Source organism: Gallinula chloropus (genome assembly GCF_964237585.1).
Source record: "Gallinula chloropus genome assembly, chromosome: 12".
NCBI classification, from domain to species: domain Eukaryota; kingdom Metazoa; phylum Chordata; class Aves; order Gruiformes; family Rallidae; genus Gallinula; species Gallinula chloropus.
In genome coordinates this window covers 7,492,651-7,735,445 of record NC_140097.1, presented here as the reverse complement: position 1 = coordinate 7,735,445, position 242,795 = coordinate 7,492,651, and the positions used below count along the sequence as shown (strand labels likewise).

Below are 242,795 nucleotides of genomic sequence, written 5' to 3'. Positions count from 1 at the left end.
GGTGTTATGAATTCATCAGTGAAATGATTTAGAAAATGTTCAAAAACAGTTGGCATTCCAGGAAAGCAAAACAAAAATCAAACAAACCCACAAGTAAGTACCTCTTAAACCCATTAAGATATAAAGATGTGATTTCCAAATGACGTTGCTAAGGCAGTTGTCTTCCTGTCAGAGTTCTCTTGCCAAGGAATCTCTCTCTCGTCTTTCACTCGTTCTGTCCTGGAGGAGGGAATTGGGCTTAGAAAGATTCTGAAATGTTTCACCATTCAGCAGAAAATAATCATTTTTACCTTTTTGTGCAAGATATTTTACATTTTAAAGATAACTTTAAAATGAGCACTACATAATGTCAATGTGAATGTAGGCCTTGAAAGCATCTTGCTCGGTGTTGAGCCTGGTTCTAAAAGCAATCTCCTGTGTAAAATGTGTGAATAGTTTGATAATTTGTATACATAATCAAGAGCATCTGATCAGCTGAACTCTGTGTTGGCTGCTGTATAGTACATGAACAAATGTCATGGGATAGAAAAATTACTTTGGATATTTAAAAGAAAAATAAATATATAGTCTATTTGTTTTGTAACAAGTTTCTGTAAATAAAATAATTTATACTATTTATAAGAAAAAGTTGTGCTTTGCTTCATGAAAAAAGATTAGTTTGTTGAACAAACATGTTACTAAACAAGGCAATAAAATTAGGACTTTTCAATAAATGAGGTTGGTTGCATGGAATACATTATATGTTTCTGCTTCATTATAAAATCATTCACCATTAAAGGAAAACGTTACCTGTATCGGTGCCTATGTGAACTAATTTCAGAGCAGTGGATGCGGCCAGGTGCTGTCCCTGTACCTCAGCATCGCTTTGCCTCCCCCAGGGCTTGGTACTGGCTTGGAGAGGCGCCTGTATCCCCGCCGTGGCGTCTGCCTGCTGCAAAGGACGTTTGGTCACTTCAGGTTCTGGTTTCATTGTTTTCCAAACAAGGAGAAGCAGCATTTACAGCCCCAGGTGTGGTTTGGGAACAGTCATGTTCCCTTTTTTCCTTGTTCCTTCCAAAAGAGCTCCTTCCACGGTGGTGGGGTGTGATAGTGGGCCACTCTGCTCTGTGCATTGAGGGGCAGATACACTGCAGGCTTCTCCCTGCAGCCCCTCAGGACTCGTGTGTGGTGGGGGGTGCCTGAGGAGCGGTTTGTAAAACTGGTTAAAACGCCTGTTGTATGGACAGGAGTTTGTAGTTCCACCCATGGCAATACTTTATTGTGTCTGTCTTCTCTTTTGCTCTCACAACAGTAAGAACAGTTTTCCTTAGTATTTGGAATAAATGCTGCAAGATAGAAATGGGGTTCAGGCAACAAGTAGGTTCTGCTTTGTCTTTTTATGATGAGTGCTTCTAATACCTACTTTTACCTTTTGTGTAGCCTGAAGATTTTTATTTATTTTCTTACCATGCCTTCCTGCAAATCTCTTTCCAGTAGCCATTCCCAGTGTCTGCTCCATCCTGTATAGGCTGTTGGCACTGAAGCTGGGCTCTACAAGCAACAGCAGCATGGAGCGTGCAGGAGACGGGAGCTCAGAGGGCAGAGCTGAGCTCTGCTGCTCAGTGCTTTCAGGCAAGTTTGCAACAGCAGGGTTTGGTGTCCTCTAAAACTGGTGAGGAAAGAGGAAAATGGGTATGTTTTTTCTGTATAACCCTGAGCTCTTCAAGGTGGTTTGGTCTGTCCTCCCTTTTCCCCTTTGGCTGCATTGGGCTCCATTCCCAGCACCCTGTGGCACAATGCCAGGGAGCCTGGGGCAGTGCTGCTCCATGGGTTATCACTGCTCCCAGCAGCAGAGGGGTTTGCCATGAAAAATGCCTTCTGACCTGGTGTGGAGCCCTAAAGTGGGTAGCAAGCAGTGACCATGTCACAGGAAAATATTCCAGTTTATATCCAGGCAGATTATGAGATGGTGTAGCAGATCGAGCCTGATGGTGCCAGTAATGGAGCTCTGAGCGTTGGAGGTTCTCTGGGTGTAGCTGCTGCCTGCACGTGTGTATTGCCCATACCCTTTGTGCTTAGAGTGGGAGCTGGTGATGTGTCCTTCGCACCCGAAGGTGTCAGCTTTCTGGTGGGGACATGTTGGGCTCAAAGGCTGCAACCTGCCTTTGGTAGGAAACCTCCCAACTCCTGCTCTGGCAGCACGTGCAGCTCTGGAGTCAGGGCTGTGGAGCTGGCCCCATGCCCTGGCTGTGTACAGCCTGGCCAACAGAGAGCAGCCCTGGAGCCCATTCCCTCTGTTGAGGCTGAAGCACTCAGGGGCCGCTGTTGCTCAACACCAGCTACTGAAACAACCAACAGAAGGGCTTGCAACTGGCTTGATTTAAATGCAAATTCCTGTTGGTCCGTTATTACCATGTTCTGTGTTCTCCTGCACCAACTAATCAAACACACGTGGCTTGTAGGTCCCACCATGGGACTTTTAGTTTGACTGAATGCTTTTCTTGGTGCTTTGGCTCAGGGCTGTGTGAGCTGCTGGAGTTGTTCCTAACAAGCAGCATGGGATCTTTTGTTGCGGGGAAGCGGCGTGTGCTTGTTTTGGTTTTGTTCTTCTGGCCCGTGAAGCTTCAGGGGAATCTCAACCCTTTTCTGAAGTTGTTCAGGATAACTTGGAGTCAAACTTCTTTGCAAAGGCTGAAAACTGGCCTGGGAGAGGCAGCCAGTCAAAAATCGTCATCCAAGTCCCTGGGGAAGGGCTGGAGCTGGTATCTGTAGCCAAACAGGTACAAACGCTTCCTGCAGCATCAGCAGGGGCCGTGCGCTGCGGCTCTGTTAAACTCCTCTCCAACAGCACTAGAAACTTTGCCCTCCATTTTGGCAGCTAAGCTCCCTTCACCTGGGTCCCTTCCAGCCCACAACAGGTGGCTGCTTCTCCAGGAGTGCCCTGTCTGCAAGGCTGCACCTTCAACTGGAGCCCAGCGAAAGGAACGGAGCTGTTGGCCGACCAGCAGACGGGTGAGCCAGAAAATGTTTGCACACAAATTAGGTCTCAACTATTTTGTAGCGGAACTTCCCTGACAAACACTAGGACACCCCGTCTCCCCTCCTTCCCCCCTGCCTGCCCACAGCCTAAGGGCAGCAGTGGAGAATGTCCCTGCGGTGCAGCAGTGTCTTGAGCTCTGTGTCCAAGTCTGGGCACTCTGTTGCCAGTACGAAGTCAGCTTTCCAAAGCGAAATTGGAGACCGGCATCAGTTCAAGGAACTGCATGAGCTTAAATTACGAGAGAGAATGTACAACTTTGGCATGTGGACTATAAATCCATGGAAAGGGGTCAAGGCTGAGGCATGAGCAGCCCTTCTGCTGTGCCACTGGCAATCGGAGTTGGGTAAATGAAACAAACCACAGGTAAAACCAAGGTGATCACAGGGCAGGGCAAGGTCACCTGAGGCTACTTCAGGGTTTAGGGGGAGCAGAAATCCTATTGCTTCTGCAGTTTGAAGTAGGTAGTTAAAAATGACAGAATAAAAAATACTGTGCCCTTGATCAGCACAAGGCCTGACCAGGCTGGACCTCTCAGCATCCCCACGCGTTGGGAAGCCTACATTGAAGCCTTGAAAAGTCAGACTCACTACTCAGTGGCCTGGGTGACTATTGAGCAGGTATTTCTTATGTATCACTGAATCTACATACTGGATTGCTTTTTTTCAGGAGAGGAACGAAGAGCTGCTCCAGCTGTGCTTTGTGCACTTTGGCAGGCATTGCTTTTCCCTGCAACTGCCCAGGATCTTACCTCACCACCATGTTGCATGGATCAGAGGCTGAACTGCTGCTGAAAGGCTTTAAATCGCTCAGGTAAAACTGCCACGACTTTATTGCCAGGTCTTGGACCCTCCCAGAACCCCCTCTGCAGGACAGAGGCTGAGTCAGGAAAGGAGCAAGGCAAGTCGGGGTCTTTACACAAGGTCTTTAAAAATTGTATCTAGTGCCATTAGTGTTTTTCTAGATAACATTAAGATTTGTCCTAGAATTATTTCATTGGTGGTGCACTGAAAATGAGTGCTGGCTTTGTTCTGGTAGGACACGTGTGCTTCACACATGCGCTTCCCTCTCAAACCTGGCTTTTCACCTGCCGCAGCAGAGGATGCCAGATTCTGAAATGCTCCCACAGGATGATAGTGATGGGTAGAATAAAATAGGAAGTGAAAGCTCTGCAAACATCTTATAGGACACCAAGAAGCTTCAGTAATACTTGTATTTTCCTCAAAGTTGACATTTCTGTTTGGGTTTTTTTTCTGTTGCTCTTACCTGTAGTAAAAGGGCAGCAAGATTTCTCCCGAGCGAACAAAGCCCATGTTAGCCTCACCTTCTTGGTTAAGTTTTTAACTTATAGTTAAAAATATATATAGTAATACATAAGCTGAATGGCAATCCAGAGATTTATTTTGCAAAGCTTCAATGTAGTTAATTAAGGCCAGTTCAAGTACATATTTGTTGGAAAATTAACCTGTGTACTAGAAATGAAATCCTTTGGTGCAGTGAAGCCTACAGACCACACCATCCATAGGATGATCTGATATGCACAGTGTTTGCATGTATGGAATGGAAAGTGGTTACCCAAAGGCAGCCAGGCCTGGAGTCTTGCTAGTTGGCTGTACTTTAACTGGTATGGAACTGGTCTAGAAAATGCAGGTGTTAGTGTAGGTCTGAAAAGTCTGAATATTGGCCAAAATGAATTAAAACTTTGTAAGAGAAATGCATGTGCTAACAGAGGAAGTATTTATGTATGCAATTGGGAGTTGGACCCGATGATCTCTTGAGGTCTTCCAACCCCTATGATTCTGTGGTGCTTTGCCAGTGTGCTGACACTTGACACTCTTCAACAGCCAGCAAAAATGTCATGCCAAGGGAGAGGCTCCTTCAGTTAAAGATGTTCCCAAAATTACAGTTCTCATGGTTCTATTATTGCTTCACCGCGATCCTTTTGATCCTTATTCCTTCTCCCTTAGGCTGTACTCCTTCCATAACAAGGCTTAGTCCTGTCAGGACAATGTACAGTCTCAACTGGAATTTTTGGTGACTTTACTGTTACACCATTGATCCTCTTCACCTTTGATTCAAAGAGAGAGTCCTAAACCAGCAAGCACAGGATCACCACATGTTCCCTCTGCTCACAGCTCTCGACCCTGCTTTGCTATGAAATACTGACAGCTGCATACACAGTCAAGGAAAGGGACACCATATATATATATTACAAGAGAGCACCAACTGTATCATACATTTAATAAATGAACTGGGATCCATACACCAAAAGAGAACATTGTTTACACTATGAAGTGGAAAGTAAAAACACTACCTCTCTCTTGCTAGTAATTTTTTTTACCTACAATATACCAAGTTATACAATATATTTATAGGTTACTTCCAAAATGCTTTAAACATCTAAATTTTGCATTCCCTTGCATAAAAAAAATTACATATTAATTACTCTGGAAAGTTTCTGAACTCTGTTTAGCAGCAAATCTCCTTTCTTGATGGTTTCTTGGTACTGCCAATTCTTGCTATCAGGCCTAGGAAGTAAAGGGGGAAAAAAGAAAGAGTTTTAGAAGTGAGAATGTGTTTTGCACCAAGACACATTTCTTTTATAAGTGTCATAAAAACATAGAGATTTCAACCAGGCTGTGAAAAAGCAGTTTCTAGGCAGGGACAGCTCACCTGTTGGTTTCTACGATCTCATTTACTTTGTCTATTTTGCAGTGTAATCGCCCAGCCGCGATGAATCTTGAAAGCTCCCTGAGTCAAAAGAAAGAGAGGAGTTGTTTAAGTCATGTTTCACTGAGGACTTGTGGACTTGGCTGCACTGAACCTGCTGCTATAAAGCAACACGGTCACTGCTCAGTATTTCTGGAGTTACAGCCTACACACAAGGTACCTTCTGCACCCCCATCTTCTTAAAGCGTGGATGCTGCACACGAGAATAATCAGTGTAGTGACCTGACCACAAAGCAGCTCTGTATTTTCTTCTCAGGCCAAAGAATGACACTCAAGTAAGTGAAACGTATCACTTAGCATCAGCTGCCCTTCAAATTCAAAGGTAACAGCCATGTAGTGTGCCTGGTTGGAACTTATCCTGATGTAAATACCTTTGAGCCGGTTAATTCATCAGCAAAGTCTCTTCATAATTCCCTACTGTCTAGTTAGCCTGGAGAAGAGGAGGCTGAGGGGAGACCTTATCACTGCCTACAACTACCTGAAAGGAGGGTGCAGAGAGGTGGGCGATGGTCTCTTCAGCCAGGTGACAGGTGATAGGACAAGGGGGAATGGCACAAAGCTGCACCAGGGCAAGGACAGATTAGATATTAGAAAAACATTCTCACTGACAGTTGTCAGGGCCTGGAACAGGCTGCCCAGGGAGGGGGTTGAGTCACCATCCCTGGCTGTGTTTAAAAAAAGGGTAGATCAGGTACTTAGGGATATGGTTTAGCATAGGACAGGAATGGTTAGACTCAATGATCTTCAACGTCTTTTCCAACCTTGTGATTCTGTGATATGCCATGTTTTTAAAAATTAGTATTATTTTGTTCAGTCAACTGGTGGGCTACAGCACATTACTGACAGTAGAAGAAAATATTCCTGTGATCAACAGTAAAACAAGTTACAACTAAATTAGTGTGAATCATAAGAACTAGTATGACTTTAAAACATTTACCTTTGAACTGAATGGTGCTTTATTTCTCCTGAAACACCTATTAGAATATTTCAAGTAGTATTCATATTTCCTTAATGCTTTTCTGTATAAGAAAACCTGAAACTTCTGTATAAAAGAAGAATGACCCTTGAAGACATTTGAAACAAAGTGTTTTGTGTGCAAAGAGTAAAAAGTTCCCTTTGTGACCTAAATCTGTTGGGTTTCTAACTGCAAACTGAGAGCATAGTGTATGTTTTCAGCTGCAAACAGCAGATCCCATCCACACACCTGAAAACAAGCAAAACTACATAAGACTTGTAGAGTTCATAAAATGTGTGGATCCCTGTAGCTGTAACAGCTGAGTTTTCACGTAGCTGTGAAGTCAGTCATCCTCTCAAAACCCCAAACTCCACAGCTTATGATGGTCCACAAATACAGTTGCTTAGAGAACGAAGTTAGAACTAAAAGATTTGTTTCTCATATGGTGTTTAGAATGGAAGAAACACTCGAAAAGTTGTCATGATTGACTGCAATCAGATTTGTTCCTTTCAGAAACATAAAGGTTCACTTAAAGTTAGCTGAAGCTCTTCCATAAAACTGAGCTTGGCATGTTCACGCTCAAAGTAGAACAAAACTTTTATTCATAATGGGATTGCTATAAACAATTAAAAGGTGTAAAGTGAGACCTTTACAAACTTTAAAAGCCAGATAACTTACTGATCTATGAATTCTACACTGACTCCAAATGCTTCTGCCATGTATCCTAATGTCAGGGACCGGTAGGACTCCAGGAGCTGGCTGTAGGCGTGGATTCTCATTTCCCGTACGTAGTATCGGTAGTGAGGGGCAAACAGCCAATCTTTCTTCATCTCTTGCTCTACAATAGCTGAAAGAAAAAAAGGAAGAAAAAGAAAGAAAAAGAGTCAGTAATTGCTAACAAATGTAAAATATCAGTTATGTAAATGAGAGATGTAACACCAGTTAAAAAGCACTCGGTGCGAATCCCTTGCGTGCCTCAGGGTACGAAAGGTGATCTACACTGCAGAGAAGTTTGCATGCTCTGATTCAGCTCTGTGACCAGCAGCAGCAAGGACAGGCAAACTACACTGTGGCAAAGCAAAGGACCCTGTTTGTCAGCACCCAGTCCCCCTGTCAGGGTGTGAGGCAGTGTCCCCTCTGCTGCGGGGGCACCGCCTTACTCCAGGTAAGTGCTGGGACCTGCTGTCGCACATGAGCAAGGCAGAGCCAGGCAACAGCCAGTGCTGGGTACGTAACTACTGGAAGAAACGTTGTCACCCAAAGCTGGGTAAGGCAGGACCATTAATTTTCTGGTACTAGCTTTTAAATTAGGATTCCTAGGCTTTTCCTCCTGCCAGTTTTAGCTCTCAACCAGAGATAAGGCCAGCAATAGAAAAACGTTGCCCTGAGCTTTTAATCTCACCAGGCCTAGTCTTTCACCAAATGAGGGGTTCTTTTTGTGTCACCCTTTTACACAGAAACAAGAGCAGAGAGCCAATGGTAAGAACAACAGTGAAGACTTGCCATGTGTTGTCTTTTACAGGTTGCAATTTCAGGGACTTTGGACTATGAGACTTGTGACATCTTTCAAAGACCAAACTTCCAAACCTTTCTTGCCTGACCTGGTTCTTCAGGTAAGACAGCGCTCCACAGCTGCTTGAAAAAGTCTTTCCACCTAATGAGATGGGACCCTCCAAAAAGCTCTCTGTATGCAAAGGCTGGTTGGTTTGTTTTAAAAATCAAACAGCAGCAAATTTTAGGTGTCTGTTTGTTTTTTTTTCTGCATGAAGTGACTCTGCTTCCAGACTGTAGCTACTCCACAGAAGTTGTGCATGATGTGAAACAAATAACTGAAGCACCTGAAATAGTGTTGAAGGAAAAATTACAGCCTTACCTAAGGACTGGAAAAAGGCTGCGTAACGGCATTCGTACAGAGAGAAGAGATACTGTCTCACAGCTGGCAAACTATGTAACACTTCCAGAATCTCTGCTCCTTTAATAACCTGAAAACAAACAAACAACGTGCATAAATACCATCTCTTTCAGCCTGGAGATAAACAGGTCCAAGACAGGCTGTGTCCGAAGTGGCACTCTCATCTGCTCTCCTTACCTTTTCCCTAAGGTCAGGCCTGTCCAAGGCAATCATGCTGACATAGACCGTGTAGGTTACAAATGTTTTGTAATCCATAAGTTCATAGGACGTAAAGGTGGAAACTGTATCAAGGAAGAGCTCTGCTGCTTGTTTGAAATCTCGAATAGCTACACAGTAAAGGCCCTGGTATACTTTGAGACGATTTCTCCTGTCCCAGTCTCCTCCTTCTTCTATTAGACTTAAAATAGAACAAAAAGACATATTTACTTATGCATTATGTAGTAAGTTATATGAAAGAAGTGTAACAGTAAACAGTAAATCAACTGATTCCATGGGAGTACAGAAAGGTTAATGTATGTTACAGCTTGTGGAGACAGCCCAGGTTTTGCATGTCTGTTGGGGGTAGGGAAGAGGCTTCCTTGGGACAGCACAGGCCAGATGCAAGTTTGAACTGAAAGGAAAAGTTTATCTCCTCTGAAGTTCTGCCACCAGTCTTCTGAGATGTGCACATTAATATTACTGCCAGCCCTGGCTGGGGCAATGTATTCCCACTGCCAACGCTGATAAAACCAGAGCCATCCCACTAGCAGCAAAGAGAAAAATGTCAAAGCTGCCCCTTTTCAAGGATCTTACTGGCACAAAATTGATGTGGCTGTAAGAGGGTCCAGCAGACAAAATCTGCTGCAAAGGCAACACAAAAGTCATCACCCGAGGAACAGGGTAACTGGGAAGACACCCCTCATAGAACCAGGGAAGAGTCTGGAAGCACTAAAGTTCAAAATGAGGATGCTGGAACAGTGGAAACAAGGGAAACAAGCTGCACTACACTGTGCTGACACTGGGCTCTTGGTTTTGGGGAAAAGCTGGCACTTCACAGAGCAGCCGCGTGGCACCGGCAGCCCCTGGGTTGGGCTGGCAATCCTGCAGTCTAATCACAAACAGAAAAATGGGAGTGGGGAGTGGGCTACAAATTAAAACCAACTCAGCCACTAGAAAACAGCCAACACTAAATATTAACCTTTCTCTTTTTTTTCCCCTCATAAAAACACCCCCCAGGAACAGGAAGCTCAAGGTGACACCCACCCATCACCCTGTGACCGTGTCTCACAACCCGCCTCGGTATTTCTCTTCTGTTTCTCTCGTTACAGGTTGCCTCAGAACTGCTGCACTCAAAGAACCCAAGCAGTACCTCTTGGCCTTCTCAATGTTCCGTGTGATGAGGTCGTTATCCATATAAAACAAGCCAATCCTCAGCAGATAGAACACGATATCCAGACGATGTCCCAGGGCCACGGTTTTGTCGTACGTCTTGCGGAAGGCAGTCAGGGCCCCCTCCTAGCAAGACAGGATTTTCCACCATAAGAGAGTTAAGAGCACCTTGGACATTTACAAAACTCCTGTTTTAAGGGCACATTCAGTCTTCCACTGAGAGCTGTGACTCTGTCAGTGTCCCACAGAACTTTAGTATCACACATTCCAAATAATCTTAAGGAATCAAAGTTTAACATCATGTTGAGGGAGCGATCCTCGTATGTCCTTTAAGCCTAAGGACTATGAAAAACTGCTCTGTAACTTGGAATTAAGGGGCACCCTTGTAAACAGCTTAGAAAAGTTTAAAGACACAAGGGAAGTGAAAAACAACATCTGGAAAACGTTAAAAAAGAGAAAATGGAAAATAACTTTTCCTTTTACAAGAAAAAAAAAGCGGTTTAAGGCCTGTTAGGTTTTCCCAGATAATTTAAATTCTAGTAACACTGCCCCTTTCCTCCCACCTGTGTCTGAGCTGCACAGAAAACACACCCCAAGTCACACAGCTTCCCCCCTGCACAGCGCTCACCAGGACCTGCCTAGCTAAGAGGATTACAGTGCAGTGTTTTTCATAAGAGTTCATAAAGCCTCAGCCACCAACCAACCTTGTCCCCGATCCTGCACAGGTACTCGGCCTTGGCCATCATCGCATCTCGGATTTCGCTCTCCCCCAAGATCTTTTCTGCATCTTCTAATTCATTGTCGAGGCGCTTCAGTTCCTCCTCGTTGGCTTTCTTCATTTTGTTCAACAGCTCCGTGTCGATCTGCCACTCCAGGGACTTGCAGAGCGCTTCGTAGTACGGGGCCATATCTGAAAGAGCAGGAAAGCTGCTGCTGGCGACGGCTGCAAGGGGCACCGGGCACCGAGGGGCGCTGGAGCTGATCCTCAACGCCGGGCACGTCCTTTCTACAGCCAGGTAGGTGCTAAACCGAGCCGCGGGCGGCACGGAGCCGGGGTGTCAGCCGGCCTTCCCCGCCTGGCTCTTGGGTCTCCTCACTCCTGTCCCACCCGCGCTCTCCTCGCTGCCCGGCCCCGAGCGCCGCGGCCTCCCGAACACCTCACCCCTAGGGCGCCAGAGCGGCCAAGGCAGGGGGCCGGGCCCCGCACCCGAGGCGCCCAAAGCCCCACGGCCCCCTCGCCCCGTCGCCGGGCCCGTCCCGCCGCCCCGGGGCCGCACTCACTGTGGAGCCGCACGGCCGCCATCAGCTCGTCGCGGGCGGCGGGGTCGGGCGCGCGGGGCCGGAGGCTGAGGAGGAAGCGGAGCTGGGCGATGCGCAGGTCGGGGTTCTTGGGCAGCCCCTCCTCCTCCAGGTTCTCCAGCGGCATCGCGACGGGACGGGACGGGGCAGCTCGGTCACGGACGGCGGCGGCGGAGCAGGCGGCGGCGGCGCGGCCCAGTGACTCAGCTGCGACGGGAGGAAACGGCGGCGCGCTTCCGCCTCGCAGCGCCCCCCTAGCGGAGCGGAGGCCTCCGAGAGCTGTGGAGGGGAGGCGCGCATGCGCCGAGCCGCGTCTGCGCGGGGGGGGCGGTGAGGAGGGAGGGGGGGGATGCGCGCTGTGGGGTTGCGCATGCGCGAGGGTGCGCTAGGCGGGGCGCCTGCGGGTCGTAGGGGTGAGGCGGAGGGGTTGGGGCGGAGCGGCAGGGCCGGGCGCAAGTGGGGCCCGCTGCTCGCACACCGGCCCTATTCCGCGGGCTGGGGGCTCAGCCGGGCTGGGAGAGACCCTTGAGGTCACCGAGCCCAACCACAGCCTAACCCTGCCCAGCCCACCGCTGGAACATGTCCCCAAGCACTTCATCCACACGCCGTTTAAATCCCTCCGCGAGTGGTGACTCCGCCACCTCCCCGGGCAGCCTGTGCCAACCCCTGACAGCCCTTTCAGTGCAGAAATTCTCCCTGATATCCGACCTAAATCTCCCCTGGGGCAATTTTAAGCCATTCCCTCTCCTCCTATTGCTTGCCACCCAGGAGAAGAGACCCACCCCGACATCTCTGCAACTGCCGTGAAGGCAGCTGTAGAGAGTGATGAGGTCTCCCCTCAGCCTCCTCTCCTCAAGGCTAAAGAGCCCCAGCTCCCTCAGGGAGCTTGTGCTCCAGGACCTGCACCAGCTTTGTCACCCTTCTTTGAATGCGCTCAAGCATCTCAACGTCCTTCCTGTAGTAAGAGGCCCAAAAGTGGCACAGCACTCAGAGCTGAGCACAGCGGAGCCATCGCTGCCCTGCTCCTGCTGGTCGCTGTTCCTGGCACACTGTCCCTTGGCAATGGCCACCCAGGATGGGTCAGTGTGTGGATGGCAGCAGGTTTGGGAGGTGCCTGTGCATCAGCCCACCCCATCAGCCCTGGTCCTACCCCACTCCCCCTCCCTACTGGGGGCTGCCTGCAAATTGTGCCACATTTTAAAGATGGGACATAACCAGCGCAGCATCGTGTGTGTCTTCATGAATTTCCCTGTGTGGAGTTGTTAAGATTCAGCCCTGCCTGCTACCCTAAATCAAATCCATTTTTTATCGTTTAAGACCCTGTATCAGCCCTTGTTTTCCCTTGCACGTTTGTCTCTGTCATTTGTAATAACATAAAAATGTAGTTGGTGCTTTTAGAGCAAAACTCATCTGGCAGCTCTCACTGCAGTGCTGGCTGTTGGATTGTTCCCCTGTCTGCTCGGTGCTGAGGGTCTGGGGATGCTCTAGCTGGGTGGTGGGGTGCCTGGCTCCTGGAAAGGGCATTTTTGGGTGCCCAGGGACGTCCTGTGTGGTGCAGGATCCCACTCAGCCCAGCCTGGACAACACTTGTCCAGCTGAGATCCTCAGGATGCTTTGGGTTTAAATGATGTCTTTTGCCAGAAAAAAACTCAGAATTGAGTTTTAAACATGACACTTTTTGCCAGCGCCTCTATTTTGGGGTTGGGTTTTTCATTTAGGTCATGGGAGAAACTGTTCCTTCAACTGTTTTGGCACTGTGTATTCCTAAGCTTGGCTTCTTTTTATTGGGAGTGAATTATTTAGAAGTTTTCTGGAAGGAACTGTTGTCTGCCACATTTTTGAGAAGTGCTAATACTTGTTATATTGATTCTGATTCCCCCCCCCCCCCCCCCCGCTTCATTTAAGTTATTATCTTATAGTTCTGGTCTATTAGACTCAAAGGTATCTGTAGTTTAGGTTGAGGAGCTCCTTTGTTTCTTTAGGAGCAAGGTTATGGGGGGTGTTGTTGTTGTGTTTTCTATTTTTTTTTTGAGTTGCAATCACTTTTGTATTGATTGCACAATAAGAAATTGCTTTGGTGCTCTGCAGAGAATGGCACGTAGACCTTTTTGCAGCAATGTTTATGTCATTTGCCCGTTGGCCTTTGTGTTTGCTCAGAGACCTATTAGATTAATTTTATTTTTTTTAATGACAGATGCTTTTAAGCATCTTGCATATTTTTCTTTTGAATCTTTTCCTCAGCTGTATTTCTTGGGCAGCGTGCTCCGGCGCTGCGGTATGCTGTTTATTCTTAGCATGCCTTGTTTGGGAAGAAAAGGACATTTGGGGTTTGGTTTTTTTTTCCTTGCTAAGTAAGGGTGATGTTTCATACGCTCAGGCACTGCAGACACGGGTGAGCGTTACTGGTGTGAGCAGTTGAGCTGGGATTAGCTCACAAAAATTGAAGAAGGAAAAAAAACAACCCTAAATCAGCTCCAGTGCCTGGTTATTGCAGCCAGTCTCTCCAGCGCTGGGTGGAAGGTGGAAAGTATGTGCAGCTCTCTTGTAAGCAGATAACCTGGCTGTCACCTTAGCTCTTTTCCTAATCCCTAATAAAGATTGGTTTGCAACCACAGCTAGAGGTCTGCCTCTATCCCAAAACTCATGGCATTTGTAACTATTACAGCTCTGGCCATTCTTGCTGTCCATAGAAATGCCTGCACCCTGTGAATGTCGCTGTGTTTTTGGGCACCTGCAGTTTGTTGAGGCAGTAAGAGCCACGGTTTCATTATGTACTGTGAGACAAAAAGTTTTTCATTTTCCCATTTCTGGATGTGCCACTTTTTAAGTGGCCCCAATATAAGCTGCTAGGTGTGAGAAGAGCAAAGGAACGGAGCTTTAATTTTCCTGGGTTTAGTTATTGTTGTGTATTGTTTTGTAACCATATGAAACACTAGCTAATTAAAACCCCCCAGCATTTATTGTCTGTAAATATTTGCCCACATTTTCATATTTATGTATATTTAAGCAATAACTGGGAGCAGGAGAGCTGGCTGCACACACATGATGTTCACTGCTAAACATGAAAGGAAATTCAGAGAGAATATTTATATCTCAAATATTTATGTGAAGAAATAAGGCCTTGTGGTGACTGTAATTCTCACGTGGCCTTACAGCATTCAGAAGGATCTAAAGGAATAAATACCTTCTTTTTATTATTTTTTTCACAATGGACCTCAAGTGCTTGTTTCCTTCCCAGCAAGGTGCAGCAGGGCTGTGAGGAGCCCTGTGGTGGCTCCTGGTAACTCTAATGATGCTCTTCCTCGATGAGTGACAGGATGGGTGTGCTGCAGGTTGTTTTAGTAGCATAATACACGCTGGTGATCCAGCTGTAAGTGGCAGCCAGCCCCTTTAGCAGCTGGCAGGAGTTCCTCAGCACTTCGCCGTGGCTCTGCACCAGCAAAGCCTAATCCTGTCCACCTTCATGCTTACACCAACCCCAGACGTGGCTCTGGTCTCATTCAGGGCATCCAAGGAGACCTCTTCTGCCTGATGGTGGTTTTGGAGGAGGATGGGTTTTTCAGCCCCTTTAGCCCTGGAGTCAAGCTTAAAAATAGCAAAATATAGTGGCGTTTGCTGCTGACAGGCCAGTGCTGCCTGTTGTGCAGCTGAGGGCTGCGCTTCTCTCACAGGGAGTGGAGGGAGGTCTGCCATCCACTTGTTAAATTAAGGGGGTATTAAATTAGGGGCTCTCTGGTGTCTAGGAGGAACAGGCATGTTGACTTTTCCTCCCTTTTGCTCCCTCTCCCAGGGAGTTTTGGAGGATGGTGCAGACCCCATGCTCTCCCAGAGATGCTCATGCCTGCGGGGAGGTTTGGTTGCTCCTGACAGTTCCTGGGTGGACACATCTTGTGTGGTCAGTACCCCTGAGAGTCACAGGTGATCGTGAGCACCCCAAGCAATGCCACCCTCCCTGTTACCATTTTTGCAGCTGTGAGAGGCCACAGACAGAGCTGGAAGTGCAAATGCAGATGTCCAGACCTCCTCCTTTCCCAGCGACAGGTGTTATTAAATGCTACCCAGAGTGAGGTGGCTGTCCATCCCCAATGTGTGGGGCTGCTCCTTGTGGTGTCCTGTCCAACCCTTCACCCTTGGAGGGGTGCCCAGGCCACCTCCATGTCCAGAGAGACACATCAGCTGCAGCGTGTCCGACGGCGGCTGAGCAGCCACAAGGTGACAGTGTTTCAGAGCAATAACTGCGCTGCTTCCATAACTGCTGGGTGTTCCGTCTGAGGGGATGTTTTTTTTCCCCCAGCGCACATAGAGAAGCCCTGCTACTGCTAAATGCTAACCAAAATCTTTGGGGACCACCAGCCTTCTGCAGGGGCACAGCAGGGCCACGCAAAACCTGTTGTGCCCCCCTCCCCAGCCACCAGCTGGGGTCCAGGCTCCTCGTTATGACAGTATCAGGATATAAGCTTACAAGTGCTATTGATGGAGCTGGGGGCCCTGGCTGTCACCCTTCCCTGTGCTTGTCCAGCCCCAAAGGGAAAAGCTCACAGCACCACAGGGTATGTGGCACTTCCAGCAGCAGGTCACTGAACTGCTCTGCTTTCCTCTCCAAGGAGATCCCGTGCTACTACCTCGCTCTCCTGGGCTTCAGAGACACTGTGAGCATCCTCTGCCAGCAGGTCAGGACCCGCAGCAGCGCCCTGGATTAGACCCAAGTGTTGCTGAATGTCTTTGCTTTCTCAGCACAAAAGGCTTGAAGGGTCCTGGGAGCTTCTCACGGAGCCTGTGCTTTAGAGAAGTCTGTGCACAGCCGTCACACCATGAGCTGCAGGCCCACCTCCCTAACACCAATTACACTTTCTTACCTTGCTGTGATCCTCAGACAGCTTCAAAGCCGATGTATTTGTTTCATTTGCAGGGCTGTTTCAGCTTAGGTTTGGAAAAGATGGTACTTGAGTCACGTCTGGCTTCATTCTTCATCTTTCAGTGGTGGAAGTGTTGACAGCAATACTCAGATCTGCCCTAGAGCTGCACTGCATAAACCTACAGGTGTTAGGCACTGATTCCTTATAAAAAAAGCTTCCAGAAGTTATCTGTTTTCATAAGTAATTATTGCTGGCATAGATAACACTCTCATCTCTGCAAGGGTGGCTCTCAGAGATTACAGTCTGTGTTAGGAGTGAAAGGCACCTGGGTCAAGCCCTCTGCCCGCACGGCTCTGCTGGCCAGCTGGCATCGAACAAGTGCTGGCACAAGAGTAAGGACAGTTAGAAGATGCCCTTGGAATGGGATTTCTGCATCCCTTGGCCTCCCTGCAGTTTTTCTGCTACCCTCTCTGTGCTGTTAGTTGCAGCTGACCAGCCAGGTGCCTGTTTCCCTGCAAGCAGTGGTGTCTTTTGTTTGTTTATCTGGAGATTCGCAAATCAGTAAATCCTTCCTGTTAGTGCCACAGGATGCTTTGAAGGACAACGTTTCACGTGGTCCCCAAATTAAGTCTTTCACAGCATTAAAGTCCGTTAATTGGGGCATTCCAACAAGCAGACATGTTGGGGGGAGGTTATTATACTGGGAAGATGTGATGAAACCACATCATTAATTAGATATCTGAAAAGCTATTAATATCTAACGACCGTGAGAAGTCAAACTGGCAGGTAGGGATGGGACAGCAGGGAGCCTCTTCCTTCACCCCATACCTGTGGCAGCCCTGGGCATAGGGGAGGGTGCCAGGTGTGTCTGGTGCCATTGAAATGTATAGGAAGAGACAGCTCCTGCGTGAGATGGCTTGTAACGAGGGGTGGGAGAACGCCGCCGGCACGGGGAAGCGATGTGTGCTCCGTCTGTCCCATCATCAAACCAAGAGATGCTGAAATACCTTTGTAGAGATGTATAAATATATATACACACATGAAGGATTTATGCTGGAACCTTTTATTTTAGATACTGTGTCCCAGCCTCCTGGCTTTCAATGCTACTGGGCTTACACGAAGGGTGAATGGTCAGTACAAAAGGGTAGCCTGTGAGCTTGAATTTCACTGTGAGGTCTATTCAGTGTGTCTTTTCTCCCAAGAACAGATTTACTTTCAAAAATTGGTACTCCAGACTAACCCATGGGTGCATTTATTTCATACACAGCAGCAGCACCCAGGATGGAACTGGTGTTTCCTGTGAGAACCAGTGTGAGTGCTCTCACAGACTGGTGCTGAATCTGGCCCTTGCTTCCCCACGTGAAGCACAAATATTGATACTTCCTCCAGGCTGATGTGACAGTTTTTGGAGGGTACCACCCATGGGGTAAGGTCTGCTGCTTTCTAAGGTATCCTATTGCTCGTAGAAAGCCACAAATCTTTATTAAGATTTGTCAGCTCCAGCTGTGAGCCTGTATCTGCCTTTGTTTTTAGGTAATTTGTGCTGTACACTTTCACCACATGATCGCTTTTATTGTATGCAGTTCCTTATGTTGGGCACTTCTCTGTTGACTATGATTACTACCACATCAACTGTATGCTCCCATACTGTATAATTAACTTTATCTGCTTTGCTGCAGTGCCTCTCACTGGTAATTACACACACTCAGCTCTTTCACGACACTTCTAAGACTTTAAGAAGTGCTGATTACTCTTGCCCAGTCTCTGTCCAAACTGGAGGGACTTTACATGTCTACAATTATATCTTTTCCCTTGCAGGATTCTTGCTGTAATCTGGATATTGATTACAGTACATATAATGTGATCTTTAAATAAACTGTCTGTTTGGAATTCATTGGGGTTTACGCGTGCTGGTAGCTAAACCCTCAGGTTGTTGTCTAGTTGATGTGATAGTTACCGGTTTACTGAGATAATTTGAAAAGGAGAGCAAGGATTTTGAAATCTTTCAGTCCTCTGGGGAGTTACTCCATTTTCCTTCTCCTTAGCTCAGCCTTGTCAGCCTTCCCTGTGGTGCCTTAATGACTTTTGTCCTTTGGCAATTTTTTTAAGCCTCTTTTCCTAAGGTGAGAGCTCGTGCGATTATACCCTCTGCTCATCAGTCTGCGTTCCTGGGCTCTAATGCATCCAAACCCCTTGGTCAACTTGAACCAGATTTGGTAGACATCACAATGACATCCAGTTCTGTGAAGTTTCAGGAAGAATTTCTTTACTTGGGAAGAATTCTTTACCGAAAGGGTTGTCAAGCATTGGGACTGGCTGCCCAGGGAGGTGGCGGAGTCACCATCCCTGGAGGTAATTAGAAGGTGTGTAGATGAAGTGCTTGAGGACATGATCTAGAGGTGGACTGGTCAGGCTTAGGCTATGGTTGGACTCAATGATCTAAAAGGTCTCTTCCAACCCAACATAGAATTCTGTGATTCTATGTTACAGGCAGATCAGGTGGAGCAGATCCCAACTGGAAAGAATTGGCTGTTCTGACCTGCAGTGCCTGTAATCCCAGTACCTTGTGCTACTGATGCCTTTACTTAGCTAGTACTTAAGGAATGTGGCCAGCAGTGAGCACTGCTGTGTGGCCACCACAGGCTGTGTGGAGAGGTGGCAAATATACAGGCCGTGGCACACAGGGAGGAAGAGCTGGGAGTATTGCTGTGGTGGGGATGGGGGCGAAGCAGGGAGAAGGGGTACAGGATCTGTGGTACAGTCTGCATCCATAACTGCTCACAGAGCAGCAGCTGCTGCTGTAATTACAAATATTGATGTATTTTCCACAGCTCCCTTTCAAACACGCAGCCTTGTTTATTTTCCCCCACTCTTTATAACACAAGTTGTTTTCGCATCGTGCAAAGAAAAGCTCTTGGCTGAAAAGTGTTGTGTAACCTCTATTGAGATCTTCTAGCAAACCAGACACTGATTTATTAACCAAGGGATGTGGTGTTTGATGCAGACACCAGTGTGATGCCTTAACATCGTGCTGGCTTTTAAAATAAACCCAGTGGTGGAGTGGATGCAATCTGAATGTCCTGCTAAGTTCACAGGGCAGGGTACTTCTCTAAACATCTGGGAATGTCACTCTGGCCATTGCTGCAGATGGATGGTATAGCTGGAGAGCCTCTGCCAAATGCCCATTGACTTGAAGATCAGTTTAACTGAAGAAACTGCTCTTTCTTCCTTCTCCTGTGTGCAGTATGAGTCTCAGAGCAAGTGGGGTTTGAGGGTAGAGGCAGCATCATGCTGTGCTACCCGGGCACCGGTCACCCTAAGTGTTCTACTAATGGGCAAGTTCCTAGCCTGAGAAACTTCAGTTTGGGTGAAAATAGCTGGATTATTACTTTAGGAGGTTTTATGTTGGTTTTAATAAGTGTACAGAAAATTCAAACCATCTGGAATAGAGAGTCTATCTCTGCATGCAGTGCTCCTTAGCTGAGGGGAACTGCTTTACCATTGCACAGAGGTGTCTGAGCGACCTTGGGAAACAGAGAACGTGGATGCCCAAGTACCTCCAATATCTTTCTTTCTTTTATTAAGAAGAACTAACCCTGTTTTCAGAATATGAATATCCTTCATCCAGTAGAGGTGAAGAAAACTCTCCAGATGATTTACATCATGTCTTGAGATCAAACCTTCAAAGGTCAGGGAGAAGGGCCTTAAGCAAGGAAAGCGTGATTTAGCCCTCTATAAATGCTAGTGTTATTAGTGGCATTATGGCAATGTAGGTAACTTTTGGTTGCATATTTAATCTTCTTCAGCTGTGATTTGATGTTATTGAGTAAAAACCCCTGTGTAATTAGTTCCTTTCAGTGCCTTTCTATGTCACAGCTGCTCAGCAGTAAAGAAGCCTGTGCCTCGATGGTATTAATTCACAAATACCTGGTTAGTGCCCTGTAAAGCCCTGGCTGGCTGCAGCATTCAGCCTTTGCAGATATCTACCCATCTCTGACCTGGGGCTGCGTTAAACTCTCCTTCTGTAGCTGATTCGAAGTGCCTCTTAGTTGGGGTGATTTTTCTCTTGATTTCCATTTTCTTTTCACATCTCCCCTGACTTTCCCCTCCTCATCTCTCGCTCTCTGGACCTTTCTCTTTTTATCCTGGTCCTTGCAATCACCTCATCTGATAAATGAGATGGTTCTCCCACTGTCACTTCCTTTCAGGGTGTAGTTTGAGATTCCTATCTATATTTTACATGGTGTGGATGTGAACAGCTTCTAAAATCCCCTGCCCACAACTCATATGTACCTGGTGTGATGCTGGAGTGCTCCTCAGCTACTTGCCCTTGAACCAGCCTCTGTCTGGCCTGCTGAGACGAACTGCTTGGTACTTGCTAGTGCATGGACACCATTTGCTGTCACAGGATTATTCCCATTTATTCACTGCTTATTCCCATGTGGCATAAAAAATGGAGTGGGATTATCCTGGCCCCAGCCAGCAGCATGTGCTGGTGAGTGATATAACATACATTCTACTGTTTCTCCCATCTTCCAGCTAATATTTTTCCCTGTTACAACTCAATTCTTTCCTCTCTAAGTGCATAAATTGCCCTTTAATGTTTTCCTAGTGTGACCTGCATGACAGTACCTCCACATCTCATCTGTCTTCCTCCGTGTCCATGTTCCCAGTGCCATCCCAAGAAGGTTGTACCTGCTGCTCTGCTCTCCAGGCTGGCTCTCTGTACTCCTTCCCCTGTGCTTGCAGCTCGTGTGCATCAGCCCACCGGCAAGTTTGGCTGGAAGAATAAGGCTGTGTGTGCCACCGTCCGTCTGGCACGGGGAGGTGTTCCTCACAGCAAAGAAAAGGCACTTTGTGAAATGCAGTTTGCTGCTCTCTTGAGCAGAAACAAAGGTGTCCTGGTTTGTGGCCATCAAATGCTTGCTGGTAAATGCTGGAGGCTGTACCCCTGCTCGCTGCCCATCAGGGCTCTCTGCTGACATGCTAAGCTCCCTGTTTCATGCATTTCCTGGTTATTTCAGCTCTTTGGCACCCATCCATTCTGCTGTTGGGTGGCTGGATCTCACCCTCAATGTGGATTTTCTGGTCATAGCCACCCTTGGTCAGATGCCATCTAGACGCTGGTCCAACTCATCAAACAACTTGCTTTCCTGCTCAAGGCCTTGGACTCCAGTCAAATTAACCTCCTAGAAATCCTCTTGCTTCAGTTTGATGCAGGAAGTATTTGTTTTGTGCTGGTTTCTTTTTCCAGTGTTATTTTTTCAGTAGTATGCATATAGCGTACACACATATCTACACACACTTTACCCTGTATAGTTATGCACACTGTGCTGTGTATGTGCACACACACCTGCATGAGCTTATTGATACTTGTGTAGGTATGTGTGTAATCAAGCTGCAGGAGTCTTACTTGCATTAGTTTTCCTCTCTGAGGTTTTTTTTTCCTGGGGTTTTCACTGAGCCATAATTTTCTGGTTTGCCCCAAGACCATCTAAAATGACTAAACTGTTTATTCTATTGACATTTAATGTCTAGAACCTTTTCAAAGAAACATTGCTGGAGCAGCTATTTTCAGCTACCTTTTTCATACCTACTTGTGTTCTGTGCTACTTAACTTGTTGTTTCCATGACAATTATCCCCAGAGTTAGAGGCAGCCTTGTCCTCCGCTGCTGGTTTGCAAAGCTGCCCTTGTTCTTGCCCATCTGGGAACCCGACTGCAGAAGTTCAGGCTCAATTCCATTTTCTCTTTTCATATCTCCTGGCTGTCCCACTAACATTATCCAGGTGCTGCAGGCGACTGTAATATATATTGCATACCACATATTGCTGTGGAAATGATTTGGAGGGCAGAGCTGTCTCATCCTCAAGAGTAGTGATGTATTCTGGCTAGTGGAGGAGGACACATCGCCCACGGAAGGACTCGAACAAAGGACTAGCTTCACCTGGTGTGAGGTGACCCACTGCTCAGCACGAGTTCCCAGCAGCCCAGGTTTGGGACCCGCTAGAGTTGAAGAGGAGGGTGGATGTTTCTCAACTGCTGCTCTCTCATTGCAGGGTTGTCCAAACATGAAAAAGGTATAGTGAATATTTTGAACCGTATATTGACTATTTCAACATCTTCTAACATTTTTAGCACCCCCATGGTGCTTTCTGCTGTCTCATTCCCCTATTCCTGTTTTCTCCATCCCACTCCCAGTGACTTGCAGCCATTCCTGAAGTGTCAAGAGGCAACCATTTGATACATTATCCTTATGTATTTCCTTATTATCCCTATCCAGTCTGGTAGGAATAACTCTGACCTTTCTGTATGACGTCCTCTCAACCCTACCAGTACCTCCTCACCCTTTAAGCATCGTTTTTTAATTTTATTTTACTATTTCCTCCTATTTTTCCACACGCCGACTCCTTTCATTCTTACCTACTCGCGTCCTTCCCTCCCACCACCCCCAGCTTCCTCTTGTGAATCCACTTAAGTGTAATCTAAAACATACTGCATGAAAATGGGAGCCCAGAGAAATATTTGCTCTGGCTCTCGCTAGCACCTCGCGATGCCAGTGAGCTCGGAGACAGTGGATTCTCAACCCTGCAGTAAAACGAGCCGTTCCTGTAAATTTAAACTTTGAGTCTTTCTCACAAACTACAGTCAAAATGATTGTCAGCTTAAAAAGCACCTTTTAACTAAATTCAAAGGAACTCATTCGGAGCAGAGGGGTTTTATTTTTTCAATTCCCACCGTGATCAAACTAATTACAATTACCAGCCTGCTACTGAAACAGAAAACATCCAGAATGCCACAATATTTGAAGTTATATTTTAAGGAGCAAACATACCAGATCAGAGGAAAAAAGCTTCAAAGAAGTCCAAAGCGATCGTCTTCTTAAACAGTCTTAATTGCTTGCCAGATAAATGGGAATCAAGAGCTAGGAGAAAGAAGGAGCCTTGTGCATAATCCACATGGAGAATGGGATCTGCTGTAGCAAATGAGCCTTGTATGATCCAGTACTGAATCATCCCAAATAACCAGCCCGTCTGCCCAAATGCCACCACCCATCGCCTCGACTCATGGTGTGCAAGGGAAACTCAGAGGTCCCATCTCAGGTTGTTATGGGGTAATGAATGTTACTGCCAGCTCTTCAAAGCTCCTGAAGTGTTTATTCATCTTCATAGTTGCTCTTAGTCATCTCGTTCTTACTCAGATGAAATGCAGAGTTTTGCAGCCATGCTGGGTGCACAGTTTTGCCCTGTGGGAACGAATTATCCCAGTTCTGGGAAAACCTTCAGCGCTTGCCAGCAGTGTATGGCCCTCCTTGGGTGGGGAGGGAGATCTTGGTGATATGGCAGATTGAACTGCTCTGTGGGTTTTTTTCCAGCTAGCTCAAAAATTTCACTTCTCCCTCTGGAAGGCTTTTTATTTTCTGTAAATAAGTTATTGAAAAATATCTGACCCATAAGAACCTTGCTTGTTCTACTGTCTGCTGGAGGTGACTCCATGGGTGCGCTTTGCTAGTCTGATCCCTGGATCCCTGCAACGTAGATTGTTTACCATCAGGTCTGGCCCAGCCACAGTGAGGTCTGGAGTGACATTCCTTATCTGACACGTCTCACCAGGACCTGGAGACTCCCCGTCGTGGGTAGCTCCGGCAAGGAGAGGTTAGCCTCACTTTCCCAAGGGTCACTACCCTTTGCTTGTTTGATGCTCTTCTGATTTCATGCTCCACTGTGTGTCCAAACCCAGCCCCTTGGGACAGACCTTGGCTAGAACATCATTTCTGAGATGCCATGTCCCCAGCAGGTCATACTGAGATGCCCAGTTGGGCTCCTCCATGAGCAGTGACTGTTTGCCCGATTTTCACAGTGCCCAGCTTACACCTCTTCCCAGGGCAGCCTGGGGCTGGTGGGATGAGCTATGGAGAAGTCAGGGAGTGGCAGGAGACATTAGAGGAACGGAAGGAGTGCACTGCAGCTTTGTCTCAAAACATTACCCAGGAGCGGAGCTGGGGGTGGGACCCCTAAAAACAAGGATGGGATGAGTGATATGAAGCAAGAAAGAGGCCAGGATATTGGGGTGGGCCTGGGAATTGCAGCTGGAGCTCCCGGACTTTGTCTTTCCGCGTGCGGTTGGACTTGCCGCGGTGCCCCAGGGATGTGGCTTTTGGGAGCGGTCACAGCTCGCTGCTTCTCAAGCAGTGGCGTTTATGGACAGCTGTGTTTTTGGTACATGGTTCCTGTTTCGGCTTCTCCCCAGCTGCGTGGTTTGGGTATGGCAGTTCCCTGTGCCACAGGGGTCTGCTCCCAAGGTCCGAGGGACAGGAGGATGTTGTCAGTGGCGGCTTCCCCAGTATCCCTTTCCAGTGATGATGGAGCCAAGGTATGACTGCTCTGCGGTCTCCTTCCGTCATTGTGAGGCAGCTGCTGTTTCATTCCAACTTAGACTAACCATGAAAACGTGCTGGACACTGAAAAGTGGTCTTGAGCACAGAAAGCAGCTTACAAGCCTGAGCAGAGAGGAGGGGAATTTTTCATTTGGCAGGATGACATGCATAGCGAGCACTCTTGTTTTTAATAAGCTCACAAAGCTTTCTTGAAAGCCAGGGATATTTTTTTTTTTCCATCCTGAACACATGAGGTATTTTCATTTCATAATGAATGTGTGTTACGTCCAACTTCCAGAAAGCCTTTCACATGAAAAGGAAAAAAAAAAAAGAGGTCTTTGCTTCTTTTTTTTCAGATGCTGAAACGAACAGGGTGGAAGTAATCATGAAACAAAATGCTGGAATATTTGCTTTGTGCTCAGAGATTGTGTGGCATCTTGTATTGTCTGAAGCAGCACCAGATAATAATCATACGTGCAAATCTCTCAGGCTGGAGCAACAGGGAGAGGAGCCAATCTCTGTGTCTCCATAGAGCTGGAAGAAATCTCAGATATTTCTGTTTGTCTGCAGAACAGCTGGGGACTTCTCTAGACATGAATCTAATTAAGCATATTCCTCGCCACAAACACTTCAAGTCCTATTTCTGAGATCCCAATGCCTTTCCAAAGCAAAGCCTTAGGAATATTGCTTTCATGCAGCGTGGGTTGGGTTGCTGGGGGGATTTTTTTGGGGGTCTGGGCAAAATTAAATTACAGTTATAGGCTCAGAGCAAAATTTACTGAAGTCAATAATATTGATTGATATGTGGGTATCTGCAGAATGTCATGCATTAATAATAGCTGGATTTAATCCACAGGCCCAAGAGGACTCCTGGCAGTGATGTGGATATTGGAATGGGACAGACTGGGATGACATTTGGAACGCCTGGTCCTCTCTGCCCAGCGATGAGTGTCCTCCCTGCTGCAGGTACTGGAGCCCCATCCCTGCCTCCTGTCCTGCCCCAGGTTAGGATGAAAATTGAAATACTGAGCAATTTTTTCTCTGCTCACTGTATCCCAATCTATAATACAGAGCATTAATTTCTGGGTTGGGTGGAACAAAGGACTTAACTGGAGCCTGTTCAGTCTGCCCAGGATGCAGAGCCTGGCTGCCTGGATGCAGTGTGAGCAGCAGGGCCCCATCCCACAGCCCATCCCTGCTCCCTGCAGCATTGGGCATACTGAACTCCTTCAGCTGGTTTTGGGGCACAGATCCCCTCTGTGTGACTCTGTGGGCTGGCTTGTGAGTGGCCAACTGTGCCCAGCTCAGATCCACCCCCCACCCCTGTTGAGACCCCTGGATCCACCACAGCTCTGCAAACCACCCATTTCCAGTCTTGCAGCCACTTTTTATTTTAAATCCTGGGGTTTGAATCGACCCAAACGAGAAAGAACATTGCTGCCTGGTTCCTTATCTGCTTGTTTCAAGTTGTGGTGCAAGGTTGCCACTGACCCCAATGCCATGTCTGAAAGCCCTCTCTGGGTTCCTTGCAGTTTTAGGGGAATCTTTTCCTGGGAATAAATTTATCAGAGGAAAATCCCAGTAATGATGCATTACAATTTTTATCCATTTGTTTTTTTTTTTTTTTCCTTTTCTCTTTAATTTTGGTGTTAATCCAAATGATGCCAAGCTTGCAGGAGGCTGGTCCTGGGCTTCAGGTCCTGCTCTCTGATGCAGTTAAAATATAGCTGCAGCAAGGCTTGTTGGCAAAGCCACATACCCTAAGATCATCTAATACAACTGGAATAAACAGATAAGCTTTTGGGCACATAAGCTCCTCCTTGGGTCCCTTAGATGTAAAGTTATTTTTCTGTGCTGCTCAGATAGCTTGATTTATATTAATTTGCATATACCAAGTATAGTGAAACCCAGTGAATTCTCCTGATATGTTTTCACTCTTGTAAGAAATATGATGGGAAGTGGAAGATATGATCATCTCTCTCCCTAGTGGCATCAGTAAATATCACACATATCAGATTAAACCCTTGACATTTTTCCAACAGTGTGAAATTTGCTTGAAGATGTTGGAAAATGAGTTATAGATGTGAAAGCCAGGCTTGGAATATGAATGCAAACACGTTAACCCTAAAAATGGTGTAATTTGCTTTCCCTGATATCCTGGTGCATGGAGCTGGAGGGGCCGTGGGGGAGAACTCCCACCATGGCAGCAGAGGCTGGAGGTAAGTGGGATGCAAGGCATGAGACAGAAGTGTCTTTTGGCTCTTGAATAGCAATGGGTGGCCAAATCCTGCCCAGAGACACTCAGGGATGCACCCCAGCAGGGAGGTGGGACATCACCCACTCGAGCAGGTGTCTGGGTGGCTTCAAGTGTCTTCCTGCCCCAAGGTCAGGGTGCAAAACTCCCTGCAAAGCCAGGGAGAGCTGCCCAGCAACTTGTGCATGAAAAACGCACTTTTCACTTAGCTGGAAAGGCAAAATCTCTCTGGGGTTACTACATCACAATCACCCACCTGCAAAAGATTTTGGAGAGGTGAAGGTTGGGGATTTGAGGTGGTGCTATGGACAGGGCTCTGTCTTTGACCTAGAATTTATGGTCAGGGCTCTCATCTGTCTAATAATGAAGCTGGGTTTAGTTTTTTTTTAAATCCAAAACCACTTCAGCATGTTTTCAGATGCTTCTGTCTCTGGTATGCCACAGTTGAAAGGTGCACTAGGTTGATGCTGAGGGATTTTTCATCTTGTGTGTGAGGTCTTTCACTTTGTGTGGGTGAAACTAAGTCCTGGTACAGTGAGCCCAACCTAGGCTGGTGGCACGTCATGTTCAGCCCCCTCCATGGATGTGTACAGGGTGTTGTGAGCAGCAGAAACAGAGCAAAAAACAGGAGACAGGAAAAATCCTGAGTATTTTAAGGATCAGGCTGATTTTAATCCAGAGGAATTGTTGTGGCAATTATACTATTCAAAGCTGTTCTGATGCCTCATTAATTTCTTCTGTTGCTCCCTTGGAGATGACCAAGACAGAACTTGGTTGCAACTGCTGCTTGTGAGTGCGGCAGCTCTGTATGAGCCATTAGGAGTGCAGCATCCCTTGGAGTTGCCATGGAGATGCCTAGGCTGATTATAAGCCAGGTGAATCACCCCTACCACCACCACTGGCTTATCCCTTGGGGACATGGCTGACAGCCTGATGCTGGGGCAGCAGGGAACAGTACCTCAGACCAGGCATTAAAGCTGCTTGGAGAGAGAGTTTTTGTAATCAGCGTGGACCAGGTGCTGGGTGGCTTGAGAAGGACCACACACCAGAGTGGTGAAGTGTTGGGAGCAGTAGAGATGAGCCTGAGACCTACATCTGCAAATAGAGATGGGTTAACAGGAGTTCACCATGCCAGATCTCTGTCCCAAATGACCTTGGCCCAGTGTCTTGCAGGTGCTGTCAGCTTGGCCTCACTGACCTGGCCAAAAGCTGCTTTGAAGGAGCTGCAGCCCTCGCTGGGTGTTGATGCCCCTGTCAGAGGAGGGGGGTAGCTCTGTAGGGGATTGTGGTGTAGCACTGAGAAATCTGCTCTTTCAAAATTTGGCAAGCGTGGCATCACTTGAAATACAGTATTAGCATAAATTAGCTGAGAACACATTTATCTGTGGCAGAGGGAAAGTTGCTGCTTGGCAGCAGGTGGCTTGCTTTTGTGCAACAGATAGTCTGTCTTCACTTAATAAACATCTATCAGATAAAAAGGTGATGCGGTTGACATACGACTCATCTATTCTTAGATTTGGCATTTGGGAACACGGTTTCACAGCTCAGATCTGACTGGGAGCATGTACCATTTCACAGGCAGGAAGGTTCTTCTCTGGTAATGAATTTTGACTCTGATTTAAATGCAAGATGAGCAGAGACATCCTCTCGGCCCTGGTTTATGGCTGCAGCGTGTGCTCAGCCACTGCCTGCACTTGGTGAGCTTAGGCTTATCCATAAAATCAGACTTCTTGCACCCAGTGCTGCTCAGGGCTGGGGGGAGCCCTCTCAGGGATCAATTTTGTGAGGCTCACTGAACCACTGAGGCACTGGCTGGACTGTATCTGTTCTATGGATAGCATCACTATATATATGTCTCCTACTATTTATATATATATATAAATATATATAGAATATATATATATCTAAAACTCCCATATAGATATATAAAATCTACATGTGTCTCCTGCTTTGGAGATACCCCACACTGACACCATGATCATCTCCTTCAAAATACAAAGTCAGAACAGTTCTTACAGATCTCGGTCATCTGTGTGAAGGTCAAGACTCCTTTCTTTTTCCTTTTTTTGACAGTGGTAATAGAAAAAGTGTTGCCAGATACAGAAAGAAGGTCAGAAAGCTGCACATAAACGGGGCAGAGCATCAGCTGAAGTGAGAGGAGACCTAGTTATGGGATTGAAGCTCTATGGAAGGAAACAGGTAAAAATCTCACAGGAACTTGTATTTTTGCAAGAACTTGAAATGTTCTTTCATCTTCTTGGCTGAGCCTTTTAGAAATTTTACATTTTTAGCTGAAAGTTGGAGACTGTTTTGTCTCGTTTCGGTTGTTCAGCATGTTTCAGTTGTCCAGGAATAGCTGGAGAGTCTTGCCAGACTCAGGATTGGGTGGCTGACCTGGGAAATGTGGGTGATGGCAAACAGCCGGGCTTATTTTCCCACTTTTTCCCCCTGGAGTTTGTAATCACCACCCCCACATGTCCAATAGTACTTTCTACCATCTACCCACTTCGTGTACTTAATTTAGAAGGACAAAATTATGTAGTACCAAGATACTACATAGTGGTTGCAGCAGTGAATTCATCCTAGCTGCTTGGCTTGCCATGCCTGGGTGGGATGGGCCACGTTTGCAGAGTGGTGTCTGCACGCCGAGGAACGAGCGTTCACCTTTCTGCTCAAGTGCTTGAGCCCATCCCAGAGTTCAGACTTGCTTGTGCAAATGGCATTTGGCAGGACAGATGGGTCAGCCAGCCATAAACCTCTGAAATTCCAGCTTCTGAAAGCCTGAAATACAGGGACCTCAGAGGGAGGAAATCGGGAATCAGGTTAAGGTTGTGTTGAGGAAATGCCTCCACGCCCTGTGCTGTGCTCTGGGAGAAGGATGAGGTGCAGAAGGCTCGGGATGCTACCAGGTAGGGTGCTGCTGCTGGCTGGCTGTTCATTCACTCAGTTCTTAGCTGGGAATCTTAGCAGTAACACATCAGTGAAAGGGGAATGTTAGTTTGCAGGTATGTCCTCCACTCTCACCACTCATGAGGCTCTTCCTTCCCCAAGGTGCTATGAATAAATAATGCAGTATGAAAATGAAGCCCCTGTGGTTATCAGGGCTATTAGCTGGGAGCTGATTTAGATCTGGATATTCTGCCTGTAGTTTAATGTAGTGGCTACTGGAGAAAAAAATCACTTCTCTGGAAGACCACGCATGCCAGTGGAGAGAGGTTATCATGCCAGTCCTGGGATGTGCTTATCTTTAGGAAAGACAGTTTTGGAATCTCGCTCCACGTTGGTGAAACTTGATTGCTGCCTTATCATTCAGAGCTCGAGGCATACATTCATGCTGTTATTATAATATGTTATTTCCTCACCGTTCCTCATATAAATGATAGAGGCTGTGATGCAGAACTCTGTGTGTAGGAGAGGGAGAGCCTTGTGCCTCTGTAAATGAAAATCCATCTGCTTTCCGTGCTGGAGATGGATGCTCAGAGCAGAGCTGGGGCTGCTTCCTCTGGCTTTTGTGATGAGCAATGGTCAGTGACAGTGCACAAGCTGGATGTACCTGGAATGGGTGCATCCTCCAGCAGCCCCCCCTAGATCTTGAAGCTGCCCAGAGCAGCAGCTGAGAGTCCCTTGGAGGTTCCCTTCATTTCTGCAGCAGTGCTCCTTGCTGGTTCTGTGGGCAGAGGATGGAGGTGGGAACAAGCCTGAGCCATGCTGGGCTGCTCACACTGACCAGCTATTCATGGTCCACAAGCCAGGACCCCCAGCAGCCTGCTCCCACCGGCTCATGGAGAGAGTGGTCCCAGGCCAGATCCTTAAACCAGCTTCTTAATTCCCAGCAAACTCCAGGACTTGAGCCATGCTTTGATACACACAGGCAGGGAACCTGCTGGTGGTGCTGAGGAGGTCCCCAGCAGTGCTGTCACATCCCAGTCCTCCCAGTCCTTGGCCAAGGGGGCAGCAGGAGGCAGAGCTGGAAGTGTGTTGTTGGTTGGTAGCTGTGCTGAATCTCTTTGGTCTTTAGGTGCTTTGTCGGTGAGAAACAGGTGAGTGGGGTCTTACTGGGAGAACTTTTGACTTCTCTGCCAAGAGCAGAGTGACAGCCCCCTCCCAGGGACCGGGGGGAACACTGCAAGAGAAGGACCCCAAGGCTGAGCACCTGGCAATTACAGCATCCCTGCGAGCGTTCAAGCCCACAGCCTTGCTCGCTGCCTCCAAGCCTTGGCACAAACCCCTACTTTATTTTCTACTATTTTTTCCCATTCCTGAGCTTTGTTCCTCATCTCAGTTTTCTCCTGTACATGTGGATGAACCCAGTGCTCATGAACTCCATGCCCAGTTAGGGAGAACTGGAATATTGCATTGAATTATTTGATTTTAAAACTTCGTCACCAGTGGGGAAAAAGCAATCTATTAGATATGGCAGGAAAACAAAATTGGAAACTCCATTGAAAGACAAACTGGTTTTGAACAATTCTCATTTTACTCTGCACGCCTTCAAACTGCCTCAGTATTCTCGTAGTAATTTTGGGTTGCTTTGACCTGAAAGAATCAAAGTATTTCTTTTCTGACAGGGCTGACAGGTGCTTTGACTGATGCTAGCTAAAAATCAGGTCTTTTCAGTCTGAGAAATGGTACAACATCATTTGCATACAAACAGGGACCTAGACAAGAGCCTGGAAATTTCTTGCACTTGCAAATCCTGACACTTGAGGCGAATAAAAGGAATTTTACTCCCTGAGCCCAGCGGATTCTCAGCAATAATGATGTTCTCGTCAACATTAGTTGGAAACTCCAAATTATGAAAGTGATAGTGGGAGATATTCGCCTTTCTTCCCCCAGACAGGCGCTCCTGACGCTCTCTTGCTGTTAACAAGCAAGGAGCATTAAAGGCAGGGATCTCTGGGGCTGCAGTAAAGCCTCCGTGGGGAGCGATGCTTGTTTGCTCCAGTTCTCTGTGCATCCAAAATCAACTTCCTCTCTCAGTATCTTTTGCCTTAAACAGTTACATTCATAAATATGCAAAGATTTTCCTTTCTCTGAGCAAACCCCTCTGCTGTCACAGCTGGGCTGGGTGGTGATGTCAGGTGTGCTAGCTCCCATCATCTCAAATCCTGAAATGAACTGCTGGGAGCCCAAGTGTTGGAGAGGAGGCTGTGGAACAGGCCATGCACCTCCTGTGGGACATGCTCAGGTACTCCTGCCCTGGGGGGCTGCCCACTGCATTGCTGGGTACCCAATGTGGGTGTCAGTTTCTCCCCCTTCCCCTTTTTTCTTTCCTTTTTCCAGACTGTCAGCACCCACCAGGGCTGCCAGCAAGAACCACCCTGCCCAGGATTGGGACCACTCCAGCACCTCTGGAGGGGCTTGCTGAAGGCCCACACACTGTGCTGGGGGTCTCACCTCTGGCACATGAAAAAATTACCAGTTCACCCATCTCTTACCCAAGGACAAGGTGTTAATGTAAGTCCTCAGGGGCAGGCTAAGAGAGGCAGGGGGAGCATAGAGCCTGGGAGCAGGGCACAGGACAGCATCATATCTTGCAAATTTTGGGCCAAACCATGAAGATTTTTCCCAGCAGCTCTCCCTGGCTCCCCTTCCATCCCCTGTAGCCACGTGAACAGTGCACAGTGTGACATGGAAATGAATATTTCACTCAGTGCTTTTACACTGTTTTCTTTACAAGAGCCTATGAATTTCATAAAGCTTCCTAAATATTCCAAAACTGTTCACCAGCCACGTGAGCTGATGGTGCAGGCCTGGGGAGGGGGGGGGGGATTTACTATTTTGAAGAGTCATCACATAAATTATCCAGCAGCCCTAATTTGACCAGCTGTATTTACTGTGGTGGGCCAAGAGCTCCAGAGGCTGCTGCCTCCCAACGCTGACCACAGATTTTGCTGGTCTGGCTTTTGGCATTGAGGCAGGGTGAGACCTGACCCAGGGAGGAGGAGGGCTGGGGGGGGGGGTGGAGGGGGTGCTCATCTGGAAGGATCCAGCCCCAACAGCAAACAAAACTCTCCATCAGGCCAATATGTTACTGGCCTTTCTGCCAGGCACTCTGTGAGCTCTTGTGCATGGCGAATGAGCAGCAGTAATTACAGAGCTGCAGCATCTCCAGATGTTTTGTGTACGTTTCACTCTTCATTTATTTGTTTTCTGTGCCGAGTTACTCGGGATACTGAAAAATGTAAATAATGAATATGTGATGAGCAGCAAGAATGGATCTCTGCCCTGCCTGGCTCTTCCAAAAAAGCTAATTAAACCGAGTACCAAAATAAAAACCGCTTGAGTCTGCTCCAGCGCCAGCCATAAAGGAGTGCTCATGAGCAAATAATTGACAATTAAAGCCCGACTTACAGAACAGAAGGAAAAAGGACTAAAGCCTTGTCTGCAGCTGAAGTGTGCTCATACAGTGAGGAGCTATAGGATGGTTGTGTTGATGGGAAATGAGCTGTGGCTGGGGTGGGAGGGGTCAGGGTCGGGGGAGCCTCCCAACAGGTCACAACAAATGCTAAGCCAGAGCCACTGATTTAACTTAGAGCAGTTTTGGCAGCCTCCTGTGCCAAAGGAGGCCTTTTGAGCTCCTTGCTGGTAGAGACATTGCAGTGGAGGTTTGGAGATGGGGAAACTGAGGCACAGAGCATGAGCATGATCAAGGGCGACAGACAAAGGGATCACTGCTGCTGGGGGACAAGGTGAGTTTGTTAAATCAGGGCATCTGCTAATATATACATTGCCTAATATACACATAGCCTGGCTCAGGGCTGGCTTTCTCCAGGGGTGATGTTGATACGGGATCTGTCCCGGGAACTGCGTGGTTGATTGTATGAATTATGTGTGTGTGTGTGTATACATCTATATACATACATCTATACGTGTGTGTGTGTGTATATACTGTGATCTGATATGCTCTCTTCAGAGTTTAATGCTTTATTTAGACTGAATTAACTTGTTTCACAGGGCTGTTTATCCATTTTAATAAATCAGCTCTTTCAGCTGAATCGTGCCTTAAGAGTTGATCATATCCAGAGCCTCCAAGAGAGCAGCAGATATAAATATTTGCTTTTACAACGGGGAAACTCTCCTGAGAATGCTTTAGCAAATGACTGTGGGTTTGCCTAAAACAGGGAAGCTGGCAATTTGTTGAGCTGTTAATAAGAAATGAAGAAGCAGAAAGGTGGAGCTGTAGATAAGGGGCCTTTGCTCACTGAGCTAAGGGCCCATGTGCCATCAGGAAGGTTAACCCTGCGAGCTGGCATCCTCTGCTCCTCCCATGTGAGGATGAAACCTGGAGGCACAGATGAAGCTGATGCTTTTACAGGTAGTGAGGCACAAAGGAGCACAAGTGTGTTGATGGATGGAGGCAGCAGACAAATAATTTAAATTTTCTTCCTGCTCAGAGGTCCAGACAGGTGTTCCTGGCACTAGGAATGGCTGTAAGAGTGTCTTGCTGGCCAGTGTCAGTGCCCAGCAGTACCTGCATGGGAATAAAAAGCTTTGTTTGTTTGTTTGTTTGTTTTATCCTTCAGTGTTGTAACTATTGAAATAGCTGTGGGAAATGGGTCAGCCTTTCCACAGGCAGGTGCCAATGGTACTCTCCAAAGAGAGTGGAGAAAGCCTTCCATCTGTAGAGCTGCCACTCTTCAGCTGGGCACTGTTTGCAGGCATTTGAAAAAGAAAAGGAAAGGTGAGCTCTCACACCCAGAAAAGCAAAGGGAACTGGGCAACCTGCACTGGAGTAACTCAGAAAAATGGATGCTCAAAGTGTCAGGGCTGGTGAACTTGTGTATGATGGTGACAGGGTGGGAAAGGGTCAGCTCTTGGCTGTGGATGCTCTGGGTCTCCCAGCTTGGCAGCACCTCATGGGAAATGGGGAGATGAGACCATACTAACAAGACTCCCACTGAATTAAGATCTGGTCCTTAGAAGAAGGAGAAGAAAAAAAGAAGTGAAAAAAAGAATTATTATTTGATACAGTTTATAAATGCACTGATAGGCAACATGATGGCTTTCAGGTGCTTTTGGAGCCAGCTCTCTAGTGATTTGTTCATGGCCCTTAGTGTCCTTGGCCACAGATTCCCCTTGTACTCAAACACGAGCTGAATTCCTAAATAGTTTGAAGGATCTAGGTTGAAAATGTGTTGCATTAAAAAAGACAGACATTTAGTCTTTAAAATAAAGTCTTCTGAAATTGTTCTCAGCTAATGAGCTTCCCCTTGCCACAGAGGATGGATGCTCATCTAATAGGTGGCAGATAATCTCCAGGAGAATGAGGACAGCCTAGATTTCAAGAATAGCATAATTGTATGTAAATGCAAGGAACTGGGATCTTGTTCTTTCTTTTTATATTTTTTTTTTAGCCTGAAAGAGCAAATTTCATCAGATACCACAGCAGCCACCAGCCCAGGGGGCCAGGGAGGGTGTGGGGAGCATTGCTGGGTTTGGTGCTGCTGGCCCCAAGCTGCACAGTTGGGGTTCCAGAGGCACAGGGCAAGTGAGGCATTAGCTTCATGTAGCAGTTTCCAGATTGGGGTGCTGCTGATTATTTCGACCCTCGTAGCTCCTATCTCTGTGTCTCTCCGCAGAGGCTCTGCTCATCTGATTATAATCTGTCTGCACAAGTTCATGGCTGTGTGGCTTCCCAAAAAAACCCCCAAGGTTCCATGTGCTGGAAGCTTCCCTGCACAGCTCCAGTGGCTTTTGGGCCAATACATTGCCCACGCTGGGGTGTTTTGGGTGTTGCATGGACCTTAGTGAGCCCCCCCAGTCCCCAGGCAGAATCAACATGAAGGGGACTGTGTTAGGGAAGGACAACACGAAGGATGTCATGCTGCTGCCCAGGCTGCAGTGTGGGTGCTGGCTTTGCAGCAGGGGTAGTAGCTGCTGAAAGGTGCTGTGTCCCCATACTCAGGACCAGCTCGAGGGGTGGGGGGGGCAGCGTACACACTCCCAGCTCGAGTGTTAAAGGCAGCCTAATCCCCTGTGCCTCCCAAAGCCATGGTTAGCATCTCATGGCTGTGCCGGGATGGGCAGGGTACGGCTGAACCCATCCCAACCCCTGAGGTCACACTGGGTGGGCCTTGCTGAGGCCTTAAAAAAGAATCATAGAATCACCTAGGTTGGAAGAGACCCTTTAGATCATGAAATCCAACCACAGCCTAATCCACCTCTAGACCATGTCCCCAGGCACTTCACCCACTTGCCTTTTAAACAATTCCAGGGATAGTGAGCCCATACATCCCTGGGCAGCCTGTACCAACCCCTGACAGCCCTTTCAGCACAGAAATTCTCCCTGATAGCCAATCTAAATCTCCCCTGGTGCTATTTTAAGCCATTCCCTTGGTGGGGGGAAAAAAAGGAAAAAAAAACCAACCAAACAAACAAAAAAAGAGCTGGGGAAATACAGGCTTTTTTATGAGGGAAAATTGTGGCAGCAATAGATCTGATCAGATTGTATTTTTTTTAAAGCAACACTGTCAGTGTGCCAGGCTGGATGACTGGCAACACCTCTGTCCAGGAAAAGCTTCCTACTTTCCCACCCAGAGACCCCATCCCTGTGCCTGATCCCCTGCCAGGAAGCAGGACCTGCTGACACATCCTCAGCTTCAGGTGACGTCACCCGTGCTGAGCTCCCAGCGACGTGAAAGACGCTGCCAGGCCGTGTCCCTGCTCCCACGGGCGAGGGGAACCAGCGGGGCCAGATGGCCATGGAGCAAGATTTCACAGACTTGTAGCTCCATCCCTCAAGCTCAATGGGTTTGTCAGAAATGGTTAATCATTCTCCCAACAGGCCAAGAGAAAAGATGTACTTTGAGACACATGGTCCAAAATAAAAAGAAACAAAACCCAAACACACCAGTGATTTTTCTTTTGGACTGTGGGTCTCCAAGTATATTGGAAGTATATGCTGGAATTTGGGATGGAACAAAGCAGAAGAGAGGGAATGAGCCAGAAGTAGAGCAGATGTGAATTATTTTCCACTATCACTGCTGCATATATTCTTTGCTGTTCACTTATCTTCCAAGATAATTTGTATGTACTGAAAGAATGTGACTGCATCTCAGAAAATCTGCTTACTTTTTACAAAGCCTAATTACAACCTTATTTTAGATTAATGTTTTTAATTTAATTAGTATCAGATTTTTTTTTTCTCTCACAACAGATCTTGCCTTCTCAATGGTAAGGTTTTTGAAGCGATGAGTCTTTTACTGACCATCAGCACAGCACCTAGCATAGTGAGGATGTTTTCATCACAGGCCTATACAGTAATCATAACAGCATTTCTGGAAGTTGCTTGGGGATTCACTAGTAATTAAACAGGGAAAGGGAAATTAAGTGTACTAATTGCCTAGTTTTGACAAAAAGACATTGACTTTAGTTAGCATAGTATTTCACAATAGCTATGGATATATTTCATGTCACCCACTGATAACTGCATGTAACTTATACCATTGCAACCATAGATAAACTATGCTTCACAGGGAACCTATGGTCAAGCATAGAGTTTTACAGCAAAATCTTCTTCAAAGAGTTTTGTGTATCAATCAGAACTGTTTTTCTCAGTTTCTGCTTCAAAGATGAGAGAAAATACTAAAGAATTTCCTTTTAAAAAAAAGAAAAAAAAAAGAACAAAATTAAGATTATGAATATGAAACACAACTGCTAAAGAAAGCTTCTCGTGTGATTTCTGGAGCCCATATGAAAAATAAAAAGAGGTTTGGAAGCTGCACTTGCACCTTTATTGATGGAATTGGTGCTGACTCGATATTTGCCAGCACTGCCTCTTATAAAATGTGATCCGAGCCCCTTCTGTTGTGCTGGTGGAGCATCCGTGTGGGTGGGAGCATCACCTGATGTGCTATGATCGATCTCCCCCAATTTGCTGCTCATTTTCTTTGCCCAGTGTTGTGCTAAAGCTGGGTTGCAGCAATGCTCTCCACTGAGAAACAGACCGTGATGAGCCAGCAACACGATCGTCCCGTGCACAGGGACACTGGGACCTGGATTTTGGTACCAAACTGCACAGGAAAAGGCGCAGTAATTCTGCTGCAAGGAGCCTTTAAAGCGTGTTATGTTACCCCAGGGAGAGGCAGCTCACAGCTGAAGGGGAAAGGATGGGGATTAGGGTTTCTCTTCCATTTGCTGAGTGATTCAGGCTCCCGCTGTACAAAGAGCAGCTCAGCTGTATCCGAGTTGACAGACAACATTCATTGTGTTTTTAATCACTGACAATGAATTAAATTGTACATATTAAATGCCAATTATACAATAACCTGTAGTTATAGTGTCATACATGTTGCTAAAAGCAATACCCCTACCCAAATTACACAGGGCTGTTTTGGAAAACATGGAAAGATGTGTGATCTTTCTGAGGAGAAGGGTGTTATTTAGAAATTACAGGTTGAAGCCTCCCCCCAGCACCAGGAAGAGGGATTTCAGCTGTGCTGTGCTTACACCAGGTGAAGACTTGGCTTTTTTAACACCAAAAGACGAGTCTGGGTTGCCAACCCTGCGGAAGGAGAGTGGTGTGCAGGGGATGTTCCTCTGCTGCTTTCTGTGCCTGCTGAAGCCACAGCTGAGCTGGCCCCTCTGTAAGACCAGTTAAACAACCCCCCCCCAGTTTTCTACTCCCAATTAACCGACACTCCTTCAGACCAAAAAACATACACATGAGACTCTTCCCTTTGGATGAATACTTCCATTTATTCCAACTGGAAAAAAACATGATTTTTTTTTTTTAAATATACTTAGTGTAATTTCTTTTTTTTTGTTGTTTTGCTTTGTTTTTCTTTTTAAAGGAATAATAATTACCACATTGTCCTTTACAAACAACGAAAGAATTTCCTAGCAATAGTCTGTGGTATGGAGACATCCACCTTCAAGATTTTTCTGCATCTGCTGCTTTCATCGGGCAAGGGGGTGGCCCCACACGTGCACAGGGGTGCCAGCGCCAGCCCTGCAGTGGGACCCTCATTCCTGGGGTGCAGGGCAGGAGCTGGCAGCGTGGGGCGAGGGTGATGCAGCAGGTTGAGCCTCTCAGCCCTCCTGCAAGCTCAAAGCCTAGCTTTATTTAACACCCTCAGGCACTAACCCCTCATCTTTGGGTTCCAAGAGCCCCCTTTTGCTCCTTTCCAGGTAGCACCAGCACGACCAATACTGGTTTGCAATCCTGCGGTGCATCCGCCGGGACGCACGGTGATGGCAGCACCCCGATGGTTTAAAGCACACAGAGAACAAACTCACATCCACCATGAAACAACACAGCTGCGCCCTATGCATCGAGCACTCTGCCACGCTGAGGCTGGCCAAGCTCCTCAGGCAAGGGCTGAGCCCACCCTGGGGAACGAAACCCTCGTTCTGCTCCATGACAAGCAGCCTGGGAGGGGCGAGGGCATCGCACCAGGGCAGGATCAGGCCCGTGGGGAGCAGTTTGCAGTTGTTCTCTTAATGTGTTTAGGCAGTAGGCAATATCGAGACTTCCACTTGGTAATGAACAGCAGTTAACATAACCCAGGAGACTAGAGCACCATAAGACAAGTCTATATTCAAAACAACGTCATGCTGACATCACACAATTGCACCATTTACACTTTTATTTACTCCAAATAATAGTTCAACGTTTAGTAACTTCAGCGTTCTCTACAGAGGTGTAAAATTCCTTCTCCGGCTTTGGTCATTTACAACATTGCAGACATTTGGTAGTTCTGTTCTTTCCTAATTGATAATAATTAAAAAAAAAACCAACAAAACCAAAAAACCCAAACCAACCCCGAAAAAGTCCCTTTTGCAGCTGTCAGGATTCCTGCATCTGCCTGATGGAGCATACCTGAAAATCACAGGCGTGAGCAGACTTCAAAACGCCACTAAGGCCTCTTCGAGATTTAACCAGGAACAAAACAAACAGGAAAAAAAAAAGGGTTAAACCCCCTCCCAGCCCAAAAACAACACTCAAAACAAATGTGACAACTCAAACTCTCACTGATATGCTTAAGAAATTTGACGATGAAGTGGAAGGAGGGGTCCAAAGTACTGTTTGGTTAGCTCCGGCTGAAAACGATTCTGAACGTGCATGCATTTTCCCAGTGACTCCTAAGATATAGAAATTCCTCTGATATTACAAAATACAAAAATATTTTTCTCCAAATTCTCATTTACATTGCATTTACAACAATCACGGAAATAACTTAGGCTCCCACGCTGTCCCAGAGAGAGAGAGAGAGAGAGAGACAAATCACCTACTGACATGGCTAATGGGAAACAAAAACGTGGTGGAAAGCAAAAGCTACCGCCAAACCGATGCTGAGAGTCAACAGTGGTCACCAACACGTACAGACAAACAGAACCCAAGAGGGTGGCAGTATTTGGGAGAAACAGGGAAAACTGCTGGGTAAATATTACAGGCTAAAGTGAACTTTTTTGTTGATTTGTTGTGGGGTTTTGTTGTTTTTTTTTTTTTTTTCCTCCAAAGTAAGATGTGCAAAATATATTCACCGTGCCCAGGATGATGACGATTTAAGAAGCCAGTCCACAGCCTTCTCACAGATCCCTACTCTTCGGGTCTTTTTTCGTTAACAATAAAAGCGCTTAGATGATCTAAAACAGTGCAAGTTTGTGAGTTAATTTACATTCTCCCAAGGTGCCTGGCAAGGATGCCATTAGGATATGATACAGTTTTTGCTCTTCTGTCGTTTCCGGCTGTGCAACTGTCCCCTGCCACCCAGCGTGGAAGACTTGGGCATGCTGTACGAGCCGTACTTGTGCAGGAGCTCCTCGCTGGTCACGTACCGGAGGCGAGCGGGCTGGGGAATTGGCTCCCCGAGGAAATAGCCCTCGTTGTCAGACTCTGAAGAGGAGGAGCAGGTCGAGCACCAGTCGTACTCAGCGAAGTAGGGCCCCCATCTCTCACCCAAGTGGTTCTGCAAGGCGAGATCCGACACTGTCCGGGGACAGTGACCATAGATGTCCCTGCGGGGACCCTGCTCCATCGTCTCTCTGCAGCTCCTCTGGTGCATGAACTGGTCGTAGTCTTCCCTGGCTCGCAGCGAGGGTCTCTCCTTCAGCCGGCAGCACTGCTCGCTGGCCAAGTGCAGGGCATTATCCGACCGGGAGCGTCGAGACCTCCGGGGCCGGTGCGGGCGGTAATGCCGGTCATCATCCCGGAGGTTAGTTCGCCGTCGTGTGCGCTCACTCATGGGGGCATGTCTAGAACTCTCCTGCGCCCCCAGCTTGCCCCCAGACACCCCACTACCGTAATCGAAGCTCTGGTGCATCCGCCCGTGGGACGGCCGCTCTCGGTACCCGAGGGGGCTGGCGAGGTCGTGCAGGTTGGGCTCCATGTCCTGGTACTGCTGCACCGACAGCAGGCTGCGGACTGACTCGGCGCTTCGGAACTGCATGGAGGAGTTGAGAGTGCCCATGTTGCTCATCTTCTCGGAGACGTTCATGCCTGAGTCTTTGCTCAGGTCAGGCATCGAGAATCTGGAGAGGTGCTCCTGGCGCTTGGCTCCACCGTCTGCAGAGAGGCCTTGGCAGGGAAACGGAAAATAAGGGGGAAAAAAGAGCGTTAAGGAGGAGAATTTTCTATCAGCAGAGATGCAGGGAGAAGGCTGGGTTTGGCCTGAGATTTTTGCTTTAAAAAGTAACTGGGTGGTTTAGCTGCTGTCCTGAGGAGCCCTTCAAGAGGACTTTTTGTTCTTTTTGTTGTTTGTTTGTTTTTTTTTTAAAGAGCAGGCAGTTCCTCCTTTGGGGAAATCACACCAATTTAAGGTGTTCTCAATTGGACTCCAAGTTGCTTTTCACAACTTCCTTCTCCATATGTCTATGCTGTCTGCGACTCGATAGGAATAACTAGCGATGCCAGTGAGAAATTATGCATCAGAGGTAACCTCAGGCCACCTGCACGCTGAGATAACTAGGGTGCCATGATCCATCACCCACACCTTGTGCAACGACAACATGTTTCCAGGGACTGAACAATGTCACGGGCAGCTAAGAACAGGGTTGCTGACTAATTTGGGCTTGTCACCATGCTGCACTGCACAGGTCCTCTGAATGACACCCTGGGAGGACAGAAGGTGTAGCCTCGGCCATGTGCATGCAGTTGGGTTTCCCAGGAGGCGAGGAAACACCCAAATTCCAGAGGGTCTGCCAAAGCTCCTGGTAAGCAGTAGGATGGCAGGAGGGTCAGGCTACCCCTGCAGATATCCAGGGAGCTGTGTGTGGGCAGGAGCCAGGAACATCAGCTCCAGCTCCATTGGCTGCTCTGCTTGGTCACCCACTGGGTTGCCCTCATGTGCTGGCTGGCCCTGAGTGTCAAGGTGCTGTCCACAAGCCCTGAGCTCCTGCAAGGTGCCTTCTACCAGCCCAGCAAGCCTTCTCCTTCTGGCAACAGAGAAGTGGGGTGTCCGCTCAGCACCTGCCCATCAATGAGAAACACCCCACGTTGCCCTAGTCCCCGGGCTGTTTTCTGGGTGTTTTCGGACTATTTTCAGACTATCTCCATGTTGGCCTGACAACTGGCAGCAGTCAGCACTTGCATCGCAAGCCCAGGACAGCGTTTCGCAAGCTGTTTCAAAGGAAATCCATTTCATCCCAAATCAAATGCAAAGTGTTTGCTTTGGCGCTCTTCTCCCCATCCCTCTCCAACAACCTCCCCGTGCAGACCAAATGTGGAGCGAGCTGTGCACCATCAGCAGGATTTTCAACATGACGCACGGCCCTTATGCAATCACACAGAATTTATGACTTTGTAAATTAATTAAAAAAAAAACGAAACCCTCAACAAAACCCAACAACCCAGCCCACAATTCAAGAATAAACTTCTTTTCCCCTTAACAAAAGCTGCTTACATTTCACCAAGAGCTCAGCTCCTTCGGCATCAGCCGCTGCCTGCCAAACCTGAACAAGGGCTGCTGTCACTAACCCCGCTCGTGAGCTGCTTCAGGGTTTCTTTGGGCTCAAAGGCTTTGGACTTAAAGAAAGAAGATTAGCGGATCCCTGCAAAGATGGGCAAGGTTTTCCAAACCCTCCCCTCAGTGGCACCAGGAAGACCTTAGGCACTTGAACACAAGCTGCTTCTGGGTCTTGCACGATTTGGCTTTGCTCCCCGAGCCCCAGCCACTGCAGCCCTTCCTTTCTGCCCCTTTGCTCTTCTGCTGTTAAGGGGAATCTTTCTGGAGTTTATGATTAAAAGAAGGTAAAGTAAAGGGGAGCCCACAAGAAAAGGGAGAGGTCGGGTTAAAATAAAATTAAAAATAAAGTTAAAGCCATGTTTTGTTTTGAAAAGGTCATACTTCTCAAGCCTGCTTTGTGCTTTCCCTCCACCAAGCCACACTGACCTCAAGTGAGCTAACCCAACCCTGCTGACTGTCCTTGGGAAACACACCATCTCCCCATGGCCCCCAAGGACCTGCCTGCCTGCGCTCTGCTCCCTGCTCCTGCCAACAAGGAGGCAGTCTGAAGATAGTCCAAAAACACTCAGAAAACAGCCCAGGGACTCGGGCGATGTGGGGTGTGTTGAGTTTTGTGTTGATGGGCAGGTGCTGAGCGAGCAATTCCCAGCACACACCACTTCCCCACTGCAGCCAGGATCTTTGCCTTTGGTCCCTTGTCGCATCCGGCACTGCTCCCCATGTTGCTCCCATGCCAACACGGAGGAGCTGAGCAGTACCCCCCCCCTCCCCAGGAGGCAAAAGCAACTCGCTGATATGCTCAAAGACCTTCTGAAAAGCCAGAATAACGCTGGGATCACCAGCAGAACCCACCTGACCACAAATACTGACAGCTGAACATGGCCTTAACCTGATCAGTCAGACAACAGCCGACGCTGAAGGAAAGGAGCCCACGGTGACGTTTATGCAGCCCTCCGTTAAGAGAACAGGAGCAAGAACTACGGGCAGCGGCAGCGCCGTGCAGGGACCCAGCTCCAAATGCTGCCGTGTCAGCACATGGATTTTGGCAGCACTCTTTGAAAGGGGCTGCCCAGCCAGCACCCTCTGCCACGGCCATCTTATTAATGTTTATAAATATCTGAAGTGTGGGACACGGGGAAACAGCCAGCCTCTTTTCTATGGTCTTAGGGACAAGGACAAGGGGTGATGGCCTCAAGTTGGAGCACAGGAAGTTCCGCACCGATATGCAGAAGAACTTCTTCATGGTGAGGGTGACAGAGCCCTGGGACAGGCTGCCCAGGGGGGGTGTGGAGTCTCCTTCTCTGGAGATATTCAACACCCATTTGGACACCAACCTGTGTGACCTGTCCCAGGGAACCTGCTTTGGCAGGGGGGGTTGGACCCGATGATCTCTGGGGGGTCCCTTCCAACCCCTGTGATTCTGCGATCTCTCTCCACCACAGCCATCTCCCTCTGCCATGGCCATCTCTCTCCTTCAACCCTCTACCCAAGCAAGAAAAAAATAAAAAGAGCATCTAGGGAGAAGCTCCTGGAAAGGCAGAGCCAGCGCTTCGCAGGTTTAGCTTATTTAGGATGAGGAACCTGTACTACACGTACAGCTTATGCTTGGAGCACAGGGTTTAATCAGTAATTATTAGGTCCAGGGGATGTTTCTGGCTGTTCATCCAGACAGCCTGATTATAATTAAGCACACACATTTTAAGATCTCGAATCACTGGGAAAATGTGGATTGTAAGAGGAATCCAGCTTGGAGCACATACACCCCTATCGCCAGCACACAGAGCTCAGGGCGAGATGGAGTCTGTGCTCAGGAGCCTGCAGCAAATCTACCCCGAGACCTAATAGCTTCACTTTTCCATGTGACAGAGTGGGAAATGCTCCCTGCTGAGGGCCAAATGCATCTGCCTGGGCAGATTTGGCTGGCTGCAAAAAAAACCCAGGCCTTCTTTTGGGGAGCCACACGAACAAGTGACCCAGCAAGCAGTGTGGCTGGGGGCCAGGGAGTATGTTTTAAAATCTGCTCATGGTGGCAGCGAAGGATTTTTTCCACTCTGAAGCAAAACTGTGCTTTTACAGCATGCCTGGAGACAGAGAGAGCTCCACACAGCTCTTAAGAGTGCTCAGAGCAGGTACCAGGTCAAGGATGCCACTGCTAACCAAGACAAAAACCCCACAAAGGTACCTCCAGGCTTTACAGTTGCACCAACGCAAGGTGTAAGGCATCATGAGTGGAGGGGGTTAGACCCAGGTTCGTTTTTCAAAGCTGGCAAAACGACCCTGCCCCTCTCAGGCACTCCAGCCTGACTGCAGTGGGTTCAGAGGACGGCAATAACCATCTGTCTAAAGAAATTTCATCCAGAAAACCTGGACTAGGAATAAAGTTTGAAAGAGCGGGGGTTGTTTAGTCTAGGGAAGAGAAGGCCGAAGGGGATATAATAACAGCCTTCAAACGTGGGAGAAAAAAAAATGCCTGTGAAGAGGAAAGGAATACATCATTCTCCAGGTCTGCTGAACTCCTGCAAGGAAAATCTCAGCTTAGAGAAGAGTAAAAGTCTTCCTGTGCGGTCACAGAAGAGGATGGCTGGGGGAGGCTCTGGCACCGAAGGGTTTCCCGGGCACCCCAAGGCAGCAGGGATTCTTTTTCTAACAAGAGAACCTGAGAATCTGCTTCCCAAGGCTGTCCAGGGGAGCAGGTCCTGCTGCGACCTGTAGTGTGAGATGGTTGGTACCACATCACCAAGCCCTTTCCAAGGGTGCAAAACCCAGGGATGATACGCTGACTAGAGAGAGAGTTCCCTTCTGCAAAATGATGCTTTGAGACACAGAGCGCATCCATCCATCAGCAGCTGGAAGAGGAGATGGCACCTGCTGCTGCCAGCGTGGTCCAGCAACTATCCCACGACCAGATTGGAGCCAGCACCGCGGTGCATGTGGACACAGCAGGTTATTTTGTGGCCCCTCTCTGCTGCCTGGGGCTGCCAGGCTCAATATTTCACCCCGGAGCCATGGAAACACACGCCTTTCGGATGAGCGTGAGCGAAAGCCGTAGCTCATCTCTGGGCACTCGATATAAAACTCGAGCTGGCTGCAGCGCTGGGGACACAAAGCACGGTTCTGGTTAACATTAAGTTTGCTCAGAACATGCTGCACAATCCCCTCTGAAGCCCTTCCCCACCCGTATGAGGAACCAGGCTCAGCCCATGAAACGTTGCCAAGGGAAATAACGACCGACTAAGCACAGCGGCGGCACAGAGATATTCCTGGTGAGCATCACCTCTACAACCCTGCCACAACAGAGCGCTCAGAGGGGCTTAAATCCCACTGTATGCTTTGCTAAACCCGGGCTGCGAGTTGCATTAATTAGGAGTTATTAAACCACTCGGCAAATGACAGCGGAGGGGCCACAGAGAGCACGTAAAGCAGGGTGTGAGGCTGGGAATGAAGCCTCCCAGTGAGGGCAAGCAGCTCCCAGCCCCCATTAAATTAAACTCCCTGCGAAGGTGGGCTAACATCCCACTGCAGAGACAGCATCGCCTGCTTCACCTCGACAGGGGAATGCAAAACACCCTGACTGAGGAGACTGCAAACAAGCAGGGTTCCCCTGATGCTTGCTTCTTGCCTTTACACTTATCACAGCATACACATATCCCAGAATCCCAGAACATCAGGGAAGGGACCTTGAAAGACCATCTAGTCCAACCCCCTGCCAGAGCAGGATCACCTAGACTAAATCACACAGGAACGCATCCAGGTGGGGTTTGAATGTCTCCAGAGAAGGAGACTCTCCAACCTCTCTGGGCAGCCTGTTCTGAGCCCCTCAGTTCAAGAAGGGCATAGAGCTCCTTGAAAGAGCACAGGGCCACCAAGATGATGAAGGGAGCCGAACACCTTCCTTATGAGGAAAGGCTGAGGGAGCTGGGCCTCTTTAGCTTGGAGGAGACTGAGGGGTGACCTCATTAATGTTTATATATAGGTAAAGAGCGATAGTCAGGAGGATGGAGCCAGGCTCTTCTCGGTGATAGCAGCAATAGGACAAGGGGTAATAGGTGCAAGCTGGAACATGGGAAGTTCCATGGGAACATAAGGAGGAACCTTTTCACTGTGAGGGTGTGCATCACAGTCCCCATCACCTGAATCCCATATAGGTGCCTGCCTGCATCAAATCTCAGCACCCAGGCCAGCCAGCTGGCCTTTACGTGCAGCTACAGAGGCACAGGAGGTGCAGCACCTCTCATGCCCAGCCACCCCGTGTCAGAGCCTTCTCTCCCCCCCACCAACACCCGGCCGGCGCATCCTCACCACCCCTGAAACGGGGTTTATTTCAAGTTCAACCCTGAGAACTAAAGAGGAACTTAAGGAGAAACAGCCTGCTCAGGGCTTTGTTTATAGCTCAGCCTCGTCTCACTTCTGAGCAACCTTGGGCCGTGCAGAAATAAAGCAGAACCCTTACGTAACTGGAAATCAAGGAAAGTAAACAATTCAGGGGAAAGTGGAGCGCTTGCCAAGCGGGTCGCGGTGCTGACAGCCTCCCCCCACGGCACGTCCCCCATGTGCCATCCCGAGGGTGTCAGGGGGTATTTCCCACCCGATCGGCCCCTCTGTCTGGCTCACTGAGAGAAGTGCCTGCACAAGTGCTGACTGGGAAAGGGGTTGGATTTTAACTTAGAAGCACCCCTGTAAACCTCCTCATCAGCACCACCAGCTCCTCTGCCCTCCCTAGACATGGCAGCATGTCCAGCAGGCAGGACAGGGATCACAGAATCATAGAATAGTCTGGGTTGGAAGGGACCCCAAGGATCGGAGAGTTCCAACCCCCTGCCACAGGCAGGGCCACCAACCTCCAGGCCTGGATCTACACAAGGTTGCCCAGGGCCCCATCCAACCTGGCCTAGAACACCCCAGGGATGGGGCATTAACCACCTCTCTGGGCAGCCTGTTCCAGCACCTCCCAACTCTCTCTGTAAAGAACTTCCCCCTAATATCTAATCTAAACCTTCCCTCCTTTGGCTTCAATCCATTCCCCCTTGTCCTGCCATTATCTACCCTTTAAAAAGCTGATTCCCCTCCTGTTTGTATACTCCCTTCATGGACTGGAAAGCTGTGCTATTGCTTCCCCTGACAGCATCTCCTTCCAGAAGTCTGCTTCAGCTCTCCCTCTGATTTGGTCATTACCACACGTGCTTTGGCACGTCTATGTGTGACACTGAGGGGGTGAGGGGGAGAAAAAACATTCCTGGCAGTTTTTTAATGTTTTGGCATTGGCCCTCTGGGAAGGAAGCCCTCTATCTTCACATCTTGGGTTTTGAAATGACCTGGTTTGGGTTAAGGAATGTTACAGATCGGTCTCAAAACCGCAAGAAAGCCCCCCAGGGATCCCATCTTCTGACTCAAAAAGCAGTTTTACGTGCCCATGACTGGGGGAAAGAAGATGGTTGGAGAACGCTGGAGAGCTGGGAGCCTCCTTTTTCTTAGAAAAATTAAGTAAGAGCACCCATGTGTCATTTTCTGGCTTGTGAAACGCAGCTGAAGCACCTGGGGCAGCTGCCCACTCCAGCCCAGAGGGGAGAGAAACACCCACAGGATGCTGTGACTCTCAGGGCATGGGAATAGCGACCAGTCCCCAGATCCCACTCACGCTGAGCCCCTCACTGCCATCCCCAGGGGTGTTCAGGAGCTGCTCTTGAGCCCTCAGGTCAGGAGAGGCCGGGTCATTGAGTGTTTCTTCAGAAAATACACCCTGGCCCTGAGAAACAGGTTTTTCCCTTTCCCCCTCCAGCATTCAGCCCCTCCTCAGGCAGAGGAGGAAGAGGGGCTGGGAGATAGACAATGCTGTCAGGTCACTCTGCAATTCAGGTGAACAGGGATCAGCGCTGACCCATGTTCATATTCACATGGGGATTTTTCTCTTTGCTTTCTGGGTATATCACAGTTGGTTTTTAGTCCTGAAAAAACAAGTTACTGGGGCCTCTGGGCATCTCATAACACAGATGAGAGGAGAAACATGTGCCATACATGTGAAACCACATGCCACCCTATAACAGCACCAGTTTAGCATCCTTTTTCCCTGGATTTATGCCTGTGATGGATGAGCCTGTTACCCTCACCCAAGCTCATTTTCTCAAGGAATACTTAACATCTTTTTCTCTGTCTGCATACGACAGTGTCACCACTCAACACAACTTCTACCTCCAAAGCACTCCTGCTCCCTGCAAGCTGCACACAAACAGACCGTGCCCAGAGAATAACATTTAGCCCCCAGGTACTTTCTTAAGTGGGCTGTTTGACCAGCTGGCATTCTGTGGGAATGACTGCTTGGAATCAGCAGACATCAGCTCTTGATTTCTAACTCTGCCGCTGGGCACAGAAACCGCCTGCAAAACCTTTTTAGAGGGCAATGCAAATAGAAGCAGAGCAAGGCAGAGCACAGTGCTGGGAGCAGGGCAGTGATGGGCAGAGTATCTTCTGGGAAGTAATTAACCTCTGTAGGACCAGGCTCCTCCTCATGAGAAAAAAGCTTCCTGGACAAGTTCCATCTTAATACCATCCTGATTGCTTAATGAAGGGAGCTAGACAGTAAACATTACTAGAACATCCACTGGTTTGTGTTGTGGCTAATGCCATTGAAATAGAAAAGAAAAAGAAGAAAAGGAAGAAGAAGAAAGAAAAAAGAAAAAGAGAAAAAGGGGAAAAAAGAGAAAAAAAGGAAGAAAAAGAGAAAAAGAAAGGAAAAAGAGAAAAAGAAAGCAAAGGAAATGAAATATAAAATCAGCAAAAACGATCTCTCTCTTGGAACATGTCCTGGGAGTCAATTTTTGCTCCTTGCCTTTCCATCTAATGGTCATGCAGGGCAGGAGGAAGACCTGAGAAGCTGTAGTGGAACAGAGCCCATCATAACCTTCAGTTTCTGTCAGAAAAGGGATTTTTCAGACAGAAACGTGGAAGGAAAGGAGAGATGCCCTCCACCAGTGGGAAACTGCCCCTTGCCAGCTGACCTGTTTAAATCATATCAGCACCTGTGGCAATTTCACAAGCAGGAACCAGAGGACAGCAGAGACACTCCCATCTCATTCAAACCCCGAAACAAAGCACAAGGAGGGTCATGGCTACTCTGCTGTGACACAGCAAAGCACAATTAAGCACTTTTAAGGGCAAGTGCCCAGGATTAACACGGTGTCACGCCTCTTTACTAACCCAGGAGGAACTGGCTTTAATGCGATTAAGTAGAGCCTGGTTGGTAAGGTGAAAGGCTGGGGTCTTGCAGGAGACTTGGGGTCATACAGGTCTTAACCCACCCAGTGGGTGACCCCTGGTTTGGCACTGAATGCATTACACATATTATAGGGGCAACATCAGAGGAGGCAGGGACAGGGACTACTGCCACACGCTCCTCCTGTATTATCGGCTTTTACCAACATCTCTGGCTAATTAGTAGTTAAATTGTAACAGAAACATGGCAGCAAAACCTGCTGCCAGGGAGGGACCAGCTCTTAATGTGTGCTCTGCAGGTCAGGGACTGTTTGCCCTTCAACTCTGTGGGAAAAAAGAATGTTTTCAGTGATGCCATAAAATAACAGATGGATGCGGCGCGATTTATTTCACTTTATAAGGTGGAGCAACTGCGCAGCATCAGAAGCTCAAAGGCACTTTGTACCAGGGATGTCTGGGAGTGTCTTGTAAAGCACAGCTGGGGTGTGCAGGGCGGAGAACGTGGGATGAGCTGGACCCCCAGGTTGTAGTGGGGGGAGCTCCATGAGGGTATTTGCCAGGCAACCTGCTCACCCACACACATGGGCCAGGTCATCGAATTTCCCTGTCCTCAGAACACCGCCAATTAAGTGGGATGATAAACGTGTCTTCCATAACTGCACACGTGGGCCTGGGGGAGCTGCCTGTTCCTGCCACAGTGCCCCCCTGCCTGTGCTGAGCCAGGTCCCAGAGCACAGAAATCATTAAAATCCTGCACGCTAATAAAAATGTTATCACCTCACTCTGCAGAGGAACGGCTTAAATGCACTGCAAGCCCCATCATGCTGAGCATCTGCCCCAGAAAGTAGGGGAGAAGCGAGTCATTAAGGCAGGCACTGCCCATAAGGAAATTTGCATGTTAGCTATGTATGGTGAAGCGATGCCTTGGGAAGATCTCCCTCCCAGCACTGTAAAGAGGGGTTTCTGAAGTGAAAGACAGAATGGTTTCCACTCTAACATGAAGGCCTTGCCACGCGTCTCATCTCTTGACCTGTATCCCAAATAACTTGCTACACTTCAGCTCCTAAGCACGCAACAACCACTTCTGATTTCAGGGATTGCTCATCTGGACTCGGTGTTGCTCAAGACTCTTTGTACTGATGGGATTTTACACAACAGAAGTTTTCAGGAACACGAGCGGGTTTGGAAATGTGGGGCTTTGCTTCAGAGAACCCTGTTTTGGAGAGCAATTCCCAACTCCCTCACCATTTCCATCTATTTCGATCCACTTGGAGCAAAACCTTCTCCAGCTCATTAATTTTTCCTCTCCCCTCTGTTTTACCAGGGACATCCTGGCTGCATACAGAGACCATTTCACATCTTGGCACTGGGCTGGCAACTTCCCTAAACAAAGATGCTGAAACCCAGGAGCGGGGTGAGGAGGTGTAGCAGAGCACGCCTGTCTGTCCAGGCAGGGCAGAGCACAGAGCTCGGCTTCAGGGGCGTTCAGCTCTTTGGGAGCCCAGCATCCCTACCACCTGGTACCAGCATCCCACGGGAGGCCTTTGGGATTGGGTACCAAACACCTCGCAGGCTGCTCGCTGCTGGTGACAGCAAGACAGACAGACTCCTGTTGCAGGGAGCAGGTGCAGGCCCTGCCCAAATCCAAGCACTGCTTGGTGAGAACAGAAAAAAGCCAGAGTGGCAAAGAAAAAGGCAGGCAGTATCTCTGGCGAGCAAACCACGCTCAGGATTTTCTTTTCCAAGCTTTCTGCTGAGCTACTCAGAAGGAAGTGACAGCCGTGACAGACGACAGCAGCCATCCCATAATATAAACTGCACCAGGCGCAGGATGGGGTGCACAGGAGCTGAGCCTCCCCAGCACCAGGCTGCAGACCAGAGCCCCACCACAGACACGTCTATGCACACACACCCATCCCCACTGTCGTGAAATGAAACCTGAACACGTTTGGGATGAGAGGGATGAGAAATTCCACCCTGGGATGCGCTCAGGAGAAACGGGCTCAGCCTAAGGAGACAAGCATCTCCCTTGACTGTTCCCTGCAGTTTCTGAGGACTGGGGAAGGGGAGGAAAAGAGCCGGTGTATAAAGGGGGGAGGAATTTCTTTAAACTAATCATGCGCTCGAGGTCTTTGTAACATGCAAAAGGGGTTATAACTGGGTCTATTTCAAAGCATTTACAAATATTTTTAGCCCCCAAGGGCAGCTGCCAGCAGGCCTTCAAGTGCTGAAGGCTGGAATCTGCCTCTGCATTAGCAGCTGGCCTTGATTTTTTTTCCCCCTTCCTCACAAAAGGGAGGATTAAAGAGCTTGGAAACATTTGTTTTGAGCTATACATAAAGGCCAGCCATCTATAAAGCTCTGCACTGGGGAAACGAGCAAGCCAAGTGAGAGGGGGCTGCTAGGCACACCAGGGCTGTGCTGGGAAGCCCATGGCTCTGAGCAGCGGTCCCCAACCTGCCAGACATCCCTGTAATGGGAAGACACCTGCTGTGGCACTGACCTGGAGCACGAGGGACTCCATGTGATGGAGGAGGTCCTGGGGTGGCTACAGGGTGGCAGCAGCTGGAGTGACATACCTGTTGCATTGGAGAGTGCGAGGGACTCCATGGACCCACGGGGAGTCTGCTCAGTGGGTGTCAGGTCCTCTGTGAACTTGAGGGCGTTGATGGGGTGCCGGGTGCGGCACTGCGGGGTCGGCATCCCGCCTTCCTCTTCCTCTTCATACTTGGGGACTTTGAGACTTCCTCTGGTCTCGGGGAAGCTCTGGTTGGACATGTCGCTGTAGCTCTCCTGCGAGCGAAGCCTCCCCGAGTAGTAGTCCTCTCTGCAGTCCTGGATGAAGCTGCCACCATGGCTCTTCATTGCCAGTGAGGAGCTCCTCTTTGGGTTGCTGAAATGTTTTGCCCATAAATCCGGCTGCGAGCCCAGGACCTGGCCGGGGTTGTAGGAGGTCCTTATGTTGCACTGGCTGAGAAGCTGCAGAGGGCTTTGGGACTGACTTTGCTCCATTTTGCTCCCGTAGTGATAGAGCTCGTCCCTGCTCCTCCACAAGTGCTCCCTGTTGAGGCTCGGTGTCTGGCTGGCCAGGCTCAGCAAATCCATCTGCAGTGAGAGCGGGTCCACGTCGGTGGAGAGGCGGTTGGAGGTGACCTGCAGCTGGTTGCATGGGCTGCGTGCCCCCTCCTCGCCTTTCCCCTTGTTCTTGCCGATCTTGGCACTGCGGCGGGACTCTTTGGCTCGTGCGCTCTGGAAAGCCGAGTCGGAGGAGTCGGAGCCGTTGGGGTCATCGCCAACGCTGCAGGCCCGGGAGCAGAAGATCTGCCCCTGCTTGGGCAGGAAGGGCCGTCCCAGCAGAGACTTCTTGCACTGTGCGCAGCAGAAGCAGGTCTCGGTGGCGTGCCAGTGTTGGCCGTCGTACGTCATCTGGCCCTGGTCGATACCTTGAGGAGGAACAGGCACAGCATCAGAGTCAGCCCGCGTACAGCACCTCACGCTGCACGTAACACATGCATCCCCTACGAGCGGCAGGCACCCAGGCTCGCTCTTGAGAGCAAGCACTTGAGCAGGGTTTCTCCAACACATGAAGTTAATCCCGTTTCTAATTCCTTGCAGGCTGTGGGCCTTTGCTGGGGAGTTGCTCAATGTCGGGAAAGGCAGCAGAACTGAGCCTCGAGCCATTTCGTATTAAATGGGAATATTTCCGATCATAAAGCAAAGGAATGCAAGAAGTTCTCCATAAAGTCCTTGAAGTCAAAGCAATAACACGCTGCCTATTCAAAAAAAATAAAAAGCTTCCAACTGAACCATAATGAGGAATTTGTGCTGCCTCGGTTAAGGATGTGACAGAGCAGATGACATCCTTGTCCCTCGCTGCTACCACAGCCCCATCCTAATTTCATTTTGGCTGCTGGGGCCCCTTCTCCAAAAGGGAGCAAAATGAGCCGGTCCCCAGGATCTGAGTTGACCCCCTTGCCTTGCACCCAGCCACATTTCCCAGGTTATCCCTTGGGTTCAGTAAAGGAATGGATGCAGAGAGCCTGCCCCTCACGAGTGAAACCCCAGGGTTGCTCACAGCCACCGGCTGGAGCACACACCCACTGCATGTATATGGGTGTTGCTCACAGCCATCAGCAAAGCTCATGAGGTGTCACTTATAACATTTACTCACCTGTTTAAGCTGCCATCCATGGCAAAAGCCCCTGTTACCTACGAAGATGCTGAGCATGGCGCAGGCAGGCCGGCATGGGATGGAGCTGCACACAGATGGGCTTGCACACCCACTGCAGCCGTGTTGCTGGGGGGGCTGAATGCTGATGGGTAATTTTCCTATGTTAACAGTCTGTTTTATTCCAAGCTAAAGTTGCTTTGGACTACTTGGGGTTTTTCTGTCCCCTTATAATGAGCAAAATGTTTTTATACATAGACCGGAGTGCTACACTTGTGGACAGAAGTGAGACAAGACAGTGGGTGGGGTTTTATTAGCTCCTTTTCCAGTGCCTCGCAGTCAGGGGAAGGAGCACAGCTTCCTCACTTGAAGCCTCCACTCCCCAACCCAAGCCTTGCAACTCTTAAGCAGGCCCTTAAATCTCTCCTTTGCTAGAGATGTGCAGACATGCACCAAAAAGAGGCATTTTGCCCCAAAAACCTGACAGTCAGCAAGGAGGATGGCAGATGGGGGAAGCACAAGAGAAGGGAGCATGCGAGAAACGTTAACAGCTGCTTTTTCATCGCTCCACAGCTGAGCTTTCGGGAAGGATGCACTGCAGGTCACAGCAAACGCATCCTCCAAGCCCTGTGCCTTCCCCCCAGTGCCATCTGGCCCCTGCACAAGAGCAAAACGGTTTTGGGTTGGTTTTTTCTTTTCCTTTCCCTGCAGCCTATGAATTATTTGAACATGTGAGCTCACCTCCACGGACAAAGAGAGGGCTGCCTGCACGCCTGCAAGCTAATGCTCAGCCAAGTGGCAAACAGGATCAGGGGGAGCAGCAAGGTGGCTTCCCAACCTGCCTGCTTTATCAGCACCCCCACCAAGTGCTAGGAGGACAGCTAACCCCCAGAATAAAGTACGCTTTCAGTCACTGTTCTAGAAACATGGATTGACTCTGATGCGTTATTTCTTTCTGTGTGAGAACATCTCTGCAGGTTGATTTAAAAAGGCAAACAGAAACAACAATGACGCCTAATGAGCGAGTATCTTTCCTGACAGTAGCTCATTAACTCATGCGATCCTTTGGCTGGGAAAAAATAATGAGAGTTGGAAGAACCAGGCTGGTTACAGGAACATGAGATTTAAAGGGGGAAAAAAACCCCCAGGCATTACAGGAGGCCCCAGAGAGCTTCCACTAGTTGCAACGGCTCCCGAGGCTGCTCTCCCCAACCACAGAAAGGTGTAACCAAACAAATCACCGTGCTAGATGCGAGAAGGGCACAAGCTCTTCGGATACCACCGAACCCCAGCTGCAGACAGACCTGCCCGCAGCCCCAGGTCATGGTCAAACACCTAATGCAACAGAAAACAACTTTCCCAGCAGAGGTTTTTACCCCACTCCCCTCCTGGCACCACGCTCAGCCCGGGGGCCATGGGCAGGGTGCTTACCAATGTGCTGGGCGCAGGTGTCGCAGTACTCAGCGTAGAGAGACTCGAAGCAGCTGCAGCAGTAGGGTCTGCCGTCCTTCATGATGTACCTCTGCCCCCCCAGCACTGTCTCGCATTCGAAGCAGCAGAAGTGCTTCATGTGCCAGTGCCGCCCTTCGGCCTCGGTGCATTCGTCAGCAAAAATGATCTGGGGGGAGGTGGGGGAAAAACAAACATGGGGCTTTGGGTTAGAGAGGGGACCTGGGATGTGGATGCCAATCTTTGCATGTCCTGCCCGTGCATTGTGGTCCTGCCCCTTTGCACATAGAACTTCCAAATTTTACAGCTAGCCTTCTTCCCATCCCGCATGGGAAGGCTCCTGTGGCGGGGCTTGCCTTGGGACAGGGGCACCCATCACCTCCTAAGGGAATCCATTACACCGTGCCAGCGCAGAGCCGACAAAGCGTTAAGGCAGAGCTAACGTGCTCGTAAGCACATCCATCAGCAGGAGGGGTCGATCAGGGTAATAAACATGCTTATATACAACCTATCGATCTGGTGGACTTCTGAAGAACAGAGCAGCCACTTATTAAAACGCATTTACCAGTCTCTGAAACAGGCACCTGAGTACAAAGGGTGAGTGAAAACACAAGGACAAGTGGCAGGTCTCAGGAGGGGAAAGAAGGTGGAGCTACCTGGCTCCTCATCATCACTACCCCACCCAGGTGCTTATAAAAATGATAGCAGCCATTAAACCAGTGGGGAAACTGAGGCACAGAGCACTGTTAAGAGCAGGCTGGTGAAACAGCAGATGCTTCCTTGCTGTCTCTGCTTTCCATCCCCGTGCCATCTCCACTCCCAAAGCCAGCCTGGGGGAGCAAGCAGTAGCCCAGCTCTGCTCCCTGGCTCTCTGCCCTGGCGCAGGTCACACTAAAAGCTTTTCCCCTGCAGTTCCTCTTACTCCTCAGTTACTCCTTCTCACAATTACTGCTGGAAGTTTCAGGGAAGAAGCGTGTGTTAAGAAAGGAGCTGAATGAAAGACTTGTATGAGAATTTGCAAGGATAAAAAGTACATGAAAAAAACCTACCCAGCCTAAGCCGCAAGGAAACTGGGCCAGCAGAATGGTTAGGAGTTGTTTTTTTACTGGTAACGTTACAAATTTAATTGGATACATACGTCAATGTTCTTTATATTTGAAGTTCACATAGCCTTGGATATTTACTATTACACGCTTCCATAGATGGGACATGGGTTTTTATAGTACATATGGTTTTCCATACTATGGTTTTCATAACTTTAAAAGCCAGAACAATTTCCTTCACCAGCCTTTTAAACAGAGATTGACACTTGAGAAATGCTCAGAGGCAACTCTGTATGGTTTTCTATATTTGTTTTGTGTTCCATTTGTTCAGCTTCCTATTGCCTGTTAATCTGCTCTCTCAAAGCCCGTTTCAGCTCGGCGCGTATTCAGACACCACTCTCTTGTAGGAAATACAGCACTCATCCCACCAGAGCCTTCCTCTGGGGAGACAGAGGAGCCAGGAGGACCACGACACACAGCCAGGCTAAAATCACAAAGCATAGGGGCTATGCTGTTACTGAAATGCTCAGGAAAGCCCCCCCCACCCAGCTCCTGGCATGTTGACGAGGACTTGTCCCAAAACAGTCCTAGGCAGACTGCAACTAATCATCCCTGAAACCCCAGGAAAAGCTTGTGTGAACCTCTGGCAAAGCCAAATCATGGTACTTTGTGTGCATGCTTCTGTGCAGAGGCCAGGGCAAACAGCAGGGAAATACCCTCCAGCTGGCAAGGGGAAACCTCTCTTGCCATCCCCATGGGCAGCATCCTTGGTGAGCTGGCTCTTACCTCGTCGCAGGCTGCGCAGCGGGGCTTGAGGCACTCGGCGTGGTGCCTGCCGCAGTAGATCTTCCCATCTTGGTAGAAGTAGATCAGATCCACCAGCAGCTCGTTGCAGACGCTGCAGATGAAGCAGGGAGGGTGCCAGCAGACACCGTGCCCGGCTCGGGAGGCGAAGACGGCCATGTCCCCTCCATTGATCTGGCCGCCGCACTGTTGGAAAAGTCAGTGTTTAACAGGGGTGGGTGAGCCCACTACCACCCATCGCCAGCCAACTCCTTTCTGCTGTCTCTTACTTCTTTCCACCCCTGTTTTACAGCCAGGGTATCAACAGGTCCCTGGCCCCATCCCAGCACAAGGCCAAGAGCTGAAGTGCCTGCTCCACATTGATTATTGGAGGTGCTCTCGGTGAGCACTCTGATGGACTCTGGTGCTCACAGGGAGCATGGGGCAGGAAGCATGGGGCAGGTGCTGCTCCTCACCTAACTTTGGTGATTAACAAAAAGCCGCCCTGCTCATGCCAGTTTGTCAGGTGCCACCCACCTGCTCGCAGATGGCTCCTGTCATGGTTACAGGGAATGGCCGGACATTGCCTCTCCCTAGATTTTCTCTCTTCCTTTGGTTGCTGAAGAGTTTGAGCTCCCTCTTTTCCTCCTCATCCAAGGAATTGCAGTAGCGGACCTAAAAAACACAAGCGATGCTTGGTGTTAGGGTGTCCCTGGCTGAGCAGCCAGCGAGCCACCACCCTGTGGGCTCTGCAAACCTCTGTGAGGGGGTTACCCAAATGGACCCTGTCCTTGGCTTGGGAAGCTGGAGAACTGCAGCTGTTCAGGCTTCAGAGATTGGCCAAAATTTCAAGAGGTAGAGATGAGAAGAAAGGGCAGGAGGAAGGTTGCTCTTCGGGTACTAAGTTTGTAGGAAAGTCTAAAAAGTTGGGTCCTCTGAGTCGTCCCCAGACCCAGCCATGAGACCAATGGTTTTCTCCCTGTGGCAGAGGTCTTATGTCAGCTTCAAATGCTCTACTGGCATTTCAGGAGCACAGCCTGTTTTCCCTGTGTAAATGATGGAGTTCAGGCTATTTGGGAACTTCCAGCAAAGGGTCAAGTTTGCACATACGCAAAACCTCTGTGCTGGAAGGTAATACGGTAATAAATAAAAGGATAGAAACAATGAATGATGCAATTTCCCCAAAGACTATAAAACTCAGGTTTCCCTGGCTCCTGTCATCCTGCAGGCTTAGCTCTTGGCTGGTTGCATCTCAATGAACAATACGACAGAGCCAAGGTGACCACATGTAGCACCAGCGCCCGATCCAGCCTCTGCAATGCTGGGGAATGAGCTCATGGAGCTGAGCAGGATCCTTCACGTGAGCAACCAACACACCTTGAATTTTCCAACCTGAGCACGAGGGGGAACCGGATGCAAAACCTGCCAGGTTGCAGAAAACACAGGCAGACTCGTGCCTCCAGCTCCCAACAGCACAGGCTGCAGTAGCAGCCTTCCTCTGAATCCATCCCTGTGTTCTTCAGCTCTCGGAGGCTGTGGGTTTCCAGTAGCTGCCAGAGAAGGCAGGTAGGCAGGTCAGGGTTGAGGGTGCACGGAAAGAAGCCCCTTGCCCGGTGCCTGGAGCTCCCCCCTGTGCTTGGCAGCCCCATGCTGTGCCTGTGGCACCCAGCCACGCGCAGGCAAACTCGTTAAAATCTGACCTAGATCAAACAAGTTACCTGCATGCATTTCCCAGAGCGGCTCCTTCGGAAAAGCAGCTTGAAAAGAATGACTTTTTTGTTGTTTACACAGGGAAATTTTGTGGGATACCAGAAGCCAACACTCTCACTGGCAAGAACAGGATGTCAAAGACCGGACCCATTTTGCTGCCTCACATCTTTCTAGTGAGATGTAAGAAGGTTTATTTGCTCTGACTGGTCTCTTGACTCAACCCCCAGCTTGTCAGGCTCTCCCAGCTCAGCCAAGTGCAACCGCTGCCCGGCACACGCACTCCCATGCTCAAGGTGAGTCGGAAGCAGCACTTGGGAAAAGGCTTTTGCAACTTCAAATCTGGCTCTAGCTGATCTCAACGGCATTTCGAGACACTTCTAACGCAGCTTTGGCCTCTGAGGGCTGGGAAAATGATTTCATTTCAGAGAACCAAAAGAAGATGATGAAAAATGTTTTAACCTCAGAAACAAACAACTCCCTCCCCACCTCCAACACAATCCAAGCAGCAAGAAAATATGGCACTTACAGAGCGACACGGTCAAACTCCAAGTAAACTCCCAAAAAAGCATGAAGGGTTGAGAATGTACCAGCCATGCTTCCAACAAGAGCAGCCCCAGGAGGTGCGTCCCCTCCCCTCCCACAGCCCTGAGGGGTGTCTGAGGACACTTTTGGGATACTAACCTCATTGTCGTGCGGCGGCAGCTGGTGCAAAAGCTGTTTTATGCGAGATTTTTCTCCCGGGCTGTTGACGTAGGGAACCTTGTCCTCCGGCAGGCAGCTGTAGTACTGGTGCACCTAGGGAGCAAGAGAGAGGGCTGCAGAGGTGTTCCTTGGCCCAAGTCTGTGCCCAGCCAGCGGCCACCCCCCTGAGAGACGGCAAGTGATGGGCTTTCCCGGCGATTTCAAGCAGGGAAACGCAGCCGCTTCGGTGTTAGTGCCTTTTCTCCACGGAGAGAAGAGGGGTGGCAGCCCCGGCGAGGCGGCGGAGCTCGTTACCGTTTGCTCGGTCAGCCTCCATAGCGTTAGCATGTTTCGCTGGCTGTGGGGATGTGTCGGCACCTGCCTTGGCAGGGAAGTTAAAAAGGCTGTGCCCCGGCAGCGTCCGTGTTGCCGGCTATCTCAGCCCCCACCTCCATCAAAACCCTCCGGGCTTTTTTCTGCAGCGATTTGTGGAAAATAAACAGCAGATAAAAATCTGTTGGAAGGCTTGGGTTTTTCTTTCTCGTCTCGGAGCGTGTAATTAAAGTCAGCTATTAAAAAGGCAGCGTGGTGGGGCACGGCATGCCCTGGCGCTGGAGGAGGCTGGTGGCAGCCCGGAGAGGAAGCACACCCCGAACCCTAGTGTCTCTCCTCTGACTGCCACGCCTGGGATGTGCACTCCAGGGCCGGGCTGGGACTGACTGGCTGAGGATCATCAGCTCTGAAACGGCCATGGTGATGCTGAATGGGCTGGGAAGAAGCAGGAGAAGGGAAAGGTAAGGGAAAGCTCTTACTGCTCGGCTGGAATCGGGAGCCTCTGCTGCCTCAGATGCCTCTGGCTGCTTGGGCAGAAGCAGGGGGCTGGATGGCTTCCTCAAATCTGTACTCATCTAGAGAGATGCAAACTGTTCTCCCCATGAATACAGCTTTGCACCTTTGCTGTGCTGGATTTAACCCCAAGATGCTCCCTTGGCTCTCAGACACTGCAGCAATTCATTTCTGAGCGGCTGCGCTGCCTACAGCTTTTGCAGGGCTCTTCCCAAATGACACTTGCTTTGCAGCGGCTTCTGAACAGCTTTCTGCCTCGCTGTATGTTTTGGGCTTTGCACCACTTAGACTGGCTTTCCCCAAAGAAACCCTCTCTGCCCACACAGCCTCACAGCATCTGCGGGATGACAAGCTACTGTGGGTCACCAGGAGGGATGGGGATGCAGAGGCAGGTAATGGGGCTCACAGGCTGCTAGGGGTGCTTCATACAGGGAGTTACCTTTAACAGGAAGAAACCACTTTCTATTCCAGAATAAATACCCAAAACCAGCGTGATTCAGGAAGAATTGCTTTGCATTTAGCTCACTTGCTGGTCTCATTCAGAACTACCTGTGAGCAGAACTACCCCAGTGCTTGCAATCACTTCTCTCAATTTATGGTTCCTTCCCAAACAGACGCTAACAACCACCTTTCCCATCACCAGGTTTTGTGGAAAGGGAGATTTTTAGCAGATTTCCACACATAACTCTGCAGTGCTGATGACAAGGGAACTGCTCAGGTCACAAAGCTGAGGAACACACTGAGCATATGCCGCCGTGAAACCCTAAATTTGTTTTCCTAAGGCACAGCAGAAACAGACCCACCAGCTATGGAAACTGTCAAAGAAAGAAAGAAAGGTTGCTAAGGATTTTGTTATGTTAAAAAGAAAACAAACTATGTACATTAGAGTACTTACTTTGCATTTATAGAGCATCCTTCATCCAGGGACATCAAAGCACATTAAAAAAACGCTTGAATTCTTATGACACATAACATGGAGTAGTGGATATATGCACTGGAAAAGACTGTTTGCAGCACAGGAAGGTTACATGAACTCCTTGAGTTCATGCAGCCAGTCCATAGCAGAGCATATAGCTGAGGATCTCTCTGTGGTGCCCCGGCTGCATACCCTTCACCAGGCTGGCAAGGCTACCGCACTGCCACGCTGTGCCTTCCCCACTGGTACAGGCGCCCGCTGCCTTCTCGCAGCCAAATTCCCCAGGTGTGGATGTGCTGCTCACGTTCCCCGTGCTCAGGTCGGTCGGTTTGGGGATCTTTTCTTGTAATGGAAGATTTTTTTTGCCCACTAAGTCCTTGAAGTTGGCGGATACTAGAAATGACTGGGGTTTTTTTTGGAAGAACCGCCAAATTCCATCAGGCTGTTCCGGTCCCTGAGCTGCAAGATGCTCACCCTGGGTGAAAAGCTGGGATGTGAGTTTTTCCTTCAGCAGCCCCAGTGCTGCCTCCCCAGAGCCTAATGCACTGGGAAGCACGTGCCCAGCTCTGCTCCTGCTTCCGCTGGGAAGTTTTCCATTTAGTCTCAGCAGGTCCGCGGGAACTGGCTCCCATCACACACCAGTAACATAGCTCAGCAGGGATGGGCAATTTGGTTTGAAAAGCAAAACAAAATAAAGACAACAGGCTCCAACCTGTGTTTCTGTTGCCTGAAATAACCTGAAAGGGTTTGTTTTGGATCTGCATCAGGAGACCTTCTGCAGGGGTGCTCATGGGGGGGATGGAGTGGAGGCAGCTGCCAGTCCTTGCCCAGATCCCATGGGACATCTTGTGTGGATAAAACCCATTCTTTACACCCATCAATGCCTTCCTCTGCTTTTGCCTCTACACCCATCATCCCTCCTGGGAACAAACCTGAAGCAGGGGGATGCACAGATCTTTTCAGCTGGGGCATCACTCCTATCCAGTGAGGTCCAGCCAGAATGCAGGTGAGGAGCAAAAGGATGCTCCTTTCCCAGGGTGGTATCAATCCAGGCTTGTGCAAATACACTGTCTCATCCATCACTGATTCCCTATGGGATGTGTCTGGCTTCCCAAATGTAGGAGCTGAGCTCAGAAGAGATGGGGTCACAGGCTGCCAGCATCCCTGGTCTCTGTGCTCAGCACTGATGGCATTTCTCACCCTGCAAGCGAGTGGAAGGCAGTGGGGCTGGCACAGCTCAGCCTGGGTGCTCATCAAGGGGAAAACAAAGGAGGGGAGGGGGATTTTCAGATAAATATTGGCAGAATATATTAACTTGCTGGAAAACTAAAACCGTTCAGTCTGCGCTTTGTTTTTGTACAAAAGGTCACTGTTTTCCATGAAAATAACTCCTCCTCCATCCAGCCTGGCTTTGGAGCACGCACAAACCTTTGGAGCTAGTGAGCCTTGCAGGGACACTGCGGCCAAAGGGCCTGATCCAGACCCCCAAGCACCGGCAGGCAGCTCCTCCCTGACCTTATGGGCTCTGCAACATGAGCTGCATCCAGATAAGGAAAACAGCGTGGGGCAACGACCCAGGGCGGATAACATATCCCTTCTACATCATGTGCTATCTTTAACTGTTTTATTATTAAATACTTGTGCTGTACAACACAGCGGTTCCACATCTTGCTGTTTCCCCTTGCAACAGATCTGCTCTGTCCATGATTATCCTAACAAGTATCATTACACGCACAGGCCACTTATGGGGGCCAGGCTAGGTTTCATCCCAGTTCCCCACTTGCCCTTCTTTGCTCTGACCTCTGCTCAGGGATGGGAGAAAGCCCAGAGGAACACAGACAACATCAGGTTGAGTTACAATAAGGCTTCAGACAGCATTGGGGGCCCCGATGCCATGTGGATGGGCTGGCCAGTGTGCTGGAAGCCAGGCTGGCTGTGGGTGCTGCAGCATGCTGGCTGGGCAAGCCCTGTCCTGCCCCAGGGAGGTCTCTCAGGCGCTCGGACAGGCTCTGTGCTGCGAGAACCTGGCACAGCAGATATCCATCTTCCCAGGGTGTTATTCTCACCTTCAAAAGGAAGATGTCCAAACGCCAGGTTTTGCTAACAAAAACTGGTACAGGCTTTGGAAATTGTCAACTGCTTCAAGCTAAAAGGGGAGGGCACAGGGGAGAAGATAGAAATTAAGAGAGAAAGAAACCAGGAGAACGGAAAGAACATAATGTAAAACAAGGGTAGGAAAAAGCCTTTAAAGTAGAGCCAACTTTATTCAAAGGCACTGAGGAAAGTAATTATATTAGTTTACAAATGCCTTTGTGTTCTGCAGTCTTCCTAGGTTTGGGTGTGTTTCCAGTTTAAGTTTGACAGTTTGCAAGCCTCCCTGTCCCTGCTAAATAAAGGCAGGACTGCCGCTTCTCCTGGAGGTCCCAGGGGTGACCAAAACAGAACCCACACCCCCAACCTTTGTGAGCAACATCTCACACCTTCTCCCAAAAGGAAAAGCTTGCAAGCAACCTGCAAATTTAAGCCACTGAAGAAGGATCTCTTTGATCGATGAATTAAAGGAAGCGGAGAGGAAATACCATGTCTCTTATGCCATGAATTGCTGGTGGGAAGCAGCGTTGGGTTGTACTCACCCTGAGTACAACACCCCTATGGAAAGCACCCACCAAACCGGGCTGTTGGGGATGACTGTACGGCTGGGATGGACTACAAAGGAGTGTGTGGCAGCCAGGCGCAGCTCAGCTGATGGGTGCCGACTTGCTCAGCCGTAACAGCTCCAGCACATCCAGCTGGGCAGTCCTGCCTGCCTTTCATGAAACCAAACAAACTGCAAAAACGGCTGCAAGGCTTTTGCAAAGAGCCCTGCAAGAGCAGCCCATGCTGACCTGTGCGCTGCAGAGCACCTGAACGCTCATGTCACCAAAAAGGGGACCTCGGTGGGTCAGCCACTGCTCAGGCACAACACAGAAGCTCATCGCACGCAGTGGAGTCTGTTCAAAAACCAGGCATGCCAGCATTCTCCAACATCCTCCCTGTGCTGGGAATAGTGTCGTGGTCCCCTGGGACCACGCCAGGTCCCACAGCCCCAGCAGTCTACCCTGAGCCATCCTGGGATGCACCATGCTGGTGTGCAGAGCTGCCTGGGCAATGATGTGCGGAGCATTGGCTGCTAGAGCATGTGAGTGTGGACACTCACTCATGGCTCTGTCCCCCAGCTCACCATCTGCGAGCTCCCAACAAACTCTGGCTGCAGGGAGGAAGGCGGACAGCGGCTTTGACAAGCCTGTGCTGGCCCAGACAAGCGGGGCTGCTCCTGCAGCTCGCCCGCTCCTCCCCAGCACTGGCTTTGAACCGCACGTCAGGCATGAAATGATCTTTTACACCAAGCACTTAAATTCAAGAGAGAAAGTAATCTCTGTGCCTTCAGTATTTCTCTCATCCCTACTGGCCTCCCTTGGAAAAGTGAAGGGGAAGAGCAAACCACCAGACAAGCCACACGCAAATAAAACCTCTCAACGTGTCTGCGAACTGCTGGAAGTGCCGGTACATGCCGGCTCACACACAAGCTCCACAGATGATGGCACGTGTGAAACTGGGAAATGGGTTCAGTGTGCTCTGGCCCAAGCCTGGCACGTCCTCCTTCCCCCTGGATACAAAGAGCTTGCTTACTTCTTGAAGCAAAACAATCCTCGCAGCAAGGCCAGATGCTCCCAAACAGAGAGGAGAGTGCGAGCTGCTGGCTGGGTCTGCCGAGCATGGGGATGCAGCCAGGCACGTACTTAAGGAGGGAGCTGGGTTCTCCATAAGACCCTGCAGCCCCGTATGGGAGAAGACCGCTAGCACCCCCCAGATCCATCAACATGCCTGTGTGCCGGCCCATGGCGGTGGGAGGCAGATGCAATCCCCGGCGCCAGGCAGTCCGGCATCCCGCAATGCTGGGTTTGCTCTCAGAAACCCGCTCCCGAAGTCGCAGGGACAAAGGCAAGGAACAAAGGAAAAACAATTTTCCTAAGTGCTATTTGTTCTGGCAGGCTCTGCATCTCTCCACGTGCTTCTCTCCCACGGCTAACGGCAGCCGAGTTGTTTGAGTGTCGCTGCTCACCAGTCGAGAACGACATCCATTCCTGCCAAGCCTTCAGAGCAGCTCTTGGTCTGTACGAGATCCCGCGGAAACATTGCTTCCTGCTGGCATCAAAGAAGAGCATTTGAATGAAGGCCGTGCATCCACAAGTCTCAGACTTGTGAAAGCGCATGCCATGGTATTTCCTTTTTAGAGCAGAAATCGAATCTGGATTAAAAGGAGCCTGAAACGGCGCTTTCAAAAGCATCTGAGAGTGGTCTTTGTGCTGCGAGGTACTGACCGGCGGAGCCACTCTCGCTGCTCAGAGTCCCCCTGAGCACCAGCAATTATAACCATCATCTGCTGCATTGATCATAGCTGATAATTCCCCTGGGTCTGCCACTTAAAATGCTCTTGCATTTAAAAGGCATGGGGCAGCACAGAAGAATAATGCTGCAACAAGGAAAAAGCCGTAATTGTGCACTGAAATAAAGCTCCAGGACAAGTTTTACATTGTGTAGCCTGGGATTTCTGTGTTTTCTTTCCACTCCATGCTCTCACCCTGTCTCTCACCTCTGCCACCCACCACACAGCCACTTCAAATTTAAGAACCAAGCAAACCCTGTCAGGTCAGTGATTTTGTTCCTGTGACCCACCAAAAGCAGCCGATTCCCTCCCTCATAACAAGACTGTTTTCAAGGATTAAATAATTGTAACAGCTCCCATCGGCTCACAAAGATCAGGCAAACACCCCAGGACACAGACAGGGAGCACAAGCCCAGACACGTGGTTTCACCATAATTTGTTTTTGTTTTGTTTTTCATCACAGGTTGGGATGCACTCACACCTCCTCCATCCGCTCGGCTGCAGGGCAGAAGGAATAGCTCCAGGACCTCCTAAGCCACCCCAGATACCCCCAAATCATGCAGCACAGGCATCACACACAGGGGGAAAGGCATTTCGTGTGGGGGACTGCTGCTCCATCTGGCTGATAAGCATTCGGCATGGTCTGATGCCTGGAGGCTGGATTTAGACAGCTCCATCCTTGAAATAAGAGCTGCTAACTGTGAGGCTATTTAGATCCTGAAAGAGTTCACTGGGGAGGTGATGGACTTACTGCTACCTCCCAGTGAAATTGGAGAGCTTTTAAAAATGTGCTGAAACGCAGCTTTTGGATAAAATACCACAGCATGCATGTGTCCCAGGGGGTAAGAGCTAGAGGTAGCTGCAGCTTTTGGCACCGTGTACATGAGTTAGAACTCCTCTTCAGCACCCTTGGCTTCCCATCCGGCAAGCTCTGCTCTCTGGATTAGGATCTACTAAGGAAAGCAGAGCTCTTCATGTGGCTTTCTTCCTTCCTCTACCTGGCCAAAAATTAACTTATCTGCTCCCTGTTACTATGCAAGTGTGGGGCACAGGGCTCCTTTGGTCTGCCTTGCTCCTTCCTTGTCGCAGTCAAGTCTTCAGTCTCCTGAGGGGTGAAACATTTGGCTGAACTTAGATGTCTCGAGGAAGGGCAAGAAGGTAAAATGCACTTGATGGTGACACACAGGCAGAAGCGAGGCACACGTCCCTGAGAGACGACTGGCCCAGATAACACACCTTCTACCACAGCGAGGTGGTAAAAGGGAGTATCTTTAGGTAAGGTGTAAATGCACATTCAGTGGAGGCTCATCTCTGCTCTCCTCTCCTCACTTGGTGACCTGAACGGCAACTGATGAAGCTTGGAGATTTCATAACCCAGGCCTTTGCTATAGGTCTTGCAAAAGATCCAGAGCAGGAATCAACACATGCAGTAGCCCCTGAATAAATTCCCAGTGACAGCTACAGATTTCACACAGCACTGCAAAGCTCAGGATCCAAGCTCTAATGGCTGCCTTAGAGGAAAATGGTCCCCTGACCCTTCGTGCTACTAATTTCAAGTCAGATGAGATTTTCCTAAGTTTTTAAGGGACTCAATCAGAAAAACTGTGCTGACAGCAAGAGGGAATTAAGTAAGCTTCTATGGCACATACAAGGGTCTTGAATGTTGGCAGGCCAGAGCCATGCAGAAAGCCGCACCGCAGCTCAAGTAGAGCCCCATTTTTTTTTTGTTTAATTGGAAATCTGTGCCCATAACCAGCTGCTCCTATTATTGAGACACAACGAAGACAGGAATCCTCAAAAATCCCTTGTATTCAGAAATTCAAGCTGGCACGTTACAACCCTTATGGATTTCTCCAAACCGCAGGCCTGAGGAATTCAAAGCTGCACATTCACATGTATTTACACATGCCTTGCCTAAAAATGTGAAAAACACATCATAAAAGTACTTATTTTTAAGCATCTGCCCTCAAACTTATGTCAGCGCAAGGAGGACCAGCTGTCGGACTGCCAGCCCCAGCAGACAAACTGGCTCCCAAAATCGCCTTCCTCCGTCTTCGCAGCCAGGCTGGGTGTGGGATTTTGCTCTGCTGAGGACACATTTCTGTTGGTGTTTGCCCATTTCAGGACTTTCACACTTACTTCTTTATCCGACCTTCAGAGGGCAGGCAGGATAAAGAGCATTTCTCAATGCCTGCATCCCAAGCTTCTGCCTTGCCTCCATACAGACACCTCTCCCATTCCCTTCTGTATCCTCCAGAAGAGAAAGTCCCTCTTCTGCCATAAAACAACTTCCCATTGAGGCCCAATCCAAGTGGGATTAAAGCCCACAGGAGTCTCTTGGCCATCCTGTGTAGCTGACTGCTATTACAAGGAACCACATTTTCTAATCACATTGAAATTTATGGAGCTCAGTTGTGGGTTCTTACCCATCGCTCTCCCTGTTGGCAGGTTGCCACTGAGCCTTACACCTCTGATGGTTTGAAACCTCTTCCAATTTCCTGCCTGAATGCATTCGGAGCCAGTTTATATCTATGTTCTTGTGCCAAAGTTGGAGCTTGAGTAACTGCTCTTCCTTCTCTAATGCACAGGGAGTGATCATAACCCTTCGATTTGCTAGGCTGAACAAACCAAGCTCTTCTAGGCTCCTCAATGAAATAACACTTCCAGTCTCCTTCCACTTTATACCCCTCTTTCTTGAGCAGAGACATCATAAATTTTAGCCAGTTTTCCAGATTAATTTTTACCATACCTTATGCAGAGGTATTAGAACTTTTTGGTTTATATAATACTATCTTCATCCTTGTGTTACATAGTCAGAAATGTGTGATATTTATGGCTGTTGTGTAAAGCACTTTGTAGCCCTGCATGCTGATGAGCCACAATGTGAGTTAACTTTGGTAAGACAGCTTTCAGTCCCGCTCCTCAGTGCGATGTCTGGATCGTTACCTGCGCTGGATCATTATGAGTAAACACCAGATCAATGCTTTTTTTCTCTTCAAGCAGTGGGCATTAAGCAACAACCATGATTTTCACTTAGCTGCCATACCACAGACCAGCTGATGTCTGAATTAGTGTCCGGGAATCCAGTGAGACCTTCTCAGTTTGGGTTGATTCCCCTGTAGATGATAATATTTTCATCTATGGGTTGGAAGGGACTCTCCAAATTCTGAAATGACCTATGGAAACTGCCAAAAAACGTCATGTTTGTTGGCCAACTTTCCCCTCCGCCCCCGAAATCCTGTAAATTGCTGTGTTGAGTGAGATGTGAGCGCTGTCTCCCAAGAACAGCGAGGTAGGAAGGCTGTCATCCAAGTATAATAAGAAAGCTGCATTAGTCTTTCAGGGGACTACTTACCTCCCCAGATCATATGCCGCACCGAGATTTTAATAAAGTAGAATATTACAGGAAAAGTTTCATTTCAACTGTTTCATAAAGAAATACAACAGCGAAACAGCAGAAGGCAGAGAAAAAAAAATCACTGCCTGCAAACCTGCATTTTCAGCCCAGCCTGACAGCAGCGTCTTCAGCCAAAGCACAGCCCACCAACTGCTCCACGGCAGACATCAGCCTTCCAGAGGCTCCACATCACGTACGCATGCCTGACTCATCGACCAGAAAGCCACACGTCTGTCTGCAGGCTTGCACTGCTCCAGCAGGTTACTGCAGAGGTGTCTCCTACCCTTCGTGGGAGGCAAACAGCACCCTCCTGCACCCTGGGGCACCTCCCAGCCCTGCGACGCCCTGGGCATGTGGTAACTCCTGGAGAAATTTAGGGTGCTGCTCTACACTGGGGACAATCCCCAGCCCTGCATGGTGACTCTTTCACAGCCCAGAGAAGTTACACCTTGCTTTTGTGTCCTTAGTAGCTCATCTGATGCGTGAAAGGTCCTGAAAAGGGCTGGCAGATGAGCTATGCTGGAAGGATTTCAGTGCCTGTCTTAGGCTCTGCTTACGGCTGCTCTTCATCTCCATGGTGATTAGAGACAGGTCTGAAGTGGCAAATCTGCTAAAAGACCCAGCAAGGCAGACAGAGGAGTGTAATTAGAAAGCGGGTGTCTGCATCCAGGAGCACCCTGACCTCTGCAAGAAACAGATGCTGGAAGAACCTAAAAATAATTCAACCTGGGTAATGCATGGGATGTAAGCTAGAGCTAATGGTCTTTTGTTTTTCTCCTGAGCATCCCAAACTCCCCAGTGGCACGTTATTTCTTAAAAAGCACCTGAGGGATCAAAGAAGCATCCAGGTCTTCTGGATGGAAGTGGGTTTCAACTGCTGTCCATGCCATACTACACTCATCAGAGACCATGTCTACCCAGTCAGGTACCACCCTGTCACTAAATCTCTGTGTTTTCACCCAAAGCTCTAGGAACACAGGTCAGCTTGGACTTCAGAAGCCACTGACACATCAGTGGACAGAAGGTGGTGCTGAGAGCAGGTGGCACCAGCTTGGGTACAGTCCTTCAACTGGACTTGCATAACCCAACTGATTTCTGTCCATGCAGGACCAGCACAGCTACTTCAGGGCCATTTGCATCTCTCCACGCACCATGTCTTGTACCACCTGGGAGGTACGAAGGGAGCCTCTGACACACAGAATGTGATGGAAAGCAAGGTTGCTGCCCGATTTGCAAGGTTGGATGGCACCAAATGAAACACATGGTGCCATGGAGTTTCAAGGAAGCACCGAGCCAGGCTTGTAAAGACAAGAAAAAAAGGAGGGGGGAACCCAAAACCAAACAACTGGATTTTCTCTAATCAGACAGATAATATTTACAGCCTACGGGCGGTGCCAAAATATTTCAGGAAATGCCTAAGCCCTTCTGAATAAAAGCTCAGGAAAACACAGTATTTAAGGACAGCAACTGCAACAGTCAGAATGAAAGCTTTCCACCCTCTCCCAGCCTCCTTACAAGGTTTAAAATGATTGCCATAGCAATTATCAATACTAAGCTCATTTTGCAATCTCCTCTGCAAATTAAGTTCTGAGCTGAACATGTAAAAAAAGATCAGCATAAAAACCAAACAAATCACGTAAACTGGAAGAAGCAGAAATCAACGTGTGCTCCACACAGACAGCATGCCAAGGTCTAATCCAGCCCACTCAAATCCTGTACTGAGAGACCTGAGCTTCATTTGAGCAGTTGTTTCCAGGAAAAGCATAAACATCACGGTTGAAAAATCCAACCCCAAAGACTTTGACCTGTTTTTAGAGTCATCTGCCAGCTCTGACTCTCTGCCCTAGACTTAGTGCAGAATGGAATGGTCCAGGAGGGCAGAGTATGAGCATCAAGTCCCCTGGACACACTGGAGCTCCACCACTTTTTACCCCCATGAAATGGTAGTAGATAGCTCAGTATCTGTTCCCTTGCACAACCACAACAAACCCCCCTCTCAATCAGCAATTACGTCTACAGATGCAGAAAAACACAAGCCCTACAAAGATCACATCTCTGGTTTGTTTCATTAGTGCACTGAGACCAGACCTGTCTCTGCAAGCCTCCATAGTGCATCCAGAAACACAGCCACATGCAACAAGTGCTCGCACCCCCAGGAGGAAATTCAAGGCAACTATTTCCAAAGAGCATATTAAACCAATTTATTTCTGGTAACCGGGTGGTGTCACCATTACCTGCTCGGGCTTCAGGCCAGGGGGGACCCACGCGTACTCTTCCAAGGCACAGCCCGAGTCATCATCAGAAGTGGAATTCCTCTGGAAGTCAAACATCAGCTTCGTGACGGTCTTCTCCATCTCCAGAGGCATAACTGTTACGATGTGCTCTTCCTGGGAGCACTTACAGTGAAGGCAAATCTTCCTGCAAGGTGAGGAGAGAGGAAAAAAGGGAGATACCCTGGTGAGTGGCACTTTGAGTAAGAAAGCAAAGCAATTCCCACCAGTCTCTGGCTTGCAGATACTAAACTCAACCCATGCTCTGGCATTTTCTAACGTGGGCTTTGTCTTTCTCACAAGGAGGAAACAGAAAGCCGTATCTGCTGTAACAACACTTGGTAATCATGCTGAGTTGGCCTGCCTGATGTTTGGGGACAGGCAATTGCTTGTTCCTTTCCAGGGAGTACTTCCAGGGGCCAGCATATGCGAGGGCCATGCTCCTGCCCAGTGAGGGTCAGCATGCCAGCAAGGAATTGCAGAGCAGTTACGGAATGTAGGACAGCTGAGCACTTGGCTAGGACAGAAAATGGTGGGTTGACTGGAAAGCTGTGAATGATGAGTCCTTTTAGCATGCTGATAGCATAAATTTGCTTATTAAAGTAGCATAAAAATCGATTATAGTCTGAACATATAAAGCTAAATTAAATTAATGGAGGCTACAAAAACCACAGTCACACTACAACAGCATCTTAACCGCCCGGCTCAACGGAACGTGCCATGGCACACCAGCTCGCACACCGCCTGAGAGGCACTCAGGGTAAGAAGCACAAGAAGAACTAAACCAACAGCCCATAGGTTACAATTTAACAGCCATTAGCTTCGTTCCCTGAAAATACTGCTTCTTGGTACTCCTTTTAAAGGCCTGTTCCTGCAGCTGGTGGTCTGTAGGAGATTGGCTTCATGGGTTAGGACCTGAGCATTTACCTGCTAGGACATCACTCCCCTTCGGCAGGGGTAGTGGTGAAGGACTAACCTGGCTGAAAACACCCCCCAGCCTCATAAAAAGAGGTTAAAGGGACTGCTGATTAATTGGTTTCTATTTCTGAAAACACAATGCTCTTCTATAATATAGGTTGATGGTATCTACTTTCAAGTAACCACACAGGATTCTGAATTAGTTTGAGCTAATGACACGCCACTGACTTCTGAGGAACGAGAGATGGTTTCACTTGGGTAGCGGAAGGGAAACAGAGAACAGAAATAGCAAGGTACCTCATAAAAGGCAAGGCAAAAGCTACCATTGCCATTTACAGGCTCCTGTACCACAATGTAAAGCAAAGAAATTCAGAGGGCAGCAACAGTTAAACCTTGGGGGCTGTAATTCTCTTCTTTTTCACCACTGTGCACAACAAGCCAGCTAAGCGTACCCGGTGCTCAGACTCAGATTCGAGTCTAAGTTTCCATTTGGCCATTACAGCACAAAAAATGCACTCTAGCAAAAGTCAAGAGGCTCCCTTAAGTCAAGCCAGGGAGATTTGCCAGATTTTCCCATTTCCTGCCTTTCATCAGATCTAAACCACACAGCGACCCCCACGCACCCCCGGCGTCTGGTTTGCGTCCAGTCGGAGAGTCTCGGCGTTGCCTCCGGCTGTTACCTTAAAAAATAATCAAGGCACCATTTCATGTGAATACTTTAATTAATCAGCTACTGTGGAAGGGCACTCTGCCCCAGCAAAGCCCCTGGTTTCTTTGCTGTTTCCACCTCTTTTCACAATATGATTAGAAGCAGCTCAAGGTGCAACAAGATGCTGAAAATAATTAATAGCTCCAGAGCCTCGGACTCAGCACCGAAGATCATTATTCTAATAGGGTTTAGGACTTTTTAGTCAAATTTTACTTTTCAGGATGTCAATCACGAGCTTCAAAGGGAGACAAACCTAACAGTCCATGCTCCAATAGCAGCAATGCTGGCACTGTGGTGGAAAAAGCCATCCTGAGTGTTTCTGCCCTCCTCCCCTCTCTAGACACATCCCTTCTAGGAGATGAAGGATGGCAGGAGAGCGTCAGAGGTTGTGGCTTTTAATAAATGAGATACACCGGTCCATCACGAGGACTTTAAATAACAGCATCAAAGAGTTCATAGGTGAGTTGTATGACTGACTGGTCTCTACAAATGACCACTATCCTGTAGCAAGACTGGGTCGGGAAGCTGATTCACACCTGCCCTCGCTCTTGCCCTGTCCCAGCCAAGCAGGAACTGCCGGGCGGGTGGCTTCTCTTGGTCAGAAAAGCAAAGGATGCAAAGGACCTGCTGGAAAGGAGCTCTGTGGAGAAGGACCTGGGGGTCCTGGTTGATGACAGGTTGGCTATGAGCCAGCAGTGCGCACTGGTGGCGAAGAGAGCCAATGGGATCCTGGGATGCATCAGGAAGAGTATGTCCAGCAGGTCGAAGGAAGTGATCCTCCCCCTCTACTCTGCGTTGGTCAGGCCCCACCTGGAGTACTGTGTCCAGTTCTGGGCTCCATGGTATAAAAAAGACAGGGATCTACTGGAGAGAGTCCAGAGAAGGGCCACGAAGATGATTAAGGGCCTGGAACATCTCCCATATGAGGAAAGGCTGAGTAAGCTGGGTCTGTTCAGCCTGGAGAAAAGAAGGCTTAGGGGAGACCTAATTAGTGTTTATAAATATCTTAGACTTGGGACGCAGGGGGATTTGGCCAGCCCCTTTTCAGTGGTCTGTGGGGACAGGACTAGGGGCAATGGCTGTAAGCTGGAGCATAGGAAGTTCCGCACCAACATGCGGAAGAACTTTTTCACAGTGAGGGTGACGGAGCAGTGGAATAGGCTGCCCAGGGAGGTGGTTGAGTCTCCTTCTCTGGAGATATTCAAGACCCGTCTGGATGCCTATCTGTGTAATATGAGATAGCGAGCCTGCTTTGGCAGGGGGGTTGGACCCGATGATCTCTTGAGGTCCCTTCCAACCCCTAAGATTCTGTGATTCTGTGATTCTGTGACACAGGTATCCTGTTTGCTCCTCGGTGATGTCCCAAGGCCAGGACAACTGACTCGATAAAATCTTTGCACCATTAAAAACTGAGCATCTCCAGGCGTGGGGTTTCTGCCACCTCCCTGCGCAAAAATCTCCAGGCTTCAAGATATTGCCCCTGAGATACTCAGTTCTCCTCCTTTCCCTTCATTAAAAGCAGAAGATTAACAGCTTTAATTACTATTATTTTCTTTACATTAGGATATGTTGTTTCACGGGAACAATACTGGGTGTCCTAGGAGCATCTTTCCACTCCTATGATATGGTTTCCATGACTCCTTCAACATAGGTCTCACTTACTCAACTTTATTTTATCATCTTCCAGCTCACTATAATTAAAAATAATTCCCTGTAGTAAAAACTTAATATAAAAATGTACATTTCAAATGTGAGATGAAATTGAAAAAGCAGTATCTCCTCACCCCCCTCAAAGCAGAGCAGTGTGACACAGGACCATGCACGTGCCGGCGCTTGACTATGAGCACGATGACCGTGCCGTGGGTGCTGATGACACAGCTCAGAGCTGGTGGGTGCTAGAGAGGAGTGGGGCCATGGTTGCCAGCCCACCAGGCTGCTCCTGCTAGCAAAGGCTCAAGTCATTAACGCAGGAAGAGTGGCAGAGCCTGGAGATGCTCAGCGCAACCGTGTGTCACATACCTTACCATATAAAGGGTGCAGGTGGTGTGGCATGTCCTGCCAAGGGAAACCCATTAGCTTGGTGCTGGCCAGGCACCAGCCTCGCCTAATCACCACCAAACTTCATCCACAGATTGCTGCTGCCCGTGCAGCAAGGAGCCCCATTCAACTTGGGAAGTGTGGGCAAGCAGTGGGGTTTTTTTAAGCAAGAAGCAGCAGCTAATGCTGGTCACCCCCTGGAAATCCCCTGGAATTCCTTCTTGCTCTCATCCCAGAGACAGATCCGCAAGCTCATCTCAAGGGAAGGACCTGCCCTGGTGATTAGGAGAGGTCTCCAGCACTGGGGAGAGTACGGGGCTGGAGATATTTCAGTGCTGCTGCTAAAAGCTGGGGACATCCTGGAGCATCACTGGACTCCAGGAGCTGAAGGCTGTTGAGGAGAAACCCAGTGATGTTGGGCTTCCCAAGAAAACAAGCAGACCTGTCAGCAGGACCAGATTCAGGCACGTGGGGGTAAATAAAGGAGCTGTGATGCAGCTATAGCTTGTAGACAGGGAGGAAAGAAGAGAGGGAGCCGGCCAACAGCCATGCTGCTGCAGGAGGCATGGGCTGCTCAGCACGGAGCTGCCCTGCAGCGGGGCCAGGACGGCAGGAAGCAAACGGGGAGAAAAAGAACATTTCCTGGTGTCAGATTTAGCTGGAAAGGAGCCTGCTTTGAATTGACTTCACATGGTACGAAGCAGCAATGGCTCAAAAACAGATTGAAAAATTTGTTCTACTCAAGGCCCCCGTGCTTCATGTGATGAAGTTACAAGATGGATGTGTTTTATTTTGCAAGGGTTGCTTTTAACGTGGTGCTCTTGGCACAGTGGTCGGCATTCCCTCAGAGGAGGCTCTAACCCCCATTCCTGGTTACATCCCCACCCATTCTCTGGTGCAGAGGGATGGGGCAAACTGGATCCAACACCCGCTGCAGCCCTCTGCTCTCTGTAGGCAACAACAGGCACACAAAAGTAATCAGAGCCCAGCACACCAAGTGGAGAAGCTGGCTACCAAGTCCCTTAAGATGCACTTGAGATGCAGAAGCACATTTCCAGCCCAGGTCTATGTACACACTCCTTGACTTGAGTCCAACTGACCTGAGAGGTCCCTGGGATGAGGCAGCGTCTTGCTGTACGCCACTGTTAACAGAGCACAGCCTCTGCCATCGCTGGAGCCTCCCGCAGCCCTTTCATCTTAGCAAAGGCACCAACAATAATTTAAACCACACTGAAAACACCACTGCTGTGCAAGAGGCTCTGGAGAGAGCTGCGAGCGTGCCCCCAGCTTTCTGAAGAGAGCTGAGGTCTCCCTGCTGTGAAAAACCAGCAACAACTCCAAACTGGGAAAGCACAAGCAGAGCAAGAAAGCACAGGGAAGAAGCCAGGGCAGCTTGAAGCCAGGACAAAGCCAGTCTTTGCAAATGGTTTCTATGTCCAGCAAAGAAGCCAGACAAGCCAGCCTCTCCCAGTGAAGAGCCTGAGGCGGGGGGGGTGGTCTGAGGCAGTGCAGGCAGGACCAGACTGCCCTGGGGTGGTGAGGGCAGCAGACCACTGCCTGCAGGAAAAGCTCCTGACCACAGGGCTCTTCTTTTCCAGCCACGGCTGCCGGTTTGGCTGGGTGCACATGCAGGACCTAACACAGCAAACACCACCAAAGAAAAGCCTGTCCAGGCTGGGGACCGTGGATATTTTGAGAAAGGGTGGTGGGAGGGCCCAGCCCACCCCTCCTGGCAGCAACAAGACTGAAGGCAGAGTTTAAAGTTGTGACAGAAATGCTAAAATTCCACTCGGACAAAGAAGGAACTTGGCAAACAGCCCTCATCACCCCCCTACTCGCCTCTCCAGTGTGTGCTTATCTCTGCTTCTCACTTGTTTCTTCTGGGATGGCAATAAATGGGCTGTATCAGGGAGCAACACCATCTCCAGACAGTGCCCAAGAATGCCACAGCCTGTACCGAGCCGTGTGAGTGATGCTTCTGCTGCACTCTGGTTTTGTCTGGGACAGAATTAATTTCCTTCCCAGTAGCAGGTACAGTGCTGTGTTCTGGATTTAGGGTGAGATTAAAGTTGATAACACACTGATATTTTGGTTGTTGCCTGGCAATGTTTACACTGTCAGGAACTTTTCAGCTTCTGGTACTGCCTCACCAGCAAGGAGGCTGGGGGTGCCCAAGGAGCTGGGAGGGGACATGGCTGACCCCAACTGTGCCCATCCCCATCCACCATACCATATGGTATGGATATTCCATACCATATGGTGTCACGCTCAGCATATAACCTGGGGGAAGCTGTTGGGGGTTTAGACCACAGCTCAGGAACTAGCTGGGCATCAGCGGTCTGCAGGTGGTTGGCAGTTTTGTTCATCATTGTTTTGTATATTCTTTGTTTTATTCATTATTATTATTATTGTTACTATTCTCTCCCTTCTCAGTCACGTTAAACTGTCTTTATCTCAAGTCATGAGAGTTTTACTTTCCCCTGACCCTCTCCTCATCCCACTGTGGGGAGGTGGGAGTGAGCGAACGGCTGTGCGGTTACTCCAGCTGGGTTAACCCATGACAGCTCCATCATAAGGATTTGCATGCATTTGTGCACACATTAGCACACAAGAATATAAATCCCTGAAAAAGCAATTGTCTGCTCAGCTCGGGTGGGGTGTGTAGAAGCAAAGGGACAATTCCCTTCCCGCTCAGCCCAAGACGTATATATATATACGGCAGACTGATTTCATTTTCCAGCACTGTGCCATCTTTCTGATTGTAATGAGGCTTTTGGGTCAGTCATCAGACAGTAAATCACAAGACTTCTCAGAAATGGGAGAGACTGAGGTTTGGAGCAGCTCATGTGACCCTTGAGCCTCTTAACAAGGGTGCCTTAACATCCCTGAATGTTATCTCCTCCCCTCATTTGAGAGCTAATGAGGCATCTTCCCGAGGGAGCTCCCGCCACACAGACTGGTTTCTCCAGACCCCAAGCAGAAGGCAAACATTCACCTAAACTGAAAAGTTAACACACTCCTTCACTCCAGCTAGGAGAGCCCAGCGGCTCTTCCCCACTAGGGAGAGTGCTCTGCTCTCCCATTTAACTGATGGGATGGGAAAGCTGAGGGACAGGGGCGGGAGGTGCACCTGGGAAGGTGACTTCTCCATTTAGTCCCTGAACATTGGATTCATCAGAGGAGCCCCAACCTGTTGTGCTCAAAAGGGACACCTGGAGGTGAAGCCCAGACTCCTCCTCCAACTTCTCCAACACCATATTTTGAACCAAACACTCCCAGCAGCCCTGGCCAGCCACTGCCCATGGCCCTGGGTTCCATGGACCTCAGCTACAAAGCAGCATCTCTCTGGACAAAACATTTCTGCAGCTTCACATCTCTTCCAGAGTCACTTCATCTGGGAAAAATAAATACCCAAAACTATCAGTGGGAATGAATTGCAAAGACTTCTTGCTCTCTGAGTTGAAAAGCAAGCTTCATGAAAGCTTTTATCTGCCAAACTGGGGTGCAGGAGGCTAAGTGAGGCGAGTTAAACATGGACATTTATGATAGGAGCAAGGTGAGGACAAGGTGCCCTTGGTGGCCTGCAATGGCCACAGGAGGGCAATGCTCACCTGACCCAAGATGCTGTAGGAACAGTTGGTTTAAAAGATCAACATCAAGGGGTAGCAAGAGAACAGGTAGCATAGTAATGTCAGGAAACCAAGAAAAAGACAAATAATTCAGCAATCAAACTACACCTATACATCCAACTCCCCCAGATTTCAGTGGCCAGCCTCCAGCATCCATAGCTGCACCTCTCTGGAAAGGTCTGCAGTAGGTGGGGAAACACAGAGAAGATGGAAGAGTTGCAAGTCAGGCTCTTCTACATCTTGCCCATCCAACCCACTTCTTTACCCACTTGATTCACTCAAGGCAAGTCAGATTTTCAGTGCTGTGTTATTTTTAATCCTCTCTAACCTCCGCAGTGCCAACAGAAGCAATTGTGAAGGTATCCAGGGTAGTGCTGAAGCTTTTATTACAAACCCCATTTCCACTCCTGGAAAAATTCTTCTCCCTGGCTGAAGTTGTCAACACTTGGTCTCAGGCTGGAAACTCATTTTATTTTTAAGACTGCGTAAAAATCCTTTACCATGGCAAAAGCTATTCTTGCCTTATTAAGAAGGATAAAAAGTCCAAAAACCCAACCCAAAACTACCCCAGTTGCAGAGCCAAGTAGAAGCAAAAGCAATCTCTGAGGACTCTCCAGTTTGTCTGCCTTCACGGTGAATCAGGAGCATCAACTGGAGAAGCGGGTGGAACATCTGCCTGTGGGTCCCCACCGCCCTGTCCCCAGAGCACTGCTTCCTTGCAGCACAGCCTGGGGCAGCCTCAGGGCTGCTTCCAGTTCTGCTGTCTGTGGCCTCGGGCACCACGAGGCAGACAACAACCCTCAGTGCACAAGGCTGTGCTCCTCCCAGAGGGGACCAGGAAATTAGGACAAAACACAATGTGTAAACCCCCAAATCCCTCATTGGGGCTGTCTTGGGGCCCTCTCAGGCAAACAGGGACCAGGATCACAGCCCAAAAACATGGCCAGACCTCTCAACAACACCCTGGGATGAATTAAAACACAACTGACCTTTCCAGCCTGTGGCTGAATCACACTGGGGGGCTGGGGTGCATCATGGGTCACTGTGTTTCACACCTGTGCTCCCCAATGCTCTGCAATGAACACAGGTCCCTGCTTGGGCTCCATTTTCTCCTTGTGAGCCCCAGGGTGCTTAAACAATCTCCTGACCCAAAACACAGTGCCTGGATGCTCCCGTGAGCCACAACCCCTGACACAAGCCGTGAAACTTCTGATGCATAAAGATGAGATGTTTAAATTAAGGGATATTAATAAGTCAGCAGCTCTCAGAAGACCTCTCCTTTTGGAGCTCTCAAGATATTCTGCAGAAGATGCAACGTTGGGTTTTTTTGGTACTAGAGGTTAAACAGAGATGCCAAAGTGCTATACCCACGTGAGCTGCAGATCAAGCTAGGGGTGGGAGAGAGAGAGAGAGAGAGAGAGAGAGAGAGAAAGAAAAATAAGGTAGCATGAGCCCCAGCCTGTGCCCAGCCATGCTAGCAGGAGAAAAGATGTCCAACAGGCTGCTCTGACACATCGAAGACGATGGAGGCAGCCTGCCAGCTCACAGGCTTGCCACTCATCTCACTGTATTTATGTTCACGTTGGGTTTTTTCCTCCTTAAAGGTCCAGCTCTTGGCATACAGAAATGATAACAAACACATATTTTACTCTGGTTGTGGAGAAGAAATGCAAACCACTAGTTGCCATGTTGAAGAGAAGAACAGGCTTGGTAACAGCTGTAACAGCCCCAAAGCCGGTGGGCAAACAATGCTGAAGCCAATTTAATGATTTTGAAAGGCATGAAGAGCCACGGGGTAGGCTGACCCAGGAGCCACAGACACCTGGGTGGGGTTTGGTGTCTCCCATAGTAAGACAACCCCAAGTCCAAGCCCCTGAGAGCCCAGTGGGGTCCTTAGCCAGCAAAGATGGACCAGGGGAGGGAGTGGAGGGAGCAGGCAGCAGCCTTCCAAACTCTCTCTCTGGGCCCCTGACTGACCCCATAAGTTACCTTATCAGATTTTTAATTATACTGTTTGGTGGCTTCTCAGCCTCAGAAGATGCAGGGTCCTATCACAGGGGGTTTCTTTCTGCTGCAGAACTGAAGGAAGAAAACTGCCTCCACGTCTGGGGTTCTAGCAAGACCTAAACTCTACCTCTGCATCCCAAACCAGCTCTCCACAAAGAAGCCTGTCTCTGTTCAGCATGTTGGTCATCTTCTCAACTTTGGATAATCCCGGTCTTTTCACAGGCACCATTTATCTTCCTGCCCACCTTCTTCCCCACCCTGGACCAGGCTTGCAGCCCACCCATCTCTCCAGCACCAGCCTGGGACAGACAGGCTGAGCCCAGTGTGTTCCCCAGCGATCTTCCCCGGGGCTGTAAGTGCTATTTTAAGGGACTTCACCAGTTTGCATGAGCAGCATGACAAGCAGAAACCATGGGAAGCAGTAAACACACTGCAATTTGAGCATCTCCCAGGCCGTTATGTCCTAAAGGAGAGAAAAAAACCCTAGTTGATAGGCAAAATGCTCTGAAGCAGGATGAGCTAGGCTGAAAACTGTAATTATTTCAAAAGTTGAGGCTTAGACGACATCCCCTGAGACAGGCAAGACCAACCTGTTTGTGAATGCAATCACTGCCAGCCTGATCTGTGTGTGTGTGTGTGTGCTGGCTAAGCCCCAGCGAGGCTGCCAGCAGCAAGTGCACAGGGCTGGGTCATTTTGTTAAGCTGAATCTGGCCGGTAGAAAAACATGCGACGGGAGAAGATTAAAATACGAAGGGAAATAAAATCTTGTTAAGCTGCAGATAGTTTTACTTCATGAGCCTTTATCACAGGTTCAAGGTAGCAGCCTTCGAAACAAGACGCAGTGATGTGCGACATGGAAGTGCTCCCACAGCAGGTGGAATAATAAGCAGAATAAAAATAAGTCAGATAAGTTACCAGATAAGTGTAACAGGGCTAAAAGGGAAACGATGACACTGCATCTGGTGCAAATAATTATTCTGGCATTATTCTGTCCAGCGCTAATCCTCAACGGCTCGAAGAGATTTAATCAGTGTTTAGCACTGCCAAGGAATCATGACTACAAAACAAAGAGTAACTGGATTAAAATCTTTCCACGGTCACAGGTCGTGCCTGTGTCACATCTGCTTAAAATGTTCCTTCAAGGAACAGGGAGGGGAGAAAAAGGAATAAAAAAAAAAAGAAAGAAAGAGGAAATTTGACGTGGAAAGATTGCACTGAAAAATATATCCTCGGGTTATAGTACTAGGATGGTTTATAGACAGGCATTCTGGCATGAATAAGAACACAGAAAGATTATTCCTTTAAAATTCTCTCCTCGGGAAGGCAAGACCACCAGAATAAACATCTGAACAGCAACGTCCCCATCCACAACACCAGCCGGCACACAGTCTGCTCAGAGAATGCCCAGACAGCCCAGGCTTCTGGAAGCCCCATTTAGCAGAGCAACAAAATTAACGCTGAGAGATGAGGATTTTTTAATACTTATTCCCATTTAGAGCCAGCTGAGAGATCCCAATTATTTTTAAAATGAAAAACCCATTACGGTGGCATCAGCATCTCTCCCCGACTTCCTGCAGCTGCTGAAATGCAATTTAACAATTAACCTTTTATATCCATAAACGAGAACAGCCAAGGGTGGGGAAAAAAGCACAGCCCCCCCCCCCAGATCCCCACCAACAGCACACTGAGCAAAGTTATCAGGCAGCTACGTGCACCCACAGAATGCTGCTCGTTCCTCCTCCTTCCCGCTACTTTCCATCCTTCCTAAAAACCCCACACCAACTTTGAAGTCACTGGCAAAACACAGTTTCTTACCTGTTCCCACCACCGACAGCAGCGCAGAGGGAAAAAATCCAGCGGGTTCCTCAGCTGCCCTAGTCCTACCAGTTGACTTTTGGCTGGTGGGCTGCTTCCAGGACCAGCCCACTCTCCACAGTGCCATAAAGTCTCCCGCGGTCCCCCGGCGCAGCCCACCGCCCCGACACACGCAGCCAGGGGCTGCCGCCAGACGGGCTTTTGTCGGAGCCTTTCAGAGGCGGCGCGCACCGACCGCGGCGTGTCTCTGAAGGAAACCTGCCGTGGAAAAACATGCCATTCCTGCCCCGCGTCTTAAGCTCTCACTTAAACCGCCTCTCTCTGAAATCCAGGTCCAGAGGGTGACCCCCTCCCTACTCCCAATAAATCCAGCTGCTTTCCCCCCACCCCAACCTGCCTTTCGGCTAAATGACCCTCGGAGGTGGCAAGAGGATGTCCAATTTGCTCTCCGAGCGCAAGGCATTAACGAGGAGAGATGCAGCCCGTGGAGAATAATTGCCGGCGCGGGAGCGGAGCAGGGCTCTGCTGTTGCATTGCTCTCCTCTCCTGCATGCTAATGAGCAATGATGTCAGCAAGCCAAAGTCACCGCATCCGGACCGTGCGCCGCGGCCCGGCCACCCTCCCATTTATTTACATGGAAATCAGCCGGCTCTTAGAAATCAATAAACCCTGTGAGGCTGCTTAGGGAAAGGGAGAGAAAAACATCCTTCTGGCTGGCTCGCATGTGCGCGTTTCAAACGCCTGGCTCCACACCAGCAGCCCAAATTGAACGGTGTGAAGACACTAATTATCCTTCCCCAACTATCATCTTATTTGATGCTGACCGAATCCTCAACTTGCTGTCAAACTTAAGGCACCGCTTCCTCGCTACGCGGGCTATTAACGCGGTGATCCGCTAGCTCTGAGACACGTATCGTTTTTCTCCTGGCTTTCAATGCCCTCTTAATTATTTTCTGCAGTCATTTGCTATGATTCCCCACTGGTTTTTAGGCGCAGCGTGTTTGTGCGCCAGCAGGGCTAAACATTCTGGGAAATACAAGTTATTAGCGTGGCGTTTTGGCTACCGCACAGTTTAATACGTTTCCTTTCATACGGCCCGAAGAGATGCATGATTCGCAACTCTCCTATCTCAGGTGAGTATCGTTGAGCCCTGGGAAGACACCACCCCGACAGGGATGCCAAAGCCTCCTTTCCCCCTGCTTCCCTCCCCTCGGAAAAGACAAGACAATGCAGAGAAGGAGCAATGCTGCCAAATCTCTTCCGCTGCTCTTATAGCTCGTTGCTTGGGAATTAGGTGGTCACAAATGAATCTCAAATTCAAGTCAGCCAGGGGAGAGCATACTTCTTAGCTTTTGCATTTGCAAAAAGCGAGTGAAATTCAAAAACTGAGTTTCTATGGACTCAGAAAAATACAGAAAACAAATAAAACTCCCCCAACGTGCAGTGCTTTTGCAGCACGCTCCTGACTTTTGGGGCCTGGCTCTGGATTTTGGAGCCCTTGATTTTGGCAATATTAGCTATGTTTACAGAACACAGAAGGATGCAGAAACTACAGCTGCACGTCTTTCTGCAGTCTTGAATGCCTTAAATTATTATTATTAAGGCTCATAAATTAGGTTTTATTATATGGAATTACACTCAAAATCTCAAGGGTGAGATGTTCAGCTGGGACAAACCAGCCCCGCTCCCCCTCGGAGCCGCTCCAATTTACCCCGGCCAAGCGGGACGGACCGAGATTGTGCAGAGACCTCATCTGGCTGAGATGACTTCAGACCAAAGAAAATGTTCAGGGACGTTGATGAAATATTTGAACACTTACAGTTCTTTCTAATTATTTTCTCCCCTCCCTTCCCCCCCCGCCCCCCCAATTAAATCTGCAGCTGCAAGTCCAAGAGTTGAGCACTGACCCTGTTACTGCTCAGATCTTCCTTTCATGGAGGAAGGAGCAGCATCACCTCCATTTCTTCTGGGCATGGCCTCCAGCTATGCAGTGCAACACAACTTGCAGGAAAAATCACCCCTGACCCTTCAGCTTCCTAAAAATGGCACATTTTGACCCTTCCAGCTTGCTTTGTGGATAGGCTGTCAGCTCACCTCTCCACAGTTAACATGCCATGGCCTCAAGATGATGTGTTTTTCTTCTTCAGTTCAGAACATGTTAATTACAATACAAAGGAAACGAGAGGAAAACTGAATTGGGCAAAAACAAGTCAAGAAACCTGCTTATAAAATGATAATGTTGAGCCGAAATGCTGTAGAGCAGAAATTATCTGTGTTTACTGTAACAATGCTCCCTGGAAGCATCGTGCTAAAAGCAGGCAGCAGTGACTTGGGGCTGCTGCTGGCACAAACAATGTGTACCCGGTCCCGTAGGTGCTAATTTTCACCAAACACGTAGCAGGCCTGACTTCATTTGCATTAACTTGCAAGGAGCAAAGACCCTTTAGCTATAAACACTTGGGAGCAAAGCGCCTATTAGCACTCCAAGGGCCACTTGAGCAGGATCGCCAACCAGCCCCATGCTCGGGGGAAAGGTTGGGAGGGCATAAGCTCCAGCATCCAACCCCACTTCGTGTATGATGTGCTCTGTTTAACTCCATCTATGGCAGCTGCGATCACGTGCCATCAGCCTGAGATGGTCCCACCGCAGGGTGGGTGGCAGCATCATCCCCACGCAACCAAGCATCGTTGGCTGTCTTGGCCAACTGGATCATCCCCAAGAAAGGGATGACACCAGAAATTGCAAACTTTTAAATGTAAGTCAATCCACAAAGATGAAATGGGAGTGAGAATCACAAGCTGATGGAAAAAAAAAATCAGTCAGACCAATGCTTGTAACACAGGTAGCTACGAGTAAAGAGCTTTGTGTCTCCAAACAGCACGTATAATTGTCATTGTTCCTAGCAGACTTTTTGTTCCAATACTTGCAAACCTAAATACCCACAAAATCCAATGAACAGGCTCTTCTGAGACAAGAAATCAGATTAGAAGCTGCCACATTCGGACACACAACTGTCTTAGGAAAGTAGAAATGAGCCTTCCCTCTTTGAAAGCTGCCGGTTCGTTGGGAATTGCTCTATATTACCATTAGCTACTGCAAGGCTTGTGAAAAGGTCATGTGTTGGAGTAACTCCAGAAGACACACACGATTTCTTGACGGATCTTGCACATTATGCAGGTGAAATGGGTGTTTCATTAAGCAGCAAGGAGAATACTGAAACAACGGAGCACGTTACCAAAGGTCACATGAAGGACTCGCACCATTACAAGGACGGATGGTGACAACTGCCAGCAACGAACCGATGCAGAAATAAAGAAAGATCAAGAGCTGGAAGCCCCTGCTAAGGTGCAGAGGTGTGGGAGATGGACAACTCTTCTTGTCAAGATAGCCACATCTTTCTGCCCTTTGCTGCTAGTTTTAAAGACAAAGACCCACTCAACTTCAGACTTTCTGCCATTTGTACAAACTCATCCCTATGGCTAATTTAACAAACCACTGTAAGAGCCCATGTTTCATAAATCCTGCATTTTATCACCTTGGTGTATCGATCAGCTGTCAATCAATAGGGCTCCACGTGACACTGTTGACTCTCCCAATGACAACAAGCTACATGGAGCAGCCATGCAGAGCGACAGCAGACCGGTGTCCTCAAGGTCACCGGGCTACTAACCTGATGAATGTCCTATCAAGTTGCCTTTCTGAATTATTTAGTGAGCATCCTCTGCTGCAGCTTGCCAGCAGCGTACAGCGCTGCTATCTTGGGGTGTCACAGGGGCTCCAGCATACTCTGCCCCAAAATGCTGCCCATGGGAACAAAGGCTGTTCCCCATGGTGTGCACACCATGAGTGAGTGCAAGATCAGTGGGATGGCAGTTCCTCCCCACCACCAAGCCTGTCCTGGCTCACAGCGACAGGCACAATAACAGATTACTTTCCCATCACTCTTTCAACCCACAGAAATGCAGAACTGGATACTCACAGTGGGTTTTTTCCCCTCCGTTCCCATGCTCACCCCTGTAATTTGCAGAGAAATCTCCGCTCGCCAAGCCAGAGTTCCCAATCTGGTGCCAGGATGCTGAACTCAGCCCAGTCCCCAGGCTGGGGGACAGTTGGAGCTGTGCTCCCATGGCTATGGGGCAGTGATAAGCAGCAGAATGGGAGGCTGGAGAGGGCACGGCTTTGCAAACACTGGAGGGGAAAAGCAAGGTGATTGCACAAAGCTGAAGCAGCAAGCAGGAAAAGGAGAAGACCCTACGTGGCAGGGTCCAGCCTTGCTCCTCCTGGCCAGATGCCTGGCTCTTTGGGAGACACATAGGGACATGCCCAAGGTATGGGGAAAGCTCCTTGGAGAGAGGTCAAGTCACGAAATACGGGTCAGGACGTTAAGTGAGGTTGAGCTTTTTATTTTACTCTTTTTTTCCTTTCTTCTTTCTAAGCAAGGCAGCAGACCCTCCCCATACCTCTCAGCGCCAGGAACAGGGATGTGATTATTTCAGAGAAAAAAGGGGGTGACGGCATGGAGGGAGGGGCAGAGAGACCATCATCTGATGCAGATCGTTAGTCCCAAAAGCTTGGCCTCCTCTGCTTTTTCTCAGGCTGCCACTTGTACCTTCACGCGGCTGCTGCCCAAGGCCGCGTGAGACAGACCCTCTCCTCCTGCTGTCACCGCTGCCGCGCTCGACTCATTTCCTGCCGAGCCACAGGCAAGGATCTGTGCTGCCGGGCTGCAAGGAAGAATTTAGGTTTTAAAAGCCCATTGAGCCCAGCAGCAGCTGACACAGAAGGGGAGGTACAGCCCGCACACACAGCAGCTGATTCGAGAGACAATTTCCTGTTGTTTCCTACCAATTCACCCAGCCAGACAGGCCTGACCCTCACACCAGCATCCTCCAGTGCGCAGGCAGAGCTGGACGGTGAGGCAGCAGCTGTGAGCACACACCCTGTGCTGTCCACATCCCCTGGCAACACTGAACCACACAAACATCAGGGTGACACGGCGGGGTGACATGGCACACTGCGCTGGTGCTCCTGAGCATCACTTGCCCTGCACTCTGTCACCACCCTCCCCATGACAAGGCACCCCAAAAGGATCAGCACCCACCGACTGTCCCCATCCCTCCGTGCCCCCAGTTCACAGACCAGCACCACATGTGACACACAGAGCACGCTGCAGACAGCGTTTCAATCCCTCACCATATCTCTTTCTCTCTCTCTCTCTTTTTTTTTAATCACCTTAATGCAAGAAGCTTTAGCAAGCTTAACAACAATAAGGCTTTTCATAGCCTCTGGCTTGAACTCTGTTTTTTATGTTTGTTTGTCAAAATAAAATTCCTAACCCAATGTGATCAACAACCTGAATGCTCATGTGGTTTTCTCCCCTTTGCTAGCCTGATAGTATTCCCATCTGAAGACTTTTTAATAGTGTCTTTTAATGATGTCTACCAAAGCCTCATTAAAGCACTGTGTCGTAATTTAAGCTAAATAAACTCAACAGAGTTATTTTTTAATGACATTTTTCTTGGGGCCTTTCCACAAACAATAAAGCATTCCCTGAAAATATGTTACGAAGGAAACACATAAATCTTCAGCTTATCTGGTGGTATGTTTTCCAAAGATCTAAACCTTTGATCAGCAACAAATTAATTTTCCATTCACACAAGACAGAAGATGTATTTCCAGGATAACTGACTAACCCGAGTCTGCATCAGCATGTGCCCTGGCAGCAGCTCAGCGCTCCCTCACTGCTGTCCTTCTCACTGCCTGATGCTGCCAGGGACGTTGTCATATTAGATGATTTTTATTTTATTTTTTGGCTTCAAACCTGTCTAATAGGGTGTTTCGGGTCAGTGGTGATGCCCTGAGGATTTCTTGCCTTTGCTCACTGAGCTCTGCTCTGCACCAGCCGTGCACTACCCAGTGTGTCCCCCCCCCATCAAAAGCTGTGCATGCCCCAGGGCTGGGACACGGTGCTCAACCATCTCCATGCTCAGAGGCAAGTCTCGAGGCTGCCCAGAGTCCCAGCCAAGCGAGTCTGTGCCACGCACATCACCTCTGGCTGCCGGTGGGATTTCAATGCTCCCCTTGCCCTGGCCAGGCACCACCAGAGCCCCCACACTCCAAACCAGGCACTGCAGGCAGGTCCTGGGACTGCACAATCCCCTGTCCAAGCTCCTCAGAAACCACTGGTGGCTTCAACAGATGTGTTTCTCTTCCCACCTACTGCTGCCTGCTCCTCACCAACCAAGAGAAAAGGCCTATATGCTACAGAACAGCATTAAACGCAGGGAGGGGGTAACTCCAGCATGTTTTTGGATCCACCCGATGCTCCCATGATACAATGCACTTGCCTGGGAGGAAGTCACACATGTTGGTTGTGAATAGAAATGGTCTTTCATGATGGCTTTGAGGCTTCTACATCTCCCAGTGTAATGGCAAACGCAAGGAGATGGGCTGCGGTCAGGAACATACCCCAGTCCTCACACCGTGTTACCCACAACCTCGAAACTGCTCAGCAGGAAGAGAGGTGCTGAAATAGGTTTTTACTTCGTACCTGTGAGTGTGAAGTAGACCCAGATGATATGAAACTGGCCAACGCAAACACAGATGGGCAGGTGTGCGTTGGTTTGGTCCACCTCAAACTCCACCTGCTACAAGACTTCAACAACCCAGCTAACCTTCATTTTAAATAAAAACCCCAGTGAAGTGAGGAAAAGTGGGATCTCAGTTTAAGTCTGGGTGCTTCCTTGCCTGGCACCCTTCAGACCACAGCCCCGTGTCCTGCCTGAGTGCGGAGAGCAGCTCACCATGTCTCAGGCTGTGGCAAGGTTTGCAGCCCGGCCGTACCACTGGGTGAAGGTGGATGGAGCCCAAGCATCCCCGAGCCAGCCTGGCACTGCATGGGAATGACAAGAGATGTTTGCTATTCCACCCTTTGTTTTAATTAGTAATAACGATTTGTTATCGTGGTTTGACATTTGTTCATACTTAGGAATAAATTGCTTTCTCGAATGATACGCTGAGATTACAACAGGCTTTCTGTGTTTGTGTAGGTTTTAGTAGCTCATAACAAACCATGAAATTCATTACTCTTGCCACAAGCACCCACGAGATGCGCCAACCGGGGTGTGATTTATACGTAGCTCTACTCTTGGAAATGAAAAGGTTTCAATGTTGTCTGCAAGGAGTCAAGGGTTTGAGATTTTATACAGCTGAATTACAACAAAAATTAAATAATTAAAAAATCTTGGGCACAAGCTACTGCATTGTTTCATCAGCCTAAGGAGCCTGAACATTCAGGTCAGGGTAAAAATAATTCACTAAATGTTAATTAATTTAAACATATAGTTTGAACAGCCTTCTCAGTCATAAGCCTTCTGGCCTGCGAGTTACTTCGTTCTCCAGAAAGCAAGGTATTTCACAGTAAAACTTCTCTGCTACAATACAATTTGGCAAAACATCCCCACTGAAGGAAAGCACTGGGAAGCAGCCTGTGCCTCACCACCCCCTAACGGGAAAGGGCTGTCAGTCATACCCCAGTCCCATTTCTCCATGCTGTGTCAAGCCTTGTACATCAAACCCAATATACAAATCGCCAGACCCATCAAGATCATTAGAGCCGCTCAGCCCGTCAGGGAAAGGTCAGTGCGTCGCTGGCTGACGGCTGCCTGCTCCAAACGCAGCGTCAATCACAGCCCTCATCAAAGGCGGCCGCGGTGGCGAGAGTGCGCGGCTGGAAACCCGCATCCCCTTCCTCCTACAACCTGTCATCTTCTAAACCCGCTTCCTTTATTGGAAAACATGGCCACGCTTTTATCTTATCGCTATCTACAGGGATATCAGCTGCCGTAGGAACAGGGCGGAGTCAGGACCCGTGGGGAGGATTAAGACCCTATCTGGAGAGGGTCAGCCAGCTGCGTGTCCCCTGACACCAGAGCTGCTCCCTCCTCTGTTGGGTCCCATGTAGGCAGTGTCCCCAGAGCATCCCTCCGCAGGGCATCAGCCCTGGCCCACGCACCCAGTAACAGTCTGCAGCAAAGGGCCAAAGCAACCCTGGCAGGAGATGCTGCCATCATGGGATTTTGGGGTGCCCAGCACCTGCAGAGACACCAGCATGGCCATGCTGGGCTGTTGCCACCCTCCACCAGCCTCAGGTGTGGTCCTCCCAGCTCATATGACCCCATATGGGGTAAAACCACAACACCTGCCCACAGCTTGAGCACCGGGAAGGGTGGGGAAACCCAGCCACTCGTGTTTATCAGGGAGACAGGGGCATCATCATTGCTACTCTCAGCTATTGCTCATTAAGCACACTGAAAAACACAGGCCATTCCTTCCTCTTTTTTTCCCCTACCATGCTGTTCTGCATGCAGCATTATCTTCAAAGGGCGAAGCAAACATGTTTGCTAAACAGGAGCACACTAAATACATCAGCCTTTTAGAAGCAATCATTGCTGCTAGAGATTTAGCGAGCCTTGTTCCGTGGTTCAGAGAGCATGTTGCTGGCCGCTCTGGAGCGGGCTGGTCCTTCAGAGTGCCCTGTGACCACGAGTAACCTCTCCCCAGTGAAATAAAAACCAGGTGGGCATCCAAAGGAACAGTGCTTCAGTTGTGCTAAGCATTTAACACCCCACAACAAAAGCACAGGAATCTGGGGGTCAGCTCAGCTGCTGCCACGGGTGAACTGAAGGTAAGGTCAGCAGAGAAGCGAGGACATTTCTGGAAAACAGTGGATGTCCGCTGGGTTGGAGCTGGGAACCTTCCCGCAGCGTGCACGGACTGGGGTGGTATTGCTCTGACCACTGTTGAGACTGGTTGTACCCACAGAGCACAGAAAATGACATATAGGGGGGGGAAAGGGCAGTGAAGCAAGTGCTAGGTATCATCCTCTTCCCCCCACCCCAAACATCCTGACCAGGATGGCTCACCATGCTCAGATCCCTGGAAATGAGCCCTTTCTGGGCTTTATTTCAGGGCAAACACCTCAGGCCCAAACATTCCTTCTCTGCACAAACCACGACTGGGGGGAGCGCAGTTGGGCTCCCTGCAGTACCGAGCCCTTCAAACATCCATCTCAAAAAAGATGAGCAACCACGGATGGCCAAACAGACAGATGGGGGAAGGAGAAGAGAAGCTCACAATACCAACGAGACTATTATAATTAGTGTAATAAGCAGCAATCACAGCTCAACAGCTGCCTTCCCCTCCCTGAGCGTCTGCTACGCGCACCGGCACAAACCCACGGCCAAGGAGGATTCTGACACTGGCTGTACTCTGAACAGCTCCACTTTGAAAGAAGTTTTGACTTTGGTAGACTCTTTGTTCCATGTACGACACAGAGGAGAGCAGGAGAGCACTTGCTGCTCCCCCAGCTCCTCGGATGGGACCCGGCTCACAGCAGGGACCAGCCATGGCAGCTCCCACATCTTCCCCATCCACACAGCTCCATGGCTGGTTACGCAGCCTGAAGGTAAGCAGCGAGTCAATCAAAGCCCTCTACATGGGGTGCTGCAAGGCCTCGCTTCATGGAAGTGACACAACGTGACAGAGGAGAGGCTGAGGCACACAGAGAAGCGGTCTGTGCACAAGCCTCAGCTCTTGTGACTGTCATAAGGAGCAAGAGGGTTCCTTTCTCAGGGGCCAGGGGGATCAGAAGGGCAAAGAGCACAGATACTGTCAGGTCTTTTCACCTGCTGCTCTGCTGTAAGGTGCCGATGGAAATTAATGGGTCTTTCAAGTACATAAATGGATTGCGGAGACATCCTCAGTGAGTCTATTAGCTAATTAGGCAAGATTAGCATTTATTTTATCCAACAGGCATTTAGGTAAAGGAGGGAGGTAGCACTCTGGTATCTGTATACGCTTTGCATTTGTTAAAAGTAGGACAGTGCTCTCCCAGCGACAGGAATACCAACACGAACTTTCTGTCCCGGGGGGAGCCTGAGCCTGGCATGCTGCTCAGGCTTACAACAGGGTATCCTAAAATCTGACACGAGACCCTGTCTCATCTCAAAGGAATATTTAAACCCATCAGCCTGCTACTGCTTCAGATCTTCCTCTCAATGTTGTGAGGAAGTCTAATGTCCTGTGCCATAATCCTGTATCCGAGGATGCAATAGCTGGCAGATAAACATTATTTCAAGCATTTAAATAGCTTCACTTACCAAATGTTAAGAAACACTTCATCTTTATAGCACCAGAGTAATTTGGTACCTTCTACCCTATTAACAAAGCAAGCATTAATTCTCTTTTATCATCAGTTCGCATTTTCCTGGCATCAGTTCATGCCCACAGGTAACTCACTCCATAACTTGGTAGCTACAGTGGCTGTTGGACACAGACCCCCAGTGATTTCCAGTGCCCAGAGAGCTCAAACCTCTGCTATTCCCAGCCCTTTACAGCAACTCGGACTTGAGACATGTGAAAAGGAGACACACGAAGTGCCTCAGGCTCATCCCCCCAGTTGCCTGCCTGCGAATCAGGGGTTCAAGGGGAGCCTCTTGCACTCACATGAGACACGTCAGTCAGAAAAACCAGGCCCAGAGTATTTACCACTTCCAGAGCTGTAAGCGAAACGTTTAAAATGCTGCTTACTGCAGCTACTCCAAGCACAGGGCTGGCTACAGGGAATGCACTGGGTAACAAAGCAGGCGTTCATGCCTTCCTGTGCTGCGGCTCTTGTCGGCTCTGTGCCTCTGTAACACAGACTCCAATTCTCTAGACAGCTTTCCTGCACTGCCCAGTACCAACACAGTGAAAATGTTAATGAACAGCATCCCATAAATATTTAATGCACATTTTCCTGCGGGTCCTGCTGTGATTAAATAGCCACCTCATTACCCAGACCCACCCTTTCTTTCAGTTTTATCTTTGCATGTAGTACTGAGAGTTGGAAGTATGCTCTTAGAAGCAAGCTCATGTGATTGAACTGCGGGAAACCCCACTGCATAAACCAACACCAACAGGACAAAATCCAAACACAAACTTCCAAGGAATGTAAAGGGAAATTTAACCCTATTTTATCTCAGTTGCCTCCTCCCAGGATTAGCAGAGAAAGAAAAGCAGAAGGGACAAGCCAGCAAGATACTTTCTTTCTGACTGAGGTTAGTTGTCTGTCTTTTTCAATCATATTTGGATGTTCTGGACACAATGGGGTCCACTGAACGTACTGTCCAGATATGGGCATCCCTGGGTACCACCACCCTGGGGCCGACTCCACTCTGATACCAAGCCCTGAATAGTTCACATGGAAGCTCTGCTGCTCTCTCCCATCTGCAACTTGGAGGATGTCCATGATCTGTCTGAGGTTACACAAGCAATCCAGGACAGACATGGAAGGGAACATGGATCACCCAGAGGCGTGACCATCGCTCTGGCACTGCAACATCTGTGACGCTCATCTGTGGTGTGCAAAGCACAGCTGACTGCAAGATCCACCACGCCTGCAACGTCATGACAACCCTTTAGGAATAACGATATAAAAATACTAGGATATTGCTTCCTGAGCTGTTAGCATTGATATATTCCAGTCCTTCCCACCAACCCTCAGCTGAGAAGCTGTTTTGCAAACCAAACCAAAAGTTGCAGTTCTCCTGCAATGACCCAAGACCATGAAGCATCGCCGAGTGCCCCGAGTAAGCCAGGGCAGGCAGCAGGGCTGGCAGCACCAGGTACAGGCTGTGCACGCTGCCAAACGCGGCACGTGGGATTTGGGCTGCTGCCACGCAAGCACATCCCAGCTGGAGGAAGCACGGTGCTGAAGATGTGTTCATGCTGCTCCCTGGGGCTCTGCAACACGGGGCGATGTTCTGGCTTTCACATGGGCCACAGGAAGGGTTTCTTTTGAGAGAAGAAAGTCATACAGTCCAAATTCACACCAAACTGCTACAAGTATAAAAGACCCAAGGGAATAAAGCTCGCAAATTACCAAAGAACTTTTGGTAATTCCTCCCAAATACATAATTTTTTGGCACAGATGCTAAAATGTAACTGGAGGGCAAGCATTTAGCTCTGTTTTAGCTGGGAGAGTCCCAACTTCTGTGTCTCCTGTTTATATATGGAAGCAGGCTCATTACGCAATACGTGTTTCAGCGAGTTCTGCACCAAGGAGGGTGTGAAGCTAAGGCTAACGAGGGGAATATCATTAAGAGTAATAAATGGTATAAAAGCATGAACAAATAGGCTTGTCTGAAGCACTGGCTGCTGTTACATGCATCGTGGGGAGGCTCCAAAGTGGAAAACGCCAGTCTACTCAGAGATACAGGAGAGAGGGTCGCACACAGCGTGCGTGGGCAAGTCTGGCGAAGAACTGGTGCCAACTGGTGAGGTGGCTCTGGTAGTGCTGTGCAGAGGTGCTGGGTGGCCAGCACACCATGTGCTAATGTGCAGGAATCGTAAAGGCTGTTGGAGAGTAGAAGATGAATTTTTTTCCCTCTAGAACTGGCCCTGAGACAGTGTCTCAGGTGTCCCCAGCCCAGTTAATACCCACGGAGCATTCAGAGGACCCCCGGGACATATTTTGGTTGTCTGCACAATGTTGACATAATAATAACAACAATAATAACAGTAATAATAAATGACCCCACGCTTCTCCAGTGGCACATTTAAAATTTGCTGCCACCTGTAGAGCCAGCCCCTGGTAAGCACCAACGCCCACCTCTTTTGGCATCACATTTGCCAACAACACATTCCCATGGCCAACCTGAAACAGCTGGCTGAATTTAAATGTCAACACCTTCACGAATAAAGGGATGGTGGCATTTTGCTCAGCCCCTGGAAGCAGCATTCTTCCAGTCCCATAAGGCATCTCCACTGGGGAAGGACCTGGCGGTGGCAGGCAGGATGCTCCAGCGCCGCTGGCAGAGTCCTCTTGTCACCACACAAACACTGTGACTGCTGCACAGACCCCTGATGTGGCAGCACCAGGAAAGCCAGCTAATCTACACTCCCTTATTGACCTGAGATGATGGATGCCTTTTGGAGAGGCAGAAAAAGCTTTTAAAAAGCTTCTTTTTTTTTAACCCCCCTTCCTCTGGGTGAACAAATAGACTAATTTAAGGTGTAAGTAGATCAAGTAGCTAATTAAGGAAATAACCGATAACTTAATCAAGATCATTAGAGGAATCAGCATGTTGCTGCCATTATTTAAATGGTAGCAGAGCAAAAACATGCTCATGCAACTGAAGCCTTCAAAACTCCATGATGGGAGGCTCCCATGTCACCCTAATGCTGATGCCAAAGCCACTGAGAAAAACACTCAAATCTCCTGGTAATTTCCCACAGGCAGAACATTTAATCATCCCCCAGCTGCCACCACAAAAATCCTGAATGAATAATTCTCACGTCAGGAGAAATTTGCCATTAGAAGCAGCACGGTCTTCTGCCCTGGGACTCAGCCCCTGTTCGTTTTGGGCAGAGGGGGAGAACAGCCCTTTCAGAGAAATACAGACATATGCATTTTGCATTTGGCAACTTGTGCTAACTTTGTTCCTCAGCCGGCCTCTCCCAGGACACACTCTGCAGTTTCTCTAACCCACCCCCCAAAAAGGGGTGTTTGCTCACCACATCTCTCTCCTTAATTACTCCACCAGTTGCACAGATAAAACATCTGCTGGAAGAATGAAGGAATCCTAAAGCACACAAATAATTTGCACTGTCTAAACAAAGGCAAACAGAGGATGCTGTGAAGCACCCCCAGCCAGCAAGCAGCCCCAGGACCTCTGCCCAGAGCTCCTCTGCCTTCTCTGGCAGGACTGAACCCCTTTTACCAAGTAAGCATATCATCTGTCACTAACTCAGCCTACTATCTGCTTAATTCCTAAAATATCCAAAAGTGATTTAATTCAGCAAGTTTCATTAAGTACTCAGAAATCTTTGTTTCACTTAAAAGAAGCCTTTGTTTTGCCTCAGAGGAATTGGATGTTTTCTCCTGGATTCATGTGAACAAAGACCAAAAAAAAAAAAAGAAAAAATAATCCAACATCCCAAAGTTAAAAATAACCCTTTATCCTGTATTAAACACAGCTGCCAATGGTTCAAAATTCACATTTTGTCATTCTGCACAAATCCTTGCAACAGCTGAGAAGACACACGGCACGTTTGGAAACCCAGAGCTGAAGATAAGCTCCAGCCTCCCGCAGCGTTTTACTCCTCGGAGGTTTTTCGACAGTAAAAAACCAGAAGCGGCTCAGGGGCTGGTGAGAGACGTCGCGTTTGCACCAAGTAAAAGTTTTACAGAGTCCTCTGGGTCAGGTATTTGCAAGGGATGTGGCACATCCCTGCTTTGGGGGAGGTGGGGGTGGGGGCTGTGCCTAGCCCCTGGCAGCCCCTGGGCTCTGCCTGCAGCGACAAGCGGTGCTTGCAAAGGCAGGCAGGAGCCTGAGCTGAGGAAGAAAACAATTTGCCAGCGCAAACATTTGTACAGCGTTTAAAGCAGCTTATCCATTCACAGGCTATAAATCGGGCACGATCACTTACCCAGGCTAAGCAGGCGTTCACTTCGCACGCTAGAAACCCCCATGTAATGGGTGAGGGAAGGACAGGCAGAAGGATGGACAGAAGGATGGGCAGCGGCTGGGCAAGCGCCTTCCGTGCTGCCGACTGCGGTGCATCCTCCGGCAGCGGCGGGTGGTACCCGGGCAGCGGCTGCCTGCGCTGCGGTCACCGGGGAGGGAAGGCTCTCCGGCTGCTGCCCCAGCTGGCGAGTGACGCCCAGCGCCGTTTTAGCTTATTGGTGAGCATCGTAAACCCTAATCCAATCCTGTCCCTTTACCCAAATTTAGCTCTTTACTGAGCCAACATCCCTTCCAGTTTTGACTAGCGGTATGAAAGCAAAGTTACCTCGCCAACATATAAATACTGTAAAGAGCAGCAATAATAAAAAAAACCAACCCCACACCATTTGCTTCACCTCTTTCTCCCAAAAGTTTCTTATCTCCCTGCTTCAGGGAGACCCCAGCCTTGCGAGTGCACTGGGGAAAGCCAGTAACTCCCAGCGTGTAACACCGGATCGAAAGTCAGCACGGTAAATATCAAGATGCCAATAAACCCAGTATGCACCACAACGCCTCACAGTACCGCTCACACGCCTGGGTCTGGGCTGTGTCACAAAGAGGAGGATTTACAGAAAGGGTTTGCACAGTTCCTGAAGTTATACCGAGTTTCACAAAGGTAACTAACCACTGGATCACAATGCACTGCTGGCAAACAGCCTGACGCAGGCGTTAGCTGTAGGGACGCGGCTCCCATCCCTGCACACAAAGCTGGATGCTTGACCACAGCACTTGGTTCTGACCCTCAAGCAAAGGTGGGGGGTACTGGCAGCTGCTCGGAAACCCCAGAACTACACGGCTGGCAGCTTCCTGCTGTGGGCAGCGACCTAGAAAACCTGCCTGCGTCTGTGAACAAGAGATGGCCAGGGACAAAAGCCTCTCGTGCAACTGCACATTTCTGCACTAGGTTACAGATGTGCAACCCTGGAGCAGCTCCAGGCGTGGGCTGACGTTCGGGTGAGCTTTGAATGCGTTCACACAGCTGCCTCCAAGCAAGGGAGCTGGAGCAAGCGGTATGTGCTCCAGGTGTCCCAGCGGACAAGAGGCAGGATCCAGACACATACAAGCTGCTCCAGCCTTCGCAGAGGCTACAGCTTCAATGAGGTCTATTCATGGAGGAGTGAGCAGGGCTCCCAGGAACACAGAGGAAGCATTTCCAAGCAGTATTGCCGTTGTAAACCTCATAAGCCCCTTCACACTTTAACCTTCCCTCCCCACCACCCCCGTCCTTTGCAAGCTTTAAACATAGAAATAATCAAAACATATATTAAAAGAAGAATTTATTTTGAACTTGGTAGGGTTGATCTAAGAACCATCCCACACGGCAGCGGGGCTCAAATCAACCCAGCATCGCTGGGAGGGCTGAGCCTGGCTCCCCAGGAACACAAGCAGCTTACAAACCAGGTTTGCCACGTGAGAGCCTAATTAGAGACCGAAGCCCACACAGCAAACAGACAGACTACAGAGGAAATTGGAGTCTAATTTACATGGAGAACGATTACTTACTGCAACCAATTAGTGTCAAGCTGACTGACAGACTACCCAAAATATGTTCTCCCCAACCTCCCCTGCAAGTCTGAGCTTTCCTCGCTGCCTTATTTTCCCCGGGTTGTTCGGTAGGTGAGAAGTAGCACCTCACCACTAGACATCGGACGGCAAACGGAAACCTTTTGAGCTTCCCCGTAGCAAACCACGCTTAGAGCCACCCACGTGCCACCCGGTGCGAGCCTCAGCTGAGCCAGAGATAGCAACAGTGGAGAGCAGCATGATACACTTTCTTTCCTGGTCTTAAGTCCTTAAATGACACCCTGAGGGTCCGAGTAAGAAATTAATCATTTCCCAGAAGTGTTTCCCCTTTCTTGGGCACGGATTCTGCACTGGGGCTTTCTCCTCTTCGGTTGCAATCGCATAGGAGCCCCACAGGTAAGGGTTGTGTCCACGCAGCAATAGCCTTTGCAAAGGTCAGGCTGCAGGTTTTGCCCCAGGAGGACGGTACCACCCCACAGCATCGCTGCTGCCTGCCAGGATGTCTGGCTCTAGGTACCTGCTCATCTGCTTGCAAAACAGCCCTTTCTTTTGCAGACCAATCCCCCTCATCCAGCCGCACTGTTCCCTGCACATTTGCAAGGCTGTCACTGCTCAGCAGGGAGATGGGGATTCCCACTGCTGCTAGAGGGAGCTGATGTGGACAGAAAAACTCCTCCTTGGCTGGCACAGCACAGGGAGGTCTGCAGTCCCACAGGTGCCTGTGATGGGAAGGACATCACCCTTGCTCAGGGCTTGCTGCCTTGGAAGAGGATGACATTGTGTTTCCCAAAGTGCAAACCAGTTGCGGATTCTGTGGGAAACCTGCCCCTCCTCCATATGGAATTAGTCCAAAAGCTGGTGAACAGGCTTCAAAACTGCCCGAAGTGCACACATGGAACTGACCAGCTGCCATTTATCTTCCTTCCATTGTTAAAGAAGAAATACCTCACTCTATCATCACATCCCCTTCCCAGAAATGTGCTCCTTATTAACAGGACTGTCCTTTGCTCCAAACCCCAGACCCATTTTGAACACACAAATGATAACAGCATTTCAATGCAACAGACTGCGTTACTCTTCAGAAACATCCTAGGGATGGTCTCTCTGACTGCTCTTCAGAGAGCTCTCATGTACGCATATTCAGGACCACATTTTCAGATATTTAAGACCAGGCAATCAACCTTTCCCTCAAGAAGCACCACTATAAAACATATTTAAGGACTTTATGGGTTTTCTGCACAGATGAGATAAGCTGTTCTTTTAGTCTCTGCAGGCTACATGGATATATGGCATTTTAAAATAAAGTTCCTAGGAAGAAACCTCATAGAAAACGCTTCGTGAAGTTTCTAACAGCTGTTTGGTAATATCTGGAAACAGCCAGAACCTCAGGTGGTGTAAAGCATCAGCAGGGATTCTTTGACTTCAGCTGGCTTCAAGTCAGTGGTGCTAAACCAATTCCCACCACAGGAGCACCATCAAGCGAGGGGAGGGTAGGGCAGGACCATCTTGCCTGGCTCCCCTTCAGGTACAAAATCCTGGTGGCACCAATCTCCCTCCGCTCATGCCCCCGAGTTGAATTAAAGGTCTCCGTTAATTACCGAGTAGATGTAAAGAAAAAGCACATGGTCTCACACTCCTCAGAATTAGGTGGTTGACTGCTGGAGTTCATCTCCTCCAAGCCCCCTTCCTTCCCTGGGATCCAACTCCCTGTCAGTTTATCTACAGCTCTAAGGTCAACACATAGCACTTCATTTTTAAATTGCCCCCTCCTCCCCCTCCCAACTGTATGTCCTGGACCAGCTATTCAGAGAGGGGCCTCCGCTGGCTGTAATTCCATTAATTCCTCTTATGATTAACAGGTCAGCTCATGCCACCCTGATGACAGCCGGCTTCCGAGGTGCAACTCCATCAAAATTATCTATGCGTAGAAGATGATCATTATAGGAGCAAACGCCTCGCTGAGACTTTTATCAGCCACATGCCTGCCACTCGCTTCTGTGCTGCTAAGGACTTTAGAGAGAGCAGGGAAAGCTCCAGCCTCGGTGCTATGTGGTGTCTCTAGGCAGAGGAACCTCTCCTCTGTGGTGGGCAAGATGCTGGCTGTGAAGCTGTGGGGGCCATCGCTCCTGGAGCAGGGTAGGGACAAGCAGGAGCACAGGGAAATAAGAGAAACCTTCTTCTGAGTGCACCCCATTAGCGCTGGCGGTAATTACCTGTGCTGATCAAGGAGCTGGGCTTCCCAGAGCCCCCCTTTGAAACTACTGGGTGGGGAGGGAAGGCAAGAAAAAGAAGGAAAAAGGAGAAAAACAGAGAAAAGGCAAAATATCCCTCATCAGCGGTGGCAGGTATCACCCAGGCTGACGGGGAGCAGCGCAGGGAGCTCCTGCACCTCCTCCCCACAGGCATCCCTGTGATGGTGGTCACTCAGGGGAGACCCACGGAGATAAAAGGCAGCAAGACCAGCTGTACAATACTTGTAAAAATGCTAATGGTCTCAGGTCCTTTGAAGCCATCTTGAGTGCTGCTAAATCACCTCTTTTATTTGCTTTCTGGCTGGGATTTGCTTAGGGCTGAGCTTGCTGCGTTTCTGCTGGCGTGCTGTAAATCCTGGTGCGCAGGTCAAAGCCGGCATGCACCCGTAAGGCGATCCACACCACAGCCATCATTGCCAAGGTCTGCAGACCATCCTTCCCCTTTCCTGTTTTATCCCTTCCAGTCTTCCCTAGTTATATTTTTTCACTAGTTGCATGGGAAGAAAAGAACCCAACTTAGCAGGGTCTTCCTTTGAATATTTGCTAATAGGAGCTATTGTAATAATAAAAACCAGAAGGAAAGGCGAGCACTTGAGTTGCAAGCACCATGCAGTCCTGACCCTGAAACTCCTGACAAGGTGACACGTTATTAAGAAATATCCATATTAATCCCAACTGTAAAGCACTATGTTCAGCCAATTAAACTGGCTGAGCGCTCCCAGAGACCTCGGTACTCTCTTTTTTTTTTTTTTAAATGCCCTCTTAGGGAAAGAAAGGAATGGCTTCTGCAGAGATGAACTGCCCAGCTCCTTCCAGCCTCGTCATGTGTGTGTATGAAATGTTCTTGGCTGCTTTCAAACACTGCACATTAATCTGCGCGATGGAGCCTGTCTCCTTCAGCATTCGGATGATTTCTCTTCGAGGCGGGTAAGACAGAGCTGTTCCACTTGGCATCACATCCCCTCCCTGCCCCCTTCCAAGCCTTTTACTTCTTTTTCTTTCTGGGTTTGTTGTTGGGTTTGGTTTTTTTTTTTTGCTTTGGTATTGCCAGAATAGCTCACAAACCATCACCCCAGGCATGTGCAAACCTGGAGAAGAATATACTGCTACAGGAGCCTACAGATATATGAGACAGCCAGGATGCTCAGAAACAGAACTGGAAGATTACAGTTTTAATGCCTCAAATTATGAAAAATATCACTGCTCCCTTCCTGCAGCTTAGGACACATCACTTATTTCTCCCTTGGCCGTTTCTTTGCCTGTGGCTGAACCTGGAGTGACAGAAACTGTTTCTTGAATTAGGGGCTGCTGGAAATGAAAGCCCAGAGAGCTCTGTATGGGTGGTCATTACTGGAATTCGTTCCCGGGCAACGCAAGCTCCACCATCCCACCTCAACGAGCCCTGTGCACCTATAAATCAGAGCATCTCTACCACACAAAGAGCTCTCTGGTAACACACTCCGGCATTTTTATTAACATCAACACCACACCTCGCCTTTCAGAAGCCGTGATGGGAACACCACGCACTCTCCCTTATTTCCAAGCACCCCCAAATCTCCATCTCCTGGCATTTCTACCACGATTAAACGCACAGCTCCTGCCAGTGAAACCCCACAGAAATCCATATGGCGACTGCCACTTGCAGACCAGCCGATACCTGCCAGCAGCTGCAATCTTGGTGCCATCACATCTGCACAATAAATGAGTCCATTTTACCAGGGCTGGCTGTTCTCTACAGCTAAAATGGAAACTAAAATTGGCTTCCGAAGATGAACGATGCCTGTGATAAGTTTTTTTTGCTGCACTTGATTAAATACAGCACACAACAAACCCATTTATTCCTCCTTGAACGATAAACTTGATAGTCTAAAATTAAGCCCAGCAGGGTAAGAAAGATCCTGTATAGATTTCAGAAGATACTATGATTTTATTTTTTGGAGAGGCTGACTGCACTGTATACACACTTCCCAAAACCGCTCGAGTACCTTTGGCACCAAATATAAACACAGGGAAAATTCAGAATCATGTAGTGTTTTCATCTTGATACAGCCCGTACCACTGAGCACATTTCATGATAAACCAACTCTTTACTTTTGATCATTTTAGCGTGCAACTGTGGCTGTGAATGTATGATAGCATCATAAAAAGAAAATGAGAAGAAAAAGCCCAATCAAAGCAGTACATCGACCTGAACCACGCGCTCCCCCGACCAAAGGGTATTTGTAGATGCCAGAATTACCATTTCTCCTCAAGACAACTGATCCTCTTCATGAAAATATAAGAAGCCCTAGAGAAATGCTGGTTGGTTATTAAATGGACAGGCATCATGCATTTTTTTTTTCCCCAGGAAGATGACTGAAGCTTGGCTTTAGCATAATCCTGAAGATTATTTACATCTTCTGCAGTTTTTGCCACTGCTGCTGAATAATCAGGGCTCCTCAGAAAACCATTGCCAGAGAAACATAAATCCTTTTCTTCTCTTTTTTTTTTTTTGCCTTTCTCCTTTCCTCTCTCTTTTACCTGTTTTTTATACATTCTTCCTTGCACAGGAGCAGTAAGGAAGCTAAAAATCCTTGAGGCAAGCAGGCACGAGAGAAACCCCTGGGAAGCATCTGGGAAGGGTTCAGCATTGCCCCCGCTGTGGTACTGCCCGCTGGGGCAAATCCCTTACCTCTCCTTCATCCCCAGCACCATCTGATGAAATTATGTGGTGTTTGATTTTTTTCCAAGAGAAAGGCCTGAAAGAGGAAAAGATTACGGCTCCTCTAAAGGCAACAGGAGGAGGGGCTGTCTCCTTTCCGTAGGAAAGGTCTCCAAAACGCTGCAGGTATCTCGAGTATGGGGATGCTTTGGGGAGGGAATCTTGCAGGGATGCTGCAAGGCAAGCACTTTGCTTTCTACTTCAGCATCCTCACTGTTTCCAGTAACACAAACTCCTTTCCTCTGCTGCTTCTGCCCTATCCAGTACAAATGGCTGCACACAGGGAATGAAAACAATTAAATACTCTTCAACAGGCAGGGCTGCAATTGGCATGGTAATGAAGCCGTTATGCTCCTTAACGTGCTTTCTAAAAATAAAATTACATCCAGGAATACAGATCTCCTAGCTGCACCGTGCCCAGGGAATCATCTCAATGCAGATGCTCTAACAGCCTGGCATAGTTTTGCCGTTTCAAAGCAAACCTGGCCCCATCAGGACAACAACAAGGTCTTGCCAGGGTCCCAAAATCTCAGCTTCCCTCAGGTGGAGAGGAAGCCAAGGAGCTGTGCAGGGCTGGGCTTTGTGTTAGAGCAGAGAGTCACATCAACACAGGGGGCATGGCCAGGCTGAGGGACCTCTGCTCCACAACCGGGTGCCGTCAGGGCTCAGAACCAACGTCTCGACCTGCTTGTGTGAGACGTGCTCCTTGCCACTGTGGTGGGGACAGACACTGCCAAGGTCTAGCCCGGGAGGGATCCCATCTGGTGAGAGGCGTTGGTTTGAATTACACAGCAGCCTGTGCTGCAGAAGGCTCATTTGCAGTAATTAGAAGCATCGTGTGGGCACACGGGAGGACTTCAAAGGACACCGGGAGCCTTCACAGTACAAGTCTCTTTCTTTGGTGGTCAAGAGGCACAAACTCCCCCATGCCCTTGAGCATCTCTTAAACCAAAACTATACTAAACTTCTTTTTTTTGGGAGGGGGAGGGAACCAGAGAGGGCATTACAACACCACCCCAGGGAAATCTAAAGGTTGTGGCTCTTCCATAGCTTTTGCCACATGCAATTCACACACGTGCCCAGACACACAGCCATACGTGCGGCTCTGCTCCCGCCGGCCTCCCAAACTGAACACAAATAAGGGTTCCTGTAGATGGGAATCTGTAGGAAGCTTAACATTTACTTGGCTTTTGTGTAAACACTTACGTGAATTACACAAGTTTCAGCCAAGAGGCTCAGCCCCCCGCCGTGCCCAGCCATATAATTCATTACAATTAAAAGCAGAGCGCCAGGCAGTCAGGCTCGCCCCACATTGCTGGTATGGATTTGCTCTTCCAAATGGTTTCCAATTTGTCTTTGCAGCAGCAGCTCAGCCTCTCTGAGAGAAACCCCACCAGTGTCTGCCACGGGCAGCGGAGGGGATGGGTGGACCCAGGACATGCAGGTGTCCCAGCCACAGCCTCACCATGCCAAGCCATCCTTCCATAACTCCACCAAGATGGGACATTTTTGGCTGTACCTTTGCCCTCATCAAGGTGAGCCCAACACTCACTGCAACCCACCTCACAGATAGGTGGGCACTGCCCTGGGTGCAAGTTTCATACACATGGAGCATCACATCCTGGCAACAGCATCTGCGCAGTAATAATAACAAACAAACCAACCCCCCCCCCCAAATACATGCATCACCCCAATCCACAAGACAGTGCTTATTCTCCAGGTCTCTGCCTTCCTTACTCAGTATTCATAATATGCTAAGCTATTAAACTATCCTAGGGAAAGTGCTGCGGCTTACAGTGCTGCAGACAAGTGGTGTTATCATTTGGTATTTCTTCTTTTGTTATTACAGTGAATCTTCCTACATCTCTGAAACTAATCCAATTATTGCTCACCACTGGTAAGGTCACTGTTGCTTTGAACAGAGATTTGGGTAATACTCTGATTACTCTTAGGCAAATATTGCTGGGACTCAGGCAGAAATTTCAGAGAGATTGAAAATCCATTTTAGTGGAAGCCACAGATGGAAAAATATTCACACTCCAGAGGATATAAACAACAAAAAAAAAAGGTATCATTTCTCCACCTTATTCGAAAAATATTGGTTTATCTGAAATCAACAGCATATATATTCAGCTATTAAAACAATATAAAATTTCTCATCTCATATAACCTTCAAAAAACTGCAATCATCGAGTCTTTATTAAATGCTCCCATACAGGCTCCAAAAGGTATTGAACTATTTAAGTGCAATATATGGAAAGCAGCAGAAGGTTTGTATCGCTTGTGGGAATAAAAGAGCTCCCAGAGAAAAGCAGATATCACAGATCAATCTGTAATAAGGAGAAGGAAGTTAACATCCCTTACAGTGGCCTCAGAGATAATTTTTCTGCATTGAGCCAACAAGGTAATAGTGAAATCACACAAAATACAGATGATGCCAAGAAAAGGTGTCTATTATATTTCCTTCAGTGCAATTAATCACGAGTTCTTTACTGTCAGACCATCTTTAGGTAATGGCTAAACAACAGGAAAAAAATACCCAACCCTTTTTTATTTTTCCTCTTAAGAAGGAATTAATCATATTGCCACTGAAAGATGGGGTTTCTGACATCAGTTTTCTTCTACTGGCCAACTGATATTAAAAACAAAACACTGCTAGGGCTTGCTGTCCTTCTGCTGAAAGAGGGGAAGGATGCTCAGCGTTAACCCCCGAGTGTCCTGCCAGCTGGGAACAAACACATCTCAGTGAGAGCACCATAAACCCAAATGGTGTTTCTGTGCTGTGGGAAGGATGGCAAATGCCAACAGCTCTGGGAACAGCCAGGGCTGCCCGACTCGTGGATGGCTTCGGCTTCTCCTCCTCCTCCCTGCAACCTCATCACTTGATGGGGAGTTCCCTCGCAACACCCCCGCCATACACCCTCATCCCACAGCTGGGAGATGCACCCACGTCCTGGCTGAACCCCACTCAGCACTGATGAGTTTGGCACAGTGACACTGAATCATATAGAATATCCCAAGTTGGAAGGGACCCATAAGGATCATCGAGTCCAACTCCTGGCTCCACATCCCTATGTCCTTTCCACTGCTGCATTTCCCCCCTCTCCTGCCCCCCCTGCCCTCAACTCTTTCAGGCTCATGAGGTTTCCAGTGCCAAAGACAGATAACACCAGTGCAGGGTGTCACGGTGCTGTGCGGCTCAGCCCCGTCAAGGAGCTGAGACAGCCAGTGACATGCCACAGGGGACAGGGCCGGGCGAGCAGGCGCAGCACTGCGGTGTCTCTCTCCTAGGAAACCTGCACCGCCTGTCTCAGACACACAGAAATCCCGAGGGGACAGGGAAGAGTGGAAATCACATCAAGAGATCCAATTAAAGCAATACCCACTATCACACAGCTACGGCAAAGCACAAGCATGCCTCAGCCCTCTCAACAATGCTGTTCCCTCCAGGGAGCTGCCTGCCAGTGCAGGGCATCCCACGGGGCTGGGGGCAATGACAGCACCACCACACAGCCTAACCCTGCCTTTGCCCTGCCTGTCTTTGCCTCCTGCCCTCCCACCTCAGACCAAGAAGGCTTGGAGAGGAGAGGACCGCTTTCTGTCTAGAAAAGATGCCCAGAGGATGAGGATGCCCAAGGGACAAGCAAGACTCCAGATGAGGGTCATTCCCACCTTCAGGTGCCCACACAACTCCCAGCACTGGCCTCACACCTCTCCCTCCCTCCCCGGCCAGGAGACAGCAAGCAGCCGCTTCAGGCACGTCCAGCAGTGAGACATGATGCTCTCATCCACTGCTACTTTGAACCTCAGTCCCAGTGCCTTTCTCCTGTTTGCTTCTTAATGCTTTACTTATTAATGCCTACAACAACCCACTCTGAAGCACAGCACCTGCACGCTTTTAATTGCTCCTGGATTGCGTTGATTAGACAGCTTCCAGGGACCTTTGACTCTTCCCTCAAGAGGTTTCCAAGAGACAGGCTGCAAGCAAACAGCGCCAATCCAGATCGCTGGGCTTTATTTCCTGTACATCCACAACAGCCAGGGCTTGGGCTCTGCTCAGACCTTCCCTGGGCACCTACAGAGCACCAAAATACTGCCCAACAGCAACCGCACTTCCAGTGGGCTAAAAACTCGTGCCCTGGGTGTTTGCTCCTACAAAAGCTTAGGTTGCCAACTAATCTCTTGCCCAAGTAATAACTATACTTGCCTCTCTTTTTTTGAAGCAGAAGACCTGTTTTTCAGAGAAAAACCAACAGCATGGAAACCTGAAAATTGAATATTTAACAAATAAATTGTGTGTGTGCCTTAGGAAGAGCACTGGCTGCTTTAAGCACATTAGATCGTTGGGTTAAGCATCAGGAAACACAGAAAGGAAAACACACATAGTTTTGTGTGCCCTGTTAGTGGTACTAAAACCCAGCACAGAAGAAAGCCCGTGGGACAGGATTTTTAAAACCATTCTGTGGGCTGCAGAATAGCCTCTAGGTTAAAAGCGCATTAAGATAATTATGATCCAAACATCCCTGTCACCTGCCAGTGTCTTGTACAGTGAGCAAACTCCTGAAGCCGTGTGGGCACAAAAGGCCTTCCCAAATCAACATCCAGGGATGGGTTTAGCTCCCCAGCAAGCAAACAAAACCAAGCTGCACCATCATTTTGCTGCCAGATGCAGGAACAAGCTATCCTGGCTGTCTTGCCAGGGCCAGCACCAGGACCCAGGATCCACAGCTGTGGGATGCAGGATGCGGATGCTGCAGGGGAGTGTGACATGCTGAAATGCTGGTGTGGGTCCTCACAGCACCCCCTGCCCAAAAACTAGCCTGGGTGAGCTAGGCTGAGACCTAAGAAAGGATGGATGTGCCTGAGATAAATGAACAGATGAGGAGAAGCATAGGAAAATGCAGCGCCAGGCAGCAAGCAGTGCCCGTGATTATCCTGGCACAGCAGGGCTTTGATGTTGGCAAGGTTTTCAATGAAATAAAAATAAAAATAAAATTAAAAAACCCCACCCTGACCTCAGCTAGCAGACCTCTTTCTAAAGAGCTTTTAACAGGTACTGGAGGAATATAAAAATACATCATTGTGTTTAATATTGACAGTTCACAAACAGCACCTGACAGCACCAACTGGGTACAACAGCTCACAAATAAAGTCCTGAATCAGGAGGACTGAGACAGGATCATTACCGCTTGCATCTGGACTGCTGCTGAAAGGAGAGGAGCCTGGGGAGGCCAGCGGCATGAAGAGAAACCGGTGCTATGGGTGGATTTAATGTGGAAACCCAAGATGGCTCATTAGCGCGGAAGCGAGCGTTGTCAAAGAGCTCGTGTCTGCACCCGAGCACCGACCTGGCATAACTGATCCGAGCTATTTACCTGAGAGCGAAGGAGAATCTGACACACAGAGGGGAGATGAGATTCTGATACAGACCCAGTTCTGCAGGTACCATAGGGAGGGGACAGTGGCCCTTGGTCACATCTGCCCCCAGGGTCGCACAGCATCACCAAGCAGTCCTATCACAGCCTGAAACAGCCATCAACCACTACATATGGTGGTTTTTCAAAAATCTAGTCAAATAACCAGTTGCACAGAGCAAATGCACATGGAGGTAAGGCCACTTGCACTGTTGAGGTTCTCATCAGGGCCGAGTATGTCATGAATCACTCCCGAAGCCAACATTAAAATGGTATTGATGTTAGGAATCCCAGGCATCCCATTTGGTGCTCATATAACATATGGCATATGTGAATTTTATAGCTTTTGTATTAATCTGCCCAGAATGCCATCACTTTGCAAGATTTCATGAAATATTAAAATTACTGAGGATAATTTATTTTACAACTCTAGGCAAAGGCCCTGGGAATGATGAGAACCTCCCCATTAAACTCACACAGGTCTGTGACTCGCAGCCCTAATATCTCGCATCTGTTTGCCGAGTGAAAGATGAGATGTCTTTCAACTCGGTTATTTGATGGATCAGCCTGAATTTGCTTATTAAGGTTTCTACAATCCATTATCACTGCAGGAAACAGAGGGAGGGATGATAGACTAAGCATGTTTATCAAACCATGTGGAGTCCAGAGAGGCACTCAAAACAAATCTCTACAGCCACTGCAGAAAAGTGCTGGGCATCTTTATCGACAGCCCAACTGTGAATCGCACAGTTGGCTTTTAAAAACCCAACAGAAGGCTATGACACATAAGGGCAGGATAGAAAAAGACAGAATTTTCATCTCTTATTGTAAACACAGCGCTGCTAGAAGCATTTGTAAAGGAGTTTGGTCACCTGCACGCGGAACAGAATTTAACTTACCAGCAGGTGGATGAAACACTCCCGCACCAACACGCCAACCCAAGCAGTAATGGATGGTGTGAGAGAGCAGCTGGGGCTGAGATATATCCCTGCTATAATGATTCCTGTAGAAAAGAGTGATTTCTACAATATGTATCAGGGAGATTTGAAGCCAACAGCTGCTGGGAACTTTGAACAACCACAGAATTCAATAGTAAATCTCCAATGAATGGTTAACACCTTGCAAATCTCTTTTCAAGAGTAGGGAATGGTATAAAACTGGTAGCCTGTTGCAAAACTACTTGTGCATGGGATATAAAGTCAATATTTCAACCAACTAATCATAAAAAAAGAAGGGCTCATGCAAGGTCTCTTAGTCCAGCTGCATGCCCCAAGGAGTAGGTATATTGACTGCATGGATCATCACATGTCTTAGACTCTGTCTAAGCAGGAAGAGGCAGTGAAAGAAATCAACTGTAGCATCACATTGTCCTGCACCAGCATGTACCAGCCCAGGTTGTGTTGATGTCTGAACAAACAGTATTCCCTGTACCTTAAGCACAGCACACTCAAAATTATGTCAAATTTGTTATTTCTTAGTGTAAATTGGACATACTGAAATCCTCCAAGTCTCAACCAAACAAATCAACCTATTGAACACGAACTGAAGGGAATGGAGGGAGAAAGTGAGCATACAGTTGGTGGGTTACTGAGCATGTGATTATGAAAACTTGAATACGTTAACTACAGAGATGTTTCCCATTAAAAAATGTCTTGGTAATACCAAACACTCTTGGACCACTTCTCCACAACATAAAAAAAACCCATGTATAAGTACACTCTACTTCCAAGATGCCATAAACATGAACCATAGAAAAAGCAGTATTATGAAAAATGAACTCCAAAGTTTATGTTATTGCCCCAAACGGCTGCACTGCAACCAAATGCCTCAACAAAACAGCCATCATCTGCCCAACAACAGCCCACAGTCAGAATCACAAATGATGAGGACAATGATGATGACAAACAAAGTTGGACTGAATTACGCTTTGTGTCTATTATTTCCAGCTCCTGTGGCACACATGCTAAATACATTCAGAATGTATCCTGGTGACATGTGGGTTGGCACATCAATTTCAAAGGTATCTGGATTCCCATAAGCAGAGCGTGAGCATGTGCTCACTCCAGCCAAGACACTCGTTTATTCTACAGATGCTTTTACGGGTGGGAACGGGTTCATCAGCATCGCTGCTTGGTTCATCTGTAATTAACATCTGCACACCAAAAGAAGCTGACACAACACCCAAGTCTTCTGAAACTCTGTGAGCTCTCTGAATCCTGGAAATCTAAATGTTGAATTGAACACGATCTCTCTCAACTTGTAAAGAGGAATTGTCATTTACACTTTAAACATGTGCTAAACTGTACAGGCACGTTGGTCCAGGGCACTGACCCAGTGTCTCAGCTGATGATCACATTATACCTGTCCTGAGAACTAAGGAGTCATTCCTCCAGGGCACTACCTTCACCTCAATTCCTCTGGGAAGGCTCTCAGCAGGGCTGGCCATCCCCAAGCACAAGCAAAACCCCACTGCCCATCCTTTCTGGAGGTTTTCCTCAAGTCTGCAGCACCAGAGGTCCAGCCATTGTGATTTACTATGGACAACGCTCCCTCTTCACTGCACTGCTTCTTCACCTCACTTCCAGCAGAAACATACCACGCCACCATGTGATACCACCATGAGTACCCTTATGGTAATCCAAAACTATAGGTTTTCTCCCTGAGTTCCTGGCTAGATTTTAAAGGTTTATTATTGGCCTAAAGTCAAAGCCTCAGCCATCACTTTTGCAGTGCAAGGGCTCTCAAACCCAGTGAGGTGTGATTATCCATTGGTATAACCAAGACACAAGCAGACATGATCCCTCCTAACACCCTGGGGAGATGTTTTCACTAATGCTTCTTAAAACCAGGCTGAAGGAGCATTTCAGCTTATCCTGTGCAGATTTGCCTTTCCTGTTCTAGACAGGGTATCAGCACAGGTCTTTGAGAAACATTTTCTTGCCCTCCAAAACAAATTATCAACCATGGTACTTTTGGTAACTTACATCTCAATGAAGAAAAGTCCCACTCTATGAATAAAGCCAGTTACCACCTAACAAAATCCAAAGTTACCCACAAGAGAGGTTTCAGCAAACAAGGAAAACGAAGCCTCACCTGCTGTTGGCAGAAGGACATCCCATCTTTACCTTCCCAGATGCTCTGGACATATGCCAACCACAATGCAGTAAGTCAATATACATATTATGTTTATCATATTTATATATATATATATCTGTGTGTGAATGTATTTATGCACATATATAAATGCTCTGGGTCTCCAAAGGGACTGGACTATGGATGGCTCATTGACAGCAAAGCTCAGGCGTGCTATTCTCCATGCAGCTCATGCTTGCAATGAACTGTCTCGCGTGACTTAAATAAGAACTGAAAATCTGCCCAAAAGACTGAAGCAGCACCACCGGATTTCTAACTACCTCGGGCTCCACAGAAGGCTGCTAATGCTAATACAGGGAATCTGTTTGATGCAAATGACAAAAAATAAAAGGAAGGAAAAAAAAAATCCTCATTACAGAGTCTCTTGTAATGACAGTGTTCAGATATAACCACAACAGTCTGCTTTTGATTAGAACGCAGCCATTTAGTGCTGCGGTTATTATTTGTTGTTTCTATGGTTCCTTGGGCACGCATCACTCTTCCCAGACAAACAGGGAGAAAGGCTCAAGTGCTTCTTCAGTGAAGTAACAAATCCTGCTGGATTTCAGTGAGGTCGAGCCCCTTCACCCTCCTCCTGGCTCCAATACAGCTTTGCACAGAGGTTTCTGTTCTTCATGAAGCAGGGGCTCACCCACACTGGGATCCTTCCCATATTCTATCCACTTCCAAAGGAAAGGGTTCCCAGTTTTAGCATGTATAAAAAGAAGTTGTCCTCACCTCAAGGAGAATTGGGGTTTGTTCAAATCAGCTCAGCGCCCTGGATGTTAAAAAGGGACCAGATGAGCACCTCAGATTAAGTGCACGGTCCCCATCCAGCTGCCACCTCCTGCAAGGACGGCACACAGCAACGCCGCAGGCTGGCAAAGCCACCTTCAGCCATCACAGAAGGATGCTTTCCTTCAGACTTCTCAACATGAATTTATTTTTAAGGGGAAAAAAAAACCCAAACCAACAAAACAAAAACCACCAGCAATCTGTCATGTCATGGGGTTAGAAAATGGAGTCCAACTTTAATTAGCCGACGGTGGTTAACGGCCCCATAAGCATGTTGCATGCCCAGATTTGCGACCTCAGTTCCTTGGCACACGCTTTTGTTTGGCTGCAAGAGATGACACCAACCACACAAAGCGCTGAACAGCTACAGGGTCAGTTTGTGCAGTATTAACGAAGCAATACAGATGATAAGATATCCATCCAGTGCCTGGATACACTGTATGCTCGGGGGAACTGGGCTCATTTTAAACAGCACAACAGCGATCTATTGTGTAGGATGCATGTCTGAAGAATGGTTTCCAGATGGGACCACACCACTTGTACACAGAGACTGCAAAAAGCCCTCTTTTTAACTAAAATAGAATAAAAAGAATAGTGTGTGTACATATATACACACACACAGAGTATACGTATAATATTGCTCATGGTTTTTCTGAAGAGCCTTTATAACAGGTCCCCTTCAATTTGTGCCTCCTTTGTACCTAGATTCCTTTTTTGAGCTCAGGGTGTTTTATTGACACAGAATAGGACTTTCTGCTTCAGAAGAAGAGAAGTGAGCATCACCACACTTTGCTTTTGCCCCACCAAACACCTCCCCCAGCTCCAGATACCTAGGACGGACTGAGAGGCTGGATCTCAGATAGTAAGGAAAATAAATGTAAAGTTGTTTTAATTTGTATAGTACTTCCATATGCAGTACATAAAACCCTATTCAGGGTAAACAAACCCATTGCAGAGCTGGAGGGGGTTGATAACCAGAGTACATAGATCTCAATGAATACGTCAAAGTATCAGAGTGTCATACTTGGCTCTTTCCTTTGCTATTTGAAAGGGACCAAACAAACGCTTGAAATTAATAAAAAAGTAATTTAGAAAGGACATATAATAATGGGGACAGTAATAAATCATGTTAGCACAGCAACCCAGCACAAACTGGCACTTGTGTGCTGGAGGAACTGATCTGGGGAGAGAAATGCCGTTCTCCACCCCTCCATAAATAAATGTTATTAAAAACTTGTTTAGTTGCCATTGACATATTGTTCCCAAAGCCGCTGAAAAATTTCCTTTGCGCTGGTGATTTAAAGAAATGTTCAGCATGGGTTGAAATTCCCACCAGAAGCCCCCTTGGGTACCCCTGGCCACCAGGTCCCCAACTCCTCCCATCCCTCAAGGCAGAGGGGAACCAGGACACGGAACAGCCAGAAACTATTGCACATATTATTACAACTCCACAATTTGACTTCCACTCTGTTCCTCGCATCTGTTTGCCAAACTCAAGCTATTTGCTTACCCGTTTAATTTAAACATTATTTTCCTCTTCGATATAAACAGTTTATCGCTGGAGAGCTACTCTACACCAAACGAGGGCTGTAAGCAATATTCCACCCTCTTACTTATGTAAATATCATTTAGTAACGGCAGGCACAAAGTGCAGTGCCTGAACCGAGGCCCGTGAAGCTTTGCACTGACATTTTGGCAGAAAATCTGAGAGATGTGGGAAGGTTTGATGGGGTATAAATCAGAGGGAACCCCAGCCCGCTACGAGGTTGCTGCCGGAGCAGCACTAAGCACCTTGCCAAGGCTCGCCGTGCACCACCACGAGCCACCCAAAAATGCAAAGCCATTGTCTGCAAGTCACAACCGGTTCTGAAAAGGCACATTTTTCCAAGTGGAAATGTCAGGCTGTGGTGAAATCGGGACAGCTTTTTGCTCTGTGTCACCATTTTACCCCAGAGTCGGATGGAGCCTTGCAAAAGGAGTTGACTGACGTGACAGCTAAAATATTATGGCAGCTGATGTGTACCGTGGATGAGCTGCTGAGATGATTTAAAAGAATATTCTCTAGTAAAATGGTATTCCCTGAGTGACTGACCAAGCAACTGATACAAGATTGGTGTCAAAAAAAAAGAAAAAAAGAAAAAAATCCATTGGAAAAAATATTTCAAAACCTCTCCGCCCTGTTTACTTCACTAATGACTCCAAACTCTTTCATTATTTATCTGTGTTACTACTTCTTGTTATCAAATATCTTCATAAAGAGGTTTTTTGATTGTTTTTCCTGTTTATTTTTATTTCAAATTTAGAGATTTCAGACCTGAGCTTTGAACATCGACTCCAGTTTGCTGTTTTTCATCTTCCAGACAAGCTGACTTGCAGCCAGTGGAAATAAGGTAACCTCTCCTCTACCTGCCCCTGGGCAGAACTCAAAGTAGGGTGCAACTCCCTGGATAAATGCTTTGTGAGTCACTTCATTACTGAGTCTGGGTGCAAGCTAATTAATTGACTGTATCTGCTCCTCTGTACTGTATTTATCCAATACTGTCTCCCCACAAAGGCTGGCTGCCTTGCAGTTACAACATTCAGATGTTATAAGTTCATGAGCCAGAATCAGTAAACATGATGCAATTATAAAAATAAGTTGATGTGGAAAATCAACTTAAAGGGTCCTCGAGAGGAAAAGCACTTCTAGATAAAATGCCTCATAAAAATGCACATAACAGCATCCTGGCTGCAGCACAACCAACAACCCAGGATCACATTTTATTTCATACTGGGTGAATTACACCCCGAGACATCTCATGCTGCCTCTTTCCCATCACTGCCATGCATCAGAGGTTCAGCAGCCCTGGACCTGTTCCCCAAGCTGCTCTGACCAGACCAAACCCAGCACACACCAGCACGCAGGCGTTAGGAAGATGGGCAGAGCGGGTCTGCCCCTGTCATGCTTCTTACTGTTTCCCAGGGTTTCTCTTTGATTTTACTGCCATGTTAATTCTCCTAAAATCCTATGATAATCACCCTTAATCCAGCTGCTAGGATCCCAGCATTTGTTACCTTGCCATTTACTCTAAGTAAGGTGTGAGGCTTCTTTATCCCACCGGAGTCACAGACAGATGAGTTTGTAACTGCAGAGCCATTCCCAGGTTCCTTGTTTCTACTTGCAAACCAATTTCCACGTGGGAGATGAGAAAGCCTTTGGACCAACCCTGCGCTTTCTCATGGGCAGCACACTTTATTGGCTCTCTTGGCAGCTCACAAAAACACTGACCGCCAGGTTTTACTGCCCAGCTATGGGAACAGACAAGAGAGGACAGGCCTTTCCATCAGAGCATCCATCCTTTCTCAGAGGGCTCAAGAAATTCGGGAGGGCAAATCTCGAATCTCATCAGAGGGCTCCTGTGAATCACAGCCTCTCACTCAAGGTCTGATGGCATCAAGACGCATTTTTGGTTGCAAGATGTCCCTTCAGGATGCTCTGTCCTATATCCCCAACAGTGGGTGTGCAAGCTGAAGGGAGGGCATCTACATCTTGGGACAAAACCTAGCTGTAAAGCAGGCACCTTACAGACATGTGCCCAGGGTGATATCTCTACTCTTAGGACCTCATAGTCCTCTTGAGAAGGGAACAGGTGTATGATTGCAAGGCATAACCCAAAAAAGCTAAAGCAGTTAGAAAACACCAGTACAAGTAAAAGGCTCCTAAGAGAGTCCTGCAAGCACCACGGGGAGCTTTACCTCACTGGAGCCAGGATTATACCCTCCTCACGCACAATTCACCCTCAGCAAGAGCTGGCAGAGTGCGTACAAATAGATGGGCTGGTACGATGACTATCGGAGCCCCAGTACAGCCAGTACATCAAGTGTGACCCCAGGAGGGTCCTGGGGCAGCTGCTGCAGCAGAGCACAAGGTTTGGGGGTCTCCTGGTGCAGAACCACCCCTGTGCTTCCTCCTCCTCATCTCCCTCCTCCTCACACTGAGGAACCACAAGCTCTTTAGGGTCAGCACTGTGAACATCTCCTGGCTGCAAGCGATGAAACAAACTGGCAGAGCATTTGGGCAGAGAGCTAACCCAGTGCTCATGCCAACGTGTGCCAGATGCCATGGCAACTGGTGTGCTGAGCTAATTATGTCCAGCCACAATGCTTAATACTGAGGCACCGTATCGCCTCATTAGAAAGCCTTTGCCTGGCTCTGTCCCTGCTCTCCACGCTGCCTGCAAGGGGAAGGGACTGCTCCAGCTATTGCTTTGCAGGTTTCCACTCCCTCCTTCCAGTAAAAAGGGATTTTATATTCCTTTGTGACAAATGCCACATCCAGGTGATGGAGCCGAGCCTGGCAAACTCTCCACCACTCTCACAGGAAAAAATCTGTGCCCCAAGCTGGAGGAGGGATGATTCCCCTTGCATCCAGCATGGCCCCTTTGCTTCTCCCCACGTCATGCTTCAGGCCACTCAGCAAAGCATCCCTGACTCCACACCAGCTCCCACCCACTGGTACCCATGCGGGACCCTGTTCGGCTGGACTGGCCAACAATGTTGCTGCAGGTCACTGCGTGTGGTCCCTGTTTAAGCACCATCTGTCTTGAGTTTAACACAACAACGCTGCAGCCCCACCAATTAAATCAGGCTGCTGGAGTTACATTCCAAATGAATGCAAAGTTAAGTAAATGAAGAGCAGTGAAGATAAAAAGCATGGGGATGAGTCTGCTGGAGGGTGGGAGCTGGAGGAGCCAGGGCACTACAGGAGGCGAAGGCGTGCACCCCAAACTGACCCCAGGTACAGCCAAGCCCCCTTCCCAGCTCTTCAGTGACAGCAGCATCAGTACATCACTCCCTGTCAGTCTTTAATGCAGGCTCTGCTGCTCATTGACAGCTGTGCTGCACCTTACTGCACCAGTATCACAAGGCAGAAAGTGGCAGAACGTCACAAGTGAAAACACAGCAGATCCCCCAGCTCAGGGCAAAGCACTGTTCAAGGTGCAAATCCCTGTTTATCCAAGCGTAGAACAACTTCAAAGGCTGAAATGCCAGACCTGGCATGTCCTCCTCTTCACTGCTCACCAACAAGGAAGCCAGCAACAACGCAAAGCAATTTAAAACCAACACAACCACGTGTGGGAACATCATGAAAGCTCAGCCCTGGCTGTCACTACCTTAGCAGAGGTGACCAGAGTGATACAACATGGAACAATACCCTCAAAATATAAACGGGGAGCATAGATCATCTGCATAAAGCTGGGAGAACTTCCCAGCATTCACCATCAAACGTCTGCGTGCCATGGATGGGAGTGCTCTCCTTGGCCGTCTCCACCATTGCAAGCTCTGGATGCCATGCTAGCAGGTGGAAGAAGGCCTAAAGCACCCAGGCTGGCCAGCATCCTCCCCATTCCAACCCTTTGCCACATTGCACCAGAGAACAGGGTCAGATGCTCCCAGTGCCTGCAGCCAGCTCTGACTGTGTGCAACAGCCTGTGTCATGCACCAAGGTCCTCCCTGCTCTCCCAGCATCATATCTATCCAGGATTCCAGGAGATACAGGAGCTCTACAGACACTCTCAGAGGAGCAGTTCTGCACCACACTCACTGTTCACTGCCTGACTGGCTCACCTCATGTCCATCCATCCCACGCACACTTGCACAGCCCACTGACCCCGCTGCAAGTGTTTTTCCTCCAGAGGGAATGGGAATACATCCTCACCCAGAAGATGCAGGTGAAAGTGAACATGGTGTACATAAACATCTTACCTGATATGTTAAAATAGCCAAACCCCAATGAAGCCTCAAATTCTCTCTCAAGCCATATCTATATCAAACTACCCAGCATCATTACGTACCGTCCAGTCACCGATCCCTGTGCAGAAATGTATCTGCTTGTATTTACCACCCACATACTATTTTATTAAGACATAATCTCAAACTAGAATTGTTGCCACTGCTGAAATTTATTTTAACATATGGCTAACTGAGCCTAAGAAAAACATGTAAAATACATTTTAATGTGCTATTCTTGCCTAATAGTTTTTATAATTTTTTTAATGCCCAATATATATTTATACATTCCAAACATGGGGGGGGTAGTTGTATGTTAAAAAAAAAATGTATCAGTCACATGGTGACTGCTAAATGAAAAAAGTACTGTGGTTCCTTTGTATTAGTCCAAAACCACCAGTGCTGTTTTAATTTTCAATAGGCAAAAGGTAATTTGTGGTTTCATAAATTCTGTTCAAGCCATCGTAACTCTTTACCTGGTTACAGCTGTCAGACATTGATATGCTATACCATGGTGACGGGGTTTTAAAACCAGAGATGGATGTCTTGTAAAAATCCTGAGGCATTTAAAAGGCAAAGAAATTCTTTCAGTCCCCAAAAAGCCCAGCTGAGGTCCCGGCTGGGGTTAGCTGCTTTCACTACAGTTCAACGAGGTACTTAAACACACGCCTAATCTTAAATGCAGGAGGAGGGTCTGCTGCCTTTGATAAACCACCCCTGTATGGAACTTTGAGCACACAATTTGCCACATAATCACAGATATCGGGACATGATTAACAGGGAAGCATTTGCAGAATGAGCATCCCCAGGGTCTCCAGCTCCTCGGTCCCATTTGTACCTACACAGGGTGCAGCTGCCCATCCTGCTCCTGCAAACAGGACCACTGCTCCCAGATTATTCCCCCAGCCTTTGGAAGAGCATCTGATGGTGCTGATCAGCCTCGCACAAGCAAACTGCAGTAACACACCAGACCAACCACCCTTGGGCTGGTGCAGATAGAAAGGCTTTTCCACACAAAAGCAGCCCCTCTGCCTGGGCTGTTTGGAGCTGCTCACCCTGTCATAGGAGCATCCTGATGAGCGGCTGGGGGTGTCCCACCCAGCCAGAGGGCAAAGCCCATGGAGACAGACCTCAGAGCAGCCCAGGCTTCCATCTTTGCAGAAACAGCAGGGCTGCTGTGGCCCTCCAACCCTCCACAGCTTAGTTTCTCACCCATACTATGCAGATAGCGACCCAGCCAAGGGTGGCAATAATAGAATCAATCATTTATGTTGGAAAACACCCTGAAAACCATTGAATCCAACTGTAAACCTAGGAAGATGAGCTCTGCTCCTTCTGTGAAGCCACACAAGCACACAGCAGCCGTTCCCACATGGAAAACAAGTTCCTGACTCACGAGCAACCAGGGGTTGCTGAAAAAAGCCCTTGTCACAAGGGTGGATGAAGTTACACCAACACATCCCCTCAACAGCCCCTGCTTTTCATGCTCGGAGGGACACAGCCCTTAACATATTTATCCTGATGTGAAAGCCCACTCTGCAGACTTTAAATGGATATATTCTAAAATATCAGCTTTGTTTCTTCACCAGTAAACCAGAAAGCCACTCTCTCCTGTGTTTATTTGAAGTGGGGATTTCGCAAGTATTAAATGCTCTCCTCTTAGCTATGGTTCCAAGCCAGGATTTAAGTATCTGTGTTATAAGATGAATTTGAGTTTTAAACCGCCGTAAGCACATTCTAAAAACGGAATAAAATAATCAATTCCATGTGCAAATCTCTGCCCCCCCCAGTAACCCTCCTGACCCAAATACAACTGAGGCTCTCACCCATGCGGGACGGTGCCCTCGTCGCCTGCTTAAAGGAAAAGGTGGCAGAAACCCACGACAGGAAACATCCCGTTTTTTTGCAGCTTTCAGCTGATTTCCCTCAAAGGACATCGTGATGGGGAGGATGAACTCCAAAACCACTGGCAAAGGCCACTTTGCACACACACACAGAGCGTTCTTTATACGGTATTTACATGTTGACTCGCATCCTGTTTTGATGTAAACCCTAATGCTACTTCACCACTGTCTGCAAAACAAGCAAATTCCAGCAGATCTGGCAAAACACTTAAGCCACCGCTTAACTTCCAGCCCAGCAGCTGCTCAATGGGGCTATTCATGGGTCCAGCATAGACTTTAGTCCCTCCCGCATGGGAGAGGTGCTGAGCTGTTTTCCTGGCTGCAGTCCGGAGTTCCCAGCAGGAGAGATTTCACCTCTGTCCTCTGGCTTTATCTCTTCTCTTTGTGCAGCACAAGATGCAATGTCAAAAAAGAAAAAAAAAAATTAAAAAAGAGGGAAAAGAAAGAAGAAAAAAAGAAAACCATGCAATGGCTTTGATTTGTTTTCAGTGTGAGCCTGAAGGCAGCCATGGTTCAGCACAAGTAATGGGCAGCAAGGATGGTAATGGCTCATCTGAGCCTGGCTCGCTGCTGCAGACCTCGTAGTACTAGTATTGTGTATGTTTCTGGAACACCACTCACACAGAAAAGACTCAAGATTAACCTTACGTCAGGTACAGGTCATCATTTTACGATACATCATTTTTACTTCTGTTTTTTTTTTAAAGAGAAAAAGAATTATAGCTTTTTACATCCAGTGAATCAAACTCCTTACAATTAGGGCTGCTGGTTTCCACGGTAACGAGGATCCAAGTCCGCTTTATGTGAAATAAGAAAAAAAAAAGAATAGCTCCACTCCAGCTGTTGGTGCAGTCTGGGCACCACAAGCCAACACAAGGGATGGTGCTGGAGCTCAGCACCGCTTGGGGCAGATCCCTTCTGCTCCCAGAGCCACCATGACCCAGGAGGGATGCGCACTGAAACAACTCATCTCCATCTGGCCAAAATCACAGACGTGGACAAGAGGTAGATGGGGACTTTTCCACCTTTCCTTGCCCCAGGACACTACCACCACTGCTCTTTCTGCAAGAGCAGCTCACCCACACCCTTCCCCAAGGGTTACAGCCTCCTCTGTGATGACCTCACCTCTAATAATAACTTCCAGGGCCTTGTGGACTGCAGAGGAAAATAAACTCGAGTTAGTTTTTCCTTTTACAGCGCTCTTATTTTAAGAATTCGATGTGGGTGTAAAAAAAGAAGGAGAAAAAAAGAAGAGACACACCTATTGTAGCTGGAATAAAGCGCTGTGGGTATGATGTGACGCTGGAAAGCATGAAAGTGAATCACAGGAGTATCTACACCGACTTTCTAAAGCAGTAATTTGCCTGGGCCAGGCTTCCGTAACAGATGTTGCCGTTTATATATGTAATTGTGTTGCTTTTTCAAATATATGAGGGGAAAAAAAAGCCTCCTCCAAAACCCAGCAACATAATAACCCTGGCTGGCAGGGCAGCAGCGCTGCGTGCACACGCGCCTGTAGGACTGAAGGTGAACACATGCGAGAAATGAAGTGCACAATGAATGCTCGCTGGTGCGGAGAGGCCGGCGCGCAGCAGCAGCAACGCTGCCTGCAGGCAGCTGCCCGTCTGCTGAGGATGCACATCTCCACAGCACAGCATCGCTGCAGACCATGGTTTGGGGAAAAGAAGGAGGATTTGAGAGAAAGTGAGCAATAACTGGCCATGCAGATACAGCCTTGGGCAATGGCTTCAGCTTGGAGCACAGGAAGGTCTGCACCAATGTGCGGAAGAACTTTTTCACAGTGAGGGTGACAGAGCCCTGGGACAGGCTGCCCAGGAGGGTTGTGGAGTCTCCTTCTCTTGAGATATTCAAGACCTGTCTGGACACTGACCTGTGTGACCAAGAAACCTGCTTTGGTGGGGGGGTTGGACCCGATGATCTCTCGGGGTCCCTTCCAACCCCTACAGCTCTGATTCTGTGATCACGCCGCTCGCAATCTGCCGTGGACCCTACGAAAGCCACATGTGATGGGAAGTCGATGGCAGCATTGACTTTCTCCATCAGCTTGTGGCAGATAACGACGGCGTCACCCAGTCCTGGTTTGATTTCACAAATCAATAGCGAGTGCTTAAGAAGGGAGCTGACTGGAAAAGGCTTTGTGTGCAGATTGCTATGAGGAGAAAAGGGAAATTGCTGTCATAATTTCAACACTTGAACGTGCAAGCCCTCTCCTTTTGTCCTCCTTTACTGGAGACACTGTGACATGCATATGGGACATGGGGTTTAAGGCTTCACCAGACTGGGAATGGGGCAAGCAATGTCTCCCACAGAGCAGCTCTGGGTCCCCAGGGACTGAGCCCCTTGCAGAGGAACAGCATACAGTAATAAGAGCAGGAGCTCATCACAAAAAAACACCACTTCTGAGCCAAGAGCTGGGCACCTAGGAAGCTGAGATGACTGAAATCCCACAGAAGTACTTTGGGAAACACAGACCTTTTCTGTGTGGCTCTTTCCTCTCATCCTGCTTCAGGCAACCCAGTGCCAAAGCCTGTCTAGAGAGCAGCTCAAGGGACACTGCCTGACAGGACAGCCCCTCTTGACCCCAGCTGGACTTCCTGCACTCCACGGAATCTGGAGAGAGTTCCTGGCCTCCATCTATCACCAAAGTTTTGGAGATCATTTCCAATCAAAGCACCATGGGCTCATGTAGCCCTTGTTCCATTGTGCTCCAGTGGCAGATGTCAGGCCAAAAAGCCTGGTTTCATCCACAAGCCATCGGTGCTAACAGCGTGTCCCTTGAAAAAAACAACCCAAACAACTAATTACAATGCTGCTAAAGAATACCTGTGATTTTTCAATGCTTTCCAAGAAAACCCTTCTTTTACTTTATCTTCAGCCAAAAAGCTTTTTTCCTGTCGATTAGGAATCTTAAATACAGATAAACCAACGAGAGAGCCAGTTTGGCTGTGGTTAATCTGCTACTGCTACTAGGCTATAAGCCAAAGGGACACAGATACGACTTGCTTGGGCTTCCATGTGCTGCTTTGAGAAGAAACATGGCTATCAGCATGATGCTGGGGCTGGTATGGACCTGTGAGCAGCCTGGGAAGGTCTTTCACTCCTGAAGGCTGAGGATGGTGTGACCTCACCAAAGGAAACTACTCAGGTTCAAAGCAACCCAAAAGAGGTGGTCCACCATGCAATGGCACTGAGCTAAGGCAAGTGATGCTGAGGATGCCAAAAGCTTGCATGGGCTCAAAGGAACAACAGACTCATGGGATGGAAAGGCACCTGGGGACACCCAATACCTAGAAATCACATCTGGTATGGAAAGTCCCTGAGCTGGAAATAACTTTGGGGGTGTGAGAGGATCAGAGAGATGTTTGGCCTGTTCTCTAACCGGTGCTGCTACACACCCTCCCGTTTTCCTGACTCACCTCCTGCTCTCTCTCTCAGGCTGCGCTCAGCTTTGTGTTCCAAGAAGCATCTCATAAACCACCAAATGACTGTTTGTTTCTTTAGTAGAAAGAATAGCAACACTACATTTGAGTGGCCATCCCTTTTCCTTCCAGACACTCCTCAGACCTGTTTTTTTCCCCCCAAGCTGCAGCAGGGTACAAGCACCAAGGAAGCTTTGCCAACGGAAGTTTTTCCAGCCTAAGCCTAACATTAAACAAAGCTCAGATTCACGGGACACTCTACATAAACCCAGCAGGGACACACCGTGGCATGAAGCATTTGCAAACTCCACTTCGGAAACCCACAGAGGTGCTTATGAAGATATCTACCCCGATCAAAGTGATTTGTATTTTTCACAAGTGAGCAATTCGCTTACCAGGAAAGAGACAAACTTAATTTTTAATTTGATCTCCGTCAAAACAATATTTTCTTGTTGCTATGACAGCTGAAAGGAAAACCTCTTACCTCGGCGACAGCCAGCTAATGGCACTGCCGCACGTCCCCCAGCAGCAGCAGCTCAGGGAAGGAACGCAGCCATGTGCATCATTTTTGGCTCTCGCCACCTTTGATTTGATGGGGCTTTTTAAAAGGACACGCTCAAGCCAAAGACTAGAAAGCCTCTTTGGAGAGGCTGAGGGGACATAGCGAGAAAACACAGGAGCCTTGTAATGCCTGTGGGACTGGGGACCCATCAAAGCCCCGCGGATCTTTCTGGGGACCCCCTGGGTTCACATCAGGCTCTTGGGGACCAGTCACCCTGCACCATAACCCGAGCTGCACCTCTAATCCAAGATGAACAATGCTGGGATGGGGGGAAAAAAAAGGAAAAGACATCTGCTGACCATCAGTAGATATGGCAAGAGTCCAACAACAATAACAGAAAGGGCTTAAATACATAACCGTTCCTTTTCCTTACACTCCTCCTCCATGGCTACCAGCCTCGCGGTACTGAAGAAGTGCCCTGATGAATAAATATCTTCTTTCCCTTAGCAACAGTTAGCAACAGAGTCAAGTTGTGGGGTTTTTTTACCCCCCTCCCTTGCTCAGAAGAAATGCATCTCAAGCTAACACAGACGATTAAAACAGCAATAAATACAGGACGTGGGTGTAATCAAAAAATCGCTGAAACGCAAATCACACTTTTTAGCCTGGGTTATTTTAAAGCATGAGTGGAGCTGCCAATGATCTGTAGAAAGAGAGGGAAGAGGGCTAGAGGGGAAAGGAAAAACGCAGCAAGATTTTTGGGGGAGGACAGAAAGATACTGTCCATTCCCCCTGAGCAAAGCCCAGCCCGGGAACAGCGACAAGACCCTGACATTTGCCTTTAGCACATCTTGAGTTTCTGCAGCAGATTTTCCTCTCTACAAACTGCAAAGGTCGCATGCAGTCAAAAATCTGTTAAATGCATAACCCCAGCACACAGCAAAAGTATTCTTTTCACAGCTCTATTCCTTTAACAGTTCATTTAAGACGTCTGCCTTGCATTTTTCCATTTGGTGTTGGGAAAATGTTTTCTTTCACCTGGCGCGGAGCCCAATTCAACAGAAAAAGAAAGCCCTCCCCGTTTCCATGGGGCCCTGCAGTGCAAGACAGAGGACTAATTTTACCCTTAACTGGGCACCTTTGGATTCTGTCACCAGGTATTTTGTACCCTTCCCTTTTACCCAGGCTCTTCTCCTCTCCTCGTCGTTTAGTGGATGACTTAATATTTTGCTGCTTCATATCACCCCTTCCCCGAGATGACCGGCAAGGAAGATCCTCTACCACCACCTCTGCTCCTCCAAGTGTCCTCACCACTACCAGCATCACCCAGCGCCCCTGCAAACCCTCTCCCCATCCCACCTCTCTAAGCTTTGGTCCCAAAGAAAGCAAACTATCTGCTGTCACCATCCCAACAAAGGGCCACGACACCTGGGACTAGCCACATCTCTAGTTTTCAGTGACACCTCACTGCTTTTTCTCCACCAATATTCCCAATTTTCATATAAAAAAGTAAAAGAAATCACAGCTAGACCACAGAATGCAGTTTGGTTTCTACCCAAAACGGAACACAAAGAAGTATTACTAACTGCAAAACAATGGTGTGGTCCTGCTGATAACATACTGCTGGGGGGTAGTGGGAGGGCATGGTGGTTTGATGGGGAAAATTGGCTCTCAGGGGTACATGGCTCCTGGGGATACAGCAGCAGTGGCGGGGAGATGGTGATGGAGCCAGGCAGCTCCAAGGCGCCCAGATTTTATTTCTCCAGAGACTCAGAAAGAAAACAGCATCTGATCTCTGCTGTCTGAGACTGTTTCAATTTTATTTATTTGTTTGTTTATTTTAAATTGAAGCTGGAGATAGCAGAAGGCAGCTCTGCAGCTGAGGAAGCTCAGGCTCTCCTGGCTGACACTGCGCCACGCTACATGCCCTTCTTCACCCTGCTCTATTCCAACAGTGGAAACCTAGCAAGTGCTCTTCTTTAAACAGCCATCGACTGCAGAGAAGAAGTCCTTGACTTGGTGATGAACCGAAGACTGATTCCCATCCCACCCACCGTCAGGACACGACACCGCGCAGCAACACCCAGCCCAAGGACACGCTGTATGGATTTGTCACTAAAATGACTTGGTAGAACGATGCTGACTGACAATTGGGCTGCTTCATGTTTATCTATATTATGTAGAAATTTAAATCCCTAAGCCCGAAGGAAAATAATTTAGAAGCTCCAACTATAAAAGACCTGCTCCCAAATCCTCATCACTTTCAATCCTAGTCTCCAACACATTATATTCCTTCTGCATTTAATGTGCCCTTAAGGTGGGGATTAGGTAGGCATTTGATTATGCCTTTTATGTTTATAGCAATTCATTTCCAAACCTTTACAAACTTTAATTAAACGCTACATTTTTACCGCCTCGTCCTGAGCCCAGAGAGAACAGCAGAGAAAAATCTGTCCTCAAACAAAATTTACATTTCTAAAGCACCTTTTTCTGTGCAAGCACCTTGGGGCTACTGCATAAAATCATCCTGAGCTGCCTTAAGATGTATCAGTGCAGACATCAAAGCAGCTCTAGCGTGGAGCCTCACGCAGACCTGCAGACAGCTGAGATCACTACATTCGCAAGCAAGAAATAAAACAACTCCTGCCAAAACCAACCATCGATCCCCTCAAAAGGTGGCCATGGGGAAAGCAAGAACAGCCCAAACTCCAGCAGTAAAAAGCAACCTTTGCCTTAGAGAAATCTTGCAGGAAGGGGTGCAGTAGCCAAAAGCGTCACTGTTGGCGCAGTGCTTCATTCAGCCCCACACCCCAGGTTTCTGACCATCCTTACTGGCAAGAGGAGACACCACTGAGCTCCCATGAAGCCAAAGGGGAGCTGAGCATCCTCAGCAAAGAGAACTATGCACACCCAGCTCCCCAGAGCTGGAAATGACCAAGTCATCTCCAAATGTAACCACCACGACTATAAAGACTTCCAGTGATTGGGAAATGTAATGCCATCTCTTTAAAGCCTGGATACTTCTCAGAATTGGTTGCAGTTGGTGTCACCCCATCCTTGGCTCAGTGAAGGGCCACACTCCGGCACGCATCGTCCTTTTGCAGGGAGGACACAGTCCAAAATTTGTCACCATTCAGTATTTACAAGATGAGAAATTGGATTCAACAGCCAAATTTTAATGGCAGGTCAGAAACGGGGATTTTGCCTCATTTTAAAATCTGGGCACAGCAGAAACCGCTCTCACAAACAGTCAGATCCAAACGACATGGATCTCATCAGATTATCCGAGCTCTGCAGCTCTGCCCTTTGGGGCCAAGTCAGAAGAATGATATCAAAATTTTATCAGCTAAGAAATTCAAGCCTAGCTTGAACACCTTCCCATCTCTGCAGTCCATCAGAACAAATTCAAACTGCACAAGGAGAATGCTAAAAAGATTTAGTTAATCTCACCGGTCCGGTAGCATCAAGGTCGAAGCTGCAGACACTCCTGCACATGGATGTGCAAGGCACTGAATCGGCAGCAAGATCCCTGTTTTCTGCTTTCCTAAAACTCCCTGCTTGTCCCTTCAACAATTTGAAGGGGACTAGCCCCAAGGACGCTGCACCTTGTTTGCTGCCTCCCCATCCTATGGGTTTCAGGGCAGCACGGGGAGATGAGATTTCCACTGTTATGGATGGTGCATGAAACCCACCTGAGCTGGCACGGCACCCAAGCTCCCTGCACCACAGCCCGCTTCAAGCCCTTTCAACAGCTTGGAGGGTGCAGGGAGGCAGGGGGCAGATTTAAATCATTGATCAGCCTCGTGCTTGCCCTCTGTGCTGGGCTGAAATTTCACTCGTAGGGTTACCATGGTTAGAAATGTCATGTCGTGCGTGCACCGTCCCGCCGCCACAAACTCATACATTGCTCAAATCCAAACAGCTTAACTTTTCCTGGATCACACAAAGGCGTTTCCCAGCAAGAACCACAGTCAGGCCAAATTTTGGCCTTCTAGCTGCAGTTGTTGCCATCGAAGAGAATTAAGAAGATGTAAAGCTATATTTTACCTCGCCTAAAATGCCCCGCAAAGGCCGGACGGTTTTTATTCAAAGGCTGTCATCACAGGTCTCACGCTGAAGATCACTTTCCAGGTCCCTGGGAAATTCATGGCAGGTCTCCCAGTGACTTCCCCAGGGCCAGTATTTCACCCCAAACTTGGAAGAGCTCAAGCCAAAAAGAAAGCTTAGACAGTTGCTGCACGCACTCAAAGAGAGCGGCTGGAGTGGAAAGCCAGCCTTTAACAGCACTAGCAGCCCTGCAAAACTTTACAAGACACAACCCTCACGTTAGAGAATCCATTTCTTTCTTCATAAAATATATTGGGCTTTTCCACAAACTCCTTTTATTGGTCCATTTGGCTACTCGCTCCTTTTATGAACTACTCAAGTTCCCGGATCATCTGGAAAAGCCCAGGAAGACAGCCCAGCTGAACCACAACGACGTGTGAGCCAACAGTAACAACCTCCTCTTGCTACCATGGCTTGGGCACGGTGTGTGAAAGCATGAAGAGAAAAGCCAGCAGACGGGGCAGCTGGATTTCATCACCCGAAAGGAAGCACGCAGCATCTTTTTAACCCGTTTCTTCTTACCGTGTACAAGGATTTGGATAGAAATACCCCCAAACCAGGTACCTTTCACTTCAGCCCAAAATCCACTTGGCAGCAAGCAAGCTGTTAAGACTGGGAATGGTGTTTTTTTACCAGCCTCCTATACATCTTCCGTGGGGGTCCTTTTAATGCATACAGTTAAAGAGCAATCTTGCATGGAGGTCCACACGCTAACATAACAACATATTTTAACTGTGTATTTAAGTAGTTCCATTTCTATTGACATTGGCTAAGGTGAGTCCTATGGCTCACCGGTCCCTAGCACAAGCCTGGGCTGCCCATGAGCGCAGGCGGCCTTTGGAGACACACATTGCCAAATCTCCTTTAAATGATGACAAGCTCCTGCAAAACATTTGAGAACCACCATTTCCCAAGGAGCTGGTTGCCTGAAGCACTTCGCAGCATGGTCAGTACTGAATACAGACCAGCAAAGCCTTGTGAGAGGGGGGAAAAAACAAGCAGGGCAAGCAGAAATTTGCCTGCTCATGCCCAAAAACCCGGAGCCAGTGGGGCAGAACCAGGGTCCCATAGTCCAGAGGTGTTACATCTCGCTTGTTGTCCCAATCCCAGAGCTGCGAGGCTTTTGTTTCCAGCAGAGTTCCACTAATACCTCCCAGCCCACCAGCCCTGGGCAGAAGCATCTAACTGGTGGTGGCAGCACCAGGCCGTGCTCACCGCTCCAACAGAGAGATCACCATAACAGGTCAAACCAGAGCCCAGCCCCAGCAACATCTCCAGAAAAGCAACTGAGGAGGCACAGCCACACAACAGCACTTTGATCCCAGCGAGAAGGTGCTTTAGAGTCCACAGACCAGCCTGTACCTTTGAAATTACTAAGGCGTTCCACGTCTTAGCTGCATCAAGCTCTCATGAGACAGCCAGGCAAGGGTGGGCACTGCCAGTGACAACCCCACAGAGAAGCTGTTTTAAGCCCTGTAACAAGGAGCGCTGCTGCCCTCCCAAATAGCCAGGGCTATTTTAAAAATCCTTACTATTGTAATCTTGGATTACTCCCTACCACCCAAATCCATTTCATTGTAATTAGCGCCCGTTATTACAAGCCCCCCCCAACATTTCCATATTTCTCTGATCGTTACAGTCCACAGATACACAGCAACAAAATCCACCCAGCTGGGTACTTTGCATAAACTGGTTATCTTGAACCACATGCTCTCTTGCTCTTGTTACTGGCCCCATGCTTTATACAATACTGCTGACACTTCCAGCCCCTTTATTGCTTGGAGAGATTTAGATTAAGCCCAACCCAAGCAGCTTGATGGAGACAGAGGAAATCTGAATTCCTCTTGAATTAATGACTACAATCTGAAAACTCAACATGGCATCTTACAGCTTCTCAAGGAAACACGGTGCCCAACACGCAGCACGAAATCCATCTGCTCTGAATATTTTAATAGTGCCACAGCGAAGCCAAAAGCTGAGCACAGGCTTGGTGTTGGGGTTCTTTATTCTCTCTTAAAAGAAATACAAGGTGCACTAAGAGTTTGAAGAAAAACACATCTTGGTACTGTCTGTGCAGTTAGCTACAGGGAGGAAAAAAGAAAACACATCCGTTTCTGTTGGAAGAACAGGTGAGGCCCCAATCTCCATGAGCAACTCTGGCCACAACTCCATACCTGCAAGTTGGCATCCCTCACCAGCAAGCAGACCACCCATCTCCCACTGAACTCAGTGTCTTGAAGTTTCCTTAAAGAGCTGATAACTTCTAAGATGGGGATAAGAATCATCTCAAGGTCTTCTGCAAGAGCCTTGCAAGTCAATCAGCCTTGGTGCTGCTGCAAAGTCCAGCACAAAACTCCTAATTCTGCACACCCCAACATTATCCACCTCTCAAGACCTTTCTTTGACTTGGGGTAGGTCCCAACATCATAAGACACCTCCAGACTCTGCCTCTTTGCAAGGAGAATGAAGACTGCAACCCTTTGCTCGTCAGGGCCTCTCTGGTTTTCCCCTCTCAGCATGCTCCAACCCCCTCCAAAGCTCAGTGTAACACCAGGCTGAGCATTAATCAACACAACGTGCACTTCATCCGACTTCAGAACCCACTACGAATACTTAAGTTTTATATTATGTGCTGGGATTATTTTTATATATATGCCACCCCGTGTCTTTTTATATACACACACACATATATATAAGCAAACACACACACAGAGTATTTCATTTCTGCAAAACATAATTTAAGCACAGTGATTTATTTTTCCCCCCCTTCCAGCAGCCTCAAGCAGCAGCCTCGCAGCACAGCGATGCCGAGTGCCCTCTGCTGTACACAGGGACAAATGCTGCTTTGTTTAGAGAAGATTAATTATTAATTTATTTTTAAAAAAATACATATAACTTTCCTTTGGACAAAACATTTCTTATAATTACGTTGGATCATTTCCGAGAGCAACACGCAACGCTGATGCCACAAGATACCTCCTGTCAAGACTGAAAAGAGCCACGTCTCTTCTAAGTTGCATCAGCAGCAAGTAAATAGCCTGGGCTGGAACTGTGAAAATGTTTTATTTATGGGTTTGAAAATAGCAAAGGGAAAATCAGAACAAACAATATAGCTTTATTATTCAGGCATTTTATCAGGTAGCCTTCACACTTCAGCAAATCACACATCTATTAGAGGTACAAGCTGCATCCATCACATGGCAACATGAAATCATTTTTCTTTTGTAAAGCAGCATTGTTCCTGCTACCGGATGGCAAGATAATATTAAAACACATTCAAATATAAGTATTTGAAACCACTACATCTTGTGATAAATTATGCACTTGGTATTAAAAATCTGAGCTCCGCTGCACAAACCCAACTTAGGAATATTAACTTTTATTGTCTCCTCACGTCTCAGCTCTCCTCAGATCTGACATTTAAAGGGGCTGCATTTCCTGCACACAGCTTTCACGGCACCAAACATGGGCTTAACACAGCACGGGCACAGCTCTGTGGTAAGTGTTCCTGTTTGTTTGGCAGGCCAGAAGAGGAGAAGGGGACTCAGCGTCCTCCCCGCCCCACCGCAGCTTCTTCAAACATTGTGTAAGCTTTAAACCAAAGCCTGGCTTCTGCAGAGCTGTGGGGTTTGCAGAAACAGGCATTAAATCATCTGCAAAGAGTCAGGACAGGTTACAGCCCAGCAGCATCTCTGCAAAGGGGTTCACTTCCACCCACAGCAGGTGGGTCAAAGACAGAGGACCAGGTCTTCCCCCACGGAGCAAACCCTGCCATCACCAGCACCCAACGGCTCGGGGAAGATGGAGCAGCACCTCATGGTATGCAAACATCAAAATCCTGGTTGTTGGCATCACCATGTATTTCCCCCCCTTTGCTTTGCACTCCTGCAGAAGGAGACATCTTTTTTTAACCCGTCTCTGTGCAACACCTCAGCTCCGCAAGCAGGGCCCATCTGCTCTGCAAAGCTACGTGGGCACACCTCTGAACCACCCACCGAGAGCAGGAGGGGGTCTGTAGGGTTAGAGCACCCATGGGTGCAGTCTCCAGTGATGCCCGGAGCCCCCCAGGTGCTCCCATGCAGCCACCCTGTCCTTGTCCGTGGATGAGCTGGCTGCTGAATGGCACGGACACACTGGCACAACTGGTTCCCCATCCCTTCCAGTGACTCACTGCAAAACCTCTCCATTCCCAGCATTTGTATTCATTTAACCACTTGGATTTCCTAGAGGAGGCAGTACCCACGAAAACATGCCTCTTCGGACTCCCTCATGTAAATGCATCCACATGAAGCTGATCAAAAATATTCTGGGTTATTTCTTAAATTTAATCTTTTACCAACATTTTTTTCCCAACAGAGTGTTGGTATTTTTTTATAACTTCTCATCTTGCTATTCTCAGGGATTCTTGTCCTAGATTCCCCATCTTGGTTGAAGGCCAAGCAGGCTGAGCCAGAGGGAATATAAAAGGGAATATAAAAGCATCTTTCTAAGACACTATAGAAAGGAAGAAGAATTGGACCCTGGGAGCCAATTCACTTTCATGCCTTGGGTATTTAAGGATCAAACACGCATTTGTGAGCTGACACAAGGTAAAAAGGTGGCTTTGAGACTTTATGGTGTCTAAAGAATTATCTGAAAGCATCTTTTTACCAACTGGAGTGCCAGAGAAAACCAGAGTGATGATTTATCCCGGAGTGCAGCTGCCAAGGCCCTGGGGACAGCTAGTGGAGGGGACATCCAGGCTCACCGGCCACTCCTGGTGCCACCACAGGCATGAAGCACTCACAACCACTGCTCTGCTTGCAAAGCAAACAGTTGAAGGCAAGGAAACAGGAACCACCCAAGACAAGCTGTGGAGGTTTCCTATGGTTACTGCTGCCATGGAAATAGTTTTTTTTGTTGGCTCGATCTAAATAATATCTGGCTCCCTGGCTGCAGTGTGCTTCCTGCAAGGTGGGGCTGGATCCTTAGACCTTCACCCCACTATCAGGGTGCAACCACATCAAGCATCATCTGCCTGCGAGCCAGCGCAGGGAGCATCTAACACCCAAACTGCTCGGGGCTTTCCTCCCGGCTCTCCTGGGGACCGTGGCTTGGTTTCAAGGAGAAGAGGAGGAGGAAAGAAAGTGGAGGGAGGGAGGGGAAAAAAAGACATCTTTTACTAAGTGCTCACAGCTGTGGCCAAGCAGCTCCCATTTCAGCTGCCAGGAGCTGCAGCCGGCGGGGAGTGCGCTGGGGCGAGCGCTCCTGCTCTCCCCAACGGGCTCCGGAGCGAGAGAAACCCTGCGGGGAGAGGGACTCTCCTCCATCCATCCATCAGCTCTGCATAGGGATTTCAATAATTATATTTATATACTCCCCTTATCAGCCAGACCAGCCATTATGTCTTTTATCACCACGGTGGCAGCATCTGCACGAGGGCAATTGATAGGGGATGAAATATTTGCTGCGATGGCTGAGTACAAAGTGCCTCCCTCCGCGGGAAGAATAATCATTCTAATACTGTGCTCTCAGAGCCTTCAGCTCCAGCATCGTGGTCCCACGGAGAGCAAAGAGCCACACACACGCAGGGGACGAAACAGCCTCTCTGTTCAGCAAAGAGAAGCACCCCAAATTTTGTACAAGCCTCTCAGCCTTAGCATCAATGAACCTGAGACAGGCTCTGGCCATCGGCCGCCTCGGGGATGCACTGGACACACAAGATACAACAGCCCATGAGGAAAAGGCTCTTCACAGCCACGCTCACAGCCTGACCCCAAAATTAGTTTGCCTCGCAGCAGACAATTCTGCTAATGTTACAAATTCCTCCAACATTAGACAGCGACCGCAGAGATGCTGCGCACACAGGGAAGAGTCCTCAGCCCGGCTTTTCCCCTGCCACAGCTGGGAGATTATTCATCGGAGGCAAAAAAGCAAATATCCAAATGAGCATCACGAATTGCAAAACCATCTGCCAAAGGTCTCAGCTGATACTATCACAGTCCTTAAGCTCGGTGATAGACTTACAAGCCAGACAATGAAAAGGCAATTGATTATTTGAAGAGTGACTCACTGGTGTAATAAGGATGGATTACTGGGCGGGTGGGGAGTGGGGAGGGGAGGGGAAGGAATGTCTTTGAAAAAAAAAATAAATAAAAGACTGCAGATTGACTTTTTAAAAGGCAAACAGAAAGGGAACAAAACTCATGAAAAACTCTTGAAAGAACTGAACAGCCCTCTACAGCAACAAAGAGGAGGGGAGTGCTCAGAGGGCATCAGACAAATAGCTGCCCTGGCCTCCTCCAGCTGAGGATCTCAGGTACCAGCCTTTATCCACCCAAGTTGGCTTTCTTTCCCAATCAGTGGTCGGGAGCTTTTTCACAAAGGCTCGCAATGTCGGCTGCAAACCCTCCGTTAAAGGCGTAGGAGTTTTCCCTCCCCGCTGAACACATGCCACGGGTGAGCAATCCCAGCCACAGGCGGCACCACCGGGCTCTGTGCTCTCCAGGGCACCGGGGTCAATGGGGGACATCCCATGGGGAGAGCAGAATCTCTGCTCTCCTGCAGAGCCAGCAAGGGGGACCAAGGTGGCTGAGTCTGCGGGACAGCAGCAAAACTCAGTAAGTAGATGGAGATACCAAGGTGACAGCCCAGCTTTGTGTGCCAGGGGACCGATGTGATCCTTCATCTCCCACCTCCTCCCCCTCCTTGGCTCAGCATAAGTTTCCAGACAGATTTAATCCATTACCCTGGGAGATACACAGGTTATTCAGGACCTTATACATCCAGCAGCACTGAGCTGTTAAATCAGGTTACCACGTCCCACTGAATCACTCCTTACTCAGCACCCAAACCCTCCAGCATCATCAGCTGTCTGCTTGAAGGAGAGCCCCACTGCAAGCCAGTCCATCCTGCTTCCCAGTTTTGGGGGTCTGTCTCAGGCAATTCCATCCCAAAATGCTCTGTGAGGGAGCTGTGCTTTGCCGGTGTCTGCAGCACAGTGCCGTGGCCAACACACTGGGAAAGCGCTCGCCAGCCACCTTTGGGTGGGATGACAAACCCCACTCACTCACTCACATGAGGCAGATAAACATTTCACACTTTGCAGACCAAGAAGCAGCTGTAGTCATTAAAAAAATAGTAATAAATATATACATATATTGCAACTTCTCCTCCCCCCCAACTTAAAAATCATCAGTGTCAGTCCTTCAAAATCACCCCAGAAACAGAGCAACACCCCCCTCCCAACCCCACAACAACTTATTAGTGGTTTTTCACCCCATTCATAAACCCAGAATTGCACAAGGCAGCTTCAAAACAGGCAGGAAAAGTGCCCACACCACCTTCTCTCCAGGAGAAATTCTGCTTTTTTGAGTTTTGCCAGCAGCTCAGCTGTGATGGAGTGGGGCAGAGCCCGGCTGCAGAACAACTCCAGTTACACCAGCTGCAGACTGGGGCTCTGTGTTCAGCTGAAATTTAATCAAGAAGTGTCTCCAACTCCTTTGAGTTCTTGCAATACAATCCTGAGTGGCCTGTAAAGGACTTCAAACAGGCTCCCCAGGCTTGCCCGGAAACAAGTACATACCTCACCTGCTCTATTGTACATCGTATACAAAAAAATTAAAGAATTTATTTTAGGCTTTTCGCCAGGGACAACACTGCCTCCAACACTGTAATGCTCTGCTAAAGTGGATAGCGTGTCTCCCAGCCAACACAAACAGGATACCTTATCAGTCCTGGCTGTTCTAAGTGCTGTTTCAGCAGCAGGGCATGAAGATGTGGATGGGACAGGCCAAAATATTGGTTGGGAGTTCCTTAAATGTAGCTGTGTGCTCGACATCTATGAAGAGATAGATTGTCCCAGGGCAGCACGGAGCTGATCCCTATGCTACATCCCACCCAAACTCCCACCCTCATGGCCCCTTGACAGAGATGCTGTGGGAATGGTCGCAGCAGCACGAGCCATCACTGGGAACCCTGGGTACCCTACTGCCACAGGGGTTCATACCTCAAAGTAGTTTTGTGGGTTTTTTTTTTTTCCAAACTTACACAAGAGCTTAATCCCAGAGGTGTGAGTAAACAGGACAGCTGAAGTCATCGATGCCAAGCAAAGCACATGCTCCAGCATCCTCCTGAGCTGCTGCGTGCAGCAGCCACCCATCGCAAATCACCCTAGGCACAGAGGCTGAAGGATGCTGACTGTGTCAGCAAGTAACCTGTCAGGGAAAGTCTGCTCCTTCCTGAACTGCTTACAACAAAAAAACCCAAAACATTAAAAGACAAGCTAATAATGCCAACCATTTTCTGAAAGGCTTTAAAATCAGTAGACAAAACCCACCTTGGATTTATTTAATTTATTTTTGCACTCCCTCCACCAGCATGATGGCATCCTTGGGAGAGATGTGACTCCTGCCCACCCCTGGGGACATGCACAGCTCTCCTGGGGACAGCAGCCCGCTGGGTCCCTATGCAATCCCTCAGCACCTCCAGAGCACTGGGATGGACTGTGCCAGGATGAATAGACAGTGATGGCTGAATTTTGCCTACTTCACCAAGTTTCTTGCAAAATGAGAAGTTTGCTAAAACCCACCACGCCCAGCACAGGTCGGCACAGCAGCGACGCGAGCATAAGCCCATTCAAGGTAAGGTATTGCTATTCTCACATCTCCAAAGCCTTTCAAATAAACATGCAAGGAAGTAGGGAATATCTGAATCCTAAAGGAGAGACAGACACAAAGCATGTTATTCATGAAAGGGAAAAGCTGGGAGCGTGTGTGCGAAAGATACATAACCTACAAAAAATGCTGAAAACATATGGAAGCAATAAGCTGGGGGGTTTTTTTCCTCCTTTTTTGGGGAAGCAGAAACAAACGCTTCAGCATTCAGTGCTGGTCATTCACGTGCTGCCTTACAAATATTATTGTTTCTGCTCTCTGGATGAGGCACTAGGCATCAAACCAGAGACCCAAACGTGCCCTGGGATGCGTGTGCAATCCCACTGGGGTGTCCCTCCTGGGGGCAAGGCCAGTGCCAGGCCAGTGTAATTGATGCTACAAATACATGGGAAGTTCAATGATTCAAAGTCAAGAGGCAACGGGTGGAAGCTGGAGCACAGGAGGTTCCATGTGAACATAAGGAAAAACTTTTTCACTGTGAGGGTGATGGAGCACTAGGACAGGCTGCCCAGAGAGGTTGTGGAGTCTCCTTCTCTGGAGACATTCAAACCTGCCTGGTCACGTTCCTGTGTGACCTAATCTAGGTGATCCTGCTTTCAGGGTCCCTTCCAGCCCCTGACATTCTGTAATTCTCATTGCTCACCACACGCAGCAGGTAATGTCCAGAGCACTGGGGAAACACACGAAGGAAACAAACACCCGCTGCCACTAGCGACTCCCTGCCTACAGCCAACAAGGCAGGGACAGGACTGCAAAGCAACCTGTCCACCATCACCCAGCAACTTCAAACTTCTGGTCAACTGCCTCATTTACCAGGTCACCATCTCATGACACGCATGCCTCTTTCCCTTGTCCATAGGCTTCTGAGACCCAGTGGTCAACTGCAACCCCAAGGGCTGATGCTGTGTCATCTGGGATCTCCAGGTGGTTTCTCCTGAGAAGCTGAAAAGTTTGTCCTTGTGGATGGTCTCAGATCCAACAAGGTGAGATGAGGTCTGACTTCTGTGGGACTGGCTGCAGTAGATTATAGCAAGATGGTGAGTTACAGCATCACATAAATGCTGGAAACAATTCTCTGCCCCAATGCTTTACTTGGTAATTTGGAATAACACACCAACAGCCACATGAATTTGCCTTGGGAGGAAAGGGCCAGGCAGAAGGTGCTGCACAGACACACACAGCTGGTATGAAGACCGTGATGTGTGACAGCGATGCATGAAGAAAAGCAGATCTCTCACCCACCAAAACTTGATTTCAAGGGACAAGGATTACATGGCACATGGAAGAAAAAAAAGAGACGCCAAGAAAAAATGTAAAATACAACCTCACGCTGAAGCTAAAACCCCAGCAAGCCAGTCCTTGTCTTTATGTCATGTTTATTACTGTTATTTAAATGCTTCTGCAAACCAGAAGAATAACTATGGCAACAAAGACTTCTCCAAAGGCTTTTCAGACACTATTTTTAAAATTATCTTATCTACCACAGCACCCGAACGCCTTCCCTCTGAAATCAGCCGCACGATGCTGCGGGCTTTGCAAACCAGGTGGTGCATCCCCTCTCCTCAAACCCGAGCCCCAACACCATCTTGAGATGTAGGTGTCCTGCATCTACGGTTTTAGCTGGTGTTTTTGGAGGAGAAGGTGGAGAATGGGGAACAGCAAAGCCTGTTGAACTGCAAGAGTATCGCTTTTTTGCAAAGCTTTCTCTGGGAGCACACAAGCCGTGCCTCTGTGTGCTAAACACATGCCAATCTCCCAACACGAAGGATCCGTTGTTTTAAATACACTACTAAGGCTGTAATTTTACTTTGCCCGGAGTAAATCCGAAATTAGTTCTTCACAGTAGGCTTAACAGCAGCAAAAGCCACTCTCCCTTCCTGGAGCTGCCAACCATTTGTCACCTTTAAGGTTTGCATATTCACATTAATTGCACCAGGACTAGGTTATAAATTCCCTTCCCTTCCCTCCTCCCGGACCACCTCCCTCGCAGGCTTTTCTCTGCAAGACATTATGCAAAAGACACTCCTAATGGCTATTCATTCACCCAACTCCAGTGACAGCTTTATTTAATGCCAAAGCTTGTTAACAAGCTGAATGGCACACGGGTTTAATGTAATGCAGATCTGATTAGAAAACAGCAACCCGGCTCCTAAGGAGTTGGGAGATTTTTATTGAATTTGATTTCACTTTTTTTTTCCCCCCACACAAAGCCACCTTTCAAGTATTGACCTGTATTAATGAAGATTTAGTTATGCACACCCAATTTCCATCCTCCAGACCGCAGCCCACACAGATCAACTTTTCAGTCCTTATGTACTTTACTGACAACCTACCATAAAAGAAAGCGATGCGATTAGGGGAAGGAGTCATTTTGTCATTCAGGCCATGAAAAATCAGGGGTTATACTGGTTAGAGTTTGATAGCAGACTTCACGCCCAAGGATGATGGAATTCAATCTTCAGTCTTTTCACACACAAGCCACTTACTTTCTCCTCTTCAGGGCTAAATGATTTAAAGCCAAAAATTGAATTTCTCTGCCTTAGAACACGAGGCAGAGGTCTGCAGCACGCAGGGGGTCTGGAGGCTTCGAGGTGGTAAGACACTGGCAGTGGGCTCCTGTTTTTCTGTGTCTGTAACACAGGGTGTTTTCAGTTCCCAAAATAATATCAGGTTATGTCGACACTTTTACAGGATAACTCACCCTCTACCTTGAATTTGAGATTATAATCGCAGGGTGAAATTAAGAAGATTGAAAAAACAAACTCTAAAACCAGGGATGCTTTTTAATCACTTCACAATCTCATCTTCTTCCTGCACAAAACCTATGTATAGTACAGAGATCATTTTTATTTTGAAAAGAAAACAGTTCTGCAGAACACAATTTACTTTTGAGTGGTTTCCCTGGCTCGGGAAGTGTGCATGTGCTTCCAGGAATGATAAATTCACACTCAAAGCCATCTCTCCATCTGAGAAAAGTGGCTTTTAAGGGAACGTACAAGCATGGGAACCTTTCGTGTCTTAACAAAGCAACTTGCCTGCTTGACAGAGTAGCTGCACAGATCACACCTAAAATCACAGGTAGCTAGAAAATACACAGTCCTGCTGCATTATGTGTATGACAATGCCTGTATAGCAATGGTTTCAGTGCCTGCAAGCTTATAAATTCTTTTCCATCTCCCTACAGCATATCACCGGTTCCCATCTTAGAAGCAAAAGAGACCTATTTACATTTATCAGCAAAACTCTGCTATTAAAGGATTAGAAAAAGGCTTAAAAAATCTCTAGTGGTTAATTGATCTGAGTTTGTATCCTTCATCTGCAGATTTCCTTGCAAATCCTTGTTTTTTTCTCCCATCTCACTCTGCACACTAAGGTGTCATTGAGCATCCCCAGCAGGAGCTGGCTACACCGCCCAGCATGCAGAGGGCACAGGCACCAGAGCATACTTCCAACGTACAGAACTGTTAACAATTTGCCTGCTCGCAGGTCCCCACTATTAACAGACCACTGGCTAGTTAAAAAATCAATGCACTTCCTGGGTATTCTGCTCTGGCAAACAGATTCACACGGATTCACAGAATTTTAGGGATTGGAAGGGATCTCTCCAGAGATCACGGTGTCCAACGTTCCTGCCAAAGCAGGTTCCCGAGGAGTTCCCTTCATTTAATTATCTAATTACTCTTAGTTCAAAGCAATTAAATTTGAATGCATGTGCAGGAGGGGTCTTGGCTTGTCCAGTCCCTGGTGTACAGTAACTTGGTGCAAGCTTGAACTTGGCATCGCGTGCTCAGTGGGATGTGCACCCAGAGCACACAAGCCGCAAAGTCCCCAGGGGCTGACCCCCACCCAGGGCCCCCATCCTTCTCCTGCCCTGCAGGATGTAACCCCTTCCTTCCCAAGAAAAGGCTGGTGGAACAAACGATGCTGTTTTAGCCAAAAGCCTTGTTCGTGTCCAGGGTCCCCCAGAAAAGGGCAGCCAAGAAACAGCTACGGGTTGTCCTGGCAGACTGCAGCATCCTGCCCCACCTCCTACTGCACAGGGTTTTGCAGGACCTGATGCCAAGAAGCACAGCGTGCTGGTGCAGAGGGCACAACCTCAACAGAGCCGTGATACCACCTCTCACCTGATGCTCCCCAAGTAGCTGGGTGCCTCTTCCACTGGGCCATACGGCCTTTAATGGGATGCCACCAAAAGCTGCTGTACAGTTGCCCCCTCTGACATAACAAAGCTCAAAACACAGCACCTTTTAAGTCCCTGGAGCATGAGAAATAGCCTTGATGACCACTCCTCTTATTACAGTTCAAAGATCTCCTTGACACGAAGCACTTCTGTGGGAATGCCTGCTACCCCAAATTCCAGCTGCAAGGAAACCTGGGACAGCTTGGGAAAGCATTTCTAAGCCCTGAAGACATCCCAGAGGTGACCTCATAAATCTATTAATGCACACGTGGCAGATTCAGACTATGAGGATGGTGTCAGGAGACCACAGCTCCTGCAGCCTGGGAGAAGGAGACACCTTCATCTCCTGAAGGTCTGAGGTGGGACATGGTGCATTCAGATGTGCCACCGGCACCTGCATGGGGGCAGGCTGGAGAAGCACAGCAAGCCCCACTTGTTGCTGTGCATCCCTTAGGGCAGATCCCATCCCACTGTACCCTGGAACAAATGTCACCAGGAATGCTTTACAGGGCTGAAGCTTAAGGTACAACTCAATGTGAATACATCAGTCCCCCTCCTTGCTCTGAACCCAGGCTTTAGTCTGCTGAGATGCAGCTCTGAGAAGTAGGGCAGAGGCTGAGTGCCGAGCGTGGGAGAGGCTGCAGAAAAGGGTATACCCTATAAAATAAGGTTTAAAGGTCACCAAGGGCTCCCTGGCCTATAAGGCTGTACACCAGCTCCCGGAGCCCATGTCCCAGATTTAATATTGACACATCCCAGATGCCCATGAGCAGGACCTCATTTCTGGCTGGCACAACGCAGGGAGGGAATAAGGGCTGATCAGCTGAGGCCAGGGCCCTCTGTGTCTCCCAGGCACCAGCACCTCCAGTTTTGTGATGAGACAGAACAGAAACATCCAAAAATACTCGTCCGCTTGTTCACTCTCACACAGCCCCCATCCATTTTAACAGCTAAGTATCTGCTTGGCATCACAGGGAGGGGGAAAAACCCCACCGTTGGGGACACAGGGGAAAGCAAGAGTTTTACACAGCGGTTTGGTTACAAACCACCCAGATCCCCTTCTGCCCCGACCCCCCTTCCCACCCCAGCCCAGCCTGTCCGGGTCAGGCGAGGGCAGCTTTAGCCCCCAGCATGACCCGGGGCTCAGCTGGAAGAGCCCCTGACTGCACCCGGCTGCAGATGGGCTGGGAGGTGGTAATTAGGAAACCAGTTACCCCAGTCCCAGGTCTGGATCCTGCTGCACCTCGCACCGGCACCAGGCACACCTGTGCACTGCTCGGTGGGTCCAACAAACCCACCTGTGTCTCCGACAAACCCACCCCTGTCTCCAGGGCCACCACCCAGGGTGGGAAACACTTTGAGACCAACACAAGCGCTCCCCAAAAATCCCTGAACAAGCACCGAGCTGGGAAGGAGACACAAAACCCCGCGAAGGGAGAGCCCTCAGGGTCCCCCTGCCCTCGGGGCGGGGGAGGACGGGGGCACACGGGGCGATGGGAGCCGGGGTTCCGCCGGGCCTTACCTCCACTTGTGCAGGGCAAAGCCGGGGCACTGGTCCCCGCAGGTGTTGCAGGGCTGGCCCCGCTCCGGCTCCCCCGACGCCGTCAGCTGCAACAAACCGCAGAGGTCAGCGCCGGCCCCTCAGCTGCGGGACGGGGGTGTCTGGGGACTGGGGGTTCCTGCGGGGAAACTGGGAACCCGCACGGCCGGGAGAAGGGGCAGGGGAAGGAGCCCGGCAGGACCGGGAAGGGGGGGGGAAGGACAGACGCACCCGGAGGACTGGGGGCCGGGACGCGGGGGACGCGCGCACCGCACCGGAGGCGCAGCCGGAGCGGGCGGCGGGACGGAGCCACAGGTTGGAGCGGGACGGGAGCGCGCACCCCCGCCGGGACGGGGACGAGGGGTGAAGAGAGACCACCCCCTTCCCCAGCACTCACCGACCGGCCGGAGAGCCGCTTGCGGGAGCCGCGGCCGAACATGGCAGCACCGCGCCACGCTCCGCGGAGCCGAGCGCAGCCCAGCCCGAGTGCGCGGCAGCAGCCGCCCCGGCCCGCCCCCCCCCTTCTCGGCGGCCGCCCCTCCGCCGCGCAGCGCTCCCGCCCCTTCACCCCGCCCCCCGGGCCGGCAGGCACCGCCCCGGGAGAGGCCACCGCCCCCCCGCCCCGAGCCGGCGGCTCCTGTCGCCCGGCTGCAGGCAGCGGACGCTGTCATCGTTCCGCTCCAGAGTTAACGACCCTCCGCGGGCGCTGGCTGTTGTCCCGCCACACACGGGGAGCACAGCGCTCGGCCAGCCCTGCCCGGTGCAGTGCGATGGTAGTGCTGCAGGGCACGGGTGTTCGCACACAACCTGAGCTCCGGGAGAGCGGAGCTGGGATCCCGCAGCGCGGAAGGGACACGCACTGAAGTTACAACTCCGAGCATATCGCAGCCTGCGCTGCGCGGGGAGGGGCGGGGGGAGGCTCTTGCTGGCATCGGCAAAGGCAGGGAACAAACAGCCCGGGTTTCTGCCGAGCTTCTGTTCCCCTCCTCGTGAAGGACAGATTGAGTCCACCAACACGAGCAGGGTGTGGGAGAAACGCGGTCACGTGAAACAGATTTGCAGCCTGAGAACCCGGGCTGGGTCACAAAGCACCTGCTGCACCCTCAGAGCTCATGGTGCTCCTGGAGGTACAGATGGGCAAACGAGGCCAGGGAGCTGTGGAGCCGGGAGCTGTGGGGCAGAGCGCACACCAGCCTGCCCGTGTCACTTATACACCGCACTACAAAGGGATCCCCACGGCCAACATCCAGCCCGTACCCCCCGGGAGGTTGCGATCAAACAGCACATCTGGCACAAGGCAGAGCAAAACGTAACATGGGGAGAAGGGGGAGCAGCAAACACGCTCCGGGAGCACAGGGGTCTTCAGGAACTTGTCCCCAGTGGGTTTGGAGCAGCTTCGCCATTAGCATTTCACAGCTTCACCTCCTGGCTGTGGTTGTTTGCAGATCCTGTCATCTCCTTCCCCTCCTTCCCTGCCTCTTTGTTCCTTCCCCTTGCTGCCTCACAGCTGGCTAAAACCATAATGCTTTGATAATATTATTTTTTTGTTATTTAATCAGTTCTCATTTTTGTCAATTTTTCATTCGTATCTTCCTCTCCAGGAGGCTGAAAAGAGGCTGGGATCTGTGTGGTTGCCTTTTGAAGAGCATCAAGGAAAATGTTTCAGGGAGATTTTCACTCTTTGCTCTAATAGATGTTGGTCCTTCTTAAAAGAAATGAACAAACAAACAGGGAATATTATCATGGAGAAAATTTTCTCATTCACGGGCTTTCATTGTGTCAGTAGGAAAATATTAACAGCACTCCCTGCCCTGTTTTTCTCTAGTTGTTGTATTTATACCCTTCCAAACCCCTCCGGCTTCTCTCCATTGCTCCCTTTTGCTACATTATCTCATCATTTTCCTTCTCGGTTTCTCTCTCAGTTTCCACCTCATCTAGTTGTGCATGAGTATGTCATGAAGTCTTGAGGAAAGACATGATCTCTTCAAACACACACACATTTCATCACATGGCGGGCAGTTGTTTGCAGACTGGGCTTTATTGAAACATCCCTACCTATAAGCTGCATCTAATGCTGGATACAGTGATATCAGGGGTGCAGAATCACAGTCATCTCCATTGAAGGTCAATGGGATCTGAGGGAACCAGCGGTGTGCATGAGGGGTCCTGAAAATCTCCAGCACTTTGGGTGTCTTGCATAAGATTTAGAATATTTAAAACTCCAATTAAAACTGCTGAAATAAAAGCATTATTGGATACAGGACTCATAACAAGATTCAACGTGCTGTGGGAAATGCTTTAAAGGTGACCTGCAAATCCTTTTTAATTGCTTCGCTGTTGCAAGAGATGCTGTGTGCCCTCAATAACAGGGCTGGTGAGGACATCTGCTATAAGTTTAAAACAGCTAAAGTAAGTCAAAGTTGGAGGGTAAATTCCTTGGAGGTGTGGCTGTGCTGAATCATGGCTCCAGCCTCCTGATGAAGAGGCAGGTTCTAAATCTCTTAGAACAAGGCAGGTCGGTCCCCTCCCTCCATCCCAAGCTGTCCATGGGGCCATCAAACTTGCCTGCCACCCTACATGGCTTGTATTCTCCAGCCTTATTTCAGTAGATATTGCAGTACCAATGGGAAACTCCTCAATACACAGGCCAAAGGCAAGGAAGGCTTTGAGCATCAAGATTTGCACCATCGTGTTTGAAAAGAGAGGGAAGCCTAGGAGTGCAGAAGATGTGGGTAAAGAGGATTGCTCACTGCTTCTGGCCTGGCGTGCCTGGGGTGGGGGCATCTGGGGAAGTCACGTACACCCAGAGCCACAGCAATACTCAGGTCCACAGACCTCATTGCAATCAGAGACTCCTAGGCATCTAACTGTCTCACAGGGACAGCAGTTTCCAAGACATCCAGGGCAAATGAAGGGTCAGTCAAGATGACTCGATCCACGTTTTGGAGATGCTCAGATGCTGCATCTACATACGGAATCAGCCAGGCCAGAACATCATCTCTGGGATTTGTGTTTGGGAAAGGGAGGGGAGACATTATGTCACTGGCCTGAATGCTCCTCTTCTCTTTCCTCCCCCAGAAAAGCTGCCAAGACTAAAGATCTCTCAGGAAATAAACTCCCACTCCCTTGTTCTCACCATGTTCAAAGGGGATGATGCACACATCCTGGCATGGATGGGCGGGCAGGGGACAGCAATTCAGCTCCAGCCCCACCTGTGCTACCATGAGAGGTGCTTTCAAAAGGGGGTTTTGAGTTTTGTTTTTATAAACACGTAGATCTTCCTCTTGAGAGGAGGCAGACTCAGCTTGGAGGTGGGGGGTGTCAGATACTGCTGTCAAATAGGCTTAGAAACAGAGACACATGGATAATATATGCCAGACAGTTTGTCTGACAAATTATTGTTTCTGCTGTCACTTAAATTGTTCCGTAAGTCATCTTCCCCTCCCATTTTTGTTTCAACCAAACCTGCCTAGAGATGGCACTTCTTCCAGCCCTTCTCATGACTAAACCAGTTTAAAACCCAGTTTGCCCCATTTGTGCATTGTGAGATGGACGCTGGAAGATATGGGTGGCTGAGAGGAGGGAAATGACAGGGATGCTCTTCTGTTCCTGTTCCCTGTTGTACCTGCTGCTACAGGAATGATGATTTAAAACCAGAGAGCTCAGGGAAGGGCAAAATGCAGCTCCTGAGTTAGCTTTTGGTGACTGGGTAGGTGGTGCAGAGCTTCATGTGGGATCTGTGCAGGAAAGTGGCTCTGGATGTGTGCTGCAGTGTCCCCAGGCTGTGTTGGCTCTTGTGGCTCAGCAGGTCTGGTCATGAGTCCTAGCACCTTGGTCCAACAGGCACATTGTGCTGTGCCTCCAGGACAGGTAAAGGCACTTCTTCCAGCAAATCCAGCCTCTGGCAGCAGCAGGTGGGAAGAAGAAACCCATACTGTTGCAAAGCTGTTCTGGTTGCCTGGTCCCAGGTAAGTTCCCAACCTTGCAGCCCTGCTGAGTCTCACTTTGTGATGTGCCCCACTGCTGCATGTGGGAGAAAGGAGATGCCATTGGGACTGTGCATCTGCTTTGGGACACCAGCTTGAACAGTAACAGCAGTGAAGTCATTTACATCTAAGCCCAGCGGGCAGATCTTACCACCCAGGAAGAGGAGCTGCAGGTCCACAGCAGGAGCTGCAGCCAGGGGATGGGAAATACAGGGACAACTTGTGCCACCAAAGACCATGGAGCCTCTGCTCCAGCTCTGGCCCAGCACTTCTGCATGGGAGTTAGCTGGCAGTCACAAAACGTGTGTGTACAGAGACAGGAAAGTTTGCTAGTCCTTCCAGGAAATTGCCCCCAGCTCTTCTACCCCACAAACCGTGCCTCACCCTAGGAAATCACCTCCAAAATACCTGCACACAACTCTTAGCATCCCTCCATCAGCTCTCTGACACCCTCTGTGGACATCTACGGTCCAGCCCTAAGCATCAGCCCCAGTGCAGCAGTACCACCAACAGCAAACACTGGAGTCAAGTGGGAAGACACTCATTTTGCTGGCTGGCCTTAGGGATTTCTTCTCTCTGCCATGGCAAGGTGAATTTGGCTGCTACGGACAGAGTCAGTTCCCTCGCGGTTCCTCCTGCCAGCAGCCTGCACAGGTGAATTACAACTCAACATGAATCCTCTCTCCATCTAGTACCCTGAAGGTAATAAATGTCTGACTGTTATTAGGCAGTTATTGTCCAAAAGCCTTTCAACAACGAAAGGAGGGCTTAAAAAATGCCTCTAAGTACCACAAGCTGCTGAAAGAGCATGCTAGGGACCAGGCATCTCTTTTACTACACAGTTCTCCCACCAAGCCTCCTCCTTCCTGGGTAAACGTGCCCTCACGAGGGTCTTTTAGGAGGGAAACAATTCCATATTTCCACTTGTTCCAGCTATGAGAGTCACAATTACCGCAGGCAGAAGAGAAGACTGTGCTCAAACCCCAGTCTGAGGTGGGGATATGGAATTTCAATCTGTGCTGTGCATAACAGGAACCCAGGCCGGGATGAATCATGCTGTGTTACTTCAGTTGGAAATTTTTTTTGCAGTGCGTAGGTTTTTCTAGGGCATATTCCATCAGGCACATACCGGTCAAATTCACTTCCAACATTCATTACACACTTAGTCTGCGGTACACACACTTCAGATGTCAAGAACAGTAACAAAGTGGGCTTAGCAACTTAACAAAACCCTTCCCTCATTCCTGCAGACCGCCATACATTTTCCCAGTGATCTTTATCACAGCCATTTGACTACTATTTTTTTGTTAGATTTGTCAGTTCTGAGGTATTTTGATTAAAACCTCACTGAGTAATTTCACCTTTTTCCCTCCATCAATACAGTAATTTGTAAATATCCCAGGATATTTTTTTTTTGTGTCCTCCTACCCAGGAATGCAAATGGCCATTATGTGCTCCCCAAGGTATCTCCAAATAACCCTTCTCCTTTTAACCTTAGGATTTTATTGTGTTAGTTGCTAGGTAACTGAGTAAGATTTATAGCCATCTATTGTTAATTTTGAAGGCAGTCTTCAATTTCCCTGTAAATAGCATTTGGGAGTTGGAGTCCACACCAATAAAAACTTGCAGCCCAGTCCCACTCTGCGGAGAGGAGCACCTGCTATGAAATACAGAGCCAAGCACATTCATAAACCTTACCACCACCTCACCACCCCCCCCCCCCAAAAAAAAAAAAGGACCCAGCCCCTCTCAAGCCAGGCAGGCTGTGCACCACAGTGGTGCTGGAGGGACCCCACACTCCCCCATCCTCTGGTGCCAGCACAGTGAGGCATCAGCGCTGGGGTGCGGGCTGTGCCCAGTGCTGAGAGCATCCAGTTGCCGCCCTGCTCCCCCTCCCTCCTACTCCTCTTTCCAGCCCCCTCCTCATCCTTGCAGGCTGTTACTTGCTCCCCGAAATGACAGCGCTGCAGCTTTCTCCCAGAGCTGGATTTCTTTGCTGTCAAGCACAAGACTCCCCAGGCGCAGCCCTACCCCGCCTGTCTTTGAGGAGAGGCGGGTGGTAGCTGGCCTTGGTTCATGCAGTTCCTTAATGCTTCTCAATTTGAGGCTAAACAAAGCAATCAAGTGGGGCTCTGCCAATTTGCACAAAACCTCCTTGCGCTATAGCAACAAGTAATTTTCTACTATCCCCCCCTCAATCCCTAGAGCTCTCTTGCAAGCCAGCAGAATTATTTGCTCTATGTTGTAAATTCACACTCCTTCCATGCTACTTTCACTTTTCAGGACCATTCCTGAAGATGAGAAAAACCAAATCTATTTGGGGCACATCATAGAGAGACAAGTGTCAGCAGCCAAGGCAGGAGATGAGCTGTCAGAATCATCACAGAATTGCAGAATCACTAGGTTGGAAAAGACCTTTGAGATCATCGAGTCCAACCATACATGTCCTATGCTAAACCACATCTCTAAGTACCTCATCTACCCATCTTTTAAACACATCCAGGGTCGGTGACTCTACCCCCTTCCTGTGCATCCTGTTCCATCCTTTTGGTGAAGAACTTTTTCCTAATGTCTGACCTGAACCTGCCCTGGTGAGGCCATTCCCCCTCGTCCTATCACCTGTCACTTGGGTGAAGAGATCAACACCCACTTCTCTACAACCTCCTTTCAGGTAGTTGTAGGTGGCGATAGGGTCTCCCCTAAGCCTCCTCTTCTCCAGACTAAAGAGATGGTTTCAGGAGTGTTGGTTTCAGGAGTGAAACCATCCTGCCCTTTGCTTGCAGCAGCACTGAAATCACCACAGATGTTGCTCAGTCCCTCACATTAATCATGCATTTGCTATCCCACAGAAATAAGGATCCTTTTATTTATTTCTTTTAAAACTGCTTTAGTGTCTCTTCTCACTAGGGAAATGAGAAAAATAGCCTTTTTCTTCCCGTTTTGCAGGACTGAAACTTGCTGATAGGGGCGTGAGACACAACCAGGCTGCTGGTGGCTTGGATCAGGCAGAAGATTTGTAGCTGCTCTAAGGGAAAATTCAGAAAACTCTGTGGTTCCTGAGGTACCAGAAATGGTTTCCCTCTGGCCACGCTGTCGTCAGGTTTTACATTTCTGCTGTTTTTACCTGATGTAGATGCTGGTTCTTTGGCCAAGGCAAACAGCTCTGGACCTACCTGCTGTCCAAAGCTTCCAGTCCTCCCAAGTGACATGCTTCCATGCATCCATGGTCTTGAAGGTCCCGGGCCATTAGCAAAATGGGAAAATGCCATTAGTGAAACCTGAATGCAAGTCTGTTCAGGAAAGCTTCATATACCACTTGCACGATGTGGAGGAAAGCTGATGAAGAGGAGGATATTACCAGGGTATCCTGGGCACGTATAGGCACAACCTCTCCTGGGGCTGGTGTGCAGCTCCCAGGGGTTATTCCAGGTGAGCTACGCACCAGCACAAGGCACACCCTCTGCATCGTCCATGCAGAGCTGTAGATGTTGACAAGAGCTGTTGGACTTTAAGACACCCCACTTTATGAAATTCAGTCAGTGGAATAGAGGGATATCTCTTTAAAAAGTGTCTCAAGGGCATCACGTCTCCATTTGCCCCACCTGGATGGGGACAGCAGCTCAAGCAGCAGACCTCAGAGTGCTCTGCAGCAATGCCCTTGGCTGAGGTTTCCTTAGATCATTGATTTATGTGGATTGTCCCCTGAGACACCTCGATTTGACAAGACCTGAAGTGCTAGGAGATCCCCTGGGAAACAAGCAGTGAAAGAGAGAGTGTCTCAGAAAAGTCAGCAGCTGAGCCGTGACACAGATGGGCAGAAAGGCCATGGGCTTTTGCTTTCACAAGGTAAGGCTTAGGCTCACTGTATGTGTGTTGTTCCCCAGACTTCCATGGAACTGCTGATATACACCTCCTTCTGCAGCCTGGCCCGCACCAAACACAGTTTATTACTTCAGAGCTCAGTTATTTGCCAGTTCAGCTAATGTGGGCACATTCTATCTGCAGCCACGTTCCCCCAGGCAGGGCTAAATTGCCACCAGTGGGTCCGTGCTTCTTCTCAACGAGCTCTGACACGGTGCCAGCCTCAGGGGCAAGCCTACAGCACTCCCAACACCCCAAATCTGGCCCCTGCTCCCAAATGCCTGGTCAAACTTGAGACCTGCATTTGAGACAAATTCATTTGAGGAGCCCAAGCCGTGCGTGAGGCCAGAGCTCCAGCCTCTGGCAGCATCTGGTACCTGCTTCCATCCTTCCCTTGCAGGCAGCTTTACTCACGCCTGATGGGGGGGATTACAGAGGCGTGGGAGCAAATAAGCCCCTGGCTTGTAGTTGCCAGTTGCTAAGACCTTTACTGCAGGTCTGCCTGTGCAGTGGCTTACCTGGACGCGTTGGTTCTTGCCAGCTTGCAGGGAGCCATCCCTGCTGCCCAGCTCCCGTGAGTGGGAGCAATTAAAGCATTTCACAGCAAATACTCCTTTCTGCGTGGGGGTGAGGGAAGGCAGGCAGTAAGCTGTGAGCAGCTTCAAAGAGAAAGGTCAGCAAGCCAAGGAGGACGGATTAGCAAATGACAATGCAGCAAAGGCCTGATTAATTTAATTGTTCATCTGAAATGTAGTCACAGATTAAAGAAGGATGAAGAAATTGTAAGCATATGAATGGAGCCAAGTGATGATTTTAAGGGAGAAAATACAGAGAGTTCTGCCTCCCCGTGCACCCTGCATACAAAGGGATTTGTAATTCGGGGATTACTCCAGATTTCTGGCTCTTCCCTTCACACTGTCTTCTCAGAGATGGAGACGTTGACTATCAACAAATGTTTTAGTATCTGCAGCTTGAAACCACTGCTGGCAGCTCGGATTGAGCCAGGAGCATTAAAGCCTGGCATGTGCCTGAGCCTGTGAGCAGATGTAATGTGGAAACCATTCGAGCTCTTATGCTCCCAGCAGAACTGAGGTTTTCCCAGTGGAAATGTATTGATGTGCGTGGCCTCAGACTCTGCACTTGGTACCCAGCCACTGCCTTGAAGGACCTGAATTAGCTTCACAAAGGAGATACCTATTTCTACCTTCACTCAGCTTAATATGGTACTTACCTCAGACTTCCCTCTACTTACAGATCATTACTTCAGAAGTAATATTTATAATTAGAGAGAGGCAGAAGTAATTTCATGAAAAAGTTTGTAATTTTTAAAAAATGTAACAAACCAACAGACCTCTTCACCCCCACCTCCCCACCCCCCCCCAAAAAAAAAGCATATGAGTTAGGCCAAAACACTATTCTCTTCTCATTTTGATTTGTCAAAATCTGTGCCTCATGTTTGGTAATGTAAAATAGCTGCAAAATTAAGCCAACTTTGAAGTGGAAACTCAGGCTTTTCTGTGAAGGCCAAAAATAACTTCTTAGCATTCTTCATCTTGCTATTGCAAAGAGAGGTCAGAAACTTGTCAACTAAATCTGCTTCTGGAGCGCTACAATTCCAATTGCCTGGATTACTCCAGCACAGGCAGAAATACTTGGAAATGCTGGTGCAAGCCTGACAAGCATTGTTTTTGGCTGCTGGCTCCTTCCTCCTCCACACTGGAGAGCCGCCTCTGGGAATTTGTACCATAAAGGGTCCCAGCCCCTCCCACTAAATGACCAGCAGATACTAAGGTGAGCAATTTCTGGGTGAATTCAGATGTATTTCTTAAAAAAGAATTGATTTGAAGAGCTCTGGAAGAGTTCAAGCGATGGGAGAACTTACCATGTGGGCTGAGCCACTTCATCAGTTCATGACTCCCGGGCTGGGCTGAGTTCCTGTGCCTTTGCCTGGTAGATGGGAGAGGTGTCTCACCTCAATGCTGTTTCCCTGGCAGAAATCCTTTCTCTAAATCAGCCCTCAAGTGTCTGTTTGGGAAGAGGAGACATGTTGGTGAGACCAACCAGGTCAGGTCTGGAAGTGTCTCACTGGAAAATTCCTTGGATTTTTCTGCCCTTCCCCATTTTTTTGAGATGATGCAGGAAAAGGTTTTCTAGCAAATCCCCTGATTTAAGACCAGCTCCTTGAGGTGTGCATTTTCAGCAGCCTCCAGCAAAAAGCTTTTTATTTTTATATAGACGAAAAAATGCCCATTATTGGGGCAGAAGAGAAAGCTGAAGTGATGAAGCAGTCACCTCTGTCTCTGGAGCAATTACTCCTGATAGGCTGCACAATGAGGCTGAAGAAGAGCACTCTCATTTTCACAGAATAACTGGACCTAAGCATCAAAAGTGTTAAAATGACCCTTTCATTATTCAGGGGCTGTGCACAGACACCCCTGCAGCTTAATTCCACAGCAGCCCACCTTTAAAGTCTTTGTAATCAGTTATTAAGGATAAATTCTGGACTAGAAAGACACCTTTAAGTTATTGGTCCTTTATGAATCAAGCTTTTGAAATACTGCATGTTCTGCATCTGACTGTTTCAGACAGTATGAGAAGGGTACCCTCTCTCCTTTTGGATTGAGCACATCAAAGCTGAAAAAGGCTGGAGCTGCCAGCACAAAGAGATCTGCTGCATTTTTCTGAGACAAAACATGAGGAACATACAAGGGAGGAGAGAAAAATGCAACTTCTTCACACTTACCTGTAGCCTCTGGGGCAGTGGTGATGTAAAACTCTGGCTGCAGCGTGTCATGAGGTTGTCCTCCTGGGGGCCAGTCCCCATAGAACGGTCTGGGTTGGAAGGGTCCCCAACCCATGTTTGCTTCTTTTTAACTCAAACTTCTTCTACCTGGATTTTCTTGTATGTTTGATACTGTTTTTCAAACCTCTAATCATTTTTTAAAATTTCTTAAAATCCCACTGCTAGTGGTGTGGACCAAGTCCAGTATCCCAGCTCATCCTTCAAAAACATTTGCAAAATGAATTATGTGGCTCCCTTATTGTCCCATGGCAAGGGATGTCCCTGGTGCACGCATGGCAGCAGCACTCAGTCGCCAGCCATGTTTGAGAAGTGCACGGGACACCTCTCAGATGTGCTCGGGTATGTTTAGTACCTCAGGGCACTCCTCTCCCAGACAGAAATCAGGGAGCAGCAGCCTGTCAACTGGCAGGACACAAATAGATGGCCCTGACCATTCACCAAGACGGTCCCTGATCCACAGACCAGTATGAGGTTGGGGCTGAGCTCCACATCAACAGCGTGAATACCCCTCCTCATTCCTTTTGCATGAGGCAATCAGAGAAGGAACCCAAAGCTTGGAAATAAACACCAGCACAGAAAGGAATGTTTACCATTCAATGTATTATTTCCTTGTGTACAAAGTATTTTGCCTCTATAATAGCACACAGGTATTGAAATATGATGGCAAATGCAGCAAGACCATACAGACGTATCTCACGGGTCTTTTTATTTCCTTTTGAGTATAAGCAGAAAGAAAAGAAACACTGTACAGGAAAGTGCTTGCAAAAAAACCCCAAAAAACCCAAACAAACAAACAAAAAAGAAAACCCAAACCAAAAAACAGTTTGTAGAAAAATAGTGGCATTGATATACAAACCCCAGAGTTGTTTCCTGAACAAGAAACGTCTAATGTCTCTGGTTTTCAACCTCTGTTCCTATTTAATGAACCACAGGATCAGTGCTCTATCATTTTATTTCCCTTATAGTTTATTTAATTTTTTTAAGGTTTCTCTTGCTCTGTTAATAGCTGCTATGAAACTATATGGTAGAAATGAACGTGTACAGGTCAAAATAATATTTCTTTTTATAAATAGCCATTCACTTCATTAAAGAAAATATAATAAGCCTGTACTTTCTAAGCACCACTGTTTCTTTCTAAAGTTCATAGTGCAATTTTCCCTTTTCCCCTACAGAAGATATACATGAGCAACTACCATTAAAAAAATCACTATTCCATCACTACTCCTTTCCCTTTTTCATCTTTCCCTTTTCCCCTTCCACTTTTCCCTTTCAACTTTTCCCCTTTCACTTTTGTAATGATATTTTTGGCATTTTTCTCAGAAAAATTTATTACTGGTATGCATAGACATACAACATAGGTGAAAAAAATCAGTCTAAGGTATGATCATATCTATTCATTAAGCCAAAACTACAGGTAAGAGCCTCACTCTTTCCTTGAAGTCTGACTACTAATTACTAGGAGCAGCAGATGCATACACAGAATAAGTGTAGAGCATCAGCTCTTTAGCTGCTGGACTGTCACACGGCCCTGCTCGCCTGTGAGATGTCTCCCAGCTTACATGAACACGCCAATCCCTGACCATCAGGCTGACAGGTTTCACTCTGAAAGGCTGACCCCAGCCCAGTGCACACATCTGTTCTGAATCCAGGGATCAGATTGGTTATCACTATTGACCCAACTGCTTTGTAACAGACCGACGACTATCCTTTGGGAAGCTCTGCTAAAGACTCCCACGAGTTCCCAAGGTTGTGTTTGCTAACTATTTGCACCCAAAGTTGTAAGAGTTACCTGAAGTAGCCGATAAGCCTCTTTGCTTTTCCAAACTGCTGGCAATTTAGTGCTGAGAAGCTTCCTTTCCTTTGTAATTCATGATCCTGGCCACCCCACCACATAAGGTGAAGGGGAGCGTCTTCCTATGGCTAAGTAAAATTATGGAGAGAGAGATAAGGGACATAGTCATAGACTACAAAAATAACCTGGTCCCATCACCCCCGTTCAACGTGCTACAAAGCTCTGCGAAAACGTGGCGTGCCACAAGCCAGGTACAGGCCGCACGGCCGCGTTCAGCACCTATGGGAGACGTCTCCTCATTTTATATTAAAAAAAGAAAGCCAGCACTAAAAGCCAGGTTGTACATGGGATGGCAGCTAGGCAAGGAGTGCAGATGCCTCACCAGGAAGATCTGAGGCAACACAGTAGGCGTAAAGCAGCTTGTTTTTGAAGGGGGTGGGGGGCAGAGTTATCTGTAAGTACAGAGTGATCTTGTTGAAACGAGGCAGAGCCGGCGCTGAAGCTCCCTTTGCAGATGGTCTGAGAGTGAGTAGGAAGCTGGGGAAATGCAGCAGGTGCCTGCAATGGAGTCCCCCAGCCAAGAGGAAGGGGAGGCTTGGCTGGGTGTCCTGACACCCCATCCCCTGCCACAAGACCCCACGGTCCTCTCACTGGCCCTGCGGGGCGATAACACAACGGGGATGCTTTTGGCTTCACATTAGGATTTTGTGACAACGTCCATAAGAAACCGCAGCGCTTCTCAGCACACAGCCCAGGGAAACATATGGCTTGATCAGCCTGTCTGGGATGAGTTAATACCCCGCTTCCAGATGGAGCCAGGAAGCACAGTGGCACATGCAATTAGGAGACAAATATATGTTTTTTTAAACAGCGAGTTCACTTCAGAGCCCTGCAAAAAAAAAGGGGCTCAAGCTAAAGATCCATCTGCAGGAATTTTCCTAAACCTGGGGTAGATCTTAATCTATTTGAATCGCTGGACAATTTTTGTTTTCTGCTTTCTGCCATTTTTCACCGATAAAGGCGCTGGATTAACTAAAACTACAGAGCATTAATAAATACCGTGTTAGCACCAAACCAGTGCTTTCAGCACTGGCCACAGAGGTCATGTGAAATTCAAAACATACCTAAAAGATAAGGATTGCTAATGCAACTAGCACTGTATTCATTGTCTTGTTTTCCTTGAGTGCTGTTGGCCTAATCCCTAAAAATAAAATTTAAGCACATCTTGTCTATTTTCCTTACATAAAGACAGATTGAAATGCCAAAAATACCCCTATGCAGATTGTGTAGCACCGTAGAGGGCCAAAGAAGCCCGTAACTGAAGGAAAATTACTGATTGAAAGTAAACAACTGAATACAGTGACAATAAAGTATCACTTGTCATAATGCTACATATAATGTAGAGTACGCAAAATGCAGTGGTTTGACTGCAGGATTTTAACAATAAAAAATAAAAATAGTAAAAGCAGCCTTAATATAATGATTTTACGTACAAAAATATTAAATCAAAATAAATAATTCCAAACATAAATATTATGTACATTTAGAATATGCGATCTATATACACACATAAACAGATAAAAAAGTGGAAGGCAGAGGTATTGCATCACTATCCTTCATCCGACTCGTCTCCGTTGGCTGCTCTCAGAGAACCTAGAAAATAAGGACATTAGAGTCACATCGTCATCTTTGCCCCTGAAACCTGTAACTAGAGACCAGCACGAAAGCAGAGCCAAAGTGGGTGCCGGCGAGGTGGGAAATGCATTTCCAGTTCACAGTGTTATATTGGAAAGGGTTACTGGTGGAAGAGTGAGGGCTGGAAGTACGGGATCCCATCACACGCCGGATGCTGCATGGGGTGGGTGGCTGTCACTGATGCACTTGATGCACAAGTGCTTTTGCAACCTCTGCTACTTCAGGAGGGTTTTTTGGGGAAGATTTCCCTTCGTGTGGAAGCAGCTGGGAACTCACCATTGCTATAACACCTGAACATCAAGGCCTGTTCCAGATGATGGAGTACACTTCCCACAGTAACCGCCACATTTTCCTACTACTTTGGTACCATCCTGCAGGCAAAATCAGAAATAACATCTTATGTAAGGGCTCAGGAACTCCACGCTGTGAAAGGGCCAGATCTGGGTTATTCTAGCCAAGGGTTTTAATAGAAAATGTCTTGGAAGGAAAACAAATTATGCCTAAATCAATCTGCGAAATCACCGTTATATTTAAATATATGCAAATATAATTCTCTTTAGTGCTACCAGGTCAGATGGCGAACACAAATAAGAAAGGGCAGTTTTGATTTATTACACTGAAAGATGCCCAAGCAGAAGGCCATTCGGAGCGTGTCTCAAGGGTATCTGCTTTCTTCCCTTTGCCCCAGAATGAAGAACTGTAATGAGCGGGAAACTTGGCTCATGCAAGAGCAAAACCACATCTAGACAATATCGGCTTCTCAGCTGTGCCTGTGCACACAAAGGATGCAGGAAGGATATTTGCAGGCAATACCAGCAAACATCGTTCTGGAAGGGAAAGGCCTGGAGTGGCTCCAGAGACACGATAAGAGGGCAAGGTTCTGTCACTTGCTAAGGTGCTGTACCTCCTCAGCTCTGCATTCCCACAGCCAGAAGAGACAAAGGAAAATGTAGAGTGGTCCTGGGGTTATCCAGCTCTCCAGGAGAGCTCAGCAACTCTGGTCTTGAGTCAGGAGATTAATAAATACCTCCATCTGTCCTTCCTTATCCCACCTCTGCAGAGTCTTTCTCCTCTTGGTCATTACAACAGACAGACAGTTCTTGAGGGGAATTCAACCCTCAATTACCAGAAAATTGGACTTAAGTGCAGGACAAGCTTGCACAAAGCATTTATTTTTCAACGAGCTCCATTCTGCCCTTGACACTATTGATCTGTGATTGCAGCAGCCTGCTATCATCTCTTCCCAGTATGCCTTCCTTTCTTTTGCTCCCATGGGCAATTACACCCTTGGAACAGCACTTGACACATGCCACCAGGTGACGAAGGTGAGAGTTGTCCCTTAGACCCCTTGTCCCTTAAAGTTTGTTTTAATTCTGCCAGCCGTGACAGTGTCTGCTCTCCACAACCCCAAAGTCAGTGCCCAGGCTTCTCCTTTCTGATGGGGAGAAGAATTAGCAAAGCACCTTCTAGAACTAACATATGGGGTCTGCATGGTCCTCTTCTACCTGCACTGGAGGATGCTCTGCTGTAGCATGGGCAGACCAATTATCATTTAATTCTCCTTTACAAGCGCCAGTGCTGATGAGGCTTGTTGGCTCCCCAGAGCCAAGGAGACTGAACGCAGTACTGGAGAGGATATTTTGCAAATTGCTTTTTGTTCAATGATTATGGTGACCTCCTTTGGAGAGTTTTAACAGGGGCACTCGGGATGAATAACATGAACTAACAGCCAAAAAAAGCAAGCCTGGGTTTCTCCAATTTCAGAACAAGACACAGAATCAACAGCGCAAAGGCAGTGACAGGAGTGCTAACGGGCAGGAAAATGAAGCTGTACGAGTTCAGATTTGGCTGTGGATTGATTTTGAAGGCCTGCCTGGCTTACCCAGAAGCTCCAGGTCAGCAGAGCCATGGGCAGCCACAGCGGACCATGCCCGGGGATGCAGCATGCTGTGATGTGACACCCGCTTTCCCAAGGACAGAAACCTAGATCAGCTGATCAGGAATGTCCCCATCCTCCTTTACATAGTCACATTTTGGGAACAATTCCTACTCAGGACACTCACCTGGCACCCTGGCCCTCTGTGGCAGGTCAAGCCCAGCTCCACAGCCCTGACTCAGCACACCCCAGTCCTGCCTGCCGTGTGATGCACGCTCCGTGCCGGACATCTCAGACAACTAATTAAGGACATGTCTGCCCCACAGCATGCAGCTTTTCCAGCTTCACGGTTAAGCAGGCTCACTAATTAATTGCAATAAGTCAAATCAAGTTAAACCCGCCAGGGTCCCCCCACCTCACACACGACTATGGGCGACGCTTCACTTCTGATGTCAGCTGTTAGATTTTTGTTTGTCTCTGCTTGGAAGGTGTTGCCAAGAAAGACAACAATGAGAAACATCCCACGAGCGTGTATAACCACGATTAAAATGACAACTTACTGGAGATTTCTGAATTTCTGACACTGCGTAGTTCCCTTGCGAGAGCCACTTTGCTGTTCCCATTAAGGCCAGGCCTGTCCCGTACAGGTCTATGCTGAAGCGACCCTAAAAAACAAGCAGATGAGCCTGGTTATCCCAAAACACCACGCTTGTGCCACGGTGTCACTTGTCTAATAGGATCTTGTTGGCAACGTTTCCCATTTTTTCCGTTGCTCCGACAGTGATTAGCAGATACTGTACAAATCACAGCATGTCTCGGGTTTGGCATCTCCTTTCGGTGGGTGGCAGCAGGGAAGGAGGGGCTTTATCTTGGGATTTTCACTGTTTTTTCTAGGTTCTGCACTGCTTTTTCGCGGCTTGCCGGCTGAGGGCATTCTTGGCTTTTCCATGACAAACTGCGGAGTCTGCCGTGCTCCAGCAGCTGATGGAAAAGGCACCCCAGGGATGCGCTGCAGCCGCTCTCACCGCTCCCTCATCGACTGGAGAGGGCACACTTGTCCTTATTATCCTTATTTTCCACTGGGCTCCCCCCTCTCCCTGCCCACTGACTTCAGTAAAACCAAAACTCTTTCATTTATTTCTTTAAAATGTCCTTCACTTCATTCCACCCCGTCTCAAAATGCCCAAAATGGATGGAAAATTAAGGGCTATGTCTGCATCCACTGCAGATTCCCCCCAGCCTTCCCCTTTTACCCCGTGACAGACCCCAGCCTTGCCCGTTTCTGTGCCCAGGGAGCGATCCTGTGGTCACATCCCCAGGCTGACCAGCAGCCCAGCATGGCTGTGCGGTACCAGATGGCTGTTAGCTTCGCTCCCTGCACTTGCTGCCTTGGGAATGTTGCTTTCTGCAAGGAGCAAACTGTCTGGGTGAGGTGGATGGATATTAACATTCATGAGCCTTCCTGAGGTAAGGAGTCAATCCCTGAGCCGCTGAGCTGTGCAGAAAAGTGTCAGCTCTGAATGTGGGGAGGGAAGGAGATGGAGAGGTTTGCCCTCTGCCGTCTCTGGCTGCAACTCCCTACTCAATGCCCTCTGTGACTATGGTCTACCCTTGGAATGCCCAAACATACCACTTATCATCCCCTAGCTCCACAAAACCAAGGTATGATGGGGACACTGAGCGAGCCACCTGTACCACAGAGTTAATTAGTCTCCTAAAGACTTTCAAGAAAGGATATTTCTTTCCAAGCAACTGGGCTAGATGTCCTACCTCACCACCTGAAGCTACTGAGGAGGCACCTCAGCCTGTGCCCAGCTCTGTGCTTTTGTGGCTGGGCACCTCGTGGTGCTGGGACAGGCTGGATTTGACCTGATGCACAGGCATTGCTTTTGTTGTCAGTGTTTTCCCAGCCTCAAAGCAGAGTGAGCAATGGTCCCACTGAGCCACTGTTAAAAAAAAGCAGCAGGGAGTGGGGATGGTGGGCAGCAGGTGGCAGGTGCCACCGTGGTCTCTGACAGACGGGCTCTGTCTGTCTGGCAGCAACAATCTGACCTGTTCCTGCTCTGCAAAGGTTCTCCCCTCTCCTTCTTGGGCATCTCCCCCCTGAGCTGGCACGGCAGGAATCCCACTGTCTGTCTGCTGCCTTCTCCATCCAGACAGGGTTATGTCACCCATCTTCTCACACCCCTGCATACAGTGGTTTCAGGGGACACAAGACTGCGGAGCACAGAGGAGTGTCCTGATGGCCTCATTCAGTACTGCTCTCCCTGCCCAGCACTTCCACCAGGCCCTCCTCAGACAGGTCCCTCCGCCTTCAACTGCCCAAACAAAGCCCAGCCCTTCTCCCACTGCTTATTTCTTCTTCCTTTTCTCCTTTTAGGCCCCGGGGGAATGTCCCTTAGCCAGGCCCATTGCTCCTCTGATAACAACCTGATGTTTTCCCATACACAATAAAGCCAAGTGCTTTCTGCATGAGCAAAGGGAAAAGTTTCCAACTGCTGAGACGAGAATGTGACACTCGCTGGAGATGGGCTGATGCGATCAGGGGTAATTAATAGAGGGCCTGAACATAACAAATGGCATCAATTCCTATAAATGCTGTTGTCAAATACCTGGGGGCATTTGGCCGCGCTGTAGCAGTCCCCAGCAGTGGCATAAGGAACGGGTCGTCCATCATGTGTCCGTGCAAACTGTAAATCGGTCGCTGTGGAGAACAGTTGGTGAATAAACACAGAAAGAAAGATGCAGGGAGAGAGACAAAGTACATGTAAACAGGCTCTTTGGTAATGTTTAACTCACTAAAGCTGGTTTCATACATCGATCTTGAGAGTCAAGACTTCATCTGCTGGATTTTTAAGATTAAATCCCAAGGTTGTGCTACATGTGATTCCTGGCACTGACTTTAACAGGATGCTCACACTCTCAACATTTACAGCTCGTTGGTGATCTCTGGGGTCTAGGTAGAACAACCAAACTCAAACACATGACTTGGGTTTTGTTTCTCTATCAGAAAATTCCCCACTTGCAACCAAGGCAAAGACCCATCTCTGCTCTCCTGGCTGCCCCAGCCCAGGGGTCTGGCTTTCAAAGAGAACTAGGGTATTTTGCTCTGGAGGGATTTGAAGTAAGGGAGACTCATTTAGATGGGGATATGAGATAGCTCCTGCCTGACAGAAGTAGGTGCCCGGCTCCTTTTGAAATTCAAAGGGAGTAGGTATCAAATTCCCTGAGGGTGGTTCCTTTGAGATTTCTAGCTAGGAGCTTTTACAGCCTATTAGGAGCTTTTTACAGATTGATAGACTGGGAGGTCTCATGGCTTGAAAATTAAGCGATAAAAAAGCCTTATCAGATAAAGAGTCATTTTACAAGGAAGAATTTTAATTTGCTAAGAAATCTCCACTATTTACTGAGTGAACCCCCAACAATATATTGTATTTTTAAAACATTTGCTGGAAACTGATAGCATCGCTGGAGTCAGGGGGCCTGGAACTGTAACCCTATGGGATGCTGCAGGCTCTCTGGCGGCAGGATGTCTCCCAGCTCCCATGAACGACGAGACGGAGTATCACCTATATCTATCTAACTATTACACTCCCCTCCTCCCCTGCAAATCCGGGGCCCCAGCTCCATCACCCTGAACACAAGTTATTTCCCCAGGGTCTGGCTCTGCCAGGAACTTCTTCTGCCCTGGCCTGGAGGGAGCAGTATACCTACTCCAAGCCCAGCCCCCTGCACTGGGATCCCCCTAACACATCTGAGCCCCAATCACTGGGATCCCCTGGCACGCGTCTGTGTGAAAAATGAAGGGGGTTAAGGTGGGAAAGCAGCTCCTCCCTGGTTAAGCCTGACTCCAGTCTGAACATAAGAGACCAAATAAAATAAAATCCTCCAAAAAATACACCGCCCCGCTGGGAGCACACAAATAAATATTAATTCCACGTAGCAGATGCACCAGCAACTGTCTTAATATTTTCCCATATAACAGAAAAATAACATGAACATCTCCAATGCACTCAAGTTGCAGCCTCAGAGTGTAAAGCAGCAAACAGGTGACCAAGTTTAAAGAAGCATTTACCAGGAGAGCTGAGGAATATTGCTTACTAGAGTAGTCTTGTGTGCTCATAGTTACAACTGCATTTGTGTAAAATAAACATTTTTGGTTTAATGGCAAGGCCCTGTTTTTACTCACTTATTATTTGCATAGTGTTCAGGTCCAGCCTTACTTTGCTGAAGGTGGAAAACCCAGCTGCTGTGTAATCTTTCCTACACTGGCAGTCTTCTCGTCTGCTCCCGTTATACGGACATTCAGTCGGGTTATGCAATCTAAATCAAAAGAAAACCCTTTCTACTCATGACCGGGAAATATTGCCATGGAAAACAAAACCATCGCGAAGCTGAGGATTAAGGGGGTTCTTACCTGTATCCATACACTTCTGAAAAGTTCTCTGCATCCCCGTTTATAAGGGTCACATACTCCTTCGGGCTGTCAGTCTGCATCCCAGAGCAATACACCTGAGAGAAAGAAGCCAGAATTTTTTCAGGTATCACATGCAAAGGGATGGCTGAGAAAACCGAAGGTAGAAAATCCAAGAGTGGGAGTGAAGAGCACACACAGAGCCCTCTTCACCTTTGGGAAATGTATTAACTATCAATCTGTTGCTGTAATGCACCTTTAATGTCTTTCCTTTGACTTGCAGGAAATACTCGCCATCTTCAGTGACACCTTTGAGACTTTTAACATCTTTGCAATTCCTTGGTAGTTCACCTGAAACAAAACAGAAACACTTGCAGTCACCCAGCAACTGTACATCAAAATTTCTTTTGTATCACTGTGAAGCATCCAAAGCATCAAACCACCTTGTTTATTTTTAAGAGGCCTCCCTGGAGCACCTCAGTGCTCAGTTGGATGGCTCCCAATGCCTGCAAATACTGCACATCTCTAGGAGCCTGATGGGAATGGATGCTCAAGCCATGGGAAAGGCAAAGGAAGGTACAAATCCTCAGACTTACAGTCATGGACATTGTGGCACGTCCTCCTCTCTTCAGGTTTCAGATCTGCGTGGCACAAGGTGCTGACCTGGTCATCGTTCGTCAAACACTGCACCGACCGGTGCATGACTCCCACTCCACAGGTGACAGAGCACTGCAAGACAGAAGACAGAGAGTACTGTTTTATCTGAAAAGTTTCTGGGCTCAAGAAGAGCAGAGAGAGCCCATTTCCCTTGCACGAAGAGACAGCAGCAAAGGCTGCAATCCCACTAAGTGTTCAAACACAGGCTTAATTTTAATCAAACAAGTAATCCCTTTTATTATTAATCCCTTCATTATTATCGTTGTCACTAATTATTTCAAGAAGACTGCTGAACTTCACTTAGCACCTGAGCACTTCCCAGGATGAGGCAGTGTGGGTTAAGGAGAACCACAGGCTCGCATGAAACTGTTTATTTTTCACAGTAGGAAGTTTGTAGAAGAGAGAAGTGTTCACCAGCAGGCCTGAACAGTAGGAATCGTCTGGGTGGCTGGGAGATGTTCCTGGCACTGACAGGGGCCTCTGAACAAACATGACATAGTTTGTTGTTTTCTATCCAAATGGCACCAAAGAATCCACAGCCTCCAAACCCTGACTTCCCTCGCCCTCTGGAAAAATGGCTACATCTGTGCAAACAGCCTACATCAAGGGCAATCTTAAGGCTGAAATTGCACAAGTTACTGGAGTTACCCAGCAGCAGCTTGTCCGTGCTGGCTGGCAATGAGCACAGGCGATGGGACGTGGGAGCATCCCTGCAATTTGTCCTTTCAGTACTTCAGATCTGAAAATCAGGTTACAGGTATCAGGCTGCCAGGACAATGATGCGGCTCTTCTGTTTAGAAAAGATGAGTCTAAAGAAGCACATAATGAAGGAGACGGTTTTCAAGGGCTCATGGTATTTGCAACTTGGCATTTACTCTTTATCAAGTCCAAATCCATGAAACTTAAATAAGGAGCTGAGCAGGACTCTATTTGTCCATCAAAGGTGCTGGTATTTTTCATTAAATCCCTTTGAAAATCAGAGATGAGAAGGGTCATGGCACCTGGTAGTGACTGAGATGTTCAGCAGCCCAAAGTGAGGAGAAGGGTCTTGCTCTCTGAGATGGATACTCTTTTGCAATGAAGTTGCACTAATGAGTTGGATATTTTGCACTGAAATTCCAGGGTAAAATACCAATTAATTGAGGCTGAGCTCTTTGCTGTAACTCCTCTGCCCTGACTCGCAGGGAGGATCTGAGGCTTCCTATGGGGCAGGAGGAACTTTGGCTTCAAATGGCTCTGCCATTTACTGTGACAACTTCCACTGCATTTGGCTTGATTTGACCCTCATTCCTAACAAATGCCTGAACTGGGTTACTAAATCATATTCATGGGAGAAACACCACATTTCAAAGAACGACAGAAGCCCAAAGAAGCTAAATGTTATCACCTTAACTAAAATTTTATCTTGTAGTTCAGGTCCCAGAAAAGGATTGGCACAATTAACCAGCAGAAAGGGAAAGTTATTTCCCCTGCCCTGTCCCAGCATTGGTAAGAAAGTAATAATATAAGGTAAGAAATAATAATAATAATAATAATAATAATAATAATAATAATAATAATAATAATAATAATAATAATAATAATAATAATAATAATAATAATAACAACAACAACCCATTTTAAGACTCAAATTACCAGTGTTTCAGCCTATTTATTGGTGGTTCCCAAGTCATGCTCATGCGTGAACCCCAGGTGCCAGCTAATCTGTCACTCCTCCTACTCCAGCACAAGGCTTTCAAACCCTTGTTTCTAGCAACGATCTCACTTTCTGACCAAGCATTTGGCACAACCCTTAACACTGCCACAGAGTTTGGCTACAATCAAATTTTTCAGGGACATCCTGACCCCACTTGTGGTTGCTGGGACTCCCCCTTACAATGGGTTCAGTTTGGGGCATGGACACAGCGGCACTGCAGCTGCATGAGGGTATTCATTGCATTAATTTATGCATCTCTCAGACATCTCCCTGCCAAACCTTGGGTCTATCCCCACTGTGTGAAGAAAGAGAAGTTAATTCCAACTTTTTCCATTAAAAGAAGTTGTTTGCCAAACTTACACTTCCCCAGTTGCCGACGCGCCAGGACGCTGAGACGGGGCACTCCCCGAGGTAGCAGGGCTGGATGTTGGGGGGCTGTGTGCCAGGACAGTTGACTGTGTTCTGGTACCCATACTCGTAGTGGTCCTGCCCGGTGTAAATCTCGCTGCAGGACACCAGGCGCTGCCGGTATCCCTTCCCACAGGTCACGGAGCACTGGGGGCAGAGGAGGCACCTGTCAGCACCACACGCTTTGGGAAGGCTGCCCAAAATGGGGAGGAGAACTGATTTTGAATACAACAAGCTGCTCCAAGGGACCGCTGGTAGCTATCTAATCCAGCCACAGGTAGTGTGAGCTGCCAAGGCAGACCGGTGCATTGATACCATTGATGAGGATCCAATTCCTCCCTATGCTGCCCCTGCAGCTGCTCCAGGACCCTCTACTTCAGGTTGGCTCCTGTGCACATGTTATCGCTCCTCAAGGGCAAAGAAAGGAGAAAACCCTTGGGAATGCCAAAATGGCTCTATTGAGTGCTGGTTTTTCCTTTTCCTTTTTTACCATGGGATGCAGAGAAAGAAATTGATTGAGATTGACCCTGAATGGATGGTATTTGGCAGCAAATGGAAGAAAGGGAAGGTTTTCCTTGCAATCAGAGGACAAACAGTGCTTCCACCCTCCTCACCAAAAGGCTGAGTGGGAGCTGGGAGAGCTGAGCTCTAGCTCCATAAGTCCTCACCCACCTCCTCATCTTTATGGGTCTGATTGCTCCTGCGGGGTCACAGATGGTGGGAGTGGGTGGAGAGTGTCTGGGCAAGAGGCAGATGGGCAGTGTCACAGGTATCCTAACATTTTGCTTAGGAACTACCCAGGACACCAGGCTGCACCAAGTAATTCTCATCTCTCCATGTTTCTCCTTCCTGTGCTATCTCAGGTGGCTTGTCTCGCCTCCCCCTCAGTCCCAGCATGTTTTCTTTTTTCTCTTTGCTTGTTCTTTCTTTTTAATCAGCGCTGTGTCAGCAGCTGCCTTGTCATTTCCCTCTGCTGTTCCTCCAAGTGGAAAGTAATCCTTCACTTGCTGCAGGAGGAAACAGGCTGAGATTAGCCCAGGTCCTCCCGCATGCAGTGCCTGCTGTAAAGAAAACTCATCTATTTTCCTTGCTGAGCCCTCTCCCAGACACAAGGGTCAACCTGCTGCCTTCACTCCCACCAGGTCCCTGCTCCTGCCAAAGACAGCACTGAGGAAGGATGTGTCCCCACAGTCACATCCAGGCTTACCTTTCCCCCAGGATGCCCGCCTGGACCCTTATACAGCTGACAGGGCCCTGGAGGTCTTTGAGAGGGGATGGGAATAAAACCAAGTAAATGAAATAAAAAGGCACACCACCAAAGGGGGTGCCCACTGAACACGATGTGCTCTGGAAGAAAATTGCCTCTAGATATGAGCTAGGACTCCGAGCATGCTGGCGTTTAGTCTTTAATATCCTGGTCTTCTCCCACAGCCCTGCTCCCTTTCACTCCAGCAGGGAAATGACACGCAGAAACAAACCAAAAAAACCCAATAATTAACCCATGCAGCACTGCCCTGCCACTGTCGATTTGGGATGCAATATCTCAGGGAGGCCAGCGGCGAGAGGAGGGGAGCGTGGCCTGGCGCCGAGCAGCGCAGTCCCTGTGCGGGGACGGGGACTCACCTCTGACCACTCGCCCGTGATCCAGACGTACTCGCAGGGCGACAGCCGGCAGCTCTCAATTTCGGGGGGGCGTTTGCTGGCGTCGCAGTAGCCGCTGTTCTGCACCCGCTTGTTCTCGTCCACACAGACCACCTTGCGGTACCGAGATGCCTCCCCGCACGTCTTCATGCACTGTGTGCAAGAAACCACAGCTCAGCTCATGCAACCCACACGGGACGTCAGCAGATTAATCCCCATCTGCAAAGCGAGCGAGCCCTCCTCCCAGCAGCCCGAGGGGAGGGTAGGTCTCTGGCCCATGGTGGCATCTCTCATTGGTATCACCTGGAGACAAATTTAAGATCAGGGCCCCACTGGCCCCAAAGCAGCAGGTATTGTGGCAGGGCAGATGTGGGGTCCAGCTGTGATGGGACTAAGAGATGCAGAGGTGGGCATGCCAGATCAGGAGACGGGGCGAGGGGGGAAGAAAGAAGGCAACCCCCATCATTGCAGCCCCTTGGAGAGGGATAACTCAGATATCCCCCTTCCAAAACACACATCATCACACCCTTGGTCTGAGTTGTTGGGAGGAGCTCCTTCCCTGGTCCCTGCCCTGGCACGGCATGGGGGCACATTGCAGCAACCACTGCAGCAGAGGCAGCCCTATGGGTTTATTCTTATGGTTTGGGGGGTGGGACCCGATGATCTCTCGAGGTCCCTTCCAACCCCTACAATTTTGTGATTCTGTGATTCTCTTTTAAACACTGCTCTTTAAGACAGGCTCCTCCTCCTCTGTGATTGACATTAAGACCAACCCACGCTAGCCAAGCACAACTGCTCCCTGGGGGCTTCTGGACACTTTAAGGACACAGTTCTTTTGCTTCTCCTCTTGGAAAAACCAGCCTGGCTGGAGGCTGTGCCCCTGGAAGTGGGTCTGTGCTCGGAGCACGTCTTACAAAACACACACATAAAACAAAATAAATAAGCGCAAGAGCAGCTGTCTGAATAAAACCCTGTTTTCTTAAACTTATCACCTGTAATAGACTTCTAACACTTTCAGCTAACTGGATTAAAAAGGAGAAAAATGCATGAAAATAATCATTTTATAAAATGTGCAGGAAATGTCTTCCCCTAAGGAAAAGGATAAAACACTCAATCAGACCATCCCTATCCATACAGGAACACTGTTTGAAGTCACCTAGGCTCAGAAGACCGTGCCAGTTTAATCTAGTTAGTGTCTTGCCCTTCAAACACCGTTTCCAGCCTCCCCAAAGCAGCTCCTGCTCTCCTGTCTGGCCCACAATTAGCAAGATCTTAGTGGGTACAGCTAATTGTACAACATGGATACTGTCAGGCCCCCATTTCTGTAATTAGCTGTCAGAATCAAGATTGCAAATTATCTAGTAACTCTGAAAGAACAGATCAATCTGTGGCAGGAGCAGCAAACCAAGAGAGCCACAGCGAGCCCAACATCACGTTGGTCATAAATGTTTAGCAATTGAGCAAAGTGGAGGGGGACAGGGAAGAAGAGGCAGTCCCACAAAGCAGCATTTATTCTGAAGGAATAACTTAGGAGCTCTTAGGCAACAGTCAACATTGCAAAATCCTCAGTCTGCCAAAAGACCCCAAGGGCTTCATGTGCTTTCAACCTTATTTACCCTTTTGCTTTAAGTTCTTGGAGTGGGAAGCTCCTTCTAGGTCTGTGCTGAAACACAGCGATCCTACAGGGACTGGAGGAATTTGCTGGAGTGTGATTTCCCCAGAGAGCAAACTCTGCTAGATTTGCTCTTCTCTGATATCTCCATATTGTATAAGTAAAAGCTGCAAGGGAGGTATTGCATGGGGATAAGATGTAGCTTCCCTGAGCGGCACCTTTCAGGGGTAGCGTGAACCCCAAACTTCCTTCTCCCTCCTAACAAGGGACTCTCCAGTGCAGTGGGAGTGGGGCTACAGGATGCTCAAAGCTCCCCTTGTCTCTGATTTGGTGTCTGCCAGCCCAGCACGTGGTTACCAGAGAAGGGTGAGCCCTTCCAGCCCTCTGTTGCTCATGGCCAAGTGGGGAAAAAAGTTTCTTCCCCCAAGAAGCGAGGAAAAAAACCAAGGCTGATTTCATCCCCTCCCCTAATGTTTATTCAAGTCTAGATTTGCAGAGTACATTGGCTCATGTTTAATTTTAGGAGGGTGAACAATCTCTATGCCATCAACACATCTTCTGGCATTGGCCATGAAGAGCTATCAGTTCAAAAGCCCATCCTCATTTAAAATCATTAGTTGCTGATGAAAGATTGACACACTCAAGCACACAGCAGCCTGCTTTGGATTTCTCTGAAAAAATCCTAGTTGTATGGCCAAATAAATGTGAGCCAGCTCTGTGAGTTTTGTCATCATCAGTCAAGGAAAGTCTGACTATTTGTATTTTTAGGGACAACTGGCAATTAAAATAAACCCACTGAGATATTAAATATGGCTCAAAGACGGTGAGACCATCATAAACCAAATCAAAGAGAAACACTGCAGAGGCAGGTTCCAATCAGCCACCCCAAGGTTATCAAACATGATTCATGTAGAAAGTGGACAGTTCAGTTAGCACAAAAAGGCTATTTTTCCTTTTAATATGGTGATATATTTGGTATGAAATCTCATGTCCATGACCGATGTAAATCTCACATAAAACAGCAGGGCCAGGGTGTAAGAGCTATTGCTAGCAAGAGCTGAAAAACAGGTCAGGCATTTGACAATATTTGTCTCATTTGCCTCATTTCCCAAGTTCTGAACTATTTTCCTGGCAGTTCAAATTAAAGACTGTATCAAGCACTTCTACAGCTGTTTTAGAAGACTAACAATAACAATAACAAACCCCAAAAAAGGCATTGCTTTGCAACAGCATTCATTGCTGTTTGGTTTGGTTTTTTTTTTTTTAAATCAAAATCTGATGGAGAGATGAAATGAAACCCCATGCCATGAGCACCTCAAACACACCTTGGGTAACTCTGCAATCCAAATCAGGCAAGGATGGCACCATTTTCCCCCAAATGGCAAACGACCATGATTTGAGAGCTGCATTTAGCTTCCAGAGCAGCACATCATCCTTCCACTGAGATTCATATTAAAAACCCTCACCCTTCCCTTTTCCAATTCTCCCTTTTTCTTTATGCCCCTGGTCTGAGTTTTACTATGGCATTAGCAAGGCCCTTTCTATTGACTCTCTTCTCCCTGGTGCAGGCATTGAGACCAGCTAATTAATGGTCAAACACCAACGGAGCAATAAACGGTTTCCAATAAGTTCCCTATTCCTTTTCATTGGCAAGACCAACTATTTTTCTAAACACCTCCAACAAAAAGGAACAATAAAAAAAAAGCCCTCTCCACAGATTCCCTTTAAAGATAAGAAATCAAGAACAAGACAGTGCTGGGATGTTATTTTACATCCCGCCTTTCATGTCAATTAGGGTTCATTGCTGTTCCCTGCTCAGAGAATACTAATGCAATCTGTGCCTCCTCACTATAAATAACCTGCAGCCTGTGCTCATGGCTGGGGAGAAGGCACTAGCTGTTACTTTCTTCACCAGGTACATCAGAACAAAATTAGAAGTGCTCAGAAGTGCTTGGAGTCAGCCAAAGGGGCAAGCTCACATTGGGCATCCTCTGCATGGCTATTTATTTATGGGGGAGGAAACTTGCAGCTCACACCCCTAGCAAAGCTCCCCTGGGGGAAAAAACCCAATAAAAATCTCTAGCACATTTAAAAGTTCCCCCAGTGCAATGGGGAGCCCTGGAAAAAGCTTAGGAAAACATCATTGTCTGCCTCCCACCAAGGGCTCGGCAGGGTGGGGGCAGGCAGGGGCCTCTCACAACTGGTTTGAAAAGTTACAAAAACAAAGGAAAGAGGGTGGAAGGATGGGGTACGAGCTGTGGCTTTTCAGGGCTAATTACACTGTTGGGCAAGGACTGTAACTGCGTGCTGCTTGGTGACCTACTTTGCTGCGTGTAAATTTATTAGCTGAAGAAATTTAACGGGCTGTGTAAAAGCAAAAGTTCATTGCAAGGAATTTTCTGGAGCCCCCTCAGCCATTTTGATGGTTCTTTTCCAAGCCAGGATGTTTCTTGTCGGGTACCAGTGCGTGGTCAGCTTGGCTCTGCCTCCTGCTGCTTCCCATCACACCTCAGCTCCCCAGCATGTGGGAATAGGACACAGTCCTCTGGTCTCTCGTACCCGTGGCTGCATGACATGGGATCATAACCCAACTTCCCAGAGCTGCAGAGACCCAGGAAATGAAGCTGAACTTGTTTGTGCTGTCCCCACAGCCCAGGTGGATGTCAGACACCATCACACCTCACCCGGCTACCTGCAGTCTGGGGTGCTCCATGCAGTAACCAGCCAAGAATGAGCTCAGGGGAAGGAAAGGTGAGAGGAAAGCAGATGCTGCCTTAACCTCAAATTTTCTTCTCTAATTGGTAAATTTGCTTTTCCTACCCTCCCTCTTTTTTTCTTTCTTTTTTGTCTTCTTAATTTATTTTTATATGTATTTTTAGTGACACATAAAAGGAAGGCTCTGGAAGTGACTGCAAACACCAAGGCTTTGAGCAGGAAAAGCCAGTGATGCCTTTCCACCTGTTGTTACTGGAGCAGGATTACACCATGGCCTCTTTACACTGTCTCTGAAGAAGAAGAGTCCTTCACCAATTTTGTTCCCCTTAAGACCTCCTGGGGCTGTGTGGGAGCAATATAAAAGCAGCCTGACTGCCAGTGAAAGCCAGCCCCCATTTCATTAACACTGATCCTGCTCTGTGGAACTGTGTAATGCTGGTGTTGAGGTGACCAGGATCAAGCTCTGACCAGTCAGAGTCAGTGAGACCTTTGCTGTTCAAAGGGTGCAGGATAGAACCCCTGCTGCCCTGATTGTGGGGTCAGCAGTGGTTTTGCAGGGAGGCTGATGCATCTGGTGCAGGAGGGTCTTCTGTTCCTCTCCATTCCCATGGAGGGCCCATGACGGGCAATCCCCTTCTCCCTATGTGACAAAGACCTTCTCTCCATAGGAGCAGTGGCCTCTTCTGTGGGCTGTGTGACACAGGAGTCAGGTTCCCAGAGCTAGCAGCTCCATTGCCATTTCCAAGGCTGGTAGTCCCTGCACCACAGGGACAGTGGGACAAGGATGGAGGACAAGTGGGGCAGGACTCTTTCACCCAGGGATAACTGAAAATGGAATGAAACTACAACAAAAGGAGTAATTGTGGTGCCTGGTCTGAACTTTCTCTGCCAAAACCTGTTATGCACTCAAAGCCTGCCACAGCATCCTTCAGGCAGCCCAGGGGAGGGCTCCTCCTGGACCCCTTCCTTCTGTCCAGCGTCCCCTTGTCCTCCTGCCACCGACCAGCCTCAGCCTACCCGCTGTCTGCAATGCAGGCAAGTCAGTTGTGCCCTGGGCCATCCAAGCAGCAACTTGATCCCTCACTCCAGCCTAAGGGGCTCTGATTTTTTGCTAGGGGCTGATCCTAGTCACTCCAAAAAGCTCCTGTGGGAGACCTTATCTTAGCACTGCTCAGGGCTTGAAATGCAGACCAGGAGCTCAGCGAGAGGAGAGAGCTGTCAGAAGGGGCTTGGGGAATTGGGAAGGAAAAGTGAAAATCACACATATTCCCCAATTCCAGTGAGCAGGGGCTCACTACTGAGCGCAGCAGGGCTCAGCCTCTGAGAACAGACCCGAATTCATCCTGCCCAAAACCTGCCCAATATTTGCATAGGTCCAGCCAAGCACAGGGCAGCACAAAGCACTACGTTAACCCTATGGGGATATTTCTCAGCTCCCCCTTCCAGCTGGCACACATGAAGTGTTTCCTCCACTATTTTTTTTTTGGCAACCCTGGGCCACAAACCCCCAAACCCCATCCCTCTGGCAGCGATCTCTGGCCTTGGCAGCCCCCTCCCTGCCTCCAGCATCATCCCGCACCACACGCTTGAGAGCACAAGTGACGTGACCCCGGGGGGAGGGCAGAGGGGAGAGGGGGGGGGGGAACCCCGCTTACCGCTTGCCATTCGCCGGCTGCCCAGTGGTGCGTGGGGCACTCAGGGAGGTGGCAGTCCCGCTGCGGAGGGGGACGGCTGGCTGGGTCACACTCTGCCTCCTCAGCTGCCTTCGGGGTGCCGCTGTGGCAGTGCACGGTGCGCCGCTGGACACCCTGGCCGCAGGACACGGAGCACTGGAGGAAAAGACAAAAGGTGAGTGGCAGTCCCCATCACAGCCACCACGGTAAGTTCCTGGGGTTCACCTGCTGCCCCGGGCTCAACGGCAGCGGGAGCGATGCTGTAACGCCGGTGCTTAAACTTCCAGGTGAGGCTTTTCGTTGCAGGAAGGAAACATTTTGCAAAGTGCAGAGCAGACGGGCTGAAATCCCTGCTCTGCTGATGCCAGAGGGAATTTTGGCTTCACTGGGGTCAGGATTGCCTGGACAGGATTTATAATGCAAAAACCTCTGGAGATAGTGTCATTGCTAAATCATCGCAACACGCCAGAGGCAGCAAGGCTCTGCATATTACTTCTCAGGCACTGGGCTCAAAGAAGTAATAGTTCAAAATATATCAAATGCCACAAGTGTCACCAGAGTGGGCTTTAATGAAAAGGAAACTTGAATCATAGAGAAGAAAGTCTGTAGCACCAGATAGGTAAAGGTATGATACAGCTGGGATTTCTTTCAGCGCACATCTAAACATGCACGCGAGCCAGGGCGGGCTGTGAAAATAAATGCCTTTTTAAAAATTAACTGCATTTCACATTTCCTTTATTATACAGCGGGCACATTTCTCCCCGCTCCCAGGCACAAGCACGAAAAGCCTGAATTTCTGTTTCTCAGGCATCTTCAAATTATTATCTACACTACAATGCTTTTAACAGCTTGTTGTTTCTTTCACGCAACGTTTCTTATTGTTGTGACTGCACACTGCGATATCTTTAGCAGTACTTAACGTCCCTCGGGTACAGGTTCTTTCCTGCTAGATCTTAAAGTATATGATATAGATTTGGAATAAAAAGAACTTGCATTTATAGGAGAAAGCATGCAAAAAATCAAAGGTATGCATTTAAAACCCAGCTATTATGATTAGCCATTTGCTGAATTAATAGTTAATATAAGCAACCTTATTAATACATCGGGAACTAAGGAAAACAAGTTTGTGGGCCATTATTGCAATACCCATAAAAGCCAGCCCTCTTAAAGCAGGGAATTAAGCAGGACCTAATGGAGAAGCAATTCCCTCTTCTGCAGAGTATTCCTCTGTAAAGCTCCGTTTGCTTTACTATCCGAACATCCCATAAAGCCAAGAGGACTAAAGAAAAGCTGACTGTGAATATCTGCCTGGCTTCAGATATTTGTAAGAGGGTGGGAGAGGTTGTTTTGGGGTGTTGGTTTTTTTTTTTTTTTTGGTGTAACTTCTGAAAGCAGCAGTGAGATTTCTGTCACTGGTGATGCAAATGTTTCCCATATGCTGCGCTGCCTCCCTGTGATTAACGGCGCTGTTTGTCCTACACATTCCAAAGGGGACAGTTAAACTGAATAATGGCCACAAACTTGGAGAAACATATACACCAGGATGCATACCGTGCTCCAAAAACGCCTTTTGGTTTGCATTTCTTACCGACCTAAAAGGCACATGCCCGGGAATGTTATGATGAGGGAGAGCACCAGCTATGCCGTGGCTCTTTTGAGAGGAAGTGCTGCGTGTGATGCTGGGCAGAGCGGGTTGGGGAAGAGGCAGCTGGTCCTTGGAGCGCTGGGCAAGACAAGGCACTGGGCAAAGCCGTAGCATCATGTCACTGCAAGCCTGAGGTGACACTTTGCCCCTGCTGAACTCCCTGACCAAATCAGCAGGAACACCTGCAGTGGGGAACGAGCACCCCAAGGCCGGGGCTGCCGCGTCCCAGACCATCCCCTGTAGAGATCTGGACTGGGAGCAAGCATGCAAACGAGCTTTTCCCTGGGGTGATTACAAGAGTGTAAGCAGGGGAGGCCATGGCAGTTGGGCCAGTGGATTGAGGCATCTCCTTCTGCAGGGTGCTTCTTCCTACTGCCTGTGCTGCAGCATCAGTGGTTCTGGCTGCATTTATGGCTGGCTTCAAAATAACATCACTATGCTCTGTTAGAGAGGCAAGAAGAAACTGGTGTTAAAACTCACCTTATCTGGGCTATTGTAACCCAGAGTACTGATCAGCCAGGCTGTATCTATCTTGGGGAAATAAAGCCAGCTGCCATTTCCAGAAGTTATTTAGTTTGGGGGCAGCCAACATGTGCTGCACTTATATATTCCCCTATGGCATGCCATGAGCCAGGCAGCCTAGTTGTTCTTTCTGTGGAGTTTCTACAGTTTCCCTGGAATGGCTCCTTTCTCTACTGAGAGAGTAAATCATCAAACTGCTGAGTGCTGGCTTGGCTATGAAGAAGCTCTACCTGATGCTTTACCTGTGTTTTTAGACACAGCTGGATTTCAGCCTGCAGCTGAAATATTAAATACCAGACAGAAGAATAAATATTGGTATTTTTGCTAAGTGAAAGGTAAATGGCCATAAATGATACCACTTAGGAGATGCAAACACATTAAATCTGACATTTCAGTGCAGACACAAGCACATTCAAATCTTGGAGGAAAAAACTTTTATCTTCCCTTCTAATTATTACAGATATCTTAAAAATGTTTTGCTGCAGGAAAGCAGATTCATAACAACCTAGAAAAGAATTACCCAGCCCCTGAATACAAAATATCTGGAGGGAGGAAAAACCTGGGAGTGGAGCACCATCTCAGCCAGCTGCCAATTGGGATTAATTTTTAACCATTCCTGTATTTTTTAATCTTGGGGTTTTTTTTAAGAATTCCTTTCCCTCAAAGTAAAAGGGAAAAAACCAGAACCCAAAGGCATATGCAATGGGCCCTGTGCATACACAGTGACAAGAAGGATGCACTTTTATAGGAAAACCTTGTCTTATTCCCCACGCAGACCTTTGCTGGTTTACCCAGGACAAAAGGCACCCAGCCCACCGCAGTTCCAATCTGGGATTATCTTTTGGAGGCAATTAGACCCTTCAGAAAGCTTTATTTGATACCATCTAACTACAAACTGATCACAGCTCCTATTTGCCACAGGGTCACCAGTGATAGGGAAGGTGACGCAGGGTTTCTGTGCCCATTTAGATCCTGATCGACCAGGCGTTCAGAGTGCCAAACCCCTGCGTGTTTCATGCTTGTAATAAGCAGTCCATCACCTAAACCCACCCCGGCTCTGTGGCATTAAACCTCCTGACAAGCTGCTGCACACCTCTCACAGGGGCGGCCACGGCCAGCGCCCCCAACATCTGGCAGCCCCGCTTTTCATCTGTCACAGGCAAAGAAACGCTGCCAGCACGAGTGAGGATCAGGACGCAAGGAAACCATGCCAGAGCACTTCACGTGGCTTTAAAACGCCCGGTTTGATAATGCAGATTGAGTGTCTCTACCCCTTTATTCTTTCTCCAAGCAAGATGCCGGCTGGCTGAGCACACCCAGCATCAGGGACCTGGGCTGAGCAGCTACCCCTGGAAATGTGTTGCTTATTCTTAGCCTTATCATTAGCATACAAATATTCCTTAATTGCCTAGTCACAAGAGATTACCTCAGGCCATAAATCACCTCATCCTCTTATTAACTTGGGTTTCTTTCTCCACTTGCACAAAATTAACTCCAACCATGCGGTGGAATGTGGGGATTTTTTAAAACACGTACTTTTATCAATTAACATTAGTGTATTTTAACACAATCGACAGACCATTGCATTATTATGTTTACAATTATTGGCTATAAAAAATTGCCTTCAGGAGCAGTCACTTTAAATAAGGAGCAAATCGGATATGACAAGACTGTCTAATGGCCTCGCGTGTCTTTTCAGTCCAGCTTCCTGTATAAAACTGAAGGCTCTGTTCTGCAGGTAATAAAATGGATTTAATTTCCAATATGGAAGCAGTCCTGTGCATTACACAGGGCAATGCAGGGCTACCTGGGCGCTCCCAGCCATAGCCCTAAGTAAAGGACTCGGACCTCAGCAACAACCTTCCTGGTGAAGGCACACTTGGCCCCTTATACACCTCATGGCAAACACTCCTAGGCTATGAATTCAAAGGTAAGCACTAAAAAATAACCAAAACAACTCTGAAAACAAGCATGGAGCATCAATGGGTTTATCGTCTTCATTAATAGTCGAGATTAAACCTGAGCATGCTGTCCTAGTCCTAACATTTGCATGTGTGCCTGTAGCAATGCTAATGGTTTATCTTCCAGGCAACTAGCATACAGTGAGAACAGGTATTTTGTACCTTAATTTGGAAGACAGACGGCAAGAGAACATGATGTTTTACAAGTTAACAGTTCATTTAGTTTGGAATTTTCAATAATTCTGCTGATTAGCACGCTAATGAGGTAGAGGGAAAAGCAAGGTTCGGGAGATAAAAATGTGATGCAGCAGTTTCAAGGTGATGACAAAGACATTATTTTTCAGGAAAACAAGGATTCAAGGTATGCTTTCAGCAAGGAAGATGCTTAATAACTGCAAGCACTTTCACATTTTCAGCAGCCTCAGCTGTACGCATCAGTGTCTGACTTTTTAATGAAGCAAAATCAAGTGATGAGCTTGTTAAGAAACAAAAGATAGTGAAAAGCATTTTTAATGAACAGCTCTGATTATTCTTTAGGCTTTCCCAGGAATCTGATAATAAATCTAGTTTCAGATTTCTCAAAACTATGGAAGATTTTGCTTGGGATGTGATATATTTAAATAGTAATGATATTTAAAACACGAACAAATAGTAGATTCTCTTTAATATTATATACTAATGCCTTTTCTAGCAGAAACTTAAAAAATACAAGGAATTTGCTTTCAGATAGACACTGAAAGCAAGTTGCCATGTTTTCAGCTGGTACAAACCAGCGTTGCTCCACTGCTGCCCATGAAGCTACACTGTTTTGCACAACTTTTATCCTTGAGAAAACCAAGAGGACAGAAACGATGGCAAAAACCAGATTCTAGCCAAATTGACGGAGGAAGAATATCAGAAGGGTATACAACGTGTCTCACCTGTCCCCAATCTCCTGCTTTCCACTTCGGACATCTGCCCCCTCTGCATTTCTTTTGTACGTTGGGCTTAGCAAGGTGCTTGCAATAATCTTCTTCTACATGCCTGCCTTCCTTTGACAAACAGTACACACTGCGGTGCTTCTGGCCCCTTCCACAGGAGACAGAACACTGTAAATATAAAGTAACAACAGATCAGCTTTCACACAGGGCCATCTACCTGGTTATACACTGGCCATGGCTATCCAGGGCGTTTTCTTTTACCTGGACCAAAAAGCACTTCCCCAGTGTCCCAGCAGCCTACACATAGCTTGAGGGGAATATGGAAGGGCAGAATTTAAGTGCTGGAAATGCTCCCATTTGGACTTAATATTGCATGATATTCTTAGTCAAAGCACCTCAAAATGCCACTATCAAAACAGAGAAAGCAGCTGACATTCAGCAGGGATAACAGGCTGGATTCCTGGCATTGCTCCAGTGGTTTCAAAGGAGCAGAGTCATCTTACAGGGATCAAGGCAGGAGCCCTCAGTATCTGCTTAGAAGAACTTGAAAGGAACCATTTCCATTTGCCTTGGTACAAAGGGAGGTCAAATGTTGGTAAATCAGGAGAGTAAAGAGCAATATACACCTTCACAGAGGAAAATAAATGCAAAAAGGACAAGGCAGAAGAGAAAAATGCAGTCTTTCCATGTCCTTGGTGTTACAGCTCATGCTTGTTTTGCCAGTGTAGAATGATTTCCTTTTTTTTAAATTATTATTTTGACTAAACAGACTGAAACCAGGACATGCTCATCCTTAAGATTTATGCATTTTGAAAACAACTCAGAAGGTGGCAAGAAGGCAGAGCCTGAAGAATCAAAGCAAAAAGCAAATCAGCAGGTATGTTAGCTGTAAGCTTTGTAGTGAAGCAACTAATTTCAACCTCCCTCTGCAGGTTCACTGAACTTTTTCAAATGTGACCACTTCTGGCATGCAAACCCCAAGCAACTTCACTTTGATTTCAGATTAGTCTCCTCCAAAAGATTTAGGAATCAAAGGGGTCTGGAATCACGACAAGAATTTAATATGACAGTTTCGTGTAGAACAAGCCTCTTACTCAGCATGATGCATCCAGAGACTCAGCTTCAATTTCTTCATTACATGTTATGCAAGTCATTACATGCTATGTCATAAGCATCCTGGTTTAATCCTTGAGCACAAACACACCGTTTCAACCATCTCTCAATATAAAATGTTCTGCTTATTTATTTTTTTTTCTTTCCAGAACAGAGCAAACTTGCAGAGATGAAGCTTCTACCTTCCTTTTGGAGCCACTCCATCAGTATTTTTCCTAAGAAATAAATTACAGCCCAAGCTCTTCCCAGCCTATGAATACATTTGAAACGTAAAAAAATAGAATTTAGATATGTAGCAGCTCTGGAAGATCCATTAGAATAGAAATTGGCATATACATTGGCAGCTGTGATTATTTTAAATTACAGCCCTACTTCCAACTCATTCAGCCACTATTGTGTTACCAGGTACACAAAGAACCAGTGAGAGAGCAGTACTCAGAAATGGAAAAGTTCAGGCCAACATGGAGAGAGGTGGAGGTAACTCAGATGTGGTTGTTTAAAAGTTTTTACAAGCAATGTCCTCAAAAAGGCTGTTTTCCTGCTGCAAGACAGTTACAGATGGACAGAAGGTAGCTTGCCATCAATAGGGTTTAAAGGCCATTAGTGATGCTCCTCTGCAAGAAGCGGGGAAGCCAAACCAGCCTGCGGCAGGGATGGGTGCCTCTGAATTTTCCTGAGCCCAGCTCCAATTTCAAGATAAGCCAAAAACCCCAGCGAGAAACATTGAACCTTGCAACGAGAAACAGAGGCAACGCCTTCCCTTGGTGTAAGATAAGGCTTTCATGAGTTACCCAGATCCATAACCTTCAGTATCAACAGAAAAAAAGATTGTGTTAATGCTATCCTATTTTCATAAGCCTTCAAATTGCATCAGAAGTTCATTTTTTCATTCTTTCTACGCCTCTCCCCAGGCAACGAACACATCAGCAGCAAGAGGGAAATGTCAAATCCTACCAAACCCAATCGTAAACCCCTAAAACCTTCATCCATTTACTGCCATTGGACTAAAGGCCAACACTGGTACTTCACAAAAATTCAAGAACTCCCCCGGCAGCGCCCTCTATGCAGGTTGATACCACCTCACTAGGACAGCCAAAGCTAAGGAGTTAATTCATAGATGCGATCAGGACTCTCTCTTGCCCTATATCCCGAGTTGGTACAGCAAAATGCATCTTGTTTCTGATTTAAAAACCACATTAGATCTGCTACTTATTCTACAGGAAGAATAACCACATTGTGCAGTGATGTGAGCACAGTCCTGGGGACCTGGAATTGGTTGATAAATATTTGACCTCACAAATAATACGGCGCTAGTCTTCTCCAAAATTGTGATTCCCCCCTCCCACAAATCATTGAACTTTGGCAGAGAACCCAGTGCTGACATTTATCTCACCATCCCACCACCAATGCACACCTTGGCGCACCCAAAGGTTGAGGCATCATTTGCCTAATTTTGCTAATACTCAAATGTAATTCCCGAGATGCTGGAATTAATTATTTCTATGTCTGTCTTTAATATAAATCAAAGTGAGGCAGCTGTGTGTTTTTAGATCTAAACCACCCATTTGCTTTCATGCACATGTGAGTTATGATCTCATTTGCACTGACAGAAAAGAGAGGCTGAATAATCTAATGTAACCAAGTATCAGAGACAGAACATTCCTTTGCAAAGAGTCTACTTCATAACTGCCTTTTAATTCGTCTCAGGTATTTCCAACTTTTATTTGGCACGTAGATTTTAAGCATGTGTGAGCCACATGCAGAAAATAATTTAATAGGGGGCTTCATTTCACCGCCACGTGACTTAGGGGAGCTAGTCACCTAGCTACTGCCATCAGCCTCCTCATTTATTTTGGGAGCATTTTGCTATCAGGACTCTTCATCACTGCAAATGCTGTCACCTGGTTACGAGATCTATCAATAACAGTGTCACAGTGAGGTAAGCTTCCACCTTGCCTTTAAAACATTTGAACAGCACGGACAAAAGCACCCCTTTCATATTTCCTTTTCTGTTTCTTGATTTCTCTCCTCTCCCCCACCACCTGCAGAAAATACTTCAAAGTACTGGGGATGGATGGGTGGCTCTCTGTGGAACAGCAACCTCATCCAAGGCTCTTTGAAGTCAACAGAATGACTTCTACTGGTTTTAATCACCTCTGGACCCATCCCTGAAGGTGTAGCCAAGGTACTGTATTGACTTTTTCCACTAACCAGCTTCCTATAGGAGCATGCCCATGGTCAACCCATCTCTGCCTCCAATCAAGTGCTGGAAAATGTTGCTTTCAAATGCTCTTTCCAGGCTGTGATTGAGGCATGATAGTAAATAGTGCCCCTGGGTGAGCCTGGGAGGACAAGCTGGGCATAGAGGACAGCACAAACCCAACCCATCATTTTGTTTCTCAAAAAAACCCCAAGATGATTGTGGCACATAAAATAGTAGAGAAGTACTTTTGCAAAAATCAGCTACAGCCATTACAGTAAAGAGTCTAGTAAACCTTCCTCTTCCTCCTATCTTTATTATCTCCTAAAACCACTGCAGTCACACCTGGGCTTTGCATAGAGAACTAAGAACAAAAGGACTTTCCTAAGAGCATTAGGATCAAAGCCTTGAGCACAGATTTAAGGGCATTACGTTTATCACACCGGTTACTTTTGTTAACGTGCCAAGCACCAGAGACTGGCATGCTGCTGGCTTTTTCAAATAAATATACTGCCTAGTTTAAATAAATGCAAGGAAAAGGTTTAAATAAATATGACAAAAATATTTCCATATCAACTGCTTCCCAAAAGGTCAGAACATGATGCTAAATCTCTCCTGCCACGCATTGCTCTGCTCCAGCACAGCAGCAAGCCCCTGTTTTCTGTTTCCACAGAAATTTCTTTTCTGTTTCAGAGTTGAGGAGAAACAAAGCTGAATCTGTTTTACCAAGTACATGCAAATTGCTTCAAACCAACCCTTGCTGCGTTTCCTACTCTGCTGTTTTGGAAGATGAGGGTACAGCTTGTTCATTAAGATCTCTCTAACATAGGATGGCTGCTACCTGATTCATTGGGCTCATAGCAGGGGAAAAATCCCACAGATACTGTACCCCAAAAACTCTTAAAAATTTTCCAAAATTCCTGGCTGGATGTGTCCAGGTTCTGACCTTCTTGCAGGAAACTGAGACTTCCTTTTCTGCACCGGGAGCTCGTGCTGCAGCCATGCCACTGCCAGGCTGCAGGCTGGGTGGGAGCAAGGTTGGCCTAGCACCAAAAGGACTCAGCAACCCTGGGCACAAACGAGCAAATTTTGGTGAAAAGGAGGAGGCAGTGCAGAGCAATCCAAAGCTATGGAGTAGCTCTGCTTCTTCATTTTCTGCACTGAATGGGCAAGCTCAACAGGCAGCAGAGAAAGCAAACCACCAGCAAGAACCTGGGGATGTGCTCCCCCAAATGTGGAAAGTTTCAGAAAATGCTGTCAGACCACTTCTCCAGGCCCCTGTGCATCAGCTGACGATTTGGGAGGTATTCAAGGTAATGAATGCAAGCTGTGGTGATCACCAAATGAATTCCCAAAGATAGGTATGCTCAGATAGCTCACCAAGGGCAGGGCTGGGAAGAATTAGACTAAAACCGACTTTATCAGATTCTGCCAGGAGCAACTTCTGGGAGGAAATTAAAATCAATCCTTGTAGGTTTAGATTTCCACACGTTAAGGATTATATGGAAAGTAAGCGGTTGTAAGTAAGCCCTTGTTCATCCTTTTCAACAATCTGAGCTGAAACATGTGCTAGATGAAATAAAACAGAAACATGGCAGAGCCCTACAACACTTTACACCCCGCTCTTGTGAGGCACCGTGCTCCTGGATGTCAGCAAACTTCAAGAAGAGCCCAACTAGGTACCCTCATAGCTATGTTTCAGCCTCCTGCTAGTCTATATCCCCTCTTACTATAACTCACACTGCTGCTATCAGATGCTGAAATCACAGCTGCAGGATATCTGTACCTGTGAAGTCCTCGAGCACAAAGGACAGCAGAAGACATGACACCACCAAGGAAAACCTGGATTGTTCCTCTTCAGCTGAACCTTTCCTAGAAGCCTTAAAATGCCTGAGCCTTTGTGTACCATCCAGCAGAGGTTCTGTGGCATCCCAACTAAATTAGCTTCACAACAGACAAGAAACAGGCTTAAAACAAGGGTGCAGCTCCCTGCTATGGTTTCTCCAGGGCCTTTAGGAGATGTTGAGGAAATATTTGTTCCCAGCTGCTTTGTAACCTTGCTCATTCCACCTTCAGCACAGACTCATGCCTGGGCGCATCGGCACACCGAGAAGTCCCTGTCTGCAGAGTGGGGCACGGACAGGGCAGGATTCACCCAGCTTTCTTTTCCTGCAAAACTGTAAAAGGGAGCAGTACCCTAAATGCACAGCAGCCGACAGTGCACGGTCACTGTGATTCTTGCTGGTAAAGGGCCAGAAAACACACCTGATTTTTGTACATTTGAAAGGGATGAATGGTCTCTATGTTCAAGGGAGAGCAACTAGACCAGAGACCTGAGCAAAACAAACCAGAGCTTTGCACTGCAGCTTGGAAGAAGCTTTAGAAGTGCTTAATCCATGCTGACTGCCCAGAGAAACCAGGGGGACTGAGAACAAGACACTGATATTCGGGATTTATGGAGTGTGTAGCCAAAGTATACCTGTGAGCTTTGTTGTGAACCCCTGTGAAAACTTCCCAAGGAGCCCTCCCAGAGCCAAAGGGCAGCCCTTGGTGTGCATAAGAGCCGGCTGAGCCCCAGTATCCACAAGCCTTGCTCCTCACCCCACGCACGGCTGAGAGGGAACATCCATGCTAGCTCGCCCTTGCTCTGCAGCACATGCCAGGTCTCCATCCTCCAGCTGCTCTGCTCAGCTCTGCAGCAGAGGCATGGAGTTTCCCAAGTGATTATTTGCAAAAGGGAGAAATAAAGCACTTCACTAAACCTCCACCTTCTCCCTATCAAACTAAGCTGCAGACACTGGCAAATGACCTCAGATGATGTCTCATAATAGGGGAAAAAAAAAAAAAAAAAAAAAAAAGGGTGTGTGTGTGTGAATTTCTCAAAGAAAAGGGTCAAAATTGGTTTGTTGCTGCAGCAGAGGGATGAAGCTGGCATGTCTGGAGCCTGTTCCTCCTGCAGCACAGTCTGCCCAGAGGAAAGGATGCTCCTGGGCTCTAACTCCTGCAAGATTCAAGACCCTGAGCACTGAAGTCAATACAACCATTTCCCTGAACTAGGAAACCTCACAAGACATATGGGAAAAAAGCAGGTAACTGCAGCAGGAGAACCCATACACCTCCTTGTATGTGGCATCCACCTACTAAGTAGTACCTTTTCCCCCTCCTTCACCTGCCCTGTTGTTACCTCCCACACAAAGACTTCACCAGGTGCAGAAACCAGCAGGGCTGTGAACACACAAAGATGCCTTAAAAGCTTCATCCCTGCCCTGCTCTACACCAGTTAACTTCAACAACAAACAAGCAAAAGCTGCCAAATAGCCACACAAGTCTCTCCAGGGAGGGAGGCCTTAGATGGCATTTCCTCAAATTAGGAGGAGACGAGTGAGCTACCCAAGGATGCCAGTATAATGGGACATGGAAGGCACCAATAAAGTCTATTTTCCATGCTGTGGCACTTTAAGAAAGTAGTAATTGAAGCAGCAAGCAGCCTAGGTTAACTGACACTTCGTCTTTTTAGTGAACAGTCATGTTACAATGGCATTTAGAAGTCCCATTGAAGAACAGGATTTCTGTGTTGGGTGGAGCAAAGCACAAAGCCAAGAGCTCTCCCAAGGAACACCAGCCCTATTGCTCAGGTGTGCATCACGCCAGGTGTCTATAGGAGCACTGGGCTGCTGCTTGCTGCCCACTTTTATATAGAAAAATCTTGGCATAATGCAGTAGGGATTGAATACTGTCAACCTGCACATGGTCTTGGGTATCAGACAGATTTTCATCCATGCTGCTGGCTCGCTAGCCTTCCCTGTGAGCTAGTAAAAATTAGAACATGAATAGAGCATTAAGTGCCTTTGGAACAAGATTGACTACATCGTTTTTCCTTAATGACCACACAAATCAGTCGCAGGGAAAGTTAGAAACACAGTAAATGTCTTTGTGCTTAGTGTCCCTCATCATCACACATGCCTTTTTCTAAATGCTACAATCCCAAAGATCTGAACAACAGCACTTACTGCCATTTGGAGTACACTCTGTGAATGTGGAATGCGGGCAAAACCACAGCCAGGCTTCCCAATGCTCAGCTCAGGGATCTGCTTGAGGATGCTGAACCTCACAGCTCATCCCTGAAAGCGCATTACTGCTCTAATGTGTCCCCTGCACCCCAAGCCAGTGCTCTGAACACAAACGTTTCCAGAAACTGCCCTTTTATTTATTGCTTTAATTCTCCTGTGCACGTGAGTGTGTGTATATGTGTGTATAGGAGGTTTGCAGACTTTATGACATCAGCACCTGTGGACAGGCCAACTGTGACATGAAGGCTACAGGCAGTCATCACTGAACAGCAGTCCCACCCCTTGTCAAGTTCAGGCCAGCTGTGAGCAGCCTAGAAAATTACCTTCTCATGGAAAAAAGGCATAAGAGGTAGGGTGTAAAGAGGCAACCACAGAGGCACACTGAACACAGCCACACAGCCACTGTCATTCTCTGGGAGGAGAAAGGCAAGTATTTTCAGTTAAGACAGCAGCATGGGTTGGACTACACATGGTAAGAAACATCAGGAAATGCTAATGGAGTTACCTGCTCTGACTGGGAAAGTGCACTGAGGAGCCTGGGAAAAGATGTAGTGTCTGGGGGCAGGGGAAAGAGAAATGTTTCAAGCTACAAGAAAATAGTCTTCCTGAGTCCAACCACTGGTCCAGCTCACTTCTGTCCTGGCAACAGGAGAGGCTGTCAGAGGGGAACAGACAAGACTGACCATCCTGCAGCTCATGGCCCTGGCATTTCCCCAGCATTCAGACACTGGATTAGATGGGATTAGTTTAACGTGGAACAGTCCTTTTACTTCTCCATCAGACACTAGATTTAATAGCAGATCAGATCATAATGGCTGCAGAGAAGAAGGGGTGCCCTCATGGGAGGAGTGTGGATCACAGCAGTTGAGAATTAAGTTGCAGGACAGTCCTGCAGAGCAGCTGACCCAGCAAAGCACAGGAGTGCAGGCTCAGCGATCAGCACACAGTGCCACAGGGTGGTCCCTCACCTGCAAGATAGCAGACTGGCTTCAATGGTTGTTTTCCCACTCGTAGACCATCAACACCCAGGAGAGAGCAGAACCAATAGCAACAGCATACCTATATAGTTCTCCTCATTAAAGAGAAACAGAAGTGGCAATGAAAGACGTCTGGCAACGATAGGTGCAATGATAGGCCAACAACAAAAATGGAAAGGAAAATAAAAACTGGACATTCTAGAGTAGCAAGAGAGGAATAAAAGTGATATTCATCTACCAGGCAACTGTGTACCACTGGTGTTACCCATCTGTAACTGGCTTGGAGCCACCAGCTGTAGCTCTGAGGCTTGGCAGGGACAGTGGGCAGAGAGCTGAGGAAAGAGCTGCAGGAGCAGCCCTCACCTCTTCTTGTTTGAAATCCCAACTGCATTTACCCTCTGGGATGAGCTCTGAGGCAGCGAATAGGTGGATGGTGAAACAGACAGTATGGCTCTGCACATCCCAGCACACCCAGAGATGTGCAGTTTGGGAGGGTGGCTGAAGCTGGGTACTGGCAGTGGGATGCTGGGGATGGGTGACACACAGCAGGGAGTACAGGGAAGGGCTGAAATGGGTCTGGTTTGCTTCTTTAGACAAAAACCAGAGATCTGCATCTCTGCACCAGAAGAGATCAAAGACCTTTTTCTGACGGGGGAACCACAGCAGACAACTTCTTTCCTTTCATCAGCACACCGATCCGCAGTCCCTGGAGTCAGTCGGTCTGACTTATCCTAGAGGGAAGGCAGCCAGGAACCCAAGAGGGACATCAGCCTTGCTGGGCCAGCCTAAGTGTATAGTCCTGAGATTGAGACAGCTTCAGACAGATGGCTGGAGATATCCATAGGCTACAAAGTTCTCATTTTGGTCTGGATCAGTTTTATTAAATCTTCACTAAGGCATCTATTTCGACTTGTTTGTCTGAAGGCCTGCAAGCCACCCAGTGCACCTCTCTGCCTGGTCTATGGGCGCTGGGACCACTCATGTAGCCTTCCTCTGCTGCGGCAACATCTGTCCTTCCCCCACGGGCTCTCAGGGTACGATTGCTTTTATTAGTTTTCTGATAATACCTGGCACTACAGAGAAATAGTGACTTGCCACTGCAGTCTCAGAGCCTGAACCAACACCATACGAAGGAAGGACAAGAATAGGCATCGCGAATCGCCAAGTGACTGCAGAGTTCAGTGTGCCTATCACTTCCTTTTCAAGGACGGCTTTGTTATTGCAAAAACATGTGTGAAGAATCACACAGCAGCTCAGTAGTGCTGCTGTCACAGCAGATTCATTCTCTGAAGAAGAGAGGAGGAGAACACCAGAGTTATATACACTCGCAACCAAATCTGCCCCTGGTTATCACTTCTGCCTTAGCGAGAGCTGACATCCTGCCTGCTAAGAGCATTATCAGAACAGCGACATGGAGAATATTGCCATTGAACAGCCTGTTTTCAGCCAGCTTCATAGGGCAGGCATTTTATAAACAACATGTTGGGGCTTTGACAAATAACCTGAATTTTCCATTGATACCAATTTTAAGATTAAAATTCCCAAGTGCCAGCTCCCTGACACGGATGCTGGCCAGGCAGTCCTCCTGTTCCCTCCCAAGTCCAGAGCCCCCTTCGCTGCTACCTGGATCCCTGTGCACAGGCAGAGAGCCCTGAAAGCCATCAATGCCAACAGCTTCCAGTGCTGGCTAAGGGGATACAGCATCCTTGTCCTGACCCAAACCTGAATTCATATTGACAGTAACAGAGTTTGAAGCTTAGCTGGATAATATTCTAATTATTTTAGGCTAAGCTTCCAATTCTTCACTGTTAGAACAAAAGTTCTTCAAAGAGCAAGCCACCAGCATTTCTGCCCATCTGGTGAAGGACTGGGAAGCACACACTGCTGTTTTGCCAGCACTAAGAGCTACGTAGCCACTGCATTAGCAGCTAGAACTTCCAGCATTCAAGAGTGAAAAGCATTTGGCAAAGCAGATTACTTTAAAAATACAATAACTTTTAGGAAAAAAGAAACACACACATCCAAAACCCCACCTACCCATTTTCCACAGGTCAAATGATTGCTGTCCCAGTGCCCACATGACTCACCTGACTGAGCCAGGACATGGTGCCACGAGATATAATTGTTTGACCTTATCTGTCCCCATTTTATAACTTGGAAAGAATGAAAACCCCATGACAAGGGTATTCAGCGTTATTCATAAATCATATCAGGATATAGCTGGGTATTTCGGTCAACTCCACAGCACCAAAATTTCATGGAGAGTTGTGCAAGGAGCAGATCTACCCCAAGGGAAGTGGGTTCAGCCTCAGGTTTTAAGTGAAGTGATGGATAATACTCCGTGAGCATCTCCACCGTTCTGGAGAACATGGTGAGATTTCCTCTCGGTACTCAAGAGCACGTATGGAGATCTATGTTCATACCATAAGGCACCCAGAGGAGAAAGAACACTCTCTGTATCCTGGTGACAGTCACTGCAGGTTTTCTAAAGCATTGTTTTAATGAAAAGGTCAGGTCAATCTCACACGTACAATTCTGCCCTGTTTAAATACATGTTCTTAAATAAGCAAGGAAATAAGTGTCACCTCCTCTTAGTCCTCTTTGAACATACATTATAATGACAAGGCATCTCACCAGTCTCCTGTTATAAAATTAACATTTACATACAGAATCTGTTTATTCATTTAATGGTCTCTTTAAAACCTGGATTTAACCAGCCAGACAAAATCACTTGTTTACTGTTTAAAATCCCACTGGAACTTTGCCTGAGGAATAAGGGTTGAACTCCTCAGACTCTCTGCTTTAATTTGTATGCATTTTATAGTACTAATTCCACTGAAACTTGAGTGAAGCTAAGCCAATCAGATGCTTGCAAGAAATTAGTTATCCAAACTTCATAAGTCATACACTTTTAACTGTGTTTGTTTAATGATTAAGAATGACAGTTTCTGTTGGAGAACAAAGCAAGTAAAATAAAAGCAAGTCAAAAGATGGAACATTGCAGTACCAATTCAGAAAACTTAGTAAAAGTTACCAAAACTGAGTATATGTTCTTAATTTAGCAAAAGACTGAAGAAATCATTATACAAATTCGTTTATGATTACATTCTACTTGTCTTTAATTTTCACTGTTCAGCATTAACATTAAACATCATAAATGTATGCAATAGTTTTATAAAATTAAATAACAATACTGAAAAATAAATACACTTTTACATAAATACATAAATCCATACTGCTGAAAATTTTTCAGCTAATACTACACTCTTGTTTCAAAAGTGACCAAAAAATATGGTAGTGACACTCCATCCCAAAAGATGAAGTATGTACAGTTACAGAACGATGCTTGCGACTGATGACAGAGCTAAAGCAAATCCAGGTGATCACATGTGAAAGAAAACAAAAATTTGGATGTTACTACCTACAGTAGTAGCACGAGGTAGAGAGATATGGGGAGTATTTTGCAGGAGTGACAACGAAGCCCTGTTGACCCCATAGATCCAATTCAGTCTTCAAATAGCTCTGGGGTCCCCTACATCAGAGCTACAGGAGTAAGACTGAAAGGGTCAGGGCTTTACAAAGCCTCAGGAGTAAGACTGAAAAATCAAGATATTTTGGGGCTCGTGTTTGTAGCCCCTTCACCTGTGGGCATCCAGGAGGAGATGCTGCAGGCACCTTGCCAGACGTTCCACCCTCTCCTAGGAGACCGAGCAAGGGACAACCCACCAATGTTAACAGTAAGAGTTGAGGAAATTTTTCCTGGGTGAATGAAAAAAACCCAACCCACAAACCCAAACAATTGAAAACCAAAATACAGGGCTGCAACCTGCATTGCTAACACAGGGGAGCAGGCACAGCCCCGGAGCCTGCTCCTGAACAGCTGTGAAGAGGCTGAACGCTGAGCGACGCCAAAACGCAACACAACTCTGTCCACACCTTTGGTTCTTGCAAATGGTCTGGCACAGGTAAGGAAGGCTGGCAGCAACTCCCAGCTGTGATTTCATGGGGAAGCCACTGCGTGGGTTGCTAGTTCTGCTTAGCTCACCTCCCTCACTTTTAGCACCAACGCTATCAGTGTGCGTGTGATACATTAGCACCTCAAATGAAATATTTCATATCGCTATCCTTTGTACTGGTGAAACAGCACCATATAAACACCAGTTCAGCAGTTTTATGGCTATTGCATAACTCACTGAGGTATGGCAAAGACATCGAGGAGCATCACTGAAGGCATTACTGAAAGCACCCACAGACACAAGAATGCAGTTACGGTTTAGCAAGACGACTTTTCAAACCATGACAATTAAGGAAGTCCAATGCATTACAAACAGGCCTTTCTTTTCTTTTTTTAAACCCTATAAAGTGCTTCTGAGTCAAATTATTGTTATTTTTTTAAAAAATCCTCTTCAAATTTGTTTGTAACAAGATATACAATAAAGGGCAACATTTCTTTGAAGGCCACTCCAAAACAAGTAGGTCCATGTTTTCCAGCACACCAGAAGCATCCCAGGCAGCACTCGCCTTGGCTCAGGGCTCAGCCCTGTGCTGCAAAGGGACAATTTCAAGGAGCAGTCCAGCCCCTCACAATTCAGGGCTGCCCTGCTACTGCAAACGCATCTCTGTAGCAGAGTCCTCCAGAGACAAAGGAGCAGGGTAAGACACCTCTGCCCCAAACACTATTTTGTTATTAGAAAACTCACTCCCAGGGTTTTAAGCCTTCAAGCACCTTGCTGATCCCTTGCTGGCTTACTGATACCTAGAGCAGCAACTGGAGATCAGGCCAGATGATAACTCTCCAGAACCAGAAAGATGCAGGACAATAGCTCACAGTTGTCTTTGCACAGTACAACACACCCATATACACACGGGAACAGAAATAGAGCACAGGTGTGAATGCACACAGGTTTCTGTATAGCTGTGTGTGTGGGCAGGTAGGGACACACACACACACATCTATAGGTGCTTGTACAAGCCTGGGAGTGGATGAGATTCAGTACGTATTTTCCTCTGTGATCTCGCTTTTGGCAGAGAACACACGACTGGGAAACCATTAGGTTCACAGTGTGGTATTACCATTAAATATCAGAACAATTTAACTTCACTGGAAATGGACTGCTTAAATGCCAGGTTTAAATCCATATGCAAAGAACTCGCTCCCGAACCAAGACTCGTAATGCCCAGCCCTCGCAGAGAGTAATAAAACGGACAAAAGGTGGCTACTTAGCAGAAAGTGCCTTTTAAATTAAAGGAATCTAGCTCCCCTAATTGTAAGCCCTTCCTGAACAGGTGTTACGCTGAATATATTGTCAATAATCCTCTTTAAGTGCAGTTTTAAGACATGAAGCATTAGCACCTTGGTTTGAAGCAAATTAAATCTGTTGTTACGGGATATCCACAAAACGGTTCACAAAGAGAAAGAGTTTATGGTCGTACCGAGCTCCAAGGACCAGCGCTCCAGGCAGCATCTCTAGGACAGTCCTGCACATTGCACTGCTCTCTGTCCGGTGGCTTATCAAGGATTTCACAGCTCAGATCCGTAAACCTTTCTCCATTGGGGCGCTGGCACACCACCAGCCGTGTTCTTGTCCCTGCCCCGCATGGCTTCGTGCACTGGAAGTCAGCAGAGGACAGAGGAGTCATCGTCTGGGCAAAAATACTGCTGACAGGTCAGTCGAAGCACTAGCACCTCTTGAGACCCAATGGTCGTTTTTGTTCCCAACCAACCCAACTCCAACCAGATCCCCCTCAAGCGCTGTGCAAGCCTCGGATGGGGCCTCAGCTGCTTCAGTTCTCTCTTCCCCAAGCTCTTCGTGTCGCTCCACAATGATATGGCCAGACTCATCATGCTACTGGAGGTTAACATCTCTCAATCTTTTGTCTCAGATGAATTTGCAGAATGGAGCAGTGTTTTTATTAAGAAAAAAGGCCTTCAGTTAAACTACTTTCCTTAAAAAGCAAAAGCAAAACCAAAAAAAAAAAATCTCCATTTTTGTAGAATTCACCTTTGCCTGGCAAGAAAATTTTCCCATGACAAATGGAAAGGAAAACACCACAGAGCAGTTGCTAGGGTTCACTCATTTATCAGAGGCTGCCTTCCATGCTCCAATCTTTCTAATAAATGTCGCCGTGATATCCCACTCTTCCCCCATTTTTCAACCACCCGCTAATGAAATCCTTCCCCTGTGCAGGATGAATGGTGCACTCACCTCTCCCCAGTTGCCATACACCCACTGAGGGCAGGGGCCGGATTCACATGATCTCTGTTCCATGGGTTTGCTTTTCTCATCACAGTTATTTGCGGTGTATCCGTTCTCATCCTGGCACACCACAACCCGCCGCTGGAACCCCCCAGCACATGTGCTAGAGCACTGGAAGACACAATTGCCCAGAGCTTTGTTGAATCCAGGAACAATTTTGCATTCCCAGCTCCTTCACAGTGCCTTGCACCGTGGGAAAACGTGCAACTAAGAAATTTAATACAGCTAACAGGCATTATTAACTTCAAAACCCAGCTATTACTAATAGCAGTGCAATGACTTAGGTGCTGACTAAGCAAAGAAAATAAACGTGAGCCTGATTTTAAGCAGGTGAGTAACCCCCACTGCCTTTAATGATGTGTTTGACATCCCATTTGCGCTTAATTCCCTTTAGGGGCTTCCATGATAAAGCAACACAACCTGGCTGGGGTGAGAGGAGCTGGCATTAAGGTTTGGCAACAGCTCTGCACAGCAGTAAACATCCCAGGAGACAGCAAAAAAGCAAAGATTGGCCTTTGCCTCATGGAAAATGATGCTGTCAGCTTTCTGCCTGAAGACCCTTGGAGACATGAGGTGTTAGAGGCTGAGAAGTGATGCCTGCAACCTACTGCAAGGCTTGCTGGCGAGAGCAGAGAGAAGCGTCCCCTTCCTTTCCCTCCATTGTGACATTAGAAAACCCTGGATTAGCCCAGGGGAAAAAACACAAAACCCACAGAAACCAGCAGTAAGAAAATCAGGGCACTTACAGCACCCCAGGGGCCAATCCTCCACTGATTGCCTCCTGGTACGTGCGCGCGGTTTCGATTCGGGCTGCCTCCGGGGTGCACTTTCAGGCGATGATCCGGATAGAGGAAAGGGTGGATGGGCCTGCCGTAGTCATGGCTGTTTGGATGACAAGGAGACATGGAGCAGTCTTGCTCAGTGGCAGGGAGGTCGTCGGGATCGCACTCACTCCTATCCACCAGCTGGTCACTGTAATTGATGCAGATCACTTGTCGCGTTGCCTTACCTTGACCACACGTCACCGAGCACTGCATTACAGTGGGGAAAGGAGACAGTCACATTTCCAGCTTCAAAAAACAGGCAGCTATTGCTAACAACGAACAGCAGAAAACCTTAATCTCCCCCCCATTACAAAAGGGCAAACATGACAGATGAAACAAACACATTTCCAGCAACAAGGTCTATAAGGAGGAGCGTTTTCACAGTGAGGGTGACAGAGCACTGGAACAGACTGCCTAAGAGAGGCTGTGGAGTCTTCCTCTCTGGAGACATTCAAACACTGCCTGGATGTGCTCCTGAGCTATTTAGTTTAGGTGATCCTGCTCTGGCAGGGGGATTGGACTAGATGATCTTTCGAGGTCCCTTCCAACTTCTAATGTGCTGTGATTCTGTGAAGATTTCTGCAAGAGACAGCATGATGCTTACAGAGCTCCACTCCAAGGCCTTCCACTGCCCGCATGGCGTCACGGTGCACGTTTCTGTGGCTGAAGGCTTCGGGAGGTGGAAACACGCTGACTCATCAGCCACCGAGCCCTGATCATCCCGACAGCTGACGTATCTCATCTGGGTACCCTTCCCACACGTTGCAGAGCACTAAGGGAAGAGCACAAGCACTCCACTAGAAAGTTTCCTGGTAGATATTGCAAGGACTTTGGAATGAAAACCTCCTTAAAGGCACTTAAAAAGATACATTATCTACTATAAAATAATCCTGAAAGTATTAGGACACACACTTACCGGTGTCCAGGATCCAAATCTCCACTGAGTCCTGTGAATGCCTGACGCAGATCTCTTGGCCTCGGGACTATTTGGATGGGGAGGACATGATGCTATTTCACAGTCCTGTACATGAAATACATGAGGGAAAAGAGGGAAATAAAGACTTTGCAGATGTTTCAGTTCAACCATCTCCTCTTCAGTGTAATTATCAACCACACACAACGCCTTGAAAAATCCGTGACCTGCATGTTTGTGTTGGCAGGCTTTCTACTCATATCCTCTTGGTGAATCAGCAAAATTTGGTATCAATACCTTGAGGGCTTCCTATGCAAAACCTCAGTGGATGTTTGACTTCCTTAGAACTAACTCTACAGTGGGGATCCCCATAACCACGTCCCATCTCCACGCATTAAAACCAGATGATTTTGAGGCAAAAGATGAAAGTTCATTAAGAGAGTTCTGGTATGAAAAACACATCTGCAAAGCAGCAACTTTATCTCCCTTCAAAGCTCCCTTTCTTCGGTGCAAGACCTGCAGCCCACTTCGGAATGGTTATGCTGCTGAGCTGATTGCAGCCCTTTGACTCCCTGCAGCCCACCAGACCACTTAGATCCACGTGCCGACCTTCATTGCACAGTAAGAGTTCTAGGTTTTGGGAACAGGCACGTCACTCTCCTCAGCCTTGGTACGGTGCCTAGCAAGAGACCTCTGGTCCTGTCGGGACCTCCTGGGAGGTCTGGCAACAGGAATGATGAATAGCCACGACTTTACTCCATGAGCCTACGAGTAGTCATTGCCAAAAAGGAAATGAATACTGATCATCACTGCAAGGGAGAGAGAGCAGCTCTTGACAAATGGCAAATGACTTCCGCATGGCTGTGACTTTACTTAGACTGCAGATGTGCATGCCAGGCAATGGCTGATGACAAGTGGGTTTGTTACCCCTTGACTAGAGTGCAATTGGTCTCCATACATGGGAAAAGCAGCCCTTTCCTAAATACTGTGGCCTTAGTTAAACTCTGTGAAGTCATGTAGGACTAAAGCTGGGCAAGGCACCAGCACTACAGCTTCCCTAGATGACAGATAGAGGGTAACGTTGTGCTTTACTGAGCTCCTTCGGATACCACAGATATATCCTCTGCTTGAAGTGGGACTTTCCTTCCAAGTACCAGCAAACACAGCATGGAAGGTCTCTGCTGCATGTTTGCAAAGGGTGTGCAACATTTCTTAATTTATCCATTCAGGGGAGGTGCCTCTGGAATTGTAGCTGGCACATGCACTACACTGTCCAGTGCAGCTCCCAAGATGTGATGGCCCCTAGTTGTTATTAGCACCATACAGCAATGGCCCTACAGCCAGGCATCCCACACCCCATGCAAGAGAAAGGACACAGACCCCTCCTCCTCCCTGGGTGTCTTCCCATTTTCATCTACAGCTGCTTCTTCATCTCCTGAGGTCTTAGAGGATCAAGATACTGCTCTGCATAGGCTGGCATTCAGGACAAGACATCTCTCGAAGCTGCAGCTGGGAGGCCTCTGGACACACATTGGCAAAATATGGAGAAAGAACAGCAGAATTTACCTGGGTATCTGTTGGCCTGGTCGCAGCGTTACACTCATTATCATCCACCACTGACACGTAGGTGCCCACAACACACTTCACTGCTCGCATCTGGTAGCCTTGGCCACAGGTCACTGTGCACTGGGAGAGGACAGACAGGAGAAAGAAGCGTTAGGTCTGTGTAGCTGCTTTGGTTCATAAGTATTAACCAGCCCAGCCTGTGTTTAGGCATGCAGCATGAGCAGCGAAAAGAAAACCCAGCTTCCCTTCTGGTTTCTCTCCACTTCATGCATTTCAGCTTTAAATTAGGTCAAAGTTTTAATTCACTGCACCCACCAGAGCCTCACACGCTTCACTTGCTTCCTTGGGAATGAAGGTGCAAGAATTTAAATGATTTACTTTGCTGCACACAGTAAATCATAGTCTAGTAGAAGCTGCATCATGTCCTCTTTTAAAACTGGTTGTTCAGCCCCATGATAGCACAAGTGGCTAATGAATAATTTTGCTGATGGGAAATAAGTCTGACTGGACAACTGGTCTGGGTTTGCTGCCTTTTTTTTTTAAAAAAAAAAAAATCAAGAGCTAACAGCTTTGTGGAAAAGGAGATGCCAGAACACTCCAGGAGAAATGAGCAATTTGTATTTTAACAGTAAAAAAATCCATCCAAAACCCAGAAACTGGAAAACATTAAAAGCAACAACAGCTATGCCATGGGAGCAGCTTTGCTGGGAAAATTAGGCCATGTATTTACATGCCTAAATATGGATTTAGGAGCATAACCTTGGAAACCCCTTTTTTCAAAAATCATGGCCAATTTAGCATGACACAGATTAAATTTAGCACAAAGGGCAGGTAGTGTTATTGCTGCCCATCCGCTGAACCCAAGCGAACAGAGGGCTGCTTTGCTGTGCAAATCAATTAACACAGTTATGCCGCCGAAGCTGGATGAAAGGGCAGCGGCTCGGCCACCGTCACCCAGGTCCCACCAGCCAGGAGCCCCACGGCAGCTCGGCAGTACCTGGCCCCAGGGCCCCACTTGCCACGAAGCACACTCCTGCTGCTGGCACGTCTGCACCGACTCCGGCTTTGTTTCGGGATCGCAAAACCTGTCGTTTAATCGATCTTCTCCAAACTGGCACCAGGTCTGGCGGTGTTTGTGCCCTTTTCCACAGGTGACCAGGCACTGTGAGGAGTAAAACGCAGAGCTCAGGCAGTGCTGGGGATGCGCTGCCAGCTCAGCACCTGCCCTGGCACTGGAAAATAAACCTCGAGACCCGCTGCAAGTGCTGTGTAAAACCCGGTGCTGAGAGGTGGCTCTTTAGTTAATGACCACGTGTGCTGGAAAACACACGGGTACCTTGCAGAGAGACAGGATTGCTCTCCGGAGCTGGGCCAGAGCAGAGGATGGAGCAATGGAGAACAAAGCCAGGCTATGACCTGTCAGCACAGGCAAAGCAAGACTAAGAAGGTTCCTTCTTCCTGACTTCCAGCAGCCTTGAGACAGAGGGAAATGCCACAGCGCTGCCTGACTGAGCACAACAGGGTGCCAAAGGCTTGCAAAAAAACTTGCTCAGCTCCTTGTGTGCAAGAAGGGTTTCAGTGCCCACAGGCCGCAAGTGCATTCTCCCCTGCCCAGGCATGGCTTGGGCTGCCAGCCGCTCAACCCAAAAGACAGATATTTTGCAGACAACAATCCCTGTCCCCACTTAATTGTTTTCACCATTTCCTAAAGATAAAGTGATTCACAGAAATGAAAGCTGTTTGGCCACAAAGGTGACAAGAAGCCTTTGAAGACTGTTCCCTGGTTCTGCAGCAGGAAAAGGCCCATCAAGATATGGTTTTGTTGCACTGCAAGAGACACCAACAGTAGTGGAAGAGAGAGTAGTATGAAGCAGCAGGGAGAGCTGAGCGAGATATTAATAGGGTGAAATCCTGCCCTCCGGCGACAGCCAGAGCTGTCAGGGCTCACGAGGACAATCTCAAGGGAAAATGAGGGCAAAAGGTTTTCTTCTTCTCAAAGGTGCAGAGGAACCGTGGAAAAAATGGGGAGAAATAACTGCAGGACTGGAGAGAAAATAACCCCCTGCGGTTTTGGAGCGGGGATGAACATGAGCCAGTGGCATTCCTGGGTGGTCAGGGAGGCTAGCAGTGTCCTGGCCTGTGTCAGGAACAGTGACCAGCAGGAGCAGGGCAGTGATGGCTCCGCTCTGCTGGGGCATCTCAACAAAGGTGAGTGGATGAAGCACTTGGGGACATGGTCTAGAGGTGGGCTGGGCACGGTTAGGCTGTGGTTGGACTCAGTGATCTAAAGGGTCTCTTCCAACGCAAGTGATGATTCTATGATGTGGCCACTTGACCAGTGGTGACAAGACCAGCGACCTTGCTGTCTGTCTCAAGCCTCCCTGGGCACAGACTGGGGACACCTTCTGCAGAAGACAGGGTGCTACCACACCGTGGGCCACAAAACACACACAGAGACAGATATCTCTCTTTGCAGACACCAGCCCTTCAGGATGGAGGGCTGGCATCCTGAGCCCACCCTGGTGACCAGCACCTACCTCAGACCAGTCTCCAGTTTTCCACTGGGGGCACAAGAAGTCACTGCATCGCTGCACTGTCAGCTTCTCCTGCTGACTGCACTTGCTGTCATCCAGGACATCATTGTAGGTGTTCACACACATGGCTCGCCGCCGCCGCGTGCCCCCGCCGCAGCTCTTGGAGCACTGGGAAGGAGAGATGCCGAATAAATACTTTCTGCCACTCTATTAGGGGTCGAGAGCCCATTTATTGCCTTCTCCCTCTTTGCAGTCAGGACCGTGAAGGGACTGCAGAAAACCTCCAGAAGAACAATTTGTGCTTTAAGTAACAGGCTGTTACTTTATATATTCCTTTAAAAAGCCAATCTTGCTAAGCTTAATACAATCTCACAGCAATGAGTTTCACAAATTCATTTCGGGTTATAACCCCATTATTACTTTTACAAGTGTCGCCTTTCAGTTCTCCCAAATGGCTGTTGCTCGTTCTCATTTTAGGAAAGATTAATGCCCCCTAGCCAGCCAGACTGCCCCCATCAGCATGCCCTCCTTGGAAAGCCCCAGGCTCGTCATTCTCTCAATGCCCAGACTGCACTCAGGAGTCTTCTTGTTCATGGAAAAGCTAAACAGTGTAAAGGAAACAAATTCTGGAAGTCCTCTGCTGATGGCAATACATCCTCCCCAGCGCCTGGCAGCGGAGCTGGCTTTGATGGGAGATGACAGCCAGCAAGGCTTAGCGTAATGAAGACAGACCTTGGGATGCTTAAAAGCATAAATTAATTGCAGTGAAAAATTGATTTGGACTACAGTATCCTCCAGAAAAAGCAATGGAAGCAGAATCACTGTGGCTGACTTTTATATGTGTGTTGTTTACAAACTAAACAGCCTGACATATCCCTGTGCAAGGAGGAGACAGTGTTCACTGTATCACTGAGCATCCCTTACCTCGGTCCAGGCAGAGTACCGCCACCCTCCCACATTACAGTCTCCAGTGCACTTCTCCCTCGTGCTGGGCTTGGGCTGGCTGCTGCAGAAGCGATCATCAACCTTCTCTATCTTCCCTTCCAGCCTGTTGTACTTGGAGCAGTAGATCTCCAGGGTGCGGTACCCCAGCCCACACTGGGCTGTACACTCGCTCTTCCTCGCAATGTGCCACCTGAGCAGAGGAAAGCAAATGTCAGGCCTGGTGCTGCAAAGTCCAAAGCCCCACATGAAGATATCTTCCTTGGAGAGCATCAGAAGAGGCAATGGAGCTTCAGGGCTCTAGGAACCTGCATTAAACGTGCTCAAGGGTGTTTAACATAAATAAGGAATACAGGGTTTTGGGCTCAAAGTTTTGGCTCTTTACAATAGTTTCTAGTGCTTTGTGGTTTCCAAAATCATTAGACAGTTAACCCTGGCATTGCTTCTTGGGGGTGAGGAACTGTCACCAGGCCTCTCTTACAGGCAGCAAAGCCACGATGACCTGAGGGACCACACGAGACTGTTCAGGCAGTCCGTGGCCAAGCCAGGAGCAGTGCTCTGAAGGCTTTCCACCCCACGTTCCTCTGCAGGAACTTCACTTCAGCCTCAAAAAATGAAAAGCTGAAAAATACAGTGTCAGAAAGCAATCTGCACAAGCTTGAGAGGTGTGGCATGGCACTCCACAGTGCAGGATGCCTGTAAAACCATTCAATCTCTCCAAAGGGAAGTTAATGATGTGCTTCCAGACACACAAACATCAGAGGTGTCAGTGGGGATTAGGGATATATGCCTCTGGACAGACAGATTCCCACACTGGTACCTCTTTCCTGAGATGGGCGAGGGCTGGTGCTGATGGCCTTTGAGGACCCACCTAGAGGTACACCCTACTTCACATATACCCTGGCCCCAGCTCTGCCAAGAGATGCTGGACATGAGGTCTTATCCAGCGAGAGGTTGGAGACCCTGGCCTCACCAGGAGCTGACTGTGCCCCCCAGCCTCACTGAGGTGGCTCCTGGGGAAGGGGGCAGTGATGTCCCCTGCACGTCCTGGAGACCTGGGGGTTGATACAAGTGCTTGGGGGGTGCAGAGCCCTGCTCCTGAGCCAAGAGAGCAAACTTCAGCACAGCTAGGAGAAGAATAAGATCAAGGGGATTTGGAGTCAATAGCCGCTGAATGGCGGGAGCCCTCACATCCCCGCCTGCTTTTCAAAGTCCTGCCTTTGCCCTTCTCGAGTTTCCAACCTGTTGCAATGGCAACAGCTGTTACCGCGACAACCCAACCCTACAGCCCCCATCCAGCCCCTGTAGGGCCTGGGATTGCAGGCAGCCGGGAAACCCCTCGGGAACCTGGGCCATCTGAATTGCTTCACAAGCAGCCGTTTGATTCTACTGCGTTTAGGCTACAGAAAGGAAAACAGATTGCTTTTTAAAGGAAAATGGGTTGTGATTATTTAGGCTATGCTCCATCAATTCCAGCTCGCCAGGAGTTGTCTGGGGACGGCCCCAAACCTGCTCTATGCTTAAGCCTATTCTTTGCTCTAAGCAAATGATGATAAATTCAAGTCCTAGCTACTCTTTTGCTTTGAGTGAATGCTTTTTTTCTCTCTTTGTGGGCTGTTTCTAGGACGGTGCCGAGCATTTCTGATCCAGGCAGACACGAATTTCAGGCCCTGTATGACACAGGTAGAGTTTTCCTCATTAGGTGATTTTTTTTCTGCAGTTAGAGCTAATTTAATCTGACAGGAGAAATGTGCAAATGTAGGAAAGTGCCTCTTTAAACACAGCTGGCGGATGCCAGTCCCTCTTGGGTGACAAAGAAGCAATAGATAATCCTTTTCTTTTTTAAAATCTAACACAGGCTGAGTTGAGAAAAGGAATTATGGTGAAAGGTGAATGGAAAGAGGAGTAAACAATAAATATGTGACACAAAGTACATAGGAGGCTTAGTAGAGGGCACCTTAATTCACATTCTGTGCTACAAGGCTCAGTGATGGGGTCAGGCTGGGGAATCCGATCACATCGCTGGTCTGACACTGTGAGCTGATCCGACTCTCTTGTACACACAGGTTTCCTCTTTCGTTCTCCTACACAGAAAAAAACCCAACCAACACATTGTTTGAGTCACATGGGAAAGTGATCAAATCATTCTGACATTTAATTATGCTTTTAAGTCTCTCTCAGAAAAGGGAGGGGTTCAAGGCTCTCAAAGAAGAGCAGAAGGGGTACAGCACAGACCAGACAGCCACCGGCCGAGAGCTGCAGCATGCCTGCAAGGACGGGCTTAGTGTGTTCTGGAGGTGGGAATGACTGGGCATCAGACCCAAAACCAGACACTGATACCTTCTGCAGCCTTAGGCAATACCACATAACCTTTTCTGTGTTGAGCTTCCAGCCCTGCATGCCAGGTTGCAAGGCCCAGGGGGGCTGTAAAGGTGCCCTGCTCTGAGGCCAAGCAGCAGCAGAGCAGCGCTACATCTCCTACGACGTTATCCATTACCACAGCCCAGGGAAACAATCACACCCATAACATAAGAATCTCAAAGAAATCAAACGGAGAGGGATATGACAGCACTGCCCAGGTCCCAGACAAACCCAGGACAAAACTAAGCCTCCCCAAACACCCACCTTGACAGAGCTTACTGCAGGGGTGCCACGGCCCATACGCATTCCAGTAAAACTGCTGAGGTTTGTCCTCAATGGGGATATTAAATGTGTAACGAACATCGGGATTGTACAAATTGCCCACTGATAAAACCTGAGGGGGGAAAAAAGAAAAGACCAAGCAGAGTAAACCAACAGAGTTCCCTGCCCACTGCTGTCAGTCCAGTAATGCTGGGCAGACTTTTCCACACGCACAACATATACTTCACCTGAAGGGTTATTTCTTGCTCAATCCGATCTGTAGAATTAATCCTTTCAATAGTATTATCCGATCCGCTGTATTCGATCACAGCATTCCCAACTTTGATTTCCCTTTTAAACATACTGACGACAAAGTCTCCATTTAATATAAAGTCTCCTTGACTGTTAGATAAGGCTGCATAGGTGCAAAAAACAAGAACTAAAGACGCAGAATTAACTCATACGTACATAATAACATGGGTCACGCGCTCACAGTGCTCCTTTTCATTGGGGAGGGGGGAAAAGCCCACTGGCACTTTCAGGCAGAAAGGATGTAAAGAGAGCAGCAGAGCTCTTACGGACACTGCGCCTTCTCCTTTTCCCACTGGAGAGCCTCATTAAAATGAAGGCTGAATGCCTGGAGTTGTTGTTAAATAGTTCACCGATAACCCAGGGCAGAGAGATGCCCAGAAGGCATGCCGGGCCGGCTGCTGTTCACAGAACTGTCTGAATCCCCTCATATACCCCAGAAACAACCCTACCCAAATCTTTCTGTTAGCCATGCAGATAGGGTGGCTTCCCTGTTGTTCCCAGGTGTGTTCTTAAGGTGAACGTATGCACCCTAATTGCCCGATCCTCATTTTCTAGTAGATAATTACAGGGAGTTTGGTCAGAATCTTCCCCCTGACCCCCCCCCCCTTCTCTCTCCTCCCCCTGTACTTTTTATTATTCCAAATCTTAAGGTATGTGAAAGCACTGAAGGCTTAAAGCCTAAATGCTTTATAAAAGGAACAGTTTCCTGAAAACAGCAGTCTGCTGCACAACTTCACACTAATGCGATTATGTAGCTAATTTCCTAAGTTAGTTTCCCCACCATTTCACCCATCACAGCTACATTACTACAAAGCCTCCGTACTGAAAATTCTAAACTTAACACCAAAACACCAAAGGGAAGGTTTTCATACCGAATGAGGAGAGATAATGAAGCAAAACACTGCTTGGTAGCAAGCAAGAAATAGATGGAGAAAAACTCAAAAGCAAATGCTATACTCAACCAAACTCCACGCTTTGGAGACTTTAATGTCATTAAGCAGTAGTAAAACTCATTAAAGGAGTCCTTCCCATTTACTGTATCTCCTACAACAGTAGGTACACGTCTTGGACTTGATGACAACATCAAATTCCTCCTAAATTGTTAAGCAACTACAGGGTTCACAGTACTGAGGGCCCAAGATTTCACACTCAGTGAGCTGCAAAATAAGTGGACACATGCACACTTCTCATTTGCTTCTAGTCAGGCCTAATGTGAAAAGATGCTTTCCCAGCGATATTAAAGCAACATTAAAGAAGATTTGACTTCATTGCTTCCCAAGAAGATTAAAGGCCCTCCAAGAAGAGCTGAGAAGTTCTTTGGGGCTCCTTCTGGGGTGAACCAGTTTGAACAGGCACGACACAGGGTGGATTGTCTTTCTAAAAAAGATGAATAATGAAATGTATCTCCCTACCCCAGGATGGAAAACTCAATATGGTTTTCTTGGTATTCACGTGCGTTCATAGAATCCCAGCCTGGCTTGGGTTGTAAGTGACCTCAAAGCCCAGCCTGTGCCAGCCCCTGCCATGGGAAGGGACCCCCTTCACAAACCCAAGGTGACTAAAGTCCCATCCAACCTGGACTTGAACCCTGCCAGGGGTCCAGGGGCAGCCACAGCTTCCCTGGGCACCCTGTGCCAGCGCCTCACCACCCTCACAGTGAAGAATTTCTTCCTAGTATTCAATTTAAATCTCCCCTCCTTTGTCGTCCTGTCACCACATGCCCTCTCCAGCTTTCTTGTGGACTCCCTTATGTGGGCCTTCATGCTGCACCATCTCATTTCATTGCTGTGAACGTGTAGAAATGATGCAAGGTGGCTATAAGTGAACAGCTGCATACGTGCGGGGATAGACAGCATTGTGTGACCCCAGTCCAGGAATGAGGACAGGGCAGGACCCAGCCAGTGTTCTGAATGAAGGGTCTAGCCATGTGGACTACACTCCAGAATGACAGCTGCAGGAGCCAGCACCATTTCCCTTTGGTGTGCAATAGTCTCCTCTACTTGTTTCTCAACTGAATCCCTTCACCTTTGATGGTGTAGGAACCACCAGCCTAGTCCTGTCTGCAACCCACCCAGTCACCACAAGTGCCTACGCTAAGCCTTGTATTCTGTAAAAACACCAACTCATGGATTTTGAGGGATGAAAGAAGAGGAAGTGCCCTGCTCAGGGACCCACGCTACCGGGGCGCAGCTGGCAGTGCCAGGCATTGAGCATGCCGAAGAGAAGGAGCAGAGCAGGGAGAGCAGCCATCTCCCTGGGATTGCAAGGGGCCACAGACCGACTCCCTGCTCGGTCAGCGGCCTGAACTGACTCCGAGGGACACAAACAGGGCAAAACCAGCCTTCGACTGGCAGGTGTAACATCAGTTGTGCTATCTCTGCTATCAGAACCAAACAGAACTCTTTAAGGGGTGAATTAATGATCAGCATGATGGAAGAGAGACACACAGCCATGCTAAAAGCGTATGTTCAGGCAGCAGACTGGTCTAACATTTTCATCTGGCTCTGGAGACATACCCACAGATTAGACAGTGACTATGAATGTCCAGCAGCCAAAGGCCAAGTTCTTGTTACATTTAAAACAAACCAAAATCTTTGGCACAAGGTATTTCATTACAGTTAGGTATCACTGTCAGGCAGGGACAAGAAGAGCTCAGTCTGAGTGAAATGAGAATTATTATTCTCAAGGCAATAGAAAATAATTTCTCTTTGGATTTACTTGCACACAGGTCTTTGAGGGTATGGGATATTTACTCTCCAGCCAAGGCATGGTGACAGCAGTGATGTGTTAAGTCATACTGAGGAGACTTCAGCAGAACTCAGAAGCCTGCCTGGTTCTCAGCTTAGTGCCTCAGCTCCCACCCACAGCCTGGGCTCGACATGGTATCTCTGGGGCTGGAAAGGACTAAGGGGATAATTCTTGCATTCTAAGAGCCTCCCAAACTTTGTATCAAGGACAGCACAAACAAAAGGTGCAGTAAGATAAGGCTGAATGCTTGCTAGACATAAGAGATAAACTCTTGATAAGAAAATATCTCCCTCCAATGAATTCTTCATCCTGCCTAGCAGAGAGCAGCCAGTAGACATATCACCACAACCAGACAGTAAAGCAGAGTCCTGGACTGCAACAAGACCTACAACTCACCCAGGTAGTTGTCATCCTCTGGCTTCCCTGAGTAACTGTGCTGACGCACATCAATATTAGTTGCACCAGCCGGGATGCGGACCACAACGTTATAGCCTAGAGAAGATTTAATAGAAAGTCGAGGCTATTACACAGACTCCTCATTTGCTTTTTATGGGGGGGATGGGAAACGAGCAAAATTACCTCCCATTACACAAGCCAATACTTTTCATTTAGGGATAGCATAAATAGTTACAAAACAGAATATGCTATAGCTAGAAGGATTTTGCATTTTACATGAGTGTTTTTGTAGATTAAGTGTGGTAACAGCTTTTATAGACCCACATTTTTTACTATAAAGTTTTTAGCAACAGATTCTTACCATAATGCACCGTGTTAAATGTGCCCGCAACAGTTTTGCATGAAGAATTATCCCCACCACAAACACCACATTTATCTCTCCTTGCTTTGGAATTCAGCACATGATCGCATCCAGCTTGCTTTAAGAGAAAAATTGAGAAAACTAGATTGAGCAAATACAGCCTAGAACAGCATTTACAAACCTCACAATTAAGGCACACAAAGGCTTTGTATGCAAAAGGCTGCCGTGAGACAAATTGTTTTGCTTCCCCACATTTCCCCGCTGATTTACAGCGAGGCCGTCCCAGCCCATTTTCAAACAAAAGGGTTTTTTAACTAAGCAAGAAACAGAACTGCTGTTTGCACCAGGCAATGCCTTCGCTCCAGAAAACTCCCAGTGTTCCTCGTTCCCATGGAGGAAAGTGTGAAAAATAATTGTGAATGGAAATGTAAAGGGTCTGACTGGAAGCGAGCACTAAAGGAAGCATCATTTGGATTAAGCTCAGACCCCCACAACCCTCACTAACTGAGGGCAGATGTACAACCACCCTCCACGTGTGCCTCTTCTGCGAACCTGGAGGTTGCCACAAGCTTCAGCCGCGGCTCGTGGAGCTTGGGGATGCTGCTGGTGGTCCCCCAGAACAGAGGGCACCCCACCAGCCAGGTGGAGCGAGGTGCAGAAGTGCCAGCCTGCCATGTGAAACTGCAATCACCCTTGCTACAGAGAAGGGAAGGGAAAAAGTTTACCCGACAAAGGCCCTGCACACAGATGTCATTCGTGTCGGGGCCGCAGGGCGTCCCGTCGATGACACGGTCCCGCAGCTGGTAATACGCTGTATTTCCCGCCACTCGGCAGAACAACTTGCACCGATCCTTCATCAGGACTGGGGGAGGGATTAAAAACAGAAGCACGTTATCCAAATGCCATCGCTCTGCCTTAGGCAGGACCTGCATCTCCCCTCCCCCCCTACCCCGCTACTTACTGCCGCTGTATTTGGGAACCCAGCGCACGTTCGTGGGCAGCCCATTGATGTTGAAGTGCTTCCCATCGAAGTCAGCGCACTGCTCATCCCGGAAATCCTTCTTCAGCTTCGAGCATGGTTCGGTGTTGCAGGATTTAAACTTCATGCGACGACCCACACAGTATTTCCCACCGTTTTTAGGCCTGTAGAAACAGGATCAGGCTGGAAATGAGATGCAATCCCAATTCTGCAACCTGTTCAGCGGTCAGGATTTGCAGCACCATTTTGCGGGCTCTGTCTTTGTGCCTGTCTTTAATTACCATCCTAGGCAGAAGCAGGGAAGTTTATACAGGTGTCTAGTAAAAAAAGACCATATATGCGATGCTAAAAAGGGAATATTTGCTCTCTGATGAATGCAGCTGTAGTGAGAGAAGCCATAGAGGAAAAACAACACCTTCCTCCCTCATCACAGATTTAGTTGCACGCCGAGGGATCCCATACAGGATCATCCCTCCACAACCCCATCAATCCTATGGATTTGGTGGCTCAGTGTTTGCATCCGATCTACTGCATTGGAAGTAACTAAACATCACAACAGAGAGGAGAAAGGGCTTCCCTGTGGAGGCTGAAATGCCCAGCAGCACTTCGTTCTTCAGAATTTGTAGTCCAGAATGGTAGAAATGGGGATGCTAGACACTTCTAAAGGACTTTATCTCCACGTATTCCAGAAAGCAACAAAGATGGCCAATAAATACTTTACCCCCATTTTATAGTAGGATGACTCTGGTATAAACTGGGGAGAGTGATATCATCCAAGCCACATCAAAGCCAGCGGATAAGCCTTGGAGGAATTGTTATTCTGCATTTCCCATCTCCCAGATTCAGGGCTGTAGTCATAAAACTATTTTTGTTCTTGTATGTAGATGGAGCTTTTGCCAGGTAACAGTTCACTTCAGGGACCGAAAAAAGCCTCTCCCATTCCAGCTAGTGTCGTGGCATGTGGACGGCATCGGAGGAGCTCGGCAGAAGGCACTGTTCTGGTGAGGACTCTTTTTCAGCTATGGTGATGCTGTGAGGGATACAAGCTATCCTACTTCCTGTGTGTTCAACAGATCTTTCTTCTAGGAACTTAGGTAAGATGTCACATGCCAATCTATGTGGAACCTTTTATGAATTGTAATAATAAGAATTAAAAAAAGAAAAAGATGTGCCATGCTTTAAATGTTCCAAAACCCTCCCCACCATCTCTGCTGCTCTCTCCTGAAACTTCAAATGAAATTGGGGGACACAATGGAGGCTTCTACAAGCTACCACCATTAACATGCATAGTAAAACTGCAGTACCACCCAAGCATTTCCACAGAATCACAGAACTGTAGGGGTTGGAAGGGACCTCAAGAGATCATAGGGTCCAACCCCCCTGCCAAAGCAAAGCTTTGCTTTGCCCTGACGTCACAGAAGGAACAATACTGTGATCTGGATGGCATGGGTCAACCTGGGAAAATCTGCAGCTATCTACAAAGAAAAAAAAACCACCAAGTAAGACCAGAACTCAAGGGATGTATTTAACAGCCACCAGCATGGGAAAGCCTCCACCGGTTGGTCAACCCCAGCATCCCCCTTCAACAGTGTTGCAGAGTTGTTGGCAGACAGCGAGAGCATCCTGAGTGGCTGGAGCTGCTGTGTTGTGATCATGTTGTGCCGAGGTGCATGTACAGTCAGACACCGTTCCTCAAAACTCAAGATGGTATCTGTACCCAGCTCCAGCTTCTGCTGCGAAATAATCACTAAACATACATCTTCTAGCCAACCTCTGAACAGAACAAGTGCCTGCACTAGCAAGGAGTATGGAGCAGACGTGACCCACCAGGTGCTGAGGTCCTGCACCTCCTGCTTCTTCAGGATGGGCCAGACAGTGCCCCAGGGCTGCTGCTAGAGCACACCTTCCTCAGGAAGGAAGCTGGTTTTCATGCTCAGAGACCTTCTGAAACATGAACCAGACAAGTGATAAACTGGAACTTCCCCTGCCCTCAGCATGGAGATGCCCACCATACACCCTCCACATTGCACACAGCCAGCATCTCCAAACATAAGAGACAGAAAAACCCTGCACATGTATGAGGGCTTCTACTCAAGTGAATTATTCAGTTCCTACAGCTGAACATGATTTTTTTAGCACCTCTTGAAGCACAGGCACATCAGCCACCTATGAAGCCCAGCAGTGCTTGCTCTCCCACAAAAACAGTTCTTCACTCTAACATTTGAAAACCATTTGTGATTCAGGTAGTAGAGATCCTGGGAGATAAACAGGGAGCCACAGGCACACAGAGGGGCTTGTACTTGCCTAAAGACTACCTGCAAAATAGGGAGGGGCAAGCAGACTTCCCGCCACCCCACCAACACTACCTGAGGGATGCTCACAGGTTTGGCAGGAGTTGTCTCCTCCAGCAGCCGTGGGCAAGATGCAGAGCACCACCAGCTCCACACATGGGATTTCTCCTGCCAGCATCCTCTCCTTGCTGAGATACTCAGTGCCATGTGCAGCCCCCTCAAGTCCCATCCTGAACGCTGAGGGGTATGATCTGTCTTGAGGCACAGCCCGGAGCCATAGCTGGTAACAGCAGCTCTACCTGCTCAAAGGGTGACTCTCACACACCTTCTGGAAACTAAACATGTGTCACTTGTGCAGGTTTCCAGTGCTCACAATTAAGCAAGTAGCAGTGATAAAAAGCCCAAGCAACCGCACAGCGCCCAGTGTGGGTTTCATTTTACAGACTTATTTTATGCCAGTTCCTACTGGAGCGAATCTAAATCCGGTGTGGTCTATTCTCCACCTCAGTATGACAAACAACTTGAATTAATTTAGCTGATTACACTTGGGACCACTCCAGAGCTAACCCAGCACAGCAGTCCCTGTGGATGCATCTGGACGACTCCTGCCTCACAGGCAGAGCGGTGATTTCTGGGGGTGTCCCATCACCAGAGCCCTTCTGCAGACTATTCCCATGCAGGCACATTATCTCCTTCCAGCTACAGAGGCACATCTCGACCACCTCACTTCACAGCACATAGGGAAACATCCTTCGCTGTGACAGCAGCACAGCCCAGACCTTGCTGAGCCCAAATCATCCATGGGGGAGTTAACAGGATTCATCATTTTCACTCTGAATGCATTTATACCGCAGTGGGACCATTGCAGTTTGACAAAGGCTCCAAATTACACAAATGTCTAGCAAAGCATTCTTTGAATAATAATAAAAAAAAGCAATTACAGCAGTTTTATCACATTGCTTCCACTATAAATCCATTTAATTAAAGTAAGACTTTTAAATATTGTTAGTTAAGAAGAGCGTGCAGGAGCTTTTTTGTTTTTAAGGGTATCCAAAGGTCCCAAGTACTGCATAGTTTCCTTTTCTCTCCACAGGACCCATGAGATTGAGATAACATTGAACACACGGACACACCACAGACTCCAAACTCGCCATCGTGCTGCAAACTGTCAGCTTCGTAACTGCAGCAGTAAATCTCCCCGCAGCCAGCGGCTGGGGCTGAAGCACACTCACACTTCTGACATTTCAAAACAGCCCCAAACCTCCCTGACAGTTTTAGGGTGTTTTTAAACCAGCGTTGTTTTTCACGGAGTCTGAGTAAACACAAAGAGCTGACCCTGGGATGTAAGTCAGCCTCGCGTAACATCGATTTTCAGTGTCACAAAGAAATATGGGATACTTCACACTATGTAGTATATTTTTAAGGATATTCATCAATGATGTAGCACAGAGACAGAAGGGAATGCAGTGGGTAGAAACCTCTGTGTCCCTTCTCAATGTCCCTGCTCTCTGGATCATCTATTTGATCAACTAATGGCTGGTGTGGATCCACTTTGAACCCAGCATAATTCCCACACCAGCTCCTGCACATGTCCCTGCTCCACTGCATTCCTCCCAGCACATCAGAAACCCTCAGGACACAGCAGACAGACCTGGGGACAGAGTCTTGTCCTCACTCCCATCCCAACAGGTCTTGAATACACAAAGCTTAACACATCCTCTGCCATTACTAACCCTGAGCAGTTTTCTCACCCTGATCCATTTTCTCTTGCAAAGCTTAAGGCAGCACCCAAACCTCAGTGGTGCAGGAGCACCAGGTAGAGGCACCTCTCCAAGAAGTGTGGTTCTGGAAATGCTTTGCATCTGCTCAGCCCCATGCTGTTGTTCCAGGGGCACTCAGGCTGCCATGGGAGAATCAACAGGCCCCTGGAGAATTAACTATGGGGTACATCTGTTCATCTGCATGTCTGCCTATGTGTCTGCGCTCATGCAAAAATCACTGAAGCTCTAGCATGCAGAGATGAATTTGAGATCTCCTTCACAGCACCCCAGCAGGGCCTGGGACTGGGAGCTGGTTTATGTGCTGCCAGTGGCCAGCACAGTTATCTATAGATGTGTTTACATGTCAAGCTCAGACAGCTTTCAGCACAGGTGGATACCTTTGTGATGGACTAAAACAGAGACGTGATCAGACTCACATCGAGATAATACCTCGCCATCCAGAAAGCCATTCCTGAAAACAGGGCTTCTGGTATTGGCATCTCCTGAAATAAGCCTTTTCCCCATAGCTGTGCAGCTATGCCTTGCTTTGAAAACCAGGACTCGCACCACAGACCTTTTACGTGATGCACTGCAGCTGGGGGCTTTGTCTGTACCAGCCAGCCTCAAATTCCCAAGTGGGCAATCTCAGCGGGAAGGATCTGGTCTGGTTAGCTAATCCATTCCTTCAGCGTATGTCAAAAACACAGTCTGCTGTCATTTCAGAGGCTTACAGCTTCCTGCAGCCCTGCAAAATACTCATCCACATACACGTCAGAGCACATTACAGGGGCAGGAGCTGCAGCCTTACTTTCTGTGCTGTGACGGTGGGTGTGTGTTCGTTTTCAATGCCAGATTTAACACAGTATTTTACTGGCATGCAAGACACCACCCCAGATCTTCACACACGCAAAAATAATCTTAAACAAGCTAAACCATCTTTGAATAGGAAAGACCTGGGGATAACTATGTCAGATGTTACTCAAGGTATGTGGGTTGGTTTTGCTGTCTTCTACAACAGAGAAGTACTTTGAAAAGTGGGAAAGGCAAGAGAGTACCCAGCAGCGTCTCATCCACTTGCATCATCTCAGCAGCCCAAAAATAATGAGGAAGCAGATGATGGGAGCCCATGCTGCATCATCAAATTGCGAGGACAAAACAAGAGTCAGCGTAAAGCTCTGTGGACAGTGCTAGGACAGATGAGTCCCTGCGGAGAACTTCACGAGGGGTTGGAGAAGAGGCCAGCACTAGCTACATGGCTTTTGAAAGGGGGCCTGGAAAATAGCCAGTTAGTGATAAATTCAGGGGATTTCACAGGCAGCTTGGTGCCGAGCGTATTTAGGTGCTTTTGCAAATCCCAGCCCAAGCAATACACCTCATGAAACACCACGATACAAAACACAAGCTGTAAGAGAAGATGGAATTTAAAATCCCTCGACTAACCTTTAGGATAAAGGAGATTTTCTATCACAAAAAGCTATCAGTCCAAACAGATGCCTCTCCAGAAGATGGGAATACTTCTCACTGACAGCACCCAAAGGTTCAGCAGCATAGCTATTTTTGTGTGAGGAAAGATATTTTACTTTTGTGTCTCCATGGCTACTGGAAGACCATACAGCATGTGCTGACTCAGCAGTGAGATGAGAACTCTTGCACTCATGTTTCTCAGCATCATTTTAATTAACATGCTGGTGTCGAACTCCCTTAGCCTCAATCCTTCCTCTTTTGACACTTTCCCTGCTGTGCTGAGCCAGCCTCTCCCATCGCTCCACCACTGGTGCTGCTCTCCCTTCTCCCATTACTGGTGATGAAACTGTCACTGGTGCATCACTAACGGCAATTTCCTTGGCAATAAGATGTCCGGTGCCAGTGACAAGAAAGCAGAATGATCCTGCTAAAACTTTTTAAGACCCCCTTGGTCTAATGAGCTCTGCAGACTCCCTCTCCATGTCACAGTCCCAAACTAGAGCCTGGAAAGCATCTTGTCCACCCCTTGTTGCTCTCGAGTGCTGAAAGGAGGCAGTTAAACAGAAACCAGTACAGTTCACAATTTATGTAGACAGGCTGTTTTCATACCAGTTGCTCAACCTATTACTAATATTTTGCCAGCCACACATTTGTCCCACTGAAGCCCACGGCAAAATTCCCTGCCATTTCAAAGGGTGCAAGATTTTGCATTCCAGGCTGATGGCAAACATTTTTGAGGGCCACTTTTTAATGCGGCACAGATTTCTACTGAGGTTTGGCTAGTCTGCACCAGCTGACATGCAACTGTATAAAGGATTGGCTGCAAAAGCAGCCAGAAGCGGCAAAACCAGACGAAGCAGGAATAAAATGGTAGAAATCAGCATAATAAATCTCTAGGAGCAGCTGCAAAAGCAGCCAAAGCAGGGGCAAAACGGTGAAAAATTGGTAAGATCATGGCTCCTTCCCTTCTCTCTCCTCTCTGATCCACAGCTCTGAAGGAAGAGAAACACCTTTGGAAGGGGCACCCCAGCTAAGCCTCCCCATGAAAACAGGGGGCAATAATCCCACACAGATAACAGCTTTTTCTTTCTCTCTCCATTGAATGGAACCCTTTTGAGTGCTCTTTATCCACACACCAAACCTGCAATGAGCTCCTCCTGGGTTCCCGTGCTGGCTCACCCACGCCAGGCAAAGCCACCCATCTCCACAGCAAAGCCACAGGTCCCCAAAGCACACATGGGCTGGGTGCAGCCAAAGGGGATTTCAGCCCATTTGGGCAACCCAGCTGCTCTTCCCCATTTCCCCCACCAGCGTTTCCCCTCCATCCACTTACTCAGGCCTGTTGCACTCTCGTATCGCCGTCTTTATGCCGCCGCCGCAGGTCCTCGAGCAGGTCCCAAAAGGGCTCCACGTCCCCCATGCTCCATCTATCACCGGTGCCTCTCGCTCCTTTGGCACACACATCCCAAACCGGCAGTGCTGCGCATGGAGAGAGACAGGAAAGGTGGGTTTGCATTGCTTTTCCCTTACAAGCTGACCACCAGCGACCAGCCTGGATGCCCAGGCTCGTGCTTATTTCCTGACCACTCACAAAATGCAGCAAAAATTTTGTGATGAGATAAAATTCAACCTTTATTTTTTTTTGTCTGTTACCCCCCCATATTTTTTTTCCTCTCCAAACCCTTAAAGGAACAAGTGAAGGCAAGCTGCAGAGTGCACGGGAATGGTTTATGGAAAGAAGATTGGGGACAACACTGAATATTCCCTGTTTACTGGAGCCGAACAGCACGGCAGGGCTCGGGCACTGATTTCTCAAAAAAGCTGCTTATCTGATTTCCTGGAGAGCAGCAGGAACCACACTGTGTCACGGGAGGAGACAGACAGAAGGGAAAAAAAAAAAAAACCAGGGAAAAATCCAACCTCCCCACAGCTGTACAAAGCCCAGGAACAGAGGGAAAGAAAACTTCCAAACCCAAAGGGCAAATAACACAGAAAAATTAATTCCTCAGTCCAAAGAATTTTTTTTCCCACTCAGCCATAACACGGGATTTGCCAAGGCCTGGACTATACTTTTGTTTTCCAGCTGTAACTCTTTTTTTCCTTTTGTTTAGAAAACAGATTTGAGTTATCTTGTCAAGTTCCCATCCTCCATTTTTATGGTGTAAATTGTGTCCCTTTGGAGTACATGTGCTAGTTTGACTACACAAACTTCTGGGAAGGTGAGATCTAGGGACAAATCACCTTCTGGCCCCACCAGCGTGGATGGAAAAGTGCCCCCAGGACCCACAAGAGTGGAGCTTCCCGCACTGAACAGCGCTTGCTAAAGCAAATTTAAACCTACAGATACACTCACCTGCTGGCGGATGCCTAAATCTTTGCAATTATAGAAAGCCCAAACATTGCTGATTGCTCACAAATTAGAAGAGGTTACAGACATAGAGTAGAAAACATGTAGTGCATCATTAAAATATTCCCTTAAAATATTTTTCTCTACCAGATGCTGTTCAGGCAGGGAAACACCTGACGATTCTTATGGCAACGGGGTTCAGTTCACTGATGTGCTGTATTTTTCCAGCCCTTTCACTGATAGTGAGACCAGATTGTATGAAGACACACCAAGAACTCATCCCCCCTTTTAGACATCCTTATGAACCACCTTGAAGAAAGCGAGGTAGGAAATCAGAGCCAAATCAAGCTGTTACAGGGGTTGTGCTCAGAGGCCACTGGCTCTGCAGCTTGTTTAACACCTTTTGCCCACGATAGCCAGCTCGTCCCATTGCTCTGCCAATGGAGAAGGCTGACATCAGGTCCATTTGGGGCACTGTTTGCCGATCAGCTGAACACCTTGGAGGCTTGGTCCCTAAATGTGGTGTTTGCTCAGAGACAAGCACAGTCTCTAGGCTATGGCATGCCCTGGATTTGTTTTCATCTGAAGCTTTGATTCCCCAGATGGAAACAGACCGAAAAATATCAGCTATGATAAAGGATGGGAATAAAATAAGCTGAAATGGCTGGTTCTGTGCTGCAGGACAAGGACTTATGATGTGCAACTCCCCCTGGCACTTAAGAGAGTTGAAAAAACTGCAGGATGGGGAACCCTATGCCAGTGCTGGGCAGGGCCAAAGAGGTCCGACAGCTATCATCAGTGTACAAAAATACATGACACCAATCCAGCGTTGCTGTCCCGATGGAGAGTTTCTCACAGCAATGTTGACGCTCACAGCTAAATATATAACTACAGTCACGCCTGGCACCACTGACCCAGAGAAGATGACTAAATAGCTGACTTGTGAATGTACACAGCTAACAGACCGTGACGTGACCTATATGTCTCCCATACGATGGTTGAGAATTAACCAGGAAATCACCTACATCCCTTGATTTTATTAAAAATTGGGGTTTGGAGTTGATGGTAAATCAAAGGGGGAAAAGAAAAGGAAAAAAAAAAGAGCAGCTGTTTTAAATAATCAGCAAGATTATCTTATGGAAACGCAATGGTGTTTCTTGGAACCACACCGAATAGTCTGGCTGTGCAACCTTTGTGCCTGTTGTATTTTAAAAATAATTTCTATCTTGAGTTACAACAAAAAAGCTAAAAAGCCTGCCAGGGTTCTCTTCCCTAGGAGCATACAGATCAGAGGACAGAGAGAATAAAAGAGATTTTGTCCGGAGCAAATTCAAAATAACTTAAACACACGGCTGAGCAGGAGAGCAGCGGCAGGGATGGGAGACACAACAGACTTTCCTTTCCTTTGTCTTGCCACTGGAGTCCCAGATAATTCACCAAATCCAGCTCCCTTCCTCGGGCTGACTTTGACTGAATAGATTAGCAGGGGGCAGGCAAGTGCTGTGAAGCTTCACGCATGCATAACGTATACACGCTACCTGCTGCCATACGGCAGGAGACAGAAATGATTACTTATTCATCTACTCTTTTTTTTCACCATTCTTTACACAACCCTGAAAGCCACAAGAGAGAGAGAGGCCCAAGTTTACGACCCTCTTTATATTCTTTCAGTGATTTATCTCTGCCTGATGATGCACTGGTGCTGCGAAGCACTGTAAACCATCACAACTGGTGCTTACCCAGCAAAGGCCAAACTCCGGGCTCAGCTCATTACTTGATTTAGCAGTATCAAATTCAGTGTCCTCACGTGCAAAATATGCATAAGCTAATGCTCCCATGTTGTTTTAATGTCCTTGATTTAAGAATAAATTTAGAGCTCAGTTAAATACACGCCCCAGCAGTTTTAGCTAGGTTTTCCTTAGTTATTCAAGGCTCTCTCATTTCCAAAGGTATCACCATCAAAAATGGCACGGTATTTTTCTCCATCTGCCAAGCCATATATCACAGGTTTTGACCCTACAGACTTGAGACAAGGCATTAGTCAGCAAGTAGCAGTTTGATGGGGCTCCTGGCCACAGCGGAGTACCAAACCAGTGATTTATTCCAAAGAAAAGCACTCCAGACTCGCACCTCAGCACTTCACAAGCCCAAGCAGACACTGAGGAGGAGTGAGTTTATGATGATCCAAACCTTAAGCTTGAATCAGACCAATAGACAGATAGAAGAATTACTCCATAAAGCGTTTCTTTCAGAATACCCTCCAAATGCCTGAACGCAAGCGGACTGCATTAGCTTTTCTGAAGAGCCCATCTGCTCTCAGCTGAGAGGTTCAGGTCACACTTGTCCAATTTGTCTAAACCTGTCAAATTGTCTAAATTTGTGGATTGAAATGTTTTTGCTTACACAGTTGTTCTCGAGAGCTCTGCGGCTGGAGACCGCCTCTCGGCTAACACAGGGTGAGTCTGAGGAGGTGCTAATCTGCTCACTTGCAGTTGTTTGTGCGTCGCTCTGGTCATATCCAAGGGTAACAGCAGGGTTGTCGAAACAAAATTGCAGCCCAGATTTTTGGCATGTCAAGAAAATAGTTATCTCTGAGCTTCCAGCAGTGAGCAGGCCTCAGGCTCACCAACGGAGAAGTTGAAGACACAATGTCTCAAGTCACAGGGACTCCACAGATGCCTAAGGTTCATGCTGAGCATCCAATAAAGGTGGGGATTTTATATAAAAACATTAAATTTGGTGCACCACTGGCTCCAAGGAGTACTACAGGAATTAGTTTTCAAACCACATCCCTAACAAACATTCTCAACACTAAAAACAAGCGTGTGGACTGTGCTTTCCCCTAAGAAAGGAAGGCAAATTGACACATTACGCCCATTGTCTTGAAGGACATCTGTCAAGTGTCATTGGACAACTGACTTTTCAGACACAGACAACTGAAGATAAATTACCAAGTAGATCCAAAGCCTGTATGGAAAATGGTATCTAAAATAACATCCAGATATTTTTATGAAAATACATTTGAAAGACTACAAATTACAATGCTGATGCTTTCTAAAGAAAACTTTTAACTGTTGATCATTAATAGCCAGAAAAGCAGATTTTTAAGCTATACCTTGCAGAGTAACATCACACCTCTTTTACTAGACCCAGATGGAGATTATTTTTGTGCAGACACAAATGATGAAAACTAGTTAGCATGTGTCTTCAAAAGCTTCAGTATCTCAACAAAAGAAAAATCCTCTCAACTATTTTTTTCCAGATCTGGACAACTGAAAACGAAATACTTATTCTAGAAATCCCAATGCTGGCTGGAAACAAACGCTGCATATGGAAATTGCAAATTTCTATGAGTTAATGCCAAAAGCTTTCCATACAGAAAACGTCAACCAGTTCTATACTTTACTCTGAAGTTGTTGAGATGAGAAGCCAGTTGGCAAGTTCATGTTACAGAAAATTACTAATTGCTCACATCACAGAGGAAATTTCTAATAAAAGCCCAGGGAAGCTTTGCAAAAATGTTTGCTTGACAGTTCACTTAAGGGCATTAATTAAAAAAAATGTAAGCTCTTCTGAAGGATAGCTGCTTTAAAGAATGTTATCCCACAGCAATAGGTTTTAATCATGGTATCTAGGGTAGAGCTGACCCATGCAAACCAAGCTTGAAACACACAGACGGGCTCTGGGCTTCCACCCTTGCAGTCAGCATCTGTGCTTCATACAACTGGCCACCGGATGAGGATAATTTTGACCGATATACTTAAGCTGAGACCTGGGAAATCCAGCTACAAGGCATAAACCACCAGGTATTACAGACCTTTCCAGGCTCACATTCTGTCCCATCGGCCCAAGGTGTGTGCTGGGTACGGCATCCCTTGTGTGCACCGTCGATGTTAATACACCAGAGTCGCCGACACTGCATCTGCTTGAGTTATTGAAAAGACAAAAATATTAAATAAATACAGGCCACACACCTCACCAGATAGATGATCCTTTATGAAATTATCCCCCTAGGATTTAACACTAACTCACAAGCTTTGCAATCTCATGGCTTGCGAGCTTCCCCTTCATCCAACCCAAGGAGTCCTTATTGTGCTCTGGCAGGAGAAAACCAAGGAGAGGAATTTCACTTACCATGTACGGGCAGACTTGAGATCCGGGTCCAAAAATTAACTCACATTGTTTGTTGACATCATAAATCAGGCCCGGGAGCTGCTGAGGCAAGGTGTAAGTTCTTGATGAAGGTTCATCAAGCAAACACTCCCCATAACCAGTACTACAACACAAAGTAGAAAACTGGTGTTAAACAGGAGGTGACAAGACTAGAACCCCATGGTGTTTACCCCAGACAGATTTAGGGCTGCCATGCACCACACTTGCCATATTTAACAAGCACAGGAAGACAGGAGGCTGTGCTACCCATTCACCACCACCTCTGTGCTGTGCTAACAACTGTCAAGCACCCTGGCAAAGCATTTCTGAGTATGCATGACCTGCATTTAGTTGCTCAGCAAGCACTGGTGGGTAATTAGGAAAAAAAAATAAAATAATTGATTAGCAGAACACCACCCATCCTAGTTTTGGCTGAGATAAGAATTCATTCTCTTTCTACCAGCTGATATAGTGCTGTGTTTTGGATTTAGTATGAAAATAATGTTGATAACACACTGGTGGTTTTAGTTGCTGCCAGGCAGTTGTGGTGTCTACACTAAGTCAAGGAAGCTAGCTGGGATCACTGCTCAGCAACAGACTGGACAGCTGGTTGTTTTTCCTCTGCATGTGGTGAATGATTGCATTTGTGCATCACTGTTTAATAATAATAATCAGCAGCAGCGTCACCATCGTAATCGTCCTTTGTTATCCTATTAAATGGTCCTTATCTCAACCCACAATTTTTGGGTTTTTTCATTCTCCTCCCAATGCCCTTGAGGAAGGAGGGGTGAGCAAGAGGCTGCACACGGCCTAGTTACTGGCTGGGGTTAAACCATGACAACTGCCCAAGGGACCACACTCCTGGATTTGCCAGGACACCATCATGTTCCACACCCTATCACAGCATGTGGAAAGGCATCATGGCAAAGTGGGTGATCGCTGCGCACCAAACTGACCCACAGGCTCCTGGAACAGTGCTCCCAGCATGGACCAGCGCCAGAGCTTTATCTTGACCTGCAGAGCAGAAAGATTCAATCTGCCTCCTAAAATACAGCTCTGTATCTGGGCCACAGGGCTTGGAAAACTCACTCTTCAGGTTCAAGGAGAACACACATTCCTTAAAAGCAATATCCATGGGGGAAGACTTATTCTTTCCCATAGAGAGGCTGGTCCTTGCCAGCTTATCACGAGGACGAACTGGCAGGGACTGGATGCCAGGGGTGCATTCCTGCTCTACGTAAAGGATGCATGCACACACAAATCCCTCCAATTTCCTCCCAACGCTAGGATTTCAGATTAACCAACGAACCATGGGATGCACGCATGTATAAAACCAGCTGAACACATGCATTTGCAAGGCCTTACTCCAGAAATTCAGTGATGTATTTCCTGCTGCATTTTGACCACATCCAGGGATTGGTGTAGAAGTTCAGTGTTGGTGCCATGACATGCTGTTGATTTTTACCTCCATCTTCTTTACACTTATGATTGTCATCGTGTGGCATGTTAAATCTAAGAGAAACACAGAGGCAAAAAAGCACCATCAGTTAAGTGGCAACTGCCAAGTATTTAGTACAGCAAGAGCTACAGGGTGAACTAAACGTAAGCAAACCCAAGAATTTTCCCTAGATACTCCACTCATGCATATTACAGAACAAAAGTATTGATATGCACATATTGATAAACGTCAACAAGCATTGTTCAAACTGGGTTCCTGGAACTTGCCTGCAAAAAGTCATGCAGCACCATCACTATATATATAAACAAACATATATATATATATATATATATATATAAATTTAGCCAGACAAGTACTGGAGGAACCCTGGCCTAAGATGCCATTTCAGCTGCATTTTCCTTCTCAGCTGATGTAAAAAGGGAACAGAGCCAAAAATCCAAGCTCCTGAAGATGAATGACTTGAGCCCACCGACCACTAGTGCCTAAAGTCTCTCATCTACATCAGCAGCACCCTAGTTTGGCTGCAAAACGTTCTCAAACGCATCCGAATACCTCGGGCCATGCTCATCCCACATGCTGTTGCCTAAATAGGGCTGCACCAGGGACAGACTTGGCTCCTATACTTTCTGTGGCAGGTTTACAAAATGCCACCAAGAATCAGTATCAGCAGAAACCCACGCGAAGTTCGCAGCACATGACATATTGAAGAATGCGGCAAATACGCTAACGGAGACAGAACGGCTTAAAGTGCCTGGCTGTTTGAAGTGGAGAAGGGGAAATGACCCGGTGTGATCCTGCGTCCGAAGGCTGGGGAGTTTATATCCCATTAAGATTACCTCCAGTGAACCACCTTTTCGCTCTGCTCCCTGTAAAAGAGCAAAGAGGCATTTCCTCCTCAGGAGCACCGCTAACCCCTCCAGCAGCTCTGGGGCAGCATTAGCGAAGGAATTAGCCACAGGTTAGGTGTGGGGAACGTCAAACCTTCGGGGACTTTCCGTCAGGAAATCTCATTTAAACAAATAATGCTGTGGTTAAAAATAGGCCATATCTGTTCTCCATGCAGAAAAAAGGAGTTTAAAACAATGAGAGATCTGTTTCCAAGCACTCATCCATCCCACACCTACAGACTTCCACTGCAAACCCCGTGAGAGATGGCTGGGGACTGAATAAGCTGCCCAGGAGCTGCAGCTGGGGAATAAAGAACTATGTGACCCAAGATGATTTTTCTCATGACTACTCTCAAAAAGAGTCAAAATCAATTAAAAGAATTTTTCATTGGAGGAGGTGCATCTTGAGTGATAGTATCTCTTCTGGGGATGTCCAGTAGCATGAGATTTTCCTTCATGGAATAGTTCAGCAGGTGGGTCTGGCTCACTTAAGACATCCTGATGACCTGCCAGACACCCTGGGGAAATTCCTCCCCTCACCCACAGCTGCTGTGGGGTCTTCAGTAGCACCCTGCATGGTGGTGGGGCAAGCTGTGGCAGGCTGAGGAGGAGACTTCAGTCTCAAAGGCCAGGTGAGACATTCCCATGCCCCTTGCCTTCGTCCTCCCTGAGGCACTCAGCATCTCCCAACTATGGCCAAAAACCTGGCTAGTCCCAGCATCTTGGTCAGGACATCATGGCTGGTGGGGCACATCCTGCTGACATTCGCATGTAGGTGTGAGAAGATGCAGTGGTAAGGGAAGTTTTGTCAGCTTTCCTCCCTTGCTCAGGTGCTGCCCTCTCACTCATCCTTGCCAAAATTTGCATCTGCTGGTTTTGCTCCTCTCAGACAGACTGCAGAGCATCCCGCTGCCTCCCAGAGTCACACCACAGCCTAATCTTTCTTGGTGGTTCATCTTCTACCCCAGTATATTTATCTACTCTCAAATAATTAGGCTCAGCAGGTATCAAGTCCTCGCCTGGCTGGCAAGCCCTAGCTAGCATAAATCTTGGGCTATTTAAATGTAAATGTATTTACATAAAACATACACATGGCCAAGTTCATGTGCTATTGTGAAAGCCGTGCTCAGACCGTTATCTTCACTAATTGAGCAGCTCCTGTATGGGTCACAGACTGTGCCCAGCTCTGCCAGACCTAGGAGAGAACAAAGACATTTATAATAGAAAAAGAAGTGTTGCCCATGGTTCAGCACAGGCGACTAACATTGTCACTACAAACAAAGTTATTAAAAGACAAAGAAAAGGTTTTCCTTACCCAGAGTATCACATTTGTCGTGCGCTCTACAAATATCCTGTCTGAAAGCAGAACAGACCTGACACATTAATATTCAATGCAGCAGTGAATAAAGTACAAGCACAGTCATAACATCCAAAAACAATTCTTGGTCCTCCACTGGACCTTCTCATGCTGGTTTGCCACATCATCCAGTCAGAACCTGAACCACTTTCATCACCCATGAGCAGACCTCAGGCAGTCCTGAACCTCTCAAAGTCATCTGCTGCTATGGTGGACACATTATCTCAATTCTGCTGACAGTTACATTGCTCCCACCACTGCACCTATCATTACACCCCCAACAAAACTCAGACATTTCCCATAGCTGGATATATTACATGCTTACAGCCTCCGACACACAACTGGCTACAGTTCTCATGAGAATATTCACCATACCTGGTAACAAGCACGGCTGTATCGTGTTGAAGGTGACTTCCTTCAGGGTGGTTCTGGGATTGCTGCCATTGGCAGAAGTTTTTTAATGTTGTCTGGGCATTGTAAGATATTGCAGGACCATCCTAACAAGCAACACACACAAAGGAGGTATTTTAGGTATTCATCACAAAGCTCACTACAAATGGCACTGTCACACAAAAGAAAAATCACTTCTCTTACCTGCTCATTATGTATCACAACCAATTTCACAATAACGATATTAATTAAATTTCCAATGCTTGGGTCTTTGTAGATAGAGGCCACCTGTTTCACAAAGAAGCATTCAGAATTACTGCAAATGTTCAAGGAAACAAACAATTAAGACAGCACGTGCACATTTTCCACTTTGGAACTGTTTTTCCCACTTAGCTTTTCCCCACTCAGTGTTCTGGTGTCACCTGGAGAGACCTCCTGCCAGAAACACAATTTTAGAATCAAACCAACCTGCTGCTATCGCAGAAACCCAATGTTCCCTTGTGCTTTAACACACATTTCACCAGATTACAGGATGATTCTGCTCTGAGATACAATGACCACCAACCAAGGATGTCAAAAGCAACTTATTTCTTCAAGTGCCTCACTTTGACACAGACAGTTTTAGACCATGTATTCACAGCACTTCTACCCCTGAACAGGATGAAAATCCCTCCATTGACACATGCTAGACACACAATTCCAGTCACTACACATCTACAGAGCTGCTTTTCTAGGGACTACACTACTGCATCCTAGTACCAGCAGCTACCAAAACACTTGTCCTCATTCTGGAAAGCCAACCCTAGCACTATGCTACAGATCTAGGTGACCACAGGCTCCTTCTCCTCACAACAACAAGGGAAGTCAGGCAACTGCATAACCTACAGCCATCAGGCCCTTGGAAGGCACAGTGCCCACAGTATCTTTTAATTCAGGTGCTATGTCACACAGACTTAAATAAAGAGTACAGCATGTGGACTAAAGGGCCAGTGATATTTCTTGTGCTACTTGCTTGGGGTTCAGAAAGCTGGAAGGGAGGGATGTGGGAAGGGCTAGGAAGTGTGATGGCTCTGGGAAGAAAGAAGACTCCAACCAGTGCTCCCTAGTCGGGTTTTACCAAGCTTCACTCTAATCTCAGCACTATCTCCAAGCCTGGCTGAGGCAAACTGAGGGTACTGCATGAGAACAGAGCAGAATGGGTGCCCTGTGACCACTGGAAAACGGTCCGTGGGTGAATCTACTCCCCCCCATTTGAATACTCACTATTGACATTAACGTTAAGACATAGTGCTGTAGATTAGCTCCGTGGTAGGCAACCATCCTGCTGTCAGCCACCACCATCACTTCTACAAACCGAGGGTAGGAGAGAAACCGCTTTGTTCGTTTGTGGCTCTTCTTTTCACTCATGTTCCCAGTCTTGTTGCTATCCGCAGAGAACGAATTCACTTCCAGGCTGTGTTTCAACATCTCCACGTCAGACAATATGCTGCCTTCTGCCCACTGTCTTCTCCAGTGTTTCCGCTTGTTCTTTTTGTGACTGTGCTCATGATCTACGATTAAAAAGCGGACAAAGCCATAAGGTACATTCTGGAGTGACTGAAGTTAATACCACACGCATGCTACGTCAAAACACCCATTTATGCTTGTTCCAAACAGCTAACTAAAACAGGAGGACTATGTGGAAGCCCACCACGTAGTCTAACCTCCAAGGCTCTACTTAAGTCTGAAAGTACTGTTTTATGGAAGCCAATGGCATTTGAAGGCGGACGTTCACGCAACGGCTTTGCTGCAGCAGAGCTTTCTCCTTGCCCGCGCAGGAAGGCCAGGCCGGGCCTGCAGTTCAGTTTAACGTGACGTGAGCCCGGCGATGGTAATTAGCCACCATAGCAGCAGCAGCGTGAGGATTCTGGGCACGTCCAAGGTGGCCAGGAAACCACAGGAAACAAAGGTCCAAATCCTGTATTTCTAACTCAGGCATGAAGGACGGCAGGATTTGGCCTTCATAGCGAAGCAATTATATATGATTTATTTCTGTCTCTAACAATAACATGGCTGGGCTTCAATTCCCCCCCTCCCTTTATTCCCCCTGTGCTACGGGAATGGTAAAGGTCATCTAATAGCACAGCTGCCACTGGCTAAAGAATAGAATTCAGGAAGTTTCACATATACTGCTTTTGATATTCAATTAGGCCAAACATAAAAGCAGCCCGAAAATATACTCCATGCTGATACAAAGACGACAAAATGAAGGGGGAGAACAGGCAAATAAAACATATGGAACATGTACAATTAAGATTTACCATCTGATTAGTATGTAATTATAGCATTATTTAAATGTAAGAGCAAAATCAGTCTTATTTGATGCCACTTAATTTTTAATCAGTTCATCATAGGAAGTAGCTAATTGAATGTGATTCCTCCATGAGAGACTGTTTGATTCTGCATTTAATATAAAGCCAGATCTGAACTACTCATCTAAGACTCCAGGCTACAACCCTCACGCTCTTTGTAGCTTTAGTTTAATTTCGTTACGGTGGTGAAAAATATCACATTTCCTTATCTGACCCACTGAGTAGGTTAGAGGAAGCATAATATTAGGGAACAAAGGAATATTCAGTGCTCAAACAAGATTGAAATGATAGGAAACTTCTCAGCTATTTTTCCTGTTTAGTTTCCTTTTAGGATATTTTGTAATAATTTCCAAAAAAACAAATATAAAATACATTCTCTAAGATCAAAGAAAGCAAAGGGGGTTGGCCAGCTCCTACCCATCTGAGAAATGCTACCTTTTTGCCTTACGTATGACCAGGCAACAGAGTATTTAAGAATTAAATTCTGTTTACTCTGCATGACCAAAGTCCTACGTGAATTCCCCTTCCTTGATACAGTCCAGACCACCTTAATACAGCAGAGAGTCCGCAGTTATTTCAGTAAGAATTTGAGAAAGCCAATGGCATTTGTAGTTATAATTGGATTGCCCTAGTTCCTCTGCACTAATCAATGCCCTTGTGTTGGCAAGGATGTGCTCTCATGCTGGCACGGCTTCGTGGGCAACCGTGACATTATCCTGACTCACTCAGTGCCAGTCAGCATGGGAAGCCAACTATGCATACAAATAACTTAAAGGTGAGAAGACCACTGGACCAAGGAGAAGGTGCTAACCTCAGCCCAGTTCCCCTCCTCTCTGCACCCGCAGCCACTCATTTCAATTTCTCTTTTAAATAAAGAACTTCCAAAAGAAGCAGCTGCTGAAGGAAAGACATGTTAAGGATGGGGAGATGCTCAACAGGGTTTGAGAAAGACTGAGGGCAAGTCTGCAGTGTGAAGGCAGAGCTCAGCACCATCCACCACCCTGGCTCCACAGAGCCCCAGGGAGGGCGACCGTAGGGCTCAGGCATCTTCTCCTCCGTCCATCGTCATGGAAGGAGGGCAGATGGAAAAGGGAGTAAAATGCTAAGGATTCTTTGAAGAAACACTTGTTAAACAGGAGGCTTTTAAAAGAAATTAATTGACAATCACCAGGCTTGCACTGAAATCATGTAGTTAGTGCTGTCACTCGTTTAACAACCAAACTAAAAACCACCACTCAACACCCCCAGAGATTCACATGAAACACCAGGTTTGGTTTAGAGCCCTGACCTGATCCACCACGCAGTAGAACGAGAGCCCAACACAGCCACATACACCCAGCACTGAGAAAAAAATACCTTCCTTCTGTTGGGGAGATCTGATACAGCCTCATAGAACCATACAGGTTGGAAAAGACCTTTAAAATCATCGAGTCCAGTCATTACCCTAACACTGTCAAGTGTCAGTACCGTGTCGGTACAGTATCAGTGTACTTCCCCTGCCCAGCACACAAATCAAGCTGGTCACATCATCCCTTCAAAAGCCAACCCATTTTTTCCCAGGTCTGAAGCCCCTCCAACACTTAGAGCACGCTATTTGCACAAGTCCCCTACGAGTATGTTTACCAGCCTAGTTACTGTAAAACCAAGCAGAGGGGGATGCATTGCATGGAAAGGCACTCCTGAACTTTGATAGTAGTGAACTGTTATCTTCACTCATCTTTCTTACGTGTAACTACCCTCAGAGACGGTGCACATTCACCTGTAAAAAATTAAACCCTAATGGCAGCACACCGCTCTCAACTCATCCATAAAACCAGTGATTATGGGAGCTGTGTACAGGGACTGCCAGTACTCCTTGTGCCCGATGCTGCCGATATTCCACTTGCTCTGTTACAATGAACACAGCAGAAATGCTCTTCTTGAACAGTGCAGCACACCACTGTTCAGTCAAGCAGAAGTAAAACTCTCTTGCACCACACAAGAAAACTGCAATTTTACAGCCACAGCTTCCCACTGCCACACACAGCACCAAAAAAAGGGTGTGATATTTTTCCACCTGGTTTTGCTTTTCTCCCTCCCCCCCCCACCATTGTGTTAATATATTAACAGAAATCAGGAAGGAAAATGGTTGGCTTGGCAAGCTCTCAATCTTTACAAATGACCTAAAAAACATCTACCTGCACATGGCAGCAATTGGATGGGTTTTAGTAACAAAACATTTTCTTTAATTAGCAGGGGGAAAAAAAAACCCCACGAACTCCCAATGAGCAGACAAACACATTAAACCTGTGCAAACTACAGATCAATAATTCAAGTACCAGGTGAGCCTATGCACTGATTCAACAGTTAATAATAATTTAAGGGGTAGCTAAAAGGCTGCTGGAATAACATCCATTTTGCTGCTTGCTCTCCTAAGACAGCAGTTTGCACTGTCTTTAGACAGACCTGGAGGCATATGTTCACTTTCTTCCGCTCCGTTTCTTCTTTGTTATTTGGGACTTGAAGAACTAAGACCTAATCCTGTGGCAGGGATATTCCTTCCTGATGGCATCTTCCTATCTGTGCCATTTTATTTTTGCTAGTGCAAGAAACCTCAGCCCAGAGCCTGAGGAGCTGATTTATAGGTGATTCCTCCTGATTAATAGACTTTGGATCTATCCCAAGGGAGGGAGCAGGGGAGATTCAGGCTCTACGCAAGTACTCTGCCTACATGAAAGGGTGACAGGGCAGAGCCAGGGACGGCTTTTGAAATAGTAGCTATTGTTATGCTAAAACCAAAAATTAGATGAAAGAGCGATCCCGTATCCCAACAGTTTTAATCCTTTCCATTTCTACATTAACTTGTCCTTGGAATAGAAAGCAATTTGCACAATTAAATAAGACATGTGACAATGCAAGCAGTTCCAGTTCAGCTCCAAGTTCAAGAGCACAGCACATAGCAGGGAAGGAAGAAAAAAAGTAAAAAAGAGAGAGCCAGGGAGGGGAAAAAAATAATCTATTTCTCGATCTAACAACATTAATAACCTCTCCCTGCTAGAAAAAAGGGCACGGTCCTTTCAAACCAACTTACTACCATGCATTTTCTGAACGTGTGACCTGGGATTTTTAACACAAAGTTTGCTGCTCGGTGGTTGGCCCGTAACACTCCCAGACCGGCTCTGATCCAGCTGTGCAGATGATAAAACTATCGCTTGGAAGTTAATTATTTATTGCACACCTCCATAAAGGAGATCAAAATGCAGCTGAGCTCCCTCCAGGCAGTCACTCGGTGTTTGACCTGCCTTCCTCAACCTGAGCAGCAAACCCTGCCCAAACAGTTCAGTATGGCTACAGTTGCCTGGCCTGTTCGCTGCCTGTAGCCAGTACAATAGTGGTGACTGAAGTGACTGCTATTGCTTGGAAAAGAGAGGAAAGAAGCAAAATGGATTTTCTCCCTGCAGAGGAGACTAGATGAAATTAAATTATATTTTCAGGCTCTTCTTGTCAGGATGTGGGATGGAAATTACTTTGTCTTTAGGACCCGTTTAGGTTCTAAGCTGGAACAAGAGTCTTTTCTAGCCCTGGGTCTGTTTTAATTCCATATTGATATGGTTTATATCTTTCAATAACATATCTACAAACGTATCTCAGATGAATTTGAATGGGGCTAAATTGTCACCTCTGTTACTGTGAGCATAACCCAAAGCAGAACACCCCTTTGCCACCAGCAGCTTCTTGCCCTGCTCAGACAACAGCCAGAGATGGCAATGTAACAAAGGGATCTGTACCATGCTGAGACAACCAGTCCTAACAAGCATGACTAATCCTGCTGTCCCTCTGGATTGGTCCTTGCCTGTGCAATCAGAGCTGCTGGCAGAGTTAGAAAGGGAAAACCCTCTGTATTGATAGAAGCAAGGTCAATGACGTAAATGAGAAGTGAAATGGAGGGTCTGGGCCACCAAGGATCCAAACAGAAAAGTATTCTGCACTAAGGGTGAAAAAGAAAGTTTGTTCTATTTATCTTAACTCCAAACTGGAAAGTGTTCAAATACAAACCAGTCTGAACACGCTCAACAGATCAACTGGAGCTTCAATCTTCATTGGCAAGTGGTGCTCAACTAAGTGGCTTCCTAGGTGTCCAACCAGAGAAACGTTCAGATGCTTGGAAATTTCCCTGCCCAGAGGCACCTGCTGCTGAAGCCAGCTGAAGCTCAGAGCTACGTGTTTGCCATATGTGAAAATACGCTAAGGCCAGCAAGCAAGCCCACAGAGCATGAAGCATCACTTGATAGCAAAATAAGCAGTCTCACCCTTCATTCACCTCCTGCAGCCTGAGCAGCAGCACAAGCAGGATGGTGGCTTTGGCTATGGAGACTCCATTGCTGGTGGTAACAAAGCTCAGAAGATGATGGTAAACTCACCTATGGTTTTTAGGGTGATCCTGTTGCTTGAAACAGAATGCTTGAGAACCATGGACTTGTAATTAGCACCAATCAACTGCCCTCAGTGAGAAAATATTCTCTGTTTTCATACCATGCAAACACCAAAGACCACACATACTCCAGACGTTTCCTCTCCTGGTGATGTATGTGAGAATACATTCCAGCTTTAGAGAACTTTTTCTGCCTCAGGTAAAAAGTTGTACGTGAAAGCTACCACTTCTGCACAGTAGAGAGCAACTAGATAATGAACAAAACAATAAATTCCCTCTTTAAGGAAGCAGATAGTAACAACTGAACTGAGCATGTGGCAGAAATGATTCAAGATCATCTTACAGAGAAAATAACTAAATTACTGCACCTCACAACCGCTCGGCACAAAAGCACCATTGAACTGGTACAAAATAGGTTTATGGTACGTCTGACAGAAAGTTGCAGCGCTGAAAATTACTGATACCAGTTCCATAACCCCCTGGTTCTGGAAGAAAAAACCCAACAAACTAGCCCTGTAGAATGACTTAAAAAGAAGCCTGGCAAAACACCCTGGAAAACCACCCTACAAGGGGCTGGGAACTTTGCTAAAGCACATTCCAGTGTTTCATCTACAAGTAGATGCTTATCTGAGCCAGGCTGTGGGTCAAACTGGCACAGGTGTCCCACAGGCACACTGCTGTATGCTGGTGGCATTTCAGCACATCAGGAGCACAGCCAGGGCTGTTGCCTTCAGCGCTGCCTGGGCTAACTGAGCCTATTAGCCTGCAGAGCTCTAGAAGTTGCACTTGCTGAACCTGGCTTCTGCCTCACAAGCCACCTGAGCCCTCAAGCTCCCACTCTTGCTTGCTTGCTATGCATGCAACTTTCAATGAGTAATAGCTGTGAGTATGCCAGCACGTTATCTTCACTCATGTTGTGATACCTACGACATACCACACCAAGAAGAACAATACTGAGATCACCACAGCTTTGTACTGACACTCAGTATAAGATGAGAAAAAAGAATCCCGTTAGATCCTTTACCTAGCAATCATCTATAGAGCTGATGGTCATGACATGGTAATACAAGTATGTGGGAAGAAAAGTCACAGTACAGTCAGAGCATTTATTTTCAGTACTATACCATTGGGTACAGACAGAAACTACCAGTGACACCTCCCTGCTTCTCCCACCTGCCCTTCTTCAGCAAATGTCCACATAGGTGATGTAAAAGTAGATGCAGAATTGCAAGTATATCCATTTAAACTCCAGGAGAATAATTAAACTCTGTTCCCTCACTGAGTTTAAGTAGCTAAACAACAACCAGGCAATCATTTGTCTAGTCACAATCTTGGTCTTCCACCAGTACCATGCTGAATATATTTTCAGTACTACCCACAAAACGTGTGCACCTTGCTTATAACTCACACCAAGAAACTTTCAAACAAAGCAAGAGTTACGGGAACTGTATCACTGGCTGCGATCAAGTGTCTAAGCTGAAGTCAGTATAATACCTTATCTCACTTGACAACACTGCAGCAAGATAGCATAAACATTACAGCCTGATCCCTTTCCCAACTCAGTATGGGAAAGGCTTGTGTTTGACATCCCAGGCCCATTTGACCAAGTACTAGTTGGCTGTCACTGTGCTATTACCTCAATAGGAAGCCAGAAATAGAATTAATTGCATTAGCATATGGCAGTTGTGACGTAACTCTCTCGTTTGGTGGTTTGGGGAGGGAAGGAAACCTGAAATAATTACTATCTGACTATAAATTACAGTTCATATCCTTAAGATGAGAAACTCTTCTGAAGGAAAGAACAAACCCAATGTTTTACCCTGAGGCCAAAAGCAAAGCTGACAGCTTAAACAGACTTTTGAAAGAGCTCATGGATTGCTCAACCTGGAAACAAAGGCTTAGGAAAACCTCCCTGCAGATCATCTACAGCCCCACAGTTACGTGAGACCCAGCAGTACAGAATTTGCCTGAAGACCTGCCTGGAAAACAGACACCTAGAATGTGAAATTCTGCTGGATGAAGGAGGTCAAAACCAAAATAAGGTCACAGTTGGAAGCAAGGCAAACAGTTAAAAAAAAAAAATTAGCAAAAATACAAAAGGGCTGTTGAGTGCAGAAGATCTGGGATTCCACACCATGGACCACTCACAAAAGTACAAACATCAAGTCCTGTGGAAAAGGCATTCCAAGTTTCTGCCTCAAAACTGCTACAAAATAAGAATGTAACACATATAAATCATCTGTAGAAGGAGTACAAAATTTTCTTCCTCCCCCGTTCCCCACCAGTATACACCAGTTCTAACACTGGGTACACACCTTGAACCACAGCTCAGGCAAGAGAAAGAGCTTATCACCTACCTATACCAATGTGAGACCACATTACATGGAAGGGGACAAAGTTATGCTTTAGCCACAGTGCCAGACCCCCAACACATCCTCCCCCTGGTCACGACACTGATAACATAAGAACAAACCCATACCCTGGCACTATCAAGCTTGCCACCCCTCCCCAAGTGCATGGGAGCATGGTGGCAGAACCATCTCCTGATTGTACTGTGGGATCATCAACGACTTCCCATGCAGCTGGGTGGCACCAGGAGAGAGATGACAACCATCTGTAGGGGCTAATTACCATGCAGAAACAAGACCACAGCCATTGAACTGGCAGCACCAGGCTTTTGCTTCTCAAAGATACAGGGCAGCACTCCTCTGCTCTGGTGGCTCCTCTGAGTCACCTTCAGTGGGAAGGGATTATAAAGTTGCTATGAAGGGGTAATCCATTACAAATTACTCATTAATGCAACAACAACAAAAAAATCAGTGACATATTACTGATTATGCCTGTGTCACGCTAGCTTGGTGGCAAGACTTGGTTCACGCTGCCCATCTGTCTAATGCTTTCCACAGCAATCTTCTCAACATAACTCACATACACAGAGCTGCTTCTCTTCTTCTCACCTGGATGAGCGAGACCCACGTGTGTCCATTTCTGGCAGGTACTGGGACGTGCTAAGTGTTTTGGAAAGCAAGCTCAGCAGCTGAGTCACCAGCCTTTCCCACCTCTGCCAGCGGCAGGTGGGGACACAGCCAGCTCTGTGCAGGTAGGATCTGCTCTGTCCTACATTCATCTGAGCCCACTTCCAAAATCTCACCACCTCAGTACAAATTGCTGGAAGGCTTCTTTGCTGGCTACAGCCCCCCTGGCTCTCCTCCAGAAAGAGAAAAAGCTCTAATCATCTTCCTACTAGTTTGGCACCATCTGAGTGTTGCTGCTGCTTCTGCATAAGAAGTTTTGCCAACGGTAGATATTCCCATTTTAAGCGTTCTCATTAAGGAGCCAGAACTTTGTGCAAGATCCTCACATGCAGCCCAGGCATCCAGGGCTACCACCAGCCTCAGAATGGGCATAGCTGACCAGTCACAAGTCATGGGAACAGCAAGCACTCACTATAGATTCAGTTCTCAGTTTATTCGTCTCAGCCATAGATGGGTCTTCAATATACAAGAACTATGAAACATGAGGAAAGAACAGGGAAGTATTTAGCTAACGAAACTGGAAAGAAAACAGAAAGGATGGATGAGGAGAGCAAAGCGAACAAAGGAGGAGCTTTCCAGAAGTCTTCATTCAGGAGTCCTGCTCCAGGGTGACAGTGGAAACTGCAAGTAATTTGTAAAGTTTGGAGCAATAACTTGCTGAGGACACTACTGGGGGGAAATGAGAAAGCTCAACTCTTCCATCTATGCTCACAGCCACGGGGCCGTTGTGGCTCAGTGCCACCAGGCAGGTGGAGGCCACATCTATTTCAGAACAAGGGGTGGCCAACAGGCAGAATGGTTGGGTGAGATTCAGTGAAAGGTTAAAGCCATCACAAAACCCAACGAGCCTGGAAGAGAAGGGAACCCAGAGAAGCCAACAGCCAAAATACATCTATAAACATAACAACGATTAAAAAACATGGGAAATGTGGCAGAGCAAGAAGTGGCCTGAAGTGGTTCATTTAGGTGACGATCAGGGGCAGTGTCCTGTTGGCATCTGGAGCTGGACATCTCTCTGTGAGACCAAACCTCCAGGGTTTCAGGTGGAAAACAGTGGGTAGGGCTCGCTGGTGTGCTCCTGGTGGGAGGTCAGACTGGATGGAGGTCAGAGAGCTGCTACTGGCCTCCCAAAGCTGGCCAGCAGAGCAGACACAGCTCCCCATGACACCGCAGGATGCAGCTACGCGCCTTTTATCATCTGAGTCAGATTGTTCCTCCACGGGGCGCAGGAAAGCTCCGCTCTCCAGCTCTGCAATGACCCACTTCCTTTTTTTCTTTTTTTAGGATCAGAACTTCTTTTCTCTTCCTCCTCCACCTCAAAAAGGCGGATATTTAATAATTTGGATCGGAAGAGCTTGCTATCGCGAAGCGATGGGTGGTAGCGGCACTGCACCTAGTGACATCACACCGTCAGCCTGGCCAATCTTCATCCCACCAGGGCTATTCAGTAAAACACAACTAATTATTCTGCCAGATCCTCGACCAGATGACAAATTGATTCATGGCACTTACTAAAAGAAGGAAAGGAGGAGAAATCGCACCATTTCCTATGACTGAAACTACATTAACCCATTACCCCAAGGAAAACTTTGACAACAGCTTTTATTGCGGTGGCTGAGCTATATGCCAGACAGCCAGAGTGCATTGCCAGGAGACTCCAGTGGTGTGCTATGAAAGTTCATACACAGAGCACAGCCTGCATTCAATATCCATCAGCATTCAACAGCAGAAAGATCTTTTTTCAGAACATCTGCAGAGTGTCTCACGTGTCAGAGGACCGAAAACTGTTAATCAGAAACTGCTAATTAAAACTTAACCAAATCAAATACTTGGGTTTTTAAGCTGACCCGAGGACAGTGAAAACTAAAAGTAACACCAGGGAGACCATGGGAAACAAAAGCCTTTACTCAACCTGTCAGTAAATTCACAAGGGAAACTTTTCCTGGATACTACAAGAAGCCTACAATTACATCATCATGGTAAAGGTACGCTCGTTATGTTGCCTATTAATCATCTGGAGGAAGAAGACAATCAGAAGGCTATTCTTAATAGCACCACTACCCAATGCAGGCTTCCTTGCTGACTGTAGGGTGGGTGCTTAAGATTTCCCTTGCATGAATTTGCTCTTTGACCAAATTCCAATCCCTTCCAGAAGCCTGCAATGAAAACGCACCTTTTCACACGTTCTTCTGACAAAAGAGGGGTTCAACACAACACCCTACAGCTATGACAAACTCCCAAACTCTTATGAAACTCTTCTTCTCTAGTAGGAATGACAGATGCATCCTGTCAAAAACAGTGAGTTCTACTAGATTTTGCATTTTCCCTGCTGATCCAAAGACATGCAAGATACTTCTGGTGGAAAGAAGGTAACCACGGGAGGAACGCCAAGCTTCATTGTTGCCCAACCTGCCCTGCACTTGCTCCTTTAAATGAAGCGACCAAGACTTGTTCACCATGCACGTATGAGCAAAGCAGTATTCCTTTTCAAAAACCTGGACAACTGTAAAAGGGAGAGGGACAGATGGAGGGAAAGAGGACAGGAGGACAAGTAAGACTGTCACACCTATTTGGAACCCTTAAGACTGTATTTGACAGGCTAGACCTCCTCCTTCCACTACACAGCACAGCTGAGAATGGCAAGGAAATGAAGACAAGCAAGAAGCAAAGCATATTGGAACACAGGGTAAAAAGATATACACCATGTAGGTAATATCATGGATGGAGTATTATTCTTATGAATCGTGATCCAGAAGGATAATACCCTAAATGGGAGCTTATAGTGCGATGAAATACAGCAGACTTATAACAGCACAGAGTAAAGTCCACAAGCGAAAGTCAGAAGCCCTCCCAGCTACCTTTGATTCAATGAGTCCTGTGATCTGCTGCTCCATTCCTCCAAGGGCTACTGATGCAATGTGCCAGATTCCGTGTTTCTTTCCAACTGTTCTGAGTCTCCTGCATCTGATCTCAAAGAAGGGAGCAGAAACAGCTGGAAGAGAGAAACCAGAATGGCATAGTCCAGCAGCAACCCTTGGAAGAACAAATAATGACAGCCTTGTGAGAGGTACCATTGTCCCCCAGCACACATGTTTGCATGTGGACATACAGCCACATGTCTTCTAAAAGAAATGCATGTTGCTAGTGCATCAGCTGTCTGGTAACAGAGCACCAGAGCATCTTCTGTCTTAGTGTGATCCCTGCAAGCTGAACAGACCAGCAGCTCAACAGCATGGTCACGATCCAGTCATGGGTGCCAACCGAGTCACGCATACAATCTAAGTTTGTCACCAGACTCCTCCAGTGCTACCTTTACTCCCTGAGCAACTCCACCTACTCTGCAGCACATGAGCGGCTTCCAGCCCACGCAAGGGAAGCCAGTCAAGGTCTACTCTGTTTAGGCTTTAAAGCTCCTGTAGATCTAGCTGCAGGCCAAAGGAGTAGGGTGAAACAGCAGGTGAAATAGGAGACCGAAAGAATAAGCTTCTTCAGAGAGAACTTAGGTATTTGCTGCCAAAGGAGAGGATTAGTTGTGAAAATCAGGAAGTCAAGGAAGTAGAGAGCAGCAGGAAGCCACTGCAGATAATAGGGACAGTAGAAGCAAGGCTATTGCTCACCAAGGCACATGAAGGGGAGATAAAAAGGCTTGGCTCTTTCATATGTGCAAAGACTAGAAAGACAGAGCAAAGAGGTCAGGGAGATGGTGCTGGTGGAGGAAGGGCCAGGAGGAAAAAGAAAGCCTTTGAAAATGAACCATGGAAAAGTGATGAATAAGGGAAGAACTGTCAGGGTTGGTGTTAGGACCTTCTCATTTCCACTAGAAAGAAATTAGACGTTGCAACTCACAACCAGATTTGGGAAGACCAGGAGAACAGTAAGACCAAGACAGAAGGATGTCACTTAAAGGACAGAAACAGAATTTCAGGCAGAGAACAAATCCAACTGGGACGGTCAGGAATTACATACAGGAGAGGACAGAAAGCAAGTTTAAAGCTCGTGGGATATTTAAGGCAAGACAGCCCAAAGGATCTCTTGCCAGCCTTACAGCAGGGATGAAACGGAAACCATAAGACTTCTCCTGACCACAACTTCCTTATGACCGATTACTAGAAAGCACAGGTGCATCGTGTCTCTTCTGGACAGCAACACCACTGCGAGCCCAGCCCTAATGCACGTGGTACCATTTCTAGAGGGGTCATTCAACTCCACATCCCTTCTGCCCCACACAAGCCTGCTGGCTCTTCACTGCAAATCGGTTCCCTTTTGTAAGCGCCAAGTCACAAAGGGCAGTAACAAAACCAGTACCTGGAGTATCGCAAGTCTGCCTGTCCCCAGAAGAGTTGGTTGGAGGTGTCCGGTGTCGATAGACTAGGTGTGGTTTATTGTGCTCTTCTTCATACTCCTGCTCTTCGAGCGATAGCAACGGCTCTACAAAATAGTCCCCATCGTCAGTCTTGAATGTGCCTAGCTGAGAGGGACCAGAGGGGAACAGGCGGTCAGCTTTTGGGTGACTACGGAGCAGGACTACCCAGCAAAGAGAGTAGTTGACAAAGGAGGTGAGCGAGTGCCTAGTTCTGCAGCGACCCCTGTGAAGGCATGGGCTGGAGCTCCAGCTCCCACCGCACTGCTCGCACCCACGCCGGGCTGCTTGAGAGGGGCACGTCTGCCAGATCCCATCCCAGTGACAGGGACATCTATCAAGCCACTGCTGCCCAGGGGAGGGAATATGATGCTGCAGCGTGCTGGAGGCCTCAGTGCAACCCCAGCAGGTTGTACTGGTTTCCATACAGCAGCTCTCCCCAAGACAAGCTTTAAACCCACATGTGAGGACCAGAAGGAGGTGTCCAGACAGGAAAACCCCTGACACTCCGACAACACTGACACTCCAAGTTGCATATGACTACAAACTGGGGGTTTGGTAGGCAAATAAAAGACATCAAAAAGCATCCTACAGCCATCCTAGACAGGGAAGCATGACCAGGAGGAAGGCCTGCCCAGCCCCCATGTGTGCCCTAGCTTGGACCAGGCAGAGGCCAGCAGAGACCTCCCGGAGAGGCACCCCGGGCTGCAGGAAGGCACTAGGGTAGCTGGAAGGGTCAGTCCAGGATGAGCCGGGAACCTCTGCTCATCCCTTTCCCGGCATCCCGCCGCAGGGAAGAGTACCAAGAGGGTTAGAGGGGCTGCCGGGCAGCCTGCCTTCACCTCTCCCCGGAGTGCGGGGCGGCTCCGTGGTCACCGCTGCCGGGGAGCCCCAGTCATCCCTTCGCAGCCCTCACCGGCACCCCGGGCGCGGGAGGGTGCCGGTGCCCGGGGCGTGCGCCCGCTGACCTCCCCGGCGGGGTGCCGCTGGGTGGCAGTTTTTCCCCCAAAACCCGCGGAGCAGGAGGCGTTCGCCCCGGTGCCGCAACCCGACGGAAGAATAAAAGCGGGGTGGGAAAAACCCCCGACCAGGACGAACTGCGACCGCCAGCCCCATCCCTCAGCCGGGGGGGGGGCGGGGGGAAAGGGGCCGCCCCCATCCCTCTTGCCCATCCTCCCTCGCCCCGCTCCGCTCCTCCTCCTCCGCGCTCCAGCCCCGCCTCGCCGCTCCGGAGTGCCTGGCGGGGCCGGGACCGGGACCGGGACGAGGGTCTCACCATCCCGGAGCAGAGGCTGATCACGGCGGTGTGCCGCGGGCGGGCGTTGACGTGCCCCCGGTAGAAACAATGCTTCACGTCGGCATCGGCCGCCTCGGCGTAGAGGCGCCGCTGGTCGGCGGCGGGCTCTCCCAGGAGGCTGACGGTGAAGAGGGGGGCGATGAAGGCCGAGCTGGCCGTCAGGTTGAAGAGGAACTGCTGCCCGAAGGCGGAGAGCCTGTAGTGCGCTTTGGGGGAGGCGGCGGCTGTCCAGGCGTCGGGGGCAGCGCTGGTGCTCCGCCGACGCCGCCTGAAGTGGACATCGGTGGGGAAGGGCTCGCCAAACTCATTCACCCGGGTAGGAGTCACGATCTCGTACTCGCTGAGCTTCTCCAGCAGCTTGGCTGCAAGGCAAGCGAAGCACATGTCCCTGAGCGGGGAGGTCGAGTCCCCCCCATCCCCCTCGGGGGGCGGCGGCCCAACACTCCCTCGGCGTGTCGTTTCACACACACCCCCCTCCCTGCCCCCATAGCACCCCTTTACCTTGCCTGGGGTGCAGCTTCTGCCTCCTCGCTCCTATCCTCAAGCCGTCGATGAAGAGCGTGGTGAGTGCCAGCGCCAGCGGCGCCAGCTGCATGGTGCTGCGCGCTGTCCTCGGAGGAGCGCAGCCTTCCCCCGCTCCCCACCGGCTCTTTTCCTCCTTCTTTTGCTCCCCTTCCTTCTTTTTTGTTGGCTTTGCTTTTTTTTTTTTCCGCCCCCTTTCTCTCTTCCCCCCTCCCTTCCCCGCCCCCCCCCGGTGTATTGCCGGAGAAAGGCGCTGGAGCCGGGCGGCGTTAGGGGCGGGCGGGGCGCCGGGGCGCGGGGCGCCAGGGGCCGCGCATGGTGCGCGGCGGCGGAAGGGCCGGGACCGACGGGCCGGGACGGGGGAGCCGGCCGCCCTCCCGCCTGCCTTCTCTCCCTCGCTTTCCGCCTTTTCCCCCGTCGAGCTGGTAGACGGGACGCTCCCGGGAGCCAATTTATGGGCGGTGTTTCGTGGACAAGGCGCTGTTGCGATCCGCCCTGTCGGCGCCAGGGCCAGCCCTCCTTCCCCTTCCACCCCCCCCCACCCCCTTTCCTAACATGTCACTTTCTTTCATTCCCAATGAACGCCGGAATCGCAGGTTTTCGCCAAGAAAAGCTTTCGCTGCGGCTGGACGGGGCGGGCAGGGGGAGCCCCAACCGCGGCCCCGCACCCCCGGCCCGGGCCGGGCCGCCGCTCCCCGCTGGCTCCTTGCAAGGAGTTCGGGAAATGCGAAGTGACCCGGGCTGAGCGGCACCGGCTGCTGCCTGATCTGCCGGGAAGGCGGGGGAAGAGCCACTTTGTCACTCACCGGGAGGATAGCCGAGTTTTCTTTGCGGAGTTGATGGTTCTCTTTCCTCTTAAAGACAGCCCGGCGAGGGTCGAGGAATCCCCCGTGTGACACTTCCACAGCAGTTTACTTCTGCCTTTCTCAGAGATGAGATGCTTAAGGCAACTTTTGTTCAGTTTTGTGCTTTTCAGGCACCCTGAGGTAAAAGAGAGATTATTTCCTTATCAGAGTTTATTTAGTTTTACAATTAAAAGCTTTTGATAAAAAGTTAAGACATCATTTCAATCTAAAGGTACATAAACATTGTCTGCTTCCCTTCCTCAAACCAAAACCCAAACCCTTGGTGTTGATTTTGGTGTTGGGTTTTTTTTTTGGTTGGTTTGTTGAGTGCTGGGGTTGCTTTGTTGCTTTTTTTTTTTTTCTCAAAATGGGCAAAAGATGCAATGAAATTTAAAGACTGTAGGGAAGACAAAAGAAGATACAATTTGGAAGTTCAGATTTGTGCTTCCATAGAAAACATCAAAGCCCTGTACTTTCTTCACACAACTTTGGGACAAAGAACAGAAACACCAGCATTTGTTGCATTTTAAAAAATATATTCAGAATCCACTTCTGGGCAAAATAGCACATCCCAGCTCTTCCAGACTAACTGGAGAAGCCTTACAGACCTCAACCATTAGCAGTAAGTCATTAATGTTGTACAAGGAACATAAAAGTCAAAGTAAGCAAAGCATCACCTGCAAAGCCATGCATCTTAACTCTGCGCTGGCTGCGGAGGGCTGCTAGGCAAGCCCTTGGAGCAGCTCTGTGCAGGAGCCTCCACAGTGATGGAGACCCAAGTCAGCACACCTTTAGGGCAAGGCGTAATGTCACACAACCTCCCAGTGTGGCATTGCGCCCACGCTTACAAACCATGTTTAATTTAAGGTGCTTACAGTAGGATAACTCACCCAGATTCGCTTCAGGCGCTTAGCAAAGCTGGGATGCTTCCAGGCTTTCAGTTGCTTCATGTGTAGTCAGCTCTGACAACAGCGATGGGTCTTCTTGCTGTGTCCAGCCTTAAGGCTGCTGTGAGCAGAGCCACAGCTGCCTGGTGGTCCCCCAGTTCTGGGGAGCAGAGGAGTCTCCCTGCTTCCACAGTGGGTGCATGGGACTGATGGTGTGCCCATTCTGGTAGGTGTTGTGTACTGTCAGGAGTAGCTCTTACCAATAACCAAACGTGGTTATTTCTCCATGCACTGCCCTGTTCATAAGCAAACCTGGACCAGATTTGCTTTTAGTGCCACAGAGGGCTTGCACAGTAACATCTCCCTATCCTCACAGGTAATGGCTTGCTTACATGCACACATTAAGGAAGAAATCCTCAGAAGATGAGCAAGACCCAACTATTACAAAACAACTTCAGTCTGCACAGCCTACTGGGGCTGCCCCATCCATGGCCCACTGAACTATGTCCTGATTGAGTCAGAAAAGCCAAAGTGGTCCTTGAGCTGCTGGATGAACATAAAGGGGAATCTCAACCCAGGCTTCCCTCCAGGCATGTTTTCTCACACTGATTCTTTTCTTCAGGCTTTCTCTGCCCCATCACCAAACAAATGTCTCATTCCAGGAGCAATTCCTGCTCTCTGAGCTACAGTGCTGCTCCACTGGGCTAGCCAGAGCACCCTGTATGTTACTGAACCCCTGCCAGTCTTCCAGCACCTTCCCACCACATCCATGTGTGCCCCAAAACACTCAGACTTCACAGGCTGGTAAAGATACAGGGTGTTTGCGCTTGGGATACAGCCCCAGACATCATGGCAGGGGAGACCATATCCCACACTTGGGTGGGTGCAGACACATGTTCTGGGCAAGCCGGCACTGCCAGTTGGGTGTGTCAAATGATATCAAGCTGCTGGTCAGCAAAGGGGGAGCAAAGATTTGCCTGAGGAAGAAAGCGAAAAGCTGAGCGTAGCATTAGAGCTGAGTCAGAAGGGAGGAGGAGGCTTACGTGGAGCTAGTCCTGCCGGTGTCCTGGGGGAGACGGGTGCAGCCTTTGCTCATCTTCTCATCCTCAGATCAGGATGGTGTTGGGAAACAGATCTGC

General features: G+C 48.0%; 3 protein-coding genes across 3 annotated transcripts; all 3 read right to left on the bottom strand.

Annotated features, from left to right (window-relative positions):
* Nucleotides 1-5,229: 5,229 nt before the first annotated feature.
* PSMD6 (proteasome 26S subunit, non-ATPase 6) lies at nucleotides 5,230-11,480 on the bottom strand. The gene is made up of 8 exons (XM_084269531.1): nucleotides 11,263-11,480; nucleotides 10,686-10,891; nucleotides 9,962-10,107; nucleotides 8,791-9,010; nucleotides 8,575-8,683; nucleotides 7,380-7,548; nucleotides 5,690-5,767; nucleotides 5,230-5,544 (listed from the first exon to the last, which is right to left on the bottom strand). Exons 1-8 carry the CDS (start codon nucleotides 11,405-11,407, stop codon nucleotides 5,448-5,450), a joined length of 1,170 nt encoding a protein of 389 aa, XP_084125657.1. The 5' UTR covers nucleotides 11,408-11,480; the 3' UTR covers nucleotides 5,230-5,447.
* Nucleotides 11,481-40,418: 28,938 nt separating this feature from the next.
* On the bottom strand, nucleotides 40,419-143,589 carry PRICKLE2 (prickle planar cell polarity protein 2; the record flags this gene model as incomplete). Its single annotated transcript, XM_084269400.1, has 9 exons — nucleotides 40,419-41,287; nucleotides 52,460-53,323; nucleotides 55,480-55,666; nucleotides 57,327-57,530; nucleotides 57,861-57,998; nucleotides 59,715-59,828; nucleotides 71,534-71,717; nucleotides 143,133-143,218; nucleotides 143,548-143,589. The coding sequence occupies 9 exons, from the start codon at nucleotides 143,587-143,589 to the stop codon at nucleotides 40,419-40,421; spliced, it is 2,688 nt and encodes an 895-aa protein (XP_084125526.1).
* Nucleotides 143,590-157,568: 13,979 nt separating this feature from the next.
* ADAMTS9 (ADAM metallopeptidase with thrombospondin type 1 motif 9) lies at nucleotides 157,569-240,219 on the bottom strand (the record flags this gene model as incomplete). The annotated part of the gene is made up of 38 exons (XM_084269466.1): nucleotides 239,904-240,219; nucleotides 239,382-239,764; nucleotides 238,051-238,213; nucleotides 225,212-225,498; nucleotides 223,934-224,055; nucleotides 223,517-223,557; nucleotides 223,291-223,396; nucleotides 221,221-221,367; nucleotides 219,838-219,979; nucleotides 219,521-219,625; nucleotides 214,690-214,835; nucleotides 207,824-208,005; nucleotides 207,588-207,724; nucleotides 206,863-206,980; nucleotides 206,502-206,597; nucleotides 203,294-203,460; nucleotides 203,049-203,178; nucleotides 202,381-202,507; nucleotides 200,406-200,616; nucleotides 199,485-199,649; nucleotides 197,945-198,109; nucleotides 196,948-197,067; nucleotides 195,385-195,489; nucleotides 195,073-195,240; nucleotides 194,391-194,675; nucleotides 193,594-193,755; nucleotides 192,821-192,997; nucleotides 179,028-179,195; nucleotides 173,962-174,135; nucleotides 167,962-168,132; nucleotides 166,291-166,485; nucleotides 164,174-164,306; nucleotides 163,834-163,928; nucleotides 163,581-163,675; nucleotides 163,353-163,486; nucleotides 161,776-161,867; nucleotides 159,724-159,828; nucleotides 157,569-157,658 (listed from the first exon to the last, which is right to left on the bottom strand). The coding sequence occupies exons 1-38, from the start codon at nucleotides 239,995-239,997 to the stop codon at nucleotides 157,569-157,571; spliced, it is 5,703 nt and encodes a 1,900-aa protein (XP_084125592.1). The 5' UTR covers nucleotides 239,998-240,219.
* Between the last annotated feature and the right edge of the window lie 2,576 nt (nucleotides 240,220-242,795).

What these genes read in the sequence shown, in the direction of transcription:
- PSMD6 (XM_084269531.1), bottom strand. Translation starts at nt 11,407, where the DNA reads ATGCCGCTGGAGAACCTGGAGGAGGAGGGGCTGCCCAAGAACCCCGAC. An exon ending in AACATTGAGAAGGCCAAGAG is followed by an intron (nt 9,011 to 9,961) that starts GTACTGCTTGGG and finishes TTCTATTTTAAG; the next exon opens with TCTAATAGAAGAAGGAGGAG. An exon ending in GGCCTGACCTTAGGGAAAAG is followed by an intron (nt 8,684 to 8,790) that starts GTAAGGAGAGCA and finishes GTTTGTTTTCAG; the next exon opens with GTTATTAAAGGAGCAGAGAT.